At 39.7% G+C, this 288,358-nt stretch overlaps 7 protein-coding genes, 1 non-coding gene and 2 pseudogenes across 16 annotated transcripts; 6 read left to right on the forward strand and 4 right to left on the reverse strand.

The window, feature by feature from the left end:
- Positions 1–12,872: 12,872 nt before the first annotated feature.
- C7 (complement C7) lies at positions 12,873–67,399 on the reverse strand. Its single transcript, XM_032627147.1, has 18 exons — positions 66,812–67,399; positions 61,342–61,397; positions 59,473–59,548; positions 56,372–56,513; positions 54,348–54,495; positions 53,216–53,354; positions 45,774–45,944; positions 44,244–44,487; positions 42,071–42,181; positions 38,816–38,982; positions 36,058–36,286; positions 33,323–33,494; positions 29,490–29,577; positions 27,176–27,308; positions 22,630–22,821; positions 18,416–18,506; positions 15,555–15,739; positions 12,873–14,094 (listed from the first exon to the last, which is right to left on the reverse strand). Exons 1-18 carry the CDS (start codon positions 66,815–66,817, stop codon positions 13,913–13,915), a joined length of 2,532 nt encoding a protein of 843 aa, XP_032483038.1. The 5' UTR covers positions 66,818–67,399; the 3' UTR covers positions 12,873–13,912.
- A 12,163-nt stretch (positions 67,400–79,562) lies between these two features.
- On the reverse strand, positions 79,563–80,142 carry LOC116751360 (annotated as a pseudogene).
- Positions 80,143–92,271: 12,129 nt separating this feature from the next.
- Positions 92,272–94,654, forward strand: LOC116751111 (annotated as a pseudogene).
- Positions 94,655–97,228: 2,574 nt separating this feature from the next.
- On the reverse strand, positions 97,229–105,734 carry CARD6 (caspase recruitment domain family member 6). Its single transcript, XM_032626568.1, is given in 6 exon segments — positions 97,229–97,292; positions 97,617–97,629; positions 99,024–99,517; positions 99,519–99,603; positions 101,608–102,057; positions 105,731–105,734. Coding segments are annotated over 6 exon segments (1,110 nt in total).
- A 2,512-nt stretch (positions 105,735–108,246) lies between these two features.
- On the forward strand, positions 108,247–110,951 carry RPL37 (ribosomal protein L37). The gene is made up of 4 exons (XM_032629128.1): positions 108,247–108,375; positions 109,108–109,243; positions 109,487–109,571; positions 110,835–110,951. The coding sequence occupies exons 1-4, from the start codon at positions 108,373–108,375 to the stop codon at positions 110,902–110,904; spliced, it is 294 nt and encodes a 97-aa protein (XP_032485019.1). The 5' UTR covers positions 108,247–108,372; the 3' UTR covers positions 110,905–110,951.
- LOC116752430 lies at positions 110,676–110,754 on the forward strand. Its single transcript, XR_004349500.1, has one exon. It is a non-coding gene; the product is annotated as a small nucleolar RNA SNORD72 (small nucleolar RNA).
- A 22,289-nt stretch (positions 110,952–133,240) lies between the features above and the next one.
- On the forward strand, positions 133,241–179,771 carry PRKAA1 (protein kinase AMP-activated catalytic subunit alpha 1). 5 transcript variants are annotated; one of them, XM_032627258.1, is made up of 10 exons: positions 133,268–133,385; positions 134,591–134,722; positions 161,101–161,242; positions 162,919–163,012; positions 167,029–167,173; positions 168,723–168,810; positions 170,563–170,787; positions 173,744–174,230; positions 174,343–174,469; positions 176,839–179,771. In XM_032627258.1, exons 4-10 carry the CDS (start codon positions 162,953–162,955, stop codon positions 177,081–177,083), a joined length of 1,377 nt encoding a protein of 458 aa, XP_032483149.1. In that variant the 5' UTR covers positions 133,268–133,385; positions 134,591–134,722; positions 161,101–161,242; positions 162,919–162,952; the 3' UTR covers positions 177,084–179,771. The 5 variants fall into 5 exon arrangements, with proteins under 5 accessions (XP_032483146.1, XP_032483151.1, XP_032483150.1 ...); XM_032627257.1 differs by having other exon boundaries at positions 134,591–134,714; XM_032627255.1 differs by lacking the exon at positions 134,591–134,722 and having other exon boundaries at positions 133,241–133,385.
- Positions 133,599–148,892, forward strand: LOC116750537. The gene is made up of 3 exons (XM_032625278.1): positions 133,599–133,907; positions 144,093–144,151; positions 147,794–148,892. The coding sequence occupies exons 1-3, from the start codon at positions 133,599–133,601 to the stop codon at positions 148,254–148,256; spliced, it is 831 nt and encodes a 276-aa protein (XP_032481169.1). The 3' UTR covers positions 148,257–148,892.
- A 3,112-nt stretch (positions 179,772–182,883) lies between the features above and the next one.
- Positions 182,884–215,217, forward strand: TTC33 (tetratricopeptide repeat domain 33). 3 transcript variants are annotated; one of them, XM_032627265.1, is made up of 5 exons: positions 182,884–183,210; positions 185,866–186,087; positions 208,182–208,263; positions 210,080–210,211; positions 213,178–215,217. In XM_032627265.1, exons 2-5 carry the CDS (start codon positions 185,867–185,869, stop codon positions 213,529–213,531), a joined length of 789 nt encoding a protein of 262 aa, XP_032483156.1. In that variant the 5' UTR covers positions 182,884–183,210; position 185,866; the 3' UTR covers positions 213,532–215,217. The 3 variants fall into 3 exon arrangements, with proteins under 3 accessions (XP_032483156.1, XP_032483155.1, XP_032483157.1); XM_032627264.1 differs by lacking the exon at positions 182,884–183,210 and adding an exon at positions 183,249–183,296; XM_032627266.1 differs by lacking the exon at positions 182,884–183,210 and adding an exon at positions 183,330–183,438.
- Positions 215,218–227,192: 11,975 nt separating this feature from the next.
- On the reverse strand, positions 227,193–241,655 carry PTGER4 (prostaglandin E receptor 4). 3 transcript variants are annotated; one of them, XM_032627263.1, is made up of 4 exons: positions 241,197–241,655; positions 240,772–240,830; positions 239,716–240,628; positions 227,193–229,151 (listed from the first exon to the last, which is right to left on the reverse strand). In XM_032627263.1, exons 3-4 carry the CDS (start codon positions 240,583–240,585, stop codon positions 228,561–228,563), a joined length of 1,461 nt encoding a protein of 486 aa, XP_032483154.1. In that variant the 5' UTR covers positions 240,586–240,628; positions 240,772–240,830; positions 241,197–241,655; the 3' UTR covers positions 227,193–228,560. The 3 variants fall into 3 exon arrangements, with proteins under 3 accessions (XP_032483154.1, XP_032483152.1, XP_032483153.1); XM_032627261.1 differs by lacking the exon at positions 240,772–240,830; XM_032627262.1 differs by lacking the exon at positions 240,772–240,830 and having other exon boundaries at positions 241,085–241,655.
- Positions 241,656–288,358: the final 46,703 nt, after the last annotated feature.

The following is a 288,358-nucleotide window of genomic DNA, read 5'->3' on the forward strand; positions in this document are numbered from 1 at the left end:
TTTAAGTAGCCATGTGTAGCTAGTAGCTACAGTATTGCACAAGACGATATCAGAACATGGGGCAAAGAGTCGTAACAGAATTTGGGCTGAGCCACCCAGAACTATACGACGTTCACAAAAAGTATAAATTCACTGACACAAGACCTTGTCTGATACTTCTTTATATATCGATCCCCACTATTACTCTCCACCCATCCTAGCAACCAGCAGAGCCTTCCTTATCATTGATTTGTGGAAATTAGGTAGAATGGCCCCATGAAACACGCATCACAGCTAAATCTTTGTCTAAACCCTAATCTTGGAAGGATTCACCCTGACAAGAATTTCCGAGTCTCTTTTTATCATATTCCAGCTTCACCCCTTACTAGCTGTGTGACTTGGTAAAATCATTTTACCTCTCTGTACTTCAATTTCCGCATCTGTAAATTGGGATAATTATCTACCTCAAGGTGCTATTGTGAAGATTAAATGTATTAATGTACATGTAAAGCACTTAGAAACCCCGCACAGAATCATTTTTAAGCAAATGTTAACTATACAATGTATATAGTAACTGTAAGGTGAGGCAGGGGAACACAATCAGACTCACAGCTTGCATCAGACCGAAACTTTCCGGACCACCCAGTTGCAGAAACTGACCTGGAGACTTTCCAGACCACCCAGTTCTAGGAACTGACCTGGGGACTTTCCAGACCACCCAGTTCCAGGAACTGACCTGGGGACTTTCCACCAGGCCCAGCCTTCCCGCCTTTCGAGGGGCGGGACTAACGGTCCCAAGACTGATGCAACCGGCACCAGATATTGCAACGGTACCCGAAAAGACCACCAAATAAGGAATACCCTGCGCCCTCTCAGATTCGCCACACCCCTTTCCCTTCTTCCCCTATAAATTCTGCCCAAACCCTCAAACGGGCGCGACTTCTCTGGCCCCTTTCTCTCGGACCAGTGAACCTCGCCCGGGAGCATTCCCAAATAAAGCTTGTTTAAGCTCTCCTCCGTTTCTTGGTGCCGTTCCTTACAGTAACAAATGTATTATCAGAATCACAAATTTTAACATAAACTCAGCGACTTGCATATAAAGCCAGCTGATTATCCTTACCCTACGTGGCCACGTTCCTGGCTCGGCGAACGTTGCTGCGCTTCTTGAGAGGATGTAGACAAGGCGGCCCCTCTAGTCAGAGGATCCCAGCTCAGCTGCTCTGGCGGCCTCTTACTGACTGCAATTCCCATCGCAGCCTTCTTACTTGCTGTCTTATCATACAGAATAAGCCACAGTCAGGGTGTGTGACAGGGGAAATTTAGACCTATTTGCTCTCCCCAGCAATTATTTCTCGTAATGCCTCCCAACCACTACCTTCTGCTCTCAAAGAGTTGCCCCCCGCCCCCCTTGATGCCTCTCTTTCCGTCAGTCCTCCACTGGCCTCCATGGTTCATCTCTATGGTTCAAACACAGCCATGTTACTTGGGGCAGAGACTTACTGAGGGTCTTAGGGAAAGAGAGTTCCAGAGAAAAATTATGTTCAAGAACTCGTGAAGAAATTACAGATTTGTTTATCATTGTTACTCCTGCTGCTTGCCTCACTATTATTTGCACATGTAATTGGTTTTCAACTTGTGTTTACTTTAGGATAGAGATTCAACTATGTTCACAGACTGCTTAATGGGCCAGCGCTACTTTGAAGCGCTCTGAATCGCATTATTTTGCAATTCAGCGCTCTGCCCTTTAACCCAACAATGAGAGCCAGTGTTCTGCTGGTAAATCAGGGACGTTTAGCTTGGCTGACCTTGCTAAGAAGGCAGTTTTACCAGAAAAGAGGAAAATAAAAAATCACAGATGGGAAGAAAGAAATAGGCTTCCAAAGAAAGAAGCCAGGGGGATTGCTTCTTGGAATTGTCCCCTTGCCGCCATAGTTTTAAAAGTTAAAATCAAGACCAGGCATTTCTTCTGGAGACCTCAAGAGACTCCAAGATTGCAGCAAATTATTTTCTAAAAGTGTTTTATTATCACTTGATTTAGTCCCCAACTCTGCCACTCTCCTTCAGATTACCTAAGTATAAAACTAGAGAATGCATGTCAGTCACACATGGTAGCATCCTGTGAGCTAATCAGGAGCTTTGATCTACACCCCTGACAGAAAGCAACTCTCTGACAAGCAATCTTCTATAGCTGCAGTCTGGGAATTATCATTTCTTGGAATTTCTCTTTCTTTCTAATTTGCTGCAGGTATCCCTAAGACTGGGACAGTAGAAAACATGGATAGAGTCAGGAGCAACATGAGGGAAAGGCAGTGGGGTTCATTACAAAAATGTACATGTGTTTGTGTACATATAAAAATCACCAAGAGAAATGGCGTTTACTTCTTAACTCTACTTTGTCAAACTTTATTTATCCAAAAAAAAAAAAACACTTACTGATTTGTATTCCTTCTGGACACACCGTCCCAGATTTTATTTATTGAATTATGTGGTTATCCTGAAAGCAAGATAAATTTGGAGAGCACGATTTTCTACATATATGTGACTCATAGTTTCTTTTTCAATTTGGGAGCCACCAAAAAACACAAGATAAGAAATCCTTCCTTCTACCTTAGCTACCACTTCCTCCAAATATTCTGAGGTAAATCTTGAGGATTAAATTGACCAGTGCCCTAATACTTCAATTGAACATTGGTCAAAAAGAAGCTCAATCTTAAAAATGGGAAACCTAGAGAATTGCTTATTAGTCTGCAGGACAGTTTAACCAGGACTTTTAAAATTTTTCTGGGAAAGATGGGGGAGTTGAAATTTATCTTTACCTTGAGTCCAGTGGAATTATAAGAAAGTCATTAATTATCCCACATCCAACCCTCAGTGACTCTGCTTAGGGCTGGGATGGTAAGAATGTGCCAGACCCGTGGATGGAGGTAGACAGGCCTGTGGGGCCATTATCCAGTCTGTAACTTCCATAGAGGATGGAATGGAGCCCCGTGACAATAGCGGAAAGGTGTTACTAAGAGATGAAGACACCTAAGTAGCAAAGGGCCAAATACTGAATGACAAATCAGGTTACACTGTATCTGGAAGACACTGGGTAGCCAGAAGAAGTTCTTGAACAAGGTAATAAAATAATAACTTAGTATTTTAGCATGTAATTACCAGATTAGATAAACTGGTAAGTCAGACAGTAGGTGATAGACTTTTGGACTCCGGAGCTATTATAAAAAGAAATGACAGGGTGGTAAATTACTAGTAAGGAGATCGAATCAGTAATCAGAAACCTCCCAACAAACAAAAGTCTAGGGCCAGATGTCTTCTCCGGTGAATGCTACCAAACATTTAAAGGAGAGTCAATACCAATCTTTCTCAAAAGCTTCCAAAAACTAGAACACTTCCAAACTCATTTTATGAGGCCAAAAGCAGACAAGGATGCTACAAGACAGGAAAGTTACAGACCGATGTCCCTGATGAATATACATGCAAAAGTCCTCAGCAAAATATTAGCAAATCAAGTTCAACATTATATTAAAAGGATCATACACCATGATATGCTTGAGTGAGATTTATGGCATAACTTAGTTCATAGGAATCTAGATCAACTTTCTCTTCTATGAAATATCATGTCAACCAATTGCATTGACGACGTGCGGATTGGACCTAGAGAACAAGAAATAGCAACTACTCTAGACTTATTGGTAAGATATTTGTATGTTAGAGGCTGGGGAAATAAATCTGACTAAACTGAGAGTATCTCAGTGAAATTTCTAGGGGTCCAATGGTGTGGGGCCATGTGGAGACATCCCATCTACAGTGAAGGATAAGTTGTTGCATCCTGCCACTCCTACAACCAAGAAAAGCACAACGTCTAGTGGGCCTCTCACTTCACAGCAAAAAAAAAAAAAAAAAAGAAGTGCTGCAACAGGCCTTAGTATTTTGGAGCCAAGCCCTGCCATCCTCTGCAAATAAATACTCTTCTTTCAGGAAACAACTCTTGGCTTGCTACTAGGCCTTAGTAGAGACTGAACACTTAATTGTGGGCCACCAAGTTACCATGTGAGCTGAGCTGCCCATCATGAACAGGGTGTTATCTGACCCACCATGCCAGAAATTTGGGCATGCACAGTGGTACTCCATCATCGAATAGAAGTGATGTATATGTGATTGGCCTGAGGAGGCCAAAGCGCATAAATAAGTTATGTGAAGAAGTGATGCAAATGCCTGTAATCCTTACTCCTGCTACACTGCCCTCTCTCACCCATGTTCACCTATGGCCCCGTGGTACACGATGAGCGCCATGATCAGCCGACGAAGGAAGAGAGAACTCGTGCCTGGTTTACAGATGGGTCTGCACAATGTGCAGCCACCACCCATGAGCAGACAGCGGTGACACTACAGCCCCTTCTCTGAAAACAGCAGCGAAGGGAGATGCTCCCAGTGGACAGAACTTTGAGCAGGGCACCTCATTGTCCACTTTGCTTGGAAGGAGCAGTGGTCAGACGTGCGATTATATACAGATTCCCGGGCTGTGTCCCATGATTTGGCTGGATGGTCAGAGACTTGGAAAGACGTGATTGGAAAATTGGTACCAAGAAAATATAGGGAAGAGGAACATGGATAGACCTCTCTGAATTTTCAAAAAATATGAAGATATTTGTGCCCCATGTAAATATTCACCAAAATGTGACCCCAGCAGCAGAGAGCTTTCATAATCAAGTAGAGAGAATGACTTGTTCTGTGGAACCAGTCAGCCTCTTTCCCCAGCCGTTCCCATCACAACCCCATGGGCTCATGAACAAAGTGGCCATCGTGGCAGGGATAGACGTCACGCTTAGACTCAGCAACATGGAGTTCCACTCACTAAGGCTGACCTGGCCACGGCCACCACTGAGTGACCAGTCTGCCAGCAGCAGAGACTAACACTGAGTCCTCAATATAGCACCATTCCCCAGGGTGATCAGCTAGCTACCTGATGGCACATTGATTACATTGAACGAAACATCTATTATGGAAGGGGTAGTGTCTTGTTCTCACTGAAATTGACACTAAGCGTGCATATGGATTTGCCTTCTCTGCATCCAATGCTTCTGCTAAGACTACCATCTGTGGACTTACAGAATGTCTTATCCACACATCACTGCTTCCAATCTAGGAACTCACTTCACAGCAAGTGCCGCAATGCGCACATGCTCATGGAATCCACTGGTGTTACCAGGTTCCTCACCATCCTGAGACAGCTGGTTTGACAGGATAGTGGACTGGCCTTTTGAAGATTTAGTTACAGTGCCAGCTAGGTGGCAATACCTTGCAGGGCTGGGGCAAGAGTCTGCAGAAGATTGTCTGTGCTCTGAATCAGCATCCAATGTATAGTGCTCTTTCTCCCATCCACTGTTCAGAAATCCAAGAACCAAAGGATGGAAATGCGAGTGGCATCACTCACCCACTGGCGTCACTCACTGTTATTATCCCTAGTAATCCATTAGCAAAACTTTTGCTTTCTGCTCCCATGATCTTATGCTCTGCTGGCCTAGAAGTCTTAGTTCCAGAGGGTGAATGCTTCCACCAGGAGACACAAAAATGATTCCATTGAATGGGAAGTTAAGACTGCCACCTGGCCGCTTTGGGCTCTTCAGGCCTCTGAATCAACAGGCAAGGAAGGAAGTAACTGGGCTGACTGGAGTGACTGATCCTGACTACCGAGGAGAAATTAGACTACTACTCCATAGTGGAGGTGAGGAAGAGCATGTCTGGGATACAGGAGATCCTTTAGGGCCTCTCTTAGTGATACCACACCCTGTGATTAAGGTCAATGGAAAACAACAACATCTCAATCCAGGCAGGACTACTAATGGACCAGACCATTCAGGAATGAAGGTGTGGGTCACTGCATCATGTAAAGAACCACAAGTAGCTGAGGTGCTTGCTGAAGGCAAAGGGAATACAGATTTGGTAGCTGAAGAAGAGAGTTAAAACACCAGCTACAACCACATGACCAGTTTTAGAAACGAGGACTGTAATTGTCCTGAATATTTCCTCTTTATTTTGTTATGAATTTGTGTGTGTATATTAAGCAAATATCATTTTTTCTTTCCTCTCTTATTTCCTTATCATGCAACATAAGATTATTTACTTTATATCATAGTATTTAAGTATTGTTCATTTTACATCATAGTATTTAAGTTACAGGATATCAAGGAGAAGTGTAAACATCCCTCAAGTTCTCAACCTCCTCTTCTGCGGAAAGGGTTAGTATGTTTTCAGTTGTATGTAAGATAGTTGTATCATGTGAGATGGAATTCTGACCTTATTATTATCTTTATTTGGAGATTAAGTATGGTTTATAGAGATGTGTATGGGGGTTAATAAGTTAAGCCAAGTTAATAAGGGGTGGACTTGAGATGATTAATTTTCTGTGTCAACTTGACTGGGCTGTAGGATGCCCAGGTATCTAGTTAAACATTTTTTCTGAGTGTGTGTGTGACGGTGTTTCCAGAAGAGATTGACATTTGAATTGGTGGACTGAGTAAAGCAGATTGCCATCCCCAATGTAGGTAAGGATCAGTCAATCCATCGAGGACCCAAATAGAACAAAAAACAAAGGAAGTTTGAATTCTGTCTCTCTCTCTCTACCTAATTGCTTGAGCTGAGACTGGTCTCCTCCTGACCTTGGAATGAGGCTCAAACCATTGGCACTCCTGGTTCTCAGGCCTTCAGAGTTGAACTGGAATTTACACCAGGGGTTTTCTGGATCTGTATCTTGCAATGGTAGATCATAGGACTTCTTAGCTTTCATAATCACATGAGCCAATTCCTTATAATAAATTATATATATATAATTATAGGGTTCTCTGAAGAACCCTAACTAATACACTCTACTTATATGTACAATATTTATATACACTACTTTTAAAATCAAATGAAAACTGAAGTAGCTACATTAATACCAGACAAAGTAGACTTCAAAACAAAGAATATATCCAAGAGACATTTGACTGGGAACAAACGGGTCAATTTATCAAGAGGACATAATAATCCTAAAAGTTTATTCACCTAAACCTACACAAAGTTAGAGATTTCAGTACTCTCAGTAACTGATAGAACAAGCAGTCTGAAGATCAATAAGGATACAGAAGACTTGAACAACATGACCAAGTTGAACTTATTGACATGTGTGGAACCCCCCACTGAACAACAGAAAGCAACTACTTTGCAAGTGCACATGGAACATTCACCAAAATAGACTATATTCTGGGCCATAAAACAAATCTGTACAAATTTAAAAGGATTGAAATCATACAAAATATGTTCTCTAATCACAGTGGAATTGAACTAGAAATCAATAACAGGAAGATATCTTGAAATCTCCAAAATATTTAGAGAATTAAATGTTATTCAATAAAGAACAAGCCAGTGTTTATTAAAGCTCCATATCCTCAAGATCAAAATCTTGGAAGTCCCATTCCTAGGTGAGTACACCTCTAGACCCATTCAAACACACAGACACACAGACACACACACACACACACACAGACACACACACACACACACACACACAGTAGATTCATGGAGCATGAGAGCTTTAAAAATTTATTTCAATCCATTTAAAAATATCAGTTTGAGAAATTCAGCATATTTATACAGCTGAATCTTTCTGAAAAGTTATGGAAATTAACTACTGTGTTTTTATTTCAGTAACCAAATCTTATCTTGAATGTTGGTTTATTTTTTTTTTAATTCTTTATTGGAGTATAATTGCTTTACAGTGGTGTGTTAGTTTCTGCTTTATAACAAAGTGAATCAGTTATACATATACATATGTTCCCATATCTCTTCCCTCTTGCATCTCCCTCCCTCCCACCCTCCCTATCCCACCCCTCTATGTGGTCACAAAGCACGGAGCTGATCTCCCTGTGCTATGTGGCTGCTTCCCACTAGCTATCTATTTTACGTTTGATAGTATATATATGTCCGTACCACTCTCTCGCTTTGTCACAGCTTACCCTTCCCCCTCCCCATATCCTCAAGTCCATTCTCTAGTAGGTCTGTTGGCTTATTTTAGAATAGGACCAAGTATTGCAAAAAATTTAGAACATGTTAACGTCCTATATCAACAAGAAGTTCTATCACCATCTTCAACATATCAGAATAGTGGTTGAGAGTATGATCTACTGAACCAAAGGGCTTAGATTTGAATCCTGTTTCCTCCATTTGTTATCTGTGTGAAGTTGAGTAAATCACTTACTTAGCTTCTCTATGCCTCCATTTCCTCATTTGTAAAACGAGGCTAATAATAGTACTTATTCCTAGTGTAGTTGAGCTGATTGAATGAGTTAATATAGGTAAAGTGCTCCCAGCAGGTTTAGGTTTAAATATTAATGTTGCTCTTTTCCTGTATTTGTGTCTTTGCAATCCACAGCCCAAGACTAAGTTCCAATGTTCCTGCTCAGAAGAGATGGTATATCCTAGCCTGAGTTGCTTGGGACTTGTATTAGGCATTTAAAACACTGTAATTATAATGTGAGAGAAAAATGTCTCCTAGAATATGTAGGGAGAATATATCACGTTCCATAAATTTACTTTGCTCTCTTTACATTATTTGCCAAGATTGCCAAAGGGCAAGCTCGTGAGATAAGATTCCTCACCAACCCACTGGATGAAGCAACGGGTTTGACCAATAAATTACAGTAACTTATGGTCCCTTCTATGGGCTAAATGTGTCCCCTCAAAATTCATATGTTGAAGCCTTAATCCCCAAGGTGATGGTATTTGGAGATGGAACCTTTGGGAGGTAATTAGGTTTAGATGAGGTCAGAGGTCATAAGGGTAGCGCCCCCATGATAGGTTTAGTGCTCTTATAAGAGGAAGAGACCAGAGCTCCCTCTCTTTCCACGATGTGAAGATACAGCAAGAAAGCAGCTGTCTGAAAACCAGGAAGAAGGCCCTCACCAGACACCCAATTTACTGGGACCTTGATCTTGGACTTCCCAGCCTCCAGGACTGTGAGAAATAAATGTTGTTTAAGCCATCCAGTCCGTGGTGTTTTGTTATAGCAGCCAGAACTAAGACATTCTTGTTCTCTCTCCCACCAACATGGGAAAGACTGTTGATCACAGATTAGAATTCCCAGTCTGCGTTCCAGCGTCCTATCAGCTGCAGCCACCCCCACTGTTAGAAGCAGGAAAAACAATCTCTTAATAAGCCAGCATCCCAAGATCAACTTTTCCAGAACTTAGCCTTGCTTGTCAATATCGTTTGGATCTCAGGAACTTCTGTTTCTTCCTTAAGTCCTCTGCCTCATTCTCTACTGCAATTCTCGAGAGCAAGCATCCTCACCCTCCATCAATCTTCCACAGGGGACATGAGACAAAATCTCCTAACTGTATTCAAAAGAAAAAAGGGAGAGAATTAAGAGGCCCACACTTCCATGGCACAAAAGATTAGTATTTCAGAATACCTGCCCTGTGGGTGTCTCAAGAGAACACTCCCACACTGCACGTGAAACTGCCCCTGCCTGGCAAGACACAAACATAACAGCCATGTGTCCACAGGACAGTAAAGGGGCCAGCACTATAGTGAAATGAGATGAGCACCACCCTGGGAGGCAGAAGAGCCATTTCTAGGGTAAACCAGCCATGTCACAATGGATAATAACTGTAAAATGGCCGTTTTATTGAGTATATACAGCCAGTGTCCTGAGTCACAGCGGGCACAGAGCCATATCGTCAAGTCCCTGCCCTCACTAGTCCAGAGGAGGCTTGGGGACCAGCTCTCCTCAAAGGTGGCTTTCTCTCACATTTAATGAATCTGTGCACCACATCCGTGGGAAACAGCCGATCGTTGCATTTTTAGAGACCCCAGACACTTAGGAAGTCTCCTCATCATCCTACCAAAGTATTTAATCCTACGGGGCCACAATCATCCACAATCATTAGAGATCTTGTCCAGGTTTGCATCACACCTGACTTCAGCAATTCCCCCCTCAACACCCCGGTGCTCAGTGTCTGTGCAGAGAAGAGTTTCTGGACTTAGAGTTCAGTGGGGGCCCTTTATGAACTACTGTTATGGTACACACTGGGGATGCATATGATCTAATAATACACCAATCCTGAGACTTTCATGTTAATCAGTTTCTCCTGAGGGTGTCTGGTAAAACTTTCCTTTGATGAGAAAATTCCACTTCACTATTACAGAAAATTCCTTTGACCTGTCTGTGTTCCCAGCCCACTTGGTCAGCTGATTATTGCATAACAGACCCTCATCCAGCAGCACATCTGCTTTATTCTCTCAATCAATGCTTCTCTGTCTTGAGCATCATTGATCTGTTATGTACTTGAGGCCCCTCCCCTGGGATTCAGTACCAGCCCCGTCTCATAGGGATGCACGGAAATAACAGTGATAACAGAGTAGTTCTTAATGTTTGTCCTTTCACAGGAAATTGTCCTCAGCCTGTGAATCAAAAAGAACATTTTATTCTTCCTTCTTGTGCCCACCTTTTCACCTTCAGCCCACCCCTTCTGAAACGACAGTCTTCCCATCTAGTCTTGTTAACCCTTGGATGAAAAAAGCAAATTTTTTTACATGATTGATGTTTTGAGGATAAAGCTGGAGCTTTGCCTGACAGGAATAAATAAAAAGACAAATTGTAGGCGCTTTGGTGGTCACAGCAGGGACTCCTATCATGCCATCAGCTTCCTTGTCCCCAAATGTGTGAACTGCCTGAAAGACTAAGGTAATTGAAAAGCATGCATATACCTCGGGTTTCTCAGATATTAACGGAAATTGCCTCCTACTGCGGTTGCTTTCTGGCTCGGTGATCTGAAAGAGAACAGGTCATTCCATTTCTACCTAAAGTATTGAATACACTTTAACTAGTCCATCAAGGAAGAAAAGTCTCAGTGGACTGGTAGGTTTCAGGACTAATGCAGCGGTTCAATTCTGCCACTCCTGTACTAAGGATGCTCCAATCTTCCCCCCACTCCCTCCCTCCCTCCCTTCTTTTCATCTCTCTTCTCTCCTCTTGTGTCTCCTCCTCCTCTCCTACCTCAGAGAAAGCAAGAGTCGTAGATACACCTGAACACCCTAAGTATGTAACATCTTCCTTTATCTTCAAATTTACAATGACCACCTTCACTAGCTATTATGCTCATCTTACAAATAATCCAAACGCCTGTGGTGGGTCAGTATGTGTGTGAGTATGAGGGTGTAAGAAATGTTGGTAGGTATAGAAAAAAATATAGAACAAATGATAAACTGTGGGGTCGGTCCAAACATATTGATGAATCCATATATCTTAACCAAAAGGAAAAGTGATGAATAATTTATGTGCAGCTGTTTCAGGGAATGTTGAGTAAACCAGCCGCTCAGCACCTGCAGCTCTGAGTGGCTACTTAACAACAGGATGGACTCACAAGTCCCGTATGAAGCTGAGATTAGCAATGACCTGCCTAGCTGAGAGGGGGAGCTCTCAATCAAATGAGCCAGTTACCTGGCTTGTTGCTAGGCAACTCGAGTTCCAGCTCAAGAGTTTGCGTCCCCACTGTACCCCACCTGAATACCAAGAATATTCCCTCTGTTTCAAGGGACTTACAAGCACCCTGGACTGTTGCTGTTGGGAGGGAGGTTCCATACAGAGCAGTTAGGATGGGGCTCAGTAAATCTCAGGGCATTGATAAGCAGCACTTCTGTTGGTCAATTATTAGGAAATGTGTAGAGTGTCACAAGAAGGCACACTCCGACGCAATTAGGAGACCTTCCAAAGCAGCGTCTCTGCCCAGGTGACTTACAGTGTCCACTTAAAATGTGAGTGATGGCCAGTAGGATGTGACTGAGCTCCCATGGAGCTCCCTGAAACTGGTTGATGCACCAGCTGATTCCCTCCTCTCCCTCTGTCCCCTGCTAGGTCCAGATGACTTTAACTTCAGCACTTTCTGCCTTCTCTTCCAACGCTAGATCCCATCCCAGCCCAGGTGTCCCTCACCTGGTCTGAGGCAGAGGGAAGGGCAGAAGGGCAGTGGAGTCTCACACTCCCTCTGCTCTCATTGCAGTCAATTTTCATGGCATAAACAGTCCTCCCAGCTTTCCTCAAAGTCTTCTCTTCAGATGTTCAAGAACTTATTTTGGAAGTTTCAAAACGTGTTTGAAGTCTTAATGTTGAAAGTTACTTTCTTCCTGCAGCCCTGCTGCCACGATCCTAATTCGCGCATAGACAATTGTGAAGGTCTCTGTCCAACTAGAGGAAAGGTCAAGTATAAGGATGTTCGGAAAACTTAAAAAGGCATGAAATTTCGTATTTCAAGACAGCAACTCTCTGCAACCTCACTCACTGGTCCCCTCCTTCTCCACCAACTATTCACTCATCCCTTGGATAGACCTGGAGGACATGGTGCTGAATGAAATAAGCCAAATACAAAAAGATAAATACTGTGTACTCTCACTTTTAGGAGGTATATAAAACAGTCAGACTCATGGAGCAGAGTAGAATGGTGGTTGCCAGGGGCTAGGGGCAGGGGAAAATGGGGAAGTGATGGTCAAAAGATATCAAATTTCAGTTATGCAAGGTAAATGAGTTCTAGAGATCTACTGTATAGCACAGTGCCTGTAGCTATCAATGCTATAATGTACACTTAACATTTTCTAACAGGAAAGATCTTATGTTAAGTGTTCTTACCATAATAATAATAATAATGAGGGTGGGAGGAAACTTTGGGAGATGTTGGATACGTTTATGGTCTGGATGGTGGTGATGGTTTCACAGATGTATACTTATCCCCAAACTCATGTACAGCTCTTTACATGTCAGTCATACCTCAATAAAGTAGTTCGAAAATTTTAAAAATATAAAAAAGAGCACATTAGCCATCCTTCATGGAAAGTCTTTAAAATTAAACATAACACAGATCTTAAAATTCCAAAGTATAGTATCTTTAATGAGTTTTTTAATCATTGTCATTTAAACTAAAGTTTCATTGAAATGTATCAGAAAAATACAGAGATATTATTTGTATATAAAAGCATATTTTAAATTCCATTGAAGCCCACTCATTTCATCAACTACAGCTTTTATTTTGTTTTGATGAAAGATGAATAGGGAATAAACAGAAGGCTAATGCCTCAAATGGATCTACCTGTAGAGCCCCCTCAAAAATCTAAGTATGTATCCACATTAGAGAACACTTCTCCCAAATACGCAATCACTCAATAGCTCAGGCATGAATGATGCTTCCTACAAAAGGAAAGGGGAGGAGGGGGACAAATTACAGGTCTTGTGTTTGGAAAACACAAGAAAAGCTCCAGAGAGAAGCCTCAATTGTAAATACTTGTTCTCAGACAAGAAAGTAGAAGGTGCCCCTGTGACCGTAACATGATGGATTCCACTCTGATAGCAGTGATTCAACCTCCTGACAGGATTAGGGATCTCTAGGTGTGGTGCTTGGCATGGAATAATTGTATCTGCCTTTTTCCATTCAAGGTCCCCTTTGTATTCAGTTTCACTGAGCCGAAGCCAGCCTCTCTAATCTTCCTGTTTTCATAATCAATTTGTAGAGTGTGTTCTGGTCGGTTCTTTTAATCATACTAAAAAGAATCATAGAGCATTCAGATTTCTCTTGTCCAACCCTCTAATTTTCAGATTAAAAAAAAGTCAAGGTCCAGAGAAGTCAGCAATTTTTCCAAGAACATACAGCTCCTTCAAAGGTTCATCAATATCCTTCAGCCTGACTGACATTTAAAAAGAGAAGAAAAAGAGGATCTGGATTCAGGTTTGGGAGAACAAAGGGTTGTGTAATTATGCAGGGCCTGGGGATTGGGAGAAGTGGACCCGGAGTGGAAGGAGAAAGAATGGGCCTGCGTGCTGAGAAGCTGTCTACAGGGCCGGGCGTGCACAGGTTTTAACTCGGCCACGCGGCTGCAGGATCGCGAACAGGCCCACCGGCGCCGGGAGCTACGGGGCTTCGGCGGCGCAGGGCCGGATGCTGGTGACGGAGATGCTCTGACCTCGGCACCTCAGGACGCCGGCCTCACACTCTGTCATCGTCCGCTCCCTGCCATTCGCCTCCACGCAGACGCTGAACCCTGTTTCCTCGCACTCCGAGGCGGCTCTGCAGACACATTTGCTGCTCTGGGCTGGAAAAAGAAGCGAGAGAGGCTTGGTGGCCCATGGTGGAGGTGGAGAAGACAAGGCGCATCACGTCCAAAGTCGTGATGTTTGGTAATTGGAGAGCTGTAGACGCTCCTGCCTCGCGTGATGCAATCAATTACCCTCCCCTCTCCCGGACCCCTAGGAAAAGCTGCAGGATTGGGCAAGGGAGGCATTTCGCTCCACTCCGACAGAACAAGCAGGTTTTGAGGCTGCTGCCAGGCTTCCTATCGATGGGACCCCCGCGGAGCGGTTCTCTCCTCCACGCGCTGCACAGGGGGGGGCCCAAACCCCCGGTGTGACCCCTCAACGCCCAGACCAAATGCAGAGACCTCAGCAAAACGCCGGGCTGCAAGGCTCAAACAGAGGGAGACAAAAGAAGAATTAACTTGCTTTGAGAGAGAGAGTGTATGAGATGCAAAAGGCCTCATGCCCCATAAAGACCCATCAGAAACGAGTCGGGGAGGAAAGCCGTGTGTGCGCTGAAGGTGCGAGGCTGGAACACACCAGCCAGGCGTCCCCAGAAGGAGGGTAACCAGGTCTGCCAGACCACTGTGGTGACTGCCAAACCGAAAGTGACCCAGACGTGGCTATATGCGTCATCGTCTCTGCTGCAAATGGGACGGGAGTGAGGGGAAAGGTGCCCAGTGGGTACCGGCCAGGAAAAGGAGGGCCTGAGGATCTAGCAGAGACCTTACAGATCAAGATCGCACAGTCCGGCTCCCAACTTGACAGATGGGGAAACTGAGGACGGTGACTTGGCTCTGGCGACCCAACTCTTCCCCCCTGCGGAGGAGGGCTGGCCAGTGCTGGTTGTCAAGATCACTGTTAAGTGCTACCTGGACACAGCACCAGCAAGTATGGAATCACAGCTTGAGAATGTAGTACCTCCTTTTCTATTCTCTTCACATCCTTCTGATTGCTTCTAGGAGAAAGTGTCAGCTTGGCACGGGTGTGCTTTCAACACGCCCCTGACACTTGCTAAACACCCTTTATCACAAGGAAGCTTCATCCTCCAAGCTTTGGGCAGCATCTGGCTAGAATCTCCTACCTTGTTTTGTTTCATTTTATGTATTTTCATGGTTACCTAATATTTATGGCAAGGGACATTTCCTATTAAAGATGTGATATAATGTTTCTTCTTTTAAAAATTGTTATTTTTATGGGAGTCTGTTTCTTTTTGAATGAGTACATAATATGGCTAATACAAGGACACAGCAAAAATCATGAAGGTGGAACGTGATGTTTGGGAGGACATTCAGACCGTCAGGGAGAGTTCTTGATCGACCCCCTCCCCAGGGAAGGCAGTCAGGGAGGATAGTTCATGCTCAGACCAGTCGGAGTCTTTGATATCCTCAGGGATGTGCTTTGATCTGAAGCTAAACTAGAAAACTTCACTCCTATTACTTGAGCATTTTTGTAGCTACAAATATGAAATGCCCCTTACCGTCACATTTTCCCCATAGTGGACACACACCGCAAGCTTTCTCAGCTGAGGCAGGTAGAGTACAGCTCTCCCTACCAGCAACAGTGTAATTTCTACCCTGACATTGGAGAACATGCATCTTGCAAACTGTCAGAGGCAGTATCCTTTTGCTTCTCTCATCTCGAGCACACACATCCAAGGAGGATCTGAAACAAATTTTTTAAATTACTTTATTTACAAGATTTTCTTTCTTCAAAGCTGAGAATGAGAAGTGAAAGGTGAGGCTCTGGGTTCGATGCCTCAGATGTTGTCACCTACAGCAAAAAGATGGAACAGAAATGCAAATGCCCCTCATTACTAGGGCCCAACCCCCTCCAATCTTCAAAATGAACATATTTTGCTCTTTATTTACTCACAAGTTTTACAAGCTTAGATATCTAGTGTCAATGTAGTTTCATCTAGAACGGATCAGATACAGCAAATTAGAAGAGAAGGCAATGTCTGCTAGCCACAGATGGTAGATTGACGACAAAGAAGGAGACAGAAAATTAGCAAAGATCAAAACACTCAGAGGAATGGGAGTCAAATGGGACCACTGGCTGCAGAAGAAAGTATCTCCTCCCAAGCCATCAGCCCTGAGAGTTCAGGTCCATATTATAGCATTATCCACAGCTGATGACTGAATCCTCAAGGGAAAATGAACTCTATTTTTCAATGCTATTTTTAGAGTATCTACGTTTACAAAATAGTTTAGAAATATCTCCATAAAATGGGTTACTTTTTTTCTTATGCATTGGTGTTAAAATAGTGCCAACTACTTGAAATGTCACTAATAAAAACAACCACATTTCTGAATGCTGATGGGTAAGACAACAATTACTGTAGTGAAACCCTAGACAGCAAGGCTTTTTTGAATAGTAAACAGAATCTATATTTACTTATATATATTTAGCTCTAATGTTTACTTCTCTGACCAAGAGTTAAATTTATTTGGACATTTACATAACAGAAACAAATCCTAGTATTTCTTTTTTATCTGTTTATTTAAACTTTAAATAGAAGTACGCAGAACAGCTTAAAGGGCAGAGAACTTACAAGGCCATCTATCTTGTTATCAGTATCTGATGTTAAAACTCTTACCATATTTATAAACAGGCTGCAGATAAACTCAATGAATCAGAGAAGTTGGAAAGAGGATGAAAGTGAGTCAAAGCAAACAATGATTAGTAGAGAATAACAGCACAGTCAGAAGATTCTGGGCTGACCATTTCCACTTATGCTATTCAGTTTTATGTTCTCCTTCACATGAGAAGTTACTTCTTATAAGATACCACCATAGTCATCATTACCCAATGTAGGTGTTCAAGGAGACGTGTTTTGGTGACCATACTAATTGAAAGCCAAGTAATTGGCTAATAATTTGTGTTCTGATTCTTAACCTTAAAGATGGTCAGTAAGTCCTGGGGACTGGATATCTTCCATTTGCCTCTCCAGATTCACCCTCCACTCTTCGCCACCCTGCCTGGGAGGCTGACACGTATGGACCACATCAATAGACTTCCTTGTCCTCTAGCTTCAGGGGTGTTTGATCAATGGGGGAGTCTAGCAAGAGATTGGAGGGAGAGAAGAGGGTACAATGGGGGGTTTTATTCCCCTGGCTCACTGCTGGAGATCTCTGAGGTCCCCAAATGAGGGACTCAGCTCTTCCTCAACTAGCGCTCTGTCAACAGGTTTTCATAAGTGCTCCTCTCTCACACCTTCTGGCTTGGGCACGGAGATGCTATAAACCCGAGCTGCTACCAGTCCAGGGGTACTGCCCCGTGGCTTGCAGTTTTCTTTACTCTGTCCACATTTCTGTAAATAGTCCCACCAGTAAACCTCCTCTTGTCTCAATTTAATCATGCCCTCTGTATCCAACAACCAGTAATTACTCCAGATATCTTTCCACAATGGAGTGATTTCAAGTGCGGTGGTGTTCTTAGAATGCAAATCTAGAAATAAACATATTTCAAGAATCAGAAAAGCGGCTGCTTTTGTTTCTCTTGGTATCTTTAAGAGTTTATGTCTCATGGGAATTTCAGCCCCAATCTCCTCAAGCTCTAAATCCTCAGGTGACGGTTTTGTCATTTTGCCCGATTTTATGTAGAGAACAAGCGGTCTCAAGCAGTCCTTCAGCCTTTCTCACCAGCCAGATTAGAACACTGCCTAACACCACCAATGGTCAGCCCTGGTGACCCAGGCAAATAACAAGCAGCAAATGGACTGGACTGAAATGCAAAGACCCTTAACCCATGGTAAGTAACACCTTTGAGCTAACAGAGACTAGCATCTAAGAAATCATCCCATCTATTTTTTTAATTTAATTATTATTTGTTAACTTTTTATTTTATATTGGAGTATAGTTTATTAACAATGTTGTGTTAGTTTCAGTTGTACAGCAAAGTGATTCAGTTATACATATACATGTATCTATTCTTTTTCAAATTCTTTTCCCATTTAGGTTGTTACATAATACTGAGCAGAGTTCCCTGTGCTATGCAGTAGGTCCTTGTTGGTTACCTATTTTAAATATAGCAGTGTGTACATGTCAATCCCAAACTCCCTAACTATCCATCCTCTGCACCCTTCCCCCCCCCCCCCCCCGGTAACCATAAGTTCGTTCTCTAAGTCCGTGAGTCTGTTTCTATTTTGTAGATAAGTTCATTTGTATCAATTTTTTTTTAAGATTCCGCATATAAGTGACATCATACGATATTTGTCTTTCTCTGTCTGACTGACTTCCGTTAGTATGACAATCTCTAGGTCCATCCACGTTGCTTCAAATGGCATTAAGAAATCATCCCATCTATTTTAAATAAAACAGAGAAGAAGACAGAGCTTACCCACATTCATAAGGCATTTTACAAACACATCTTGAATTCTGCAGTTTCTCCCAGCGCTGACATTCAGGCACTTCCGGTGCCAAAGGGGCATCTAAAAGAAAACGATAATGGAGAGGCAATTATTAGGTGAAAAGCTTCTTCATAGCAAACAAGGTATTATTTTAATTGTTGAACCAGGCTCTGTAATATTCTCAACTGCAACAAGTTTGTACAGTAAAAAATAAAGCTATAAAGCATTTTACAAGAGCTAGAGCATTCCTAGGACCACCCAATTTCATTGGTCATAATAGCTACCATTTCTTGAGCATTTACTCTTGGCCCTGCCCTTTTTATACATTGTGATATTTAATCCCCTTAATAAGTGCCCGTTTAAGAGATGAGGAAACTAAGAGACAGAAAAGTTAGGAAATTCATGCTAGTTAACAAATTGGCCAAGCCAGGATTGAAGTCCATGTTTGTCTGAATTGAAGGCCCATAGAGTAGGCTCCCTTTCATCAAGTACATGGGGGTTTAAAAGCTGTTTGTTATGTGGACGTATTTTGCCCACTGCGCCTATAATGAGACAGAAAGCATACCCTCACTTGACCTATACAAGAAGAACTCTCAGTATCTCAAGGACAACTATAATAACCTCTTACATGTAAATGTCCAAGTGGTCTCCCCTCAACAGTGACTGAATGTCTGGAGGTACTTACATTAATAAAATCCTTTCCTTTATTTTATATTTCCTACAAACTGATAGAAAGCCAATCATCATTCCAGTTTTGACAGGAAAACACTTTGGTCCAACTTACAAGAGCATAATTTGCCACGGCCTAGGCTATGCCTGCTTACAATGTGAACAGTCTACACCACCCTGCAATTTCCACCTCCTGCCAGCTTCATTACAATGGAATCCAGTGGCATATACTTTTGCATCATAAAACTAGCTACCTGCTGGATATATCTATAAAGGTCATTTGTCTGAAGGATGTGTTTTTATGGGTGCACAAACTATGGAATACTTCCTTACTTCGGAAAACATAAGAGCTTTAGACATGACAGGAAAATCTCATGAACAAGGAAGGCATAAACTTGTGAAAATGGTAGCAAGGTGAAGTATGCCTGCCGTGTCCAGCAAGGTCTCTAGCAAGTACTTATCCTTTAAACATTTTTCTTTGAAATGGTATTATATCTTTTACTTTTTTTTACACAGCAGGTGCTTGTTAGTCATCAATTTTATACATACCAGTGTATACATGTCAATCCCAATCGCCCAATTTGAAATGGTATTATCTTAAATGCAACGTAGTATCCTGAATTGGATCCTAGACCACGAAAAGGATATCGGTGGAAAAACTGTGACGTATGAATAGAGTCTGTAGGGTAGTCAATAGTATGGTACTATTTAATATTAATGTCTTGGTTTTGACCAACTAAATTGTGTCAAGGTATGTAAGGTGTTAATATTACGGGAAGATGGGTAAAGGGTATATGGAAACTATACTTGCAAATTTTCTGAAATCCTAAGTAATTCCAAAATAAAATATTTTAATGGTATTATCTAGATCAATGCTTCTCAACCAGGGGCAAATGTTTGCCCCTGGGGACATCTGGCAATGTCAATAGACATTTTTGGTTGTCACCCCTGTGAGACGCTACTGGCATCTAGTGAGCAGAGACCAGGGATTCTGCCAAACATCTGATAAGGCACAGGACAGGCTCACACAACAAAGAATTATCAGGGCTCAAATTCCAGTAGTGCTGGGGTTGGGAAAGTCTCATCTAAATGGATCAAAACTGAAGTTCAGTGATTAAGCCATGTACATTAGTTCTGTATTATTATTAGCAGTTTATTTGCTAACCGTTCATAAGGATAGAATTTCAGATTTTAAATATTTTCTAAAAGTTATTATAATTTCTTTGCGGAAAATCGCTTGTAGAATTACCTACACCAAAGACTTTTGCATTTGAAAAGAATATAGCTCTGTTATCTTCATGGCCTGACTAACCCAAGTAAACACACTCTTAGGACCCACCTACAGTATGTACGTTTACTATTTTAAAATCAAATATCTTCCCATCAAGACTGAGTACTGATGCGGGTGCGGATAAATAACGGGCTGGTGTTTAACGGATACAGAGTTTCAGTTTGGGAAGATGGAAAAGCTCTGGAGACGGGTGACAGTGATGGTTGAACAATAATGGGAATGTACTTAATGCTACTGAATTGCTCATTTCTAAATGGTAAATTGTATGTTGTGTATATTTTACCACAATATAAAAAAGACTAAATACTTGTACATCAGGTATTTTAAAACTCTGGAGGCTGACAAACCTGGAACTTTTGGTTTGTTATAGGCTTATTTTAAGGGTAGTTATTATTGTTATCTAAGTCTTCTGAAAAACACACAGATCTGAAAAACACCCTTAATTAAAACCTTAATAGGATTTGCTACTGAGTGGGAGAAAATTCATACCAAATGTGTTATAAAGTGACTGAAAAAGACATTTCAGAAAAAAACAAGTATATAAAGTATATAATCTCATTTGGAAGAAAAGAGCAACCCCATCAACTGTACATTGTTCTCCTTAATTTTAGCATTATTGGTACAGGTCCATTACTTTATCCCAAATAAACTCATAGTTATACCTCAGTGCATGTAGAAAACAAAGCAGCTGTCTCTGCTCTGACAGCTACAGAACATGTGAGAACAGGCAGGGCAGCCATTCCACTGGACACGCAGCCCTCCCATTCTGTCCTCTGTGATCTATTTAACACAATCAGTCACAGAGTGCTCTCTTTTCAATTGTGAAGATCTAATTCACCTAATATTACTATTCATGGAATCAACTACTTCATCTTCACCATAGAAGACAAATTTCAGCATCGAATTAAAAATTATATACTCAAGAAATAAGAATATCATATAAAATAGAATGCAAGTGTGATTTTCTTCTTGTTTTTAATTGTTACAAACATAATATTTTCCATTTCTTAAAAAAAATGTAAAGAAAGAGGAGGTTATTCTGAAAACAAATCTATCCCATTTTAAGTATCTCTAAAAGAAATAGTCTGGCTTTCTAAATCTCTTCCTGCCTTAGCTTCTTAAAAGACCATTTTATACCAATGGACTTATTTACAAAACAGAAATAGAGTCACAGATGTAGAAAACAAACTTACGGTTATCAGGGGGAAAGGGGGGAGAGGGATAAATTGGGAGATTGGGATTGACATGTACGCACTACTATGTATAAAATAGATAACAAATAAGGACCTACTGTACAGCACCGGGAACTCTACTCAATACTCTGTAATGGCTTATATGGGAAAAGAATCCAAAAAAGAGTGGATATATGTATATGTATAACTGATTCACTTTGCTGTACACCGGAAACTAACACAACATTGTAAATCAACTATACTCCAATAAAAATTTTTTTTAAAAACTATTTTAATTTGCCATGTGTTCAAAATACTGGATATTTGGATTTCTACCTATAAGAACAACTTCACGGGCTTCCCTGGTGGTGCAGTGGTTGAGAGTCCACCTGCCGATGCAGGGCACGTGGGTTCGTGCCCCGGTCCGGGAGGATCCCACATGCCGCGGAGCGGCTGGGCCCGTGAGCCATGGCCGCTCAGCCTGCGTGTCCGGAGCCTGTGCTCTGCGGCGGGAGAGGCCACAATGGTGAGAGGCCCGCGTACCGCAAAAAAAAAAAAAAGAACAACTTCACAAACCACACTACTTTTCCTTCAATAACTCTGCTTTGCAGGGTTATATGTAAGTGCTTTTATATTTTCAATTTCAATACCACTAATAAACTCTAAGAGCCCAAAAATGAAACATACAGAATTTTATATAAATTATGATCTCAACTCTATACTTCATAAAAGTACATTTTTAAAAATCAGGAGGAAACCAGAAATCAGCTTTTAGAAATTCTTTATTTTCTTGGCACCTTAACAAATACAAAGCTAATCTTTGATATGAAGGATTTAAGTTAAAATTTCAGAATCACCAGGGCTATTCTTGCCTTTCCTTGAATTCTGTGAGTCTATCTGTGCCATGTGCAAAAAAGTCTGTTACCCACTCTATGAACTGACCTCCTTCTTGTAGCAGGGCAGGGATGGAGGGAGTGACTCCGTCATGGAGGTTCAGTGCCTTGAGGAACTGCCGCAAGGACTCTCATTCCCTGAGTGTACGTGTCCTTGGACAGACCCAAGAGCCACTCACCTTTTTGCACACACTGGACGTTCTTCATCTCAGGGCTCCACTTAAGGCTGGATCCGCAGAGAAATGTCGAAGGACCTTCTAAGGACCTGCCACCTGAACAGGAAAAGGTCACCTTCTCACCAACGGTGTACAAAGGTTTGTGGGGATGACTCTGTATGCCATCCATCAGTGCAGGTAGAACGCAAGCAATTTCTAAAGAGAAAAGAGAGAAGAATACAAGGGTCACTGCTTTCCTAAACCATCTTTTAAAAGAAAAGTGACAGCCTTGAATGGTGCTGATACACTTGCTCTGCTTTTTCTAATTAGAGGACAAGGAGGAAGAGGTGAGTTCACTCTTAGGATGCCCTGAAAGACATATCCCAACATGCCTGGCATGTTAATGACATGAATGACTGAAGGCCAAAACAGTTCCCATTCTCTCACCCCTGCTCTCAAAGCCATGTGACAACTTAAAATGAATAAGCCTTTTGGAGTCCTGAAGTCCAGCCTGCTGTTAAAACCAGACTTTTTATAGCTGCTACTTCTTGTCTGGTGAAGTCCCACCAGAAATTTCCCAAGAGCTGTGTTCATTTGCATATCATTAGCATGTACCCAATTAGATATTTTGCTATCTGAAATCTTTAAAGAACCGCCTTTAACCTTGCAACCATAAAAGTGTTAAATCATTTTTGGTTTCCCAGTTCTATCTTTTCTTATTCCATCACATTCATTAGCTCAAATCTTCTACTTGAAAAAACAACAAGGAGAAGAATGAGAAACATGCATAGTCATGGAAGGTGACTCAGAATTCATGATTAAAAAAAAAAAATCTTGCCAATCTCTCTAGTGGACTTTGGACAATATTCTACAAAGTACTGCTTTATTTCTGCACCATTTTAATCAGACAATCCATTCATTCATTCAAAATCAGCATTTATTGAGTGCCTATATTTTGCCAAATATGCTGTGTGCTACTAGGGACACAAAACACTAGTCACATAATCTGCCTTCAAAAAGCTAATAATTTAGCTTCAGATTTGTTTATTTCTGGCCATGACACATTTGCTGGTTTCACATGAATGCTCCCACTAAGACATATAGAAAGGCTGTACAAAGTTAAAGAAAAAGTATTTCTGAGAGCAACAGACAACAATCAGAGCAATGGAAATTTGAAGGCCCAAGACTCTAGAAAAAGGGAAGTCTAAAGTAGTGATTACAACGTTTGGTAATGCTTCTGTCCTTGAGGTTATTTGTAAATTTGAAAAAAAAACATTTTTTTTTAATGTGCTGAAGGGCTGCTGAACTAAGGAGAAAGCTGCAACTCAGAGGCTGAATAGCTGCATAGAGTTTTTAGTAGTCTCACAGGGCTAGGAGACCAAAAATTAGAGTCCAGTCCTGTTACAAAGAGGAGCCTCAGTAGAAATCCCATACTTTCCCTTATGATCCTTTAATGGATACAACCTAAGATAAAGGTAAAGCAGACATAAACAAGCCTTGTTCTTGCCAGAAACAAACCTAAATCTTTTCTAGAGGAAGATAATATCATCCATATGTATTTTTTTTTACATATAAATCTGGCATTCAACCAAAACTAATCTAACGTTCAAAAATACAATAGAGGGGCTTCCCTGGTGGTGCAGTGGTTGAGAGTCCACCTGCCGATACAGAGGACACGGGTTCGTGCCCCGGTCCGGGAAGACCCCACATGCCGCGGAGCAGCTGGGCCCGTGAGCCATGGCCGCTCAGCCTGCGGTCCGGAGCCTGTGCTCCGTAACGGGAGAGGCCACAACAGTGAGAGGCCCACGTACCGCAAAAAAAAAAAAACAAAAAAAACCCACCACAATAGAAACATCTACAGCAGATTCAGATGATGGGGTTAACAGACATGGACCATGAAATAACTATGATTAATATGTTGGAAAAATGAAATTAGAAGATGGAGATTATCAACAAAGAATTAGAAAGTATAGAAAAGTAGACAAATGGAATATCTAGAATTGGAAAATGAAATTAAGAACTCAGTAGACGGGCTTCCCTGGTGGCGCAGTGGTTAAGAATCCGCCTGCCAATGCAGGGGACATGGGCTCGAACCCTGGTCCAGGAAGATCCCACATGTCGTGGAGCAACTAAGCCCATGCACCACAACTGCTGAGCCTGCGCTCTAGAGCCTGCGAGCCACAGCTACTGAGCCCATGTGCCACAACTACTGAAGCCCGCATGCCTAGAGCCCATGCTCCGCAACAAGAGAAGCCACCACAATGAGAAGCCCACTCAAGGAAGAGTAGCCCCTGCTTGCTGCAGCTAGAGAAAGCCTGCACACAACAATGAAGACCCAACGCAGCCAAAAAGAAACAAATAAAATAAATAAATTAAAAAAAAAAAAAAAGAACTCAGTAGAGTTCTTGAAAGCAGGTTGTCACAACTGTAAAGAGAATTAATAAACTGGAATATAGATCAATAGAAAATATTTAAAATGAAACAGAGAGAGAAAAATTGATGTAAAACAAAGAAATGTAGGGAATTCCCTGGCAATCCAGTGGTTAGGACTCGGTACTTTCACTGTCTTGGGCCTGGGTTCAATCCCTGGTTGGGGAACTAAGATCCTGCAAGACACAGGGCATGGCAAAAAAACCCAAAACAAAACAAAGAAATATATATATATATATAAATACACACATATGTATAGGTATATACATTCTAAAAAATGTATAATTTGTGTCTCATGAGGAGACTTGAGCAAGAATGAGACAGAGCAGTATTTGAGGACAAAGGTGAAGAATTTTCTAAAATTGACAAAAGACATTAAAGCACAGGTTCAAGAGTGCTTTGAAGATCAACGAGGACAAAGACAAAGAAAATCACACCTAGGCACATCGGAGTAGAGTTGCTTCTGGAAAAGAAAAAAAAAAATCTTAAAAGCAGCCAGACCAAAAAAATACAATTTCCAAAGGAGAAACAATAAACTTGAAAGCTGACTTCTCACTAAAAAACAATGAAGTCAGAAGGCAATGTAATAAAATCTTTAAAGGTTTTAAAGAAAATAACTTCTAACTTAGAATTCCTTATCCAGTAAAACTATCCTTCAAAAGTAAAGATAAAATAAAAACGTTTTAGATGAACAAATACTGGGACAACTTTTCACCAGTAGATACACAATAAAGAAAAAGAAGCTCTTCAAGCAGAAATGTCTTATTAATCTTTTAAAAGAACTAAAGTTTGGCTTTAATACTCTTAGCTAGGGAATATTTATATTCTATTTCGGCAATATTGACAGTTTATTTCTTCCCAAGGACTCTAGGGCAGAGAGACAGACAGAAAGAGAGAGAACAATAGGAGACCTTACAAATCAGTAAGAAAAAGACTAACAAACCAACAGAAAAAATGCCCAAAAGACTAGACAGCCACTTCACCAAAAAAAGTATCCAAATACCCAATAAATATATGAAAACAGGCTTAACATCATTAGTCATCAGAAGAAATACAAATTTAAAAATACAAATTGAAAAATAAGATATTGCTACACACTCACCAGTATAGCTAAAAAAAAAATTAAGATAGACAATATCAAGTGTAGGTGAGGATACAGAGCAATCTTGACTTCTCAGATTCTGTCCAGGATGTATATTGGTACAATCACTTGGAAGACTGGTAGCATCTACTAACTCTAAATGTATGTATACCTGACAACTCAGAACTTTTACTAATATGTATGTACTCAAGAGAATAAAATGTACCTGTGTGCACTAGGACTTTCCTCACATAGCCTAGACCAACTGATACAGGATAAATACATCCCTGTAGTGCTGTCTATCCATGTGCTGAAGAACCTTATATTGTAGCACAGCTGAGATAGAAACCAGAAAATAGCGTTAGGGTGATACAACATGCAGAAGCACTTACTCAGATGCCTACATCTAAACAAAATAGGATCAAAAGCATTAAAGAAGTAGATTGGGTAAATCCCTGGTAATTAAACTCTAAAGAATATCCTGATGGTCTTAACCAGAACTGAGCTCCCTGACCTATTCTAATTTGCACCAGAAACTTTAAAATTGCAATAAAATGTGCCTCACCTAACAGGAGCACTAACAACTAGAGAAAGCTGAGGGCTTTTTCAAGATATTCCTGAAATTTGGACAGGATCATATAAGCCTTTCAGGAAAAGGAGATCAAGACATGGGCATAGGGGCTTCCCTGGTGGCGCAGTGGTTGAGAGTCCGCCTGCTGATGCAGGGGACACGGGTTCGTGCCCCGGTCCGGGAAGATCCCACATGCTGCGGAGCGGCTGGGCCCGTGAGCCATGGCTGCTGGGCCTGCGCGTCTGGAGCCTGTGCTCTGCAACGGGAGAGGCCACAATGGTGAGAGGCCCATGTACCACAAAAAAATAATAATAAATAAATAAATAAAATTAAATAAAATAAAAATGGACAGAGGAACTGAAAAGACATTTAAAAAAAAAAAAAAAAAAAAAGACATGGGCATATGGTAAGCAGTTATATATCCTGATTTATTCCTTTCCACACTATTCTTTCATCTTAAATTATATACTATAATCAAGGCCACTCACTCTGACAATGCATTTTCCCAACAAGCCACTGTAAATTTTCTCCACATCTGGCAACAGGGTCTCCAACAAGAGAGTATCCTTCATTGCAAGTATACACTATGTTTTTCCCAACAGGAAACGTGGCACCTTCATCCTAAACAGAAATAAAAGATGGAGAGAGGAAGAATGTCTCTTTTGCATTCACAAAATGTTTCTTTAGATATATTCAGCCTATAAACCATGACTTCTTTAATCATCAGGCAATCTACATTCAAATAACTCATTTTGAAAATTGTCTGTAAAATTATTTTTTCCCGTAGAGTCTAGCCAAAACACTGGTACCACTATTAATTGAAATAAAGCTATTAATGCCACTGTACTATAATTTATTGGCAGCTCCCCAAAACCAAGCATTATACTAAATATTTTACTGAAATTACTTTAGTGGTCACTGCTCAAGTAACTTCTATTATACTTTCAGGAAAGCATCGGATTTTGGAAATGTCCTCGTCAGTCAACTCTTCCTAGTGAGGTGTTATGGGCTGTCCATTGGCAATACTGCCCAATGTCATTATGAACGGGCAGAAATGTTCACATGTCCTATCGACATGTTCACGAAAGTCTGAGGTTCCCACTGATGACTTTCAGGGGAAGCATGATGTTGATCTTCACCCACTACCCTCCCCAGCCCCATCCTAGGGAAGTGATGCTGAGGCTGAGTCAGATTCAAGGACATGCCATTAGCCTATAATGCCAGAAGGTGAGATTCCATTGTGAAGCAAGGAAGAATCTGAAGTCTGAGCCTTGAGGGAGTCATCATTCTTGTTTGGTGTCTCTCTTGGTTCCTTTCCTTATCCATCTAGTTCTCAGCTACTCAAGAAGATGGGGAAGAAAAGTGGTCTGGGAGAGGGCGTGGAGCTGGACCAGCTCTGCTGTAGGCAATAGAATAAAATTCTGTGGCGCCTTCTTCTCACAGACAGTCTTGCTCTTCCTGGCCCAGTCTGGCTCCATCATGAGAGTTGGTAGGAAAAAGAGCACCCAGGTTGGCATTGTGATTTGAAGAAAATGGGGAAAGATATTTGATTTGCCTTGGTTCTAGCCCCTAGGCCTTCCACTGCCTTACAGAAGGGACTTCTATATGAGAAAGTCTAACTCAACAGTGTCTAAGCCTGGCCGTCTCTGTCAAAACCATTAGTAACAATTAAAAAAAAAAAAAAAAAAACTCTCAGGCTCTACACTAAACTTACAAAATGAGAAAAAAAAAAGAACAATGGGCAAGCAGCAATCTATTGTTATGTTTCCTGGGTGCCTATGATGTAGCCAGTCCATGGGACAGTGTTTGGAACACCCCCCCAGCTCCTTACAGGACACCACATGCACTACAGTTGAAGACAGCAGCTTCATGGTTTGCTGAAGTCTATGAGTCTGCCTGGCCTCATTCTATAAGCATATTTCCTTCAGGAACTTCATGGATTGTGGTGGGACAATATGAGTGCTAGAGAGTCTAGGTTCACTTTCTCTCTCTCTCCATACACACACACATACACATCTCCCAACAGTACCTACATTTAGGGAAATTTCAGCAAACACTCAGTGAGCATATGTTCAAGGGTCTGGCATTTGAGAGGCAAATTCTTCATGGAGAAACCAAGGCTGGTGGCATTGAGAAAATCCTGATGAACAATAGCTCCTATGTACCATGAAGAGATACTTCCTGATGTTTGGAGCCAAAGCCTCATCGTAAGAAGTAGTGAGAAGAGCACACGAATTAATATGGCCCCAAAGCCATATTAATTTCCCAGAATGACAAATGGCAGATGACTTGTGTTCCTTCCTGAACAAGAAAATTGCTCAAGTATAATACAATGACCCATATCTCACCAGACACTGGCTAAATGTCTTACTGGCTCCTGGAATAAACCTAATGCTTTACCCCAACCCTTGTATTTATGAAAAATTTAAAAAGACTCCTTGCAGTGAAAAGAACCAGGTAAGTTCTCTATGCTGAAAAACTTGCTTATAGATTCCTACTTTCGTGTTCAGAATGGAAATGTTTAGCTACCCTCTGGCATGATTACATTTCTAATTCATTGGGTGGCGATATTTATTTCCTTTACCGCAGGAGATATATTACCTCCTGAAGAATTCTAACCCCCTTGGGCCAAAGAAGAAAACTCACAAACTAAAACCCTCACTGCTAAACTAAAACGCACACATAAAATGTTTTTAGCACTGTTTCATCATGGAAGGAGGAAATAGATTATGACATCAGTAGACAGCTAGAACTTGGAATGAACAGTGTATGTAAAGGAAAAAAGTATCTTTTATAACCAACTTGAACATATCCGTCTTTCAAGGCAGGAGGTGATGGACAGAATTCTGTTGGAACCAAAGACAAAGGAAAACAATGTGGTTCAAGCAATCTGAAAGGAAAAGGAAACAAAACATAATTAACATGATGGACTTTCCACAATCTAACAAATATTTTACAGCACAGTGAATTTTTCATTTGCATCTGAAGGGACTCCATCAAGTAAGTAGTGGACACTGCTCTGTGATGTGATCTTTTTGTCATTCTCAGAATAAAATATCTGATCACATCCTATGATAGAAAACACAAATATCAACTCACGCTTCCAAAAGATAACTACCAGATCAGTAGTATGGAAAACAAACAAAGAAAAGAAAAAGAAATAAAGCCATTGGACAACACATATGATTTATGGGATCCCTAGAGGTCACCTGTCTCACACCCACTTTTTCTCCTGCTATTTAGTTCTTAAATACCTTTAACACAAAATTAATTCTGTATTGAAAATAAGGTAATTCAAGTTTGTGATCCTGCGAGAGGTAACACAAAATAATAACTATTTTTGACTGAGTGCTTACTATGTGCTAGGCATCTTTTTTTTTTTTTTTTTTTCTCGGTATGCGGGCCTCTCATTGTCGTGGCCTCTCCTGTTGCGGAGCACAGGATCCGGACGTGCAGGCTCAGTGGCCATGGCTCACGGGCCCAGCCGCTCCGCAGCATGTGGGATCCTCCCGGACCGGGGCACGAACCCGCGTCCCCCGCATTGGCAGGTGGACTCTCAACCACTGCGCCACCAGGGAAGCCCACGTGCTAGGCATCTTGACAGATGTTCGACAAATGTGCCTCAGCTCAATTCACACTCACAGTAACCCCATGAGATAGGTGGAGAAAGGCTCAGGAAGTTTGAATAACTTGTCCAAGGTTATAGAGTAAAAAATACCAGGGCTGGATTCATGTCTAGTTAAGCTCCTAAAATCATGCTATTTCTACCTCTCACAAGGCAATCTTTAGGGGAGCTCACAGTAATTGAAGCTGAGCAGGGCCCTGTGGGACTCCAAGGCACAGAGGACTTTTTCGTTCCCCATTTCTTGTAGGTAAGACTCCAGCCTCCATGACCTTCCCTGAGTTCCAAAGGGCAGATTTGAACAGTTGCTAATCAAGGGAGAAGCATCCAAGTAACCACCTGAGGCAAGATTAAAGGGACCAGAGAGACCTCCCTGGTGGTAGAGTGGTTAAGAATTCACCCTCCAACGCAGGGGACTTGGGTTTCATCCCTGGTCAGGGAACTAGATCCTACATGCTGCAACTAAGGAGCACACACACTGCAACTAAGACCTGGTGCAACAAGGATAAATTAAATAAATAAAACTTAAAAATAAATGTTTAAAAAAAATTTTTTTTAATGTTTCATTGCTGAATCATACCCCTGGGTTAGAGTTGTTTATGCCACACCCCACTCTTTAATACTGTCCTTATTAACCTTTTCTGATCAGGTATTGGCAAAAATTCTAGAAAGATAATTTGAAGGTCAAGTGAGTTGAGGAAATGTGTAAGATGATTGGGTATCTGGTATTAGCATAGGGAGGTGAGATGCCTTATTCCTTGGGTGCTTTGTAATCCAACAATAACCAATATCTCTTGGCTGAGGAAGCTGGCAAACATATGAGACTCTGGTAGGAGGAGAATGTTGCCTTCAAGAGCACAGATCTCTGGGAATATGAGGGTCTCTGAGGAGACCTCTCCCTCCGTGGGCGTATTTCCTCTGCCTGTAGACATAAAGCTGGATGGACAGCAGCACCCTAAGGGAAGCACTGAGAGAATTCTCACTCTTCTTGGTGCTCAGAGGAGAGGAAATATCCTCTTCTTCCTTAGTACAAAAAGGAAAATTAGGCTTATACTTCACATCTGAGTTTCCTCAGTGTGTGGCAAGAATGTAAGGAACTCAGCTCAGAAGGCGGCAACATTCACAGGCTACTTGTAAGGCTTCCCCTCAGATTTCCTGTTTCTGGAGTGGAGATAATACTGGTGGAGAGTGACCTCAGAGGCACTGCTGAAAATCATTGTTTAATGATAGATGTCATTGTTATCATGATTATGACGCCAAAATCTCGGCATCTCTGTACACCAATGCCGAATCAAATCTCAGAGACAGAGTTTTGGGTGAAGTAGAAAAGGATAGCTTTTGTACTTTGCCAGGCAAAGGGGGACACAGCGGGCTCCTGCCTTGAAAAACTATGTGTGTCCCCCCACTCCCTGCCAGAGGATTTGATGAGGGGTTTATAACAACAGTCCAAGGGTGGGGTTTCTGACAAGATCAGGGTGTGTGCAGGGCTTGTCCTCCCTCGTCTCCAGTAGTCGGGCTCCTAATCTTTTCTTTTTATTTTTTGCAGTACGCGGGCCTCTCACTGTTGTGGCCTCTCCCGTTGCAGAGCACAGGCTCCGGACGCGCAGGCTCAGCGGCCATGGCTCACGGGCCCAGCCGCTCCGCGGCATGTGGGATCTTCCTGGACCGGGGCACGAACCCATGTGCCCTGCATCGGCAGGCGGACTCTCAACCACTGTGCCACCAGGCAAGCCTGGGCTCCTAATCTTGATGAGCTTCTCTGGTCCCTCCTACCAGAATCCCATACGTTTGTCAGCTTCCTCAGCCAAGAGATATTGGTTATTGTTGGATTACAAAGCACCCAAGGAATAAGGCATCTCACCTCCCTATGCTAATACCAGATACCCAATCATCTTAAACATTTCCTCAACTCACTTGACCTTCAAATTATCTTTCTAGAATTTTTGCCAGTACCTGATCAGAAAAGGTTAATAAGGACAGTATTAAAGAGTGGGGTGTGGCATAAACAACTCTAACCCAGGGGTATGATTCAGCAACGAAGCTTTTTTTTTTTTAATATTGATTAATTGATTGATTTTTGGCTGCGTTGGGTCTTAGTTGCCCTGTGGCATGTGGGATCTTAGTTGCCGACCAGGGATCGAACCCGCAATCCCCTGCATTGGAAGGCGGATTCTCAACCACTGGACAACCAGGGAAGTCCAGCAATGAAGCATTTTTGAAGATAGCTTTTGCAAGGTCCTGGCAAACAGGAAGTTAGTATCAGACACCTGGGCTAATCAGTGAAGATGTTAGCTGTCTCAAATGTATGCTTCATGCTTAGTCCAAAGTAAATAAATAAGAGGGAGTGGGGGCTTCCCTGGTGGCGCAGTGGTTGAGAGTACGCCTGCCGATGCAGGGGACACGGGTTCGTGCCCCTGACCTGGAAGATCCCACATGCCGCGGAGCGGCTGAGCCTGTGAGTCATGGCCGCTGAGCCTGCGCGTCCGGAGCCTGTGCTCCGCAATGGGAGAGGCCACAGCAGTGAGAGGCCCGCGTACCGCAAAAAAAAAAAAAAAAAAAAAGAGGGAGTGGTATATCTGAAAAATAATGCAACTATTAGTGAATGCCTACTATATGCCAGGCACAGTACAAATCACTTTATATTCTTAACCTCAGGCAATATCCTATTATCATTGTATCTACTATTTTTATCCTAACTTGCCCAAGTTCACAGAGCAAGTAGGTGGCAGGTCTGCCTGATGCCAAAGCTGCTGCTCGCATCCACTGAGCCAGACTGCTTTCCAGTTCCCCAGCCTTCTGTAACACCTGCGTCAGGAAAGCTTGACGCACACAAGTGCAAATTGGCCACAATATGCCTCTCCTTCAACTGACCCCAATGCTAAGAGCACAGCACTCCCTGATAAAAATCACCATTTAAGGTTTAAATCTTTCAATAGCAGCAATCATGTATTCCGTGCTTACTGCAGAGGGCACTGAGTTTTACATAATTGCCAGGAGGTCTGGTCTCTATTACCGCAAATGCTCCAACTCCTGGTCTTCGCATTGTCTGGTTTCTGACGTTTCTCCAATGCAGGATTTCCCACCCTCACTGGGAGGTGGGTTATTGCATTCTCGGCTCCTTGTTTTCTTCCCTTGAACACAGGGGCCCCAAGAGGACCAGCAGCTCCACCCTCCATCAACCCCTCCTGTAAATAAGAGAGACATGGTTCAGAGAGTACTTGGAGAGGAAGATTTCAGAGTTCAGTGAGCTAAGCTTCCTACTATGTGGTTATTGGGGGAGGGGACGATCTGGGGTTTATTACCTTCACTCTGTTCACTGAGGTCTCCACAGTGGCCAGACTGTCTCTGCACACTGACTAGGATTGCCCGTATTAAGGCCGCATTAACGAACTTCTTGCAATACTACCTTAAATTTGTTTATTATTTTACAACGGTTTCAAAGCACTTTCACATGTATTTTATCATTCATTTACTTCTCACAAGAACGAATAGAGGTGACCAAGAGGTCTGTTAACATTCTCATTTGATAGGTGTGGAATCCAAGACAAAGTGGTTAAATGATATGCACAATGCTGTACTGGTGGGCAAGAACCATATCCAGACTGTAACCTGGTCTTAGGCTGAGTCCAGGCTCTTTTTATCACCCCACAGTCTCTTAGCAAGGCAAATAAGTTCCTAATGTTAAAGCAGTGATTGGGCATGAGAAGAGCATAGTCTATTGCAGCGGTCCCCTACCTTTTTGGCACCAGGGACCGGTTTCATGGAAGACAATGTTTCCATGGACTGGGGAGGAGGGGACGGTTTCGGGATGATTCAAGAGCATCACATTTATTGTGCACTTTATTTCTATTATTATTACATTGTAATATATAATGAAATAATTATACAACTCACCATAATGCAGAGTCAGTGGGAGCCCTGAGCTTGTTCTCACTTGACACCCACTGATAGGGCTTTGATCTGAGTCTACAAGCAATTGATTTATTATGGTCTCTGTGTAGTCGAACCTCTCTGCTAATGATAATCTGTATTTGCAGCCGCTCCCCAGCACTAGCATCTCCCCCTCAGCTCCCCCTCAGATCATCAGGCGTTAGATTCTCATAAGGAGCGCACAGCCTAGATCCCTCACATGCACAGTTCGTGCTGTGAGGGTTTGCGCTCCCATGAGAATCTAATGCCACTGCTGATCTGACCGGAGGCGGAGCTCAGGTGGTAATGAGAGCGATGGGGAGCGGCTGTAAATACAGATGAAGCTTCGCTCCCTCGCCTGCCACTCACCTCCTGCTGTGCCGTGCGGTTCCTAACAGGCCATGGACTGGTACTAGTCCATGGCCCGGGGGTTGGGGACCCCTGGTCTACTGGGTACTCCAGGCTGCCAACCCCAGGGCTGGTGCTGTACAAGATGAGGAAATATGTAAGTAGGAAAAATGCTTCTACCTCCTGTCAGCACCCTTCTTCAATCTACAGGCACCTCCTCAACTTGCTCTGGCCACCTTCTACCTCAGGGCTGGTTCACAGCTCACAGGTTTTAGTATTTTTCCCATCATATTCCTTGGAGGACATTAGAGAGAATTTGAAGCATATTCTAAGAGCTTTGCTTTCCTAGTTAGAAACTGATCTCAGGAACTATTCCCCCAAAGCACTACTTCTGATAATAGATGGGTGTGTTTACTGCTCCTTAGCTATTTCTACTGTGTGACCTACATCCCTCTTCCCTCCACTCCCTCCACAGCCACTCCTCAGTATCACACACAAAAAAACTAAAATAATTTGTATCATTTTTCCCATGATCTTCCTTACCCTTTCTTCCACAATTAGAAATCGAGTTAATAATATAGTCCCCTGAGTATGTTAATAGTAGGTAATAAGAGCTTGAGGTATTATGACTGCTACTCCACTCCTCACCAGCAGGGGGAGCGTCCATTTTATCAGATAGCTGTAAATCTAAGCCTCAAAGGAATGAATCGCAGTGGTGGCATTTTAGTTTACCAGGACAGGCCACTTGGGGAGACATTTGGAGGCAAGGATGCTTTCTTGATGCTTGTCTATAAGCAGCCGTGGTTTAGTCATGTACTTATTCATTTATCAAACATTTATTAAGTGACTTTATGAATCAAGCACTATGTCAGGCTGTGGGAATAAACAAAGGAATCAAACAGTTCCGAATTTAAGAAGTAAGCTTTCTAGAGGAGAGAGACACACAAATGAATATAAAAATAAATATACACAAATCATCTCATACTTTGCCTACTCATAAAGTGAACTTCACATACTAAATACTTAAAACACCAAATGCACTGTTGAACACACAGCCAATGTTCAACAAATATTTGTGAATGATTGATTGGTGGGACATAACACAAAATAGAAATAGAGGTGTTTCCAAGAGCTTGCCACCAGAAAGGTTAGTCAGTGCAGACACAAGCTCTGTAGACCTAAATTATGACAAAACCTTACTGAGATGACTATGGAAGGATGGAAGGTGTTTCAGGCATAAATCTGTTCTAATGGAGAGTGGAGAGTAGAAGGCAGTTCTGTTAGTTCAGATGGGAAAATAGAGAGATGGCAAAGGGCCCGACCTCAGTAGCTACAACCCGGAGGTGGAATAGGGAGGGAGAGACAAATTCAAAGCCTTATGAGACTTCCCCTTCTCCATACCGGAGGAAGCACACTCTCAGAGGCCAGAGGGAAAGGGTAATTCCCTTTTCATTGTGTCCAGTATAACTTGAGAGAATGCAGCACACTGACCTGCTTGATCCCCTACGAGGGCTCCGTGTTCACACGCCACACCAAACGTGTATGGTTTGCAATGGCACTCACACTGGGTCCCCTTCACAGTGGCCATGCCACCATTTTGACAAGGCCGGCAATGACAGGGGTCAAATTCATCGAGATATTCCTCAATGGCCCGTTTCAGGTATAGCCTTTTCACAGAGGCACAGGGTACTTCCTTTACCAGCTCATACAAAGGTGTCAGCTACACAGATAAAGACATCACGGTCAGTAATCAGGGTTTGGAGCGAGAATATTTTCCTTTCAGCATTTTGGCTCAATCTCCACTGAAACAAAATCAAAAGCCACTCTTATCTTAATTCCAACTATTTCTTGTTCAAACAAAAAAAGAAAGCAATTCACTACCTTTACAAGACAAACCTAGGGAAAATTAGAAAGAGATAGGGAGGGAATATTTTTTTGTATTTTGTGTGCATACATAAAATTTTAAAAAACCACCAGGATGTTCATTTTCTAGTTACTGAAAGATTATTTTGAAGATAACACATTTCCACTCCTGCAGAGGATAGAAGAAAAGGAAATGCACTTAAATTACAGTAAAGAAGAAAATGCAATTAAATTTGAGATTAAATATCCTGACTCTGACATACTTAACATATCTCTCTAATGGAGACTATGATTCTCTATCCCTGAAGAAATTTAAAACAGGTAGGTATTATCGCTCTGTGTTGGACAGTTCTGATGAAGAGCAACTTCAAGACCGGAAATGGATTGGCTAAGCTCTAACAATCTGCTCTCCCGGGAACAAAAAGGCTCTCATTTGTAGCCTTTGCCAATTTCTGCAGTGTAACTACTCTCACCATGGCCAGTTTCAGGCTACCACCATGATGTCCCTGAGCACGGAGCTGGGAAGAGACCTGCACCATTGGCTCTTGAGAGAGTCTGAGTGAGTTGGCTAGAGCACCACTGCGAGTACGGAGATTAGCTCAGAGGGTCACATTGCCCTCCATCTCTGCCCAAGCTCTTCTGAACTGAACAGCATTGCATGGTTATCTACCTGTAACATGTCTCTTCTTTCTCTGTCCCTTTCCTGTCCAACTAATAAGTTAACATAGCTATGACAGTTACAGTCCTATGTGGGAAAGCACATAGTTGAGAATGGAAAAGAATGTCTGTTTTTTACCCTAAACAACAATTTAGGATTTTTAAAGATTTGTATGAGATACTGACAATGAAAATAGATCATTTTGAATATTAATGAATGACACTTTAAGGTAAGACTTCCCAGGAAAAACTGCCCCTCCCACTGTCACTGTTATTGGGAGGCAACTGGGCTCAGTATGGTGTCAGGAGGGTACCTGAGGAGCACTCGTAACTTTTGAGTTTATAAATGTGTCCAAGTTTCTTAATCTCAAAAGTCAGGTTGGGGCTTCCCTGGTGGCGCAGTGGTTGAGAGTTCGCCTGCCGATGCAGTGGACGCGGGTTCGTGTCCCGGTCTGGGAAGATCCCACATGCCGCGGAGCGGCTGGGCCCGTGAGCCGTGGCTGCTGAGCCTGCGGGTCCGGAGCCTGTGCTCCACAACGGGAGAGGCCACAACAGTGAGAGGCCCGCGTACCGCAAAAAAAAAAACAAAAAAAACCCACGTCAGGTTGGACCTGGGACACTGCCTGACTCCTGTGGCAGGGAATAGATTATAGAATCACTTCTGCTATAACATGTATTTTGAAAATGTGAATTTGTTCCATTGAGATTGAGATATTAAAAAATAAAATGAGTATATCACAAATTTTGTGTTTTCTTATGTACAATTTTGTCCATAAGAAACACGGGGTGAACACAGAAAACTGCACACAACTGAACCAAGCTGCATAAGAATACACAAAACACTCACACACAAGCACACATCTCAAACACCCATCTAGTTCACCACCTGTATAATAAACCACACCAACCACAAATGGTGTTACGACTGTCTGTCATTTCTGATAGCGCTCCTTCTACCACTTCACAATAATTCACAATCTGTAACCATCCCATCACCCAGCAAGCTTCAGATCCTCTTCTAGGTAATGTGCCACCTTTATTGTAGTCCGTGCATTCCTTAAAAATTTAACATGTATAAAACTGCTACTGTTTTTATTGGAGCCTCTTTTTTTCTTTTAATGAGTGTCACAAAAGTTTTTGAGTGTTGTGTTCCTAACACATTTTTTCCCATAAGCCCTGTGGTCTTTATTGTGCAATTTTGCCTAGCTCTCTGATTTTTAGGAACACATATGTTGTGTTATAAAAGAACTGACTGTGCCGATAAAACATCCTAAAATTCTGCCAGCCAAATTGATTCTATCTTTTTAGAACTAATTTGCATGACCACAAGCCTACAAGCCATGGCTACAGGAAGAAAGGTGATCTGACAAATGTAACACTAGACAAGCCCTTAAATGCCTTCCTCTTGCAAGAATCTATAACTCCTCTGAATCAGGGACCAAGGAAAACATAATCAAATTTAGGTCAAAAGCTTGAAATGCAAATTTTAGCATTAATTTCTCTTGGGATTTACAAGACATTTAACCTTTACAACTGAAATATGGACATACAAGATAATGAAACTTGTTTCCTATTATGTATGCATTCGTTTTACTATACAAAACATAACTGGGATACAGAAAACGCTACTTACAGCCTTCTCTGTTTAACCACCTTAATTTAATCTCATTTTCCCAGTGCAAATAAATATGACTGCTTTTTGGTGCTTTCAACAGAGTGTGTCACATACCTTTTGTTTTATGATTTGCGGAAGTTCAGTCACAGATCCTGCCCAGCGAGAATATCTCCATTTGTTTCCAGCAGGGTTGTCCAGTTCCAGGTAACTAAGGCCAGACACAAGGCCAGGACGTCCCCCTCTGACAAATGGGACCCCTCGTAACACATTGCCCTGAGTTCCTACTCAAGGAGAAATCAAACGAAATAAGTCTGGATGCACAAATGAAATGAGAATGAGCATATGAAATTGAAAGTCAATGAAGTAACACAACCCATTCAACTGTATGACATTCTGGAAAAGGCAAAACTATGGAGAGAGTAAAAATACTTGTGATTGCCAGGAAGTGGGGTAGGAGGGATTTTTAATATTTTTAGTGGATTTTTAGGATCTTTAGAGGACTTTTAGGGCATTGAAATTGCTCTGTATACTATAATGGATACATGTCATTATGCATTTCTCCAAACCCACAGAATGTACAAGAGTGAACCCTCATGTAAACTATGGACTTTGGGTGATTATTATGTGTCAATGTAGGTTCATCAGTTGTAACAAATGGACCACTAAGGCCTGGATGCTGATAACGGAGGAGGCTGTGCCCGCAGGGACAGCAGGGATATAGGGATTCTCTGTACTTTTTGCTCAATTGTTTTGTGAATCTAAAACTACTCAAAAAAATAATATCTATTAAGAGAGAAAAGAGACACAACCATTACCTAACAGTAGATGATTATTAAGAAATTATTATTCATATTCTTAATGTTCTTAGTGTAAGAAGAAAATTTGTTATACAGGTGACTATCTTGTTTCTCAGAAGATACATGCATGTATTTAAGGATGAAACATCATGACATCTGAAACTTCCAAATGGTTCAGCAAATATCACAAATATTTTAAATATATATTTATGCATTGCTAAACAGTCAACATTATAAATACTATATGAGATATATATATATCAAAACATCAAAATAATAATTATTGCATGTAAGAGGTGGGTACGTTGGCGTTTTTTACTATGTTTTTTCAACTTTTCTGTATGTTTGAAAATTTTCATAAGAAAATGTTGGGAGGAAAAAGTTCATTGCATCTGGAATACTAACAGTAACCAAAATGCTATTAACAGGCATATTAACACATAAAAAGTGTTCTAAAAAGTTTGAATACTAATCAAATCCTTTTTCTCATTTCTGTGCCTTATAATTTCAGAAATACTTTCATCTCCGTGTCTAATTGATTTCCACACTGGTCATGACCGGAAGTTCCTAACTTGCTGATCAGACTTAACGTTGATTTTCATTTCCTTTTTTAATTAAATTTTGCAATTTCATAACACTTTCATAAAATTTTGCAAATTCAAAAATTACACTTTTATCATCAGACGTTATTAAAGTCTCATATTTTTAAAGAACTGCCTGAGTGCTTCCTCATCTTCCTTGTTAGTTACATTTTAAAATGCAAATAGTCACACTTTTAATGCAGTGTATTGCCAAGTTCAGTCCCTGAACTACTGGAATCAGAATCACCTAGAATGACTGCAGATTTCTGAGCTCCAGCCAAGACATAGAAGGACGTAGCTGAGAGAAAAGTCAAGTACTCAGCATTTGAACAGGCTGCCCCAGGTAATCCTCTTGCATACCAAAATTTGAGAATCACCACCTAAACTGACATGCTTGTTTACAAACTACAGAGTCTAAGAAATCAGCTTTTATATTTATTTTTAAGCCTGTAGCCTCTCTCTCTACACCTCAGTGAGCTCTGTGCTCCAGCTGGCCCTCTTCCCCTAGACAATCAGCCTGGGGCAACAGTGAAGGGCCCAGATTGTGAAGCCAGACATTGGAATCTTGTGCCTGACCCCAACTGTGGTCTTGGGCAACCTTTCTGTGCCTCAGTGTCCCTGTCGGTAAAATGGAAATATGAATAATACCCAGTTCTTAGGTAGGAGTACATTGGTTAATTTTTGTAAATCACTTAAAATTGTGCTGGGCACATCATAAGTGCTACATGTTTGTTAAACATAAAATAAAATAAGATAAAACAAAGCAAAATTAAAATAAAATAAAATCAGAAAGCAGCTTCCAATCACCAGCCCAACTGATAACTGATGTCAACAACTTCTCAAAGCTCCCACTTTCATTTCTATTTCCAGATCAGTGTATTTCCATGTTGTTCAAAAATTTGTCCTCCTCCTTTGTCATATCAGGTCCAAGAAGACAGGCTTTTCCTGGCATATTCACTGCTGTATCACCAGTGCCTAGAACAATTTCTGCGTGCACTATAGATTCCGTAAATAGTTGATGAATAAAGTAAGTGAATGAGGAATTAAGCCTGGCTTAACACTCTGTCTCCCTCCTTCTTGCAGTCATCTACTAAAGGATCCTCACTTCCTCGATGAGGACTTTAGCACCTGGGTCAGTCTTCTCCTTCATCCCATTTTCTGCCATTACCCCAAGAGAACTTGAGCTCTAATGCTGTTCCATGGCTTCACACAATGCACCACAGTCTCATTTCCATCCCTACTACACTAAGAATCTCTTCATTTTAAGGCAATTAAGTCTTAATCACCAAATCCAATGACGTCTTCAGACCTCCTCTTACGTCACTTCGCTGTAGCATTTCTCGCTGTCGATTTCTTCTCCTCTACCTTCCACGTTACTCATCTTTTCTGGTTCTTATCCTATCAGATTATTCCTTTTCAGTGCCTCTTCTTTCGCTACAACTTTATATTTGTCATCTTTCATTTAATCACTCCCTGTATTAACGTCATCCCTTGCCATCAGGATGAAACCCAAAGTCCCTAACATGGCATCTAGACACAGTCTAAATCAGCTTACCCTTCCAGTTCCTTCTTCAATCACTCAAGACTAACACACCACCTCCCGCACTCTGCCACCACCGTCACCACCACCACCATGCACCAAAAACTTTTAACTGCACTGAGCATCCATGTCACAGAGTGAAACTGAAGCTTCTCCTCTTGCTGTCATTTTTCTAGGCTTGTTTGTCAACCTTCCTCACAGGAAACAAAGATGGTATTCACTGAGGACATAGCTACAGTACACAGAGATACCCAGTGAAATTTCCACTCTGCATGATGGATCACTGCCATGACATATGACAGAGAGATCAGAGGTAAAAATAACCAAGTATTTCAAAAACACAAAATAGAACACCCGCTAGAATTTCAAACGCCCTTGGAGACCAGGAATTAACCACAAGAAAGAGGGATGGAGGTAAGTCTGTAATGAAAATTACCCCCTTCTCATTTACCTGCAGCCAATTTTAAGGTCTCTTCCATCTCCTTGCATGTGTGCTCTGATGATTTAAACAAAAACTTGATATGTGAGGAAGCACATTCCTTCTTCTGCTCTGAACTAAAACCTGGGGGGGAAAATTTTAAAGGTGCTTAGTTTCCACATTTGTTGAAAATCTCCTTTGAGATGCTGGCCAGGTGTGAGAGTGGCATAAGGAGTTGTTTCCTATCACTGGGGCCATATAATCAAAAATATACAATACGTACATTTTCAAGTGCTCTAGAAGGGTCAAGGGGCAGAAAAAGTGATATTTGATATTTGTTATAAACAAAATAAGATACATGCATTATATTTAGGGGTAAAGCATCACATGTCTGAAAATTACATTCAAATGGATCAGCTGCTCTTGGCTTCTATTAACTTTGACCAGAGGGTGGGGGTGGGTGAAACAGTGGAGGGAGCAAAAAATGAGCCCCTCACAGAGTGATACCTTTTACCCAACTGCAGTCAGCTTCTCAGGCATAAGGCAAATAGGTAAAAGTAGATGTGCAATGGCCTCCAGCCCACCCACTGGAGACCCCAAAAGCTGGGTTCTGGTTCTACAGCAATTAATTCCTAAAATCTTAGTTCTAGTGCCTCAGTCTCTCCATCTTTAACATCTCTGGTTTCTACATTTTCTTCCTATGACATATAATCTTAGATGGTTACAATTTCTACTCATTATCAAATGGAGTTTTGCCAATGCATTTTTTTAAAAGAGGATAGAAAATAATAAAGGGTAGAAATATATTTTTATATAATTTTACTAACTATATTATAACAAACTCAGTATTTCTTAAAGAACAATTGGGGGCATATAACATAGCCCAGAATCCTTGATTAATTTCACTTAAAACTTTTAAGAATAAAAACTGCTCAAGAGTAAAATTTTTACTCAAAATTTTTTTACCAACTCAGAAAGCTTAAAAAAAAAATCCTCTTTGTTTCTTTTTAAGCGTTAAAGAAAAAAAAAATGGTCATGAAACTGAGTTTAGATCAAGCCCCTTTCTGGATTAATTCCTCAAAGAAATATTACCTCTGTTGTTGCTACAAAAACCTGTGCTTGTGCATTCATTTCCAACCTGCTGAGGTTGGAAAAGCTCACATTCTAATTAAATCTTAATTGGTAAAAATTAAGCCCAATAGAAAAAAAAAAATAGTCAATGGAAACACAGAAAAATATTGTAGCTCACTCACAAAAGAAGGCTACAAGACCTCCTCTGAATCTCAGGTAAGCAGCCTTACTCTCCTACAAGGTGGTAAGAAAGTCTTGACTGAAGAGTAAGATGCTAACAAGATGATTTGGGATAGAGAAGCAAGTGTGGCCACGAGCTTCAGGACAAAGTTGGAAAGGAGCAGGTTGGACTTGGAACGTAAATAAGCCAAAAGGTCTCTGGAAAGGAGGAATGGATACTAGGACACACACTCTTCTCCAACATGGCAGCAGCTGGTGAGGAACATTCCCCCATTGTGAAGTCAACCAAGTATGAACTCAGTAGCGTGCCCTGAGTCTAACAAAAAGCAGGCAATTCCTGCAGCAACATAGCGTAAGGAAAAAGCTAAGTTGATGCTGGAGCCAGTTAGACCGGCTTACAATCAGTATGCCCTTGGATTTCACTCGGTAGCAGTGAGGATTATTGCTAACATAGGCAACCTGCCTGTCTAGAAGAAGGCATCCAATAAATTTAAGCTATTGTTACAACTTTCAGGTAGTAAGCAAACTCACGATATCCAGAGCAGATTTTTTTTAAAGGAATGTGAGTGGTAAAGAACAGAGGTAAATAAGAAAAGACTTCATTGAAACGTTTTGATTTCTGCAATATCAGTAAACTCCTCATTAGTTTTCCTCGAGGAATATTACTTAATCTGAGAAACGGGGAAGATTAAAAAGTATTCTAAAAATCCAATCAACACCCTCTAGAGACAGCAATAATGATAATGGCTTAACTCTCACTTCAGGGTACTATCCAAAAGAGTAGGCAGGCTTTTTCTTAAACCCTGGAAGATTCTGAGTAGAGTATAACAGATTCTTGCAAGTTTTGATTCTTTTGCAATTTAATCTCTATTTGTCATATTTCAAAGCTCTAAAGTTTAACTACTAATTAAAATCCCTGCGATGCTTGTATATAACAATATTTTTAATACTCTACCGCTTTGTTTGATTTTTTCTGAGTCCAAATAAAAGATAACTTTGTATTCTCCTCCTAAGGACCCAGACTGAAGATAATGTGTCCCATACTGGTCGATCAGTCTTCGATAGGCGCTGTAGTCATACAGAGAGGGAAGGTAGGAGAGTTCCTTCCAGAATGACTCAGCAAGTTGTAAAAAGTCCGGATTGTTATTGATAAACTGAGCCACTTCAACAGTGTTCTGAAGAACCAACAACTGATAACTCTATAGGAAGAAGAAAGAGTAAAAGGAGTTTTAGGATGAAGACTAAAAGGCAATGGAAATAGTTCCTTGTCCAATGTCTCCATCAACAGCCACCTCCATCAATGCAGACTAAATGAATTTTTATTTTTGATGCATAATGAGGTCTCTTCTGGGCTCACCCATTTGAAGCAATCTAAGGAATTTTCAGAATCCCAAACAGAAATAACATCTGAGTGATGACATGGTAACTGGTTTTACACACACCTTTTAAAACCCCCAAGACCAAGTTGTTATGCCCTCCTCAACTAGGAAAAAAGATTCAACATTGTTAACTGCTAAATAATCTCACAAACAGGGATATAATATCCCTAGAGTCCACATCGTAACAATGACTTATAGGTAAGGTGACCATATAATTTATCTCCCATACTGGAGTATTTACAGGGTAAGCTACTTTATAATGAGGTCTTTTAAACCCTTCCTAAGCATCTTTTCATGATGTCCAAGACAGAGCTACCTTACACCAAATCCTCACTTATGTGAACAATATAATATGGGTATAATAAATGTTTTTACAGCTCATATTTCCACAATTAACTTCTTAGTCATAAAACAAAATTATATTCCTTTATACCTCGCTTATGTGATCTATTAATCAAGTTACTGACTTTAAGAATGAGATGAATTATGTATATTATAAATGATGATCAGCCTGAAAAATTCTTCAGCAGTAAGTGTGAATCAATTAGAACAATTCATTTCAACTGTTCAGGTTGCCCATGATGAAAGTTTTAGTATCTCAATACAACACAGTATCTAAAATTAAAGTCTTTTAACCTCCTCAGATGAAAATGTTGGTATCTCCAAAGTAATAAAGTATTTTAACATCTTTAATTTTCATGCACCTTCTTTAAAAAACTCTAGTATTAGTGTTTCGGAAGCACATTTCATTGGATTTTTGAAATTGTATATAATACTTAAAATAGTAGCATCAGTAATCATGAATTAGAAATTTACGTTAGTTTTAACTAGAAGATTTGAAAGTAATAAGTTTTTTTAGATTTTTAAATAAGAACAAATACTTCAATGAGAAAATAAAAAGTGTAACTAAATGTATTATCAAAGAGAATTAACAAGACAAAAACCATACCTTTTAAAGAAATATATTGGATTATCTCTTTGAAGAAGATACTGTGCCCTACTTAAAAAATGAAAGCTGATTCTTTTAGTAAATGCACTTCTGTTAATGTTAGAAATACCTAAACCAGTAAAATATGGAAAAGTTAACTAATATATTTCATACTAACCTTTTCCTTAAGGATATATTCAGTATCTGAAGAGTAACTGTACGAAGAAGATGAAGAACTAAAAAAGAGGAAGCGTCCTTGACTAGATGATGAATGTTCTGTTGATGTATGTTTTACATAAGACCAGGTACTATTGTAAAATTCATAATTAAAATCATTATTTATTTTCACCTATAAAGAAAATGAAAAAGTTAGATCTCTGGGGCTTTGTTTTTGAAATGTTCTATGTGATCCAGTAGTGGATTTAAATTTCTAATTCTGTTCGACTTGAACAAATGTTAAGATTGGAATTGTGTTTCCTATGCTAGACGGTAGAAGAAAAAGTCATCCCAAACAAATTTAAAAACAGACAACAGGATAGTCACATGTGGTTGACAAGGGACAGCTCCAGCATTCATGAAGACTACTATTTCTTTATCCTTTATTTTGTCCTAAATCAAGTGTCAAAATGAAATGCCCACAGAGGACTGGCAAGTAATATAAATGTTGGAAGCATCCAGTGGAAGGCGGGGTAATGAAGTGAGCACACACCCTGTCTAAAAGGGTCTAAAAGGTACCCAACACTCAAATCCATCTGACAGTCCTATACATTTCTACAGGTTCTAGCACTGACAGATATCTGATTTTTCAAGAAAAGAGATATATCTGAATCTTCATGAAAAAATCTTTAGTTTTTTTTAAATCATAGGCAACTATCTTGCTTAAAATGTCAGTCACCATGAGAATAAAACAACATGAAATATGACTCTCAGTCTGTTCTATATAAATATTCAGATCAGTAACTCTCCTTTCACAAGTATTTGTGTTTTTATTATATGTCCATACACATCTGTATTTGAGATCAAAGTATAAATAAACACAGAGAAAATTTAAATGATGAATATGATACATTTTAAAAATAAAGCTAAAATCTAAAAAAGAGTGGATATATGTATAACAGATTCACTTTGCTGTACACCTGAAATTAACACAACATTGTAAATCAACTATACCCCAATAAAAATTTTTTTTAATGCTAAAAAGAAAATAGAATATTATGCAGCCATCGTAAAGGATGAGTGTGAGGACAAATTGTTCATGTTAAATGAAAAAGCAAGCATAAATGTGATATTTACAAATCCTATTAACCACAAATATGCAAGTATATGCCCAGTCAAAAAAAGACTAGAAGGAAATTCAACAAAATGCCAGAAAATATTAAAAATACTTTCATCACTACCCATGTTGAAAATTAGGCATTCATGCTAGAAGCAAGACAGAAGAGAAGAAAAAATAGATTTAACCATACCTTTTATTCCAACATTATTTTCATTATATTATGAAATTGGTTTGTTTAAAAGTCAAACGCAAAAATTCAGCTCAAGTCAAAATGAAGAATATATTATTATTCTTAACTACAAAGAGGACATTATTATTGTTGAATACAAAGAGGACATTATTTAAAAATGTACTAGAGGGCTTCCCTGGTGGCGCAGTGGTTGAGAGTCCGCCTGCCGATGCAGGGGACACGGGTTCGTGCCCTGGTCCAGGAGGATCCCACATGCCGTGGAGCGGCTGGGCCCGTGAGCCATGGTCGTTGAGCCTGCGCGTCCGGAGCCTGTGCTCCGCAACGGGAGAGGCCGCGTCAGTGAGAGGCCCGCATACCGCAAAAATAATAATAATAAATAAATAAATAAATCAAAATGTACTAGAGATTTCTAGAGTCACTAGATAGTGTCTCAGTCCTATTTGGTTTTGGACAGACACAGAATTTAGTTTTTTCTCTCAAGAAAGAAAAGTTAGCTACCTTTCTTTCAATGCAAAAAAAAAAAAAAATTAGCCTATTTTTTTCTCTTTTTCAGGTGTACAATTCAAATACTTGATTCATGATTTATGCAGATAAGCCTCTTAAGAACTTTAGTTCAGCGTCTCCTCACTCCCATGTACTCTACACATAGCCACAAGAATCCTTTCTCAAGGTAGTGTGATCTTAAATCTTCTTTAATACCCTCCTCCTTCCAGCTAAGATCCTGAAATTTCCCCAGACTGAGTCTTCCTCTGAAGTCACAAATTCAAACATCCTACACTCTGACATCTCTTACTCTGTTGACACTCATTCTATTATTGCCATATCTATTATTCAACCTCATAGAGACAGCCCTTCAACTTACTTTCCCTTCTCTTTCCCTATCAGCACCTTCATTTTGTCACTTCCTTCATGTTGTAGTTACGCTTCATGGCTCATGACTTATTATTCTCTTGCCAATGAACCTAACTCCTGCCAATGAACCTTGCCTAGGTATATTCTGCCACCACATTTGCCAGGCAAAAACTCAACCTTTGTTCAGTGCTCGCAGCCAGGCACCTTAGCACTGCTATAGAAAAATCACACAACTATCGATTGGTGTTACTGTAAGTCCATTCATAATTTCCAACCTCAGTGGAATCCTCAATACATTCCAGCAACCCTAAATGTCTAGCCAATTCTTTCTCCCATTCCCTACAGTATCTATTTCAAAAGTTCTGCACCCATCTCAATCCCCCAATCTTACAATCATTTCCTTCACTCTCAGAAGATAAACTTAACTTCTTTCTTTACAAACATTCCCACTATCAGACACAGACTTCTTACACTTCTGGCTAACAAATTTACAGACTTACGAACGAATGTCTTTCGCTTCCTTTCCTGTGCAGGTGTTCCTCCCCCTGTCTAAGGCTAATTTCTCTGTCTTTTTTCTGTATTGCATTCCCTCTCACCTCTTTTTTTTTTTTTAACATCTTTATTGGAGTATAATTGCTTTACAATGATGTGTTAGTTTCTGCTTTACAACAAAATGAATCAGTTATATATATACATATGTTCCCCTATCTCCTCCCTCTTGTGTCTCCCTCCCTCCCACCCTCCCTATCCCACCCCTCCAGGCGATCACAAAGCACAGAGCTGATCTCCCTGTGCTATGCAGCTGCTTCCCACTAGTTATCTACCTTATTACCTTTGGTAGTGTACATATGTCCATGCCTTTCTCTCGCTTTGTCACAGCTTACCCTTCCCCCTCCCCACATCCTCAAGTCCATTCTCTAGTAGGTCTGTGTCTTTATTCCTGTCTTACCCCTAGGTTCTTCATGACATTTTTTTTTTTTCAACCCTCTCACCTCTTCAAAGGACTAATTAAATTGATTGATTACTCCCGGTCTTACAGCTTCAACTTTTCTTTCTCTACTGGCTCATTCCTATCAACGCTTATACATATTCTAACCCCACCTAAGTACAGTGTGCTGCAAGGGCTCTGAGCCACACTTCTAGGGTTCAGACCCCATAGTTGTCATCTACTACCTCTGTGATTGTAGGTAAATTACTCAGCATTCTTTTTTTTTTTTTTTTTTTTGCGGTATGAGGGCCTCTCACTGGTGTGGCCTCTCCCGTTGCGGAGCACAGGCTCCGGACGCGCAGGCTCAGCGGCCATGGCTCACGGGCCCAGCTGCTCCGCGGCACGCGGGACCCTCCCGGACCGGGGCACGAACCCACATCCCCTGCATCAGCAGGCGGACTCTCAACCACTGTGCCACCAGGGAAGCCCCTACTCAGCATTCTTTGTCTCAGTTTCCTCATCTGTAAAAATAGTAGATGACAGTACCTACATACTTAGGTTATTATAAAAAAAAGTTCTATTTAAAGCACTTGAAACATGCTTAGTATATAAAAGGTTCTTAATATGTGTGAGCTACTTTTATTATCATTCAAGTTATTTTCTGTTAACAAAGTAGATTTAGAAGTCTCGGATATTTAGACACATACCAACAGAGGAAGCAGAGGATCAGATAACTAAGCATTAGTTAAAATTGCCTTTAGAGGGCTTCCCTGGTGGCGCAGTGGTTCAGAGTCCGCCTGCCGATGCAGGGGACACGGGTTCGTGCCCCGGTCCGGGAAGATCCCACATACTGTGGAGCGGCTGGGCCCGTGAGCCATGGCCGCTGAGCCTGCGCGTCCGGAGCCTGTGCTCCGCAACGGGAGAGGCCACAGCAGTGAGAGGCCCGCATAGCGCAAAAAAAAAAAAAAAAAAAAAAAAAAATTGCCTTTAGAATACGTTTTTGTTATTCATTTGATATACATATAGGATCTTGCTTTAAAAAATATAATGAAGTATACTAAGTGAACTAAATCAGAGAAAAACAAACATCACATATCACTTATATGCGGAATCTAACAAAAGGACACAAATGAACTTGTTTACAAAACAGAAACAGACTCACAGACATAGAAAACAAACTTATGGTTACCAAAGGGGAAGGAGAGGGAGGGATAAATTAGGAGTTTGGGATTAGCAGATACACACTACTATGTATAAAATAGATAAACAACAAGGTCCTACTGTATAGCACAGGGAACTATATTCAATATCTTGTAATAAACTGTAATGGAAAAGACTATGAAAAAGAATATATATATATATATATATATATATATATATGAATCACTCTGCTGTATATCAGAAACTAACACAACATTGTAAATCAACTATACTTCAATACAAATTTTTTAATATAATGAATTACATTCAAGATCAAAACAGGAGGATCCAGGAAGTTATTTTCTCCACCTTAATCTTTACTCACTCCCATCTGCAACTCATTACATGCTGAGAATAAACAAGACAGTCTTTCAGCATCTCCCAGGCTAAACTAAGCAGGGTGGCACCTTCCCAAAGTGACCATGGAGCTGGAATGTGCTTATGTTTCAAAGGCTTCCTTGTGGTATGAAAAGTATGAGCAAACAGAGTGTGCACAGCATCAAAGTAAGTGGCTTACTCAATAAGCAACTGGGTTTGTCCTGGGTAAACCACCATGCTGATTTCCAAAACAGAGATTAGAAGAGAGATGGACTGATTATTCTGTTTTATGTTTATTTACTAACATTTATGTTCCAACAAGCCAAAAAGTCATGTTCCGCCTGTAGAGGCCTGAATCCCCAGTGGCTCCCCTTCTATTTGAACTGAGGAGGACATTGACCGCCTCCATATTCGCACCTGGGTTTCCCGCTGCAGTGACTGACTCACTGCCTATTGCTTCCACCTCACTTACCTTCGGCTGGATCCTAAATAACAGGCTATAATTTCCCTCTACCTCTGACAAACACCTTCACATTCAGTGACTGGCAAGGCATTTCAGATGTCAATCCAAAAACCAAGCCATGCTGTAGAAAACGAACGTCAGAATTATGCTGTTATTAAATTATTTTTCTTCTTCGGAAGCTGCAGGTTTCCAGCATGTCTCCTTTCCAGCCATGTCAGAAATTCTCTCCCTTATTACTTCCTCTGTTCTGTAACTTTCTAAATTTGACTACACACACACACACACACACACACACACACACACATATACACATATATGTGCATATATATATACATATATGCAATTCTCCCCCTTATAATTATGAAAGAATTATCAACACATCCTCTTAGTAATATGAGGAGAAAAAATTCTCTTTATATGCCTATCTCACATTCTCCCTTCTGGCCAAAGGATAAATTACAATATAGGTTTTTCACCAAGCAGAATTTAGAGTCAAAAAAGCAGTTAATACAACACATTGGGAGAGTAAAATATGCTAGAAAAATGAAGGGCTGTGAAATCTGACAGACTGGATCCAAGCTCTACTGCTTATTAATTTGGTGACTTGAAGCAAGTCTGCTGAAGTCCTCTGAGCCTCGATTTCTATGTATATAAAACAGTAAAATATTACTTACTTTCCACAGATGTCGTGAGGATTCAAATTACACAAATTGCCTAGAATAGTGCAGATGCCACAGGAAATATTCAAAAACTGGTAGCTATGATTATTTTTCAAGTCAGTTCCACTTTCTACTTTCATGATTCAGTAACTCTTAAATGTAATTTAATTCCATTATAAGTCAAAGGTTGGTGGGTTTGCTCCTCATAATCAGAACTGCTTTCTGAAGATGACTAATGCTGGTAAACTAAAGCCCCTTCCTTCTGAATATCCTAATAGTTTTGGTTTACAAATTTGGGAGTAATCAGTAAGGAGGGCTGAACTGGAAATTTTTGAGCTCTGGGAAGATGGGAGGAAAGGCATGAGAGAGGAGATCTTGGAAGAGATGTGCAAGAAAGAGGCTAAAACAGGATGAGACCAGAAACTTCTTTTGGCTTAGGTTGTGGAAGGACAGACAATTTAAGATAGAGGATCTCAACTGTTTTCGTCAGATGCATTGGCACTATGAGGTAGACAATCTCTCCTCTATGTTCCCTCTAAATCTTCAGGAATTTCCCCTAAAGCCATTACTGTTTTGTGTGAGTAGATTTTGTGTTGAAATCAATCAACAGGATGAGTTTACGTGTGTATGACAGAAACAGCCTGCAAGAAGCAGAAGCCTGCAGGGGAAACCTTGAGACCATAAACAAAATTTTAAAGTTTGGCAGTATGGATGCGGGCAAGGATGTGGAACACAGGCCACTCTTCCACACTGCTGGTGGGGTACAGATTGGTCATATATAGGTTTTGGAAACTTTAGTGAAGTGTAACCTAAACATAGCCTACAGAGCAGCAATTCGAGTTCCAGGTGTCTGCACTAGAGAAGCTCATTTGTATGATTAATACAAAATATAAGATAGTGGTTGTACGGGCAGTACAGGTAGAGAAGATGTGACGGAGAGAGGTAGAGAGGAGCCTTTAAGTCACTGGTAATATTCTATTTCTTGAGGTGGGTGGTGGGCATATATAGTCCTGTTTGTATTATTAGTTTTCTCCAAACTGCAAGTATATGTTATTCACAGCCTTTTGTACATAGAAATATTTCATAATTTAAAAAAAAAAACATTTTTAAGTAAGGTGACACTGTGGCAGTGGTTAGGAGACTATCACAACCAGTCATGAGCAGGGCCTTGGGTTTTAACACCCACACAGGGACAGACCATCAGGTTCTGGACCCACATGGAGTATGGAGTTCAAAATGAGACAATGGATATTTCAGCTTGAATGACATAAATTAAAAGTATCATTGCGCTATAACACAGATTTAAAGAATATATATTCCTAAATAGTGAATGTAACATAAAAGAAGAAGACTCACAGATATAGAGAACAAACTGGTGGAAAGGGGGGGGCAATATAGGGGTGAGGAGGTGGGAGGTACACACTACTGTGTGTAAGATGGGCTCAAGGATGTATTGTACAACACGGGGAATAGAGCCAATATTTTGCAGTAACTGTAAATGGAAAGTAAACTTTAAAAATTGTATTAAAAATTTTTAAGAATAAATAAAACATTTCTTAAAAAAAGAAAATGTATTCTTTTTAAGCCTATATAAGACATTTCTAAGAATTGACCACATATGAGGCCACAAGTAAATTCTCAACAAAATACCAAAAAAAATCAATATCATATAAATAATGATCTCTGGCAACAATTCACAGATTGGAAAGAAATCAAATCAATGTAATTAAGTACCTGGAATGTATAGGAGAGGATACTTCCGCTCAGTCTGTAGAAATCTCTCCCATCCCCGCTGAACACCTTTCTGCATTGACCACCAAAACTTTTAGTGTTGAGGACTTTGTTCCTAAACTGGCCTGTGAGTGCATTGTAACTGTTTTTTAAAAAATGAAAGAAGAAAAGGCTGTTAAAAACAAGAAACACCACTTGCTGAAACAGGCATCATTAGAGAACTCTAGATATTCTTGAAATACATTACAGTTAAACATCTCTGGGAGAGCTCAAATAAAAAGCCTCCTAAAGCACACTATACATTACCCAACTCCCCCTGCTTGCTATAATGGTTAAAACTAATAGCTGGGGAAACCCAACATCTTTTTAGCCTAAGAACTTATTTAGGAAACACACAGCCCTTTTGTATCTATGGCAACAGCTGGTTTTGAATTGAATCTATAGAAAAAACCAAACAATTAAGATTACTCTTGAAGAGAGAGAACTCTCTACAATGATTTACAACTAGTCGGCCTCTTAGCATGCTAACTGGTATACTCTATAAAGTAACTTTACCATTTTTCCATTAATGAATTTCATAGTGTATAGAAAAATCACATCTAAGCAAAGAGATTATCTTAAAACCTTGAAACTTTAACTTGGGTCTGACCGTTAAAAGTTTTTCAGAATTCTTTTTAAAAAGGCTAACAGGATTGCCTCAACTTCACTTGAAAGTTCCCAGCTGGTTTAGGTGATTACTTTTCAGTCTGAGTGTTCCAACACACTTTCTCTCTTCTTCCGCTGCTCTCATTCTGTTGTCTCTTCGTTCCCTTAAGTAGCCCCACATCATTGAATTAGTCCTCCCCCCTTCCCTCCCATAGGGGGACTGATTGGCCAGGTTTTCCCAGGTCTGAAGGGTTTCCTTAGATGCAGGACTTTCAGTGCTAAACCCAACAGTCCAGGGACAACTCGTCCCTCTATGCTTTACCACATATATTTACGGGTATATAGATAGGAATTTTTAAATTGTTTCAGGATGTGGCAAAGAGCTCTAAGCAAAGTCTTGACTATTAGGTGATTTGTTATTAGACTTACCAAACCACAAAATAAAAACTACAACCCATCGATGTGTACAGGAAGACACCCAACACCTTACCCCTGTCCAGTAAGTTCTATGTTGGGAGGAGGTTTATCGAGGTCACAGGAAGGCCTGCTTTCTGAGTCCTCACACCTGTCTTCATCAGCACTGTCCTCTTCACAGTCAGAATCCCCATTGCAAACCAAAGATCTGCTGATGCACTGACCTGAACACAAGAAAAGCCACCACACAAAAATAAAAGAGGTGGAAAGGAAAACGCTACCTGGGATCAAAAGATTTCACCCTGGACCCTCAACACAACACTGATACTCTAATGTGAGTTTGAGATAAACTCTCAGTGCCCAGGGAAGGACTGCTGATTATCTTGGTCCTCATTTTTCAACATGCAAATTGATTCTGACCTTGGCTGGACACAAAATTGAAAATAGAACCTGAATTCAAATTCCAGGCTCTCACCCATGGCCATCAAGCACTTTGTCTGAATTCTCCAAAATCACTCAATGCCAATCACTGGGAAGACAGATTGACTTCCTGCCCTTCAACTTTCCATTTCTCTTCTGTAATCACTGACCAAGATGCCAAAGTGCTGTCTTTCTTGGTGATTTAGATATATATGCTTTGAGAGCATGGGAACTGGATTAAAAGATTAAAATTTGACATTTCTTTAGCACCTTCTCTGTTCAGGACACTCTTGGGTGTTGGGATACAAATATGAATAAAAAGGGTATTCACCAGGGTTTTCATATACTTTACAATCTAATAGGAAAGAGTATGAAGTTAGATCATTACAATTCAGCAATGTAATTGTTGTGATAGATATAAGCCCAGGGTACCAGAAGCACGAGGAAGCACTAGAAGGTACCAGATGATCTAGCCCCGGCCTCCCTCCGCACTATATCCAACCATTCTTTTACTAGCTTCCTACGCCCTAGTCATACTAGATCATTTACATAAATCAAAGACCAACCTTTTTTGTCATCTCCGCTGACTTTGCACCTACAGTTCTTCAAAAATCAAATCACACATTACTTCCTCTCAGAAACCACCCTTGCCCCACAAGCTACAATGTATGCCCTTCATTTGTGCCCTTATAGTATGCATGGCACAAAACTGTCCTGATAGCACATCCCACTATGCTGTCACTTGATCCAATGCAGCAAACATTTGTTGAAAGTCTACTATGTACCACACACTCCAGATGCAAAAATAAAAGAAATATAATACACACATTCAAGGAGTTCAGTCTACCAAAAGATATCCAGGGCAACAAATACTTCAGATTACAGATGATACAATGCACACAGAGAACACAGAAAAGTAATCTGTTAAATAGCTCTATCAGTTGGGCTTTTAGGGTAGGTCTCCCTAAGGCAGCGTCATCTGATTTGGGTTTTGAAAGTACAATAGGAGTTTCACAGGTATTGTTGAAAAACACGTCTAACACAGGAAATATTTATGTACTATTTTGCCCATAAAACTTTAAGAATTTTGAGGGAAGAGGCTATGTGTTTCATTCTACATCCACAACCCTCATTTCTGTATCTGGAACATAACAAGAATAATAAATGTTTGCTAAAAGTTGTTGAATTAACCTTTCTGCACAAATGCAACATAGACAATAGGTCAAATATTATTCAATACAAAACTGTTTCATTTCCCCATGCATAGAGATGACCCGTATTGCTCCTTGATTAACTAATTAGAGTTGTTTTTCTTGTAAACATAAAAATAATTTGGGCAGTAATATTGTTTTTGCCTAATTTCAGTCTTCATTCCAGATTCATTCCATATCTTCACCAAAAATGCAATGTCAAGAACAATGGGTCCTGTCAATAGCCATATTTCTTTTTCAAAGAAGCAAAGAGTATCCCCACCTTTATTACCAGATAACACCCATGCATTTAAAAGAATGACAGTTGAGTGTGTAACTAATATGCTAATAAAAATCCAACTGATTTGGGGGAAAATTAATTTATAGGCTAATATAAATGTAGTACAATTCAACAAATACATACTGAGCAAATTAAACAAAGAGCATTTGAACTTACACTCTGCGTGCCGAACCTATGGGAAGTAAATACCTGAAAAACACCTGAAACGTTCTCCACATCCCTCTTCTGTTGGACATCCTCGTGTAGGTTCACACGATTGTGGTTCAAAAGCACTTCCAACACAGGGATGGCCGCCATACTGCCCATAAACAGCAACTGACCGCCTGCGAGTCTAAATACAAACCAAATAGCTTTTCAATATCTCCAGTTTCCTTTATCTGAGAAATAAAATCTGGGATAAATTGATACAATCAGAGAAATAATGTTTGTAAAATTGTTCTGGTGTACTACAGCAGTAAAGCCTACAAAATCAATGCACCCAGAAACCCACTTGTCTTTGAATATAGTGACACTTGGGTTATTATTTATAGAGCACTCCCAGTTATATATTTACTCTTAGGGTTGAATGAAAAAAGAAAATTAGTGAATCTTTAAGAAAGTATACTGGATAGACCAGATCACAACACAAAATGACTAATTTTTTGCCAAAGCAATGTACCAAGAGCTAATTAGAAAAGGTGAAGTGAATTTTGCTGGAGAAAGAGTAAGCGTATCGGGAAGGGAAGTTAAGATGAACAAGGAGTAAGGGAAACCTTTAGAAAAGTGGTGGTAATTAATTTGAGCTGAACCTTAAGCCTTCTTCAGGAAGGCAAGGTGAGGCAAAACAATCCAGAGAGACATATATGCTAACATGGAAGTCAAATTTACAAAACAGAAGCCTAAGTGGTCCACAGGTGAAGGTACATCTACAATGATACTTTACTAGACAACCAAAATTACTGACCTCTGAAATGGGAAAGATGTCAAAGGGCTATCTTAGGGTGGGGTGAGGTAGGAGGGGGTAGAAAAAAATTTGAGGAAATCTCTAAGGCAAATGAGAAAACTAATTCATTCTAAAATTCATTTACTCAATATGAAGACATGTATCTAATGTTTAAACAAAAAGAAAGATCTGCAAAATCATTTTCCTCCCCAAAGGCAATCAAAGGTGCATCTTTTAAGCCTCTTCCTATACTCAACTCTTACCAGTTAATAAAAAAGGACAAAATCTGAGATTCCAGAGAATTTAAACCTTTAGCAGCAGGGAAGACTAGATATACAAACCAAAGTTGAATCTATTCATTCATCCTAAATTGGAACAAAGGGTCACAGATAGGTAATTTGAACTCTGAGCAGGTTTGCAACAGCCTGGGGCTTTCATTGCGTCTAAGCAGAGGAGTCATAGAGGAGTATGAGTGAGGAATGGAACTCAGTACAGTTTCTTAGTAAGTTTTTAGTTTCTGTATTTAATTGATGAAGACACCTCTTATACGTGGCTTAGTAACATTGTGCTTTTCTGAAGTTCCAATGCATAGACTGCGTTGTCGTATAAGTAATGTTTTCCTTCTCCATAGACACCAGGATGACCTTGATGGCTGTCTGCTCTCAGGGTCTCATTCACCCATCAAATTCTGATCTTATGACCACTTTTTCATTTTCACTTGTCTTCTTCTGGGTGAAAATTCTGTTTTTATAATGTAAGCATAATGACCTTCACACAAAAAAATTACTCATATGAAAAATACCTTCAATCTACCTCTATTTAATGTTCTTTCTTAACTTGTTTTTAAATTATAAAAATGTTTTCTGAAGTTGGTGTTTGTTTGACTTTTGTTTTGTTATTCATGTACCTGTTTGCCTGTAATCAGAGTTGTCATCTAATATTATATTTGCCAGAAACCAAATCCTAGTTACTTGTGTAACTTGTTTTGTAAATACCCCTCATGTAGATACTAAATAAATGCTGAAAAATGAGGATAATGATGATGCTTCAAAACACAAGTTATCTTCTATAATATGGTTCTGTTATTTTAATAACTTTAAAATGATTTTAAATGCACATTTTTATCTAAACTGAACCACCTTTAAAATATTTTACAAATATCAAATCATGTTGTACACCTGAAACTAATATTATGTTATATGTCAATGGTATCTCAATACAAAAAAAAAAAAATTTAGCCATTCAAATGTTCAGAACCTTTGAAACCAACATTGTATTTTTGGAATTTATCCTAAGATGATTATCAGAAAAAAGACATATCTATGTGCAAAAATGTTCACTAAAGTTTTATTCATAATAACAAAATATATAAATAACCTAAATCTCAAACAATAGGAAGTGTATAAATAAGATTGGTATATACATATAATGGAACATAATTCAGCTGTCAAAATTCATGCTGATAGTATAATGTTAAGTTAAAATAGAATACAAAATCATGATCAAATAATCCTATTTTAAAAATCATAAGCACATAGAAAGAAAATAAATTGAGGAAACACCCAAATGCCAGTCAGTAGAACTTTAATTAAATTATTTTAATGTACATTCATACAATAAAATGCCATGTAGCTATTCAAAAAGAATAAAGCAGATCTGTGCTTACATGGAATAAAAAAGAAAAGAAGAGAAATTGAAAGAGTAAATACTAAAATGCTGACATATTGGTTTCTTCTAAATGGTAGAATTATAAGTAGTGTTTTCTTTATTTATATAGAAATAAACCATTTTATTTCATTTATAAAACTATAAATCATTTTCTCCAATGATTAATTTATAATAAGGAAAAAAATGGACATTTTTAGAAGTACTCTATAATCTCTCAGTCAAGTCTGGTATTTTATTTATATTACTTTTGTATTAAACTTTAAAAATGTTTGACTTTCCATGGTCATTCACTATTAGTTAGGTAAAGTGAAGCAGCTATTTTGCTACTCTTTAGTGTTTGTTTCAAATGAAAAGAAAAGTTGAATCCAGTAAATATGAAATTTTGAATTATCTACTAACTTCATTTCATGCTATTCTTATTTCTCTGATAGTGAAAGAGTTTGTGAGTTGCTTTAAGTGTCTCTCCTATGTATATTTCTAGGCTCAAATGTAAGATTTAGAGAAGTCCTGCAAGAAAAATGAGAATGCAGAAATTTTTTATTACAATATTAAGTATGAAATAAATCATACTTTTTCCCTTCAAAATTATTAATTACATTTTCAAACAATAAAACAACATTCAAAAGTTAATGCCATTGTGTCCACACCTAAGCTATTTCTACATATAAATAGTAAAGACAAAGTTTTCACATGGTCCTACCTGAGTCTTGGTACAACCATTGCATTCTGACCAAGGGGCATAGGAAGCCCACTGGCAATTGACTGGCGAGGAGGCACTGTCATAGCGTCAAATTGTCCATCATAAAGCCGACAGCAAGGTAGGAGAGAAGACAAAAAATTGGCAAGAATAGTCAAAAATTGCTTCACAATTTTTTTCCTAAGAGGCACCAAGAGGATCCCAAAATATATAAAAATATATGTGGGAAGGACTCACTTTTTCAGAGATTTATTAAATTTCATTTATGAAATATCTAGAATGTACCAGGCACTATTTAGACACTAGAGCTATATACATAAAAGAGATAGGATACTGACAATTGGTAGAGGGGAGGATGAAGACACAGATGTGTAAACAAATAATCATAACACAATAATCACGATCCTTTGTACAGTATAGCTAATGAGATAGATTTCCTAACAGAAATGTGTACAGTATAATGCGTTGTGGAAATACACATAAGAGAGTGTCTAAAGTTGGGAGGCTAAGTGAGAACATATAAAAGAAAGGTATTATGGCCTTTGACAGGATTTTGGACGATGAATTGAAGAGCTATACAGAAATTTAACTGAGAGACAAGCAGCTCTAAAACGACCGTATGAGAAGTAGGAAACCAAACTCTGGCAAAGGCTAAATGGACGAGAATTGAGTTTTACATGCTCCCCCTGTTTATCTAGGTCACTTCTCAAGCACACACCCAAGTACAGTAGCGTCAAGTTGAGCTCAAAGAATTCCACCCAAATAAAATACATGTGGAAGATGGCAAGCTGACTCTCTTACAATGCTTAACTCTGGCTGTGTCCAAGAGGTCATGTTGGTTAGTCCAAAGAGATTAAGGAAGCCTTACCTAAAACCACACTTTACAAGGGGTAGAGGAACCAGGACTCCTGCTTTCTGGACTTTGAGTACATTCCTAACTGGGAGACATCTCAGGTCAAGGTGATTCCTGCTTAGTTAAGCATAGCACTGCCAGGTGCTGCAGATAAGGAGTGCCATTTGTGGCTCAGGTGCCCTTATGGGGCTAATCTTGCTAACCTGTCGTCTTGATATGGCATCAGTGATCCAAATGTCTTAGTGTTTTTGACCTTTAAACAATCTGAACTTAATGCTATGTGTCTATTTTGTCTCCCAGAGACAGGCAGAGGCCTTCCCCAAACACCGAGGCTTGGGAAGGGAAGCTCGCTTGGCCTCACCTCCTCTGTGCACCCTGTCCAGTCCCCTCACAGAGCCCTTATCACACCTGCATTGAAATCAACTCTTTCAAGATCTCAATCACCCCCTCTACTCTCAGTACCGTCTGGCTCCTCTGTGTCCCAGTCACTGGCACATCTCCAGACACATGTTCTGACAGTTCGATGAGGTAAACCGACCTGGTCCTCTCCCATCAGACAGTGAAAGCAAAGCAAGGTCGTGAGTAAATGATGTTGGCTTTTTTCCAGGTCTCAAGAGCCGATAAACCTATTTTCTTAAAAAAACTCTCAACTTTTAAAATCCCAAAGACTATTTTGCAAAGATTACATTCAAAAATCAAATTCTGCTCTAAGATGTGTAAGTCAGCTGCCATTCCCTGAATTGCAGGTAAAACCATGGTACTGGGAGAAGCAGGAAACCTTGAGGTGTTTTTAGTCTTCAGGTTTCTTCCTTATAGGGAATAAAATAAAGTAAAATAAGAATAAGAATAAAACACACTTTCTCTATAATTGCCTTTTCTAAAAAAGGGAAAGAAAAAAAGTGTTGAAGGGTTAAACATGCTCAGGCTGCAATGTAAAAATCAGACCATAGTTAAGAATTTCCTTAAAATAAAAGAAATGATTGTTAATGATTTCCACACACAATCCAAAAAATTCTCACCTTGAAAAAACTTGGAACTCTCCTATAAATCCCACCAAGAAGAATAAACTTATTGCCTAGGAGGGGGAAAAAAAACAATAAAGCAATATTTTAGTTATCATTGCTTTAATGAGTCAAAAGTGAATACATCTGTACAAGTCAAGATTTGTGAGTTGGGAATAGAAAGAGTGAAAGAACCATGGAGAAGCCTTGATGATTCTGCTTGACTTTTAAGTTTTCATTTTACATAAAAATTTAATACAGTTCTCTTATTTATTTATTTATTTTTTTGGCCGCATTGGGTCTTTTATTGCTGCACATGGGCTTTCTCTAGTTGTGGAGAGCAGGGGCTACTCTTCGTTGCGGTGTGTGGACTTCTGATTGCGGTGGCTGCTCTTGCTGCAGAGCATGGGCTCTAGGCACGCGGGCTTCAGTAGCTGTGGCGCACGGGCTTAGTTGCTCCGCAGCATGTGGGATCTTCCCGGGCCAGGCCTCGAACCCGTGTCCCCTGCATTGGCAGGCAGATTTTCAACTACTGCGCCACCAGGGAAGTCTCTAATACATTTCTCTTGAGTTCACCTCCCATTATTCATTTCTGGAAAGACAACTAGGGGCTAGGTGATGTCATTGACAAATAAATTGAAAAGACTTCCCAGAGTTAAAAGTTCACAAACATTTCTTTAGGGTCCCATCATCTTTTAATTCCTTACTCCACTCTCTTCTCTAACTTTGGTACCCATGAGGACACCAGAGAAGAGAATGCCTGGAAAGAAGAACAGTTTCAAGGGCTGAGAAGCTAAAAGAGAAATAGCTTCCTAAATGGAAAAATCAAAAGTGGAGGTACATTCCTAGCCAGAGATGCCATGATACTCATCACAATCCTTAGCTCTGCGGGTGGTTCCTTCAGTCTTTAAAACACCACAGAGGGCTTTTATAATCACATTCATGTGATAGCAGCAGCCTAAATATTGAGCATCTGACAGGTTATGAAACTGTATATAAAATGTGATTACATTTTGTTTGAAAATCAAATGTGTATTGAAAACAAATCTACAAAGAAACATAACAAAGGAGAATAGTTCATTTCTGGTTGTGAAATCATAGGTGACTTTTATTATTTTATTTTCATTTCTATGTACTTTCCTACTTTGACAACTGAAGGTGAAAGGAAATACAATTCAAATCTGTACTGGAGACTCCTTAAAAATACCAAACACATTCAATTCATAACCCAGTAAAAAAAGTCCTTTAATCATCTTACCTCACATTTTACCAGGCCAATGTTCTTTCTCTTCTCTTGATCTCCCCAAACCTCTCTTCTCTCAGGGTAGTTGTGGAATGGCTTCCCAACACTTTTTCCAGATGCTTCTACTCACCTTCCTAGATCACCCATCCTCTTATCAGGTATCTTTTTTTCAGTTGTAAAATCCTAGTTGCCTACTTCTGCCTTTTACAGCCTTACAGAGTTTTTAGCCTATAATCTGATTAACATATAACCAAAAGGACAGAGAGGTTCCAACAGCTGTGGGCACCCTGGAAATGTGAACAATGGTGGGAGAGGCTATGGATACTTTTCTGATTTTTCAACAAACACATGAAGCACATAATGGAAAGCAACACCTTTTAAACGTTGGGTTTTTTTTTTAATTATAAACTGCAGTGGGTTGTTTCTTTTCAACAATATGTCTTTTTTTGTACTATGCCAACTCATTTTTCCTGCCCTTGGGCCAGCCTATCTCATAGCTCTTTTAGTCACTCCCAGGCGTTCTGGAACAATCTAACAGTCAAATTTCAATGTATCATCCAATTTTAAATGTCTATCCTGCTCCCAGGTCCTGCGGGAGGGGTGGGGTCTACTTCAAAATTCCTCTGCTTTATTCTCCTTCTTCTCTTCCCCACCTCCCCAGGATGCCTGTCTTCTCCAGAGTCAGCGCAGCACGAGTGAGAGGGGCAAAAGCCAAAAGGAGCTTGCTTGCCCGACGCAGCTGGAGTCCAGTGCTGGTAAATCAGGGTGTGTTGGATGTTTGAATGCCAATTCTTTATCTCTCATGGTGTTTTTGTCATTCTTTGGATATCCCTCCTTTGGGAATCTACAACCACTGTTCTCTGGCACAAATGATTCGTCTCTTTGTTCAGGTCTCTTGAGTCTCACCAGTGCCTGCTTCCTGATGCTGTCTGCTGGGGTTGCTTCATCCTGCAGGCGTCTCCCAGGCAGAGTCCCTGACAACCCAAGTCTGGCCCCTTTCTAAAGGTCCACATCTGTTCCATGGGATACCTGCACACATCCTTGCCCTGTCAAACTCTGGAGGTCAGGATGTAACCAATACTGCTGTGTTGACTTACTTGCTAACCACAGGGCAGTGAACCAGCCTATGCCTTTAGATTTTCTCAAACGTGAGTAGGGTATCATTCCCTATACACCCTCATGCTCCAAGGGACACAATATTGCATACTTTTGAGGATGGAGACGGCCAAAGGGTCACCAAACAAACTTAGGGCTACTCTTTTGGTATTGCAATAATACCACATTGAATGTACAACATCTCACTTTAAAATGTGAGGGTACTGAGCACCTATTATTATTGACCTTTGACTCTCAGGCAAAACAGGCATCGTGAAAAAATCCATTTTGACATTCTATTACATATTTTTTTAAATGTCAACGAAGTTTTAAGGGATATACTTTTTCATCAGAAAAGATAACCTTGCCACCATCTTCCTTGTATATATATTATAACCCATGAAGATCTGCTTATCACAAGTTCATGAGTTATACAAGCTGAATCTCTTAACCAAAAGAATGTCTTGAAAATTTGCTAGCTGAGTACCTGAAAAATGAAGCAGTTATCATTCCTTGCCTTTGGAAAGAGTATCTCATCAAATGGACAAGATAGAACAATTATAAATTAATAAACAAATTAATGACAGATATAGACATACATCTGAGTTAACTCTATAAAAGAATTGCTTAGTTGAAAAGATATTGTATCTTTGCAGTGTGTAATGTAGGTAAGCTGGGACTACATTTCCCAGAATTCTCTTCTCTTCTTTCTTATGACTGAATGAGCATTAGCTCTACCTCCTTCCTCTAAAGTGTTTCAGCTACAACCATTGTCTCTATGCTTCTAATTTCTCCACATCTGGTCTTTTACATTTGTCTGTTGAGTCATGAGCCCATTTGAGGTAAAAAAAATAAAACATTAATTTCTGTAGCATACACTGGGTTCCAAATTCCAAGAGAAAAAAGTATGGAAAAATCAAATCTAATTTCTTAGCATGCCCTAATTAATATCTTGATCAATAAATTTAGAACATAGGGCACCAAACAGATGAAGAAGAAGGTAGATTTTAAAATCAATTTACTTACATCTTTATCAGAAATAGACATCAATTTGCAACACTTCTAGCGATAAAGAAATGCAAAAGGGCACAATAATATGATTTGAGTACTTTGTAGCCATTAGAAGCACGTTATAGATTGAACAATGACAGGAGAACATGCTTATGATATAGTGAGCAAAAAGATTCAGATCTAGATTGATAGCAATTTCATAAAATATATTTTGTACATGCTCATATAAAAGTCTGAAAAGAAATAGATTAAAATGTTAATAGTGGTTATCTCTGAGTGGAGAAATAATCGATATTATCTTCTCTTTGAACTTATTTTTGCCAAGATGGTAGTATTAGAATCTGGAAAAAGACATTTTTTTAAAGGCACAAACACCATCACAGTATAATTGACAGAAGACAGCTGATAACATCAGATCAGCTCTGGGTGTGGCGAGGAAGCAGAAAAGCCCTCATCTGAGACATCTCTGTGCCTGACCACATCCCAGCACCATGTGAATCATGTTTTAGGTTTACAAACCCCAGGTTCATCTCAGTCCATGGAAGAGAAAGTGAAGGTCTGGACCACAGCCAGCTCAGAGGGAAACACTTTTTGCTCTAAAGCCCTGAAACACTTCAGACCCAGTTATCTCCTATCCAAGGGATACAAAGAGAATGAAAAGAATTCTGGGACCACCTCTCTGAATATAGTTCACATGAATGGTGGGGGGGCCGGCCGCGGGGGAGAAAAAAGAATACTTCCTCTTAAAAGGCCAGACCTGAAAACCATTTCTAGTGGTGTCTTCATAGCCTAAGTTTACCTTCTCTGAAATGTATCACAAAAGCATACCCTTCAGATTTACTGTAAAAATATGAATCTCTACTTTCAAATATAGGTGAGAACTCTGCATGCAACTCACAAAGAAATCATTTCTTTATTTGTTGATATTTTATCAACCAACTGAAAGATAAAAGTAAATATGTTACCCCAGCAGAAAAATGTCATAATAATCAATGATCCATCTTTAAGCACAAAACAATTATTAAGATGTCTCATCATAAAATAAGTAAGGAAATTGATTGATGGTTAATACAAATATTAGGTGAAAGTATACTAGCTAGATGACTCTAGGAAATGCATCCTATTCTTGAGCTAACAAGCATTTTAAATTTTTAAATAAAAATACAAGATAGAGTGATAGAGATTAGATTATATCATAATTCTAACTTTGTATGGTTACTTAACGTTCTACCATCATAACATTAAACAAATTAACTTTATGATTTGTGTGTAATTTTCAATAACTTAATTAAATGTAATTTCACCCATGAGTTACTCAAGACCCGCCTCTCACTCTGCCTCCAAAGCCCCTGGAAAGTGAGCGTAGATTCAGTATTGCAAATCGGTGGCATAGTGATGACAAAAGCAATCTAGCAGCTGACAGGGCTGAGAAATTATTGTTCCAGCATTATAATGTAAAAATTTTGAAGTTTAAATACAAACCTCTGCAATAATAAAATTGTAATAGCAGGTTCAACTTATTTTTGCATCCCAGAATTCTAGTCTATGATAGTGATTTCTGTCTTCAGTCCTGCATTTCTTTATCCTTAACATTTGGCCATTTTCCATTAGACCAATATGTGTTTTTGGTAAACCTTTAGTTTCATTCCATTTATCTGTATCTTCTACTCTCACAAGCCTTATCTTCTCATCCAGATTCCAAACTCTAAAGTTGCAAGTCTCCAAATTCACTTTTTTATAAAGCTGTTAGATAAGTCAGATCACGGGGGTTCATTGCGTGACTCCAAATCAAACAGACAAAATCAGTGGGAAGGAATTTTTCCCTAAGGAATAACAATTGTATTATTGTATTTTATTTCTTAATGGCTTTCTTGGGACTTTCATAAACATTGTCTCCAATCTCTGATTCCCAGACCTCTAAACCAATAAATTAACTGCAAGAAAAGAAAAACAAATTCACTTTGGCTGAATTGTTAACTATACTTAATTAAGGATTTTTTTAAAGTCACCCTCGGAGATTTCTCTTTCCTATTTTCCCATGTATTCTCTTTTTTTTTTTTTTTTTTTTTGAGTTATTTAAGTTAAGCCTTACTCCCTTTTGAGTCAGCTTCGTTCACAAAAATAATGAAGTTATCTTACCTTCATGTTTGGGAAAACATTCAGGGCAGAAGACAGAAGGAAAATTTCCTCCTCCAGTGCCCAGTGAATTTTCAACAGGAGGAAGAGCCCAGCAGTCTACTCCTCGCCTGTCTCTCCCTGCTGGGGATTCACTTGGCACTCATATATAGAGCAAGTGCTTCCAAGACTTAGCTGTGACCCCAGTCAGGTTCTCTGGGGACACGGAGAGCCTGCCCTGTACTTAGTCTGTGCCTTGAAACCAGATGCATCTTATCCATTTACCCAGGCCTTAGCTACAGTCAGCTGGGACTGTTTGGAAGTGTAGTTCTGAGAAAACATCTGTAAATCAAGAAAAGCAGCAAATGTTCTCGCTTCAGTGTTTAAGTGATTTTCAACCAAAGGAGACTCTGTGTAAGGCAAGGGATAAGTCTCCTTCCTGTTTCAATCTACCACGCCAAGCAGATGTTTTCATGATTCTCTAAAAGGGTGTTATACAACAGACTTTGAGATTAAACACTTTGTGGAAGAAAAAATTTAAATGCAATTCTGTCACTCAAAATGTAAATGGAACATACTGGAGTGGAATCCCCCCAAGATATATATATCCTAACACAATATAATGCACATCCCTTCATGCTTGACTTTCAATGATCAAATGATCATTGAATGATCAAAAAGAGCATCTTCGGGGCTTCCCCGGTGGCGCAGTGGTTGAGAGTCTGCCTGCCGATGCAGGGGACACGGGTTCGTGCCCCGGTCCGGGAAGATCCCACATGCCGTGGAGTGGCTAGGCCCATGAGCCATGGCCGCTGAGCCTGCGCGTCCGGAGCCTATGCTCCGCAACGGGAGAGGCCACAACAGTGAGAGGCCCGCGTACCGCAAAAAAAAAAAAAAAAAAAAAAGAGCATCTTCTTTTGCAAACATATTTAAAGGCATCACTAATTTCCCCAAGAACAGCCCTTAATCCTATGATATTCAGATCACTCTGTTGGAAAATTCTTGTCACAGTCATCAACCATGTCTATGTTCTCTTCTTCAGTTGCCTTGTCTTATTCTGCCAGATCTTCACTTTCCACGGCTTTGCATTGATTCTAGCACTTCTCCAACATCATTTTCATAGATTTCACAAAAGGCTGCATTTTTGCAAGATTTCAGATTTTCTATTAAAGTTGAGCTACAGTTTTTGTTTTTTTTTTTTTTGGTTTGGTTTGGCTTTTTTGTGAGCTACAGTTTTATTTGCATGGCTTGGCCAAATATTCTGAAACTTGCTGTTAGGGCATTATGGGTAGGAGTGACATAAGTGTGAAGGAGGAAAGGACATTTGAACTGAGAGTAATTTTATAACTAAACATTCCATTCGTGAATATTTTCCAGTTTTAATATTTTTTCTTTTTATATCCAAAAAATTTGAATAATGAAGAACGATTCCCACCCTCCGTTTATAAATTAATGGTGGTCTTCCAGAGGAAAAACTTCCACATCTTTTGTTCAAACTGTTAGTGCTTTGTGTGGGAAAAAAATTTGCCACAGAGAAGATGATGTCTGATTCCTGAAAGAGTTCTTTTTTTTAATTCAACTCCAGTTGCATGAATTCCAGATGTCATGGGCTCTCCTTAAGCACTCAATGTACAATTCCACATTCAGTGGCTGTCTTAGTTTGGGTTCCCCCAGAAGCAGATCTGAGACAAGAATTCACTTGCAAGTAGTCTTTTTGGTTTGGGGGTTTCTTGTGTTTTGGGGGTTGTTTTGTGAAGTGAAGTGATCCTAGAAAGCACTGTTGAGGGATAAGAAAGTGAGACTGGGAAGGAAAGGAAGTCAATACAAGGTACTTTAACATGCAAGATACTGAGGCAATTATAGCTCAGTCCCAATGAGGAAATCTGGGAGACATTGAAGAGCACATCTCAGAGTTATTCCAACGAGGGAGTAAGGCTATATTTACCAACACCCTGTTTATCATTGGTTAAGGGTGGCTTCTGGACTCATCAACTCTTTGACACTTCCAGCTTGAACTGGGGGTAGGTTGAGAACACATCTGTAGCCAGGAAAGAAAGAAAAAAAAGACTTCCAGTGGAAAGGTGCAGGTGTTTTCAGTATTTGCAAGATATAGGCAGGACACCACCAGCACCTGCCACAGTAGTTTTTTCATTCATTCATGCATGCGCTCATTAATTTGTTCATTCTAAATTCAACAGATATTTACAAAGGTTGCATAATATGATAGGCTAGGGGCTTTGACAGATGGGAGGCTTGAGCAACATCCTTCTTTGTTTTCATCGTTTACATGCTGTAAAGGTCATAGTAGCCCATTTATAGAGTTTCCTTAGTCTAGAGGATGAGTCACACACATACAAATGTATCTGCGATAATTTAGAACTTGCATTGTTTGGCTTCCAGAGATTGTATGCCAGAAATTAAATCTAAAAAGTTTACAAAAACTTCCTTTCACCAAGTGCTTTACACTTGCCCCTCTCCACAGCTTTGCTCTCATATGAACAGTGTTTTTTCTTTCTGGAATTTCAATGGAGGAGCCATTGGAACAAAGGTTTCAAATATAGGTGGGAGCCACACTGTGGGAAATTTGACTGCCGGAAAAAGTTGTGTAGACTTTATTCAAAGGACAATGGGAACTCGCTCCCTGGAAGTTTTAAGGAAAGAATCAAAGTGATGTTTTAGGATGATTTACACACTGGTAGTGTGCAGGCTACATGGAAAGGACAAGGAGAGGAAACAGGAAATGTGATTTGGATTTTATTTCAGTAATCAGACAAGGGGCAATCAAGGCCTCATTTGAGAAAAGAAAGACGAAGGACCAGAGGGTTCACCAGACTTAGTGATTAAACATAATCACATGTCAGATTGACTGAGAAAATTGGAAGAATTTAAGAACAAATCAATGAAGGAGGGAAATAGGAAGTTGATGAGAAAGAGGTAGTTTTAGAAACGGGACATTTTTATTTTGAAGAAAATATCCAACACATAACTGGAAATGTATATCTCTTTGGGACAAAATATCTTGGCATGAGGGAGAGAGGTTACAGAAGAAGGAAAACCAAAACAATTCATTGTCAAGCCAATTGAGGGGAATTTCAAGGAATGGCCAGTCAACATAGACAAGTGCCACATGGAGGTCAAAGAGAAGTATTAAGGGAAGCCCACACCACACAGCAATTAAAACATTGTGGATAGACAAACTGAAGGCAAAGTTTCCCCACAGATTTTCCACTCTAGTCCTACAAGACAATTCAAGAAGAGATAATTAATTTCGTGGTTGAATGAGTATAACAAGCTGTGTATGTTATAGAGCAGGGTTTCTCAATCTCTGAATTGCTTACCTTTTGGGCTTGATCATTCTTTGTTGGTGGACTGGCGGGGGTGGGGGTGGAGTGGGGGGGAGCTGTTCTGTGCGTAGACGGTCAGCAGCATCACTGGTGTCTACCCATTCGATGGCTGTAACACCCTTCCCCAGTCATGACAATCAAAAATGTCTCCAGGGCTTCCCCGGTGGCGCAGTGGTTGAGAGTCCGCCTGCCAATGCAAGGGACATGGGTTCGTGCCCCGGTCCGGGAAGATCCCACATGCTGCGGAGCGGCTGGGCCCGTGAGCCATGGCCACTGAGCCTGCGCGTCCGGAGCCTGTGCTCCGCAACGGGAGAGGCGACAATAGTGAGAGGCCCGCGTACCGCAAAAAAAAAAAAAAAAAAAATGTCTCCAGACAATGTCAAATGTCCCCTGGAGGCAAAATCACCACCCTCCACTGAGAACCACTGTTAGAGTATCTACCCCTAGCAAATGCCCAGCCTTAGATTCACAAAGCGCAATGCACAGGGTAATGTCAATTAAATATTCTGAAAGTTCTACAGCAAGTAAAACTTTTTCAAACCAGAATTTCCCAAATTCATGTGACCACAGAACTTTTTTTTTCTTTTTCTTTCTTTTTTTTTTTTTAATTAATTTTTTATTTTTGGCTGCGTTGGGTCTTTGTTGCTGCACGCAGGCTTTCACTAGTTGCGGCAAGCGGGGGCTACTCTTAGCTACAATACGCGGGCTTCTCATTGCAGTGGCTTCTCTTGTTGCGGAGCATGGGCTCTAGGTGCACGGGTTTCAGTAGTTGTGACACGTGGGCTCAGTAGTTGTGGCACGTAGGTTCAGTAGTTGTGGCTCACGGTCTCTAGAGCACAGGCTCAGTAGGAGTGGCGCACGGGGTCAGTTGCTCCATGGCACGTAGGCTCTTCCAGACCAGGGCTCAAACCTGTATCCCCTGCATTGGCAGGCAGATTCTTAACCACTGTGCCACCAGGGAAGTCCCAGAACTTTTATTTTTAACAACCCCCAAAACTGATACATGTGACAGGCTTTGGCAAGTTGTGTCTGAGTCAACACTGAATCAGTAGAAGGGGAAGCAGATTTCTGCCAGACTGTGGAAGAGTCTGCAAAGACCCAGTCCTCTCCCCTTCTGCTGCAGAGACACACTCCCTGTTCCCCACTAGTCCCCACTTCCTGAAGTAGCACTTCAAAAACTGTTACTGTCCCCAGACACTAATGAAACTGTTAGACCACTGATGATATCATGAAGCTATTCTGGTCCATCTCGGAGAGATACTAGAAAACATTTTAACAAGCCTATTTCATTTACTAGTTATTTTGTTTTGTTCTGAATTCTTCCAACATATTCCACTTACTCTGGGACATACGAGGAACACACTCGGGAAGGATAAAACCTCCTTTTTTCTGTTAAGTCTGATAAAGTCAGAATTGAAACCGCCAGAGGCTGGAGTAAAGAAGCAACAGCACCCCCTAGTGGCAAGCATGCTCCAGTCCCTAGAGTTAAACAATAGCGTTAGGCTCTGGAGTTAAACCACTCAGAGGGAATGAGAAACATGGAATCTTCTTAGACTCCCAGTCAAGGGCTTGTTAAGCTAATAAGTACTCCAGATGGTATCTCTTTTTCCATTAAATTGTCACTGTGTGAATAGTTTGAGAAAGAAAAATGGCTGCTAGGCAATGACTTAGCTAAAGGAAGATTTCAGCAAAATAATTATTGTTAATGCTTTATCATTACACCTAAATACTGTGATTTGTGCATTAATTTTTTTCTAATAAGACATTTTATTCCAATATTATTTGTATAATTTTTACTTTTCTTTTTTTTTAACATCTTTATTGGAGTATAATTGCTTTACAATGGTGTGTTAGTTTCTGCTTTATAACAAAGTGAATCAGTTATACATATACATATGTTCCCATATCTCTTCCCTCTTGCGTCTCCCTCCCTCCCACCCTCCCTATCCCACCCCTCTAGGTGGTCACAAAGCACCGAGCTGATCTCCCTGTGCTATGTGGCTGCTTCCCACTAGCTATCTATTTTACGTTTGGTAGTGTATATATGTCCATGCCACTCTCTCACTTTGTCACAGCTTACCCTTGTGCATTAATGTGAGGTCACTAGATGAGTATTCTCTGCTGGCATCAAGTCCTTCATAAGAATGTTGTTTTAGGTTTAAATATTAAGTAGTATGAACAGGGCTTCACACTTCCCTTTTAGGTAAGATATCCTTGCCCTTTACAACACTGGACACATTTTGCCCTGGTGGTCCTGATGGCTGCAGATGGCAAGGATCAAATGACAATCAGAAGGCGATAAGACATTTTGTCATGATGGTTTTCAATAGTGGCAGGCACTTGCTAAATTTAGGAGAGGACCCGGATTTGTTTGGGTTTCTAGCTATCATCTGGGTTTTTCAGTTCTTTGCAGTACGTGGCAGGAGCGTGCAAGTCTAAGAAACATTTCAGTTGGTTTATATTTGAATGAAGTCAAACAGCTCTGAGAAAGCAGATATGAAATGCAAAGATTTCCATGGCTCTACAACTGTATTGGGTAAAATCCTGCAGAGGAAGTGTGACTATCAAAGGGCAAGGTCATTTATTTGCTCTCCACTTTAAACTTGTGGTGCCCAAGTAAAAAAAGGTGGTTTGTTTTTTTTTCTCAGACTAAGACTTCAGCATATTATACCCTAAAATGAAAATCAGTCACTTTCAGAAAATGTCAGTCTATCCCATAATTTTAAACACTACCTCCTTAAACTGTCTTTAAACAGATATATTTTGATATCAGGTTCATCATTACATACTCCACAGGTCAAGAAAGAGTAAAGAATGAGTGGTGGAAAGGAGTAAAATCCTGAATTGTACAAATTTTTCAAATGTTTGTGATAAAATCTTAGAAACCAATGGAAAACAGTTGTAAACACAACAACTAGAGACTTTTCCTTAAAAGTAGGACTTTCCCCAAAAGCAATAAAGGGTACTAGTTTGTGTTTCACTAGTACAAATATGTGCTCTAAAGGTTGACAGTCTTTGTTCAAAATCTTGAGAAAGTTGCTTAGCCTCTTTGATCCTCTTGTTCCCTTATCGGAAAAGTGGAAATAATATTATCTAACTCAAAGCGTTGTTACATTAATGAACCCGAGTAAAGCAATTGGACAGCACCTGGAATATAGTAAGCTTAGTCCAATAAATGTGAGCTAGCATACAAAAGATTAGAGACAACCCAAATATTCATCAGCAGTGGCTTGGTTAAGTAACTTGTACAGTATACACATTAAAAGAAATATTTTGCAGCTATTAAAAAAGAAAACTGAAGAAGTTTTCTATGCACTGATATGGAAAGATCTACAAAATACACTGTTAAGAAGAAAAAGAAAGATACAGACCAATAAGTTACTTTGGAGTTAAAAGGATGAAGGAGAATAAGAATACGTTTGGGGGAGGGGGGTCTCTGCACCATCCCCAGGTGCAATGGTGCTTCTCTGGGTTTGTGGGGCTCACTGAGTGCCCAGGGAAAGTCAGGAGCACAGCTCTGCACCAGCTGTGGAAGTGGACTGTGCTTCAGTTTGGTCTACGTACCCAGATGATTTTCATCCACCTTGGGTAGTTATCCCCTTTGATAATCAGCACTGCTATATGTTTTATATGAAAGTTGTTAAGAAAGTCCATTCTAAGAGTTCTCATCACAAGGAAAAAAATTTTTTTTTCTGTTTCTTTAATTTTGTATCTATATGAGATGAGGGATGTTCACTAAACTTATTGTGATAATTATTTCATGATGTATGTAAGTCAAATCACTATGCTGTACACCTCAAACCTATACAGTGCTGTGTATCAATTATATCTTAATAAAACAGAAGAAAAAAGTTTAAGCAATTAATTCAAAAAGAATACTTTCATGCTTCTTTGTATTTGCATGAAAAAACTCTGAAAGGATACATGAGAAACTAATAAAAATTATTATCTGACAGGGGATACATGGAGAAGGGGACTAGGTTGTCGACTGAAAAAAAAAAAAGCACAACCTAGAAATGGAGAATTACGTTTTATTCAGAGGATCTTCTAAGGGCTTAAGCCTGGAAGACAACCTCCCAGAGCACTCTCAGGCACTGCTCCAAGGAGGCAGAGGGGAGCCAGGATATACAGGAGTTTTGCAACAGACACCAGACAGCTGGAACATCAAAAGATTACTGTTAATGAAGAAAACCAGACACCTCAAGTTATTGAATTTAGCGCTGTTCTGTGTATGGGAAGATGCAAGAGTCTGGGCTCACTGAAATCATTCCTTTGCCATGCACCTTAGCTACCTAGGGCCAGTATCCTGCTTTTCTCCATCCTGAATCCCCTCAGGGTACCCAGTTGGGAGGTGGCTGCAGTGGCTGCTGGCTTGGTGGCTGCAACATCCTTTGTTTACTGATAACAACATTTTTCACCCACAAGGTGAAAAGATGGAAACAGGTTAGATTGCAAAAGAGATGGAACTAAGACTTTACACCTTATACTTGCTTATATTTTTAATATGTTAACGAATGCATTACTTATTCGCAAAAGAAATTTTAAATTATTTAATTTTATTTTGTTAGCTGCTATTACTTTTTTATTCACAGTGCAATAAGATAAACATCCTAAAGATGCTCTGTCTTTTGTATGTCTGCTTGTTTGTTGGTTCTTTTGTTTGAAGGAACGGGAGTATATTGTGATGATACACAGAGCCATGATAGAAACAGGAATCTTATTGAAATGCTTCATGGGCACCAGGGGCAAAAGGATGGTCTGGATGCAAGGTAGGTCTGGTGATTCATAGATCTTCACTTTAATGCACTGCTGGTATAGTTCCTTGATATTTACGTGACCGTGTTTCCAATGTATGCTCTTTAACAGTGAGTATATGGGACTTCCCTGGTGGTGCAGTGGTTGAGAATCTGCCTGCTAATGCAGGGGATATGGGTTCAAGCCCTGGTCCGGGAAGATCCCACATGCCCCGGAGCAACAAAGCCCGTGCGCCACGACTACTGAGCCTGCGCTCTAGAGCCTGCGAGCCACAACTACCGAGCCTGCATGCCACAACTACTGAAACCCACGCGCCTAGAGCCTGTGCTCCACAACAAGAGAAGCCACCGTGATGAGAAGCCCGCGCACGGCAACGAAGAGTAGACCCCACTCACCTCAACTAAAGAAAGCCCGCGGGCAGCAGCGAAGACCCAATGCAGCCAAATATAAATAAATAAATAAGCAAATTTATTAAAAAAACAGTGATGGGGATATATGTATAGCTGAATCACTTCGTTACAAAGCAGAAACTAACACACCATTGTAAAGCAATTATATTCCAATAAAGATGTTAAAAAAAAATAGTGAGCATATGAGTGAAGTGCACTGATGGTATGTATTTAAATATACATATAGATGTAATAAGTTACTTGTAGTCATAAAGAAATTAGTTTCCCTCTCTTTTTTCTCCTTCTTCAGCTTCTACTAGTATGAACCTGCTTCTTGGGAGAAAATGTGGCTTGCCAGAAAGACCATCAGACAAATCTTGTCTCAAATGTAGGCTTTACTGTTTGCTATCTGAGTTATACTCTTAAGCTTCAATTTTCTTACTTAAAGGATAATGAAACCTTCTTTATAGGGTCGATGAAATCAAGATATATAAAATACACACTGCAGCATCTTGAACACATATAGGCTTCCACACCCTCCCCACGCATGGGCAATAAGTCCAGAAGGAACCTAATTAATAATTACCAGGGAGATTACCAACTATCTGACATTAGATTCTTATGAGTCTGTGACGATAGTTACTGGGGAACCTAGGGCTGTTTTACTGGTCTAAGTTTATATGATCTAAAATGAGAATGTACAGGCTTATCAAAGTATCAAGACCCTTTTCTTTAGACTGAAATTATATCAACTAGCATGGCGATAGTGATGGTACAGTTCATGCAATGGGAAAGGCCAGCTGACAGTTGCATTACTATAACTTTGATTAGGCAAACAGTGAAACCAGTTATGTTAATAAATGTTTTTATTGTCAAAAATTCTTTCAAAACCTGTGGTCCAATGCAGGGTGAAATGAAGAGGGCACCTCATTTGTGAAAACATCAGGAAGAACTTGGCAGAACATTTAGCACTTAGAGTCAGTAGAGGTTAGTGGCTTCTCCCATCAAAACTAAAGTGGGGAAACCTCAAAATGGGAAGTAGCCTTTCAACACTGTCCAAACACAGGAAGTAACCTCTCAGTTCACAGGGGAAATTGAGCAACTCTCTTGAATTGTATGAAACAGACCCACGAAAATGGACGTACTTAATGTTTGCTCTGAAGTGTGTTTACAACTGCCACTTACTTCTCCCCCAGAATAGACCCTGTTTTTAGGTAGCAGGTTGAGAAACACATATTTTAACAGGATGGGCACATACATAAATGAATCCGTGCAATACAAGGTGATGAGGCACCTCAGAATCATTCTTGACTTTTTCTTCCTTCTCACTACCTCCCACACCCAATTAATCAACAAGTTCTGTAGAACATACTTCGAGTTATACACCCCTTCACTCTGTTCTACTGTCAATGTAGAGCAAAGCCCTCCATATCTTTTACTCCTTATCTTCTGTCTGGTATATTTGCTTATTGGGATATAATTCACACAGCATAAAACTCACCCTTTTAAAATGTATAATTCCGTGATTTTAAAAATATTCACATGAGTGTGAAGCCATCACCACTATCTACAGAAATCCTGTAACCCTTAGCAGTCACTCCTTATTTTCCACAGCCTTCTAGGTCCTGGAAACAACTAATCTACTTTCTGTCTCCATGAATTTACCTCTTCTAGACACTTTATATAAATAGAATCATACAACAAGTGGCTTTTTGTTTCTGACTTCTTCACTTAGCACAATGTTTTCAAGGTTCACCCATGTTGTGGCATGTATCAGTACTTTATTTCTTTTCATGGATGAATAATATTCTATGGCTGTACTGCATTTTGTTTATGCATTCATAACTTCATGGACATTTGAGTTGTTTCACTTTGGGGCTATTATAAATAATGCTGCTATGAACATTCGTATAGAAGTTTTTATATGGACACATGTCTCCATGTCTTTTGAGACTATAACTAACAGCAGAGTTACTGAGTCATATGGTAACTATTTGCTTAACATTTTGGGGAACTACCAAACTGTTTTCAAAAACAGCTGCACCATTTTACATTCCCACCAACAATGTAGGAAAGTTTTAATTTCTCCACAACTTCAGCAAGACTTCTTACTGTCCAACTTTTTACTTACAGCCATCTGAAAGGGTACAAAATGGTATCTCATTGTGGCTTTGATTTTTATTTCTCTAATAACTAATAATATTGAGCATCTTTTCATGTGCCTTTTGGCCATATGTATTTCTTCTTTGGAGTAATGTCCTTTACACATTTTCTTAATTTGGTTTCTTGTTTTTTTGTTATTGAGTTGTAAGAGTTCTTTACATATTTTAGTTACTAGACCCTTATCAGATATATAATTTACAAATATTTTCTCCCATTCTATAGGTCATCTTTTCACTTTCTTGATAGTGTCCTTTCATGGACAAAAGTTTTTAGTTTAGATGAAGTCCAATATATCTAATTTTTTGTTCTTCCCTTGCTTTTGGTGTCATAGCTAAGAATCCACTGTCAAATCCAAGGTCATGAAAATTTAGCCCTATATTTTATCAAAGAGTTTCATAGCTCTTTTTAGGTCTTCATGCATTTTGAGTTAATTTTGTATATGGTCTGAGGTAGGAGTCCAACTTCATTCTTTTGCCTATGGATATACAGTTGTCCTAGTACCATTTGTTAAAGAAACTTTTTTTTTTTCGGTACGCAGGCCTCTCACTGTTGTGGCCTCTCCCGTTGCGGAGCACAGGCTCCGGACACGCAGGCTCAGCTGCCGTGGCTCACGGGCCCAGCCGCTCTGCGGCATGTGGGATCTTCCCGGACCGGGGCACGAACCCACGTCCCCTGCATCGGCAGGCGGACTCTCAACCACTGCGCCACCAGGGAAGCCCTAAGGAGACTTTTACCCATTGAATTGTCTCAACATCCTTGTTGAAAATCCTCATCTTAGGAGGAAAACTTTTTTTATTCCTTTACCATTAAATGTGATGTTTGTTGTGGGTTTTTCATAAATTCTCTTTATCATGTTGGAGAAGTTCCCTTCTACTCCTATTTTGTTAAGTGTTTATATCATGAAATGGTGCATCTCACCTGCATCTACAGAGATGGTTGCGGGCTTTCTGTCCTTTATTGCTTTAATATGATATATTACTTTAACTGATGTTCATATGTTGAACCAACCTTGCATTCCTGGAATAAACCCTCATTTGGCCATGGTATGTACTCCTTTTTCTATGTTGTCAGATTCAGTTTACTAGTATTTTCTTGAGGAACTTTGTGTCTATACTAATAAGGGATATTGTTCTGTAGCTTTCTTTTCTTGTTATATCTTTCTCTGGTTTTCATGTCAGAGTAATACTGGCCTCGTAGAGTGAGTTGGAACATGTTCCCTCCTCTTCTATTTTTGGGAAAATTTTGTGAAGGATTGAAAGGACTCCATCTCTGTCACCTTACCCTCCTATTAGTAAACATTTGTATAAGTAACCATTTGTGTTTGGTTGGGGTGTCTTTCCAGTGTTTCTTTCATGCAAATATAAGAAATACAAATATATGTTCTTATGATTGGATGGATGAAAAGAGAGAAGAAAGATGAAACAGTTATCCACAAGTCTTTCAGTGTAAGAAATCTTGGATTCTTACAGTCAAAACTACCCTTGCCAATTCTCCCCGTTCCACCCTGCCAATTATCCCTAATATATATGTCAAAACCGCAACGCTTATTAAATTCAGTCTGCCTGTTCTCTCCCTGTACCCTGTGACTGGTCTTACTTTAAAGTGACGATTATGAACCTCAAGTGGGCCTTTAAATGATAATCACACTACTTTGCCTAGTCCATTCAACTGTTCATCCTGACTATTTCACACTTCTTTTTCTAAACCTTTTTCCACAAATTCACTCTCTGGTCATAACCTTCTTCTCTACCTCCCTGAGAAAACTGAACCAAAAGAGAGAGCTTCCACATACCCTCACTGAACCAATGTATTTTCTCTCTGGTTAGTGTGTTGCTTCTTTATAGTCTTATCTCAGTAGCTAGAAATTCTACCTCACGTTTCTCTACTAGAGTCCTGAAGAGAAGAAAGATAACTTTGGACTCATACTGAGTCTTTTTTGATCTCCAGAATCCCTGAGATGCTTATCAGAGAACATTGGTTCAGAATACTCTCAGGCAGGCATTCTAAACGAGAAAGGAGCCTCTGCCCCAACCTCAGCCCTGGAACTAAACTGGTGTCTTTTGGGGCAATGGGATGGATGTGAAGATGGGTGAGTTGATGCTAACAAGATTTTTTGTGTGTGTGTGTGCTTTAAATATTTGTTTGGGGAAGGGGGTCACACACTTCTACTCAATTAAGAGAAACATTTATACAGTCCAGGTCTTTTATTTTCTTTACACCCATTATGCCATGAATTCATAGGGAATGGGCTCCAACAGTTCAGGCTCCTTTCCATTGGTTCTAACGAAGTGTGCTTCTCTGGGTGGAGCAGGCTGGCGCTTCAGTTGAACCCAAATACCTTTCTCTTTGGCTTCCTTCTTTTTCTGATCATTCTCCTTCACCCGTTTCAGGAAGCTATCTCGGCTCTTAGAGTGCTTAATATGCTTGATACGCACATGAATTCTCTTGGCAAGAATCTTGTCCTTAACTTGTTTGTTTACAATGATGCCAACAGCATGCTGGGTAACATTGTAGACTCTCCCAGTTTTGCCATGGTAACATTTGTGGGGCATTCCTTTTGGAAGAGCGCCCATTCCCTTGATATCTACAATATCACCTTTCTTGTAGATTTGCATGTATGTGGCCAAAGGAACAACTCCATGTTTTCTAAAAGGCCTAGAGAACATGTAGCGGTGCCCCTCCTCTTTCCCTCTGTGTTGGTCATTTTGGCGAATTAAGGGAAGATGGTGGTTCCAGCTGAAAAGCCTAACAAGATTTTAAGTGGCAGGAACAGAGCTCTCTCTTAGCCCCATAAGGCTTAGTAGAATCAATACTGGGCCTAACCAGTGTTTGTCTTGCATGTCTATGCCCTATGACATTCCTCTCTTATTTGTCTTGCCATGAATCTTTCTTTACTGGTTTTTACTTAATATTGATAAATTGGGATGCTAGGGATAGGTAGGGGGTGCAATGGGGAAAGCTGGTGCTTATAACTTAGACTGAAAAAATCCAGGAATTCTTACACTGACTTGTTGATAACTATTTCATACTCACTTTCCCCCTCATAGTTTCAAGATCTACTATCTCACATTTGTTCTTAATCAACTGCTTTCTTATTTCATTGAAAAAATGGAATCAATTATAAAGGACTTCCACACACTCCCACTGTGCAACGATGCACCTACCAGCATCTAAGCCCAAATACTCTGTCTTACCCTTTGTTACTACAGGTGAGCTCTGCGTGTTACTGAGGCCAACTCCTCCAACTGTTGACCAAATTCCATCTTGTTCACTCACATTTAGAACCTGCAGAGCCAGCGTTCATTACCCTTAAAAACTCTGCTTAGGGGCTTCCCCGGTGGCGCGGTGGTTGAGAGTCCGCCTGCCGATGCAGGGGACGCGGGTTCGTGCCCCGGTCCGGGAAGATCCCACATGCCGCGGAGCGGCTGGGCCCGTGAGCCATGGCTGCTGAGCCTGCGCGTCTGGAGCCTGTGCTCCACAACGGGAGAGGCCACAGCAGTGAGAGGCCCGCGTACCGCAAAAAAAAAAAAAAAAAAAAAAAAAAAACTCTGCTTAGAAACAGTCCTGCACTCAGTGAGATCACATCCCCACTCTCTTTTACCATTAAGCATTGCATGGTGGAGTGATTATGTGACCCTTGTTCCAGCAGAGATATTTAAGTGTTTCCCCAAACAAGTACATTTCCAAGACCCAATGATTCTCTGCATTTGGGTCCAAGGTAGGTACTCAGAGCGTTTTGCAGAATGAATAACATTCACAGACACAACCCCAGATCCCAGGGTTCAACTCCAGCCAGAGAGTTTCTAACGCTCTCAGGAAAAGTTTTGCCTAGTGTTTGATTCATTATTGATGAATGCCCCCAATAAAGTACAACAAAGTATGTTGATTAGGCCTATTTCAAGAAGAAAGCTTATTATCTTTTTAAATCCAATAGGTTCCCCACACCTTATACCAGAGGAACTTTTTTCCACTCTCATAACAACTAAGCACTCTGCTGAGTGATACGCCCCTTTGCTTAAAAAAAGAAAAGATAAAATTGACCCTCTACTTACCCTAAGTTTCTTCAGCAAGAGTATAAAAAATATGATGCTGTCCATAAATAAAATTGAATTTCTAAAACGTTTTATATTCTATGTGAAATCATCTTTCAAAAATATATGGGAAAAAGATGCCACTCATGATTTATGCTCCCAGGTAATGAAAGGAGCTATTGAGCCTAATTCTTCTAGGATAAATTCAAGACATTAAAGCAGTATTTCTCATGAATTAGTGGCAACATTAGGTCATTGAGAAAACTTTTCCATGTGTCCCAGCCTCTGTCATCTGCCCTCTCTTTTTTCACTTCTCTTTCAACCCCAAAAAATTCCTCCATGTCAATTTTCAGGCATATTTTCCAGATACCCTTAACCCCAATATTTATCTCTCATGACACCTGAAATTACAACTTTAACAATTTATTCTTTGCTTCAAACCATCCTCCCCCAGGCTGGACAACTTAAAAGTCCTACTTGAAAGAATACTGACTATGTAGAGGGAAAGAGAAAAGAAAGGTAAGGAAAAGATATAAGAAAGAAATTAAGCATATTAGCCTTTCAGTCTGTGTCAGGGCTGAGCCAGTGATACCAACATTCCTGGATCTCAAAGCTCCCACTCTGGCCTTACAACCTCCTCCAGCCCATTCTGCTGCCATGAGTAAATAGGTCAGCTCCTGTCTTTGTATAGTGACAGATGGTAACTAGACTTATCACGATTTTGAAATGTATAGAATACCGAATCACTATGTTGTACACCAGGAACTAACATAGTGTTATAGGTCAATTATACTTCAAGAACAAACAAACAAAAGAACTCATAGAAAAAGAGATCAGATTTATGGTTACCAGAGTCAGAGGATGGGGGAGGAGGAATTGAATGAAGGCAGTCAAAAGGTACAAACTTCGTGTTATAAGATAAATAAGTATCAGGCATGTGATGTACAATGTGATTAATATAATTAACACTGCTGTGTGTTATATATGAAAGTCATTAAAAGAGTAAATTCTAAGAGTTCTCATCACAAGAAAAAGAAGTTTTTTTCTTTTATTTTGTATCTTTAGGAGATGATGGATGTTTGCTAAACTTGTGATAATCTTTTCATAATGTATATAAGTCAAATAATTATGCTGTACACCTTAAATTTATACAGTGCCTTATGTCAATTATGTCTCAATAAAACTGGAATAAAAAAAGGTTAAAAGTTGGGACTTCCCTGGTGGTTCAGTGGTTAAGAGTCCGTGCTTCCACTGCAGGGGACACGGGTTCGATCTCTGGACATAGAACTAAGATCCCGCATGCCACACAGCATGGCCGGAAAAAAAAAAAAAGGTTAAAACTTGAAAGGTCATCTACTTTACAAGGGGTTTCTTGACTGCAGCATCACCGCTGTCATCTCCAAGGCTGCAGTGGTCCGATCAAGTGGGCGAAGCTGCAGCATGGGAACAGAGAGGTTACTGCTAACTCCTTCTACAAAGGCAGAGTGGACTGTATATTCCATCTTCCCAAAGAGTAGGAGTATGTTCCTTCTGGAAGGGCACCATGACAAGTGTCAACAGATGTTTCCTTACTTGAGCCCTTCACTTTGCTTTAAGGATAACTACAAGCAAGGGTTCTTAGGAGGAATACAAACACACACAGCACCAAGGCATTTTGGTCCTTCGTGCAACAGCTGTAGCCACTTCACTCTTCTTCTTCCCCTCATCAGATTTTCCCAGAACCCAATTTGTATCTGATGTTGGAAAATCTGTCAAGGCAGCAGAATTTAAAAGCCTAGGTGGTTTCCTACCCCCGTGATACTGTGAGTCAATGGTTGATGTTGTAATGTGGGCACAAAGGAGTTGATGTTGTGTCTCCTGGGGTCCTTGAATACTGGAGGAAGATTTTCAGAAATGCAGGCGGGGACATCCCTGGTGGTGCAGTGGTTAAGAATCTGCCTGCCAGTACAGGGGACATGGGTTCGAGCCCTGGTCCAGGAAGATCCCACATGCCACAGAGCAACTAAGCCCGTGCACCACAACTACTGAGCCTGTGCTCTAGAGCTTGTGAGCCACAACTACTGAGCCCGCGTGCCACAACTACTGACAGCCATGCGCCTACAGCCTGGGCTTTGCAACAAGAGAAGCCACCATAATGAGAAGTCCGCGCACGGCAACAAAGAGTAGCGCCTGCTTGCTGCAACTAGAGACAGCCCACGTGCAGCAACGAAGACCCAACGCAGCCAATAAATAAGTAAATAAATAAATAAAAAGTTCTTTAAAAAGAAAAATGCAGGCACATAAGCCTTTTTCTAGGCGCTTTATTCAAAATTCTTAGGGGCTGCATGGAGCCCCTGTGTTTGTCCTGTACGATAAATTGAAGAAAGCCATCTAGATGCTGTCTAACTAGAAATGGAAACCAAGGGAATCATGTAGAGTACTCATCATACTTACCATATGAACCACTGGCCTTTGAGAAATTTCTGGTGTCTTTTTATCCAAGGCAGGTTATATTTGCAGGTTGCTAGGGAAAGCTCTAGAAACAAGAATCAATTATGATCACACCCAGCCACTGGCTCTGATGCATCTACATACTGACAATTTCAGTTTAGGCAGGGAAAGAATAACTGTAATTTGAGGTCTAGATATAAGGCCGCTCAGCCAATTGGATTTAAAGATAATCTAATTGAAATACTATTCTGTAAGACCTCAAATTACGTTCAAGTATTTATCTTGACAAATTATGTTTTCCATTTGAACTTAAGTCCTACATACCATTTTGCACAATTGAATATTTTCAGTTATGCTCTACATTGGACATTCTGTTGTAGAAAAATAAATACACAGAACACACTTTAGAAAACATCTATTGAAAAGGAAAGCACAAGTTATGAAAGAAAAGCTACCTTACTTATCACCTCACACTGGTCAGAATGGCTATTCTCAAAAAGACAAGAAATAACAGGTGCTGGTGAGGATGTGGAAAAAATTGGTGCAGCCACTATGAAGAACAGTATGGAAAATTCCTTTAAAAACTAAAAGTAGAGCTACCTTATGATCCAGCAATCCCACTCCTAGGCATATATCCAGAAAAGATGAAAACTCTAATTCGAAAAGGTACATTCACCCCAATGTTCATAACAGCAGTATTTACAATAGCCAAGACATGCAACCTAAGTGTCCACCAACAGATGAATGGATAAAGAAGATGTGGTATATATATATACATATATATAAATATATATATATAATGGAATATTACTCAACCATAGAAAAATGAAGTATTGCCATATGCAGCAACATGGATGGACTTAGAGAATATCATACTAACTGAAGTAAGTCAGACAAAGACAAACATTACATGATATCACTTATATGTGGAATCTAAAAAATAGTACAAATGAATCTATATACGAAACAAAAACAGACTCACAGACATAGGAAACAAACTTATGGTTACCAAAGGGGAAAAGGAAAGAGGGATGAATTAGGAGTATGGTATTAACAGATACAAACTACTGTACATATACTAGATAAGCTACAAGGATTTACTGTATAACACAGAAAACTATATTCAATATCTTATAATAACCTATAATGGAAAATAATCTGAATATATATGTATATATATATATATATATATGAATCACTTTGCTGTACACCTGAAACTAACACAATATTGTAAATTAACTATACTTCAATAAATAAAATATTATTAAATGCAAAAGGAGAAAAAGAATAAAGAAAAGAAACGTTACTTTACTTACCATTTTGCCTATAGTTGACCTTGGATGAGAGAACTCTTTCTTATTTCTCTCTTGGCTCTTCCAAATGAGAAAATATATGTGAAAGTATCCATTCAGGTGCCTGGCACATTGCCAGAAATAAATAAATACTCTTTTCCATTAAGCGTTATCTCCTCAGCTCACCGAGCATTGCTATGGAACATAATAAAACCCAGAGTAAGTTACAAAAATAGCAACCTTTGGAACACTAACTAGAAATTATGAGTAGTGAACCACACGCAGATGACTTGAAATAATTGATGTTACTCCACCTAATGTCTATTTCGTAACTGGATCAGAGACTGCTTCTGGTCCCTTTATGTTCGTTCTCCCCTTGTTATATAGCAATGGAACTCTGATGTTGAACTGGACACACTATGACTTGAAATAAAGACTACATGTTATAATCTCCCTTGCATTCAGGTGAGGCCATATTGCTAACTTCCGGCCAAAGTGATATTAGCAAAGGTGGTGTGTGCAACTTCCTGGAAGAGACCTATTCCAGCCCCTCCCCCTAAACACAACAAAACCCCAAGCCTCTCTTTCCCTGCTCTCTCAAGCCATTTTTGGACCAGCTGGAAAGCCTGCCCAGGTCTTTTTTCCCCCAGAAAGCTTCATTACGTGTTCCGATACTCTCTTGATATGTGTATGCATCATCCGTTTTGATGTCCAAACCAAATTTTTGGGTGGAGGTCCATTTATGAGGGTATGTAAATACATAATGGAGCTTTCTGAGGATCTACTTTTTTGGGGGGTATCTACATGTTTAGCAAGATCCCAGGAAGTTTCATAACCACTAAAACTTGGGAAGCACTACTCTGAAGTGTACAAATTATACAGAAGAGCAAAACAATAGTAAGCTAACATGGCACAGTCAAAAAGAAGAAAAAAAAGGAGCAAGAAAATCTTCTGGTCTCTCAATCTAGGTGTCAAATGTTTGCTGAGAAGTTAATATGAGCTGTCTTATAGGCCTCAGGAGATAACAGTGAACATAATAGAGAAAACTCCTGCCCTCACGGGGCTTATGCTTCATATGAGTGTTAAGACATTACAACGCAACTGAGAATTTTCAGTGGAAGTGTTGAGTGGGAAGGATGCTTGCCTCTGTCACTTGGTCAGAGACCTGCCTTTATTGTCCTCTCAACATAATAAAAATAACAAGAGTTATAGTCAACGTTTTTTGAGTATTTATCAATATGCCAGGCAGTGTACTTGGCACTTCATATGTATTACCAAGCATTCTAATATAGGCATATACACCTGTATGTTTTTCCCTTTTGACGCATTTGGGTGTAATAAAAAAAAAAGCACTGCATCCAAATTCAGAATATTTGGACTCATTTCCTGATTTGACCATGTGCTTAACTTTCCTCACTTAACTTTCCTCACTCTCAATTTCATTAAATAGAAATATTGTCTATATACTGTCTTTCCAAAGTCATGGAGAAGACCAACTGACTTCTCACATGCTAAGCACTTAGGACAGCACTTAGCACATAGAAAAGACTTGACAAAGACCAGTCATGATTACTGTGTCTAGTCAATCTTTTATTATTAAATAATAAAGGTAAGTAAAAAGACATTGCATTGTAAATTTGGCTTCATGGCATGGATTTCACGGAGTACTAAGTTTTTTCCCCCTTTAGTTTCAACTTTTCTTGAGTAGAAACCACAAAATATAACTTACACTCAAACAATCTTTATCTTATTTATTGTACCATTGATTATGAAGCTAAGATTGAGGACTTTATTGCCTCATGTTCCATTTTTTAAAAGCTGAGTTTATCACTTTTAGAGGCAGAAATCCAAATGTAGTTTTTTGCTACATAATTATCTGTTAGTAAAAAATATGAAAGAGTATTTAATTTGCATAGCATCTTCCAGTTCTAGGCCAAAATATTTTAAACAAACCTCTTAGAATATCAGTCATTATTAGTTATTATTACCAGTGTATTTAGAACTACACCAGTATTTTTAAGCACCTTCAAAGAACCACATTGCATAGATGTAGTAACATCATTTACTTAAGCATGCTGGGTTTTTCTAGTCCTTTATAAACAAGGTAAGATTATACATCTTATTCAAAGATATATACATCTTTGCATACATTAACAAGAATATATGTAGGATGAATTCCTAAAGTAAATCTACTGGGTCAAAAGTTACAGATAGTTTATTTTTACTTTTTAAATAAGCAATCAAATTGCCTTCCCAAAAGACTGCGATAATTTATACTCTCACCAGCAGTGGAAATGCTTTTCTAGCCAACACCTCTATTAACATTAATTTTTAAAACTGTCATTGGTTGAATGACAGTTGAATTATTTGTAAATTTTAACTATGTACGTTTGCCTCCATCCCCTAGAAACAAAAATAACTGACCTCTAAATACATCTACTTTTTAGCCTCTATATTTAATATGTATTAAGCTGTTTAAAGAAAATTTTTCCAATTAACTGAAGAAATAATTTTAATTATACAAAGTTTAATATGTCAGCCCTAGATTAGAGTTGGACGGATGTGGTTTTAAATATCTATATTGTCATTGATGTGTTAGCATTCAAAAGATCCAGAAGATGGCAGTATAATGATATTTTCCCTAAATTTTAGAGAAAAATTTAAGCAGGAAAATCTGAAAATATAGATTCTTCCCATTTTTATTTTCTCTTTTCTTAAAATGATGCAAGATCACTAGATGTAAGGCACTAAGGAATGTGTAGAGGAGACCTCACACTTACAGGAAAGAGAAGTCATAATGGGTGGAACGCACAGCAGACAGGGAATTTGAGGACTCCCACTTCAAATTTCAGCCCTTTGGGCCAGGACACTCTAAATCTACACTTTCCTGTAGGTGAAATCATCTAGCAACACCCTCCCCTCAAGACTATTACGAAGACTAAATGAGATAAAATATATAAACCCGTGCAGCACTGAGAATGTAATGAGCATTTTGGTTTTAATTTTTAAAATCCTCCTCTGTTAGAGATATCTATTGAAATATGCATGGTTGAAATAATATGGCATCCCGGGGCTTCCCTGGTGGCGCAGTGGTTGAGAGTCCGCCTGCCAATGCAGGGGACTCCGGTTTGTGTCCCGGTCCGGGAAGATCCCACGTGCCGCGGAGCGGCTGGGCCCGTGAGCCATGGCCGATGAGCCTGCGCGTGCAGAGCCTGTGCTCCGCAACGGGAGAGGCCACAATAGAGAGAGGACCGCATACCGCAAAAAATAAATAAATAAAATAAAATAAATAATATGGCATCTTAAATTTGCTTTTAAATGCTTTTTTAAAAAAGAAAAATGTTGAGATTAAAAAAAGATTGACAAGTTATTGATAATTTTTGGAGTTGCTATGATAAGCAACTCCAAAAGATTAAGGGGATTCGTGATACTACTCTATTTGTTTATATGTTTTAAAATTGCCATGTGTATACACCATGTGTGTATACCTCAGTCTGGCTGAGATTCAGAGACTGGGTTGCAGGGCGGCAGCAGCGGACGCAGAGAGGGCAGGTGGAACGCTACTGCAGTGGTGCAGTGGTCCACATAGGAGGTGATGGTGGCTTAGATTGGACTAGTGGGAGTGGAGATCTTACAGAAGTGGATGGACTCAGAATGTTGTGGAGATAGAATTGACAAGACTTCTTGGTGATTTGGGATGGAGGGAGGTGGAGGGAAGACACAGCCAGAAGTCCTGGGTTTGGGCATTATTATAATTAAGGGAGTGGGCTATGGAGGAGGGTTGCAAGTTTGGGAAGGGTTGTCTTTTGCCCATGATAAGTTTGAGATTTCTATCAGGCATGCTATGGAAATGTTAAGTAAACAACTGGATGGAGTTCACAACACAGGTCAGGACTAGAAATGTAGATTGTGGGGAGCGGGTGGCGGGGGGGACTTTGCAGGCAAAGTCATGTAGATAACACTCACAGTCAGGGGACTGAGTGATGTCACCAAAGGAATGAAGAAATAGAGAGGGAACCTCAGGATAGATGTGCAGAGACTGAGCGAAGGAGAAGCCAGCAGAGGATTGATCTCCCCGTCTGTATAATAGGACTGTCTTAGGGCTACTGGAAGGAGTATATAGGCTTTTTGTATGTAACACCCCTTGTGGCACATAGTAGGGCTTCAATAGCCATTATTCCTCTTTGCCCCATTCGTTTTTCACAGAGGGCCTCTCCTCCTACTTCCCTTGGGAAAGCAGAAAACAAAGGCCATCAGGTGGCAATACCATCAACTTCCAGTTTCCCCCACAATTCAAACCTACCTTCAAGTCTATCATTCACTCCCTCTTCCTTCCAGTGTCCCAAGAAGACAAATTCCCTTTTCTTTTCAAAGTTCATTTTTCCCAGCTGCCAATTCTATCCCTCCTACCTCTTCTGGGACATTGTCCTACCAATTATGACATTCTGTCTTATACTTTCTATTCTTTCCCCTTTACAGATTCTTCCTCTCAGTAACTCTGTAAGCATGAGTTCATTCCATCTTAAAAAAAAAAGTCTTCCTTATTTCTTTTAGTGATTTTTCTCTAAAAAGTGCTGCTCAATTTTCACTGTGCGCATGAGATACAAATGAACTTATTTACAAAACAGAAATAGACCCACAGGCATAGAAAACAAACTTATGGTTACCAAAGGGGAAAGGGGGAGAGGGATAAATTAGGAGGTTGGGATTAACATATATATATACTACTATATATAAAACAGATAAATAACAAGGACCTAGTGCATAGCACAGGGAACTATACTCAATATTTTGTAATAACTTATAATGGAAAAGAATCTGAAAAGAATATATATATACATATATATGTATATATATATGTATATATATATATATCACTTTGCTGTACTTCAGAAACTAACACAACATTGTAAGTCAACTATATTTCAATTTTAAAAAAATCAACTGACCATAAGTGTAAAAACAAATTTATTTTGCATATGAAATACCAAGGGATAGCATGCAGATTTCGATTCATTAGGTAGAAGGGTTGCAGAGTTGAGGTTCTGCTGAATGCTGATGCTGATACCACTGGTCCACAGGCCACACTTCGAGTAGTGGTTCTCAGCCTTGACTGTGTGTCGTTATCACCTAGAGAGCTTTAAAGAATGCCGATATCTGGGTGCCACTCCCAGAGATCTCTCTATCTTTGACACAGGCTGTGGGCTCAGCCACAGGATTTTAAAAAATCTCCCCTGATGATTCTAATATGCAGACAATACTGAGAACTCCTGCTATCCAGAGGGTAGAATTATGAGGGACTTTCCACACCATATATTTCTATATTGTTTGAACTTTTTGTCAAATATTATGTTACCTTGGACTTAAAAAAAAAAAAAAAGATGAATTAGAACAAGAATGAGGATGGGATTTCCCTGGTGGTCCAGTGGTTAAGACTCCACATTTCCACTGCTTCCACTGTAGAGGACATGGGTTGGGTCCCTGGTCAGGGAACTAAGATCCCACATGCCATGCAGCACAGTCAAAAAAAATAAAGAAGAAGAAGAAGAATGAGGAGGAGAAGGAAAAGGAAGGGAGAAGAGAAGAAAAAAGGGGGGAGGGTGAGGAAGGAAAAATTTTCTTGATCCAGTAGGTACAGCACTTTCCTTTAAAATCAAATTTCTTGAAGCGTCCACTTCTTCACTTTCCATTCACATCTCAACCCTCCCCAGTCTGGCTTCTGTGCCCTTTTCTCCCTAAAGCTGTACTGACAAAAACCACACAACGCAACGGGTCACATCTCAGTTCTTACCTTACTAATCTTTGGCCAATGTTGCAAGAGGTCCCAGGAACCTAAAGCAATATCCCAGCACACACCATACCATTAATGATTTTTTTCTTCTTTCTTGTGGGCTACAAATGAGAATAGTAAATTATGAATGATTCCTCATTGTCATTAAGCAAGGAACAGAGCTGACACCTGGCAACAGATGAAATATGCATGCATGCAAAGCTCTTGTTAAAAAAATCTCTCCACATCCAAAATTAATGTCCATCCTAAAGGAACTAAGAGTCAAAACATTTCTCCCTTTTTGGAGCAGACTCTCAAGAATTATAGCAAAGCTTCTCTGGGTCTGCTTTCTCACAAAGGGGGAGGGGGAGAAGTAGGTGTGTCCAAGACTGCTCAGACACTGAAAGAAGAAGAAACGGTTTTCACAAATAACTTGTGCCAGTTCAGGTCCTCCAGGAAGCAGATGCTAAGATAGAATTCAAGTTCATGAAAAGTCTGTGACACAGAAAGGGAGGAGGGCGCAGAAGTGGGGAGAGCTCATACTGCCGGCAGGTCAGACAAGGCAAGAAAGAAGGGACGGGGGACTGGTGAGGGAGAGCATCGGACTACAGTGCAGCTCAGAAAAAGTCTCAGCCAGGCCAACAAGGAGCCCCAGAGCCAAGACTGCCTGGCAGGGTCCTCCCACGTTGGGAAGGACTGGCCCGGCTCCGGGACCCTCACCATGCTGAGTCCCTGACTCGGAACAGCCTGCCCAGAGTGCCGTCTCTGGACCACCGCGGTGGGTCCCTACAGAGGGCTCTTGGCCGGCAACTCTGCTCACAGCAGGATCCCCAGCAGCACACTCCCAGTTTGCCCAGGACTGCACTCAGCTGGTTATTATTGGAATAATTTTAATATGGTTTCAGCAGAATAAAGAGGCAACAGAATAATCCTTTGACAGTTCTATCTCTTCGTTTCTGAAACTTTCATCTCATTCCTTATCTTAAAAACACCAAAAGTAGGTCTAGTCTAAAAGTAAGGAAATTGGCCCTAATTTGATAAGACAGTCTCTGCTGACTTCCTGAAACACCCCACCCAGAGCTTCCCCATCCAGTCCTCCTCTGTATATACATCACTGATCCTCTGCCTGTCCCTTAAATTCTGCCCTTCCTCCAGCTGCGCTTGTCACTCTGTCCACACTACCTGGGCTACTGTTGTGATGGAATGATATTTGAAGTATTAACTGATGCAATTTTTTATTAATATTTCCTCCTCTCTTGCATGATCCCTTCACCCATCCAATTATGGGAAGTGTGAGAGATACTAAAGACATGCGGTATTCGAATCTCTCTTTGGGTTTTATTGCTCACCTGGGGCCTAGGGGTAGGGTTGGGGGTTTACCCAGAACTGGGGATAAGGGGCAGGGGCCCTCTGGACGATATGCACGTCTCAGTATCTTCATCTATTCTCCTTTCTCTCTGCTTCTGCATCCCAGAGAAATTGATCTGGTCTGCGAGGCATAGAGATGCAGGGCTGTCAAATCAGGACCCGAACCAAAAAGTATAGTGCATTTATCACTAGTAAAGTTGTCTTCCATTAGTGACAGAATGATACTACATATACAGGTGATACAGGACAATAGGAAGAAAGAATTGGGGCTTGAGCAAAAAATCAAGTCAGCCATGGAACAAAGAGAAAGAAGCACATTTTGAAAAATAAAGGATGTCTTTTAGATTTAATCAGATACAAAACTTGCAGGCAAAATGAGAAGTGCTCGATATAGAAGCCTATAGGTAAAACAGCTCTAATCTTTTTTTTTTTTTTTTTAATTTATTTTTGGCTGCATTGGGTCTTCATTGCTGTGCTTCATTTCTCTTCATTTGTCTTCATTGCTTCATTTCTCTAGCTGCGGCGAGCGGGGGCTACTCTTCGTTGCAGTGCACGGGCTTCTTATTGCGGTGGCTTCTTTTGTGGAACATGGGCTCTAGGGCGTGTGGGCTTCAGTAGCTGTGGAGCACAGGCTTAGTTGCTCTGCGGCATGTGGGATCTTCCCCAACCAGGGCTCAAACCTGTGTCCCCTGCACTGGATTTTTTTTTTTTTTTTAACATCTTTATTGGAGTATAATTGCTTTACAATGTTGTGTTAGTTTCTGCTGTAAAACAAAGTGAATCAGCTATACCTATAGCAGACAAATTCTTAACCACTGCATCACCAGGGAAGCCCAAAACAGCCCTAATCTTAAACAGCTAAAAGTTTCTACCTCATTATATTACACCAGCTTTTCAGTGCCAGATTTTCCAGCAGAAGAGGAATAATGAGTTTAATAAGAATGATAATGAGGAGAAATTATCTCAGCCTGGATTTCTGGCCCAGATGAAAATATCTTTCTCTGAGTACTGGAAGAACAGGTTTGCAGCCCAGTCTGGATCTGGGTTTTTCAGAATGTGGCCCCAGGATCTTCTGCCTCAGTGAGTTCCTGTTAAGAGGCTATTGCAGAGACCTACTCCAGACCTACTGAGTCAGAATCTCTGCAGGGAGCCCCAACAATATACAACTCTAACAACCACCCCGAGTGATTTTTACACACACTCTAATTATGAAACCTCTGCTTTAAAATTTAAGAAAATTTGCGAAAAGGGTGTGAAGAATGTTAACACCTTGGATTAAAGAGACAGTCTATTTTATAGTCCCATTATAGAGTAATAGAAAACTTTATGGCTCTTGTGCAGTTAGGGTCAGGAGCAGGCAATACCCAGACCAGATTACAATGGCAACCTTACATTATTTAAAAGCGCAGATACTCTAAAATCCTCTCTTCATTGCAGCGCCATTCAAAATCTTCTCTTCAGACAGTTGAAGCTGGAAAACGGGAGAGGGCTTGAGTCGGTGGCTCTTTCCTCTCTGTGGGACATGGAGAGAGTAGCTGCGATAGATGACAGGGCCTCGGTTCCTGCCATCTCCTGAAAAGACTTGCAAGTGCGCTGCACCTCAAAGCGGGCAGTGATGGAAATGCTAGAACTGGGTGGCAGCTCTGTGCAAAACCTCGGGGACGCGCTGCCAGAGGAGATTCGGGAGCCCCTGCTGCAAGATGCGCAGTGGACTTTTGAATCAGTGGTGCAAGAGAATGTCAACATTCGTGGGCAAGCATGGCAGGAAGCTTCAGACAATTGCTTATGGATTCTGATATCAAAGTCCTTGAAAACCAGTTTGATGAAATCACAGTCCATGTAGCCACAAAACAGTAAGCAGTATCCCAGAAAGATCCTTCAATGTGTCATCAAAATCATAAAAGCAAAACAAGAAATTCTGAAGCAGTACTAACCTGTTGTACATCCATTGGACCTAAAATATGACCCTGATCCAGCCCCTCGTATGGAAAACTTGAAACGCAGAGAAGAAACAATAGCTAAGGAGATCAGTGAAGCTACGAAGTCCTTGCCTGCATTAATTGAACAAGGAGATGGATTTTTCCCAAGTTTTAAAGATGCAGCCTATTATCCGGCTCCAGAAAGTCCACCAAGAAGTCTTCTTCGGGTTGTTATAGGAAACCAGATGTTAAACCTGAGAGCTTTATAGCACAAGTAAAAACCACACCAGTGGAGACTTCTGCTAGGAAAACCACTGACTTGGTACTGAGAAGGAAGGGAACTAAAGACTGCCCCCAGAGAAAATGGTATCCGTTGAGGCCAAAGAGAATCAGTCTTGATACATAAGCTCTTTCTGTTTCTCTTGGGAGTTGAAATTAGGCACTATCAACATTTACATTACAGTTTAATGCCTAGACAGGACTTCAATTAAAACAACAGATAACTAGTGATTCCTTTATACAAATATAGTAGCTCTATGCTGGGGTATGATGTAATATTGTGTCTCTTCCCTCACCTTTTCATCTATAGTCAATGAAAAGCATATTTTTTTTAATATTTACACAAAGTCTGTCAATGGTTATTAAGAGTGCAAACTTTTACTGTCCTTAAATACCATCAACACTTGGCTGCCTTACAGGTTGTTGTTTTTTTAAATAAATAAATTTATTTATTTATTTATTTATTTATTTATTTATACATCTTTATTGGAGTATAATTGCTTTACAATGGTGTGTTAGTTTCTGCTTTATAACAAAGTGAATCAGTTATACATATACATATGTTCCCATATCTCTTCCCTCTTGCGCCTCCCTCCCTCCCACCCACCCTCCCTATCCCACGCCTCTAGGTGGTCACAAAGCACCGAGCTGATCTCCCTGTGCTATGCAGCTGCTTCCCACTAGCTATCTATTTTACATTTGGTAGTATATATATGTCCATGCCACTCTCTCACATTGGAGACCCACTGTAGGATGACCCAGATGTTGGATTTAGCATATAAGAATTTTAAAGCAGCTCTCTTAACTATTTTCAAGAATGTACAATAAAATAAACCCATAATGAATGAGTAAATAGCAATTCTCAGGGGAAAAAAAAGCATTTAAAATTGAAATTCTAGAATTAAAAGTGACATACCTGAATTTTTTCAAAAATCAGTAGATGGACTGAAAAGAAGATTGGAAATGACAGAAGAAAAATTCAGTGTACTTAAAGATATAGCAATAGAAATGACCCAATCTAAAGAACAAAGAGAAAATTAAAAAAAAAAAATGAATGGAGCCTCAGGGACCTCAGGAAAGATATCAGAAACTCTAACATACATGTACTTGGAGTCTCAAAAAGAGAGGAGGGAGCAAGTGGGACAGAAAAATATTTGTATAAATAACAGCTGAGAAAAAAAAATTCCAAATTTATAGATTCACAAACCCTACAGAAGATGAAAACAAAGAAAAGCACACCTAAGCATGTCAGAGTTAACTGCAGAAAAAAATTTTAAGAAAAAAAATTTGAAATCAACCAGAAGAAAAGTAACACAACACTTAAGGGGGAGCAATGATAAAATGACAAGACTTTGCATCAGAAACAATGCAAGCCAAATGACAGGAATGACATTCATAAAACACTGAAGGCAAAAAATCTCCAATCTGAAATTCATTACAGCAAAAATATTCTGGATTGAAGGCAAAATGAAGACGTTTCAATAAACAAAAAATAAATAAAATTCTTCAGGATAACAGGAAATAACATCAAATTAAAACCTGGGATCTTCAGGAAGAAGAAAGGGCAGAGGAAATGGTAAATATATGGGTTCCTACCATCGACTGACCCCAACTAGTATAAGCTAGAAGGGAAGGGAGTTGATTGATATAGTCTATATACAAGTTGACCTTATACATTGCAGAGCACACAGGCAACGCCTTAAGTCTTCCTGAGACTTTGACTTGAGACACAATGATGGGCATAGGGGGCATAAAATTTAACATGACAAAAAGCGTGAAGATCCTTCTCCTTTGACTCAGATGCATTTGGATTTTTTTTTTTTTTCCGGTTCCCAGCTGCATAGACAAATATTACGGAGGAAAGAGACAGAGGATAGCCACATGCCTCCAGTCAACTAGATTGGATTGGTAACCATTAGAACTATATTGCAGGCCACAACTACATTATCATTGAGATTTTTCTTGACCTATTTTCTTAAAGGTGTTAAATTGATCGCAAAAATAGCCCCAATTAATGGTTTTCTGGCATCCATACTTTTTGCAATACTACTTCACAAGAGGTGGAGTCTATTTTTCCCCAACCCTTGAATTCGAATTAGCTTTGTGACTTGCTTTTGCCAACAGGGTGTGGCAGAATTGTATGTATGCGTTATGGGTTGAATTGTCTCCCCCCCAAAAAGATATGTTGCTCCCAGTACTTCAGAATGTGGCCTTACTTGTGAATAAGGTCTTTACAGAGGTCATCAAGCTAAAATGAGATCATTAGGGTGGGCCCTAATGCAATTTGATCAGTGCCCTTATAAAAAGAGGAAATTTGAAAACAGAGACATGCACCAAGAAGATGGTCTACAAGCCAAAGAACACCTCAGGCTACCAGAAGCTGCTAGAGGGCTGGAACAGCTGCTTCCCTAGTGTCTTCAGAGAGAGTATGACCCTACCAACACCTCGGCTTCAGTCTTCTGGCCTCCATATCTGTGAAACAATATATTTCCCATTGTTCTAAGCCACCATTTTGTAGTACTTTATTGTGGCAGCCCTAGGAAACCTATCATACAGATGGCGTGATAGTTCTGAGCCTAAGCCTAAAAATGCCTTTACCAGTCTCTCTCTGTCTCTCTCTGACTACTCTCCCTCACCATAAGAATATGCCTCGCGGAGTCTGAGAACAAGTCCAGACTAGCTTGCTAGATGAGAGATGAGCCTACGCCAGCTGACCACAGATATAGGAGTAAACCCAGCGAAGACCAGAAGAACTGCTCAGCCAACTATAGACACATGAACAATTATACACTCTTATGGTTTTAAGTGACCCTAATTTTGAGGTGCTAATTACTATTGTGATAAATAAATGATACAGAAAAACCATGCAAAACAAAAAAAATATCATGCAAGAAACACATAATATTAGAATGTTACCTATGGGGGCTTCCCTGGTGGCGCAGTGGTTGAGAGTCCGCCTGCCGATGCAGGGGACACGGTTCGTGCCCCGGTCCGGGAGGATCCCACGTGCCGCGGAGCGGCTGGGCCCATGAGCCATGGCCGCTGAGCCTGCGCGTCCGGAGCCTGTGCTCCGCAATGGGAGAGGCCACAGCAGTGAGAGGCCTGCGTACCACAAAAAAGAAAAAATAAAAAAGAATTACCTATGGAGGAAGGTGAATGGGAAATAGAGAAAAAAATGAAATAGATGAACAAAAGGGGCTTTTTGCAGAATAATGAGGGTAGTATGCAATGACTAATTACTTAATTCAACCCTATGCAACAACTGTAATATATTTTAAAAAATTAAGAATGAGGTCTAAAAGCAACTATATATTGGGAAGGTATAGGGGTGGGACAAGAGCTGTGTTACGGGTTGAATTATGTACACCTCAAATTCATATGTTGAAATCCTAAGCCCCAGTACCTCAGAATGTAATGGTATTTGGAAATGGGGTCACATGGTAGATGTAATTAGTTAAGATGAGGTCATTATGGTGAGCCCTAACCTAATATGACTGGTATTCTTATAAAAAGGGGAAATTTGAACATAGAGACATGAACCCAGGAAGACAACCATGTGAAGATGAACGCAGATTGTGGGGGTAGGGTGAGGGGGGCGAGGGTGGAGGGGATGCTTCTACAAGCCAAAGAAGCCCAAAGATTTCCAGAAAACTACCAGAAGGTAAGAACAGATTCTTCTTTACAGCTTTCCGAAGGAACCAACCCTAGAGACACCTTGATTTCAGACTTCCAGCCTCCAAACTGTAGGACAATACATTTCAATTGTTATTGTTTAAGCTACCAAGTTTGTGGTGCTATTTTGTTACAGCAGCCCTAGTAACTATGTCAAGGTGTGCTGAGGAGGAAATTACTCTTTTCTGACCCATAACTGGATTATGAATTCCCAGGATTTGGACTGAATGTGAGTTGGTAGTTACCTTCACCTTCTGTACTCAGAACTTGGTGATGTTTATTTTCCCAGACAATACCTCTCCAAATTAAGCATTTCTTATATTTTGAATTTTCATTGAGAAATATTCAAGACTTCCTCATCAAAATGGCAATATTTGGACTGGATCAAGACAAGTTTTATTTTGGGATTTTATCCATTTATCACAAATTCCTCTCCTGTGCCCACTTCAATAGTCAGGTTCACAACCCCCATATTCCATTGGTCACAAAGGAGCTAAAATGATTAAAAAGGCTTAATCTGAGGAACAGAAGGTAACAGCTAAAATTAGTGGTTATATGTATGATGGAGGTGACTGCAGAAACCTTTAAGTTGATAGTCAATATTTACTTTAGGTTATACTGTCCGCTGTTCCTAGGTCCTGGGTTTTCCTCCCTGTCAACACTCACCTCTGAGGAAATTCCAAGTTAGAGAGGTCCAAGAAATTTTTGTGTGGCTGCTTTTCTGCTGCCATCTGGTGCCTTTCCTCAGCCCCTCTCCCCATTATGTCATGGCAACCTGAAAATAAGTTGTTGCCTAAGTAACTATACACACATCATTCCTATACCTTCCATACTTTTCTCTTCTTCCTCCTCCAATGACATGTCAGTTTCTGAATCCTCATAATTCTGTTCTTCATCAGAGAACTCCATGGTTTCAGAATACAAAGAGTCCTCTTTGCTGTCATAGATAATGCACTCTGGGTCATCATAAGCATCCTCTTCCACGGGGGTGTCTGCATCTTCCGAGTACCCAACAGATTCTAGATAGTCCTCTTTTCCTAAGTGTAAAGAATCATCTGGCTCCTCATATCTCTGTTCATCCTGTAAATACTCAATAGTTGCTGGAAATTCACATTCAACATTCTCAACCAATTGCAGAGATGTGAATTTTGGTGTGCTGTATTCCTTCTCATTTTCCCTTGAGGACCAAGCAGCTTCCCGATAACCAGCCTTCTTGTCCGTGAAAGACTCAGAGGTTTCCAAATCCAAGTGTTCTTTCTCTTTGAAGGACATGGTGATCTCAGGATTCTCAGGCTCTTTCTCTCCAGGAATAAAAAATACCTTCCCTGCTTACCCCCACAGGTTGCGGTGGCTCTATATACTCATGTTTTAAAAGTTCTGGAAAGAATAGGAAAGGTTGGGGGATTTTTATTTTCTTTTTTTGAAATTAACAGATGTTATATAATAACTTGACTTTCCATGACCTCAAAGCATCATCTCCTTTATTTCACTGTATAACAGGAATACCTACCACCTCCTACATAAACGGCAACGACTCAACTGTCAGAACTTCCTCCCACTGAAAAATATCAGATCACACTCCTGCCTTGCTCAAAAGTTCGAGTCTTTCACAGCAAACTCAAAGGGTAAATAAGTGAAATAGAAAACTTGAATCCTGTGTTTACTTGTGGATTTACTGTGACCCCAAACCAGCTCAGACTATGTAAGGCCATTGCTAATGAAATCTGATCCTAATAATTTCTAATCAAGAAGCAAATAGCTCTGATTTGGAGTAAGTCCTGGAAATAACAAGACCTATTTCTCTAAGCCTACGGGTCCTGTACTACATTAGAGACCATAAACATTAATCTTTTTATCTGAGCCTCTGCCTCTCTAACATCTCTTAAAATAATCTTCACTATTTTTTAGAAAAGGAGCTACACCTGTCTCTGGTAGTAATTTACAAAACTGCTAAACAATTCATTCTGGAAGAAGTGCGCCCTCATTTGCCACTAATTATCTTTGAACAGTTGAAAAATTAGAATTTGATTTGCTCCAGAAAACTAAAGTTCTGCTGGCATTCTTCTCACAGAGAAAACGAAGTTGTGGACTTTCCTGGTGGTGCAGTGGTTAAGAATCCGCCTGCTAATACAGGGGACACAGGTTTGATCCCTGGTCCGGGAAGATCCCACATGCCACAGAGCAACTAAGTCCGTGCACCACAACTACTGAGCCTGCGCTCTAGAGCCTGCGAGCCACAACTACTGAAGCCCGCACGTATAGAGCCTGTGCTCCTCAACAAGAGAAGCCACTGCAGTGAGAAGCCCATGCACCGCAATGAAGAATAACCCCCGCTCGACGCAACTAGAGAAAACCCATGCGCAGCAACGAAGACCCAACGCAGCCAAAAATAAATTTAAAAAAAAAAAAAAAATGAAGTTGCTAATCTACTACATATGTGTGTTAAAAATTATTTTTCCTATATTTTCAAAATGGCTATACTAAGTGAAAGATGCAGCTTTTGGTCTTGAGGTTGTTAATACCCATGAATTCACTTACTTCATAAGGAAATCCTGATGTGTCACTAACAGTAGTCTCTTTCCAACTATGAGTATTTCAGAATGTCACTGCCAGAATAATAAGTTTATACTACCACTAAAACAGGTGCAGGTTTTGGGGACATTCCCTGGTGGTGCAGCATGTAAGACTCCATGCTCCCAATGCAGGGGGCCCAGGTTTGATCCCTGGTCAGGGAACTAGATCCCACATTCATGCTGCACCTAAGAGTTAGCATGCCACAACTAAGGAGCCCACCTGCCACAACTAAGACCCAGTACAACCAAATAAAATAAATAAATATTAAAAAAAAAAAAACAATTGCAGCTTTTGGATTGAGTTTGAACAAAAAATTATAAATCCCCTAAAACAATAAGATACATCATTCCCTGCATTTTAAATCTTGGACACTTTTCCCTTTTATCATATTTCAGTGAAAATTATCTCCAGGAGAATGACAAATGAAAATAAAAGGTAAAAATTTTCTTTTTTCAGGAAATCTGCCTCCTCCCTCTCAGCCCAAAATAGTGTAGAAATTTAACTTACCGTGATTTAAGTGATTTAAGTCCCAAATGGTAGCTGACTCTGAAAAAGTACTAAGTAGGGCTTCCCTGGTGGCGCAGTGGTTGAGAATCTGCCTGCCAATGCAGGGAACACGGGTTCGAGCCCTGGTCTGGGAAGAGCCCGTGAGCCACAACTACTGAGCCTGCGCATCTGGAGCCTGTGCTCCGCAACGAGAGGCCACGATAGTGAGAGGCCCGCACACCGCAATGAAGAGTGGCCCCCCACTTGCCGCAACTAGAGGAAGCCCTCGCACAGAAACGAAGACCCAACACAGCCATAAATAAATAAATAAATATTTTTTTTTAAAAAAAGTACTAAGTAAACAGTTGACAAAAAGCTGACCGCTCACTTCTCCCTTTTTCTGTACCAAAATTAATAGCTTCCAACTTTTCTTCATGGGATCTGTAATATTCTCCAGAATCTCATACTCTTCCTCAGAAATTAGCCTCTGAGAGGTTAATGTATCTAAGATACAATCAGGATCTTGTTGGAGGAGTTCAAGTAACTTTTTTCATTCTTTTTCTATGATTTCTGAGGGAACACTCCCAGTAGCCAATGTTCCTGTTCTCTGCAGAGTAGGGAATGAACTATGAAATAGTTCCAATGCATAAATACAAGTTTTGGGGGAGTTTTTTTGTTTTTGTTTTGTTTTTTTTAAGGCAAAAAGTAATTCTATTTGGCAAAGATTAACTATGTCAATGATGCCTAGTGTTGGAGAGAGTGGATAGAAACAAGCCAAAGCGGAGGGGGAACCCAGCCCTCAGCCCCCACGGACCCTGGCTCCGTGTAGATTATCGTTTTTTTGACGACTTGACTCAGTTTCATATGACTTAGCCCCTGAGAACTCCTCTGAGTCAACTCCTCTGAGAAGCCTCTCTTGAACTTCAGATTGGACTAGGTATTCTCTACTCTGGGCTCTATCTGCGATAATAAGAATGTGAATTGATTAACCATTTTGGAGAGAAATCTGTCAATATGCAGCAATAAATAAATAAATGTGACAGATAAAAATCAAAATTCATACCATTCAGTGCAGCAATCCCACTGCACTGAATAGGAAATTATCTTATGGAAATGATCAGACAAATGCCCAAAGATGTATGTGCAAGAATCTGCATTACAACATTTTTATAATAGCAGAAAATTGAAAATAACTCAAATATCCACAAATTGGGTGTTTATGGAACAAATGTTGATACATCAACAATGGTGTTACCTAGTCAGGCCTGGCTGTTCACCACTCAAAAAATCAATACTTGAGGGACTTCCCTGGCTGCACAGTGGTTAAGAATCTGCCTGCCAATGCAGGAGACACAGGTTCGATCCCTGGTCCGGGAAGATACCACATGCCCGTGCGCCACAACTACTGAGCCTGCGCTCTAGAGCCCACGAGCCACAACTACTGAAGCCTGTGCGCCTAGATCCCATGCTCCACAACAAGAGAAGCCACCGCAATGAGAAGCCCGTGCACTGCAACGAAAAGTAGCCCCTGCTCACTGCAACTAGAGAAAGCCCGTGCGCAGCAATGAAGACCCAACACAGCCAAAAATAAATAAATAAATAAAGGTTAAAAAAAAAAATACCAGAGAGAGAGAGAGAGAGAGAGAGAGAGAGAGAGAGAAATGTTGTTAGGAAAGTTGCTTTTAATCAGAATGCTGGCAATCTGGGGAGATGGTGGACTCAGTGTCCCCAAAAACCACCTCTGAAACTTATGCTTGGCCATGAAAGTTTTTATAGGGAAAAAGGGAAGTAATCTCAGTTAATCATTGAGATAGGGGGTGCGAGTCGCCATCCCCCACTGTGTGCAGACTTGTATGCAGGTTTGTCAACTTCCTGTGATTTTTCTTTAGATGCTATCTTGTTCACACAGTTTGTTTGCAAGGTTACTGAAGGGGAAGCTAGGGAAGAGATCTGGTCATCTGTTAATTACTTATTTCATTTCAACTTCTTTGATCTATAGAAAGAAGCAACAGATTAGGCAACGTATTGTGTGATCAAGATTTGAAAGGCATGCTAGGGCTGGAGATGAGTAGAGCATGGGGGTGCCTGGTTTCAGGTTAGTGATAAGGCAAAAGGGGCCTCCTGCAGAAAGGTCTTTCCTGCAAAAAGCTTTCTCCTGCCAAAAGCTGCTTACAAATCCCCACTTGTCAGAACATCATTCCATTTCTACGGGATCATGGGCGAAGGTCTGTCTTCTGTAACTTCTTCATTCTGACAAAGGGCACCGTATTCTTAGAGTGGAAGATGTCAGCATGGGTTTGCAGCATCTCTTTGCTGACAATTTTAGTTGCCCACTTACATATGCAGGCAGAACAAGCTACAATTATTTTGATGCCCACCAAGATATAGATTATTATGAGCAATAGTGTTAATCCCATTCTCTTAAGGCCAGTTCTTGGAATTGTACTAGCCATAGATTCAGTACTGCTCAAGTTAGAGCAGCTTATGTCATGGCTACAATCTGGTCATCATGCAATTATTAGCTTTTCCCCTCTGGTGGCAGTTATAGTATTTGTAAAACAACTCAGGAATGTGCATCAGACACTGAGTCTGTGACTCTATTGTCCTAATCATTAATGGCTTGAGCTTGCTGTTTTGCGACTCAGGGAGGCCTGGGAGACTTCAGCTTTTCTATAAACAAGAGGCAGGAGACAGGAAGGAGCCTTTGTGCTTGGGGTGGGGTGGGAGTCGGGTGCAGAGTTCTGCTCAGTTCCAATGCAATACCAAAATGAAGTTAAAAGTGATGAAGTAGGGATTTCCCTGGCGGTCCAGTGGTTAAGAGGTTAAGACTTTGCCTTCCGATGCAGGGGGTGCGAGTTCGATCCCTGGTCAGGGAGCTAAGACCCCACATGCCTCACGGCCAAAAACCCAAAACATAAAAGAGAAGCGGTATTTTAACAAATTCAATAAAGACTTTAAATAGATAAATAAATAAAATAAAGTGCAAAAGCTACAAAACCATCTGCCCTCATCCCATATACCACAAAAAAAAAAAGGATGACGTAAATCTACACATATTGACAAGTAGTGATATCCATGATATATTATGGAAAACGGCAAGTTATAGATCCCATTTTTATTTAAAAAGTTAATATGTGTATAGTGTATGTATACAATATGTGTATATACATATACATTATATTTAAAAGAAGACAGCCAGGAAAGAGATTCTCCAATTGTAACACTGGTTATCTCTGGTGAAATGATTACAGTGGTATTAATACCTTCTACTTTAAATATTTCTATTTATTTTAATAGTTTACATTTTTTTGTCTTGTTAGCTGACTTTAATTTTTTTTTAAACTAGTTGGTTTTTATTTTCAGTTATAGTTCACAAGAACCTGAAAACAATCTAAATAACTATCAACAGGACTGGATGAGTAAACTGTGGTATCTCATATAATGTAATATACAGCATTGACAAAGAATGAACTTCAGTGACCCACAGTATACATAAATAAATCATAACAATATTAAGGGGAAATTTTAAGTCCCCAAATATTATATGTTGCATGACACCCTTTTTGAAAAGCTCAAAATAATGTAAATACAGACACATACACACACATTTTAGGAATACACATGGAATCGGTATAATTATATAAAATGAGAAGTACGGAAATGAACTTCAGAAGGATGGCTACCTTGGTTAGAGGAGGCTAGGGATGGGATGGGATTGGAGGACAGGGAAATCATGGAGTTAGACATAGGATATCATGTGGGAATGAGTTTATAGGTGTTTATTAAATTATTAAAGGTAAATCGTTAAACGTGTAAGTGAAAGCAGACCATGCATGGACCAATGCTGAGCATAACAAAGGAAAATGATTCATTAAATTCTGGTGTCCCTAAGGTTGAAAAAGAATATGAGAATCCATACATGACATTAAAAATTAACTTTAGGTTGAGAGTTTTAAAATGTGTCACAAAGGTATGGGTTTCAAGAGATGTATCCCACCTAATACTAACAATTTGATTGGCAATGTTAGTAGGTTTGCCAATCTTTTTTTTTAATTCAACTTGGTTGGTAAGGTATTCTAATAACCAGCTTCTCAAACCCCATCTCCTCCCCACTGCTCCCCCTAAATACCCTCCTCTCCCACAAGAACTTGCTCCAGGAGATCTCAAAGCTGATGGGAAGAAAAGTGTTTATTTGAAGTTGCATATTTCACAGTAAAATGTAAATTTAGGGGAGGAAGTTTAAATTCAGTTCCTTGGTAACAGGAAATCTGCATTGCACACACTTTGAATGCAAATGGAAGTGAACAGGAAGGGGGCAGGGCAAAACCTTTAAAAGAATGACATAGCCCAAGGACATGACATAAACTAATTAGAACCAAATAGGTCCAAGATGGTAGACTAGTCTAATTCCACTAGACTTTGAGTCTCAGTATAAGCTCATTGTAACACAACTGCAAGCTAAATGACACACCCATAGGCGCCATGACAGTTCCAAGGCCAGCCATAAAGGTCAAAAAGTAGGCCTGAGCTTCCCTGGTGGCACAGTGGTTAAGAATCTGCCTGCCAATGCAGAAGACACAGGTCTGAGTCCTGGTCCGGGAAGATTCACATGCCGCAGAGCAACTAACCCCGTGCGCCACAACTACTGAGCCTGCGCTCTAGAACCTGTGAGCCACAACTACTGAGCGCGTGTGCTGCAACTACTGAAGCCCGCGCACCTAGGGCCTGTGCTCCACAAGAGAAGCCACCGCAGTGAGAAGCCCGCGCACCGCAAGGAAGAGTAGCCCCCGCTCACCGCAACTAGAGAAAGCCCGCACACTGCAACCACCAAAGCAGCCAAAAATAAATACATACATTTATTAAAAAAACAGTAGGCCCAATTCCTAGAAGTCCCCACCCCTTCCCGCAAATAGCTGGAATACTCCTCCTACTCATTAGCCTATGAAATTACCCACCCCTAAAAAACCTGACAACCCCATACCCTGGTGCCTTTCTCACCTTCTGATATGGCTCACACTCTGTGGAGTGTGTTTCTCTCTAAATAAATCAACTTCTTACCTATCACTTTGTCTCTCACTGGATTCTTTCTGTGATGAGACATCAAGAAAAGACCGTGGGTCTAAATCCTGAGACCAGGTGTGTGATCTCAGTTAAAACACCCAATCTGGGGGCTTCCCTGGTGGCGCAGTGGTTGAGAGTCCGCCTGCCGATGCAGGGGACACAGGTTCGTGCCCCGGTCCGGGAAGATCCCACATGCCGCGGAGCAGCTATGCCCGTGAGCCATGGCCGCTGAGCCTGTGCGTCCGGAGCCTGGACTCCGCAACGAGAGAGGCCACAACAGTGAGAGGCCCACGTACTGCAAAAAAAAAAAAAACAAAAAACACCCAATCTGGGTTTTGGCTGGTTCGAGTCCCAATCTGAGTTACACGGTTTCAGAAGTGAGCTGGGGGAAGGGTGGCCAGGAGATGAAGATTTGAAAATACATCCCTCTGGGCTTCCCTGGTGGCGCAGTGGTTGAGAGTCCGCCTGCCAATGCAGGGGACACGGGTTCGTGCACCGGTCCAGGAATATCCCACATGCCGCGGAGCGGCTGGGCCCGTGAGCCATGGCCGCTGAGCCTAGGCGTCTGGAGCCTGTGCTCCGCAACGGGAGAGGCCACAACGGTACGAGGCCCGCGTACCGCAAAAAATAAAAAATAAAAAATAAAAAACAAAAAAAGAAAATATATCCCTCACATCAAATACAGTGAAACAGGTGTAAAAATTTTGTTTGCAGCTAGGAGTTTAAATTATGTGATTTTTTTTTTTTAAAGAGAAAAGTCAGCACTAATTTCATCTATTGTAGGAAAAGAAGGCAGGTCAAGTCAAGAGACCTGAACTATATCAGAATAACAGATGCAAGATTTATGAAGTCTCTATCATTCTCTGTCAAAAGGCAAAACACCGTAAGTAACAGTAGAGATTGCAACAGGGAAGACCCAATTTTGACTCCATGTTGGATCTGTTTCTTTGACTTTAGCATTTGCTTTTCGTAGCTTTTGTTATTATAATCATACATAATGGACTGGCCTCAGGGAACCCTACCCACCTGTGAATGGCTGCAAGAAAGAAGAAATTAACCATCCCCTCCCGGAGGCTGGTCACTTCCAGAAGATGTTTATCCTTTTTACTTTACTTCCTCCCCGCATCTCCCTCTCTATTCTGCCTTTTTACTTTACTTCCTTCCTCTCTGATTCTATGAAAGAAACTGGCATCCAGACCCCGCTAGAATGGTTTTTTGGGGACCCTAGTCCGCCATCTTTTCAGTCCGCCGGCTTTCCAAATAAAGTCGTATATCTTTGCCTCAACACCTCCTCTCTCAGTTTATTGGCCTGCCGTGCGGCGAGCAGAGTGAGCTTGGACTCTGTAACAAGATCATCTGTTTCAGAAGTCATTCCTGCCGACCTAAACCTGGCATTTGGATAGAAATGATCTCAGCTTGTGGGATCTTCCTGGACCGGGGCACGAACCCATGTTCCTTGCACCGACAGGCGGACTCTCAACACTGCGCCACCAGGGAAGCCAACACTATAGTGTTTTGAATGAAGTACAGATGTCCCAAGCCCCATCCAAAGATGCTGAACCAGATTTCCTCACGTTAGAGTTTAGGAAACTATTTAACAAGTTCCACGTCTGATTCCTTGGCATAACAAGATTGGGGATCAAATCCTTTGCCTCTAAAGTACTATAGTTAGAAAAAACATTGTTTGCCTTTCTCTTCATGTTCTGAGCCCAGCTCCGTCCTCCTAGCGACCTCTCAGCGATGATCAGCTTCAGCCGAAAGCTTCCGGCGGGACTGCGGAAAAAGCGGGCGAAGAACCCCAGTCCCAATCCGAACCCTACACAGACGCCCACCCCGGACCCAGAAAACTGTGAGCCCCGCCCCTCTGAACCTTCTATTGGTCCCGCCTGGCTCGGGATCCTCCTCTCGACTCCACCCACGCTGCAGCAACGGACGCTTGAGAGCGGTGCACCGCGTCCCGCCGGAAGTACTTTCCTGGGCGGAAGCTTCTGAGCGCGATATAGCGGAAGTGCCTGCGATTTTGCTCCCTTTGGTCTCGGCGGCAGAAGCGAGATGGTGAGTTGTTTGCAAGGGCTGTTGGAATCGGCTTCCATCCTAGCGCCCTGCGCCGTGTTCCTTGCTGTCCGTGGGGGCCCGGCAAGGTTTCCGATAAGGGGAGCCGGTGGGCAGGAAAGGGACATGCGGTGGCCCTCGAGAGGCAGAAGAATGGCCCCTACTTGTCTGGGACTGCGGGGCCTGCAGTCGTGGAGCTGCAGCTGCTCTAGGCACCTTGCTTCTGTCTGACTTTTGGGGAGCCCTCACAGCCCTGTCCGCCTATGGGAAAAGACAGAAGAAGCATAGTTTGAGAGTGGCTCTGTACGCCAAGGAATCGTTGGCGGTGGTCTCTGGGCAGGAGCTCTTAGATTTTGGAGTAGGGGTGGTAGGAAAACCACGTTATCTCGTCTTTTGCATTATATCTTTTTTTTAAGATAATGTAGCGGATTTCAAAACACAGCAGCTCTTGCAGGGGGCATTAGATGACGTGAAGTTCCGATAGAGGTTTCTGATTTAGCATTTAAGGGAAGTCAGACTCTGCTATGTTTATAGCATTTGAATTATTAATACATTGCAGTCGATTTGAAAAACGTAAATAAAATAATACACCACATTTTAAACAAAAAGAAAAGTCAGACTCCCACAGTTTGAGACCTTGTGGTTGTCATGAATCTTATCATAGTTTAACTGAAAACGTAAGAACGTGTGTAGAAATTGCTAGATTGAAGAATCGTCTGTCCCCTTAACTTGTAGACGAAGGGAACGTCCTCGTTTGGAAAGCGTCGAAATAAGACGCACACGTTGTGCCGCCGCTGTGGCTCTAAGGCCTACCACCTTCAGAAGTCGACCTGTGGTAAATGTGGCTACCCTGCCAAGCGGAAGAGGAAGTGTAAGTGCATGTTTACTAAACTCTGATAGAGTGTATCATGGCGTTGAGAATTCTCCCGTGTTTGTTACGTACCTCAGTGGGGCATGACTGAGCATTTGGTGGCCCCTAGCAGAATGGGGCATCTGTATAGCGATGAAGTGGGGTTAAAACCCAAGGCAGGCATTTTGAAGTATATTGACCGACAGAGCTTACAAGGTGTGTGGGGAAAACCGTTTACAACCTTCACCTGAATGTGTGTTTTAGATAACTGGAGTGCTAAAGCTAAAAGACGAAATACCACCGGGACTGGTCGAATGAGGCACCTAAAAATTGTATACCGCAGATTCAGGTACAGTTTTTATGTTTCAGTTGTAGTTGGTTCTGTGAGCTTGCATAACTATCCTCTCAACTGCCCTGGTTGGTGGGATGAGGTGTTAGCAAGGGACTTCTTCTTCTGCCACCATAAGCTTCAGATCAGTTAGTTTAGATCTTGTGAATCTTTCAGTAAACAGTAGTATGAGCTATACATGCTGGGGCTTAGTTGGAGCTAGACTCCAGAAAATGTGATGACATTCGTTAGCATACCTACATTTCACTTTCCTACCAAAATTTGTCAAGATGATCGTGCATAAAGGAGACTTTGGGGTTTTGTGGCTTTAGGCACGTGTGCTATAGAAAACTGTCAGTTGCTATTGCGTTTGTGTAGAAAGAAATTTTATAGTCTCCTCTTACTTAAAGACAGGCCTTAGAGTTAATTTCAGCCCCCATCTAGACTAAACAGAAACTGCATTTTAGTGGTAGCTTTTGAGGGGTTAACCCACGTAAGCACTCAGCTGAGGTGATTTCTTTGTTGGGGAGGGCAGTTGTCCTGTGCAGTGTAGGATATTAGCAGAATTTCTGACCTACTGATGAATTCCAGGTTTTCAAATTTTAAAAAACCTGAAGACGGTTTGGGGGTTTGTAAACACAACACCCTTAGATGTGCTTGTGTTCATTTGCTAAAGTGACCTTTCTTTGCGCTTTGCGCTTCCTAACGTGTAAGACTATTATACAGTAGTATAGGCTTAGGATTCAGTGGTCTGCTAGTTCAATGTAAGAGTTAAGAGCATGAATTGAAGCCAACTTTAACCTGTCTGTCCCTCAAAAGAGGGATAACGGTACACTTCAAGTAGGTGTTAATATTAAATGAGTTTACGTTATAGAGTAGTTAAGCAGTTGAGAAAATGTCTACCATTAAACACATTGTTTTTCCTTGGCTAAAGGAAAGTAGGATCTCTGGCCCGTAATTTAAGAACTCGTTTTCACAAATGCCTTAGGAATCTTACGTGGTGGGGAAATACTGGCCCAGTGATCAGTACAACCAAATATGTTGCCCTTTTTTCTTTTTTTTTTCAATTAAAGTTATCTGTATTCCTGAAATGGCTACCTTGAAGCAGAAGGAAGTAAATACTGCAGCTTATCAGTGATGTTGTAAAAATAAATGTCTGAACATATGAATTCAATATTGATTTCAGATTTAACTGAGATAAGCTTATAAAAATCTGTTATAGCAAAAATTAAAATGTATGCATTGGCATTGCTGAAGTAACTGTTCTTGTTTTTAACGGTGCAGGCATGGATTCCGTGAAGGAACAACACCCAAACCCAAGAGGGCAGCTGTTGCAGCATCCAGTTCATCTTAAGGATTTCAATTATTAGTCACGCAATAAATGTTCTGGTTTTGAAAAACTGTCTGGTGTGCTAAGGTATTTTTAATAGGCTTGTATCAATGATTTGTATAGGTTTGTGAATGGGACAGCTTAAAATCAGATTTACTTGTTAAGTGGCTGTTTTGGAACAGTAACTTTTGAACTGGGTTGTGGTACTGCTTAAGAGGACAAGGAACAAGCAGAATTCCAGGATTCCTTCAATCAGACAACACTGGCATATGATGTGAAGAATATAGTGAATTTACATAGTACAAATCTTAGTATGACACATGGATATTTAAAATGTTAGAGTGAGTGAAAGAGCATAACTTAATTTCTTTTAGGAACATCTGTGGTCTTTGGGGAGTGGTTATCAATCGTTACGATAGGCTTTGGAGTACCGGTGAGAACGTGAAGGATAGGAGTTAAATGAACTCTATTTTAGAAAGGTGATTTTTTTCTTTTTTCTTAAAATGTTTACTGAAGTATAGTTGGTTTACAATAATTGCGTTAGTTTCTGGTGTATAGCAAAGTGATGCAGCTATACATACACTTTTTCAGATTTTTGGAAAGGTGATCTTAACTGTTGGCTTGGCACCTAGGTTATAGGCTGTGCATGCCGTTTAAGGTCAGCTAAGTGAAAAACTAAAGCAACCTGCTCAGTGTGAGTCAACAACAAAATATGTAAGAAAGTTTGTAGGGCCACGGGCAAATACAGTGGATTGAGTAGAATATAAAGGAAGGCCAAGTATAAACTTATATTTGTAGGCTAAAGGCAATGATAAATAGATCCCTGGAATTATTTTAACCCTTAGCTGGGTGATCATTGATTTTCGGTGCTCTGAATTTTTTTTGCCTTGCTTTCCCAGTTCTAGTGTTACTGCCATTTGAAGTAAAGACAAGGCTGACTTTGTTGGACTGCTGAATGAGAGAATAGAACGTTAATTAAACAGCATAAGTGTTGGAACAACTGGCATAAAATAGCAGTGTGGCCAAGCTGTGCTCTCCTAGCTTTTAGCTTCCCATTGTATTAAGTATAACGTCCTTAACCTGACCTTGAAGGGGTCTTCATGATCATCACTGCCTCACCAATCTTACCTTTAGAATGCATTCCCAAAATTCTAGCTAATTCCTTTCCTCCCGCTTTTTTCCTAACTCATCCTTCAGGTCTTAGCTTATATTTTACTTCTACAGAAGCCCCTGCTGATCTAAATCTACATTGGGCTTCCTCCCGATATGTGAGACTCAACATAATGACTCAGTACTCTGTACTTTAGGGATGCATAATTGAGAGCATGGTTCCTGGATCCGGCTGACATTCGTTAATGTGATTTTACTGCTGTGCCTGTGCCGCAGTTGTAAGCTGGAGGTCTTAACATTATGGGCTTCCGAGTTCAGTGAGTGAAGGTGCTTCTACAGTGGCTGCGGCCTAAAGTTGGTATAGTAGGTTCAAGTTTATGAAATTGCTTTTGACCTACAAAAATAGTGGTTTTAATATATTTTGGCTTCAGAGTACTGAAATAATCTAACTTGGTGTTAAGATCTTTCTGAAATCTTCCAGTGTTACTAATGGTTCATTCCTGAGTGATGGAGAGGCCCATTAAGATAGGTAATGCCCAGGATGGAATAAATATTAGGCCTTGAGGTGAATGGGCACTGACCTGAAGACGTGGAATTTGTAAATCCTGGGCCAGAAAACAATTGGCATAAAGGGGTTGTGAGAGAGGTGGGCAGTGATGCATTAAGAAAGGCCGTGTATTTGAGTGTAAGGGGAGCTTATCTCTTGTTTGCCAGTGCCTATGACCCTTGACAGGTTGGGTTTCAGTGGGAAATTGTCTGATGCAATGGTAAGTCTCCATAGATCATAGGTGGCTCACAGACCAATTGAGGCTGCTCTAATCACAGGTAAAATTAATTTTAAGACTCAGGGAGCAGCAGTGGGAGAGAGATGGAGCTGGGTTAACACATTCAGTATAGAATGCAATCAGGTGGATTCAGTTCATTGAATACTAGTTTGCAGGAAGTTCACATCTGATGTATCTCATGTCCTGAGGGTCAAAGTTGGTTTGGACAGTGGGCCACAATCTGACAAAAGATGCCTAGGGCCAATGCCAAAGCTAAGGAATTTGTGTTTCTTGGGCAGAGGATACTCAGGACCAGATGAGTGTCACCAAAGGGTATCTGAAGTGAGACCCAGGAACATGTCTTAATGTTTTGTGTGTTTACTTGGCCTTTCAATCACAGATACTGTGGTTTGTCAGGTCTAGAGAAGGTGAGGGGGTTGGTAAGAATCTAGAGGGGTGAGGATGATCAGATGTGGAAGGTCTTGCGTATTATACTAAGGAGTTTGGACTTCAGCTTGAAGCAATGATAAATCATTGGAAGGTTTTAAGCACACACAATGGCATGATTAGTTATCATTAGCAAGATTAATATGGTGATGGGAGGTGATGGTATGGATGGGATACATTTTGAAGCTGGAAAACCAGGCAACAGGTTCTTAAATAGTCTGAAAATCGTGAGGTTGTGGACTAAGGTAGCAGTGAGGCTGGCTGTAGGGGGGATGTCTCTACTGAGAACATGTAAAACTTGAATCAAAGGGAGTAGCTTCCAAGGCCCCTCTTCTGTATCAGGCTGCGTGAGGCTTCCATGAGATCACATATATAAAAATATAGCGGGACTTCCCTGGTGGTCGAGTCGTTAAGACTCCATGCTCTCAATTCAGGGGGCCTGGGTTCAATCCCTGGTCAGGGAACTAAGATCCCACATACTGCAACTAAGCCCGTGAGCCGCACCGGAGACCCAGAGCAGTCAAAAATGAATAAAAAAATAATAACTTAAAAAACAGCATTGTGTCTAGTGCGGTAGGCCTCAGAAATATTGGAGGTAGGAGTCTTGGATGTTTTGGACTAGGGGGCAGGGAGGTGGTGCATTCACTGGGAGGGAATATAGGGTGGAGGCAACAAGGGGGAAAATTAAAGTTAGGTTTTGTTGCCTGTGCGATACCAAGAGGAAGTACATTGGAAGAAGTGAGTAAGCCTGGTGGCCGTTCAAGTGTAAAGCCTGGGCTAGAGGTCTGCATTTGGAAGTAATGAACAGAGAGTTGTGAAAGGGAACTGATTTTAGGGGTTAAAATGGTGAAGATAATTTAAATGGAGGTATGAGGTGATGGTGAGACCTGGTAGGCATTTAGAAATGATGAGAAAAAAAGGACTTCCTTTTTTCTTTTTCTCTCTTTTTTTTAAGGACTCAGTTTCTTGACTGATGAACTTCAGTAAACCATCCTTGACTCAGTAATGGTTGAAACCATTTGAAAATACAGATACTTAGAAAGAAAAGACAATCTGGAGAGGCTCAAGGAAAGATTTGGGGAGATGTCCATAGGAGACGCGAGGAGAGAGAGTGGTTCATTAATTTGTTCAACATACTACATACGATGATGCTACTATGTGCTAGGCAATGTTAGAGATACAGTGGGAGCAACAACCGACATGGTTGAAGTTGACAGTTGACTCTAGTGGTTGCAGAAATAGCCCAGGACGTAGGATAGGGTTGGAACCAAGTATTGTATGTGGCTGAAGCCAAGGAGAAAAAGATTTTAAAATTAAAAGAAAAAACCTTACAGGACTTGCAAAATTTAGGTTAGTGTTTACTTCCATAAACCTTGTTTCAATAGAGCAGCAAGAACAAAGCCAACTTGCTAGAGGTTCAGGGGAGATTGGGCAATGAGAAACTAAGAGTTTAAAATTAAATATACTTCTGGAAGAACCTAGATGTTCTATGATTCCCTTTCATTTCTGTTGATAAAGTGCCACTTATGAACCAGATCTAGTGACCTCTATGTGCCAGAAGCAGTTCTAGGCCAAGGAGATACAAGTGGAAAACAATGCAGACAAGGGTCCTTGTCTGACAAAGATTTCAATAGCATGTGTGTGTGTGTTGGGGGTTGACAGACCTAGAACAGGTAAGCAATTTTGGGTAGTGATAAGTGCTGTGAAGACAAAGATATAAAGAGTGTGATAGAGTGGGAGTAGAGGAACCTTTAGAAAGGTGGTTAAGAAAGTTAAATTATGGGAATTCTGTGGCGGTCCAGTGGTTAGGACTCTTCACTGCTGAGGGCCCGGGTTCAATCCTTGGTCAGGGAACTAAGATCCCAACCCTAACTTTTACCAAGTTAAATGATAAGGAGCTTTCTCTTTCTCATTCGTACTACATATGGATTGTATTTCATTCTTTTGTTGTTTTTTTTTTTTTCCTCCAAACAAAAGGTAGTTCAGATCATAATCTAAGAGAAGCACAGGGCAGAGGCTATCAACCTCAGGAACCAAGAATGGCATCTGAAGCAAAAGCTTCCTTGTATGGTAAGGTAGAGGGATGTCTTGTTCAAAGAAAATACCAGTGAAAAAAAATGGTTCTCATGTACGCAGGTGGCTTGTAGATTACCACAGGTATGGTATGTTGATTGAGGTAAAAACACAGATCTTATTTTTGTGTCCTCATCTTTATACAGTGGAAATATGGTCCTGTGCCCCAGGATGAAGACTTGGTCTGACCCTTGTTTTTTTGGGTTATTCACAGATAACAAAAAATACCCTCCAGTCATGATTAGTTGTAAAAAGCTTTATTTCAGTAAGTTATTTTTTTATTTCAAATAAAATTTCCAGTCCTTTGTTATAGTCAAACTTCAAAATTGACTTAACCTTATCTCACATCTTCCAGCTTGGGCCTCCTTTGGGTTGGAGCCAGCAGTGGAGAAGGGGGCATGGTCCCTCTGATCTCAGCCTTCTCCCTGTATACATTCTCTGGGGCTTGTGAGCTGCAGTTGCACTCCTCAGTGGGGTTAGAGTAGACAGGAGGAGGAAGGAGAGGTGGGGGGATGGGGGCTGGTTCTTCCTTGGTTGGGTGGGTAAACAATGTCTGGACCCTGCAGATGATTAAACTTTTCCTCTCTTGGGCATTTGTATGACCTCTCCTGTAGTTCCCATCTTAATTCAGAATAGTCTTTTGTGATTCCTTCCTAGCCCCTAGGATCCAACCTCTTTCTCCTGAGGTTTTCTCTACCTCTGAGGGCCCTATAGACAGGATTCAAAATTATCCCATGCTGTCCCTCTCTCCTGAGTGGCCCACATCTTGTCCACAGGAAACATTCCCACCTCCCTGGCCTGAACAAGTTCTTAAGTGCAGGGAGATCTCAGGCAGCAGCACTTTCCTGGCCCCCCACCAAAACAGTTGCAGGAAGCAAATTTCAAAGCTCTCTGAGTGGTTCCTTTGAAGTTTCCTTCCCTAGGTTTAGAGCTACAAGGTAGTAACCCCCTTTTCCAAGAAGGTTGAGTTGAGTACTTAAAACTCTTCAAAGAAATTTCTTTACCAGTCTTTCCCTTGGACCCCTCGATATCCTTGATCTGGCTGAGGATTCTAAAGGCTGTGACCAGATGTAAACTATTATAGAATGGATGAACAACAAGGTCCTACTGTATAGCACAGGGAACTATAGTCAATATCCTCTGATAAACCATAAGGGAAAAGAATATTAAAGAATGCATATATATGTATAACTGAACCACTTTGCTGTACAGCAAAAATTAGCTCAACATTGTAAAACAACTATACTTCAATTTTAAAAAAAATGGTTCTTGTATACATTTCCAGTGTGTGTGTGTGTCTGTCTGTCTAATTTGGTACTCCGGGCCCACTGCAGTGAAAGCGCCAAGTCCTAACCGCTGGACCACCAGGGAATTCAGAGCCCTAATCTAATAGTGTTACATTTATATAGCTCTGCAAATAAACATCTAGCACATGTAAAAAGTGTATGATTTGCCCTCAAAAATGTTTAAAGTGATTTGGACTCTAGAGTTATGTGGAGGAAATTAAGGCCTTTAGGGGAAAGGTCTTTTGTAAAAAAGACAACTGATAAAACGGTATTGGAGAAAGGTCCAGCTTCCTTAAGTTACGGCAAGTGGTAGAGGTGGCTGAGGAAGAAGCAAATGGGATTAATACCAGGTGGCCAATAGTTCTGTTTCAGAAACACGACCATCTTGGGCAAATGGGAGGAAGGATGGCTTGTCAGTAAATGGCTCAGTCACCTCAAGAGTGGAGAGGGCATAGTCAGAGCAGAAACTGTTTATGGTCCCTGTTTTGAAGGGGAGCAGCCCTCAGGAGAAGCAGCTCCCCAAGGCAGGAGAGAGACAGGAAGCCTCAGAAGTACTGTTCAATTAGGATGACTGGAGAGAGAAACCTCTGGGAACATACACCTCTGAGGTAGAGCAGCATGGCGCAGTGCTTTTAAATTTGCAAGAGACTTGAGATGGTGTAATAAAACTTTATTTTGGAGAGGAACAAACTAAGGCACAGAGAGATGGTGAAAAGTATATATTTTCTTTTTCTGGTAATAAGGATTCTGACAATAGTGAGTGTTATTGGAATGCATTTAATTAATACAGACATTGTACAATGTAAGATTCCTTTTATAGAAAATTTGTCTTTATTAAATAGAATACTTACTCATCTATGGCCTCGGTGTGGAACCACAGTGCTAGTCATACATCATATAGTACAGACATTAACATATGTAATTTTAGCACTGGATTAACTCATTAAGGTAATAGCAAGCCATTTTCCGGTCATAGGGATCAGAGCAAATCTGCCCTTTCCTGATTCCTGCCCTCCCCCCCCAAAAAAAAGTCCTATGAGAATATACTACAGTTTTAAATTTTTGAACAGCTCTAAATTTTGAATAAATTTCACATTCATCAGAGACAACTCTTCGAATCTAAGTAGATGAACTATAGGCAGATTTAAAGACTATCACATGGGACCTCCCTAGTGGCGCAGTGGATAAGAATTCCAGTGCAGGGGATACGGGTTCAATCCCTGGTCTGGGAAGATCCCACATGCCGCGGAGCAACTAAGCCCGTGTGCCACAACTACTGAGCCCTCGCGCCTAGAGCCCGTTCTCTGCAACAAGAGAAGCCACCGCAATGTGAAGCCCGCACACCACAACGAAGAGTATTCCCCGCTCTGCACAACTAGAGAAAGCCCACGCAGAGCAACGAAGACCCAACAGCCAAAAAGTAAAAATAAAGTATCACATGATGCCTTTTGGTATTTTTCAATTACTTGAATTTAGACCAATGCTACAATCTGTGCAGATGCAAGCACAGAAAGTCATTTAGTATTTGCAAACTAAGAAAACTTCAGGGCTTCCCTGGTGGCGCAGTGGTTGAGAGTCCGCCTGCCGATGCAGGGGACACGGGTTCGTGCCCTGGTCCGGGAAGATCCCACATGCGGCGGAGCGGCTGGACCCGTGAACCGTGGCTGCTGAGCCTGCGCGTCCGGAGCCTGTGCTCCACAACTGGAGAGGCCACAACAGTGAGAGGCCCGCAAAACGCAAAAAAAAAAAAAGAAAACTTCAGTTATTGCTCAAAACGTGGTAATTATATACATATATAAACAGAAATAACATGTAGAGTATAAAAATACAAACATCCAATTAAAATAGCTGGTATACCAGTGAGGGTTCAATGAGGAGACAGAAGTCACATAGTAACTTGAACAGGAAAAGATTAAGGGATTAGGGTAATAAGGGATTGGCTAGGAAAAACTGAAGTGAACTCTTCAGGAAGAGCAGAAATAAGAAGCAGCCACTACTAGAGCAGAGATAGAGCACCCAGGAAGGAGGCCTCCCCACCCCCGGAGTTGAGATCCCGATGTCTGAGAAGATGCAGCATAGCTCACTGGATGTTGAAGTGTCTTGTTTCTGGGACTTGCTGGGAAGCCACCAGAAGGGTGATGGTGGGGAAGCCATTCATGGGGAGGTGCCTTGTCCAACAATGTTCTGTTCTGAAGCTGCCTGAAGGGGGTCCAGGGAAAGCTTCTGGTCATTAGGGGCACCTAGCCGGTGCACAGGGCAGGAACCTGGCACTGGAGAAGCCACCAACACTGCAGGGGCCTGGCATTGGGAAAGCCCCCATACTGTGGGAGCTTGGTCCTGGAGAAACCATAGGCCTCTTTCTGAATCACCAAGAATCATTTTGATACAGCTTAGAGCTCTGTCAGATTCAATATGAGTAAAATCTGTGCTGAACTGGCCAATATAAATGTCTATAAAATGTGCTAGACAAGCATCTAGTAGAAATAAAACACGAGCCACAAATGCAAACCACATATGTAGTTGTAAATTTTCTAACAGCCTCATTTAAAAATGTAAAAAAGGTAAAGCTAATTTTAATAGTATTATTTTATTTACAGTTTTGCCCAGCATAGTATTATTTATCTTGTAATCTTGTATCTTATTTATCTTGTAATCAGTATAAAAATTGAGATATATATATTTTTTCATACTAAGTCTTCAAAATATAGTGTGTATTTATACTTTCAACACATCTCAGTTCGGACTAGTTGCATTTCAAATGTTCAACAGCTACGTGTGGCTGTTGGCTATCCTACTGGGTAGCCCAAACGTAAACAATAACAAGTTTAGTGTTTTGGGGTTGAGTCATCATTTGGTAAAATTGTCCTCATCTAAAATAATGCTGGGACTTCCCTGGCGGCGCAGTAGTTAAGACTCCACGCTCACAATGCAGGGGACCTGGGTTTGATCCCTGGTCAGGGAACTAGATCCCACATGCATGCTGCAACTAAGAGTTCGCATACCACAACTAAAGGAGCCCACATGCCGCAACTAAGGAGCCAGTGCAACAAATAATAAAAAAATAAATATTTTTAAAAATGTAAAATAATGCTGCATTCACCATGTAAGTATATAGGTAAAATCAAAACAGTTGCTAGCTTTTAGGTCAGTTAATTAACTTAAGCCAAGATTTTCACCTGTAAAATGGTACAGAAGTTGTGAAACAGAGCAGGATCCTATGGTCTTTGCCCCCCATGTCCTCAGCCTGCCTTTTGTCTGTGAAAAACTTTAGCCAAAGAATAAGTTTCATCAGAGAAGTGAGAAAATGCAGAAACAAAGACAGTCCAACAAGACTAAATAATAATAGTTGAGTCATTAAGCAAAGTCAGGGACTTTTAGTTCCCCCTCAAGGGCTATAGATAATATTCTGAGCCATGTCCTGTGAGCTGTCTTATAGATACGGAAACCCTCACCAGGTGGAAGAAGTTAACTACATGGTGGCCAGACTGTAGCCATGACATAAGTTGCCACAATTCCAAGAATTGGCCTCAAGGAAATGGGAACCAACCAACCCTGGAACTGAAGATTAATCGTACTTAAAACAGTCAAGATGACGCTGGTCAGACCACCGATGACCAATTTCAAGATGACTGTCAGAGCTGACTGTATTGTTTCTGCACATAGCCCCCTCCCTCAGCCTATAAAAGCTCTTGCCCCCGATTGTCAGCTGAGGGGGGAGTCGGCCTTTGGACAGGTATCTGCACCCCCACCACCCGGGTTGCCGGCGTCCAAAATAAAGCAAAGTTTCCTTTCCACCAGCCTTACCTCATTATTGCTTTGAGTGGCGAGCAGCTGGACCCCACTTTCAGTTGCAGTTGTACCTACTTCATAACGTTCGTTGTGAAGTGTTGCTATGAGAATAAAATGGGATGGTGCATATAAAGTGTTCAACATGGTGCCTGGCACAGGGTAAGAGTCTGATAAATGCTAGTGATCATAATTATTACTATATAGGTAATATTCCTGGATAATGGGTGTCACTGATAATAGCAGGAAGACAGAACCCTATAAGACGACATGTATCTTGGCGAATTCACCGTGGTTAGTAGTGTCTGCTATATGCTAGAGACTCTACAGCACTGTAGGCTCAGAAATTTGATTTGATCAGAACAATGAGGGTGGCTTATCTCTCAGGGGAAGCTCTTATTAACCAAATCAAGATAAATGTATATTCAATAAACTAAATTTTAACAATATTCTATCTACAGATGTAAACTGTACACTGTCTATGTGCTAGCCACTGATCTAGGCATTGGGAATATATCAGTGAACCAAGAAGGGTAGGAAGAGGGGAAAGTGGTCATGCATAAGCCCAAGTCATGTTTAAAACAAAATTAGAGTCAACTCATTATTCAGGTAGGGTGGGTTAACCACTGGGGGATTATCTTTGATTGAGGTTCAGAAGCTGCTTGTTGTGGATTAGGTTGAAAGGCAGAGGGAGCAGAGAAAGCATGGTCCTGAGATGCCTACCACTTGAGCTCAGTTTCAACCTCAAGGCCTTAATTTCTCCATCTACTCAACTTCTCCACCACACCATGCACTTCACCCGCCTCTATGGTTAGTCAGCAAACTGATTAATCCAATCCCAGATTAAATTAATAATTGTTTGAAAATAGGCTTGCCAATTGATCAAAAGTATAACTGTCAAACAGGCAGAATGCCCCTGATGTTCTGACAAACACTCTCTAACTCTGACAGCACTCTTATTTTTGTGTTCTCGAGGAAGCATCTTTCTATAGCTCACATGAACTGACCAAAGAGGAAAGCAGGAAATCTTTGCTTTAACACATAGGCCACAAGGCACTGCTCAAGATCAGTGTCTTAGAATACAGTGTCAGACAGTGTCTTAGAACACTGCCAAGCACAGCCTAGTTACTTATACTATAAGTCTTACCCAAATGGATCTATACGTGAAACTAGACCCAATTACTAGGGGAAAATGTGGGGAACACTGATCCAGCATTCCCAATTCTAAACATGTACCCTACACAAGCACTATCACAAGGGTACAAAGTTATATGCCCATGGGCATTTGTTGCATTATCTGTAATACAAAAAATAGAAACAACTTAACCCCCTAAGTACAGGCTGAGTTAAGCAAATTACTGTACCTCTTTACAATGGAATAGCAATACAACTGCTTAAAAACAGAACAAACCAAAAAAAAAAAAAAAAAGGCTTTACTATAAAGCTGCAGTAGTCAAGATAGTGTAGTATTGGGACTTCCCTGGTGGCACAGTGGTTAAGAATTTGCCTGCCAATGCAGGGGACGTGGGTTCGAGCTCTGGTCCGAGAAGATTCCCACATGCCACAGAGCAACTAAGCCTGTGTGCCACAACTACTGAGCCCGCATGTCACAACTGCTGAAGCCCGTGTGCCTGGATCCCATGCTCTGCAACAAGAGAAGCCAACGCAATGAGAAGCCCACGCACCACAAGGAAGAGTAGCCCCCACTCGCTGCAGCTAGAGAAAGCCCATGCGCAGCAACAAAGACCCAATGCATCCAAAAATAAATAAATTTATTAAAAAAAATAAAAACAAGACACAGGCTTGGAGAAAATATATGCAAAACATATATGATAAATGACTTGTATTCAGAACTTAATAATTAAAAAATAAATTGCCCAATTTTTAAAATGGGCAGAAGATTTGAATAGGTAATTCACCAAAGAACAAATATGCATGGCAAATAAACACAGGAAAAGATGCTCAACATTAATATCAGGAAAATGGGGGCTTCCCTGGTGGCACAGTGGTTGAGAGTCCGCCTGCCAATGCAGGGGACACGGGTTCATGCCCCGATCCAGGAAGATCCCACATGACGCGGAGTGGCTGGGGCCGTGAGCCATGGCCGCTGAGCCTGTGCGTCTGGAGCCTGTGCTCAGCAACGGGAGAGGCCACAACAGTGAGAGGCCCGCGTACCGCAAAAAAAAAAAAAAAAGAAAGAAAATCAGGGAAATGCAAATTAAAACCACAATGACATAGTACTACACATCTATTAGAATGGCTAAAATAAAACAAATAAATAGATAAAACTGATAATACCAAGTGCTAACGAGGAACAACTGGAATGCTCATTCTTTGCTGGTGGAAATGCAAAATGGTACAGCCACTTTAAAACAAGTTGGATGTTTCTTAAGGTTAAATATATACCTACTATAACCCCATAACTCTATACTATAACCCTATAACTCCTACTCTTGAGTATTTATTCAAAAGAAATGAAAATGCAAAGACTTGTATGTGAATGTTCATAACAGCTATTCCTGCTCCAAGAATTAGAAATAATAAAACATCAAAACTAGAGAATGGATAATTTTTTTTTTTTTTTTTTTTGCCCGAGCCACATGGTTTGTCGGGCCACAGCAGTGAAAGCACTGAGTCCTAACTGCTGGACCGCCAGGGAACTCCCCAAGAATGGATAAATAAATTTTGGTATATCCAGACAATGGAATACTATTCAGCAATAAAAAGCAATAAGCTACTGACAAATGCAACAACATGGATGAGTCTCAAAAGTGTTATGCTAAGTGAAAGAAGCTGGATGCAAAACACTGTATATTGTATAATTTTCTTTATATGACATTCTGAAAAAGGCAAAATTATAGTTACAGAAATTAAAAGGTCACAAGGGAATTTTGGCAGGTGATGCAATTATTCTAAATCTTGATAGTGGTGATGCTTACACATAGTATACATTTTTCAAAACATTGAAATCTACACCTAAAAAGAGTGAGTTTTATTTTATGTCAATTACACTTCAAAAAACTTGTCTAAGAAAAAGGAGGGAAGTTAGAAGATAATGGAGCAATGACTTCAAAACCCTCAAGGAAATTCTTTACAACTTAAAACCCTATGTCCAACAAAACTATAATGTGTAAGGGTAGAATAAAGACATTTTTAAACACATAAGCTCTCAGAAAATTTTACTTCCCTGAGGCTTTCTCATAAAACTACTGGTGAGATTGTTCCACCAAAACCAGGGAGAAAGGACAAAACAAAAACAAACAAACAACAAAAACGGAAACCACGGCATTAGGAAACAATAAACCCAACGTAGGAGAAAGGGAAGGGACTCTCCAGGACAATATTGAAGGGGATTCTCAGGTGAGAACTCTGAGACAGGTATAGAAGGCAAACAACTGAAGCAGGTACGAAAGCTCTAGGAGAGTTCAAGAACCTCAGACTGATAATACACATCACATGTTCCATGTCTTTGAGAGATTTTAGACAACTGGTGCAAGTTCGGGTTGAATCAATAAGTACTTAGAAATCTAAGCAAGTAAAAACCATGACAAAGTATTAATTCCAGGCGAAACAAAAAGCCTTTTATAAAGGTCAATTATAATGTACATGATCCAGTAAGGTGCCTAGAACATTCTCCATGTTAAAATTTCAGAGTCAAGCAATCTAGAAGCATTTCAGTAAAAATAAAATATACTAGGCTTAGAACAAATTCCTAACATATAAAAAACTCCTGAACTCCCATATAAAACCAACTTAATTTTTGAAATTAAACACTCTACACATGTTATAATGTACTTTAATTGTACTTTATGTAAGAGAAATAATAGATATAGACAATATGAGAATTACATTAGTAATTTCACATGATGGTCACATAGGTAAGGAATAATATTCTTTACTAAAAAAAATCAGGTCTTTAACTCTCTTCTTTCTTATATAATTTATTAGTTTTAAGGAATCCACCAGGGGCTTCCCTGGTGGTGCAGTAGTTAAGACTCCGTGCTCCCGATGCAGGAGGCCTGGGTTTGATCCCAGATCAGGGAACTAGATCCCACATGCATGCCGCAACTAAGAGTTCACATGCCATAACTAAGGAGCCCATGTGCCGCAACTAAGGAGCCCACCTGCCAAAACTAAGAAGTGCTGCAACTAAGGAGCCAGTGAGCCACAACCAAGACCTGGCGCAACCAAATAAATAAATAATATTTTTTTAAAAATCCACCAAAGCTATATTACAGCTCAGTTCTTCAGAGTATATCCTCAACACATTTAACAACTTTTTTTCTTTTTTTTCTGTTTTGGCTGTGCTGCATGGCATGCGGGATCTTAGTTTCCTGACCAGGGATCAAACCACTGCCCCCTGCAATGGAAGTGGTAAGTCCCTTACATAACTTTTAATAAATCTCTATCATAGTAAGATTCTTTTAGAAAGTATAAAATATTTCAAAATATTTGAAGAAAATATTTTAGAATGGAGATAAATCTTTTAAAAATTTTTTAAATAGTTTACATTTTCCTTGTTTCAAAAGCCTTTAAGTGTGACAGAAAAGATATAGATGAACCTTAATGGAAATTGCTAAGGGAAAGAAGCCAGTCTGAAAATACTACATGCTGTATGATTCCAATTATATGATATTCTGAAAAAGACAAAATTATAGAGACAGGAAAAAGAGGAGAATGGTTGAACGTGTGAAGCAACAGGAGATTTTTTAGGATAGTGACACTATTCTGTGTGATACCATAATAGTGGATACAAAAAAAAAAATAGTGGATACATGACATTGTTGAAACCCACAAAAATTTACAGCACAGAGTAAAGCTTAATGTATGCAAATTTTTAAAAATCATATGGAAAGTCGTAGTATAAGGCCTAATATAAAGTCTCAATATTATGTGTTGCCTTAACAGTCATGTTTATTACCTGGGAAAAATGGGAGGGCCTACAATGGCCTATCTGTATATCCCTGTCCCTACTCTTGCCATAGATAAGTTCCTCTAGCTAAACCTCTAACTCTCCATGCTGAAGGGACCAGGCACAGTCAGTGCTGATCCCTGAGTAGTTAGTTTCAGTTCCCTGCCAGCTTGTGGAATTATTCAAACAACTAATCAAATTCTTCACAGGAACCAGAGGGTACCTCATCCTCTTGGTACTACAAAACTCTCTCCCACAGCCTCTGGTTGTTCCTTCTGTTCCTGAGTGCGACTTCCGTGTGGCAGTGCCTTCTCTATGTGGTACCCTCCTGCCCGAGAGACTGTGAGTATATGTGGCCAACAGACTGCTGTTGATGTCATCTGTCCTGTGTCGGGTGTTATGTGTTTGGCTATTCCCAAAACCCTAGGGAGGGAACTCTTCCCTCACCAGCAGGGTGACTAGGAGGCAATTAAAACAGAGGTTGGGGGACCGGAGGATGGAATGCAGATTGTGACAACATAATCTGTCTGTATTGTACATATATGAAACGACCTCACTGAAGAGGGTGGAGGAAATAGGTGATTACCTAAGGAAATGGTGGCATTCAAGATTACCACTTGGAAGTGAGTGAAGTCGGTAAAACTAAAGAGAAAAGCAACTACACAAAAGCACTGGACTCAAGTTGATAAAACTGTTATCCACAGGAGTAGGGTTAATAATTCTGATACTTCCATAAATGTACACTCATGTTGAGCAATTAGGTAAATGGAAGTTAAATGATGGAAGCTAGGTTTCTCACTGTTGGAGCAGGAATTTACAGAAAAGCAATGGGAATGGCTAGAATAATCTATGCGGCAATGAATTAGAGTTGGTTGTATGGATCAGTATGAAGTCATGCTTAGCTTAATATAGACAGGGGTGGTTCCACATAGAGAAACAGAGATATGGGTATATTTATTAGTTAGAATACACACATATATTTCCTTGCTCTGTCAGCTGAGAGGGTCTAGAAGCAATTACACTCCAAATACCAAATCTTGGGTTCTAATACCACTCTCCAATAAAAGTAACAAGGACATCTTTGAGAAATGGCTGATCCTAGGACCAGGACAGGAAATATACAAGTTCAGCATCTTGTAGTGTCAGTAAGTAAGTGACAGACAAACAAAAAACAAAAACAACATTGATGGGCTTCCCTGGTGGCGCAGTGGTTGAGAGTCCCCCTGCCGATGCAGGGGACACGGGTTCGTGCCCCGGTCCGGGAAGATCCCATCATGCCACGGAGCGGCTGGGCCCGTGAGCCATGGCCGCTGAGCTTGCGCGTCCGGAGCCTGTGCTCCGCAATGGGAGAGGTCACAGCAGTGAGAGGCCCGCGTACTGAAAAACAAAACAAAACCAAAAACAAACAACGTTGATGGAGGCATGTCAAAGGGATACAAGAGCCAACTGAAAGAGCACCCAATGACCAAAGCTGGAACAATCTGAGCAATACAATGAAGGAGTATTGGATTATAACTCAGTGTATAAAGTAAATATTCATGAGTCTATACTGCTCTAAATAAATGATCAAATAAATAAATGGGAGAGAAGAGAGAAATCTCCTGTGAAGAATACCAAATAATTTAAATAAATATCCCGCCTTAAAGGAGATGGAGCATAACTCCCCAATCCTTAAGTGTGGGCTATGCTTAGTGATTTCCTTTCAAAGAGTACAGTATGGAAAGGAGGAAAAAACGAGTGACAATACTATAGAGAAACCCAAATAGACCTTTGATGTGATTTGATTAAGATAGACCATTGTTTGTGTTCTTCCTCCCCAAACCCATAACGCCAATCTAGCCATGAGAAAACACCCAATTCCAATAGAGGGGCATTCCAGCAAATATTTGACTAATACACCTCAATACTGTCAAAGTCATAAAAAACAAAAACCAAGATATCTGAGAATTGTCACAGCCAAGAGGAGCCTAAGGAGACATGACAATTAAATGTAATGTGGTATCCTGAATGGGATCCTGGAACAGAAAAAGCACATTAGGTAAAAACTAAAGAAATTGGAATAAAGTATGGACTTTAGTTAATAATAATATAATATCAACACTGGTTTATTTTTCTCATTAATTGTAACAAATGTACCATATAATGTAAGGTGTTAGTAACAGGGGAAGCTGGGCATGAGTATATGAGAACTCTGTAGTATCTTTACATTTTTTCTGTAAATCTAAAGCTGTTCTAAAAATAAAGTCTACTTTTAAAAAAGCATCTGGGAAGCCTAGAGAGTGCTAATATCCAGCAAAGTAAATAATAAATAAATAAGGAACTGAGGGGAAGGAAAATACGTTAATCCAGGGATGAGGTTAGAATACTAACATGCATGCCTTTAGCAACGACGTTCTTGGTTAGAGGTAGGCTGTACATTTGGGTCCACAGAAGTAAGGAAGCTTTGCATGTCTGTTTCTCATAGCAGCCCTCAGCACCCTCCTGCACTGAGGACAGAGACAGCAGCACAAGAGCAGACAGACCTGAGCTGGGCTGCTGCCCGGAAGCCAGTCTATAAAGGATACTGCACATCTCGGGGGCTCCAAAACGTCACTCTAATCTTTACTTACCTGAGTTCTTCTTGGAAGGATGCGGCTAAAAAGAACTACTTTGGTAAGTCACTTGGGGTGGGATAAAACCTCCTCACCCCACAAAATGCATGGTTAGATGGCCTGTGGACTGCTGCCTAAGAAGTTAGGGTCTGGGAACAGCAGGGTCTTTGTTTCCTGGGACACTGCTCCAGACATCCTTTACCTCTGCCTTTCCACTTAAATAAACGTTGAATAAATTTTTCAAGAATACTGTTTTGAAGGGAACCAAATTACTAGTTGGAACAGAGAGCCCAATTATTAGCCTATTAAAGGCATCCACATGTTATCAGCCCCTTGTATTACCAAGTTGAGTAAAAACGAATCTAACAGTAACCAGAGCCAGACAGTCCAACGACCTCTCTCTGATAGTCTCAGATGGTCCAAGGGCACAATTTAGACGATCAGCCTACCCTTCAGGCAACCATCCAAGGACATTATTTCCCTTAACTGATAAGAATAGGGCAGCAAAGAGTTTGGAGTTACGTTTTTTTTGGTGAATGACTATTCTTCGTGCTGCTGATCACGGACAGATTCACGTGCCTGATACTTAGTGAACCAACTGAGAGGTGGGCAGGGTTGACATTTTCTTATTAAAAGCAAGGAACCCAACCAGGACTAACCAACCACATTTACCTAGAGATGGACCGAGGGAGTCCTTGTGAACAGTGCTAAGATTTTCCCTAGAAAACAGCTCTGGGCCTATTTTTACAAGGGTAATTGAAGCTTAAAATTCATCATCATGAGGGGGTTGCAAAAGTTTTAACCTAAAAATATTTCAAACCAGGAGCTGGGAATCATCAACCCTAGATAAATAGGGGAAAACTATCCGCAAACTAATTTTAATCACTGTAACTTCCTAGAGAATATCTAACATAAATTGGCTTTTTTTCCTGTTTCTTTCATAGGCTCACATTTCTTCTGGATCTTCTTAATTATCCATATTCTCTAAGTGAGCGTTCTGTCCTTGGGTCCCTTAATGCTACAACCTGGGGAGATCTCACCCAAATTCACTGCCCTACTCTGCCATTTGTTTGGTGAGGACACCCAATCTGTATCTCTACACTGACCTTTTTTTGGGCTAATAGACCTGTATTACCCATACATTCCTGGATATCTTTCCTGAAGGTCTCTCAGATGCCTTAATGTTACAGACAGAATTCATTATTTCTGCTGAACCTCCATTCCCCATCCTCCTGACAATCTCTCCAGAAACCTGGGAGGTAATTAGGATTCCTTCCTTTCCCGCTCTGTCCACACCAATCTCTGTACCTCACTAATTTCATATCTAAATAGGTCTCGAGTTTTTTCCTTTTTTTTTTTTTTTTTTTTTGTGGTTCGCGGGCCTCTCACTGTTGTGGCCTCTCCCGTTGCGGAGCAAAGGCTCCGGACGCGCAGGCTCAGCAGCCATGGCTCACGGGCCCAGCCGCTCCGCGGCACGTGGGATCTTCCCGGACCGGGGCACGAACCCATGTGCCCTGCATCGGCAGGTGGACACTCAACCGCTGCGCCACCAGGGAAGCCCATACATTTTGAATATAGCAGTGGGTACATGTCAATCCCAAACTCCCTAATTATCCCTCCCCCTCCACCCTTCCTCCCTGGTAACCATAAATTCATTCTCTAAGCCTGTGAGTCTGTTTCTGTTTTTTGTTTTTTTTTTCGGTACGCGGGCCTCTCACTGTTGTGGCCTCTCCTGTTGCGGAGCACAGGCTCCGGATGCGCAGGCTCAGCGGCCATGGCTTACGGGCCCAGCTGCTCCGCGGCATGGTGGGATCTTCCCGGACCGGGTCACGAACCCATGTCCCTTGCATCGGCAGGCGGACTCTCAACCACTGTGCTACCAGGGAAGCCCATTTTTTTTCCTTTTTATACATGGTACCTGCCTCATCATTTCTTCACTAGGCGATTGCAAGTCTCTTGTCATACACATTTGTCTTGCTCTTCTCCAAACTATCCTCCACACTAAAGTCAGAGTTAAAAAATTTTTTTTTCTAACAGTTAATTTTTTCAACTCTGTAATATATGCATAAAGTTTAAAACCAAAACTTTACAAAAGAGTACATAGGGAAAAGTCTGCACTTTGCACCTGACTCTCAGTCACCCAGTTTGCCTTCCCAAAGGCACCCATAGCTATCAATTCCCTTGGTAAAGATTGTATTTCTAAAAGGCATCTACTTCACATCTTCCCATGGCTCACCACTGTCTATAAGAAAATGGTGAAATTGAGAAGCCCATATGAGGCCTCTCAGGGTTTTGTCCTGTTTCTCTCATTTCTTCTAGTCAGTCCCTCTATCCATCCAGATTTTGTCTGCTGTAAGCATTTTGCTCTTCCTTAAAAAGTCTAAGGCTTCCTTCCCTCTGTGATTCTGTATATGCTGTTTCTCTCACCTGGGATGCCTTCCCCAAGTTCCTTCATCCCCCATGCCACCCTTTTCTTTGAGTACAAAGTACTCTTAATACTCCTCTAAATATGTTCAATTTTAAAAGACTTTGTGGACCTCTGCAGATAAAGGTTATGCCCTTGTCTCATGAAGCCCTTTTAGGACCATATGTATATATATTTTTATTATAGCACCTATCACATTGCTTGGCCATGTCAAAGGCAGTACTATGTTCCTTTGTTCTTTGAGTCCTCAGAGTTTAGCAGTCTGCCTAATGCCTAGTTGTTGAATAAATATTGAATATTAGTTACAATGTAACTACTATTAAGGATATATTAGGCTGCATTAATAGCAACACAGTACTTAAAATTTTTAGTTCTGGCCACCACATATACAGATAGATGTTGAGGAAGTATAGCATCTCCCTGACAATGTATGGTTTACTAACACTGTGATGGCCTTAACAAGAAAAGACTAACAGGGTGCACAGCTCCCTCAAAATCTCTGAAGGGCTAAAGAGGAAGCAGCTGACAACAAACTAGTGAGTTTCCCCATGAGACCAGAGGTTCTCCACCACAGTGTTCGGGCATCTTGGTTTGTCTTCATCAGTGCTGAAAGGTATTGTAACTTATTTGTGCTAATAAAAGTTAAAGTACTGAAATTTGAAAACAATTTACTTTTCTCCCCTCTTAAACTAGACTGGATTCGAGGTTACTTCTACAAAGTCACTCCTGCCCACTTCTATTCCAATATACTTTGTTGAGATAGGGGTCCAACTGATGGGTCCGGAAACTGGGCATAAGTCACAGTTTACCTTATCTTTACTTCCCCCCCGGAAGAATGCTAAACATGTGAATATTATCTATTGTGGGGTTGGGGGGATACAGAGAACTGTCCTCCTAGATTATGAGCTTCTCCAGGGTAGGGACCATGACTTTTCATTTTGTGTCTACCCATAGTGTCTGGGTGGAAGAAAATGTGACAAAAACTTTTTAAAAGGACTGAAGGAAAGAGAAAAAGCAAAGGAATAAAGGAGGTTTATCATTTACTTTCTTAGAAACTGTTAATTGAATTCCATTTTTAACTCAGCATAAGAAACAAACAAACAAAAAAACAGCAAGAAAAGCTGCTTAGGGACTTCCCTGGTGGCGCAGTGGTTAAGAATCTGCCTGCCAATGCAGGCCACACGGGTTCGAGCCCTGATCCAGGAAGATCCCACATGCTGCAAAGCAACTAAGCCTGTCCGCCACAGCTACTGAGCCTGCGCTCTAGAGCCCGCGAGCCACAACTACTGAGCCCTCCTGCCACTACTGTTGAAGCCCGTGTGCCCAGAGCCCGTGCTCCACAGCAGGAGAAGCCACCAAATTGAGTAGCACGTGCACCGCGGCGGGGAGTGGCCCCCCGCTCGCCGCAGCTGGAGAGAGCCTGTGCGCAGCAAGGAAGACCCAACACAACCCCAAAATAAATAAATTAAAAAAAAAAAGCTGCCGAAACTCACATTACAAACAGTAAAGGTTAAGAAACAACAGAGCAAAAATTACAACAGTAACCACTGCCTACCCCCCAAATATCTCAGTAATCAAAGATTTCTTAACTTTTTGGCTCTTCAAGAAGAGCAGTCCATAATACAGTAGGAAGTGATTATCCAAGGCTAGTTGTAAATGTCCTCTGATTATCTGATGTAATTCTAAGCTCAAAGGCTTTTGCCTCTCCTGCAGTACCTTGCTTGGAACAAAGCTGTGCTTAATGCATAGTACTTTTATTTCATAAATATAAAGTATATAAAAACTAGAAGAGTTGAGTAACTTTCACTGGGAAGGAAAAAGGTAACATTTTTAGTGTTTTTCTTTTTTATATTATTTTCATGAAGAGTCTAACTCTGCCCATTGACACCTGTCCAAATGCTATGACACTGCAAAACTGAGATCACAAACTTTTTTTGGACACTTGATTTTGCCCATGTTAAAGGAATATAATTGAGTAACACACTCACTTAAAATTTTATTACAAATAAGCATACTTTCTCTACTCCCCCTGTGATATGCCATGATCCCATCTGTATAGACTAACTTTTACTCACTGAAAGTACAATAAATATTTGTCGATTGATTTGGTTGATGCAACTGTAAGCCTTGTTTTCAGTTCAAAGTCTACATTTTACTGGTAATCTAAAAATATTAATTCCTATACATCCAAATGTCTGGGTAGCATCCTGCTTCCCGAACACACACACATTCACCCTTAACCCCAACCTGCTCCTTCCTCAGAGCTTGTTGTGGGGATAACATTTCAGGAGGGCATCCAGCAGGAGCAAAGACCAACATCTCTCGCTTCTTGAGCTGTCGAGGTGCCCAATAGCAACTTAGTGGCTCAAAGTAAAAAAGAGCAGCGCGGGTGGCAGGTGGGGTGGAGGAAAAGGAAACTTCATCAAAGATGCAAGTGACAACTCCCAGGGGCTTATAGATTCCATCCGAACAGGAAAAATGAAAAGGTTAGAAAACAGTGGCAGGGTGGTGTCTCCAGCCATGTTTCAATTCACGGTGCACTGATAACAAGCCACATATCTGCCTTACCCAAGCAACTTCCCCAGTGCCCATCTCCCCACCTTGGAATAGGAAGGGGAGCGGGTCCCCACGACTCCGGAGTAATAATTAGGGGAGACCACTGCCTGTAGAGACTCCGCCAGATGAAAGGAGCCGAGGGGCTGCGGCCCTTCTCTTCAATCCAGGAAGCCCCCTCCCGCGCGCAGGTGGGCGGGCGCCCGATGCCGCAAGGATGCAGGGCATGGAGCGAGGTACCGGGGCCCCTCCCAGAGACCCCCGCCAGCCCCGCCAGGGGGAGCGTCTGCGCCCGACGGCCGGCTGCGGGGACACGGCGGACGGCGCAGGGCGGTGGCTCGGCTACGCGGCTCCTCTCCCGCGTCCCCACCCTCTCCCCGCCCGCCCCCGGCGCGGCCCTGCCCGCCCCCTCCACCCCCTCCCGCGGCGCCATGCGCAGACTCAGTTCCTGGAGAAAGATGGCGACAGCCGAGAAGCAGAAACACGACGGGCGGGTGAAGATCGGCCACTACATCCTGGGAGACACGCTGGGGGTCGGGACGTTCGGCAAAGTGAAGGGTGAGGACCTCCGGGGCAAGGCTCGGCCCCAGCCCGGGATCCGAGTGACTTCCGCCTTTCGCATCTCTTCATCCTCCCCCGCCCCCTGTGTTCCTCGTCCCCAGGGCTCGGCAGTCCCTGTCCAGGCTCCGGCCGGAGTAGAGCCGGAGGCCACGGCGGGACTGCGGAGCGGCGCCCCCTGGGAGGGCGGGGGTGGGGTGGGGACTGGTCGCCATGGCGACGGTGCGACGGCCGGAGGGGCTCGTCCGTGCGAGGGGCGGGGATGCAGAGGTGCGAACTTTCCCAGGCCTGACGGTCGGGGGCTGCACTACTCGCTCCCTTAGCTGGGTGGGGGCGCCGGGGTCTTGGCCGGGAACCCTGGAGAGGCGGCCCGCCGTTCGTCCCAGCTGTGATCCCTCGGCTCAGGGCCAGCCCATCGGTTCCTTGGCCGTCCTCGGCATTGTCCATATTTCCGTCCTCTTCAGAAGGCTGTTGACTTACCTGCCCTGGCTGATTCTCAAGTGTGAAATGTGTTCCCCCGAAGTAAGGTTGCTTTGGGGAGTAGTTTACAGAGTTTAAAAAAAAAAAAAAAAAGGCCATGTTGTCGGAAAGGATCACTAATTTTTTTCGGAGCAGTTAATGAATATAAACTGGTCCTACATGTATTTGTGATCCTTGATTTATAGTCTGAAAGCAGACGCTGTGCCTTCCGTGTTTCTGAATTACCAAACCTGGTAGGCAGTGCATATTTTGCTTCCAGATAGTGTTTATTAATTCACTGATGCAGTTAGTTTCCGTTTATTTTCACAGGATATTTATATTTTAATTAATAGTTTTATGTACATTACTTGAAAAAAAATTTTTTTTAAAGAAAAGTGGAATCGCTTACCCTTGTGTTTCAATACAGTATTCCGGAAATAACAAACTTGCTCTCCAGTCCACCAATGCTGGCACAAAAAGTTTAATTGGAAATTTTGTGAGGCATAAATATTTTTTCCTTCAAAATATTTGACTTTATTATTAGGGATGTAGAGGAAGGAAGTATGGAACTGATAAAAATAATTCATGCATTGGCTTTGGATAAATAGCCTGTGACTTGCATATACTAAGCTCTTGGTAAATATTTGACTTGAAAGAGAAAAAAGTTTGTGAAAGTCTATGCAGTGAATTAACTAACTGAGCCTTGCTCTATCGGAGCTAAATAAACATTTTCTGATTTTATCTAGGGATGGAAGAGGAGAGCCCTTCCTTCTCTTGCTCTTTCTGAGTCATAGAACTGGAAAATTGCTGTATAGCCCACAGGGAAGCAACTGCCTAAACCTTCTTAAGAAAATCAGCAAGGCCAACAATGTAAGAAAGTAAGAAGCAAATGCCAGAATAGGGTAATAACAGCCATTAGGGTGGGTCTGTATTAGGCCAGTAAGATGTTTCTGTGCTTCTGAAGTTATTTATTTTTGGCGATGTTGTCTCTTTACTTGTTAGCAATTACAAACTTTCAGTTTATAAGTATTTGTAAGAAATACTCATTAATGCCACCCAAATAGTAATAACAGTTTTGATGCCTTCACCCCTCCCAGAGTTCTGTTTGGATTAGGATACTCATTGTTTTCCTAATATAGACCTGAGCAGAGTCAGGTCTCACTTTCTTATTGGCTAGGTGGCTTTTGGCATGGCAGATAGGAAAGCAAGAGGATATTTCTCATTTCCTGGGTTTGATCTGTGATGTGGCTGTGCCTTGAATCCCTCCAGTGACTGCTATTCCTTAACCTTCGCTCCTCCACATGTGCTTCTTTTGAAATACCACACACCGTCAAAGTCAACAATCTCTCCAAATATAGAAAGGCCAGTATTAGTTAAACGATCATAGGTTTTATAGATATGGTTCATTTGTTCATAAATACATTAATTGATGGTGGTCAAAATCTTCAACCAGTGCATTTTTTAAAGTTGTTAAACAGTTGGGATGCTTTCTGCCCCAAATAAGAAAATCCAACTCAGCCTAGCCAAGAACATCTCTTTCTGTGGTTCTCTGTCCAGAGCAAGGAAGCCCCAGCATAGCCCTCATGAGTCTCATTGGCTCAATCAGTCCCTCTGGCCAGGGATATCATGTGCTAACTGGCTTAGGCTTGTGTTCCTATAAGTAGGCACTAGCAGGAGAGATGGTATTACCCTTAGAGGAATATGGCCCACTCCTGGACGTGTGTGTGTCGGGGGGGACATCTTCTTCTGAAGTACTTGAATAGTATGGGGGGACAGAGTAGATACCTACACAGAAATGGGTTTTTTTTAGAAGAGAGGAAAGGGGACATAGCTGCCCAGTGAGCAAGCAAAAATAGCCACTGTAGTGGTGACGATGGTAACTTACAGTAGCCAAGAATTCTTATAAATTATATGATTAGCCACATATTTCAATGGAGACAATTTGGATTAGCTAGAGGTTTTAAAATTAGTCATACACATTGCTAAATTTAACATAGAAAAGGAGTCTAATAGAGGATGTTATACAGATATGCAGAAAAATTCCCGATATGGTATTCCACCTTATAGGAAACTTATTGGGAGAGGGTGCAGAGAGGACTTTAAATTCATATGAATTATTTTGTTTCTTGTTACAGGTTTAAAAAAGATCCTTCGGTAATTTAATGGTAACATTTTGAGGGGAAACTTTAAATAGACAACTAGGGTTAGTTTGGGATTATGCTTGAATTATCTTATTATTTCCAAGATACTTTTTTCTCCCCCCCCACCCCCCCGGTTGTCAAGGTATTAGTCTCCACTCCCTTATGGGGTCTACTCCCCTTTCCTCCCAGAACAATTATAAAAGCATGGATAAACAGTCATGTTACTACTGCAGTAAATTTAAATGACAGTTTTTGTTAGTTTTCCAAAAGAAGATGCCTCTTTAGTAGGGTGGGTAGTCTTTGGCAAATGAGTTGTTTATACATACAATCTACTTATTAATTTGGTGAGTATTTCTATATAAAACTGCAATTTAAGATAAATAGGTGACTCTTTGAATGAATCAAAGAAGTTACTTAAAAGCTTCTTTAAGTAAAAAATCGATATGTGAATTAGAGCTATATATATCAGCATGGGTGAATTTCAAGTATATAAGGTTAGGCCACAAAAACAAGAAGTTGAAGAATATATATAGTCATGTTATTCATATAAAATTTAAAAACATGCAAAAACACTCATGCATTACTGGTAGGAGTACAAATTTGTACCACCTCTATAGAGTATGACAGTATTTATTAAAGTTAACCCAGCAATTCAACTTCTAGGAATTTATCCTATAGGTGTATGAAATAATGAGTTATTCATTATCATATTGTTTATAAATACAAAAGATTGGAAGTAACCTTTCTAGTAGGACAATAGTTAAATTATGGTTTATCCATAGTGGTATACCTTGCAGATATTAGGAAAAAAGGGAAAAAAAGCAAGCGACCTCATATAATACAGGGAACAGTTTCCAATTTGTTTTTTTTTGTTTTTTTTTGCGGTACGCGGGCCTCTCACTGTTGTGGCCTCTCCCTTTGTGGAGCACAGGCTCCGGACGCGCAGGCTCAGCGGCCATGGCTCACGGGCCCAGCTGCTCCACAGCATGTGGGATCTTCCCAGACCGGGGCATGAACCCGTGTCCCCTGCATCGGCAGGCGGACTCTCAACCACTGCACCCCAGGGAAGCCCTCCAATGTGTATTTTTAGGAGGAAAAAATAAGGGGATAGTAGAACAAAGTATATAGTATTCCTACCATTTGTGTATAAAGAGCAGGGACAAATTAAAGTAAGTGTAACTACTTGCATATGTATAGAGTGTCTCTTTAAAGATACACACAAAACTGTTACATTAGTTGTTCAGGGGAGGGGAACTAGGTAGCAGAGGGACATGTCACTGTATATCTTTTTATAGTTTTGAATTGTGTAGTGCAGGTATTCAAAAGAATATATAAAATTAAATTTGTAAAATAACCATATGAAAAACATTGTTACTGGATCATTTATGGATTCATACCTGTGGGAAAGACAAACACCACATTCAAGATAGTGGTAACCTCTAGGGAGAGAGAAAGGAGAAAGGAATCTGGGAGGAGTCAGCCTGGGCTTCAGTTGCATCTGTAATGTTTTACTGCTTAAGCTGCTGTTGGGTGGAACATGGGTATTTGGCTTGCCTTTTGGGATGCCTGAAATGTTTGGTTAAGGAAAGGTACCTTTCTCACATTTCCACCTATAGCTTTTAAAACTCGTCTCTCTCTAGGATTAAGTTATTTCCCTGATACTTTTAGCAGTGAGATTTTTTTTTTTCAATTTTAGAGTGAGAATGAAATAGTTGGGTGATTAGAATATCTTTATAAATATTTCCATCTTTGTGGCGTCTCTTTATCAGTATTTAAAATTCTCTCTTTCAAAGTATGATCTTGTTTTACTTCAGGATTACATAGCTGATTAGAAGAGCATGTGTTACACTGTTCTGCAGTTAGACAAAGTTCCCTTTAGAAAGCAATAACAGGTTGTTAGCTAATATTTAGTTGACTCATCTGTTGCTTTTGTTGTGCGGGAGACATTGTGAATTCTGGTAACCTTTGCTGTGAATGACTCAAGTCTTTCATGGCAGAAATACCTGTCTTCCATTTCACTGAAAAGCAACATCTTAGCATTACTGTAAAACAGTGACAGTCTGGAGAGTAACGCTTTGAGCTTTGGAAAAGGGGAGAAATATCTTAGTAATGCATATTCCTGACAAAGTCCATTTACCGCACTGATTGACTTATGGAGCAGCAGTTAATTTGGCTGCAACTGAGTTAAGTCACTGGAGAATCTTTAGCCTAGTTTTGAGAAAAAGTTCAGGTTTTGATATTGTGCCAAGGCTTTTTTTCCCTTCCCACTGCACTTTGATGGTGGGGTAGAGTAGAGAGGTCCAAGACTTGGAATATTTCTAATTAGAAGACCGGTTCCAACTTGATCAGTTAATAGCTTTACTTCAACAAATTAATCTCCCAGAGCCTCATGTTACCTGTATCATAGGTTTATTGTGAGGATCGAATGTGATAATGTGTTTCCTAAGCTATAATAAGGTGACTATATTTTCAAAAGTATTACGCTACTGAAATTCTAATGCTGAAGTACGTTGGCAGTTGGGTTCAAGGCAGATATCTGTGTTCTTACAAGTAAGGAAAACATGACATATTATATTATGGCCTTAAATTAGTAAGATTTTGCTGGGAGGAGAAAGGGAGAAAAAGAATAGGAGATACTGCCTACTCTGAAAGAGAAAATAGTTAGAGAATCAATGTTGGGACATATTTTAAAACTTTTTTTTTTTTGCGGTACGCGGGCCTCTCACTGTTGTGGCCTCTCCCGTTGCGGAGCACAGGCTCCGGACACGCAGGCTCAGCGGCCATGGCTCATGGGCCCAGCCGCTCCGCAGCATGTGGGATCTTCCTGGATCGGGGCATGAACCCATGACCCCTGCATCGGCAGACGGACTCTCAACCACTGCGCCACCAGGGAAGCCCAACATGTTTTAAAACTTTTGAGGGAAAAACCTGTATCCAATTAAGACTGGGAAATACCAGGTTAAACGTTTGATAGGTTTCTTTACGGCAGGGCTCTTTAGAGTCATTACTATATTAATATGTGTAATGAGTTTCCAAAAGGGAGAGCAGACATCCTTTCCCAGACTCCTTGATTATGAAATCTTTTTCTGTGGAGAGTCTCCAGTCCTAGTGTTTTGTAGAGCATACTTTAGAAAGTCTATTCTAATAATTTTAGTTTTATGATTTTTTCTAGCCCATAGAAACTTAGAATCCTGAAATTAGAACATTGGAGAGGAGGCTGTGAGTTGACTCGTGATAGGCTGTGAAGGATGAGACACAACTTGAAAAAGCAGAAAACCCTAGGAGCTGGAACATAATAGTCTGGGAGCAAGAAGTAACTCCCATGGATGTCACTGTGTGAGGGCATAGGGAGTAACTGATGCTCATACAAGGTGAACATTTGCTTGGTTCCCCGTCATCACTGTGTTCCATTTAAGAATTCTTGGATGGGACTTCCCTGGTGGCATAGTGGTTAAGAATCCGCCTGCCGAGCAACTAAGCCCACGCTCCACAACTACTGAGCCTGTGCTCTAGAGCCCGCGAGCCACAACTACTGAGCCTATATGCTGCAACTACTGAAGCCCATGCGCCTAGATCCCGTGCTCCACGACACGTGCACCGCAATGAGAAGCTCGCTCACTGCAATGAAGAGTAGCCCCTGCTCGCCACAACTAGAGAAAGCCCATGTGCAGCAACGAAGACCCAACACAGCCAAAAATAAATAAATAAAATAAATAAATTTATATAAAAAAAAAAAGAATCCACCTGCCAATGCAGGAGGCATGGGTTCAATCCCTGGTCCAGGAAGATCCCACATGCCGCGGAGCAACTAAGCCCGTGCGCCACAACTACTGAGCCTGTGCTCTAGAGTCAGTGAGCCACAACTACTGAAGCCCACATGCCTAGAGCCCATACTCTGCAACAAGAGAAGCCACCACAATGAGAAGCCCACGCACTGCAACAAAGAGTAGCCCCTGCTTGCCGCAACTAGAGAAAGCCTGCGCGCAGCAATGAAGACCCAACGCAGCCAAAAATAAATAAATTTATTAAAAAAAAATGAATTCTTGGACATGTGTAGTTCAGTTTAGAAAACCTGTTTTCAAAAAAGATTACTTTTGTTAACTTGTTGATTTTAATGGTGAATATCATAAACCTATCAGTTTCCTAGGGCTGCAGTAATAAAGTGCTACAAACTGGGTGGCTTAAAACAACAGAAATTGTTTTGGAGTTCTGGAGGCCATAAGTCCGAAATCAAGGGTTTAGTAGGGTTACACTCCCTCTGAAGGCTTTAGGGGAGAATCTATTTCTTGCCTCTTCCAGCTTCTGGTGGCTCCTGGTGTTCCTTGGCTTGTGGTAGCAAAGCTCCATTCTCTGCTTGTCTTCACATGGCCCCATTTGTGTGTGTGTGCCTGTGTTCTCTCCTTTTCTTATAAGGACACCAGTCATTAGACATAGAGCCCACCCTACATCTAGGATGATTTCATCCTGAGATCCTTAACTAAGTACACCCCCAAAGACCCTATTTCCAAATAAGATCCCATTCTGTGGATATAGTAGACGTGAGTTTGTGGGAAGGGGGACACTTTTCAACCCACTGCACTTGCCATTACAGTTTATGTGCTTTTGTTTGTTTATTTATTTGGCTGTGGTGCACAGCTTGCGGGATCTTAGTTCCCTGACCGGGGCTTGAACCCAGGGCCTGAACCTAGGGCCTGGCAGTGAAAGCCCTGAGTCCTAACCACTGGACCGCCAGGGAAATCCCTATGTACTTTTAGTTTTATGTTCTTAATTTCTCCCTTATGATGCAGTCATCCCTCAGTATCTGTGAGGGATTGGTTCCAGGAGTCCCTGAGGATACCAAAATCTGTGGATGCTCAAGTCCCTTATATTAAGTGACATAGTACAGTCGGCTCTCCATACCCTCAGGTTCTGCATATGGGGATAGGGAGGCTGAATGTTTATTTACTGAAAAAAATCCTAGTATAAATGGACTGTTGCAGTTCAAACCCGTGTTGTTCAAGGATCAGTTGTACTTTTTGAGTAACTTTTTAAAATTTTTAAAAAAAATTTTTGTGGTAAGCGGGCCTCTCACTGTGTGGCCTCTCCTGTTGCGGAGCACAGGCTCTGGACGCGCAGGCTCAGCGGCCATGGCTCACGGGCCCAGCCGCTCCGCGGCATGTGGGATCTTCCCGGACCGGGGCATGAACCCATGTCCCCTTCATCGGCAGGCGGACTCTCAACCACTGCGCCACCAGGGAAGCCCTTGAGTAACTTTTAAACTGGTTTAATAGAATGAATAAAATGTCTTCTTTGGTATCTTGTATTAAAACATTGAAATCAATAGGAAGCAGGTTTTTATTAGACTGGATTTATTTTTCATATACAAGAAAAAGGTCATAGTAGCAGTGTCTGGCACATGGTAGGTGCAGGTGCTCAATAACTGTTTCTTAAATACATGAATGAATTTTTAGAATAAGTCTTATTAGTATGGGGAATTCAGTCTATTATTCTTTTCAAAACTACAAGACTGTAAGTTAAGGGTTCTGCTTATATGTTCAACTTCTACTATTTATGTTTTATTAAAAGGATATTTAGTATTATTATACTATGTAATATTCTTTTGAGGATTATCTTTTTAAAAATATCACATTTCACTTACCCTTTTTGGAAAAAGCACAAGTTTTTGAGACAGATCTGGCTTTGTATTTTTGCTTTGTCAGTCACTAGCTGTGTAACTTTGGGCAAGTTATTTCATCTTCCTGTGCCTCAGTTACTTGTAAAGCGTTGCTAATAATACTAGTATTCCAGGGTTGGTGAGAGTTGGAGTCAGTATGTTTGGGTACAAAGTGGGTATGTCATGAATATTAACTAGTGAGTTGTGTACCTTAATTATGTATTATAAATCAACTAGATTTATATGTTAAAAAGTAGAAGTCATTTTAAAAAATCTGATTTCAACTTAAGTCAAATGAACCTGTTTTCACCTCTGTGCTCTTCTATGACAGAATAAGTGTTTCTATAGTTTTTGGGTAGTAGGTGAAATCCCTGTCAAGGACTTGGCACTATGTATATATATGTCTAGCAATATTATGTTGAAAATTAACCAAAGTTAGGAAATGGGTTGAACTTTGGAAGCTAGAAATCTCTGGTATTGACGGGATAGAGGAGGATGGAGCAGGTTAGTGAGATTGAAGCTTATGGGGATGGAAACTAGATGCATAGAAATTACAGCTATTATTTATTTAGTACTTATTATGTACCTGGATCTAAGTGGATAAAAGGGACAAATCAAAGAGCTGAGATAAGATTGGCTATATAGGATTAAATCAGAAAATTTAGGACTGATTAGCTAGGAATGGGGGACAGGTTTGGAAGCAATGGAAAATATATAACCCTAAATAACAATAGCCATCCTTTCTTTATTGAGCACTTAACTGTGCCGGTCACTATGGAAAGTGCTTTACAAAGCCTACTTCATGTCACCCTTATGGAGTACGTGGTATTCTGATTTTGAATAGAAGGTTGAAGTAATTTAACTTGTTCAAGTCAAACATTTAGTAAATACCTTCATGCAGGACCAAAGCCCAGATCTTTGTGACTGCAAAGCCCATGCTCTGTACACAGATTGCCTTCTCAAGTGGAAGTGGAATTGGGTGCTTAGCCCTACTCCTGAAAAAGATGAATCTGTTAATACCTATCACTGTTTTTTCCTTCTCTTTGAAATTTTTCTTAATTGAATAGAATATTAAAAAGTAAGTAAAATTTGAAAAAAAGACCAGTGTAGAATAACTTTTAATTATGGCACATTATCATTTTTATGTAAATATTTTTGTATAGCTGGAAAATGTAGAATACATATACAATTTTTGTTTGTTCTTTTCATGTTTATGAGAGCATTTCATGTAGTTTTTCTATGAGAGTCTGTTATGTTGGAATGACAGTATGTTAAACTGTTCTCTGAAATTGGTCATTTAGGTTAATCGCAGTATTTGTTCTTACATAAGACACTGTAATAAACATATTTATGCACATTTTTTCATTTACTTAATTCTAAGTTAAATTACAAGTCCAGGAACAGCAAATTAAAACAAAAATGAAATAGCACCTTTAATGCTATTCTAGGACATTAATTGCCTTTTTATTGCCCTAAAATGTACTGTTGGTTTACACAGCCATGAAAAAGGAATTATTATACTAATATTCCATTAAAAGAACCAAACTGTTGGGACTTCCCTGGTGGTGCAGTGGTTAAGACTCCACACTCCCAACGCAGGGGGCCTGGGTTCTATCCCTGGTCAGGGAACTAAATCCCACATGCATGCAGCAACTGGGAGTTCGCATGCCACAACTAAGGAACCTGCCTGCCACAACTAAGACCCAGTGCAACCAAATAAATAGATAAATATTAAAACAAAAACAAAAAAACCCAAACTGATCATGTACTCTGCCTATTGACTTAGTTTGGAATGTCTGTGTATGTGTGAGAATTTGAATGATCTCTTTACAGTTGTTGTCATGACACCTTCCCCCTCCCTGATATTGTCTTAATTTTTGTTTGAATATTTATGCAATCACACTTTTGTGATTTCTTCCACTGTTTCAAAAGTGAAGAAGTTATGCCTCTCTACTTCTAATTAATTTATAATTTGATGAAATGCTCAAGTTTTAGAAAAAAGTTTAGTTATACCTTGATTGTCTGGTGATTGATTTCATTCTGTTTATTCTGCCTTCTTTATTTTTTGGGGGGGCATCTATTATTTATAGGTGGAATGATATTCTACTCCTTATTACTCATGAGTTGCATTTTACTTGATTCCCTATGCCTTGTCTATCACCTTCCCTCCTACTCTTGCTAATTTCTTCCTAACTTTTTGGTATGTGCTCCATAAAATTTTCTGTCACATATCTGCTGCAACTTACTGCTTTCTAAATGATTTTAGTTGTTCTGTTGTAAAGTTTGTCTTGCACTCTCTTATTTCATAACTTCTTTATTTTCTTATCATCATGAAATAGTTAATAATTTTCCTAGAACATTCACATATTTCTCAAGTGAGCATTATTAATGTCCATTCTTTTTGTTTGCTTGTTTAATTCTTTTGGACTCATTTTGGTGTTTCTTACCTTACAGTTACTTTGGTCCTCTTCAGAGGCCAGGAACGTCCCAAGGACCCAGGCTGCTTTCCATTGGTACTTTCCCCGGCAGCGTTAACTGGCGTATAGTAGATGCTCCATACATAAGGCCAAATGAATGAATTTGAGAGAATGCTTTGCATTTCCTATTCCAGGTCCTTATTTCATGACAGAATGTACATCAAGAGTTTCAGATAAGCCCTAATTGTTTCTTAAAGTTAATTGGGGTTGAAAATAAGCAGAGTATGGTATAAGAGGAGACTGGTCAATGAATTGGAGTTTCATCAACCAGTTGATGAATTGGGTGATGAATTGGAGTTCAGACCCAAATGGATTCTGCCAGTATTAACTGGTATTGTTGCTATTTCCCAGTTCTGTTTCAGTTGTGCAGTTAAAGGGAAAAGGTTCCTACTAAGCCATGCTTGGAGTTTTGGGAGGTAGTTGGGACAGATGAGATTAGTACTTACTCAGTATCAATAAATTAGGTCTCAGAAAGAAGATACTTCCTGAATTAGGGTTTAACAGTCAAGTTGACTCCTCTTAATCACATCTGATTGGTACTGAAGACTGTAGAAAACCTTATCAGAAATTAGAATGTGCTTGATTTCTACAGTTCATTTCAGCTGTGACTATAGGTTTTTCTTCCTCACTGGTTTCATATATATTTTAATGATGTTTTGATGGAAATATATCCAGTGCATTATGTTACCGTGCCATCTTTCAGAAAGCTTCTATAATTTCTTAGCTATGAATGGTTCTTTTTTTTTTTAATTGAGGTATAGTTGATTTACAGTATTATATTCATTTCAGGTATACAACATAGTGATTCAAAATTTTTATAGATTTATACTCCATTTAAAGTTATTATAAAATGTCAGCTATATTCCCTGTGCTGTACAATATATCCTTGTAGATTATTTATTTCATATTGATACACAGTTTGTACCTCTTCCTCCCCTACCTCTGTCTTGCCCCTCCCCACTTCCCTCTCCCCACTGGTAACCACTAGTTTGTTCTCTATATCTGTGAGTCTGTTTCGGTTTTGTTACATTCACCAGTTTTTTTTATTTTTTAGATTCCATGTATAAGTGATGATATACAGTATTTGTCTTTCTGTCTGACTTATTTCATAGCATAATACCCTCCAGGTGCATCCATGTTGTTGTAAATGGCAAAATATCATTCCTTTTTATGGCTGAGTAATAGTCCATTGTTATATATGGATATATATATATACCACATCTTATTTATTCATTCATCTGTTGATGGACACTTAGGTTGCTTCCATGTCTTGGCTATTGTAAATAGTGCTACTATGAACATTGGGGTGCATGTATCTTTTTGAATTATTGTTTTTGTTTTCTTCAGATATGTACCCCAGGAGTGGGATTGCTGGATCATATGGTAGTTCTACTTTTAGTTTTCTGAGGAACCTCCATACTATTTTCCATAGTGGCTGTGCCAATTTGCTTTCCCACCAGCAGTGTTACAAGGGTTCCCTTTTCTCTACATCCTTGCCAACATTTGTTATTTGTAGACTTTTTTTTTTTTCTTGCGGTACGCGGGCCTCTCACTGTTGTGGCCTCTTCTGTTGCGGAGCACAGGCTCCGGACGTGCAAGCTCAGCGGCCATGGCTCACGGGCCCAGCCGCTCCGCGGCACGTGGGATCTTCCCGGACTGGGGCACGAACCCGTGTCCCCTGCATCGGCAGGCGGACTCTCAACCACTGCGCCACCAGGGAAGCCCATATTTGTAGACTTTTTGATGATAGCCATTCTGACAAGTGTGATGTGATATCTCATTGTGGTTTTGATTTGTATTTCTCTGATGATTAGCAATGTTGAGCATCTTTTCATGTGTCTATTGGCCAGCCATGGATGGTTTTGAGATTAGGTGAACTATATAAATGGTACTTAAAAGAAAAGTTAGAGATTCCCTTTACATTGTAGTAGTTTTAAAATGGCACTTTTTGGAGATTAATCCTTTGTCAGTTGCTTCGTCTGCAAATATTTTCTCCCATTCTGAGGGTTGTCCTTTCATCTTGTTTCTGGTTTCCTTTGCTGTGCAAAAGCTTTCAAGTTTCATTAGGTCGCATTTGTTTATTTTTGTTTTTATTTCCCTTTCTCTAGGAGGTGGGTCAAAAAGGATCTTGCTGTGATTTATGTCATAGAGTGTTCTGCTTGTGTTTTCCTCTAAGAGTTTTATAGTGTCTGGCCTTATATTTAGGATTTTTCTTTTCTTTTCTTTTCTTTTTTTTTTTTTTTTTTAATATTTAGGTCTTTAATCCATTTTGAGTTTATTTTTGTGTATGGTGTCAGGGAGTGTTCTAATTTCATTCTTTTACATGTAGCTGTCCAGTTTTCCCAGCACCACTTATTGAAGAGGCTGTCTTTTCTCCATTGTATATTCTTTCCTCCTTTATCAAAGATAAGGTGACCATATGTGCATGGGTTTATATCTGGGCTTTCTGTCCTGTTCCATTGATCTATATTTCTGTTTTTGTGCCACTACCATACTGTCTTGATTACTGTAGCTTTGTAGTATAGTCTGAAGTCAGGGAGCATGATTCCTCCAGCTCCGTTTTTCTTTCTCAAGATTGCTTGGGCTATTTGGGGTCTTTTGTGTTTCACAGATTGCCAACAAACACATGAAAGGATGCTCAACGTCACTAATCATTAGAGAAATGCAAATCAAAACTGCAATGAGGTATCACCTCACACCAGTCAGAATGGCCATCATGAGAAAATCTACAAACAGTAAATGCTGGAGAGGGTGTGGAGAAAAGGGAACCCTCTTGCACTGTTGTTGGGAATGTAAATTGATACAGCCCCTATGGAGAACAGTATGGAGGTTCCTTTAAAAACTAAAAATAGAACTACCATACCTCCCTGCAATCCCACTACTGGGCATATACCCTGCGAAAACCATAATTCAAAAAGAGTCATGTACACAATGTTCATTGTAGCACTATTTACAGTAGCCAGGATATGGAAGCAACCTAAGTGTCCATAAACAGATGAATGGATAAAGAAGAAGTGGCACATATATATAATGGAATATTACTCAGCCATAAAAAGAAACGAAACTGAGTTACTTGTAGTGAGGTGGGTGGACCTAGAGTCTATCATACAGAGTGAATTAAGTCAGAAAGAGAAAAACAAATACTGTATGCTAACACATGTACATGGAATATAAGGAAAAAAATGGTTCTGAAGAGCCTAGGGGCAGGACAGGAATAAAGATGCAGTCGTAGAGAATGGACTTGAGGACACGGGAAGGGGGGAGGGTAAGCTGGGACGAAGTGAGAGAGTGGTATGGACGTATATACACTACCAAATGTAAAACAGATAGATAGTGGGAAGCAGCTGCATAGCACAGGGAGATCAGCTCGGTGCTTTGTGACCACCTGGAGGGGTGGGATAGGGAGAGTGGGAGGGAGACGCAAGAGGGAGGGGATATGGGGATACATGTATATACATATAGCTGATTCACTTTGTTATACAGCAGAAACTAACACACCATTGTAAAGCATTATACTCCAATAAAGATGTTTTTTAAAAAAATGGCACTTTTACTTTATGATTCCCTGATAATCCTTTGGGTTAGACTATGTTGCGGTTGAACATTTGCTCATGTGCTGGGAAGATTTGTATTGTGCGAGTACTGTGAAAGTTAAGAAAGGATCTGGGCGGGTCCCAGCATCAGCTTCGCGAAGGCTCTCGGCCTCTCGGCCTCTCGGGGTGCCGCGGCCCGCAGGCACCCGGCACATGCCCGCCCCTCCGCCACAATACCCAAGAGGAAGGTCAGCTCCGCCGAGGAGGAGCCCGAGAGGAGATCGGTGAGGTTGTCAGTTAAACCGGCTCCCGCAAAAGTGGAAACGAAGCCAAAAAAGGCAGCAGGAAAGGATAAATCTTCAGCCAAAACAGTGCAGACAAAAGGGAAAAGGGGAGCAAAGGGAAAACAGGCTGAAGTGGCTAACCAAGAGACTAAAGAAGACTTACCTGCAGAAAGCAGAGAAACTAAAAATGAGAAGAGCCCAGACTCTGATGAAGCAGGAGAGAAAGAAGCAACTCTGATTCATATCACACATCCGGTCCTATCAGTGGTCCCTGTCTCCCTGCTTGTACAATCCAGAGGAATATTCTTATCAACTATTTTGTAAATGCAGGTGTTTTAGTAGCTCTAGAAACAGTTTTAAAAAGGAGGGAATCCCACCTTATCCCATTTTTTAAGTGTAAATGCTTTTTTTTTAAGAGGTGAAATCATTTGCTGGTTGTTTTTTGGTACAACCAGAAAATAGTGGGATATTGAATATGGAAGGCTTTGATTGCCTTGGGTGTCAGCTTAGCATTCCACAGATGAGGGGTAGCTTTTATATCCTATAATACAAAGCATACTAAATGGCAGTTTGGAGTCAGTTGTGCATTTAATATCTTAAACACTTGAAATTACTTCTTTTCCCATGTTGTTTTTGGTTGAATTGTTTCCTAAAGCAAACCACTCACTCCCTGATCTTGGCTCTCCTGGTCAGAATTTGTGTACTCTGTAACATCTTTGGTTGTGGTAGTCCAGTTCTTCTCGTAACTTTGTTAATGTGCTCTGAACGATTGACAATTTGAGTATGTAGTGTATATGATATTAAATTGTGAATTAGTGGGACTTACGATGTAACAGCATATCAGTATTTGAAGATATTGGTACTTGATACCCTGTCAAGGAAAATTTGCCTCCAAATTTTAAGCTGGAAAGTCACTGGAATAACTGTTCAGAAAAGAATCACAACTACATGATTTTTTAGATTTTTGGTACGTATGTTAAGAAATGTATACAATTTAGGAACTTCCCTGGTGGCACAGTGGTTAAGAATCTGCCTGCCAATGCAGGGGACACGGGTTCAAGCCCTGGTCCGGGAAGATCCCATGTGCCTCGGAGCGACTAATCCTGTGCACCACAACTACTGAGCCTGCGCTCTAGAGCCCATGCGCCACAACTGCTGAGTCCGTGTGCCACAACTACTGAAGCCCACGCGCCTGGACCCCATGCTCTGCAACAAGAGAAGCCACCGCAGTGAGAAGCCTACGCACAGCAAAGAAGAGTAGCCCCCGCTCGCCGCAACTAGAGAAAGCCCGCGCCCAGCAGCAAAGATCCAACACAGCCAAGAAAAAAAAAGAATTGTATACAATTTAAATGTCTGTGCTGATCCTCAAAACAACCAGTAAAATCTCAATTATGAAAAAAAAGAAAGGATCTGGACAAAATGGAAGGTGAACTTAGGTGGTAAGTTACATTCTTGAAAGGGACTGAGTTAGGACTCTGATTTAAACACTTTTCTTTTTTTTTTTTTTTTTTTTTTGCGGTACGCGGGCCTCTCACTGTTGTGGCCTCTCCCGTTGCGGAGCAACAGGCTCCGGACGCGCAGGCTCAGTGGCCATGGCTCACGGGCCCAGCCGCTCCGCGGCATGTGGGATCCTCCCACACCGGGGCACGAACCCGTGTCCCCTGCATCGGCAGGCGGACTCTCAACCACTGCGCCACCAGGGAAGCCCTAAACACTTTTCTTTGAGTCTTATTTAACAAAGACTTTTTCTTCCATTGTGAAATATCTGTATAACCTAACCTTAAATTTAATATTATTAACTAAAATATTTAAGCAAAGTAGCAAATGCTTAAAAAATTCAAAATAATGAGGAACCACCCCATCCCCTGTCCACCCCTCTCAGCTGCAGGGAGTTTCATGGGGCAGAAGATCCCTTCACTCATTGTCTTGGTTAGCTTGGTGGGGAAAAAAATGTTAAATTGTTGAAAACCATTGGACCCGATGATCTGTAAGGTTCTCTTTAGTTCTAAAATTCTAAACTTCTTATTGTTAAATCGTCAAGAGCACATATTAAGTGAGGAGCAAACAATGTGTCTTTTTTTTCTTTTAGAAAAAATAATTATCTCATTCCTCCCATGATTAAAAACCTGCAGTGTCTCCTAGTCCTTGGGGGTTTTTAAAGGATGGTCAGGCTCGGCTCCTTCCTAAGTCCCAGATCAAGCAGGAAAGTCTATTGCGATTGGAATAATGAGAATAATTCTTTGTTTAAAATAATGTTTTAAATACAAGGAGTTTAAAATATCAATGCTGAATTTTCAATTTGGAAATAGTAAAAAATATTATATTAGTCTGCCAGCGCTGCCATAATAAAAATATTGCAGACCGAATGGCTTTGACAACAGAAATTTATTTTCTCACAGTCTAGAGGCTAAAAGTCTGAGATTAAGGTTTGGTTTCTTCTGAGGCCTCTCTCAGCATGCAGATGGCTGCCTTCTCTCACTGTCCTCACATGGTTTCCTGTGTGTACCTCTGCTGTTTCTCTGTGTATCCATATTTCCTCCTAAAGGCACACTTGTCAGGTTGGATCAGGACCTACCCCAACTGTTTCATTTTAACTTAGTCATCTCTTTAAAGGCCTTATTTCCAAATACTATCACCTTCTGAGGTACTAGGGATTAGGACTTCAACATATGAATTTGGGGAGAGACACAATTCAGCTCAAGAAGGATTTCTTGTTATCATTACCCTTGATTTTCAGCTGGTAATTATGAAGATTGCCAGGGAAAGCTCTTTGATATTGGTCTTACAAACTATGTTCTAATTTAGAAGAGAACATTTTCTTCCTGAAAAACGAAAACTCTAAATCACTTATTTAAAATTGAAAAAAAATTTTTTTTGAAAAGTAATACATGTATATGTTAAAATGTCAAATAGTGCTAAGAGGTCTATTTATAAAACAATTTCCTACCCCCACTTTCAACTCTTAGCTGTTTCTTCTTGTATTTATCTTTAAAAAAATTTTTTTAATTTATTTTATTTTAATTTATTTAATTTATTTTATTTTTGGCTGCATTGGGTATCCATTGCTGCGCACGGGCTTTCTCTAGTTGCGGCGAGCAGCGGCTACTCTTCATTGCAGTGTGGTGGCTTCTCTTGTTGCAGAGCACGGGCTCTAGGCACGCAGGCTTCAGTAGTTGTAGCACGTGGGCTCAGTAGTTGTGGCTTGCGGGCGGTAGAGCACAGGCTTAGTAGTTGTGGCGCACAGGCTTTGTTGCTCCACGGCATGTGGGATCTTCCTGGACGAGGTCTCAAACCCGTGTCCCCTGCATTGGCAGGTGGATTCTTAACCACTGTGCCACCAGGGAAGCCCTGTTTTTTTAAAACTTCCGCATTTCTAATTGATAATGGATGCATAAAAGTTATCTTAATTCTTGTTGACAGACTTTTTGTTAAATTCTTATTATGGTTGATGAGGATTTTAGTTCATTCTTAAGTTATTTTATTTTTATATTGAGGTATAGTTGATCTACAGTATTATATTAGTTTTCAGTGTACAACATAGTGATTCAAAATTTTTATAGATTATACTTCATTTATAGTTATTATAAAATATTGGTCATATTCTCTGTGCTGTATAACATATCGTTGTAGCTTATTTATTTTATGCATAGTAGTTTGTACCTCTTTATCCCCTATCCCTATCTTGCCCTTACCCAATTCCCTCTCCTCACTGGTAACCCCTGGTTTGTTCTCTTTATCTGTGAGTTTGTTTCTTTTTTGTTATATTCACTAGTTTTATTTTATTAAAATTAAAAAAAAAATTTTATTGAAGTATACTTGATTTACAATACTGTGTTAGTTTTAGGCATATAGCAAAGTGTTGTGGATATATATATATATATATATATATATACATATATTCTTTTTCAGATTCTTTTCCATTGTAAGTTATTATAAGATATTGAGTATAGTTCCCTGTGCTATAACAGTAAATCCTTGTTGTTTATCTATTTTATATATAGTGGTATCTGTTAATCCCATACTCCTAATTTATCCCTTCCCATCCTTTCCCCTTGGGTTTGTTTTCTATGTGAATAAAAATAAGTTTGTTTTCTATGTGAATCTGTTTCTGTTTTTTAAAAACGTTCATTTTTATTATTTTTCGATTCCACATACAAGTGATATCGTACAATATTTGTCTTTCTCTGTCTGACTTCATTCAATATGATAATCTCTAAGTCCATCCATGTTGCTGCAAATGGTATTATTTTATTCTTTTTTATGGCTGAGTAATGTTCGTGTGTGTGTGTGTGTGTGTGTGTGTGTTTGTATGTGTGTGTGTGTGTGTGTGTGTATCACATCTTCTTTATCCATTCATCTGTTGATGGACACTTAGCTTGCTTCCATGTCTTGGCTATTGTAAATAGTGCTGCTATGAACGTTGGGGTGCATGTATCTTTTCTTCTTCTTTTTAAAAATTTTTTCTGGCCTTTTGGGAACAGTGTCATCTTAGGAGGAACTTGCCTTTCTCCTCTTATGCTTTTTTTTTTAAAAAAATTTTTATTTATTTATTTTTGGCTGCGTTGGGTCTTTGTTGCTGTGTGTAGGCTTTCTTTAGTTGCAGCGAGCGGGGGCTACTCTTCATTTCGGTGCACAGGCTTCTCATTGCGGTGGCTTCTGTTGTTGCAGAGCATGGGCTCTAGGCGTGTGGGCTTCAGTAGTTGTGGCACATGGGCTTAGCTGCTCTGTGGCATGTGGGATCTTCCCGGACCAGGGCTCGAACCTGTGTCTCCTACATTGGCAGGCGGATTCTTAACCACTGTGCCACCAGGGAAGTCTGCATGTATCTTTTTGAATTAGAGTTTTCATCTTTTCTGGATATATGCCTAGGAGTGGGATTGCTGGATCATATGGTAGTTAAATTTTTAGTTGTTTTAGGACCCTCCTACTGTTTTCCATGGTGGCTGCACTGATCTACAGTCCCACTAGCAGTGTAAGAGGGTTCCCTTTTCTCCACACCCTCTCCTGCATTTATTATTTGTAGATGTTTTGATGATGGCCATTCTGACCGGTGTGAGGTGATACCTCATTGCAGTTTTGAATTGCATTTCTCTAATAATTAGAGATGTTGAACATCTTTTCATGTGCCTATTGGCCATCTGTGTCTTCTTTGGAGAAATTTCTATTTAGGTCTTCTGCCATTGTTTGATTGGCTTGTTTATATATATATATATATATATATATTTTTTTTTTTTTTTTTTTTTTTTTTTTGATATTGAGAGAGCTGTTTGTATAGTTTGGAAATTAAGCCCTTATTGGTCTCATCATTTGAAGATATTTTCTCCCAGTGTTTAGGTTGTCTTTTCATTTCCTTTGCTGTTCAAAAGTGTATACGTTTGATTAGGTCCCATTTGTTTATTTTTGCTTTTATTTCTTTTGCCTTGGGCTGATCTAAGAAAATATTGCCATGATTTATGTCAAAGAATATTTTGCCTATGTTCTCTGCTAGGGAGTTTTATGGTATTATGTCTTGTATTTAAGTCTTTAAGCCATTTAGAGTTTACTTTTGTGTATGGTGTGAGTGAGTGTTTGAACTTCATTGATTTACATGAAGCTGTCTGGCTTTCCCAACACCACTTGCTGAGGAGACTGTCTGTCTGACTTACTTCACTAATCGTAATAACCTCCAGGTCAAATATTTTAGTTCTTTTGTACCTTTTCCTCTACACCCTCATTCTCCTAATATAATTGTGTCATACTTTTAAAAAATTCCATATTTGGTGTTTTCATAATTGTGACTGTGTAAAAACTATCTGCTAAGCCAATACTATGACTATATTTACTTATAGAACTTTTCATTTTCCTGGAGTTATTAATTTACCTCACTTTTTCATTTGCTTAGTTTTCTTCTAACCTAAGGCTAAATTCTCCACATCTTCAAATGCTTCTGTAAGATCTTTCTCAATGTAACATTACGTACTTTCAAACCTGTCAGATAATTTATCTGTCTATTCTTTTTTCTCCCTAGAAATAACCGTCCTGGATCCTCTGCAACATTTCTGTCTGGATTTGTTGCCTTCCAGCCTTCTACACAGCTGTTACCTATGACTTTGCTTCATTACCTTATTGGGGATTCTCTTCTTTTTCTCCTATATTGGATCCCTTCTTACTGAATACCATCTTGGTTTCTTTTTATTTATTTATTATTTAAAGAAAAAATTTTTTATTTTTAATTTTCTTTTTGAATTTTATTTTATTTTTTATACAGCACGTTCTTATTAGTTATCCACTTTATACATATTAGTGTATACATGTCAATCCCAGTCTCACAATTCATCACACCACCCCCTCCCCACTACTTTCCCCCCTTGGTAGCCATAAGTTTGTTCTCTACATCTGTGTCTCAATTTCTGCCCTGCAAACCAGTTCATCTGTACCATTTTTCTAGGTTCCACATATATGGGTTAATATATGATATTTGTTTTTCTCTTTCTGACTTACTTCACTGTGTAAGACAGTCTCTAGATCCATCCACGTCTGTACAAAAGACCCAATTTCGTTCCTTTTTATGGCTGAGTAATATTCCATTGTATATATGTACCACATCTTCTTTTTCCATTCGTCTGTCGATGGACATTTAGGTTGCTTCCATGACCTGGCTGTTGTAAATAGTGCTGCAATGAACATTGGGGTGCATGTGTCTTTTTGAATTATGGTTTTCTCTGGGTATATGCCCAGTAGTCGGATTGCCTGGGTCATATGGTAATTCTATTTTTAGTTTTTTAAGGAACCTCCATACTGTTATCCATAGTGGCTGTATCAATTTACATTCCCACCAACAGTGCAAGAGGGTTTCCTTTTCTCCACACCATCTCCAGCATTTGTTGTTCATAGATATTCTGATGATGCCCATTCTAAATGGTGTGAGGTGATACCTCCTTGTAGTTTTGATTTGCATTTCTCTAATCATTAGTGATGTTGAGCAGCTTTTCATGTGCTGCTTGGCCATCTGTATGTCTTCTTTGGAGAAATGTCTATTTAGGTCTTCTGCCTATTTATTTATTTATGGCTGTGTTGGGTCTTTGTTGCTGCGTGCGAGCTTCCTCTAACTGTGTTGAGTGGGGGCTACTCTTCACTGCAGTGTGCAGGCTTCTTATTATGGTGGCTTCCCTTGTTGGGGAGCATGGGCTCTAGGCACGCGGGCTTCAGTAGTTGTGGCACGTGGGCTCAGTAGTTGTGGCATGTGGGCTCAGTAGTTGTGGCACGCGGGCTTTGGTATTTGTGGCTTGCAGGCTCTAGAGTGCAGGCTCAGTAGTTGTGGTGCACAGGCTTAGTTGCTCCGTGGCATGTGGGATCCTCCTGGACCAGAGCTCGAACCTGTGTTCCCTGCATTGACAGGTGGATTCTTAACCCCTGTGCCACCAGGGAAGTCCCTTCTGCCCATTTTTTGATTGGGTTATTTTAATATTGAGCTGCATGAGCTGTTTATATATTTTGGAGATTAATCCTTTGTCCGTTGATTCGTTTGCAACTATTTTGTCCTATTCTGAGGGTTGTCTCTTTGTCGTCTGTAGTTTCCTTTGCTTTGCAAAAGCTTTTAAGTTTCATTAGGTCCCATTTGTTTATTTTTGTTTTTATTTCCATTACTCTAGGAGGTGGATCAAAGAAGATCTTGCTGTGATTTATGTCAAAGTGTTTTTCCTATGTTGTCCTCCAGTAGTTTTATAGTGTCCGGTCTTACATTTAGGTCTCTAATCCATTTTGAGTTTATTTTTGTGTATGGTGTTCTAATTTCATTCTTTTACATGTAGCTGTCCAGTTTTCCCAGCACCACTTATTGAAGAGACTGTCTTTTCCCCATTGTATATCCTTGCCTCCTTTGTCATAGATTAGTTGACCATAGGTGCATGGGTTTATCTCTGGGTTTTCTCTCCTGTTCCATTGATCTATATTTCTGTTTTTGTGCCAGTACCATATTGTCTTGATTACTGTAGCTTTGTAGTATAGTCTGAAGTCAGGGAGTCTGATTGCTCCGGCTCCATTTTTCTTTCTCAAGATTGCTTTGGCTATTTGGGGTCTTTTGTGTCTCCATACAAATTTTAAGATTTCTTGTTCTAGTTCTGTGAAAAATGCCACTGGTAATTTGATAGGATTGCATTGTATCTGTAGACTGCTTTGGGTAGTATAGTCATTTTCACAATATTGATTCTTTCAGTCCAAGAACATGGTATATCTCTCCATCTGATTGTGTTGTCTTTGATTTCTTTCATCAGTGTCTTATAGTTTTCTGAGTACACGTCTTTTACCTCCTGAGGTAGGTTTATTCCTAGGTATTTTATTCTTTTTGTTGAAATGGTGAATGGGAGTGTTTCCTTAATTTCTCTTTCTGATCTTTCATTGTTAGTGTATAGGAATGTAAGAGATTTCTGCATTAATTTTGTATCCTGCTACTTTACCAAATTCATATATTAGCTCTAGTAGTTTTCTGGTAGAGCCTTTAGGATTCTTTATGTATAGTATCATGTCATCTGCAAACAGTGACAGTTTTACTTCTTCTTTTCCAATTTATATTCCTTTTATTTCTTTTTCTTCTCTGATTGCCATGGCTAGGACTTCCAAAACTATGTTTAATAATAGTGGTGAGAGTGGACATACTTGTCTTGTTCCTGATCTTAGAGGGAATGCTTTCAGTTTTTCACCATTGAGAATATGTTTGCTGTGGGTTTGTTGTATATGGCCTTTATTATGTTGAGGTAGGTTCCCTCTATGCCCACTTTCTGGAGAGTTTTTATCCTAAATGGTGTTGAATTTTGTCAAAATCTTTTTCTGCATCTATTGAGATGATCATATGGTTTTTCTCCTTCAATTTGTTAATATGGTGTATCACATTGATTGATTTGCATATATTGCAAGAATCCTTGCATCCCTGGGATAAATCCCACTTGATCATGGTGTATGATCCTTTTAATGTACTGTTGGATTTTGTTTGCTAGTATTTTGTTAAGGATTTTTGCATCTATGTTCATCAGTGATATTGGTCTGTAATTTTCTCTTTTTGTAGTATCTTTGTCTGCTTTTGGTATCATGGTGATGGTGGCCTCATAGAAGGACTTTGGGAGTGTTCCTTCCTCCGCAAATTTTTGGAAGAGATTGAGAAGGATGGGTGTTAGCTCTTCCTTTTCTAAATGTTTGATAGAATTCACCTGTGAAGCCATCTGGTCCTGGACTTTTGTTTGTTGGAATATTTTTAACCACAGTTTCAATTTTATTACTTGTGATTGGTCTGTTTGTATTTTCTATTTCTCCCTGGTTCAGTATTGGAAGGTTATACCTTTCTAAGAATTTGTCCATTTCATCCAGGTTTTCTATTTTTATTGGCACAGAGTTGCTTGTAGTAGTCTCTTGTGATGCTTTGTATTTCTGCAGTGTCTGTTGTAACTTCTCCTTTTTCATTTCTAATTTTATTGATTTGAGTCCTCTCCCTCTTTTTCTTGATGAGTCTGGGTAAAGGTTTATCAATTTTGTTTATCTTCTCAAAGAACCAGCTTTTAATTTTATTGATTGCTATTGTTTTCTTTGTTTCTGTTTCACTTATTTCTGCTCTGATCTTTTTGATTTTTTCCCTTCTACTAACTTTGGGTTTTGTTTGTTCTTCTTTCTTTAGTTCCTTTAGGTGTAAGGTTAGATGGTTTATTTGAGGTTTTTCTAGTTTCTTGAGGTAGGCTTGTATTGGTATAAACTTCCCTCTTAGAACTGCTTTTGCTGCATCCCATAGGTTTTGGATCATCGTGTTTTCGTTGCAATTTGTCTCTAGGTATTTTCTGATTTCCTCTTTGATTTCTTCAGTGATTTCTTGGTTATTTGGTAACGTATTGTTTAGCCTCCATGTGTTTGTGTTTTTTATGTTTTTTCCCTGTAATTGATTTATAATCTCATAGTGTTGTGGTCAGAAAAGAAGCTTGATATGATTTCAATTTTCTTAAATTTACCAAGGCTTGATTTCTGACCCAAGATGTGATCTATCCTGGAGAGTGTTCTGTGTGCACTTGAGAAGAAAGTGTAATCTGCTGTTTTTCGATGGAATGTCCTATAAATAACAATTAAATCTATCTGGTCTGTTGTGTCATTTAAAGCTTGTGTTTCCTTATTAATTTTCTGTCTGGATGATCTGTCCATTGGTGTAAGTGAGGTGTTCAAATCCCCTACTATTACTGTGTTACTGTCAATTTCCTGTTTTATAGCTGTTAGCAGTTGCTTCATGTATTGAGATGTTCCTATGTTGGGTGCATATATATGTATAATTGTTATATCTTCTTCTTGCATTGATTCCTTGATCATTATGTAGTGTCGTTCCTTGTCTCTTGTAACATTCTTTATTTTAAAGTCTATTTTATCTCATGTGAGTATTGCTACTCCAGCTTTCTTTTGATTTTCATTTGCATGGAATATGTTTTTCCATCCCCTCACTTTCAGTCTCTATGTGTCCCTAGGTTTGAAGTGGGTCTCTTGTAGACAGCATATATATGGGTCTTGTTTTTTTGTTTTTAAAATTTATTTTATTTATTTATTTATTTTTGGCTGCATTGGGTCTTTGTTGCTGCGTGCAGGCTTTCTCTAGTTGTGGCGCACAGGGGCTACTCTTCTTTGCTGTGCATGGTTTTCTCATTGTGGTAGCTTCTCTTGTTGCAGAGCATGGGCTCTAGGCACATGGGCTTCAGTAGTTGTGACACTCGGGCTCTAGAGCGCAGGCTCAGTAGTTGTGGTGCACAGGCTTAATTGCTGTGTGGCATGTGGGATCTTCCTAGACTAGGGCTCGAACCCGTGTCCCCTGCATTGCCAGGCGGATTCTTAACGACTGCGTCACCAGGGAAGCCGTGGGTCTTATTTTTGTATCCATTCAGTGAGCCTGTGTCTTTTGGTTGGAGCATTTATTCCATTCACGTTTAAGGTAATTATCGATATGTATGCTCCCATTACCATTTTCTTAATTGTTACGGGTTTGTTTTTGTAGGTCCCTTTCTTCTCTTGTGTTTCTCACTTAGAGAAGTTCCTTTAGCATATGTTGTAGAGCTGGTTTGGTGGTGCTAAATTCTCTTAGCTTTTCCTTGTTTGTAAAGCTTTTGATTTCTCTGTCGAATCTGAATGAGATCCTTGTGGGGTAGAATAATGTTGCTTGTAGGTTCTTCCCTTTCATCAATTTAAATATATCACGCTACTCACTTCTGGCTTGTAGAGTTTCTGCTGAGAAATCAGCTGTTGACCTTATGCGAGTTCCCTTGTATGTTATTTGTCATTTTTCCCTTGTTGCTTTCAATAATTTTTCTTTGTCTTTATTTTTTGTCAATTTGATTACTGTTTGTCTCGGTGTATTTCTCCTTCAGTTTATCCTACCTGGGACTCTGTGCTTCCTGGACTTGGGTGGCTATTTCCTTTTCTATCTTAGGGAAGTTTTCGACTGTAATTTCTTCAAATATTTTCTCGGGTCCTTTCTCTGTTTCTTCTCCTTCTGGGACCCCTATAATGCGAATGTTGTTGTGTTTAATGTTGTCCCAGAGGTCTTTTAGGCTGTCTTCATTTCTTTTCATTCTTTTTTCTGTATTCTGTTCCTTGGCAGTGAATTCCACCATTCTGTCCTCCAGGTCATTTATCCATTCTTCTGCCTCAGTTATTCTGCTTTTGATTCCTTCTAGTGTATTTTTCATTTCAGTTATTGTATTGTTCATCTCTTTTTGTTTGTTCTTTAATTCTTCTAGGTGTTTGTTCTTTAATTCTTCTACGTCTTTGTTAAACATTTCTTGCATCTTCTCGATCTTTGCCTCCATTCTTTTTCTGAGGTCCTGGATCATCTTCACTATCATTCTGAATTCTTTTTCTGGAAAGTTGTCTATCTCCACTTTATTGTTTTTCTGGGGTTTTATCTTGTTCTTTCATCTTGTACAAAGCCCTCTGCCTTTTCATTTTGTCTGTCTCTCTGTGAATGTGGTTTTCCTTCCACAGGCTGGAGAATTGTGGTTCTTGCTTCTGCTGTCTGCCCTCTTACCATCTTGGTTTCTTTCCTGATTTTGATGGAATATTAATTCTCCACTAGGTCCTTAAGAAAGCGTGTTTAGAAGCTAAATTTTTGGAGACTTTGTCTCTGTTAAAAAATGTCTAAATTCTATTATAACCATTTATTATCTGGGTATAGCATTCAAAATTGAAAGGTAATCACTTAAAATTTTTTTCTTATTTTTCAAAACAGAAATTACATTCTCATGAACCTAAATTTTAAAGGTTCAGGAGATTATAGAGAAAGTGTGTCTAACATGAGGGTGGTTTTTGGTATGATGCAACTGTTCTGTATCTGATTATAATGGTGATTACACCAATTTCTGCATGCCTTAAAATCCATAGAACTGCACAACAAAAGAAACAAGTTCAATTTGTATGTATGATAGTTTAAAAAATGAAAAGTAAATTAAGAGAATTTAAAAGTACAAAAAGGTAGAGAGGGCTTCCCGCGTGGCTCAGTGGTTAAGAACCTGCCTGCCAACGCAGGGGACACGGGTTCAAGCCCTGGTCCGGGAAGATCCCACATGCTGCAGAGCAACTAAGCCCATGTGCCCCAGCTACTGAGCCTGCGCTCTAGAGCCCGTGCTCCGCAACAAGAGAAGCCATGGCAATGAGAAGCCCGCGCACCGCAAAGCTGCAACTGGAGAAAAGCCCACACGCAGCTACAAAGACCCTGCACAGCCAAAAATAAATAAATAAATAAAAAGGTAGAGAGCAAAAAGAAGTTTCTTTCTTTCTCTCTCCCTTAGCCTTCCAGCTTTAAACATCTAAACGTTCAGGGGTAAATCAGGCAGAATTGAAAGGAACTTGACATATATTCACTACTATGTATAAAATAGATAACTGATGAGAACCTACTGTATAGCACAGGGAATAGTACTCAATGTTCTGTGGTGACCTAAATGGGAAGGAAATGCAAAACCAGGGGATATATGTATACCTCTAGCTGATTCACTTTAATGTACAGCAGAAACTAGCACAACATCGTAAAGCAGCCATACACCAGTTAAAAATTAAAAAAGAACTTGGAACTGTGCAAGTACATTTGGAGAATGCTAAGATTACTACTCTTAGAATAGTTCTAAATATGTTATTAATCAAACCTGGCGCTAATTTATTAAAATTATTTCTCCTACAGTTGGCAAACATGAGTTGACTGGGCATAAAGTTGCTGTGAAGATACTCAATCGACAGAAGATTCGAAGCCTTGATGTAGTAGGAAAAATCCGCAGAGAAATTCAGAACCTCAAGCTTTTCAGGCATCCTCATATAATTAAACTGTAAGATCTGATTGTATTAAATATAGTCATATCATTTTTTCATCATTTTTGTTAACCTTCTTAATCTGACAAGTGAGAAAGATGAGTGACATTGCTTTGGTCTGTTCCTGAGGGTTTTCAAATTTCTTCCTGTTCATGTATTTATCTAACCCCATTCATGGTCACTTAAGCCTAAGTTCACATTTTGCCCTTGTGATGATCAGATGTTATTTTTCTCATTTTCGGGACTGATGCCGTTCTGATAGATAATTTTCAGTGCCCCTATTGCTGTAGAACCAACAATGATTTGCTAGTAAAAACTTCTGCCCTCCAAATTTCCACATGATATCAGCTAGCCTCACTAGAGACCATAAAGTAGGGTCTCCACTCCCCCACACTGCTTATATCTGATAAAACAAGTAACAAATCATAGATTTTCAGGAATCCAAATCCAAATAATAGAATTTCAGGAATCCAAATTTCAAAAGGCAGTAATATTACCATTGTTTTACAGCTGACAATTGTAGGATCTACAGTTAAGTTATTTACTACTCAGCTTTATTATGCAGGCTATAAATTAAAACCATTTAGGCTTTTGTATTGAACTGGTGACTCAAAATTTGTTTCACTCTCACCTCTTCTCATGTGTTGAGGTGCCATGGTTTTAAATACCATCCTTATGCTGACAGCCCTTAATATACATCTCCTGCTTTGAAACCTGTTCCCTGAATATGCACACTGCCTATTTTACATCTCCATTTGGGTAACCATGAGGCATGTGAAACTCGATCTGGCCCAAACTGAACCCTTTTATTACCTTCTGGTGCCTGGTCTTCCTGGTCTTTTCACCATCTCAGTTAATATCAGTTCCTCAGGGCAGAAACTTAGGAACTATCCTTAACTTTCCTATTTCTCTCACTTCCCAACCTCCATTCCATCCCTTCCTTCAAAAACTAAGATCTCATTCTAGTTCCTTCATTATCATCAACCCAGTGTGGGCCCCCTTCATCTTTCTCATGGACTACTGCAGTAGCCACCTGCTTCCACCCTACTGCCCAGTCAGTTCTTCACATTGCTGCCATCAATTAAAGTTACCCTTTTACTTGGCCAGATCATGTGACTGCTTTGCTTAAAACCTTCAATAGCTTTCTTTCTCCTATAGAGTAAAAGCCAAAGCCTCATCATGACTTTTAAGGTTCTGTGTCCTCTGCTGTCCAGTTACCTCTTTGACCCCACATCCTGTTTCTCTCTCCCAGCTCACTCTGCTCTAGCCTTCCTACCATTGCTCAAATGCGCCAGGCAGGTTTCCCCCTGGGGGCCTTTGCACTTGCTGTTCCTCTGCCTGGTTCACCTTCTTCCTAGATAATGGCATGGTTTGTTCCCTGATTTCCATTAGGCTCTGCTTAAATGTTACTTTTTCAGAGAGGCCTTCCTTGAATACCCTGTATGAAAGATTTCCCTTAGTTTTGCTTTGATTCTCTTCATAGCATGTTCCACCACCTGAAATACTGTTTTTTATTTAGTGTCTGTTTCTTGGCTTCTGGAAAATAAACTCCACGAGAGCAGAGAATTTGTTTTGTTCCCTGCAGTTTTCCCAGCGTCTAGCACAGTGCCTGGTGTATTATAGGTGCTTAGTAAACACTTAATGAATGAATATACATGTTTTAATACTGGTAGATAATGTTTTCTCTCACCAGGTACCAGGTCATCAGTACACCATCTGATATTTTCATGGTGATGGAATATGTCTCAGGAGGAGAGCTATTTGATTATATCTGTAAAAACGGAAGGGTAAGCAGTTCTGATTTAATCCTGTGTATATTTTGTAATTCCCCTGATCCCTTACTAGCATCAAAATATCAGAAAGCAATTCTGTTAAGAGGTCTACTTAATAACCAGCTCCCTTGGTCATGTATTTGCCTAGAATCATAGACTATTTAGAGCTAAGAAGCATCTTAAAGATTATCTCCTTAGCCTACTTACACAGATATGGAAACCAAGAGTCACAGTTTATTTATTTATTTTGTAAAAAATTAATTTAATTAATTTATTTACTTTTGGCTGCATTGGGTCTTCATTGCTGCGCATGGGCTTTCTCTAGTTGCAGCGAACAGGGGCTACCCTTCGTTGTGGTGCGTGGGCTTCTCATTGCGGTGGCTCCTCTTGTTGCAGAGCATGGGTTCTAGGTGCGTGGGCCTCTGTAGTTGTGACACGCGGGCTCAGTAGTTGTGGCTCGTGGACTCTAGAGCACAGGCTCAGTAGTTGTGGTGCACAGGCTTAGTTGCCCCATGGCATGTGGGATCTTCCTGGACCAGGGATTGGACCCATGTACCCTGCATTGGCAGGTGAATTCTTAACCACTGCTCCACCAGGGAAGTCCGTCATAGTTTATTTATTTTTATTTATTTACTTTTTATATCTTGGTCATACTCTGTGGCACGTGGGATCTTAGTTCCCTGACCAGGGATCAAACCTGTGCCCGCTGCATTGGAAGCGCAGAGTCTTAACCACTGGACCACCAGGGAAGTCTGAGACTCACAGTTTATATATATGCTCAAGGTCACATAATTTATTAATGACAGAATTGGATTGAGACTCCAGAACTCACGATCTTCAGACTTTGCTTCTGGGGCATACAAATACTTTTAATATATATCTTAAATTATGTATGTAATCCTTAAAAAATATATTATTAAATACTTAAAGATCTAGGCCTTGCTAGTCAACCCTAGTCACATTTAAATTGCATTCATTTTTTGGTTTCAGAAATCTGATGTATCTGGAATAGTAAGAACAGGCTCCATGAAGGAGGTAGGAATTAGACTTAAAGAATTTAGAGTTGGAAGGAACTTTAGAAGACATTTTGAACAGTGTCTTAAGTTACAGATACAAAAACTGAACATTGACCCCTGCGCATACTTTTGCTTACACCCAGGGTATGTGGTATACAAAAACCTCTTTCTGGAAGAGCCATGTCAAGCATTGAGAAGCCAATTTTTTTCCCTCCCAATCTAACATTCTTTATATCATTCACTCATTTGTTCTATGTAGCATATCTTTACTTTCATCAAAATCATTAACCAAATTAATTTTGATTTTACCATTTCTTAACATGGTTCATTTCAATTTCAGGTATTCCACTTGTCTTTTCACTCCCTACTCCCTGCCCCCACAATCCCACACAAATATTCTGCCTAGAAAAATGGAAACAGACACAAATTGAATTGGCACCTTGCTTTCTTATCTTTTGTTTTTCATGTCTTAATCATTTTGCTTTACATTATGGGGATTTTCCTCAATTTTATCTGTTGCATATTAAAATTCCAGCTGTTTTGTTTTGGTTTTTTTGCGGTACGCGGGCCTCTCACTGCTGTGGCCTCTCCTGTTGCGGAGCACAGGCTCCGGACGTGCAGGCTCAGTGGCCATGGATCACGGGCCCAGCCGCTCCGCGGCACATGGGATCTCCCTGGACCGGGTCATGAACCTGTGTCCCCTGCATCGGCAGGCGGACTCTCAACCACTGCACCACTAGGGAAGCCAGTTGTCTTTCTTTAAATAGCCTATTTTTGTTGTTGTTGTTCCACTGAGATAATAAATGTATCTGTCTGAGGATGACAATTAGTTTAAATTTTTTTTCTTCTTCTCTTCCCTGGATTGCTTCTGTACCTTCTCTGTTCCCTGCTCCCTGTTTTTTTTCTATTCATTTTATTGGTCTTTGTCTTTTGTGCATGACCCTTGCTCAGATACCTGGTGATTCTGGGTTGTCCACTCATATTTGAGAGTGAGATTCTAAATGCCAAGCTCATGAGGATGGAACTTATTAATTAGTGGGCCTTCCCATAGGTTGAATAGGTACGGACCTGTTTGTTTTACTAGGAAACACCAAATGTTAACAATTACAAATATTTTTCCTTGGATCAGAAAGTTGCTCCACAAGAAACATTCCAGTTTCCTTGAGCGTGTTAGCTTAGCTGCCAGTGCTCTGCGAGCTAAATGGGGAAAGGCCCACAAGCCTTACTGCTTAGTATGTTGTCTTTCATTTTATCCCCATGTTTTCCTTCTGGTGCCTCATTCCTACTCTGGTGTCCTTGAGAACAGAGCTGGTTCAGCCTTATTAAAGAGTAAATCGTGGGTCTTATTCCCCAGTAAGGGTGAGCTTAAAACTTCTTTCTTCCGTCAGTTGTCCTGTTTTCAGTCCACTTCTCACTTCTACCTTCAGAAATTCCCAACACTTCCAATATCTAAGCCCTTCCAGGAGTCTGCATGCAGATGAGTTTATCATTGATTTCCACCCCTAAAGGCTTATTAGATTTCAGCTTTCTGTGGTTGGCCAAGTCTTCATCACTGTTCATCTACTCTCTAGCTTAGTGACTCCTTGATTACTGCTGTCTGTTCTCTTGCTCTTTTGTCTTTATATGCTGTCGTCTTGGTGATGTTTCAAGGAGTGGAGACAAAGGTTCCATCTGCCATGCTTAAATGGAAATATGCTTTGACTTTTCTAATCTTTCTTTGTAGACTTCCCCTCCTTGATCCTTTGTACTCTATTTATTATTAATAGAGTATAATTTTCATTTTTGTAGCCTATCTAGTTATTTTACCTCTTGTATTTTGCTTAATCAATTAAATTTTCTTCTCTTTCACATTTAGAACACATTCTTTTTTTCATTTAGTGTATTTGATATGAAGTCGTATTAAAAAATGAACCTATATTCTAGAAATAAAGGTATTAGATTGCTAATGCATTATTACTTTCTCTAGAGGAAGGGCATCTCTGAGTGCTTTGATAGTTTTAGTTTTGCTTTCAAAAGAAATTACTGGTTCATATTCCAGATTATCCATACCATTAAAGGTGTAGGAACCTGGTTTTAGAATGCTAATTTGTGACCTGTGGTAGAGAATTGCATATTAGAGTCCTTTGCCTAGAGAATTAATAGCTTATTTATTAAATATGACTTCTTGGGAGCAGGCATACCCAAGTAATGGCTTTCATTTATGGAAAAAAAATCATAAAATAATAAAATATAGATAAATGGACAGAGAAGTTTTTAAAGAATATTTTAAAAAATGTAATTACAGCATAAGATGTAATTTTTCAGTAAGCATAGTAAAGATAAATGCTGTTATATTTTATAAAACAAATGAATTAAGGCTTTTCTTTTGTTAAAATTAAAACATCTTTTATTTCAGGAGATATGATAACATGGTTGCTTGCTAATTCATTAACACTGCTTAAATGTTGCTTTCTCATATAGTCCACAACAGTATTCCCCACCCCAGCATAACTCTTTGTGCCCTTATCCTCCTTTGTTTTTCTTCAAAACACTCTTACTCCTTATATTTGATATTTATATGTTTATTGTCTATTTTCTTTAACTAGATTAGGGCCTTTTTTTAATTCATTGCTGTATCTTGAGTGTCTAAAACCGTGCATGGCACATTGAAGGTATTCAATAAATATTTGTTAAGGAATCAAGGATTAAATATTTGTAATTTACAGGAGAAAACATGCCTACTTTCAGGTAGAAATTGAAATTATTTGAAATAGTGCATGAGATTAGGTGAAAAAAGTTATTATAGTCAAGAGAGTGATAATATTAGGAAGTTGAGTTACTGATTTGGGTTCTAAGACCCTCCTAGCATTTCCGTTTTATGCTGCCTATATCTCCTCCCCGTTTCAAAAGTATCTCATGAGTGAGGTTCATTTGGAAGGTTTCTTGCATTTTCACAGTTTTATAGGTTGGAAAATTATAGGTAGAATAATTTCTTTTGAAAGACACACGTTTAAGTTGCCTCTCTACTTTTCTTAGCTGGATGAAAAAGAAAGTCGGCGTCTGTTCCAACAAATCCTTTCTGGTGTGGATTATTGTCACAGGCATATGGTGGTCCACAGAGATTTGAAACCTGAAAATGTCCTGCTTGATGCACACATGAATGCAAAGATTGCTGATTTTGGTAAGGATATTTTTATAGTTTCATATATTCATTATGTTTAACAAACATCAGTAGGATTCTTCAGATAACTTTTGCTTTTATATAATAGACTGAGTATCCCAAAGTAGCATATCCTCACCATTTGTATATGAGCTACAAAAAGGAGTAAAAATAAGGGATTCTCTTAGCTTTATGTCTTTAAAATTGACTTTTATGACATAGGCAAACAATTTAAATTGGCAGCATTAGCGACATCACTTGAAAAGAGACCATTATTTGTGAAGGACCATTATTTAACTATTTGCTAATAGTGTTATCAATAGAACACACTGTTTCCAGTGTGTTCTTCTGATCAAGTTATGGAGCAAGAGGAAAGAGACTGGGCTGGAGTTACTCAAACTTTGAAAGCCAGAAGGCAAACCATATGAACAAAATTATTTTTAAAAAAAGAAAGTAAAATATTTTAAATAGAAAAGCATAGTTTCAGCTTGAGGAAAATTTAATGAATTTATTTTTCCTTTATTTCTTATATAAATTGCCATTGACATTATTAAACCTGAGATAAAAATGAATATCTACAAATCTCTTTTTTTAGTTTCATTTCAAATCAGAGGAGATACTTATATTTTCTTAAGTTTTGTATATGTTTATATATTTTAATCTTTAGAGATTCACTAAATAGTGCCCAACAGCTCTGAGCTACTGAGGTTTTTTTTGTAACTGACTAAATTATTTGACTTTCTTATTCTTTAGTTGTCATTATGTTTTATACATTGTATTTTTGAGGAGGCAGAGTTTTCTTTTTTTTTTTGGCCGCGGGATCTTAGTTCCCCCACCAGGGATTGAACCCAGGCCACAGCAGTGAAAGCACCGAGTCCTAACCACTGGACCACCAGGGAATTCCCGAGTTTTCTTTTTGTAGTAGAGCTATGAAGGAACTTTGATATTAAAAATTATTATTATTATTTTTAAAATTTTTATTTATATATATTTTTTTGCAGTACGCAGGCCTCTCACTGTTGTGGCCTCTCCCGTTGCGGAGCACAGGCTCTGGACGCGCAGGCTCAGCGGCCATGCTCACGGGCCTAGCCGCTCTGCGTCATGTGGGATCTTCCCAGACTGGGGCACGAACCTGTGTCCCCTGCATCGGCAGGCGGACTCTCAACCACTGCGCCACCAGGGAAGCCCTATTATTTTTTTTTAAAGAATCAGAATGGAGGTTAATAGAAACTTTGAATTTTAATTCGGTTCTACATTTTTTTCTAGTAATTTCTATATTAATAAAACTTAAACATGCCCAGTTTATTGTATTAAGGAAAATAACCAATAGTTTAATATGTACTCATTAAACTCCAACAATGCACTAACTTTATATGTTGAAACAGATTACAGATTTTATGGCATAAAGGCAAAATATTTGGGAACAATAAAGACTATAGGATTCTGTTGAAGCAAAGAACAAAATGATGATTTATCACTTTAATGCAAACTCAATTTTATTGTTTAATGGAATTTTGTTTTTATTTTTGTTCTTGGGAAATCTTGAGCAGTGGATTTTGTGCACTTTCAGGTCTTTCAAACATGATGTCAGATGGTGAATTTTTAAGAACAAGTTGTGGCTCACCCAACTATGCTGCACCAGAAGTAATTTCAGGAAGGTAGTGTTTGCCACCTCCTCCCCGCCCAATATATTTGTAATTGTCTTCTTTTCCTAGACTTTGTTAGTCTATAGTGTAATATTCAATTCTATTGAAAGGAATTTGAAGCTTATTTTTTTCTTATCCAGAAGGTATTCTATTTTAAGAATAAAACATTATAAGTGAATAAGGATTAAGGACTCCATTTATTGAGGATGTTGGTTTGCAAGTCAAAATTATATTAGATGAGAGTACTCTCGTTTTTTCCCCTAGTGGAAGAAACTGAAGGTTTAAAACTAGCAAGTTTTAAAGGTGAGACATTAAAAACTTGAATAATACAGAAATATCTAGTAGTAAGAAATAGTGTACTATTTGCTTAGATGAAGAATTAAAAGTGTAATGGGTAGCTTTAATTTTTCAAATTAGCTTTAGCTTTTACGATAATGTGCCTTGGGGAATTGGACTGAAGTATTGATAAAGTCCTCAGATTTTATTTAATTTTCATTCTTTAAATCTTCTAGAGACTGAAATACTTTAAGAATTCTAATTTCAATTTACTAACCACCAGCATTGAGAACATGAGGATCTTAGTATAGGGCAGCTTTTCGGATAGTTTAGATGACAGGAAAATTTAATTTTTTTTGAAGAGTAACTGTTCTTCACTATACTACTGAAAGTGAAAACAAAGAAGCTAAAGTTTGTTTACTAGTTTTTATAATTAACTTTTAATAACTTTTCATTCAAACCATGTTTCTTTGTTTGAATGTCTTACATCCTGATTAATTTAGAATGCAGAAATAGAGTAGTATTTTCTTTCTATTTTCATAAGCTTGCTTGCCTAGACTGCTCAGAGAAATTATATTTGTGTTAAGGCATGGTTATGAGTAAGGCAGAAACATCTAATTTTAGATTTATCAAGGTTCATCATTACCTTTTTATATTAACTTAATGTTTAAATTATTATTTCATGTGGGTTGTCTAATTATTTGGGGAAGAAAACAATTTAGGACCTGGATACTGGGGGCAGTGTTAATTAAATAAACAAACAGAAATGTAATTGTGCATATATGTAATGGGCCATTACTGAAGTCTAATTTTCCCAGTTTGGATAAGGTCTTTCTGTGAGGTCTAGATGTATGGAAACTTTTACTTTCAAAATAGTATATATTGATCAGTTCAATAATTTATTTGACCAATTTAAAGAAATCCTTTCCCTGAAGCCAGACTTTGAATGGGTTATCTAATTAGGCAGTAGCTAGTTAAGTCAGTGGGTTACAGTGTATTGCAAATAAGAGTTTAAAATCTTCTGCGAATTAGTTAGCTGGGCTTCATTCTACAGCCTCAGGCCCCTTTTACCTTGGTATGAGGTCTCGGGTTATTTCGGAGAGTGGCTTTAAAGTCAGAACATTCTCACTTGATGAAAGATCACTTAATCTCTCCTCTGTAACCAAAAAACAATGGTTTTAAATTCAGTAATGATATGTTTGTTCAAAGTTTGGCCCTATTGATTGGATATCATGAGGACCCTTGTGAGGTAGTATGGACAGAATTTTAGCTATAGTTTGTAACTTAAAAAAATTCTTAATTTTTGTTTTCAAAGATAATACTGATAGAATTAGTATAGAATCTGTATGTGTAGTACACAGCAGTGACTTATAGAAACCATATTCTGACTAATAATTCTTTATGAAGTATCTATATTTAAAATGATTAATTGATTTACTCTTTAAGTTACTAATGATTGTTTAATCCAATTGATATTTCCTGTTACAGATTGTATGCTGGTCCAGAGGTAGACATATGGAGCAGTGGGGTTATTCTCTATGCTTTATTGTGTGGAACACTTCCATTCGATGATGATCACGTGCCAACTCTTTTTAAGAAGATATGTGATGGGATCTTTTATACCCCTCAGTATTTAAACCCTTCTGTGATTAGCCTTTTGAAACATATGCTGCAGGTGGATCCCATGAAGAGAGCCACAATCAAAGATATCAGGTGATAAAGCAACTTGATTATCAGATCTAATAGTATCAGTGATATAAGTGAAAGAAAATTTTGCAGAACAGTATGTACAATGTAATCCTGTTTTTATGTTAAAAATAGTGTATAGACTCATTTATTTTATTTTGATATTTAAGAACACATACTAACCCGGCTGCTTTAGGGAAGTAAGATTGGTAGGAGGAAGGGCTTTCACTTTTTTGCTTTTGTTTCTTTATTTGTTTTGAAATTGTAGCAGTGAACATTATATTACTTTTTTTTTTATTCCATACATCTACAAAGTTGCTTTAATGAAATTCCGAATACAATATTTTTTATTAAAGTAAATGTGTATACTGTAACTAAAATAGAGGGGAATTCACTCTTAGCTAAGTATTGTAATAATATACTTGGGGTTCAGTAAGGAAAATATAATCTCTTCTAGGCATTTCAAACAGGATAATATCTGATCAGAAAAATAGGTGCTTACAAAATAAGGTGGAGGAGTTAAAGTCAGAAGTGGGGGAAGGGTGCTTTGATCTGTCAGTTTTGTCACTCCTCACTAGTTCTTAGGACACCAGTAAGTTACTTTTTTTTTTTAACTATTTTTTAAATTCAAACAGAAAGTCACAAAAATTATAATCATCCTCATCAGTTCACTCAGTCCCATGTAATTATTTTTTTTTCATCTTGATCTTTTGTTAGCACTTTTATGAATTCATCAGTTTTCCATTAGAGTTCTGAAAATGCTTATTCGTTCAGTTCAGCAGTATAGTCAGTTACCAGAAACCTGAACTTGTCAATGTATTACTTTTGTGTGTGTGTGTGTGTGCGGTACACGGGCCTCTCACTGTTGTGCCCTCTCCCGTTGCGGAGCACAGGCTCCGGACGCGCAGGCTCAGCGGCCATGGCTCGCGGGCCCAGCCGCTCCGCGGCATGTGGGATCTTCCAGGACCGGGGCGTGTCCCCTGCATCGGCAGGTGGACTCAACCACTGCGCCACCTGCGAAGCCCAGTGTATTACTTTTTAATTTAAAAAAAGAGCTAATAAAAAGGACCCTGGTTGGGTATTAGATTTGGTAGTGATTCTTTAAGATTTTCTATAGTATGCTTCATGTTTGACTTTTACATATTCTCATGGGGACTAATATTTTTTCGTAGTAAATTTCTGTGTTGCTATTTGAGTTCTGATCTTATAAATTATTATATTTTCCCCTTTTGTTCATCTCAGGGAATGAGAAAATTTTAATTCAATCAATGACATGTTTGTTTTTGTAGTAGTATACATTGAATTACATATGAAATTACTGTTTTGTAGGTTAAAAAGTCCATCAATTTTACCAGTTGCATATGGTTCCACGGAATAGTTTAAATAAGGCAAAAGTGATGATGACAAATCTCCTTCTCAAGTTTGGGCAGGTCATTTCTGATGAAGATTTTTAAAAAAACTGCAAACTTTGTTTCTTCTACCATCATTTTTCTTTCCTTTTTTTTCCCTTATGGAAATTTCTCTTTTGGTCTTCTAACGGCTAGACAGCACACTTCTCTGAGATGGAGGGCGAAGGAAGAAAGAAATCAGACGTATATCTGGGAATAGTAAAGAAGAAAGCATTAGGATAATGAAGAAGAAAGAAAGATCATATGTAGAACTTAAAGCTTGATTCCTAAAATAGATAACTAATAAGGACCTACTGTATAGCACAGGGGACTCTATTCAATACTATGTAATGACTTATATGGGAAAAGAATCTAAAAAAGTGGATATATGTATATGTATAACTGGATTCACTGTGCTGTACGGCAGAAAGTAACACAACATTGTAAATCAACTATATTCCAATTAAAAAAAGAAGAAAAGAAAAAAGCTTAATTCCTTTCCATTTACTCCATATGCTGCAGACTAGCTAAAAAACAGACTGTGAGTGGCAGGGCATGACTTTACCACTAGAGGAGAAGGACTAGTCATTCTGTAAAATTTATATTTCAGACTGTCTTAGTGAGAGGTGCTTTTTCTTGTGTTTTACATGTTTTTTTCCAATTTAAATGAAATATGTGACAATTGGAAAAGACTTAGAAAACACGAAAAAAATTAGAGAAGAGAATTAAAGTGATTTTTAATTCCATTACCCAGAATATAATCATTGTTCTTCTGGGTGTTTTCCTCTCTTAATGTTTTTAGTTTTAGCATATTTTTTTTTACATAGTTCAAGTCAAAAATATCCTTTTATATATGAAGTTAGGAAATCCTCAGTTCCTTCATTAAAATAAGGGGATATTATCTTCACAGAGTTGTTTGAAAATGAGGTGAGATAATATATATGAAGTGTTTAGCCCAAAATCTACCACATAGTAAGCACTCAATGAATAACAGTTGTCTATTTTTGTTGTTGTTATATATTTTGTCACTTAACATTATATCCAAAGAGTATTATAATGAATCCACAGACTAATTTTGTTCTCTTTCTGAGCTGGAAATAACATGGTCTTTGCCATTGCCATTTGTTCCAAAACTTTAAAGTGTAGACACTTTGTTTCTGGTTGCTCCAGGAGTGTTTTCTCCCTCTTAAAATCAGAGGAAGGCTGGAGAATTTCCCTTAACATATACAATGAAATGTGAGCCAGAAGAGGAAAATCTCAGTTTTAAAAAAATGATAGGGCTTCCCTGGTGGCGCAGTGGTTGAGAGTATGCCTGCCGATGCAGGGGACACGGGTTCGTGCCCCGGTCCGGGAAGATCCCACATGCCGCGGAGCGGCTGGGCCCGTGAGCTATGGCCACTGAGCCTGCGTGTCCGGAGCCTGTGCTACGCAACGGGAGAGGCCACGACAGTGAGAGGCCCGCGTACTGCAAAAAAAAAATAATAATACAGTATGAGTATAAATATAAATGAATTCATATCCTAAATTCCCCCAAACTGTTACTTTCAGTCTCATCTCTCCTCGAAGTCCTTCTGACCCCTGCCATTTTCTCTCAGGGAACATGAATGGTTTAAACAGGACCTTCCAAAATATCTCTTTCCTGAGGATCCATCATATAGTTCAACCATGATTGATGATGAAGCCTTAAAAGAAGTATGTGAAAAATTTGAATGCTCAGAAGAGGAGGTTCTCAGCTGCCTTTATAACAGAAATCACCAGGACCCTTTGGCAGTTGCCTACCACCTCATAATAGACAACAGGAGAATAATGAATGAGGCCAAAGATTTTTACTTGGCGACAAGCCCACCAGATTCTTTTCTCGATGATCACCACTTGACCCGGCCCCATCCTGAAAGAGTACCATTCTTGGTTGCTGAAACACCAAGGGCACGCCATACCCTCGATGAATTAAATCCACAGAAATCCAAACACCAAGGTGTAAGGAAAGCAAAATGGCATTTGGGAATTAGAAGTCAAAGTCGACCAAATGATATCATGGCAGAAGTTTGTAGAGCAATTAAACAACTGGATTATGAATGGAAGGTAAGAAAGAAAGAGCATTCTGATTATTAGCACATTTGACAAACCTGTAGTCTATATAAGGTTTTATAGAAGAATTCCTTTTGACTTTGTTTTTCTCAATACCATATGCTAGGTTGTAAACCCATATCATTTACGTGTTCGAAGGAAGAATCCTGTGACAAGTACATTCTCCAAAATGAGTCTACAGTTATACCAAGTGGACAGTAGAACATACTTATTGGATTTCCGTAGTATTGACGGTATGTACGTCACACAGAACAACATAGATGACATATTAGACCTTTTTACCTAATTTGGCATTTTAGTAAATCTTTGATTCTTTTGAAGCTTCTTGAATTGTTCCTAGTAATTCAATAGCAAAAGAACATAGAATATAAGATTTTGTGCCTTTGTTGACGTGAACATTTGTGTATCTTGTGAATAGTTTATTGTCCTTTTAAGATTATCTTCTAAAATCCTTAAAGCCTGATACAGCCTGATCCTAAAGTGATAGTTTCTGCTACATTTCTGTTTTTTGTAGTTCATTTTGGTAAGATAAAATATTTTATTTAGAATAAATGTTGACTTCTAGTAAATGGTGCAAAATCATACCATGGTTTGAAACGTACATTAATTCAGATCTCCCATGCATATACACTCTTTTTATTTTTTTTTGGTACGCGGGTCTCTCACTTCTGTGGCTTCTCCCGTCGTGGAGCACAGGCTCCGGACGCGCAGGCTCAGCGGCCATGGCCCATGGACCTAGCCGCTCCGTGGCATGTGGGATCTTCCCGGACAAGGGCACGAACCCGTGTCCCCTGCATCGGCAGGCGGACTCTCAACCACTGCGCCACCAGGGAAGCCCCGACTCTTAAAACTAATTTACCTTATCTACTAAAAAGCCTGATGGAACACATTTGACTCATAATTCAAATAAATATCAATAATAATTCTACCCCAGCATTATGAAAGGTTATAGCTGTGTGTGTGTGTGTGTGTGTGTATATACATAAATGTTCTCTCACAAACAGAACCTTTTTTAAAAAAATAATTATTTTTGGCTGCATTAGGTCTTTGTTGCTGCGCGTGGGCTTTCTCTAGCTGCAGCGAGCAGGGGCTACTCTTCATTGTGGTGCGCAGGATTCTCACTGCGGTGGCTTCTCTTGTTGCGGAGCGCGGGCTCTAGGAGTGCCGGCTTCAGTAGTTGTGGCACATGGGCTCAGTAGCTGTGGCTTGCGGGCTCTAGAGCACAGGCTCAGTAGTTTTGGCACACGGGCTCAGTAGTTGTGGCTCGTGGGCTCTAGACAGCAGGCTCAGTAGTTGTGGCGCACGAGCTTAGCTGCTCCACGGCATGTGGGATCTTCCAGACCAGGGCCTGAACCTGTGTCCCCTGCATTGGCAGGTGGGTTCTCAACCACTGCGCCACCAGGAAAGCCCCCCGGGAACCTTTAATTAAATAGAAGTTTATGGCAATTCTTCATTGGCCAAATCAATTGAATTAAGATATGTTGCCACTTTTGTTCATTTAAGATTATATGGAATTATTAGATGAGATTTACCTGTGAATTTTTTGTCTTCTTTGTAAACTCAAAGATAGTACCTACATAGTATCAGAAAGACACAGTTTTGAGCTATGATATGTTGGCTAAACCTGTTTGTCTATGTCTAGACGGTATTTTTCTTCTAACACTTACTAACACAGTCTGAGATACAGAATGGGTTTTATTTTTTTCCGTTATATTTGGATTAAATTCATGAACCTTGGGGCTTCCCTGGTGGCGCAGCAGTTCAGAGTCCACCTGCCGATGCAGGGGACAGGGGTTCGTGCTCTGGTCCGGGAGGATCCCACATGCCGCGGAGCGGCTGGGCCCGTGAGCCATGGCTGCTGAGCCTGCGCGTCCGGAGCCTGTGCTCTGCAACGGGAGAGGCCGCAAAAGTGAGAGGCCAGCGTACTGCAAAAAAAAAAAAAAAAATCATGAATCTTAGGTTTATTAGTACCTGGGTTTACCAATTGAACGGACATTTACTGTTTTTATATTGTGTTCCCACCTTAGGTTTTCCTTGATTTTTGTTCATTGGAATTGTTGTTCTTTTATAAGATCTTAAATCAAATATGAAGACAAAGTGGAAGAATGAAGAGCACCAAGATGAGAGTTAGGAGACTTGGGTTCTAGATTTACCTCTCTGTTCATTTGTCACTTAACTCTTAAGGGGTTTATGTTTTCTTATCAATAAAATGAGGAGTTAAATGAGATGATTTCCAGGGTTGAAATTTTAAGTGCATTTATTCTATGATTTTACTATAGAAAGATTGACTTTTATTGCGAGGGAATGATGTTTATTAAGCCTCATTATTAGTTTATTGGGCTCTCTTAATCCTGGATTGTAAGACTGATGAGTAGCCAAATATGTACCCAATCTTAATAAGTCATTAGGGGAATACATTGCTGTGTGTAAAAAAGGCAAGTGGCATAATACAGATTCATTGCTTCTATTTTAGGAGGTATTCAAAATAAACATGCTCTTGATAGCTGGTCAGTGATCTCACTTAAAGAAGCAAATTAAATACTATTAAAATTTTCGGGAGGGTGTCGTGGATTATAATAAATTGAATTTTTTTTTTACCCAGATGAAATTACTGAAGCCAAATCAGGGACTGCTACTCCACAGAGATCGGGCTCAGTTAGCAACTATCGAGCTTGCCAAAGGAATGATTCAGATGCTGAGGCTCAAGGAAAATCCTCAGAAGCTTCTCTTACCTCATCTGTAACGTCACTTGACTCTTCTCCTGTTGATTTAACTCCAAGACCTGGAAGTCACACAATAGAATTTTTTGAGATGTGTGCAAATCTAATTAAAATACTTGCACAGTAAACCTAAAACTTTGCTTATTTCTTTGATAGCAATAAGCATGCATAATAAATCATAGCCAAATGCTTCCATTTATAATCAAGTTATACATAATTATAACTGAGGGTTGGCCTTTCGGAATGCAGTTTGCACAGGGACTGGAACATGATTAATAGTTAAAAGCATAATGTGCAGAAATGAATTAAGATAATTTTGTTCATTGTTCGGTAGGCATATAGAATAATATAACATACACAATGAATTATAGTTCTCTCAGGCTCACTTGATTTTTGGCTATTTTATATTTAGTGTATACAGGGCTTTGTCAAATATTAATTTACCATAAAGGCCTTCATATATTAATTACGTGTTGATGTGTTATATTTGCTTCATAAATTTATTCAATAAATATTTGCCTAGAATCCCCAGAGAACTTTATAGGTGATTTTGTTTTCTGGGCTCCTTAAATAGCAAGTATCTTCAACAGTAGGGACAGCCTGGATGATTCTTCCATATCCCCTCCTTAATATTCTTATTATTCTGTAGTATATGGTAAGTCACCTTAAAGATATTGGACACATTTAAATTTTTTTCTTTCATTTGTTAAGTCCAAAAACACACAGAACTTATATATTCAGATACTCTAGGCACTAAGTTTAATTTTACAATTTGTCCCACTATATTCTGTACATAAATTGCTCTTTTTGTCACAAGAGCTGTGTTGCATATACTGTAAATAAATCATGCTGGTTTTGCCAATATCACAAAGTCCTCTGCTCATCATGTCAGTCAGTATTAAATGTATGCAAAAATTTCTAGTCATTGAATCATGTATCTTTTAAATTGATTCAGTGCATAGAACATGTCTTGCAAACTATTTAAATGCTCAGATATGACTTTTTTTCCTAGACTTCATTATGGACATTTTTTAAAAGAAAAGTTGAAAGGCTGTAAGGTGATCACATGTGTATCTACCACTTAGATTCAACATTTGTTAACATTTTGCCATATATGCTTTATCTATATCTGTATATAGATACAGTTATATATATATGTGTGTGTGTGTGTGTGTGTGTGTGTGTGCGTGTGTATATGCTTTTTTCCCCTGAACCATTTGGATTTTGCAGATATATTCATCACGCCTCAACACTTAAAGCATCTCCTAAAAAAATGATGACATTCTCCTAAAAAAACCCATAATACCATTAAAAATTAATAATTCTCTAATGCCATCTAATCATGCATATTTAGATTTCCCCTGTTGTACTACAAATTTATTTCAAACCAGGCTCCAATTAATGTTTATACATTGCATTTGGTGTCTCCTTCATCAGCTATTACTTTATTATTGTTTTGATAAAATATGGAACAGATCAGTTAGTTCTTCTAAATAGTAACATTTGCTTTGGATTTTAGTTACTTTTTAAAAAGTAGCATTATGGAAACTGCCTAAAGTTGCTTAATCTTCCTAAGAACTCTGATTTATATTTTCTTTCTCTTGCTCTTAGTATAATGCATTACGTAATAGGTGTAAGAAAAAAATTTAGTCACCTCAGATAAAATTCGTATCATGTGTATGGTAATAAAAAATTACTGTGTCACCCATAATTGCCTTATACTATATTTTAACTTCAAGAAGAATTTTTTGGTATTATTTTTCCATTGCAATGGAACTATCTTTTTTTCTCTTTTAAGATTCTTTGTATTGTAGTATTGTTTTTGGCACCTCTGTAACCAGATGATAATGTACTCAAATGTCATGATAGCTTGCATAGTTACTGTAGTTGTAGATTTGGCTCCAGTACCCCTAGAAACATGCACTGAATTGAAAAGAAAAACCATGCTTCCTTTTGTCCAGGGCTTATTCTATTCAACTTAGAATCTGAAAGCTGTATAAAATTATAGGAGTTCCATTTAAATATAAGTTCAAACTGTATTTATAACTTGTATGTGGCCCTCTGTTTTGAGGATATTGACTTCATGTAGGCTCTAAATGCAGCATTATGTTCCTAATGTTAAGAACAGAAGACTGTATTTTTAAAGCTACAGATTTGTATATAGAACTAAGACATCGTTGTAATGTCTCTATAACCTGTTGTGGGGAGCAGGGAAAAAAAGAGGAACCAATTAAATAGGACCTTCTAAAAATTGTTAATTTTGTAAACTGCTTCTTTTAAGTTATTGTGGTTCCTTTTAGTTACTGAGTTTTATTTTGAAGATATTTAAATATTGCACTTGTACAAATAGTATAATAAATGCACAGACTATTGCAGTAAATTCTTTTTTTAAGCTGGGATATTTGAAATGACAACTTTTGGTTGAGTATGTCAAGGTTGCATCAGAGTTTTCAGAAATTTACTGTGGTTTGCAAATTCTTACTAATTGAAGATGTAAGGGAGTCAATGCAAATGATTTTTAATCTTTTTTTATTATCTTTTCAGCAATTTATATTTTTTGTGATTTTATGCAACCATATTTTTACTTTGTCTTGACAACTGAAAGATGTATAAGGTTTTTGCCAGAAATGTACTGTATACATAGTTTTAAATATAACAGATTTTACTGATATGTAAAATTTTTGCCATTAAAATAAATGATTTCTCACTGAGAGGAGCTTTTCTACCAGGTTGGGGGATATGGGAGCTTAATATATCATATCTAATTTAAAATAATTTCACTGAAATAAACTCCATTGCTTTTACTTTGATTATATTTTTTCTTTGGATGGTTCTGTAGTTTTTCAGAGTTTTAAATGATTTTGTACAAAACGTCCTGCCCTCTCACCCTGCCCCCTCCCTACTTTTTGACCTTGTAGTGATACCATTCACACTGAATTAATGACTGGTGGACTATGGGTGGATGTAGAACTCCATGAACCTTTGGAATGAAAGAAAAAAAATGTATTTAAATCTTTTCCCTTTAACTCCTTCCATCTCCCCCATCCACAACAGAAATCATATTTTCATCGTGAGTTCTCTTCACTAGATGAATGAAAGTCCACATAAAACATAACTATAAATTGGTAGTATGGTAGAAATCAATCTTTGTGGTACAATATTTCTGAGACTTGTTCATGTATGTCTTGACCAGAGTATATTTAAGGATACAATTTCAAATACTTTGATTTGGAAAACGGGTAATAAAGAAAAACATCATTTTTCATCGGCTTACAATGTGCTTAACTTTTTTAACTTCTGGGAAAACTACATGGAAAAAAAAGAGGCACTTGTTATGGCTGACCATCTGTGCACTTTTTAAACAATGTGCCTAAAGTATAGTGCTTGAACAAATTTTAGCACTTGAACGTGGTGATTTTTGCCTCATCTAAATTAGTGAGTTTTTGTTTCATCTAAAAATTAACCACCTGAACAAAATATTAAGTTATATACAATAAAAATCAGAGCAATTATCTTTGGCTGCTAACATTAGATTTGGTTAGAATTCCACTCCTGTTAGAATTCAATCAGTATGAAATCTTATACGGCGTTGTTGGCAGGGCTTGTGTTAGATTGCTGACATTCTGAATCCTTAAAATAGCTTGATAATTTTAACAGAACACAGTACTAGACTGTTACGAACAGCACATAGATTGTTCTTTTAGGGAACTTAATTACTCTTAAGTAACCTGACTGAACAAAATTGTACAAGAAATTCTCTTGTCTGAAAAATAGTTATTGAACTGTTCTATTTATTGTAAACAAATGGGCTGTTCTATTTATTGTGGATGACAATAAACGTTAACTATGACAAATGTAGAGGATTTCTAGCAACTATACAGACAGCATGGGAAATTATTAAATATATAAATAGATGCATTATGATCACAGACCAAAGTAAGTAGGAAAGTGGTGGGTGAAGTGTGAAAACTTAGTGTTGGAGGTCGCCTTTACTAGGGTAGAGTGGGTCAAGATTAAGTTATTTGAGAGATTTAGGAAAGACTCCTTTTAGAAAGGGGTACAGCTTCGAGCACCGTCTAATTATTTTACTCTGCAAACTATATCCCCTCATAAGGCAACTATGAACCAAGCACTATGAATGTGACCATAAGGCATTAATCCTGCTCTGAATGCCTTGTTAGGGAGATATATATATTTTAAAGAGTTTTATAGAGGTATAACATATACAGAAAAGTGCACAAATCATAAAATATTTGGCTTGCTGTATTTTCAGTGTTTTAGGTTTGCAATGAACATGGCCATGTAAACCTCTAGCCCAGATGAAGTAACACTGCCACCACCTTAGTAGTGTCTTTTTTATTAATATCAGAAGCGATATAATATCAGAAGTGGTATACTATCACTTCTGCCCTATCCTACAGGCCACACAGAACAATCCTGGTATGATGGAGGAAGGAACTACACAAGAGTATGAATGCCAGGATTAGAGATCATAGGTGGCTATCTTGGAGGTTGGCTACCATAATTGCGTATTGCTCATTTTGAAAAAACTGGTTCACTTCCACAGTTCTTACCAATGTTGAAACATTTAATCCAACAATATAAATAAAAATCGCATCTGATACCACCACTGATCTCACTGGAAAAATCTGAAAGTACTGGGAAGCTGGCAAGCTCACTGTGGCAAATACATGTTTTCCAGAATGATGATTTTTGCTTAAATTCTTGAATTTTATCATTGGTAACTCTCAATTGTTTTCCTTGATGTAACAGGCTCCCTTTGTTCATTTTCACAAAAAGGCCTGTCAGACCCAAGCCTGAAAACCAGCAGGGGTGTCAGCCCTTCTAAGTAAAAATTGTATTCCACAAAAAAAGCATCTACTTCAGTTTATAAAGCAATTTCACGAGTGCTTTTATCTTGAGACATCATACTTCAATATACAGCAAAAGTACTTTGTACCTCCCATTTTTGTCACACAATATTAAAAAAAATGTGTGTACTCAAGGGTCATTTTAATAAAATAATTTTTACTGCTTCTTCAAGGACATTGAGGGACTGCCTCTTCTTTTTCTTACAATGAGTGTGTACAGTGGTGGAGAATACAATGACTACTAGTACAGCTTGGCAGCATTGCCCTGATTCGGGCTGAGGTGCCAGTGGTTTTAGCCACCATTGCTTTTGCACTCTCAGCGCAAATGTCAACATTGTGAAAAAGGTAAATGACGTCTTCATGTTAGTATGAAAATAGGGATAGTTTTGACTTTAAAAGGATCTTGACGACCCTCAGGTCTGAGGATCACCTTTGGAGAATCCTTGCTTCCTATCAGTGGTTCTCAATGGGGTAGGGGTGGGGGGGGGTCCATCTTTTTCCCAGGGACATTTTCTCATGTCTGGAGACATTTTTGCTTGTCACAGCTGGTGGGGTGGGCGTGGATGCTAATGGCATCCAGTGGCTAGAGCCCAGGGATGCCGCTAAACACTCTGCCCTGCACAGGAGAGGCCCCCTTCTCCCAACAAAGAATCATCCCGTTGGAAAAGCTACAGCCTTGAGGTTGAGAAAACTGGTCTACAAGAATGATCCACAGCGACATTAAGAAATCAAAACGACCTTAATTTTTCAATTTCCTAAACACTTCCCCGTATTACATGTCCCCACTTTTTAAAAATTTTCACGACAGCTACTTTCGGGCCATAATTCTTTCTTCTTTAGAGAAATTGAGTCCAACTTTTTGCGGGTTTTTTTCCCCAACGGTTGAGCCACGGCCGTACCCTTTTTCACTCGGGTTTGCCTGTCTTCAGCGTCTGGACGACCTCATTAACTAGGTTGTAAACTTCTTTAGGGAGAGTCGTGAGTCAATGCTCTGGATTCCCCCCAAATCGTTTTCCCGTGCCTCTTCTCCTTTACCTGCTGACTGGATGGACCTCGTAGTACCGCCAGGGTTGTCCTCTCCGCGCGCACTCAGCCGGCGCAGCCGTAGTTTCCCGCGCTTCCGAGTTGTGGGCGCCCACGCGCCGACGCTCTCGTCTGCCGCTAGAGGGCGCTCCCGGCCCGGGCGGCCCGGACTACCAGCCTCGGCGGGTAATAATGGGGTGGGGGCGGCCGCAGTGACTTCTGGGATTTGTGGTCCCGGGGAAAGGATTGCGTTAGAGAAAAGCGCTGAGTCGCCTCTTCCCTGCCAGCTTCTCTGGACTGTTCGCACGACCCAGATCGGGCAACCCCTATCTTGGGACACCCTGCACCTACGGCAAGCAGGTAGGAGGTCGGGCGTGGTAATTTCCGTTTCCGGTGGGCAAAGGGCAAGCGGAATGTAAACACGGGACCCGAGGAGTGGTCATCAGGTAACAGGGGTTACGGGTCTGTGGTGGAAGCGGGAGGAAGTTGAGGAAAGCGAGGCTGGTGGGTCTTGGGGTAACGGGAGAAAGGAGCTTCAGAAGTCGGACTTGAGGCCCACCGCGGGTGTGGCAGAGCCTGGACGCTAAGGTTGGTCTCTAGGGACCAGCAAGTCTGGGGATCGGGCCCTCCCTGGCACCCGCGCCCGGGGCGGCTTCCGAGACGGGCGGTGCGGCTTTGACCCGTCCTGAGCGGCGGGAGGAGCGGAAGCGAGCTGGCTTTGCCCCCAGCGTGGCAGGGGCCCTCGGCCGCGGGCGGGGCTGTGAACTCGCGGGTGACGTCCTGAGCAGCCTTTATGAACTTCGCTCTTCTTTACTGTTGTGCAAAATGAGGGGAAATCGCTAATGCTGTTTTCTCCTGTGCGGTAACATTTTCGGGTAAATCGGTTCTTGAATTCCTCACCTTTGACTACATCCCTGTACCCGGAAGGATGCTGTTTTCATTACCTGTTTGTGTTCATCAGGTTTCTCGTCTTGGGTGCTGCATTTTACGTCTCAGTGAAGAGAAGCATTCTCTAGCTTGTGGCAGGGTATAATGTCTGTATTATTAGTTCCCACACTTCTTGGTCCCTCACATTGCCAACTTGGAAACTTGTAGCCAGAAAACTTAATCATCCTCATCCTTGTCTCCTTTAGGGACAGTCATAAATACAAGACTTCTTTCTTATCTTGACTTACTCTGTTATCTCGTGAGACCTTCCTAACGATTCATTCTCTCATGTTGTTCTCTTTCTGGGCCTCCGGACTTGTGTTCCTTAGTAACAACACTTAAATTTTCAGCCATTTCTTGGTTCTTTCCCTAAGTTACTTGCAGTCATCTTTAAACAGAGGAAACTCATTCTTCTTTATTATAATGGGTCTGGGGAGAAAGTTTGGCGTTGTCCTGATTCCCTAGTATAGCTTATAATCCATTACTCCTACAGGCTTTTCTAGAAATCTCTGTTCCTGTGGAAAGCATGTGGTTACCCGTATCAACCTGTACATTTCTTGATTGCTGTAATTTATTGGCACTTTGTCAAATTCATTAAGAACTTAGGTACATGACCCACAATTTTCTTACCCCTCCAAAATCTGCCATTATCTTGGGCCTTTCCATGTTAGTGACCTCATAGCCAACCTCAGTTTTTTTGTCTCCTTTATTCTAGTGGTTACTTATACTTTACTGCAGCATGTGTATCAGTGATAAAGATCTTAATATCTGCTAGAACTTACTTGCTATTTCATTTCTCTCCCTCCCTTACTCCCACAATGCCCATTCTTTGATAGTTTTATGGAGACCTCTGCTTCATTGCTTTTCCTTATCTCGATAGTTGATCAGTCAGTTGATCATAATCTTCTTGGGGTTATAAGCTCCTTTAAGAATGGAATGAAAGCTTAGAGACTCTTGTGCAGATTGCACACAAGCATATAAAAATGTATATAGAATTCCAAGGGTTTCTCAGTATCTTTAAACCCATCCATGTAACTAGCAAGAGCTCTCGATCCCTCAGCAAATCCCTTCTCTAAATAAATACTTGTTCAGTTCTTCCAGGGTTTCCTTTAACTTTGTTCCATCAGTTATGCTGTCTCGCTTAGCCCTTATATTTGTATATTACTGAAGATTTACAGAATAGTTTAACATTTCTTATCATTCTGATTAACCCTATAGTTCTGTGAATTAAGTCATTTCCTAAGTTTGAATCTTTCAGAAACTGTTTATGGAAAATTTCAAACATATATGAAAGGAGAGAGGAAAGTACAGAGAATCCTGTGTACTCACCACCTAACTTCATCGCTTATCAACTCAAAAGCAATCTTTTTATCTATATCTCTCTTCTATTGCACTCCCCACTCCTGCTGATTACTTTGAAGCAATTCCTAGATATCGTGTAATTTCATGTAAAATATTTTAATACGTATTCCTAAAAAATAAGCACTCTTTTTGTCAACATAATCGCAATACTGTTATACCAAAAAAAAAAGGTGGAACTTCTTAATATTATCAAATATGAAATCATTGTTCTGATTTCCCCTATTATTTCATAAAGGTTTCCTCCCCATTGGCTTGTTTGAACCTGTAGCTAAGCAAGCTCCACATATTATATTTGATTTGTGTGTTTCTTAAGTCTCACTTTTCTTTTTTTCTTGAAGAAACCTGGCAGTTATTTCTTGAAGAAGCCAGTTTTTTCTTTAGTTTCTGTTTCTTGCTGTCTGCATCTCTGACATCTTATTTGGCGTGCTCATCTGTATCCCATATTTCTTGTAAACTGGTAGAGGTTTGATCTGATTGAGCTTTAACTTTTGGCAGAAGTACTTCATGGATGCTGTGTCACTTCCATCAGGAGATACAATTGTGGACTTGTCTTTCTTTATGATGTTAGCAGCCTTCAGTGATTATTGCCTAGATCCACTATTTTAATTAGGGGTCAAAAAATGATGACAGTCTAATCCTATTATCCTATTATCCTTTCTTTTGTTGGAATACTTCTATAAAAGGCCAAGTTTGAAATTTAAAGCTCTTTCCTTGTCATTTTTCCAGAATGGCTTCCTTTGGATGGAAAAGGAAGATTGGTGAGAAGGTCTCAAAGGTCACTTCCCAGCAGTTTGAAGCTGAAGCTGCTGATGAGAAGGATGCAGTTGAGAATGATGAAGGGAACTGGCTTCATGCCGTTAAACGGAGGAAAGAAATTCTCCTTGAAGGCTGTGCTGAGAAAAGTAAACAGCTGAAGGACGAAGGAGCCACTTTGGCTGAAAATAAAAGGTATGTTTTTAGAGTTTTCTTTTCGAGAACAGTTTTGGTCTTTGGTAGGACAGAATACTCCTCAGATCATCCAGAGATCTACAGTCAGGCCTTTGTGCATTTGACTGGTATCTCCCTTGTGGTGCTGAAGAGTTTGAGAAATTAAAAGTAGTGCTGAACAAGAAGCACGTTTTAAAAATTCTTTTCTTTGTTCTTTATCTTCTTTTTTTGTTTTTCTATTGGTAAGGATGGTTATAAGATTCCTTGTTTATCATTTTTGTCATAGTTGAGTCAAAGTTGAGGAACCAGCATTTTTGTTTCTAGGCATGTTATTATTTTTGATTCTGGGAGTAATCTTATTAATCCATTGTAATATAAAACATAAAATAATGCTTAAGCTATAATATATAGCACCTCAAATTGGGAGTGAATGGTAGACAATAAATCAAGGACAACTAACAGCTTAATGGCCTAATGTTAGATTGTGAATTCTTATTTGCAGTGTTTTAGGCAAAGATTTTTCTCTTGTAGAACTTTGCAAGATTGGCCATTCTGTCTTAGTCAGAAGAAAACCAACTATAAATTTTCCACGTTTATGAAATCATTTTCAGAACATCCATAAAACATCTTTAGAAATTCCTGTAAATGCCTGTTAAAAGTTCATTAACTTTGTTGTTTTTATCTTTTTCTCTAAACCACACTAGTGTGTAGAAGGGAAAAGCTATTCAGTTATTGCCATGGGATTCCCTATGAATTTCCTGTGGTAGATGAGAGATACCAACTTTGTGTATAAACAAAATAACTCATTTTTTTTTTCCTGCATGTCAAAACACTGAGTCATTTCACTGAAATCAGCTGGATTGGATGCTTTAGTTTGAATGGAGAACACTGTGAGATGATTAAGTTTTTTAGCTATTTAGCACTTGTTTTGGAGTAATGTATACACAGCTGTAAAAGATAACAGAATTAAAGGAATCTGGTAGAAATGAGTCGTTCGGCTACTCTAAGCCAAAAATAAATAGAAATAATGGTTTAAAAATATCTAAGAGAATATTCAATTGATTGAAAGTAATATAAGGAATAGGAAATAATATAAGGAAGAATAGTGAAGTTAAATTAAGAAAAATAAAACTCAGTCCCTGTCTTCCAAATCAACTTTATCTTAAACCACCATCATTTTCACTACATTTTTAGCCACATTGGTCTTCCCTGTGTTTTTGAACACAGTTCTTAATACAACTTTGTCTTATGACTCCATCTGAAAAGCTCTTATTTCCTGTGTTCTGATGTCTGTCGTCTTGTCCTTCAGATCTCTGCTCACATGTCCTCTTCTCAGCAAACCTCTCCCTGACTACCCAGCAACCCCGTACTCCCTCTTCCTCCATTACATCAGCCTTTTTTAGTTTCTTAAATATTTATTTATTTATTTGACTGCATTGGGTCTTAGTTGTGGCTCGTGGGCTTCTCTAGTTGTGTCGCGTGGGCTTCTCTCTAGTTGTGGTGTGTGGGCTTAGTTGACCTGCGGCATGTGGGATCTTAGTTCCCTGACCAGAGATTGAACGTGCGTCCCTTGCATTGGAAGGCCGATTCTTAACCACTGGACCACCAGGGAAGTCATGTTTTTGTTTTTGTTGTTGTTGTTGTTTTTTAAAGATTTTTAAACTTCTAGGACTTCCCTGGTGGTCCAATGGTTAAGCCTCTGCTCCTCCACTGCAGGGGGTACTGGTTCGATCCCTGGTCAGGGAACTAAGATAGCACATGCCGTGTGGTGTGGCCAAGAAAAAAAAAAAAGAATTTTGAACTTCTATTTTGTGATTAGGTGAAAGGAATACTAGTCAAATAAACCTTACAAATGAATGAAAAATAAAATTCTTTACTCATGACTTATGTGTATGTTTCTAAATCTGTGTTTCAAAGGATATCATTAAGTTGATCTCAACTATGGTGACAGATCAGGAAGTAAATTAGTTGCTAGGGTGGCAGTTATTGGTTCAGGAACAGTATTAGACATTTATTGATGTACCAATTTGTATAAAATGAGTCAACTTTTAAGAAATGTGTAATGTCATCATTAAAATATAACATCAAATAACCATTCATCCATCCATCCTTCTTTAAAAAAAACATTCAAAAAGAGGTGAGATATATTATCAGACTTTAAGGAGCTCAGCCTTTGGTAAGATGCACAGAATACAGATAATTATCAATACATTGCAGAGTAGTGTATGCAGTAAGACAGGTTAGTTCATACAGCATATTTCAGAATCACAGGGAATGGAGCCACCAGTTCTGTCTGGTATATCAAGGAAGTTCTGACAGATAAGTTCAGTCTTCAGCTGGGTTTCAAAGAAGGAGTAGTACTTTGCCAAACCAATAGTGGTGGGAAGCATTTCAAGAAAGTGGAAACAGAATATGGAAATGCAAAGAATTTTCCTAAACATGTAATAGAAATTGTTTTACATGTTTAGGAAGATTCTAGCAACTTGGTGTTTCTGGAGCAAAGAAATACAAATAAGTTTGCAGCAAATACTGCTGAAGAAAAAAAACTAGACTGATCTCTTTATATGCAACAGTAAGACCCTTTTCATTATAATCTATTGGCAATGGTGAAAAGTAATTTTATGACTTTAACAAAGTAATGAAAAACCACAGTCACATCAGCATATTAAATTTTCTTATAGTATTTCTCCCTTCTTGAAGTTACCTTATACGCTTATTTAGTTGTTTATATTTAGTTGTCTTTCTTCTGTAGAAATGTAAGCTCCAGGAATGTAGGGACTTTGTCTAGACAGACTTTTGTCCTCTGCCTTCAGCTCTTAGACCAATTTGTGGCACTTCCCAGGCCCTCAGTAAATATTTATTGAATATTTATAAGGCTGCTGTGTTTTGCTATATTATGGCTAAATAGGTTTTTGTGGATTAACTACCAGATATTGCATTGTACTATAGGAATATATATTTTAAACTCCAGATTAGAACACAGTATTCTGAGAACATATTTTATTTCATATCCCAACCACAGAGGACCTTTGGGAATAGAATTTTCCTATCTGTATGAGAATATGACACTTGAAAATTATTGTTCTTTTCTGAGTCTTATTCCTTTCCCTATAACCTATGATGGTAAGGATTAAGTAATAAAATATGGAACAGCTTTGAACTTGGAATGAGTAATAATCCTTAGAATGGTAGAGAAGTAGGGATGCCCCTGGAGGAATTGCTAAAGAAGGAGAGAGGGAGGAGGGAGCACCTTCTACTTCCTGGGATGCATTCTTTTGCCTCCTTGTGATTTTCTTCATTTTTGCCCTCAAGATTCTCTTATTTAGTTTTATTTAGCACTGAGAGAGTTTTCTGAACACATCGACTACGCATGATCCAAGTGTGTTAATGTCAGCCTTCCTCCAAAGGAGGCATAGTTCTTGAGCATCAGAGTCTCCTGTTGTCCATTTTATTTCGTTAGTAAGAAACTATAACTGCTCTTAGAAAAATTTGGTTTGCAATGGAATGGTTTTTAAATTCTGAAGTTCTACCTTGTAGTATTCATGATTCTTTGTAACAGAAGACTAGTTTACTTTTCTACGCAAGCCCTAAGTAATGTTGGTGCCTTATAGAGACAGTATAGTAAGTCTAGTGGTTACGAGTGGGGATTTTGAAGTTATTTTAACTCCGTTCAGATCCCAGTTTTATCATTTATATCTGTATAAACTTGGGGCACATTCTTAACCTTTCAAGGGTCAATTTCTAGTTTCCTTATATTAAAATGGTGACACTTACCTCATAGACTATTGGGGTATTAAAGAGCAAGTCCATGTAAAAGAGCTTAGCATGCCACCTAGCACCTAGTAAGCACTCAGTAAATATACTTTAGGTAATTTATTTTTAGATTTTATATGTGATTGGTAGATTTCATGCAGTATTAAAGGTTTTTTTTATAAGTTATTTTGTTCGAACAGCTTTTTATTGAATTAATTCTAACTAGGATATATCTTCTCAAGAATCACAAGGTGGGTCCCAGCTTTGATATGTTGGCTTTTAAGGTTTCAACCACTAGATGGTGATATTTGATTGTGTAGCTAAGTGGTTTCATTTTTTTTCTTGTGAGTATCAGTGTGTATGTGTGTGAAGCTAGAATATAATTAGAATTTACCGTGAATTTTGTTCCTTGTCTAGAAAAGCATACTTACCAAAGTGAACTTGAAGGTGACCTGGCTGTGTGAAACACATTCTGTTGAGTGCCAACCTGAATATATTTAATGACTGTGATCTTGCCTCTTATTCTTTGGAAGAGAATAGATGCAGTCAGTGTAGAATGCCTTTATTTTCTCACCACCACATCTCCTAATCTGAGTGCATCTGCATCCAAGCCATCTGCGTTCACTGTGTTGTAATGAAGTGCCCCTTCTTTTTTCAAAGGCCCACCCCTCCACTTGTGCACTAGACTTCATCTCTCTTGCCTTTTCAGGAATATTGTTCCTAAAACCCCCTTTCATTTTGATGTCATCTGTTGTCTTCTCTCTCCCTCTCTCTTTTTTTACCCTTCTTTTACTGAATTATAATTGATGTACAATATTATATAAGTTACAGGTGTACAATATAGTGATTCACAAGTTTTGAAGGTTATACTCCATTTGTTATTACAAAATAATGGCTGTATTCCCTGTGTTGTATACATAATAGTTTGTACCTTCTATTCCCCTACCCCTTATTGCCCCCCCGCCCCCGGCTCCCTCTCACTGGTACACAAACATACCCTGATAGCATCCATTTGAAAACCTTCCCTTGACTCCACACACCCTACCATTTCTTTGCTCCCCCTTCACAACAAACTCCATTTCTTTTTTTTTTTTTTTTTTTTTGCGGTACGCGGGCCTCTCACTGCTGTGGCCTTTCCCGTTGCGGAGCACAGGCTCCGGACACGCAGGCTCAGCGGCCGTGGCCCACGGGCCCAGCCGCTCCGCGGCATGTGGGATCCTCCCGGACCAGGGCACGAACCCGTGTCCCCTGCATCGGCAGGCGGACTCCCAACTGCCGCACCACCAGGGAAGCCCCCCAAACTCCATTTCTTGATGAATCATCCTCTCAGTCCATTCCAGTCAAGTTGCTGTCCCCACTAATCCACTTCTAAAGGTTGTTGATGACCTCCATGTTGTCAAATCCCATCTTCATGTCTTGGTTCTCATTTAGTGTTCCTCTTGGTATTCAACACAGCTGAGCACTCCCTTCTTAAATATATTGTCCTGTAATCTGCAACACCACAGTCTCATGAGTTTCCTTTTGTCTCAGGTTGTTAATCATCTTTGCTTGCTGTTTTCTTTTGCTCATTTTCATTTTCTTTGCTCATTTTCATTTCATTTTCTAAATATTAGTGAGCCACTTTTAACATCAAAAGCCAGGAGTCATCTCTGCTGGTTTATGTGCCATTCCAGAGCTAATCAGCCCCACTCACCTCCAAAACCCTGCCCTTGAGACAGCTCATGGTATTCGTTTTTTTAATGTGTTTTTAAAATTGAAGTGTAGTTGATTTACAATGTTGTGTTAGTTTCAGGAATACAGCAAAGTTATTCAGTTTATGTATATATATATATTTTTCAGATTATTTTTCATTATAGGTTCTTACAAATATTCTTATTATCATAAAGTCCTGGCAGCTGCTGCTGTCAGCACAGACCAGAGAGCCCCTATGTACGGTGCTAACTGATAATGAAAGACCATCACACCTTGACACTGGCCAGGTTGGACCTATAGGTGCTTTAGAGGCACTGGGTCACACACCCAGAAGTGTGAGTGGGTTAAAGCCTTGAGGGGCTGACTTTGATCTAGGGGAGACAGGATATGGGAGGGAGGCTGCAGATAAATTCTTTTTCCTCCTTTCCCCACTGGACTGTTTCCAATACAAAGAGGTTTCATACTGTCTCTGAAGAAGTTCTACAATATTAACAATCATCTGTGTTTGTTTTGAAGCTGTTGTCAGCTTAACATATGCCTTATATTTATTCTCCCTCCTTCCTGCCTCACTTTTCTTTCTTTTTTTTTCCTCCCTTGGATCCTACGCCCCACACAGCGGTAGCCTATAAGCTTAGGCCTCAGGCTTTATTTCCCAGGTAACCCAAGCTAAGATTTCATCCTGGATTCCTTTCTTTTTTTCACTCCTCATATCCAATCCAAGTTGAGATGATTTTACTTTTTAATATATTCCAAATCACTTTTATCCTCCCTTCTGTTTTCATGGCTGTCATCCTAGTCTAATCTACCATCGGCTCTTACCTAGATTACTCTGGTAGTCTCCTAACTAACAGGCCTCCTTGTGCTCATTCTTATACCCCTACAGTTCATTCTCCTCCCCCCGGGCCTGACTGATCTCTTCAAAATGTAAAGCAATTCATGTCTCTGTGTTGCATGGAAACTTTATGGATTCATCACTCATGCAGTGAAATCCACACTCACAACTTTGGGCTACTAGTTTCATGATCATGGCTTTGGACTACCTCTCTGGCCTCGCAATCCCCTTCCTCCTTCTTTTATAGCCATGCTCGTTTTCTTTTCTTGCCTCAAAAAATGGGGTGTTTGATACTGCCTTGGGCTCTTCCTTTGTCTGGAATGAACTTCTCCAGATTTTCCATTGGCTGGCTGCTTTTTGTCATTGAGCTCTCAGCTCAGATGCCTTCCCAGAGAGACCTTTTCTGACCATGCATTCGCCCCCTATCACATCCGTCCATGTATTTTTCATCATGGCACTTAACCATGTTTTAACTTATGTTTGTTGCCTTTCTGTGCCTTCTTCACACACATTTACAGTCTCGAATGTAAGCTCTAGAAGAGTAGTTGGGTCCTTTTATATCTTATTGAATGCTGCATCCTCAGTACCTAGAATACTACCTAACCCAGAGTAGTATTCTGCTCTGGTGCTCAATAAACGTTTATTAAGTGAATAAGCTGGTAACTGTATAGCTCGTTAAACTTGATGCTACAGTAAATTACAAACATAATTGGGAGCAAAGTAGCTAAACACCTTGATATTTCTATCTGGTAGTAATAATGCTGACTTATTTGGCTTAATCACCAGCTGTTCTTTCTTTTTTTTTTTTAATTTATTAAAAAAATTTTTTAACATCTTTATTGGAGTATAATTGCTTTACAATGGTGTGTTAGTTTCTGCTTTATAACAAAGCGAATCAGCAGCTATACATATACATATCTCCCCATATCTCCTCCCTCTTGCATCTCCCTCCCACCCTCCCTATTCCACCCCTCTAGGTGGTCACAAAGTCAGCTCAATGCTTTGTGACCAGCTGTTCTTTACCTCAGTGTAGGTAAAGAACCCCACCCTTGGGCAGTCCCTGGAACTATTCACTCTGCTTCCTTCTTTGTGCTAGTTTGGTTGCATACTGTTAAGGTTGTCTTTAAACTGGCTGAATCAGACTTTGGTCACTTATTAACCACAGTGACTTTAAACCAAGTTTTTATCTTTTAATGTTTCCTGTCCAGCAGCTGCAGTAGGGCTATGCCTGTTCAGTCTGTTCCAAACCAAAGTTGAATTACGAGATATGCTGTGGAGCTTACGAGAGACCATTGATTTATTAGGTGCCAAGTTTACTGTGATCCAAAAGTGGAGGAACTAGATGGTGCCACCTTTTATTTGTAGGCCAGGAGAAGTAAATCAAAGAGGAAATGAGAAATGAGGGAGGGGAGGGAATTCACCAAGCCGACAGTAGTGAAGTAAATGCCCACCAGTTCTTGCTTCTCTTTAGCCAGTGGAAAGCAGCTCACTTGTTCCTTTAAACCTTTGTATGCCTTGGTGAACAAAGCACGTTTCATTTGGCAGTGTCTCTGCTAACAGCAGTGGCTATGTTTTCAAAACCAAAACAGTGCAACGGGAAGAGGACATTTTTCTTTTTGCCTCAGATCTGTGTATTTGCACAGGTTTGCACATGTGTGTTTGTACGTGTGGGCATGTTTGCATGCCTGCCTAATGAAAAGAGAAAACAGAACTAGGGATGGTCAGTGTCATCTTGAACTTCTTGGTTTATTTTGTACTTTGGGACAACTTAAACTTATGTGCATAAGCAGCTTTGTGGCGGTGGGTGGATGAGCCGGCCTGATTCTTAGGAATAATGCTCTTGGCATCTTGGGCAGGACAGTGTCTTGTTGTGCAGGATTACCTTTTGCCTTGCAGGATGTTAACATCCCTGAACCCCTGCCACTAGTGCCTCCAAGTCTTAGTGACAACCGAAAAGTCCTCTATAAATTGCCATACATGCCCTCCATGGGGTGATAACTGCCCCTGGTTGACTTAGGCAGAAAATAGGACTGAAAGAAAAAAGGGCATTTGACAAATATGGCAGTTTAACAGTGGTTGGCCCAAGTAGAGTAGGTGTTGGCAAACCTTAGTCTATTTTTATAAATAAAGTTTTACTGGGACACAAACATGTCCTTTTGTTTGTGTATTGTCTGTGGCTGATTTTGTGCTACAACAGAATTGAGTAGTTGTGTCAGAGACAATATGGCCCACAAAGCCTAAAATATTCACTGTATGGACCATTACTACGCTGACCTTGGCTTTAGGCCCTTCCTCAAAAGCCACAACGATGCCTGAAACCTTGGACACCCCAGGGTCTCAAGGTACCTATAATTCTAATCTCTTGATTCTTTCTACCCACGTTGCTATTCCCCTAGTCTTGGGAATTTCTTGTAATATCTGTACGTGGAATGGTGAGATGAAACAAAGTAAGAATTAAGGTGTTTGCTACTTTTGTCTTAGGGTATAATTTGTTTTTACGTCTTTCCATCTTTTTTTTTTTTTTTATGTATTGTAAGCATGCTAGCTTCTGTCCTCTTTTCATGTCTTCCATGCTTCTCTCTGCTGCTTTCCAAGACTTCTCTTTGGAGAAGGAAGGACAAATGAGATAGGTAGAATCTGTGATATTAGCACCTTCTATGTGCCCGGTCATGTTCTGGGTGTTGTAGAGAATACAAGCAAATCCACCCTTCGGTCCCTGAACTCATTAGTAAAGAGAAGATAGAAATACATGGAAGAATTAGAGAAAAATTAAACGAAAACAATATTGGGGTAGTTAGAGAAAGCATTGGTCAGGTAGTTATAAGAGCTAGCTTCAAATCCTCGTTTGTGTAGGCTTAGTACCATGTGCCTTTGGACTAGTCCTGTAGTTGCTCTCTACTTTTGTTTCTTCCATCAGTAAAATGAAAACAAGTAATGCCAATCTTATAGGACTTTTTGTGAGCACTAAGTGAATTAACTTTTTACGAAAATAATTATATATTAAGTAATTGTATGGAAAGTGCTTTGTAAAACATAAATTACTTTAGAAATATAAGTGTGACTGTGTGGTCAGTTAAGTGGTACTCATGGTCTTCATGGGAAAAGGGGATTTTCACTTGGTCTTAGAGGAGAGAGAGCCTTTGACTAGGTGAGGAGGGGGGGAACAGGAACCTAAATGTGCACATGTTTGTTCACTGAGGAACCCACACGAACAAAGGAGTGATGTGTAGGTAGAGATGGGGCAAAGATGCAGCTAAGTGAAGCAGAGGAGTGGTGGGGAGAAGAAAGACTGGACAGATAGGCTAAGACTGGGAGACATAGACTTGCTACTGTTAAATCCTGTGGAATTTACTACTATGCTATTAGTTAGAAAATTATGAGTATAAAGATTATTATGAAGCAACAATTTAATTTTCCAGAGAAAGAAGGTAGAGCATAACATACTTCCAAAGTTTTTCATGTTGTGTCTATAATAACATTTGGAAATATTATTTAGAGACCAGCTTATAATCACCTGTAATATGCCTAAGAAGTAAAAACGCGTTTTTTTAGGTGACACAGTTAATGCTTTTAGAGGTAATACCATTAATACTTAGTGGATAATAGCACCAGGGAACTAAATTTCTTTAATATTGTATGTACATTTTGTTAAAAACATTATAGATGATAGCTATAAATAATCAAAATTGGGTATTAAATTATAGTAAGCCTTGTTGAGTGTCATATACTTTTTTTTCTCCATTATCTATTACGTATGAAACCTTTTCTAATGTTTTTCTGAGGCGTACCCTACATGGTCAGGTAGATTTTGTACTTTAGCAAGTTGCTGGATTTAATTGCTAATCCTTTATTTAGGATTTTTACATTTATCTTATGGACTAAAAATTCTTCAGTGATCACTAGGATTAATTCTCATTTCTCAAATAATGTATCGTTCTTAGGACAAAAGTGTACTTTATTTTTATTGCTAGATTCTCCAGATATGCTGAAATGCATTAGGACTCTTAAGACTACACTTCTAATTGTGGAATTTAAAATTTTGGATTAGGCAGTGGCTGCTATTTTCCAGTCAGGACCCCTCCCATACTGTCCCAGTTCGTCCTGTGTTAGCTGATACAGTTGCATATACTGGTGAGCAAAATACCTATTGCACTGTCTACATAGAGCTTTTAGTTTAAATAAGCACAGAGATAAATATAAAGTTTCAAATAGTTTTACAAAGATAAATAACCGGGTACCATGAGCCAGAGTGATTTAGATAAGGGGTCACAGAAGGCTTCTCCAAGGAAGCAAGAAGACAAATGATTGAGTTCATCCAGGCGAAGGGAGTTCTACTTATTGTTTTGCCTTTATTGTGATTTTATATTTATCATTAAAATAAGGGAACTACTGATTTATTTGTAAATGTTTTTATTTAATCCAAATTATACTAGAATTAATTTCTGGTGAATTTTATTTTGTGACATGTATGTGTATGCTAAACAAATGAGTAATATAGGTGATAAAATATTTCAGATGATTTTTGTATCTAAAGTAAAAATTGGGATATTAAAATGATGACTTTTTAGAAAATTTTCAGAAAATTCTCATTGCCTAGTGTAGCAAGGAGTAGAACAGGGTAATTGCTTTCAATACAGTAACAACTAAGAAACGTTCTGTACTAGTTAGACGTTGGCATTGTTGTTTCAATTTGCTTTGGAAAATGACCTTTATTCAGTGTGTGTGCACTTCCATATAATTTCAGAGGACCTTCCTACTGTTTCCAGAGTGAATTGATCTGCCTTAAATTGTTTGTTCTTGTCTATAATAAATTAGAAACTTTTAAATACATGTTTGTTCTTTTGTGTAAGTAAATTGTTTAAATTATTACTGAAAGTAGACTTTATGACTTAACCTAATCCTGTGTCCACATAATTTCAATAAGTGATAGTGACTAAAATTCAGAGCAGTTTAGTATAAAATTAAGTATATTTATATCGTGTCTCTTGCTCTTGCCTAGTAAAAACATACTGGGACTCCAGTCTGAGCATCATTTCAATACTTCTTCCCGTTTCACATCCCCTTTCCTTCAGAGGATGTCTTGAGAGAGTATGCAATTAGGTAGTATATTTTTTTCTTTCATTGTTTTTGCTTCTTTTTTTCTTCCTTTCTGAGCCTAACTGAAGTTGCGAGAAGTTCCTTACGATGAATGATCATTATATGGAACTGCACATTATTTTCTCCTTGCTTTCTTCAGAATGTTATTCTAAATTCTAGACAGAAAAACTCAAAGTAATTTATGGAGGATTTTTTTTTTTTGGTTTAATTCAGGGAATTGACCGTTGTCTAAAACTTGGAACCTGATCTGCCTACATTGGAAATCGCATGATTTTCAGTCAAATCTCAACAAATTTCAACATCATTATAATTTCTCTATGAAAGCTCCCACAAAATCAAGGAAGCAAACTAAACTTTAATTTCCAATATTATATACTGAACTTAAAATAACAAAATCTAAACTAAGCCAGAAAAGTTATTTCTGTTGTTAAACATTTTGGGGAAACAATGATTATAAATATTAGAAAACACAATATAAAATAAGGTGAAAACTTTAATGTTTTTAAAATGTTTAAAAAGATTTATTTATTTATATTTATTTATTTTTGGCTGCGTCAGGTCTTAGTTGCAGCATGTGGGATCTTCGTTGAGGCATGCAGCATCTTTCGTTGCGGTGTGGGGGCTCTTCATTGTGGTGCTTCTCTGTAGTTGTGGTGTGTGGGCTCCAGGGTGCCTGGGCTCTGTAATTGTAACATGCAGGTTCCAGGGCGTGTGGGCTCTGTAGTTTGCGGCACGTGAGCTCTAATTGAGGGGTGCAAGCTCAGTAGTTGTGGCTCGTGGGCTTAGTTGCCCTGCAGCATGTGGAATCCTAGTTCCCTGACCAGGGATCGAACCTGCGTCCCCTGCATTGTAAGGCGGATTCTTTACCACTGGACCACTAGGGAAATCCCCTTTAATGTTCCTGACGATATAGTTTTTAGTAAGGAAATAAAATGATGAATCATATATTAGCTGCTGATTTACTGAAATGTAGCTGTATAGGAATAGCTTTTAAATTTGCTTTGGTATTCCCACATGAGCACATAAAATTGTATGATAGAAGTCTATCATGATATTAGTGGAAAGTGGTGATCAATATGTTTAGTTACAATTTATTTGACATTGACAAAAATGCTCTAACATTTGTTCTTAAATACAGTCAGTCCTGATTCATGGCTTTTGGATTTGTGAGTTCACTTACTCAGTACAATGTATTTGCAACACCAAAATCAGTACTCCTGGTGCTTTCCCATCTGAGTTCCCAGCTGAGTCAAACAAGGCAATGCTCCCTCTGCCTTTGTGTTTTACCTCTCATAGTGAAAGCAAGCGTACTGTCTGTGGTCTAGTTAGTGTTATGTTTTCCCCTTTTTTTTTTTTTTGCCTTTTCTTTATGATTTTGCTGTTTAAAAAGCCCGCCCCCAAGTGGGGGGGGGCTTTTTAAACAGCAAAAAAAGTAGCGCAGAAGTGCTGTCTAGTGTTGTTAAGCCCAAGAAGGCTGTGATGTGCCATATGGAGAAAATACGCGTGTTAGGTATGTAAGCTTCATCCAGGCCTGAGTTACAGCGCCGCTGGCCACGAGTTTAGTGTTAGTGAATCAGCAGTGTACATTAAAGATGTCTTTAAACAGAAATGGACATAAAATGGGGTTATATGTTAATCAGTTGATAAAAATGTGACCAGAGGCTTGCTGGAACTTAACCTTAGAACCAATGATTCAGTATTCATTAATTCAGTCTTTATGGTGACTTTATAGAACAAAACTACTGGGAATGGGAATCAGTTATATCTAGAATAAAGATTTTGAGTTTAGCAGTGTTTTCACGTATGCAACTTTTCTTTTGTCAAGAATTTAAATAATCAGGACAAGTAATTAAAATTTACTTTAAAGCTGCATAAAATCTAGCAGTGTGATTCAGCAAAGATAAAATTATGTTCAACATCATTTGTCATTTGTTGTTTCATATTCTTCTCCCCTCACTCAAATTAACTTAGTATATTAATGTCTTGTATCTGTTTTTACTCACTGAACATTTATTTAGTGCTTTTGTTAGGCATTGATGCCACAAAGAAAATATTAGATAAGCATCTTTTGGGGGACAACACAAAGAGGGAAGCTGTTTTGATATGGAGTAAAGAGTACAGTTTTAGAGAGTTCCTTGGATGATATAAAAGGAGGGCGTTTAACTAAATGGGGGAATGGAAGAATTAAAGCGTGTTTTACAAGATTTTTTGGAGGAGATAGCATCAGAACAGTCATAAAAGGTAAATGGAAATTAGCTGCAGAAGGGGCAGAACAATGTTCCAGTTGTAGGAATCGGCATGTGCAAAGCCAAGAAGAGGCCAGATAAAATGTCTCCCTTTGGAGTATCAAAAATAGTTCAGGGGCTTCCCTGGTGGCGCAGTGGTTGAGAGTCCGCCTGCCGATATAGGGGACACGGGTTCGATTCCTGGTCCGGGAAGATCCCACATGCCGCGGAGCGGCTGGCCCCGTGAGCCATGGCCGCTGAGCCTGCGCGTCCGGAGCCTGTGCTCCGCAACGGGAGAGGCCACAGCAGTGAGAGGCCCGCGTACTGCAAAACAAAAAAAACAAAAAAAAACAGTAGAACTGGAAGGAGCATAATGCACAACGTCAGTGAAAGGAGCGTCTAGAGGAGAAAGGGGATTTGGAGCTGAGACGTGTCTATTGGATGTCTAGTGAAATTTAAGAGGCCTGAACTTGAGTGTGTTGAAGGTAACCCGGAGCTATTGAAATATTTTTATCAGTAGGTGAACTCATCAAAACTATGTTTTGGAAATTTTTTTCTGAGATAGAGTAGAAAATGGATTGGAGTCAGGCAAGACTGATCTCAGGAAGACTGGTTTATTGAATTTTTGACCATCCTGGAAGGCTGAGGACCTACACTAGTAGCAGTGACAGTGGATTATAGGAATTGAATTAGAGAATTGAAGACTAATGTGACCTAGAGCAGGGGAAAGTATAGTCAAGAATGGCTTCAGGATTTTCTTAATGCCTCGGTGGTGCAGTTCTTTAAGTCAGGGATATACGGGTAGAGTAAATTTGGAGTAGGAGATGATGGTGAGTTCAGTTTAAACACATTGTGTTTGAGATATGTCAATCACCTCTTTATTTTTTTTAAATAAATTTATTTATTTATTTTTGGCTGTGTTGAGTCTTCGTCTCTAAGTGCGGGCTTTCTCTAGTTGTGGCGAGCGGGGGCTGCTCTTCGTTGTGGCTCAGGCTTCTCATTGCGGTGGCTTCTCTTGTTGCAGAGCACCGGCTCTAGGTGCACAGGCTTCAGTAGTTGTGGCACGTGGGCTCAGTAGTTGTGGCTCGCGGGCTTTAGAGCACAGGCTCAGTAGTTGTGGCGCACAGGCTTAGTTGCTCCGTGGCATGTGGGATCTTCCCGGACCAGGGCTCGAACCCAGGTCCCCTGCATTGGCAGGTGGATTCTTAACCACTGTTCCACCAGGGAAGTCCCTGTAAATCACCTCTTGATCTTATATTCTTATATGCGTAATCTTCTCATTTCTCTCTTTGGTATTCTCAGAAAAACCTCCCAAGTGAGTCATTCATTGTCCCTACTTTTTTACTTCCACTTCACTATTCAGTCTGACTTCCATTCCAACAATACTGTTTCGGTCAGTGTCACCAATGACCTGCATGACATTAGAGCTTTCTGAAGTATTCAGTACAACTCGTCACTCTCTCCATGACAGACTTCTCTCTTGGTTTCTATAAAATCACACACACTCCTGAATTTTCTCCTTCCATTCTTTCTCTGCTTCTCAGTCATCTTTGCTGGTCCTTCCTTCTTTGCTTGATCTCCACATTTTGAAGACTCCAGCCCTGGTATCTTTTCTCTTTCTTATCTACTCTCTTCTTAAGTGATCTTTCCCAGATCCATGGTTTGTTTAATTTATTCTTAAAATTTTTACTGAAAAGAAAAAGGCAATGAAATATACTCATGATTTTTAAAAAGCAAACGCAGTAATAACAAAGGATACACAGTGAAGAGTCTTAGCCTTACTTCTGTCCCCTAGCCTGTTATTTCACTTTCCCAGAGGCAGCCACAGTTACCAGTTTCTTGATATCCTGCCAAGGTAATCTTTATATTTATAAGCATGTAGGTCTATAGATCTTTTAAAACATCATTAATGGTAGCATTCTAAATATAATATATATATAGCATTCTCTCCCTTGTCTTTTTAACTTAATACATCTTAGAGATCTCTTTTTTTTTGTGGCTGTGTTGGGTCTTCGTTGCTGCACATAGGCTTTCTCTAGTTGTGGCGAGCGGGGGCTACTCTTCGTTGCTGTGCGTGGGCTTCTCATTGCGGTGGCTTCTCGTTGCAGAGCACGGGCTCTAGGCACGCAGGCTTCAGTAGTTGCAGCACGCAGGTTCAGTAGTTGTGGCACATGGGCCCTGGAGTGCGTGGGCTTCAGTAGTTGCAGTGCGTGGGCTCAGTAGTTGGGGCACGCGGGCTCTAGGGTGTGTGGGCTTCAGTAGTTGTGGCGCACGGGCTGTAGAGTGCAGGCTCAGTAGTTGTGGTGCACGGGCTTAGTTGCTCCGCGGCATGTGGGATCTTCCCGGACCAGGGATCAAACCTGTGTCCCCTGCATTGGCAGGCATATTCTCAACCACTGTGCCATAGGGAAAGTCCTTTTTTTTTTTTTTTTTAAATGGCTGTGTCATAGGTCTCTTACTATCCAGACTCTTAACTATCTGAAATCAGGAACCAGAAAGATTTGGATATGAAGGGATACTTGTATTTCATTATATGATGTTCTAAAATGTATTTAACCTTACCTCTTTTGAAAAAGAACGTTTTCATCTTTAATTTTTACAAATGATATAGTGGGTATCCTTTCAAAGATATAAGTATGCATACATACAGGTTAGTCCAAGAAAGATTTATAGAAATGGAATTGCTAGATCAAACTGGATGTGCATTTAAAAAAACATAGTTTACTTTTTTTCCCTTTTTGTTTTTGAGTATATTGTTATCGAGCAGCAAACTTGGCTTTTAGTGATTGTGTGCATGTGTGTATGTAAAAAGATAGGGGACATGCTTATAACTTTCCATTAAAAACTGTTTTCTAACTTTTTGTTGTGAAAATTTTGAAACATACAAAAAAGTTGAAAATTACAGTGAGTATCTGTTTACCCACCACCTAGATTCAGCATTGTTATCTTGCCATATTTGCTTTCTCTGTATATGTTTTATGAACCATTTGATAATAAGTTGCAGACATCATGAAAGCTTATCCCTGAAAACTTCTATATGAATTTTCTATCAATAAGGACATTTCCAAAATAACCATAATATAACTAGCATGTAAGACAACAATAATTTCCTAATATTTGTTAGTATCTCATACGTATTTAGTTTTGCAGTTGTCCATAAAATGTTTTTTATAGCTGATTTTTTGGCTGAAGATCCAATCAAGACTCATACGTCGTTACTGGTTGTTAGGTATTTTTAGTCTCTTTCAATTTAGAGCTGGGTCTAAGACTACATACGTTTAGTGGATCAAACTTTGTATGCCATCTGTTTTTCTAAATAAAGTTTTGTTGGCACACAGCACCACTCATTTGTGTTGTCTGTGGTTGCTTTCACACTAGAGCAGCAGAGTCAGGTAGTTGGAACAGAGACTGTCTTGTCTCCAAAGCCTAAAGTATTTACGATTTGGCCCTTTACAGAAAAAAGTTTGTGGACCCTTATTTAGAACATTAGAACAATTCTCTCACCTTTATAAGTTTTTCCCATGGCATTGACTTTTTGAATTAACTAGGCAAATTGCTTAGTAGACTGGCTCACACTCTGGATTTGCCTGATTTTTTCTCCATCTCTTGTATTTTATGTAAACTGGAAGTTAAGTCAGGCAGCTTCAATTGAAGTTCAATTCTTTTTTTGCTAGAATATTCATGGTGTTATTTACTTTCTGTTGCGTCACATCATGATATATATAATATCTGGGTGTCCCTTTAGTGATGCTAAGGTCAGTTACAGCATTCAGGGGAATATCAGCCTTATCTTCCATTGTACAGTTCTGCATCAATCTTTTCCCTAATGGTTTTAGCATCCACTGATGGTCATCATTTAGATCCATCTAGATCCATTATTTCATAAGTGATGATTTTTAAAATTCTAATATTTCTCCTGCATTTATTAGCTGTTTTCTTCCCCCGTTAAGAACTTTCCTTCATCAGCATTTGTTTAGAGGTTTATTTTTATGTTTAAGTTGTTGAAGGAAAAAAGTTTTTTGTCCCTTACAAAGGTTTTGAAAGTAGTGTTCCTGTACATGTCCTCTTATTGTTTACAGTAGTTTAAAAGTAGTTGTTCACGTCCGGAGCCTGTGCTCCGCAACGGGAGAGGCCACAACAGTGAGAGGCCCGCTTACCACCAAAAAAAAAAAAAAAAAAGTAGTTGTTCATTTGAAGCAGAGCTTTTAAGTGTATGTTTGTGTGTGCGTGCATGCACCTGCGTACTAGATTGAGGAGAGAAGATATGAGAGGCTGCTGCTGTATTTGTTTTTCACTGTAAGGATTTCCCCTTTTATCTATAAGACCAAAATTTTAAAATTATAATTCTAATTGTTAAACACCTAGACTAGTTTCAGAGGATTAAACAACCTGAATATGATTTGTATTTTAGATATAATCTTCTTATACTTAAAAAGTACTAGTGTCATTTGAATTCTTGATTAGTTTAGAGATTGCTAATTCTGATAACTAAACTAACCTGGAACTGTCCCTTGTACGTCTGGCATATTAATAGAAAATCTGAAGGGGAGTTGTATAGACGAGTAAATATAATACTTATTTTTCCCTCAGTGGCTTTTTTTCTTAATTAAAAGAAATCAATGTGAGTGATATCTTGAGTTATACAACCTTCCTTCTAAGGTGATCTCATTTCCAGTCAGTTTTACATCAAATATAATATGTGTATTCTGTTTGACCTCCAAAATACATTTTTTCTTCTTTAATAATTATTATTCGTGGCGCACTTTCTTCCAAAAGAGAATTGTAATGGCCAAAGTGTAACTTTTTTCCAGAGTTATTGAGATATAATTGATATATAACACCGTGTAAGTTTAAGGTTTACAAGGTGATGATTTGAACATGTATATATTTCAAAATGATTCCCACAATAAGGTTAGTTAACACATCCATCACCTCATAAAATTACTTTGTTTGTATTTGGTGAGAACATTTAAGATCTACTCTCTTAGCAACTTTCAAGTATGTGATACAGTACTAGAGTCACCTCACCATGCTGTGCATTATGTCTCTAGAACTTATTCATCTTATAACTGGAAGTTTGTACCAAAGGGTTACTTTTAGTATCTAACAAGGGAGGATCCATTTGGGACGGTAGTAATCAGTCTTTAAGTATTATGCTGTAGAGGGAAGAATTTGATGATTTCAGGACTTGAGAAGACGTTTTGTGTGTGTGTTATATACGTTATATTAAAATATACTGGAAGGGTATACAATAAAATGTTAAGTATATTAACTATGGTTATGATCTTTGGGTGGTGAAATTGTGTCTTAAATTTCTGTGTGTGTGTGTGTGCGCGCGCACGCGCGTGTGCACACGTGTGCACATACCCACGCCCACTTTCCTCTGTTTTCTGCTTCTTCTCTATTTGTATACCCAGGGAAAAATTTTTTATATCAAAACAGGTATCATTTACTCAGGTAAAGAATATAAGGAAGACCTGATTTAAGAATATTTTTTGTTCAAAAAAATACTGAATACCAATATAAGCCACCAGTGCAATTTATAGTTGCCAGCACGGATTTGCTGTCTTAGCTGCCTTAAAAGCTGTACATGTGCAGATCAAGGAAGGAAGAGGTCCATTGGAATCTGCAGGCCCTGTCTTCCTCCTCCTTTCCCTTTTCCTCCTCTCTGCAAGCTGTGGTTTTTATCCCTGTTTAAGAGTCTGCCAGTAAAGTTCAGACTTTCTCTTTCCTTCTCTGTGTGTTTTTTTTTTTTTGCTAAGTGCAATACCAGGTGAAGTCCTTGTATCTTTTCTCTCCATCTTTTTTTAGAGGGACTTTTGGCTTAAAGGAAGCTGCTTTATCTAAAGGGGCTGGGAAAGGAAAGACTAAGAATGAGCTCCTTTAGGCATTAGTATATGAATCCGAGCAGTGTGACCTGATAGGTGGTGATGCTACAGAAGGAGCTAGTTAGTTAATTCTGTAGAGTTGATGGTATTTTAATAGAATAATTGGAATTCATAAATAAAGAATTTTAATGGTACCTGAAAAGATACTTAAATGTCTTACTTTGAAGTGCATTTGGTGGGTCTAAGCTAACACTGACATGACAATTATTTTAAAATAATTGTGAGCCTCAGGTTCCCATTCAGGGTAACTAGAAAGTAACAGTGGGACACAGTGGTTTAGCCAGCATGTGTATACCACGTGCTAAGCACAGTTTGTGTGGAGAATTGTGTGCCAGCCACTCGGGCCTGTGCAGGCCAGGCTAGTGGGTATAGCCTGACTCTGCACAGAAGTGCCAGGGCCCATGGAAAGCAGAGCAATGCATGGAGCACTGCAAAGGGATCTCTGAGTGAGACGGAAGGAGGAGCATTGAAGGACAGCGGCCAGTGAGACGGCATGTCTCCACTATTACTTCCCACTTGGGGGACCCTGGCTCTACACAGGTGCTTGAGTTTGGCAAAATCCTTGATAGAGAAGTAATTTTCACTTGGTGAAGCTCTTAAAGATTTGATTTGTGTCCTAAGAATAGGTCTGTTGCAGGCAGAGACGGGAAAACATACAGCATCGTGGTAGCACATCATAAAAATGAAGTGAATGATGGTCTCTCTGTCTTCAGATCATTGGTAGTTCCTAAAATTCGAGTAGTCTTTCACCCAGAGTTAAACAGTCTTCAAGCAAATACCTCCTCGGGGCTCAGCGGGGGCCCCTGTTAGGGAAGAAGATATTAACAGTGGTTCTGATAATCATTTCTGTGTATTCAGATGTGGTTTGTCTAGAAACAAAGACTGCCAGGCATTGTGGGGTGAATCTTCAGCTTATTGTTATATTGATACCTTAGCCTGCTGCTACAGAATAACAGTAGCCATTGCTACAACCCATGCGGCAGTTAAGGCAGGCTTTCTGTAGCGCACTTGCGTGCTGTCCACCTTCACCCCTGCTGCTAGCCATGGAGTTAGCAGTGTGGCAAAATTATTCTAAGATAGCTGCCGCCCTTTTGCCGTGTGCCATGGTGGCACAGGACCCTGGAAATGGTATTGCCATTTGTATTATTTACTAGTAAAGGAGTGCTGTAGCAAGGTGGAAGCAGAGATAGAGAATGTACTTTTTTATGGTTTTCAGCTTTGTATTTTCTACCAGATTCTGCCTTTATTTCTTTAGTTTTCTGCTCCCTGCTTAAATAATAATCAGTGCAGGTTAGCCCACATTTTGGTTGTTATGTTTGGTTTGGATCTTCACATAGAAGGTAGGAAATTATACACTAGAATACATAGAGGAAAGGAAGGGTAGCAAGAAGAGATTTAAGAGAAGACGGTAGGTACATGATAGGGCTTAATATCCCAATAGAGATCTTATCAGTGGTTCTGAACTCTGGTTTATATTAGCATAACTTGGGGAACTTTAAAAAAATACAGCTGCCTGGGCCCTACTCCAAGAATTTGTTTTCATTGATCTGAGACAGGGACCAGCATATATGTGTGTGTGTATGCGTGTGTGTGTGTGTGTGCACGCACGTGTATTTTTTTCCCCTCACAAACCTCCCTAGATCGTCTCTATGTAGCCAGGAATGAAAACTGGTGGATTATATATTTTCTGTTTAGCTCTAGAAAAGAGAATGAGTAGCATTGAGGGGAAGGTACAGGATAGAAAGTTTCAGCTCATTATAATGAAGAATATTCTAGTAATTTGAACTTTGTCCTCCTAGAAATAATCAGGTATACATGAGTTAACTGCTTGGGAAGGATGCTGTGAAGGTGACTGCTTTGGATAATATGCAGGACTTAGTCATTTCTTAATTTTATTAAAAAAAAAAGTGCTACCGTGCTTCTGCAGATTTGGCATGGAGTATGCTAAGATCAGTTTGGGGCATATTCAGTTTGAGGTGTCTATAGGGAATCGAGGTAGAGATGTTAGCTCAGAAGAGAGTTGTGACTGGGAGAACATCAGTGAAAAGATGTTAGTGGAAATCACTGTCTTCATACTGTTTTTCTTTCATGTGACCCATATCTTATAAACTTACCATTTATTGATAGTGATAACTAAGACATGGTCCCTGTGTTCTTGGAGCTTATAGACAAAAAATCTTAAAACTGAAGAATCTTTACAGAATGACCTGGCAACATCTTAAATTGTCATCTCTGTCAGCTAGATTGCTGCAGTAGAGCCAAGGGTTGTAATTAGATTATAAGTTCTTGAGAGAAATCCTTTGTAATGCATCTGAAATGAATGACAGCGCATGCAGACATTGAGGTTGGTGAAAAAAAGAAATTCTGGTGGTGATTTCTTAGGCCAGAAAATAAAATCTTGAAAATTTTCAGAAATCTTTTTTATTTAGGTTTTGCTTTTTTCTCTTTTGCTGTCCTTTCCCTTCATGTCTTGAATTTTCCTGCTTTTGTAACATCACCATTATCAGTTCTTGAATAGAGATATTTCTTGGTAAACAATTATTCCTTATTTTCTGATTTTTAAATTTGGTCATGTACTCTCAAAGACATACTGAAAATATAATATTAATGTAACTTTAACAACCATAGATACCGAGAGGCGATTCAGAAGTGGGATGAAGCGCTACAGTTAACCCCAAATGATGCTACCCTGTATGAGATGAAATCACAGGTAATAATTATGAAGAATTTCCCTTTCATTGTGAAATTGCACTCACTATGTCTGGTGAGCGGTGATGAACCAAAAGAGCATTTCCTCCCATTTTCTTTCTCTTTTTTTGTAAATTTATTTATTTAATTTATTTACTTTTGGCTGCATTGGGTCTTCATTGCTTCGCACGGGCTTTCTCTAGTTGCAGCGAGCGGGGGCTACTCTTCGTTGCAGTGCACAGGCTTCTCGTTGCAGTGGCTTTTCTTGTAGCGGAGCACAGGCTCTAGGTGTGCGGGCTTCAGTAGTTGTGGCTCTCGGGTTCTAGAGCGCAGGCTCAGTAGTTGCGACACACGGGCTTAGTTGCTCAGCGGCATGTGGGATCTTCCCGGACCAGGGCTCAAACCCATGTCCCCTGCATTGGCAGGCGGATTCTTAACTACTGCGCCACCAGGGAAGCCCCATTTTCTTTTTTTAAAAATATAGTTTATTTGGGAAAAACATATGTCACCATATTATTTATGGCTCTTCTTCATGCATCAAATTAGAAGTTTGTTTAAAACACTTCACAGTGAAGCTAACTTTCATTTCAACCTAACTGCTTAAGATATGAGCAGATGGATGTCCTTTAAAAAGTCACTGGTGATCTGTTAAATGAATGAAATGTGTTAGCTTTCCTTGGAAATTAATTGTAGTGGACTTAGCAATAACTCAGTCTCTTCAGAATGAGGATGGATTGGATTCTAGATGATGCTATTTCTCTAATAATGGCCTAGTCCATAGCAAAAGGTCAGAATAGACTCAATTTATTAATATTATAAAAATAACATTTGTACTTAAAAATACAGTTTTAATATTTTGTGGGAAATTTCATAAAGAAAACCTCTGAGCACTTGTATTAGATTATCCAAAAGATGTTTAAAATCTCAAACAGAGAATTAACCATACTTCTGGCAGGGAGTGGTTGCAGTTCAGCCTTGATCCCCACACCTAGCATATCTTGCAGATGATGATCCCAAACATAGGGCACATCCTTTTTCAGCTTTGATGGTAGTTTTTCCAGGAAAAACCCAAATAAATTATTTCCACTGAGTGGAGTGCTGTGAGGACCTTCATTTGGATAAGTCTTTAATTTTTAATCTTAAATATGTATGTATTAAAGATAGGATTTGTGGCAAGCTATATGAAATGAGTTGTTTTATTTGGAATCTGATAATGATGGTGTCACAAATCTTGTGAAATGCAGATGGGCAAAATATTATAGATAAAAGCCAGCCCTTTCCCATAAATTGAGGTAGAGGGTTCTGGAACTCCCTGATTTTTCTGATGTGTATGATTTGAAGAACCCAGTTGTGGGGAGGCTGGTGGAGTGTTTAAATGATTTTTATAGCAGAAAGATGTTCACTAGGGATAGGATGGGTAGTTGAACAAATTTAAATTTACCTTGTATGACAGCAGGACCTGGAGTTCCCTAAAAAAACACATTGTAAGTAGAATAAATAGAAGGGGAATTGGGGTTCAAATAGCTGTGAGCCACCATGGCCAGAATATGACCACCTGGTTTTGACCAGATAGACAGTAGGTTTCATCAGTTGAAAAGGGAATGCTTTATATTTTTCATAGTTATTTCAGGAGTAGGAAGAATATAATTTCTAACCCTGAAGAGCAAAGAAGGGGGTCAAACCCACTAAAATGTTACATTTTCCAGACTAAAAATATATTTTTAAAAATGAAAAGAGTTGTTTACATACAATTATCCATTTTTTCTTTTTGGCTAGTATTTAGTTTGCTAATTTATGAATATTACTGATGGGTTTTGTTTATTCTTTTTTGGCTATAGGTCCTAATGTCTCTTCATGAAACGTTCCCAGCAGTTCATGCTGCGGAAATGGCTGTCCAGAGAAATCCACATTCATGGGAATCTTGGCAAACTTTGGGACGTGCTCAGCTTGGATTAGGAGAGATAGTCTTGGTAAGTAAGTCAGATCATTACAGTGATGACATTTTATTTTGACATGCTTTTCATCAGCTGAACCAAAAAGTAAATAGTCATTTATCATGTGTACACAAAAAGTAAATAGCAAATAACCTTTTAAAGGTATTAACCCGTAAACACAGATGAGTTATTACCAAACATCTTTTTCCATTACAGATATCAATTATATCAGGATCAGAATATTTTTCAGGTATTTGACATCATGGGAATTAAAAAAATATTAACATGAAATGTAGGCATTTGGTAAACCTTATTTAAATATAAAACAACTTTTAGGTTAGTTCCTTGTATCATTAAATTTATCACATTATAAAGTGGTATTAGTATCACCATGGAGACAAAAACCACTAAAAGATTATGTTGAGGAAGGAAGAAAGTGAAATACAGGAGAGTAATGGTGATAAATATTCAGACTGAAAAATTGCTAAGCTTAGTGAGGGGAGAAATGGGGAAGGGTAGAAGCTTATGAAAATGAAATACTCATTGTGTAAAGTTTACTCTAAACTGGTACTTGATGCATTTCTCACCTTGTCTGGACTATACCTTGTAGGTAGCAAAGGCTTGGTAGGTCAGAGTTGGCTGTGAGCATTGTCCTGTTTTTGTTTTTCTTTTGACTGAACTATATATACCTGACAGCTAATTTCCTAAAAGACTTCTGTAAATCTAATATAGTGGTGCCACATTTGCTCTTTGTCATCAAACATTAAGATTTTTCATGCTTTTATTAGCTTTTTACAGTTAAAAACAAAACAAGCAAAAAAATACTAAAGAAGTTTCTTTAAAGGCTAAAATTATCGGTAAATCCTGAATTTAACATTACTAATAATGGCTTTAGTCAGTTGTAGATAACTTAGATTTTTCTGGTACTCTTGTAAATATATCATTATTTCTAATTACCAAAGAAGGTATTTTTCAAATTCTCAAAAATCATAAGGAATTTTGATGAGAAAAGGATTGCTTAAAGTAAAATAACTTAAAAATGATAATCTGAAATAAAATTCACAGTGATGGAAACAAGTTAAACCAAAGGTTGTTTTCTTTCCTTGCCATTTAACATAGTCATCTTTCCTCTTTTTTATCTGAAGACTTAAATCATATCAGAGTTGGAAAAAGAAATTCAAGGAATTTAGTTTTCTAACAGGTTAACAACAAAACAAAAGTCTATTCTATGATACTTTTTACCCATTTCTGTTTATTAGAAACTTACAAATCATTATCTGTTTTGCTTATAAGTACCTATGGTAATGGGAAAAATCCCTAGGACATAATGTTTAGCAAAGATTGTCCTATAAAGAAAGAAAATAAACTGCAGGTGAGACAACAGAGATACTTTGAATAAACCAATAAAAGTAAAATTATTCAATATTTTAAGTTTTTAAAATAGGAGTACCAGTTGTTCAACTGTTATTTTTTCCGCTTGATACATTTCTTTCTATTTATATTGTGAAATTCTTGGAATTAAAAGTGTTTTTCCCCCATTTAATACAGTTTTAGGGCTCTACTTGAAAAAATCTAAATTTGTAATTTTTATGTAAACTTAAGCTGTTCTTTTGAAATACTAGAATGGTTAAAAAAATAACTTTACTCATTGTCATAATGAAGGGAATACTATAAAAAAATATATTGAAAACAAGCTAAAATTTCTAACATCTCACAGTTCTTTCTACATATACATATGGACAAAAACATAAGAAAATACATAGGTAAATAGAACAGGCAGTAAATTAGAAGTCAATAGTTGTATATACATCTATGAGTATTTAGATTTTTATGCGGAGCTAGGTGTGTATGTTGGAAAATGTTCATAGGCTTAGTTTGTTTTTCATTTTCTAATTCTTCGAGGTATAAAGTTAGGTTTTTTTCCTTGAGATCTTTTCTTTTTTTAACGTAGGCATTTATCATTATAAACTTCCACTTAGTTTTGCTTTTGCTGTATCCTATAGTATCAGGATGTTACATTTTAATTTTCATCTCAAGATATATTTTAATTTCTCTTTTGATTTCTTCTTTGACTCACTGGTTGTTCAAGAGTGTGCTGTTTTATTTCCATGTATCTGTAAGTTTTTCCAGTTTCCTTCTGCTGTTGATTTCTAGTTTTATTTCATTGTAGTCAGAAAAGATACTTGGTATGTCTTCTTAAATTTAAGACTTGTTTTGTGACCTAAGATGTGATCTATCCTGGAAATGTTCTGTGTGTTCTTGAGAATGATGTGTATTTTGCTGCTGTTGTATGAATCATTCTATATATGTCTGTTAGGTCCCTTTGGTCTATAGTGTTGTTCAGATCTTCTGTTTCCTTATTGATCTTCTGTCTGAATGTTCTATCCATTATTGAAAGTGGGGTGTTGAATCCACTACTAATACTTTATTGCTGTCTGTTTCTCCCTTCAGTTCTGTCAGTGTTTATGTACTTAAATGTTCTGATGTTGGGTGCATATATATTTATAATCGTTATATTTTTCTGGTGAATTGACACTTTTATCATTATATAATGTCCTTCTTTGTCTCCTGTGACACTCAAGACGTGTTATCATTATTATGATCTAAACTCTTGGCTTCAAAGATATGCATTCCTGGTACCTTTCTGATCATGGGTTAGCCCAGGAAATCGCCAGATTTATATATTTGCTGATCTGCAGAAGCTGAACAATGCATTTGCCTTGTTTTGAGCCATAATATCAGTACCTCTGTTTTAATAGACTTTTAGTCCTCATCAACAATTTGTCAGCCACTTTCTTTTACACTCTTTGACTCTTTTTTTTTTTTTTTTTTTTTACTGTAACCATCATCTAGTGGGTAGAGAACAGCTCTAACTTCCATCTTTACATTGTAATACATTGAGGAAAAAGAGAGAGAGAGATATGGATATTATGGATTATATTAAATACACTCCTTTTTTAAAACTAAGCAAACAAAAACATCTGACCTTTTCTCCTCCCTAGGCAATTCGAAGTTTTCAAGTAGCCCTTCACATCTATCCAATGAACCCTGAAATATGGAAAGAAGACCTTTCTTGGGCAAGAACGCTCCAGGAGCAGCAGAAGGTAGCACAGAGGATTAAAAAAAGTGAAGCGCCAGCAGAGGTAACACATTTCTCACCAAAGTCAATTCCTGAGTATGACTTTGAAAGTGAGGAGATTGTAGCTGTTTGTGCAGCTATTGCTGAAAAACAGAAGACAGTTGCAGCAGATAAAACAATGGTTATTGTGTCGGCTTCTGGGACTGTAGAGACTGTGACTGAGAAGGAAGACGGTGCTGCTCCACCAGATGGCTCTGTTTTTATCAAAGCCCGATGAAGCTTAGCAGGAATCATTTGAATCTATCTTTGCCACCTAAATTTTAGCCGTTGGGGCATTTAGAGAAACAGGGCAAAACTCCTGTTTGTAAAATAAGTTTTTCAGATGAGGCATATGAAAACTAAATGGAAGAATTATTGTGTAGTGTTTGGACTCTGCTTTGATAAGCTATGATTTCAGCTTCTTAAGATTAAAATTCTGAGTACAGTGGTTTTTTGATTAATAAGCTTAATTTAATCCAAATATATAAGTGAATGCATTTTAAAGATACAACTTGAAAAGTAAATTCTCAAATAGTGAATAACTTGATGGCCAGTGTTATTAAAATATTGACTTGTTGGCTTTTATGATAAAGGAAGTAGGCTTCTTGCCCTGCTAGAAATACCCTGCTGTTACTCTTCACTCTTCTTTTTCTCTTCTTTCATTAGAGTAAGTCTGTCACAAAGCTTGAATCTTTTTGACATTCATTTTGATTCAAAGTTGTCATTTGGTTATATGTGGGATCCTTGAAAGTTTGACTGAAAATGCATGCAAATGTGTACATTCTGAATATTTTCTGAAGTTTCTCTTAATTCTGATTTGTGCTTTTGTTTTGACTTTATAATTATTTATAACAATGGTAGTTGCTAGTTTCAGTATTTGTTAGATGTGTGAAATACTGATAAATGTCAGAATCATGGTTTTATTTTTTAAATTATTAAAGTAGATAGAGTAGTCCTTAGTACCAAATGAGTCATTTTTAAGATGTGCATTTTTTAAAATGAATGGCTCTTATAGAGACATCATAACAAATTGCACTGCTGTTGTCCCAGTCAAAAGCAGCTATTTTCTTTTCCTTATTTTTACAAGATTAAAACCCTTGAAAATAACTTATCTCTTGATATAACTTTCCAGCTGATGGTTTGGAATTCCTTTTCTAGTTAACTTTTCTGGAACTACTCAGTGAAATGAGAAACAATCACAGTTTTAAATAGCTAAATTATACCTTTCTAAAAATTGGAGAAAAAAAAAGTAGAGATTTATTAAAGTGCCAATGAATGAATACCTTAGGCACAACATACATAGAAACTGAAATGTGATTTATGGTTCAGTCCCGTGAGTAGAAAGGATATATTGCAGAATATATTTCATTGAAAGGCCACAGTCACATCCACAAGTCAATACTGTCACTGCTAATATTAATTGTTATTTTTATGCCACATATATGTTAGTACAGTAGAACTGCTGTGTACTGTTACTTCTGAAACTCAGGAAGCTATTATTGGTTTAAAATTAATTTTATCCTTGTTAGAGAGGAAGTAAGTTATTTTAAAGAATCTCACCTTACCCTCTGAGGGCATGTACATGTAATACTGTACATTTTTCTGAGATAATTTAAAAACATTTCTTTTAGTCGAATGCTTACCTCTTTTTTTCAGAGTTGGAGAAGCCAGCACTTACCTTGGAAAGTATTATATGTTTTCCCTAAAGTTGTATCAGAAAGTTAGCTCTGGTTAAAGAAGTTAGTTTTAGAAAGACCCAAAAAACAAATATTAATTATATTTTATTTTGTTTAATAAGGTATATTCTCAAAGGGCAGATAGTTGGGTATCTAGAGAAGTGAGCACTTCTTATTTTGTATGTTGTTTTGAGTAATGGATGTGTATTGTATAATTTGTGAATAAATAGGTTTTTTCTGCATTTAAAGGTTTGCCTATTATTTTGTGTTGTTAGCTTTTGAAAAATTAGATTGATTTATTTGTGGGTTTTTTTTTTTTTTTTTTTTTTTGCGGTACGCGGGCCTCTCACTGCTGTGGCCTCTCCCGTCGTGGAGCACAGGCTCCGGACGCGCAGGCTCAGCAGGCTCAGCAGCCATGGCTCACGGGCCCAGCCGCTCCGCGGCATGTGGGATCTTCCCAGACCGGGGCACAAACCCGTGTCCCCTGCATTGGCAGGCGGAGTCTCAACCACTGCGCCACCAGGGAAGCCCTGATTGATTTATTTAATTCATTTCTTATGTGAAAATAAAATATGTAAGGCACCTTGTATGGTGTCTTGTGTATGAAGTACTCAGTAAATGCTAGCTGTTTCTATGAAGAACTTGAATTGGTTTTATTTAACCTCACTTTCTTCTGACTTTAAGAAAGGAGGAGAACTTCTTTGTAATCTTTTCCTTTCGTGAAAGTGAGAAGTCACTACTTCTGATACTGTAGAACAGATGGCTTTCAGTTGAGGACTCTTCTTGGTGTAAGGTCTATATCTCAACCCAAAAGAAGCAAGACCCAGGATGGAGTGCACGTAGCCACTAAATTCTGTTTATGAACCTAGCGTTTCCTCTGTATTGACATCAGTAGGCCAGGTTTGTCTCTTCCTTACACAGAGATAAGACATAAGATGGTTTAGATGCAAGACGGAGGAGAGAAAGAAATAGTGAATTATACAGAAGGAAGGCAGCTCATTTCTTGAGGCCCCAAAAGATGCTTAGCTAACACTCTTCTGTGTGTGAAGAGAAGAATGCATACATTATTTTATAAGGATGTGAATACCGATAGATCTTTACCAAGCTTGGTAACTATAATAGCAAATTCTTTTGAATCTGAGAGAAAAACAATTGATGTTCATGATAAAGATATAATCAAATATATTTAATATACTTTCTGAAACAGCACTAAACACTAACATTATATTGAACATAGTTTGTAGTATTCTTGTTTGAAAATTGTATGGCATAGACACTCATTGGTCAGAACACTACACATCCAGACCATGCCTGATGATTTGAGAATCATATATTATTCTCTAGACACTGGGTTCTTTTTGTTGTTTGGCCGCACCAGTGGCACGCGGGATTTTAGTTCCCCGACGAGGAGTCGAACCCGCACCCCCTGCAGTGGGAGCACAGAGTCTTAACCACTGGACTGCCAGGGAAGCCCTGACAACAGGTTCTTAGATTATAGAGTATTTATCGTAAATGTGCTAAACATTGAAAAGTCATGCAAGGTATAAATCACAGAACCTGGATCTACTTTTTTTTTTTTAATTTTTGAATTTTATTTTATTTATTTTTTTATACAGCAGGTCCTTATTAGTCATCCATTTTGTACACATCAGTGTATACATGTCAATCCCAATCGCCCAATTCATCACACCACCACCACCTGCCATTTTCCCCCCTTGGTGTCTATACGTTTGTTCTCTACATCTGTGTCTCAATTTCTGCCCTGCAAACCGTTTCATCTGTACCATTTTTCTAGGTTCCACATATATGCACTAATATACGATATTTGTTTTTCTCTTTCTGACTTACTTCACTCTGTATGACAGTCTCTAGATCCATCCATGTCTCTACAAATGACCCAATTTCATTCCTTTTTATGGCTGAGTAATATTCCATTGTATATATGTACCACATCTTCTTTATCCATTCGTCTGTTGATAGGCATTTAGGTTGTTTCCATGACCTGGCTATTGTAAATAGTGCTGCAATGAAGATTGGGGTGCATGTGTCTTTTTGAATTATGGTTTTCTCTGGGTATATGCCCAGTAGTGGGATTGCTGGATCATACAGTAATTCAATTTTTAGTTTTTTAAGGAACCTCCATACTGTTCTCCATAGTGGCTGTATCAATTACATTCCCACCAACAGTGCAAGAGGGTTCCCTTTTCTCCACACCCTCTCCAGCATTTATTGTTTGTAGATTTTCTGATGAAGCCCATTCTAACTGGTGTGAGGTGATACCTCATTGTAGTTTTGATTTGCATTTCTCTAATAATTAGTTGGATCTACTTTAATTGGAGCCTATGTACAAAATTTTATGGTACTCACGTACGAAATCAGCTTTTAAATTGATGTTGTATGTCAAAACTATAATGAAGGGCTTCCCTGGTGGCGCAGCGGTTGGGAGTCCGCCTGCCGATGCAGGGGACACGGGTTCATGCCCCGGTCCAGGAGGATCCCACGTGCCGCGGAGCGACTGGGCCCGTGGGCCATGGCTGCTGGGCCTGCGCGTCCAGAGCCTGTGCTCCGCAGCGGGAGAGGCCGCAGCGGTGAGAGGCCCACGTACCGCTAAAAAAGAAAAAAAAAAAAAAACTATAATGAAGACTTTAAATAAAAAAAAGGTTTGTTTCAGAAAACTAGAGTTTCCAGGATTATAACTAACATTACATTATATACTTTATGTAATGATGTCAAATGCTTGTTTCCCTTCCTTTCCCAGCAGTAGGAAATTGTCAGTCATTTCTTTAATTTCAGGTTTAATGAGTCAGAACCCCTTCTAAATTGACTCTGGACTTTGATTTCATGACATACATGTATCTAAATGAGCTGTGAGTTGACACAAAAACCATAGTTCTATAATTATCTTCAAATCATTAGGTATATTAAGTGTGTTTTTCCTCAGAGGTTATTATGAAACTGATAGTGTATTTTGTAATTGATGACATTTTAGGATTGAGAAAGTAAGGTTTTTCTTTTTTTAACCAATAATAAAATACACATGTTTATAAATGATTTACTCATTACCAAAGTAAAATGAAATGTGTCACTTCTGCCACATGCAATTAAGTATGTCCACTTGAATGGAAGAGAAGGGATGGCCCTATAGCCAGTGTACCATGAATTGTGCCTTAATGTGTGTTGTGTGTGAACCTCACGTGCTGTGTGTGCAGGGTGGAAGAAAGGGTGAGAAATGCTGATCTACACTTTGTTGGGAAGGCAGAGGGTGGGGATGGTGCTGCTTTGGACATCCATTAACCAAGAAATTGCAATCTCTTCCTTCCCTCCGCTCTCCCACCTCACCAGTAAAGGGAATTTAAGATAAAGAACTGGACCTACAGCCCCTTTCTGCCTTTTTTTTTTTTTTTGGATGTATCATGCCTGCAGAGAGCCTGTGTTGTGGTCTCTTGCCAGAAATGTTGTAGGTTTTGCAGTGAAGACTCTCTGTCCCTGTGAGGGGAGACCTGTAGTTGTGCAGGACTGCCCATGCCTTGGTGAGCAGGTCTAATTCTGGGTTTGATATTAGGTGGCCATTGTTGTCACAAACTTAAATCACATCCTCTGACCTAGACTTTTTCAGCAGTAAATCTGACATATTAAATCTCTACATGACTTTTTGTCTCTTAAGCAGCTCAAAAAGTCAGGAGGAGAAAAGGGTGTTATTTTATGACTCCTTCAAACCCTAACAAAGATTAATGCAGATTATATTTCAATGTAAGCATGAGACAAAAATCAAATTTTTTTCTAATTTTAGATTTTTTTTAAATCATGGAAGTTCTATTGAAAATGGGTAATGTTAATTACAAGGCAACATGTAAACATTTGTTCAGGGTATCTAAAAGGTCTGCTGACTTAGCATTGTGCTAGACCACAATATCGACTCTAGATTTAATTTGAAGGGAAGAATATGAAACAATATCTCTGCCCACCCTGTCAACTTTAAGAGTGTAATTTACGTGTAATAACATGCATTCATTGTAAGAGCTTTGACACCATTACCATCAAGGTGTAGAGTATTTGCATTACCCAGAAAGTTCTCTAATGCCCATTTATAGCCAGTTCCCCTCCACCCCAGCAGCCAGCACTAGTCAACTACTAATTTTCTTTCTGTGACTATAAGTTGATTTGACTTTTCTAGAATTTCAAATAAATATATCATAGAATATATACTCTTTCTGACCTTTTTCGCTTAGCATAATACTTTTGAAATCCATCCATGTTGAGATCCATCCATGCTATTGTGTATATCAGTAATGTGTTCCTTCTAATGCTCTTACTCTGTTGTACGGATATCATGATTTGCACTTATTCATATCTGTTGATGGACATCTAAGTTGTTGATGAACATCTAAGTTTTGGTCTATTATGAATAAAGCTGCTATATACATATGTCACAAGTTTGTGTGTGGATATATGTTTAAGTACCTGGGGGTGGAGTTACTGAGTTTTATGATAAGTATATGTGGAGCTTTAGAGGAAACTGAATCTTCCAAAGTATCTGTACCATTATGCATTCTGACCAGCAATGGATTAAAAAAGTTTCAGTTGTGCCATATCCTTGTCAATGCTTGGTACTGCTGTTGGTTTTCATTTTAGTGACTTCCGTGGATATGTAATGATATCTCATTGTGGTTTTAATATGCATTTCCCTGATGATGTTGAGCATCTTTTATATGCTTATTTGACATTTGTATATCTTCTTTTGGGAAGTACCTTTTTAAACATTTTGCCCATTTTTTAGTTTGGGTTATCTTATTATTGAGTTGTAAAAGTTTTTTCTATATTCTGGATAAAAATCCTGAGATATATGTATTGTGAATATTTTGTCCCCATCTGTGGCTTGCTTTTTTGTTTTCTTAATGGTACCTTTTGAAGAGCAGAAGTTTCTAATTTTGATGAAGTCCAGTATATTTCTTTTATGGTTGTATTTTTGTGTGTACTGAGAAATCTGTGCTTACTCCAAGATCAGAAAGATTTTATGTTTTCTACTAGAAGTTTTACAGTTTTAGCTTTTATGTCTAGGTCTGATTCATTTCATGGTAATTTTTATGTAATATATGAGGTGAAGGGCTAGGTTCATTTTTTGATTTTCAGTTATTCAAGTACTATGTATTTTTTTAAAAACTGCTCTTTCCCATTGAAATACCTTCACCATGTATTTGAGGGTCTGTCTGAGTTCTGTATTGTTAGGCTGATCCATATGTCGATTCTTATACCAATATCACACTGTCCTACAGTCTTAAAAATCAGTGTGATTTTTTCTAACTGTTATTTTTTTCTCAAAGAATCGTTAAACTATTCTAGTTTCTTTTATATACATTTTAGAATCATTTGTCTCTATCTACATGCAGGTCTAATGGAATTTTGATTGGAATTGTATTGAATCTGTAAATCAGTTTGGGAAGAATTCCCGTCTTAACAATGTCACATCTTTGAATCCATGATCACAGTGTAATTGTCATTGTTTTAGATATTTTTTTTTTTTTTTTTTGCGGTATGCGGGCCTCTCACTGTTGTGGCCTCTCCCGTTGCGGAGCACAGGCTCCGGACGCGCAGGCTCAGCGGCCATGGCTCACGGGCCCAGCTGCTCCGCGGCATGTGGGATCTTCCCGGACCGGGGCACGAACCCGTGTCCCCTGCATTGGCAGGCGGACTCTCAACCACTGCGCCACCAGGGAAGCCCTGTTTTAGATATTTAATTTCTTAGTAATGTTTTTTAGTTTTCTGTGAATAAGTCTTGCCTATATTTTTGTTAAGTTTATCCCTAAGTACTTCATATTTTTTTGATGCTTTAAGAGGTGTCTTTAAATTTTCATTTTCCAGTTTGATACTATTACATAGAAATATAATCGATTTTTGAATAATGACATTGTAGCCTACAACCTTGATAATTCATTTATTAGTTGCATTAACTTTTTGGCAGATTGTTTAGGCTGTTCTACATATATTATCATGTTGTGAATGAAGGTAGTTTTCCTTCTTCTTTTACAAACTGAATGCCTTTTCTTTCCATCTCTTGCCTTATTACACCAGCTAGAACCTCCAGCACAATGTTAAACAGAAGCTGTGAGAATGGACATTCTTGCCTTGTTTATAATCTTTTGGTCTTTCACCATTAAGTACGATGGTAGCTGTAGTTTTTATATGAGTTCCTTTATTAAATTGAGGAAGTTCCTTCTCTAGTCTACTAAACACCTTTTTTTTTTCCCGGTACGTGGGCCTCTCACTGTTGTGGCCTCTCCCTTTGCGGAGCACAGGCTCCGGATGCGCAGGACCGGTGGCCATGGCTCACGGGCCTTGCCGCTCCGCGGCATGTGGGATCTTCCTGGACCGGGACACGAACTCATGTCCCCTGCATCAGCAGGCAGACTCTCAACCACTGCGCCACCAGGGAAGCCCTAAACACCTTCTATAACAAGTGGGGATTGAATTTTGATAAATGTATTTCCTGCATCCATCAGAAGATCATATGATTTTTCTCTTTTATTCTGTTAATATGATGAATTACATATATTTTTCGAACGTCAAATCAACTGCATTTCTGGGATAAAATAAGCCCTATTTAGTTATGATGGATTATCGTTTTTAGATCCTTTTTGATTCAATGTGGTAATATTAAGGATTTTTGTGTCTATGTTCATGAAAAATATTGGTCTGTAGCTTTCTTGTAATACTCTTTTAGCTCCTGAATCAGAGTAATGCTGATCTCATTAAAAATAGAGGTTGAAAAGTATTTCCACCTACTCTTTTCTCAAAGAGTTTCTACAGATCTGGTATTTTGTTCAATAGCGTTTAATAGAACTAACAAGCGTTGTCACCTGGATCTAGCATTTCCTTTTTGGGAAAGTTTAAAATTACAAATTAAGTTTCAAAAATAGCTACAACGTAGACCTTGTTGATTGTGTCACATTGAGTGATAGTATGATTTGATTAAATTAGGATCCCAAAAAAGTCCATTTGTTGCATTGTTGATATGTCTCTTAGTCTTTTATAATCTATAGGTTCCCTTTCATTTTTTCCTTGCAGTTTATTTTTTTTTTAACTGAGTTGTTTGTCCTTTAGAATTTTCTGCTTTTTGTATTTTGTCTCTTGCATCCCACCTAATATCATTATGTTACTCTGTACCTACATTTCCTATGAAATGATTAGAATTCTTCAATTTTCTGGTAAGAATACATCATGGGTGGTTTTGGATATTTAGACCAGAAGTTAAATATTTCTGGCTATCTCTTTCTCTTTGTAATGTCAGCAGTTGTTGACTATTTTTGCCTAGATTCATTGTTTCATTAGAGGCTACAAATGGTGATAATTGTTAGAATTTTGGTGCTAGAAAACATCTTTGAAGAAAAACTTCCCCTCATCAACTATTTTGTTACCTTGGAAACAACTTATGTAGTACAGGCAGTTTCTGTAGTGGAGGCTTTGTTCTTCCCCTTTATTTAGCACTTTTCAAAATAATACGTTGGTTCTCTAGCACCCTCCAAAGGTGACAGGTGAGGTGTTCTGTTTCGTTTTTGTATCATTATGAAGTCATGCATTGAGACATATATGTTTCGATCCTTGCAGTTATTATTCATATTGATGTTGTGTACATCCTCAATTTCAGTAGATCACGCCAAGTTCATTTTTTCAAAATGGTTCTAATTTTATACCCCACCAACAATGTATTAGAGTTTCTAAAGCATACTTGGTATTTTCATATTATAAAATTTTTACAAATATGATTGGTGTATAAGGGTGTGAACACACACACACACATATGTGATTTCACTGCATATATATGTATGTGTGTGTATATATAATTATGATTTCACTGCTTATTCTCTTTTTTTTTTTTTTAGAAATTTACGACATGAACTATTTGGAATATGATTTGGCTCCCTTACATTTCCTCAATATATTTACTTATTACTTCTGCATCCATTTCCGATACAGTTGATTATAATTTTGGCCTCAATCTATATTCATTGTTTAATATGACTATGTAATTATCACACATAGTTCATCTCACCTAGTCTATTATTTTTATTTTACCTTTCTTGTACTTCTCTTTTTCATGGAGTCAATATGCCTTTTTTGTTGTTGTTCTTTAGTTTTCCATGTATATATTACAAATATCCCCTCTAATAGAAATATAATACTCCCCACAATATTCCAAATATAAAATACTCCATTGATTTTCTTTCCTTTCTTTCTTTTTTTTTTTAACCTAGAGACACATCCAGAACCCCTTCTCCTGCCTTAGGCTACTTTCACTGTGTTCTACTGCAGAGCTGTTGCCTTGAGTTCTCTTTCATCACTGTTCTTGGAATTCTCTTTGTTTCTTCCTTGTATTGAACTCAAGAAAGAGAAATGTTTACCCAGTTGTTCAGATTTTAGTGTATGGACTTGCTGTGGTTGAAAGTTGTTAGGACACAGGTATGTCTGGTGTGTTCCTCTGTCCTCTTCTGTGGTGTGGAATGGGGTGGATGACCTGGGAGGGTAAATAAATATAAGGTTGTGAGTGAATGGTAGAGATGCTGATATTGATACAAAGACAAGAAGCCCAACTATCTTTCTCTCTTCTTTTCTTCCAAAGCACTTCCAGTCTAGGGCTACAGCCCCATGTATGGCTTAGGGCAGCTCAGGCTAAACAATCGGATCGAATGTTCTCTCGAGCTGAGTCTATATTTCTCTGGTTCCACTTCTGGTGTACCTTGAGAGCAGTCATAAGGTCACACTTGCAGCATCTTAGACTCAGGCTCTGTGGTGGTAGGAAGGGCATGAGGTGGGAGAGCAGTGAAAAGAGAGCAAACTTCATGGCTTGTTTTGTTCTGAAACTATGACAAGTAGTTTAGGAAAAATGGCTGTTTCATGTAATGCAGATACTTCTGCATTAAAGTCTAGGGCCAACGGCATAGCTAACGGTGAATACTACTGTGCCTTGATTTTTCCATGGCCCTTTGTGTTTATGGCTCCAGTAAGAAACTTGTGCAGAGGGGTGGCTGTACTTTGGGAAAAGACTCTTGCATTCCATGGTCTTCTAGTCAAAGTACCACTTTAATAGCTGTACCAATATCACAATCTTTTCTAATACACTTGACCTGGTTGGTTAGATTATGAGATTGTCTTAAAGATTATGAGATGGTGTTAAAATTATCTTCCTGTCTGCTATATCCTACTGGGACCAGGTAGGATTTAATACTAGCCAGTTAGATAATCAAAACTGTCCTGCATAGAAAGTTTGACACTCTAAATGATCAGAAACAAGTTTCCCACAACAAAAAAACTGTCTTTGCATAACATAGTTTGGTAAGTCCTGTAAGTAAATGTGGAATGGATGACGAACAATGCTGAAGTTTTTCTTCCTTTGGTTCTTTTTAGAATAAGCCAGACTCAACAATAAAAAGACAGTGTATGGACTGAATTGTATCCCCCTGAAATTCACATGGTGAAGCCCTAAAACCCCCAGTGTGACTGTATTTGGAGATAGGGCCTTTAAGGAGGTAATTAAGTTAAATGAAGTCATAGGTGGGCCTTAATCCAATGTGACCGGTGTCCTTTTTTTTTTTAAAATAAATTATTTATTTATTTATGGCTGCATTGGGTTTTCATTGCTGTGCGCGGACTTTCTCTAGTTGTGGCGAGCGGGGGCTGCTCTTCGTTGAGGTGTGTGGGCTTCTCATTGCGGTGGCTTCTCTTGTTGAGGAGCACAGGCTCTATACATGCGGGCTTCAGTAGTTGTGGCTCGTGGGCTCTAGGGTGCAGGGTCAGTAGTTGTGGCACACAGGCTTAGTTGCTCCACGGCATGTGGGATCTTCCAGGCCCAGGGCTCAAACCTGTGTCCCCTGCATTGGCAGGTGGATTCTTAGCCACTGCGCCACCAGGGAAGCCCCTGACTGGTGTCCTCTTAAAGAGATACCAGGGATGCATGTGTACAGAGAAGGCCACGTGGCAAGACAGCAAGAATGCAACCATCACAAGCCAAGGAGAGAGGCCTTGGGAGAAACCAAATCTGCCAGTACCCTTATCTTGGACCTTCAACCTCCAGAACTGTGAGAAAATAAATTTCTGTTGTTGAAGACAGCCAGTCTATGGTACTTTGTTATGGCAGCCCTAGCAAACTAATACAGACACATTATCCAATTTAAAAATGCACAAATGATTTGAATGGGCATTTCTCCAGAGAAGATATACAAATGGCCAGTATGCATACGAAAAGATTCTCAACATTGGGACTTCCCTGGTACAGTGGTTAAGAATCTGCCTGCCAATGCAGGGGACACAGGTTTGAGCCCTGGTCTGGGAAGATCCCACATGCCACAGAGCAACTAAACCCATGCGCCACAACTAGTGAGCCTGTGCTCTAGAGCCCGTGAGCCACAACTACTGAGCCCACGTGCCACAACTACTGAAACCCGTGCACCTAGAGCCTGTGCTCCGCAACAAGAGAAACCACCACAATGAGAAGCCCACGTGCAGCAACGGAGACCCAACGCAGCCAAAAATAAATAAATTAAAAAATATATATATAAAATTACCATTTAAAAAAATAATAAAAAAGATTCTCAACATCATTTGTCACTAGGGAAATGCAAATCAAAACCACAGTGAGACACCACTTCATACCCATTAGGATGACCGTAATAATTTAAAAAGACAATAACATGTATTGGTGAGGATGTGAAGAACTTGAAACGCTTGTACATTGCTGGTGGGAATGTAAAATGGTGCAGTCACTGGGGAAAACATTCAGCAGTTCCTCAAAAAGTTAAATATATACTTAATAAATGACCCAGCAGTTTCACTCCCAGGTATATAGAGAATTGAAAACAATATGTTACCACAAATACTTGTACACAACTGTGGCTATCAGCGGTATTAATAACAGCCAAATAATGGAATCAACCCAAATGCTCATCAACTGATGCATGGATAAACAAAATGTGGTATATTCACACAATGAAATATTATTCAGCCATAAATGAGGAATGAAGTACTGATTCATGCTGCAACATGGATGAACTTTGAAAATATTATGCAGACAGTAAAGGCCACATATTGTATGATTACATTTATGTCCAGAATAGGCAAATCCATAGAGATGCAGTGGTTGCCAGGGTCTAGGGGGAAAGGTGAATTGGAAATGACTGCAAATGGGTATGTGGTTTTTTGGGGATGATGAATGTGTTCTGGAATTAGGAGTAATGGTTGCACTCTATGAATATGCCACAGTACTTTACAAGGCAAATTTGATTATATGTGAGTTGTATTCCAATTAAAAAAAAGAATAAGCCAGAATCAGCATTCTGGGTGGTGAACCTGAAGTAAAGGATGAGTGAGATTATGCCTTGACTATTAGTAATGCCAACTTCTGCATGAGGCTTTGTTTTTCCTCCATGAACATGGGTGATGAATATATATATTCATTTATACGTAAATTTAGATGTTGTCCCATTGTCCATATACATGGAAGAAAAACAAAACTTCTCTCACAAGTAAAATATTCTCTGAAAACATTGTTTCCTATTCATTGGTAAAATAGAAAGAGCCAGATCTCCTTTTTCCCTCAGCAGAAAATCACTAAGCCATCAGGACTGTGAAGATGACAGTCTAGCTTTTCTGATATCATCCAAAAATCTCTCTAAAAAGATCGCAAAAAAAAAAAAAATCATAACCTCACTCCTGGGGATTGTTGCTACTCAGTGTGTTCTAATACTGGCAGCATCAGCATCACCTAGGATATACCCCAGACCTACTGAATCAGAAACTTCGTGTTTTCACAAGACTTGCAGATGACTGTGATGCATGCTAAAGTTTGAAAAGCACTGATCTAGAGAATTAACAAGTAGGAAGGGTCACAAGTTTATGCTAATTTTTTAATATTAAGTATTTGGATACTTCACATGTAGCAAGTAAGTTAAGCATAATACTGTCTCTAAGTATTTGGATACTTCACATGTAGCAAGTAAGTTAAGCATAATACTGTCTCCCCTACTATCCATAGACTGGTAATTTTGAGTACACTTCGCACCCAGATCTTGGTTTCTAAATGCCCATCTTCATTAAGTGGATCCAAGGCTCTGTGCTAGTCTTGTAACTTTACCTTCGACATTATTTTAAAATAAAAAATTTTAAATATTTCAATTAAAAAAGATGAAAGATGACCTGAAACGAACACACAAAAATCACACAAGTTTTCCAAAACTGATGATATGGAACTCAGACTGAGTGTATTTATTTATTATAATCTCCAAAATAATTTCAGTTGGTACAACTGCTTAAAACCACATCACTGTCAGGCTCAATTTAATTACAACCAAGCAATTCACAAAAACACTTTAAGCAACAAAACATGCTTAATATTTCTTTGAGAAAGTCCTTCAAATATGTGTACAGCATTACTGGGCGTTAACACAAAACTTTTAAAAGATGACCCTTACATGCCCAATTTCTGAACCCCTTCTGTTGTGACATCTGTGAAAGGCTAATTTAACCAATCCTTCCACGCCTCCAAGTAAAGCCCTTCATGGTGCAATCTGCCTTTCTCTTAAATTTTAAAGAATATTCTAGATCATTCCTTAGGAAAGTGAAACAACCTATGCACAATTCTGGGGGGAAAACAAGCTGCTTAGACTTTTTATTTTTATATTATACACTTCAATTATGGCTTACTTATTAAACACTTTTTAAAATTTATGTTACATGTTAAAAAGTACCAGCTAGAGAGGACAGAAATACAAAATATTTATCAGCACGTTAGGTTCTCCTGAAATCACAGTTTTCTGGATAAATGCATGCAGCCTCACTAAACGCTTTTTACTATGTATTACACATAGCTTAGAAAGAACTTTAATATTTTGGCCTGTAATTTTCGTGTCTTCAATAGTATTTTGCTTTATTCCTTTAATAGTGCTAACCTCTTTCTTTTAAAAATTTATCTTTTTTATAGATACGACTCTCACTGTGAATTTTCAACACCATAGCCTGAACTTGGTTATGAAAAATATCTAACATCTGCAACTTCAGCTGGTTACACTAGGGGGAGAGGGGTCACCATAATTTTATTATACCTTGTATTAACAATAAACCTTCTCACAGAGAAGACAATACTTTAAATACCTTAAATCATATTTACAACAATAAAATTCACATTTCATGCTTTAGTGAGACACGTAAATCATCCATAAGATAGTCCTCCTAGTTTATTGGAATAGAGCCCTTCTGTACCTGGCCTTCTGCTGTGTGCCAGATATAAAGCTCTTGATGCTATGAAAATAGCAAACTTATGCCATCCTCCTATCAAGTAGAAAAACTGAGGGTACGTCTTCCCAGCCATCAAGCTGTAACCGAAATCCTGTATCATAGCGAGATGGCAACCAGTGTGCTTCAGACCTCGGGACCCATAGGAATCAACTTGATTGTTTGAAAAGTGCCCAAAAGCCAGGATATTCTCTACTGTGCATTGTTGAATGAAGAGGGCCCTTCTGAGCACGGCTAAAGAGTTCACTTATGTGTCTATTGCACAGGGTCATAGAAGCTTCCAGAAATAGTGCTGTATTTCTTTCCTTCACTACTATATACATTTTTCTGACAAGTTCAGTGTTTCATTGGGAAATGTGACTTGCAGGGAGCTCTGCTTTGGGGCAGGTCCAGCCCTGCCACTCCCACCAACCTCGTCCACCAGTAAGACACTCTCTGAGTCCTGCCCCTGTGAGGAGTCTGAGGTTTCTGATATTCGCAGAGTCCTAAGTGATGTGCTGTCTGTTTGGCTCAGGCCCATGCCAGGCACACCCGGAAGCAAATTCCTGCCTCCAAGGCTATTTTCACTGAGGTCTGGCATGTAAAGGAGGGTCTGAGACGTGCTGCTGACTTCCTTCAGCTCCCGGGAGAAAAAAGTGCGAGAGTGGCTGGACATGGCAGAGGATGTCCTTCTACTGTCTGAGCAGTGCTGCCCCGAACGCTCTCTGCGCGAACCCCCGATGCGGCAGAAGAGGCATTTGATCTTCTCTATCGCTTTACTGAGCACTGTCTTCCGCAGGAGGATGTATATCCAGGGATCCAGGATGGGGTTCACAGCAGCAATTCGGATGGCCTGCAAATCTGGGTTTTTGCTGATCACTCGCTCCAAATTTGGCTGATATAACTGGTTGATGAACACCCGCACCTGTGTAAATGAGATGCCCACATTTTAGTGGTTATCATTAAGCAACTGGGAGAAACATTTTTATGTAATGTCTAACTTAGTAACATTAGGTAGCTGCCCTCTTTTCTGTTAATAAGTGCCAGGAAAAGAGCAGCATACACAATTAGCTTCAGAAGAACCACCGATTAACATTTATGTTTCAAGTCAGGGTAACTTTAATATATTTGTAACTACCTTATGAATATCTTCCCAAGATCAAAGAGGGTATAAAAGAATGCAATGTGTGTACAGGTAACATATGCATGAAGTTCCCTGGAGAAGAATTTTATTAACTTCATTTCTGTGAGTGCTTTCAAGTTTTTGTAATTCTAATGAAGTATCTTTTTTTCCCCAATAGGCACTCATTTCCTTTATGCCAGTTGGCTTTGTATATATTTAAATGAAACTTATTTTGGAAGTCAACTAATCATCTAATCACAGAAATTTATTTTAGGATCTAGAAAGAATAGCCTAGAAACTTTTAAACCAATATCTGAATCTAGTATCATCTAGAATGACCAGAGAATAGTTTTTATTTTCTCTATATGAATCTGTTCCCCGATTATAATAATCATCTAGTGTTATCAACTCTTCCTTCAAAAATCTTTTCTATAAGCTAACTATATGTCAAGAAATAAATAAAGACAATAAATGAAAAGAAGAAAAAAAGAAAACCTTTCCCTTTTTCCCTCTAACTGCATTCCTCACCAGGGTAACTGTATCAACCACCAAACTAGCTTTCCCACCTCCGATTTCTGTTCTTTCCAATCCATCCTCCAAACTACCACCAGGAGGTTATTTCTAAAATGCAGATCTGATTATGCTACTTGGCTGCTAAACCTTCACTGGCTCCCTGCTGCCTGGGAACTATAGTTTTGCTCAACAACTGCCACTTAGGGAATCCATCCCTCCTTTGTGTCTCTGGAGCATTTGAGCCAGTAAACAGCCAAGAGCACTCTGGACAGCCCAACAGGGATGACAACTCATTCTAGTGCAGTTTGAGCTATTCAAGGGAAGGGGCACGCTGCCAGCCCAGCACAAGCCGGATGGCATGAATGAAGTAAACACAAGGAGACCCTAACAACCTTTTTGCTGTTGTGAAGTCTTATTTTTGACAGTTAAACGTTTTTGCTCTTACCGTAATCACTTATTTACTCATATTCTTTCATGCATTTAATCATTTAATAGTAAGCCTTTATCGTGTGTTAGGCATTGTGATAGGTTCTGGGCACAAAAAGTTGCATTAAAGACCAAACAACACTTGAAGGCAGAGAGTAACCTCCAGCGTGCAAAACAGGAAGGTAGATCAACTATTGCTGGGGATAAATGACGAGAGGCATTTACAGGGGGCACAGCTAACCCAGACCTGGAGGGGAAGGCATCAGAAGATGCTTCCTGTGGGAGAGGAGCTTGGACTGAGTTTTGATGGATGAGTGGGAGTTTGCTGAATTTAGAAGGAAGGACATAGCATTTTATTTTATTTATTTTTGGCTGCGTTGGGTCTTTGTTGCTGCGCACGGGCTTTCTCTAGTTGCAGCAAGCAGGAGCTACTCTTCTGCTGCGGTGCGCAGGCTTCTCGTTGTGGTGGCTTCTCTTGTTGCGGAGCACGGGCTCTAGGCACGCCCGCTTCAGTAGTTGTGGCTCGCAGGCTCAGTAGTTGTGGCTCGCAGGCTCTAGAGCGCAGGCTCAGTAGTTGTGGCGCATGGGCTTAGTTGCTCTGTGGCATGTGGGATCTTCCTGGACCAGGGCTCAAACCCATGTCCCCTGCACTGGCAGGCGGATTCTCAGCCACTGCACCACCAGGGAAGCCCAGACATTGCATATAGAATTACTCTATTTAAAATGCCAAGTCATGGAAGAATGAAATGATATGCCAACTTCTGGGAACTTCAGATGACTCAATGAAAAGAGTATGAATTTGTGTAAACTGAAGGAAGACTATCATTTTATTCCTTAGAGGTAAAAGCACTTGTTAGTTTTTTCTCTTTTTTTTTTTTTTTCTTTTTATGCTGTACGCGGGCCTCTCACTGTTGTGGCCTCTCCCGTTGCGGAGCACAGACTCCGGACTCGCAGGCTCAGCGGCCATGGCTCACGGGCCCAGCCGCTCCGCGGCATGTGGGATCCTCCCGGACCGGGGCACGAACCCGCGTCCCCTGCAGCGGCAGGCGGACTCTCAACCACTGCGCCACCAGGGAAGCCCAGTTTTTTCTCTTTTTAAAAAATTGAAGTATAGTTGATGTACAATGTTATGTGAATTACAGGTGTACAATACAGTGAGTCACAATTTTTAAAGGTTACACTCCATTTATAGTTATCATACAATATTGGCTGTATTCCCTGTGTTGTACAATATATTCTTGTACCTTATTTAATACCTAATAGCTTGTACCTCTTAATCCCCTACCCCTTTGTTGCCCCTCCCCCTTCCCTCTCCCCACTAGTAACCACTAGTTTGTTCTCTATACCTGTGAGTCTACTTCAAAAAAGTACTTGTTAAATGTACACTTTCACATTTACTCCTGAAGAGCAGATCTCAGAAGCTCTCATCATAGGAAAAACATCTTGTAATTATGTGTGCGGATAGATGTTAATTAGACTTATTGTGGTGATTATTTTGTAATATATAAAAATATTGAATCCTTATTCTGTGCACCTGAAACAAATATATATCAATTATATCTCAATAAATAAATATGTGTGTGTGTATATATATATATATAAATTCAAAAAAACCCCAGAATTTTTCTCTTAAAGGATGATGATGATGATGATGTCTGGGTCTTACTTTTAATTCCACCAGGATCTTTTATATAAAAATCTCATTGTAATGCATATAAAAATAGTGGTTTTAAGATAACTGCCATCTGTCTTTAGTAATTATTTGATAATTATTATTGCCTTCAGTAATTATTTAAGGTTAGGGAGAAGTAAGAAGTGAGTCTCACAGCCAAGGAGGATGCATTAAAAACCATTAAAAGAAGAAAGAACTCATAAAAACATAGCTGGGGCCATTTAATTAGGGACAAATATCTCTAACTTTAATAAGAATTGATGACACTGCCACTTTGCCATACAGTATAATAATTAATGTTCATGGTGTATGAGTCACTAAGAATAGGGATATTTTAGAAAGATTTATAACAAATTGGATAAAAATGTCTAAAATGTGTAAATAAATTTCATTAATCTGCAAAACTCAACTTATATGAAACATTTCTAGATGATGCTATAGATCAGTGAGGTGTAACTGCATTTCTGTTTCTTCCTACACTGGAGTTTAGACCTCAATCAACCACAGGCTTATAATCCTTTATCAAGAAGTTGTTATTGTTTTGTTATTCATTTGTTTTGTTTTGTTTTTTGTTGTAAAACCTGAACTGACTAGACCATGAAGTGATTTATAATTTTATTTATTCTACTTAATGTGAATATTCCTATGTTTTGCTCCAGAGGTCCTGTTCCAGTTCTGATGGGGATATTACATTTTATACATTTATACATTTAGTATATTACTAAATTACTCTTCTAAAAGCCAAGAAGTTCTGAATTTAAAACACATCTGGTGCTAAATGTTTTGAATAAGCAATTGCAGTCCTGCAAATCTCATAGAATAATGCGGTCACATGGCTCTAAGATGAAATTATTACCTTGATCTCTGGAAGACAGCTAAATAAAAACTGAACTAGAATGAACAGCAGTATATGATGACTACTCTTAAAATACTATTAGAAACCGTGTTTGGTTAAATGATACTATCAAGACAAAGGATGACTGATTTTCTATCCTTTCAAAAACCAGTGAAACAAAGCATCTTGGTTTCCTCCCACCATACTCTTTATTGAGGTTCTCAGCTGCGCCTGGGCATCGAGATTCCCTCAGGTCTACGGACCTTTTCTCAGATGAAGTGTTACAGAAACCTGGACGTTTTGAGAATCTTATTTAGATCCCCCACCCTGTTGGTGGGCGATTTTGGTCTGGGGCCCAGGTCTCCAGATGATTTCCATGTTGCTTTTTCTGCTTTAAGGCCGGCTGGCCTTCTGTTTAAGAATTATTTCCTGACAAGGGAATTATTGGTAAAAACCATGAGATCTATATTTTACTCTCACACAGTAGGTTCCTAAGGGTAAAAGAAAGGATAGATTTAAATCTGTTAGTATCAGGCCCTCCCTGGTGTATAGTAGCCTCTAGTGAAAAACCCAAGGCAGGATTTGTGCGAATTTGAGACTTCCAACCTCTAGGTGGCAGTGTTGCTCCACTTGGGAGTTTTTGGTCCCACAGGCCGCTTAAGAAGCGTTTTGCAGGCTTCCCTGGTGGCGCAGTGGTTGAGAATCTGCCTGCTCAATGCAAGGGAACACACGGGTTCGAGCCCTGGTCTGGGAAGGTCACACATGCCGTGGAGCAGCTAGGCCCGTGAGCCACAACTACTGAGCCTGCGCCTCTGGAGCCTGTGCTCCGCAACAAGTGAGGCCGCGATAGTGAGAGGCCTGCGCACCCGCGATGAAGAGTGGCCCCCGCTTGCTGCAACTAGAGAAAGCCCTCGCACAGAAACGAAGACCCAACACAGCCAAAAACAAATAAATAAATTAATTTAAAGAAAAAGAAGTATTTTGCCCAGCCACCTCCAAGACCCTCTTTCAGAACAGAATCTTGGTTAATTCTAAACTTTGCATTTCTCAAAAAAATTTTTTTTTCAAATTTTTAACATAGAAATGTTTTGTTGCTAGTTGTTTCTCCCACCGCTTCCTCTAGGGAAACATGGTTACTACTGAAAGGAGGAAGAATTTTGAACAGCTGAAATGGATATAGAAGGAATGAAATTTGTAGCTATTTAAGGGAATGTAATATTAGGAGTTACCATACAATTTTTAAATTCCCATGACCTTTCAGAAAAGTCAGAGTGTTGTAAAAAAATTAATAATGGACTTACATAATCAAAGGTGACGAGAGGCAAGGAAAGAATCATCTTTGTGGCTCACTTCATATTCAGCAGTAATTAATTCTGACTACTGTTAAGGGAATGAAAGAGCCTTATTTCAGAGTTCCATGGTCGGGGGTGGGCGGGGGGGGGGCAGTGCTTACAATTAATACAAGCTACTGAACCTGGTCATTTAATGTCTTCTCAGGAAAGGAGACCTCACGGGGTAGCAGAAACATGAGTTTGAAAAGCAACATTCCAAATTCAGGTAAAAACATCCTCAAAAGTTGGTCAAATCATTGGAAAAAAATCAAGATGAAAGAGTTTTCCTTTGCAGCATGTTCTCAATGGAGACTGACTTTAAGTAGAGAAAAAGAAGGCAAAAAAGAACAAAATGCCCACGCACTTCATAAGGTTTGAAAAAAACACAGCCATCTCTGCCTCACTTTAAAGGCTACTTGATTTGCTCTGCCGAAAGGGGGGAAACCCCAGATTAAGATGGGACCATCCACAGCAGGACTTAAGTGTCGTGTAGGGAGGGGAAAGCACTTTTCTGCAATTCTTGTCCAATGGGCTCTTGTTACACAAATAAACATGTTCAGGCAGTTTTCAGTTTTGGAAGAGTGTGCTGCTGAGAAAACTGAACCTCTGAGTCGGAGGCGGGCGGGGGAACACCTTAAAAGAATTCACTGAATACAAACAACACATACAGTCTCTTGCAATTTTAAAAGTCTATTTTTCAGTAGCTGCAGATTTGCGCCTGTGGCTTCTTGTTAAAATTGGCATACACGACAATATTCTAAACTTCTCAAAGATGACTAGACATTAGGATTCAGGAGCATTGGAACATAACTTGGAGAAAAGATGATAAATTCAAAATTAGATGTGATGACACGAAAGCTATAAGGGAGGCTACATGTTGTAAAGATAAATGCCCACGTTCTGTTCAAATCCTGGCCCTGCTCCGTAAAGAATTTATGAGCAAATTATGAAAGGGCTTAGTACAAGTATGTGGAGGCTTGGCCACTGTGGGATATACCAATAATTTTTAAACCACAGCTTAGAGGTAGCTTTGGGGTATATAGTTAATGACACGGTATCAAAAACACACACTTCCTGTTTAAGAATTAACTTGTTGGCGGGGAATGTCTAATTGAAAAAGAATGTTGAAATTTTGATTAGACTGATTTGGTAGTTGACTGTCGAGGTAGAAATGTTTTCCAACAAATGACAAGAACCTGTAACTGGATTTGTGTGTGTGTGCTCCTTGTTCTGTTCTGAGCACATAAAAGGAGTGATCTATGTGTGCTCAGTTATCTAACTGCCCTGTGAAGAGTCCAAAATTGACACAGCTGTTACTAGAAATGCTTACCTTTTTTTTTTTTTAATTTAGTGACAAAAAAAATCTCTAAGTAAAGGAGAGTGGAGAGAGTGCTTGGCTGTGTGGTGGAGTGAGAGCTCTGTTCTCCTTCCTTCTGCCTCACTAACTGGCCATTTAACTGCAGGTGAATTGCCTCGTCTCTATAGGTCAGGTCTGTACATTGAAAATTTATTTCTGCAGTGTTTGTTTTTTTAAACTCTAACTTTCAACATTCTAATAGGAGCCTGCAAGAATCACTTCAGCTCTGGGGGAAAAATATCTTATTAGCAGATGTTCCATAACCAAGCCTTGACAGGTCAGCACAGCATGGTGAAAGGAACATTAGACTAAGACTCACCCACAGCCACCCAGGAAGTAGCATGATATAGTCTTCCTCTGCAGTTGAGGAATCCTAGAGCTTTTTTTAAGACTCAGATGAGATGCAGGGAAAACACCTTACTTTTACGTGCTGCTTTGCAGTCTTCAAGGTACTTACTACTGCTGGGTCTGCAATTTTATGTTATGGCTAAAAACCTGCTTTGGGGCATTGCTATTTTTTAATTTAGCCAAATATATTTGAAAACAATAATCAGATCCTTCATGTTCTGCTGTAATAGTGCCTGGATTTATGGTATTCCTCGTGTACCTCTAGATGTGATTTTTACGCATCTGAAACCCCATCAGTTGTTTTAAGATTCCAATTTCAGTCTGCCTACAGTAAACAAAAATCTACACAGCTTTCCTCTGCTCTAATAAACCTTTGCTGATCAGATGCTGATGAAGTCTTTATGCAGACAACTAGTTTATAGTAAGGAAACAAATAAACACTCACAGGAAGCTATTTTCCTGAAGACCTAAGTTTCACCAGTCCCAGGCAGAAGATGAATCAAATTGGCCATTCTGCCCTTAACAGAGATGAATGCTTGCTACTTCAAAGTAAGAAGAAAGAAAATAAAAGAAACGAGTAAGCAATAAATACTGCCATGGCTTGCCTGTGCATGGGGGGAAAATGCCTTTTCAAATCCTACAGTGTAACTGTTTAGCCCTGAGGCAAAAGATTGGATTATAATCATTATCGTAACATTAGTAACTGCAAAATTAGGCACCAGACGTTGATCCAGCTGCAGCATTTAACACCAGGACCTTAGGAAGCTGTCTCACATATTTCTAAAGAATTCAATCCCTTTTATTATCTTAAGCATAGATTCTTTCATTTCTTTAGCTTCTCTTGTATTTTAAAAACCAGAGCCTAGTTATAAATAGAATAGACAAAATAACAACCACCGCCTTCCCACAAAACCTTGTCATGTAATGTTCCCTGTCCATTGTATTTACATCTTTTCTGTTCATTGTTTATGACTCGCTTTAGAAAATTTTGCAACTTCCGCACAGTTCCTTATATATCCACAACTAATTTTCCAACCTTTCTCAAATTTCCATTCCAAGTTCTATTTATGCAACATATATATTTTGGATAACAAATTAAAATTTACTTTTGATCCTAAATTCAATATCAACTGCCCTCTAAGAGCCACTGTAGTTTTTCCTTCCCTGGTGTCCAAAAGATAAAAAATGTGGGTCCTTTGCAGTGATTGCTTGTTTTCCTTATATGTTGTGAGTCACGCTTTGCTAAACTGTACATAAACTGTATTTGCTCTATTATTTCCAAAGCATTTTAAATGTTTCGAAGGGTTTGATTTGCCTCAGATAGGATTAGCAACCAACTTTATTTGATAAAGTTAAAAGAGATGCTTCATTAGTTTCCTTAGAACTGAAGATAGATCTATTTTAAATGTCAAAGTTCAGAAACTTTCAACTTAAATTACAATATGAATAAGAGAAACGTGAAAAACAAGAAAGTTGTAAAAATAACCCAAGGAAGGCTACGGTTGTGGATGTTTCCCTTTTAATTCTTTCAGTAATTTCTAAACTGTGGCTGGGTGAGTAGTACAATGACACCATTCTTATCATGAATTTACAATTAAATTGATTCTGAAATTAGATTTTAGTGGCCAAAACTAAAGGCTAAAAACTGAAGCTGCCATTACTTGTACGAATCCGTATTACTTACAAAGGTATGTCCATATGATTACTTCTCAGCTGAGCCATTGTCAATTTTCAGGGTAAAATGACTTAATATCTACTACTTGATACTGACTTTATATAGAGTATAGTCCCTGTTAGTTAAAATGTGGTTAATTTGCAAACCACACATACAGCTCCTATAATTTCTTGCCTCTTACTTCTCAAATAATGTCAAAGGCTTTGTGATAAATGGCCCTGCACCATTGGGTCAGATCTGCTATTTCAGCCCATAAGAGGCTTGAAGAAAACAATTCATCTGTGACTGTGCGGTAATCAACAGCTTCACATGCTTATCTCCAACCAAAACACATTTTAAAAGTATGTGCATGTTGCTAAGCTTCTAGCTCTAATTCGTCAGTTCCTTCAAGTGCATGTTCTGCAAACAACAACAACTCACTTTGGCATTTACTGTTCTGTAAAACATAACGCAGAGGCCACAGAAGGAAGCCCCAGCAGGAGCAGAGCTGTTTCTTCCAAAATCTCACTTTATTCTGAGTTGCCATTACAAACAGTAAAATATATTTATGTGGCTCAATCAATTCTGTAAATTATACTGGGTCCTGCAATGGTTTAAAGGCCCTTCTGGCCAATTATATTTACTTCTGTTTACACAAATTGGCAAGAAGCTGTTGTATGCTGGCTCTCAGCCACCTCGAAGTTCCTTCCATTTACAGTCAATTTTACGAGAGATATAATATTTTTATATTAAAGATCCCCAAACGGCATTAATAAGGAAAAAGAAGGAATAATAATCTGTTACATTTATTTTCTTTTGCTCCCAGTCAGCATAAAAAAAACCCCAAACTTTTTTGAGTTGATAGTTTAGAATTTCCAGGAATGAGGTGTTTTGAGAGATGGAAAAACTCAGAACTAGTTGCTTTCAAGAGAAACTCTAGATACAGTAGTATGTGCATATGCCCATGGGTTTCTAGTGCAAACAGAGAACTAGGTAGGCTTTCAACCTTCCTGCTTATGACATTTTAAAACAGTTTGAAAGTTAATCCAAAGGCAATTTTAAAGAAGGTGGTGTCCTGAAAATAAAGTGTACCAAAACTCAAATACACACACTGCTGCGAAGGCCAAAATTACAAGCGTTCTAGGAGGGAGACATGACGTAATAGAAGAGAAGCAGGGTTTGGAGTCAGAAGGGTCTGAGGTTCATTTCAAGCGGCAAGGCTTTGGCTTGGCAATAAGTAAGATGGCCATCTCTAAAACCCCATTTCTCTAGAAAGGCACTGTACCTCTCACAGCTGAGGATTCGAATTCAATACCCCATGTACATCAGCCTGCCCTTAATATGCCCCCTGAGAAACCTTGCTTTCCTGGCCCCTAGAGAGAATGACGGAACCCGAGTCTGGACCATGCCTGTGTAGGGCCACATATGCACTGCAATGTGCTTCCCACCATGGTAAAGAGCAGGGAGTGCAGCTTGACAGACTAGCTCTGCTGGATTATGTTAAGCAAGTCACTCCCTGTGTAAAGTGAAGGAGTTAGACTAGACCAAAATGCATCCAATGTCCCTTCTAGCTCTAAAATTCTACATAAGCTACCAAAAAAACCGACATAAATAAAAACCCCACTATTGTAAGAAGTGTACACCAAAGAGATCACCACCTGATGTTTCGGATTCTGCCCTAGACAGTGCAGAGGACGGGGCTAAGTCACACTACAACGGTTTCCCCTCCGCATCTGACAGAGTGCGGCCGGTGTTCCCGGAAGGCTGAAGACCAGTGTCAGGCAGCAAGGGTTAGGGGCTGTCCCGAGAGAGTGAGTGAGTGAGTGAGTGAGTGAGAGAGAGAGAGAGAGAGAGAGAGAGGAGAGGGAGAGAGAGAGGGAGGGAGAGAGAGAGGGAGAGAGAGAGTGAGTGAGCGAGAGCGAGAGAGAGAGAGGGAGAGAGAGAGAGAGAGAGAGAGAGGGAGAGAGAGAGGGAGAGAGAGAGAGAGAGAACCCGGCTTTCGGGGAAGGAAACGGCGATGTAGGGGAAAGGCACCTGCTGCATCTCTTTAGCGACGGGGCCTAAAAAGAGGTCGGGGCTGCTCTGAGAAGCAGACCGTGCAGATCCAGCCCCGACCTGGAGGAGACGCGTTGGTGGCCGAGGAATGAGAGGAAGAGGAGGGAGCGGGAGATGGAGGAGGGAGGTGGATGCAGGAAAAGGGCCAAGTGGAGCCCTGGCCCCAGCCACTCACCACAAGCGGGATGGAGCAGATCAGTACCACTAGGGAGGTGGCGATGAGTAAGATGACCATCTGGATCTCGGCGCCCGCGATGCGGCGGAAGCTCCGGCGGCGGCGAAAGTCGCTGAGGCGCGGCAGGGCGGGGGAGGCGGCGGCCGAGGAGCCCCGGCAGGCGGCCTGGACCACGGCGGCGGTCGCGTGGTGCTGCTCGGTGCCCAGCGAGGTGCGGCGCATGAACTGACGGTGCATGCGGAGCAGCGCGCCGCACACGAGCACGTTGCAGAGCACGGTGGCGAGAATGAGGAAGGAACTGAAGCCCGCGTACATGTAGGAGAAGGCGGCGTGCGCCGTCACATTGGTGGTCCAGTCGATGAAGCACCAGGTGTCCGGGTACTGCAGCCGCGAGCTGCCGAGGCCCATGTTGGGCAGCGCGCAGAAGAGCACGTTGGACGCGTAGACCGCGAAGAGCGTGAGGCCCGCCAGCCGCTTGTCCACGTAGTGGCTGTAGAAGTAGGCGTGGTTGATGGCCAGGTAGCGCTCGATACTCATGGCACAGATGATGCTGAGCCCCGACAGGCCGAAGAAGAGCAGGATGAAGGTGCTGTACTCGCACAGCGCGGGGCCCCCGGGCCACTGGCCCTTCATGTACGTGGCGATGGTCACCGGGCTCACCAGCAACGTGCCCAGCAGGTCGGTGACCGCCAGCCCGCATACCAATGTGTAGAAAGTCGTCTCCTTTTGCTCTTTGCGCGACTTGCACAGCACCACGATGGCCACCAGGTTGCCCACCACCCCGAATATGAACATAACCGCCGGGATGGTCACTGGGCTGTTCAGTCGGTCGGAGGCCAGGGCGGATGCATTGCTTCCAGGGGTGGCCATGGTGGTGGCCGGCGGTACACTGCCTTGGAGCGCGAGGCTGGGTCTGCGGTTGGTAGGAGAGAGACAAAGACGCGGTGAGCGGAAATTACCACTTGCGAAAAGGTGTCAGACCCGCGCCCAAGAGACAATATGCTGATGAGACCAGGGGAGCAACTCGATCCTACATTGTGGATTGTAGCCACTTACCAACTGCGGCTACCGAAATCTCCAGGCTCCGGATACGTCCTGCCAGCAGCACCACTCTACTGGCATTAATATTTATACGTTAGTACTGCCATTCTCTCCTCCTCCAAGCCAACTCATCCACTGCCAAGATGAACAAGACTTATCTCAAGGGAAAAGTGTTTTGCTCGTTTTCCCGACAGATTCTGAGTCAATAAAAGTCTCACTGAAACCAGGTTACGGAAGATAATTTGGAGAGCGCGCTTTTCCCTCCCTGGCTCGGCTCAGGGGGCGCCCGCCCACCGCTCTCTACCCAGTGCCTCCAACCCTATCTCACCTGTGGTAGCCGCGGAGGTGGCAGCCACGTAAGCCCCCAGGGTCAAGCCTCGGATATCCTGGACACGCCTTCACCCTGCCCTCAGCCTTGCCCCGCTCAGTGTGGAGCTTACCAAGCCTTTGCCTTCTCAGAGCCTGCTCTCGGTGGCTGCCAATTTTCCGGTACAGGGGTCAGAGTGGTCAGCTTTCAAAAACTTGGAGAACCAGAAGGACAGCGAAATGGGTCAGTGAAGCCTGATCTTGGATTTTTTTTTCTTTCTCCTTTCCTTCGTTTCTTCAAAGACGATCCAAGCTTTGCGAAGCCCGCGGGTCTTGTCCGCGGACGGACGGCGCTCAGGTGTACTGCCGCGCGCGCAGGTGGCACCGAGCCTCGATCCCCAGCTCGGGCCGCCTTCTTTCCCAGCCCCAAGGCAGCGCGGGCGGCTACCGGGACTGGCGGCTGCAGCTGAGGCCGCTTTTGGCGCCCTGGGGGCGGCTTGAGGTCCACTCGGCCTGAGGCTCTGACCTGGGGCCGTTCATCTTCCTCTCGCGCTGCCTGTTTGGAGCTCCGCTCTTGCCCTTCCAGCCTCTGTACAAACTTTTCTCCTGCTTCAAGTTTCCCTGGCGGAGGCGGGGCCCCACTGTGCGCGGCCCGGGCGCCCATTGGCCAGACCGGGAGGGGGCGGGGCGCGTGCTAGCTCCTCTGCGCGGCGAGGAAGCTCCGCGGGCTGGAGGGAGGGGCTCCGGGCTGCGCGGATCCCACCGCGCCTCGGGGGGCGGCTCCCTGCAGCTTTCCCGCCCTCCAACGAGGTAGGGGAGGGCGTGTTGGAGACTTGGTCCTCTCGCCTCAGGCAGGTGGTGCGGAGAAGCAGTGGTCCGCGGGAACCCTGGGGAAGCCCCAGTGCTCTTCTGTGCACCCTCTTAGGTACTCTGAAGTCGGCATCCAGCGGGGCCAGCTCTGAAACCGGCATCTCTTCTTCCTCACTGCCTCCCGCTCCAAGTGGGCTGTTTCTCGCACCTACATCACGCGGGTCGCAACATCTGGGTGCTGGGAAGGGAGGTCAGCGGCTTAGGACTCTACTTTGGAACGCCCGAGGTGTGTGTGTGCGCGCGCGCGCGCGTGGCCAGGGGAGAAGAAACAGGGTGTGTGCGCGCGTGACCCCGGGTCAGCAGTAGGGTGCGTGCGACGGTTGTGGTGGGTGGATGGGCGGGTGGGCGCCAGGCATGGGCGGGGAAACAACGAAGAATCCCTCTTCTAACCATGAAAGCAGTTAGTTGGCAGCGCCCAGGCCGTGGGCTGCTCTCGGTAGGGCAGTCCCAGGCAAAAAATAGGAGCCGGCCCAGCAACCGCTCCCGGCGCAGGTGGCAGAGCCCTGCGACTGCGGAGAGGTGGCGCGCGGTCCCCCAGGGGAGGGGTAGTGAGGGGGAAGGGCTGCCTGTCTAACCGCGGAGGCCTTTCTCCTCCTCCGGGGAACTTCTCCGCCTGGTGACAATGGTTAGACTGAGCTTCGTGTCTTGGCCCTGTTACGTTCGTGTTTAGATACCTTCAACACGAATCCTTGGAAAGGCTGATGCAGAGCGAGACTGGGATTTGAAAGTTTTTCGAGTAAAGGAATCAACTCTAACCCTGGTCAACTCTTGGAAAAGCCCAATTGCTCTACCTTTTTACTTTGAATTACACTATAATTTCTTCTGTGATGGGAACAGTTTTTTTGACGACGCGTTATTCACTTCTTTCTGTTCTACCTCCTGAAGTAAGAACTGAAAACTAAAAAAAGTGATTGTAAAACTTTATGGCATAATTATAACTGCTTCACCATTTTTTTTTTTAAACCATGAAGTGAGATTGTGTGAGCCTTCACAATTTCAGTTCCTAAGAAAACCTCTTTCCAGGGGTTGTATACATGTATTTTAACATATTGCATCTCCTCACAGGGTAGGTAAATAACTTGATTCTTCTTATGATGAGCAGGCACTTATGCCTTAAATATTATTTCATGAATGAACAAACCTAAGAATTTATCTGGTTCTCCAGTTATTCTCAAATGACACAGTAACAAATAAGTAATAGGAGAAACAAAAGAGGGCATTCCAGATTTCAGCTAGTTACAGGACATATTAGAATTGAATTTACACATTTTGTGTAAGGTACCATGTGGATATATTGATACATCACTCTGTTGTTTGTATTGTTTCCTCATGAATATCAGGGATTCAGGAAGAAAAACACATTTGTTAGCCAGTATAAAATAATTGATGGCTATTTGTCAGTTTCTCGGAGTCTTAATCATCACTATAACCACTCCTGTTTTCTGTGCTTCCCATGAGTAGTAAGCTCTCGGATTGTGTCAGCACTGAAATCAGATCAACACTAGAAAAAGGAAACTGCACCTTCTAACCCCCAGTCTTCTCTGACCACATTGTATCACTATTACCCTGTCAGGTGGTTGTCAGTCACAATATGAAGACAAAGTGGGAAGTTCCACTTATAATCAATCACTTTCTGCTAATAAAAATTTTTTTTCCAGTTCTCTTTCCACTTGAAGTTCCTAAAATGGAGAACAAGTAAGATTAGTACTTGTCAACTTTTCACGATGAAAAGTATATTAAATGTAAAAATTTAGGCGCGCTGTTGAGCGAGTTAATATTACAGGTGTTCGCATGTCGTTGATAAACTGGGCTTGTTATCAATAGAGCTGTGCTTCTTACTAGTCCTTTACATTTTATTTCCACAGTAGCTTAGGAAAATGAAAATAAATAAGAATCCAGAATACAAGACTAAAAAAATGTAGGTTTACCTGTAACTTATTTTGGTGCATGATTCTTAAAACTTAAGTTTAGCCTTCAGAAGTAGAAGTTGAAGATTTGGGAAACAAATAATTATTTCATTTTCTTAACTTGAAAAGCTGAGACAGTGTAGTTCAGTTTCCCTCACACTCTGCCAGGAATCTACATTGCACAAGGAAATGAAGAATCGCCATGATTATGTGGACAATTCTTATCACTGTTTGTATATTTTAATGAAAAGATTTTTTTTCTAAGCATTGTTTGCTATCCTCCCTTGCAGTTGCTGCCTCAGTCCCTATTTCTCTGCACTGGAAGCTCCTAGTTCAGTTCTTTAGAGCTGTCATTAAATCCTCTCTGAAGGTTTGCACTAGTCTAAGAATGGCCTGGCTGATCAGTTTGATTGCGCTCTGCTAGCTGATTACTTGACTACTCTTTTAAGTAAATACCATAAGGGGGGAGCTCGTTTAAAAGCACAGTCTGCTTGTAGGGTACCAACCATGTTCCCTTTGGCTGAATCTTCCTTGGGTCAAAGGAATGGGTAACAAAGGGGCTAATTCCTGGAAGGAAGGCAGCAGGATGAATCACATCTGGCCTGGACCCCCTACTAAGCCGAAGTTGGCCACATCTTAGAGCGTTTCTAAAGCGCTAACATTCACGTAGCAAAGCCTGTGCAAACTGTGTTTGCTCTCTGTCATTCTGGACAGGCCATTACGGATATTCAAAACAGTGAAAAAAGCATCTATCTGGTACAAATAACACAGTGCCTTTGGATACATCTGCCTTCTACACCCTCACCCAGTTGGTTCAGTAAATTAGAAGCATGGCATTAACCTGACCTTGGGCATGAAAAGAGGTCCACGGTTGTGGTTGTGGTCCTAAGGACTGCCCTCCCTTTTTAGTGGTGCATTTCAAATATGCACCTAATTATTTTCATTTTATAAGCATAAATTTTGTGCTGAGTCTAGTGCTTGGAGTTGTTACACGTGTCAGTACTGTGATTAACTCCCCAGCGTCTTCATGTGGAGATAAATTACTGCTGTGGAGGCTGGTGGCCACCAAGTGACAGCCTCAGGCTGCCTTCTTCTCTGACAGTTAACACTCGTCAACGGCATGGCTTTCTACCCTTTTATTCTTCCCCATTTTTTTCTCCAAATATTTCACTGCACTCCCATTGTGAACTGGACTAATGGACAAAGAAAGGAGATTACTTACCTAGTGTTCCTCATTTTTGAAGATACAGGTGGAGAGATAAAGCCTTACGAGTCCAGGCATCTCTTCTACAGGAAGATGGACATTCTGATTATATTTTAGTTTCTTCTCACACCCCCTGTATTTTTTAGCACTTCAGAAAATAACACAGGGACTCCCTGGTTTAATCATCAACACCAGCGTCATCTGTAGCTTGTTGGCTGCTTTCCACAGAGCTTTCTCAATTGCACTCGCATGTGTTCTTATTAGCAACCCCTGAGGATGTTAGGTAGGTGTGATGGAGACTCATGTTTCACCAAATGCTGTTTGCATTTCTGCTTTAACACATAGCTGGATGGTGTTTCCCAGACTTCTTGTGGTCAGGTAAAGCCCATGTGACTGTATTCTGGCCAGTGGAAAATGGGAGGATGTGATATGTGCCACTTCCAAGCCTGGTCCCTAAAAGACCCTGATCCTCTGTGCTCTCTGTCTTCCCTTTTCTGCCAACAAGATGCAAGGCCCTCGTGTATGGCAGAACCACTAGATAGAAGTTGACCGGGTCTCTGAATGCCTGCATAGAGTAGGGACCTCATTCCAATGCCAGCGACCTTCACTGGACAATGAAGTGCAAGAGAAATAATCCACTGAGATTTGAGGGACTGATTCTTTGGTCAGTTAGCTTATACTGACTAATACAGCATAATTGGAATCATCTGTCTTCAGTAATGAGCTTGTGGGCACAGAAAAGCTATGTGACTCAAAGGCACAAAAATTAGTGAGGCCAGCTGAAATTTATCCAGTGCTTAGTCAGTGAGGCACTGTGCTGAATGATGTATGCATATATCATTTAATGCTCACAAGAAACCTATGAGGAGGGTACTACACTTAGTAGGCCTAGTTTACAGATGAGCAAACTGATATTTGGTTAAGGAATGTGGAGTCTTTCTTAAAAGACTACACAGCATCTGGGGATGGTGGTGTGAAGGGTCCCACAGTGTAAGTGGCTGCTGGTTGAGGCATCCTTACCATCTTGGTTAGGTGTGACCTTGGCTGAGTTTGCTGCTGCCAGTCGTCCTGTTGACTCCTTGTGTGACTGATTGTTTTCCAGTAAATTATTTTCCCGCTTAAATTGACCATACTCAGTTTCTGTTGCTTGCGAATAATAACCCCACACAGCACAGAGAGGTTGAGTAAATTACAGATCACAGTAGTGATAAATGGCAAAGATTTTAATCTAGGTCTGTCTGATCCCCAAACCTCTATCCCTAACCTCTATATTTCTTAGCCCAAACTGGAACTCCAGCCATATGACTCTTTGTGTTCTTTTTCTCCCCCTCAATATCATTGGCCTTGGGATAAAGAAAGTCTGGCTTCAAGGTCATAGTAGGTAAGTTACGTTGCCTAAGCCTTAGCAAAAAGGAGTTTTTACTAAGTTGGTTCCTTTGCAGTTTAAGTAATATAGTAATCCATACAAACAAAATATCTGGCACATATTAAAAACAATAGTTACTATTATTACGTACAGTTATGTTTCCTAAGTTTATTTCTAATGAGTATATGATTAGTTGTTGTGCATAAAATGTTTAGAGGGCATAATAATAAGTTGAGTATATATTATTTATTTATTTATTTATTTTTTTGTGGTACGCGGGCCTCTCACTGTCGTGGCCTCTCCCGTTGCGGAGCACAGGCTCCGGACACGCAGGCCCAGCGGCCATGGCTCACAGGCCCAGCCGCTCCGCGGCATGTGTGATCTTCCCGGACCGGGGCATGAACCCGTGTCCCCTGCATCGGCAGGCGGACTCTCAACCACTGCACCACCAGGGAAGCCCGGCACTAGCAGTTTTTGCAGGACAGGGTCCCAGTGGTACCCTGGATAAGCTGATGCCAGGTCAAGGGACCCCATAGCTATAGATAGTATCTGGTAGGAAAAGCTGAGTCCTTATGCCTGTCGAAGAACAGCTTCTTTCCTCACAAGGATGCTTGTTCTTTTTCTTTCCATTTTTTACTGGAAATGTTCCCCTCCTCATCCTCCTCCCCTCTGCAAGGTCCCTACATTGGCTCCCTGCTTCCAGGCGGGTTTGCATTCATTTCTCCCAAATAAATGTGCTTCAATTCTTCTTATAAACATCTCAAAATTTAAAAATTGGAAACTTATTTTGGAAGAAAACCAGATGAATTCTGTGTCTGGGTAAAATTCACTAATATCACCTCAATAGCTAGACTGTGATTACAGCCAATATTAGGTATACCCTTGAGAAATTATCTAATAAAGTTAATCAATATAAGTAGGCAATAAAAATCATCTCTTTGGGGGCTTCCCTGGTGGCCCAGTGGTTGAGAGTCCGCCTGCCGATGTAGGGGACGCGGGTTCGTGCCCCGGTTCGGGAAGGTCCCGCATGCCGCGGAGCGGCTGGGCCCGTGAGCCATGACCGCTGAGCCTGCGTGTCCGGAGCCTGTGCTCCGCAACGGGAGAGGCCACGACAGTGAGAGGCCCACGTACCGCGAAAAAAAAAAAAAAAAAACTCTTTGAAAGTAATTCTTTCCTTTTCATCAAGGGAAGGGAAGGAGATTGCCTAAATTATCTGAATTAGTACCTTAATTCTCTTTTTGTGATTATATACACAACTAGTCTTTGGATATTTGGGGCTAGGCCCAGGCAAAAATAAGTTCTATCTAAGTAATATAGGGGGCTTCCCTGGTGGCGCAGTGGTTGAGAGTCCGCCTGCCGATGCAGGGGACGCGGGTTTGTGCTACTGCTAGTGCCCTAGCACAATGCGTGGCACATCCAGAGTAGAGTGAGTGTTCAGAACTTACCCTCTTGACCTTTGTCATCCATACGCATTCCACTTTGCATCTGGTCTCACAGCAGTCTCTTCACTTCCAGTACCTATATGTATATAGATACGTATCCAACCTAAAGAGACATACACAGAAGTTGCTGCCCTCATACCACCAATGAACACATCCCTGCATGCATCCTCAGACACAGATCTCTCCAGCTGACCCAGAACATGGAAAAACATGTTTTCATTCTTCCCTGAGCAAGGTACTTTACCTGGTGTACTCATTGTACTTGAATTGACCAGCCACAGACATTTCTTCCTTTCAATCTGCCATTCATTCATCCATTCAACAAGTACTTGTGTAAAAGGCTGGGTTAACCTCTGAGTGCATCCTTTGAACAAAATAAACAGTTCCTGCCCTCACACAGCTTACTGTGTAATGGGGGAAAGCTTACTGTCCAGAAAGGAAAACAGACATTTAAATAAGCACACACACTTCGATATTTACAACGTGGGATCAATGCTATGAAAGAAAAGAAAGGACAGCCTTCATTTAGATTTGAGAGCAGGAATGGCCATTCTGAAGAGGTTGTATCTTCTAACCAGGGTATTGTTTGTTTCCCTCCAAAATGGCTGTCTAGTTAACAACAGGTTATCTTCCATTCCAAGTACAGGAAGTTTTAAGCATATTCTGGCTCAGAGCTTCACATCCACTCTGTCTGATGCCTCAGAGAAGACAGGTACACATCCTACAGGCCAATATCTAGAACAGAGAAGGTTTCTGAGAATTCAGACAACAGATCTTAAAGAAATTAGGAGCTGAATAACCCGAGTGAGGTGCATTGAAGTAAAGGAAATCATCAAAGTTTGAAAAGAGGAAGCTATGACCAGAAAAAATCTGCCACTTGACTGTGAACTCCTGAAACAGAGGTTCAAAGCTCTTAACTGGGGAGGGCGAGGTGGGAGGAGAAATGAAGCAGGATTGCTTTCTGAGGATAATACCAACTTCACTGTCTGTTGAAGTTCAAGCCAAAATTAGTCTCAGGCCTGGCCTGCTCCTTGCATTTCAGGTTAGGAAGTATTGGTCACAAAGGAAACTAAAAGTATAATTAAAACTTTGCTGTGGTTTAAGAAGGCCTAAAGGTATGAAAGTCACATTCAATGAATAAGGCTGTTCGTTTTATAGGAAAACAAAAAGCTACAGTGCTTGATCTAACAAGAAATGAGATTTGATTGTATAAACAGCAATTTTAAAATAAATTTATTTATTTATTTATTTATGGCTGCATTGGGTCTCCGTTGCTGCTTGCAGGCTTTCTCTAGTTATGGTGAGCGGGGGCTACTCTTCTTTGTGGTGCGTGGGCTTCTCATTGCAGTGACTTGTCTTGTGGAGCACGGGCTCTAGGTGCATGGGCTTCAGTAGTTGTGGCTCGCGGGCTCAGTAGTTGTGGCTCGTGTGCTGTAGAGCACAGGCTCAGTAGCTCCACAGCATGTGGGATCTTCCTGGACCAGGGTTCGAACCCATGTCCTCTGCACTGGCAGGCAAATTCTTAACCACTGCACCACCAGGCAAGCCCAGCAGCAATTTTTTAATATGACTTTCTGATGTCAAGTTGCTTTGTGTATCTTCCTATAAAATAATAGATTATATATTAAAAGAGCTATAAAATTTGCCTAAGACATTTCTGCAGTAAGATTCATTCATTTAATGTAACAGAAGAAAAGCAAGTACATTTTTGAAAATTGAAGTATAGTTGACATACAATTTTATGTTAGTTTCAGGTATACAACAGTGATTTGACATTTGCATACATTATGAAATGATGACAGACATATTAACCATCTGTCTCCATACAGAGTTATTACAATATTATTGACCATATTCCTTACACTGTATATTACATCCTGTGGCTTATTTGTTTTCTAACTGGAGGTTTGTATTTCATAATCCTCTTCACCTATTTCTCCCCACCACTCCCGTCCCCTCTGGCAGCCATCCATTTGTTCTCTCTCTCTCTGAGTCTGTGTTTGTTTTGTTTGTTTGTTTGTTTTGCTTTTTAGATTCCATATATAAACGAGATCATACTTTGCCTTTCTTTTTCTTTCTTTCTGATTTATTTCATTTAGCATAATACCCTCTAGATCCATTTTGATTGTCACAAATGGCAATATTTCATTTTTGTTATTGCTGAGTAATATTCCATTTATTTTGTGTGTGTGTGTGTGTATATATATATACATATATATATTGCACATCTTTTATCTGTTCATCTATCGATGGACACTTAAGTTGAAAAAGCAAGTACATTTTGAAGATATTGAACGTGAGGACTGAGAATTGAATACGAATTCTTTTTCTCTCAGTCGCGAATTAGTGTAAAAGTGTCAGTAGCTAAGAAGTAAAAATTTTGTGAAATTTTAGTAGCTCAAAGAACAGCATACACTTCTCAAAACTGTCCTGTTGTGTTAATGATTTGTCTTCATCTCTGATCCTATTACACTGATGCTGCAGGGATTTTAAAAGATCCGCTGACAGTCTAAATTGTCTGAAGTGTAATTCACTCTAAACTATATAAATTGAATTTAAGCTTTGATAGCAGTCACTTCTTACTGAGTGTTCTACCTATGGATTAAACTTTTTCTTATAGCCAAACGAACTGTCAAAAGAAAAAGTATTATTTAGTTTTGTTTTCCTTTTCCTGGCTTGCATCCATTTAAAATTTTGTTTTCCAAATTGAACATTAAAAAATAATGCCAGAAAGGAATAGAAATAAAATATATCTTCCTTTTGAGGAAGAGGCCATCCTCTAGGTGAGGTTTTGCCTGAACTCACATAATTTTGGAGATCCTGTTTACAGACTCCTTTAGGTTCTTATATGTTGCACAGTCACTGGGACTTGAAGGTGTGGTGCTAGAAGTGCCCATTTTATGAAGTGTTCGTAAGTCCGTGATTGTCAAAGCAAGTCCAAAGGTCTCTCTTTTTGGCCCAGATGACAGACCAGTCAGCTTTAAACCCCAAATCAAATCTTTTAACCCTTGCCAAGGACTGGCCTTAAGAAAGATTAAAAAATACATTTTAAAAAATTCAGTACATTCTATTTATTAAAGATTTTCTCTTGCTATGTTTTTTTTTAACATTTTTATTGGAGTATAATTGCTTTACAACGTTGTGTTAGTTTCTGCTGTATAACAAAGTGAATCAGCTATATGTATACATATATCCCCATATCCCCTCCCTCTTGCGTCTCCCTCCCACCCTCCCTATCCCACCCCTCTAGGTGGTCACAAAGCACCGAGCTGCTCTCCCTGTGCCATGCAGCTGCTTCCCACTAGCTATCTATTTTACATTTGGTAGTGTATATATGTCAGTGCTACTCTCTCACTTCGTCCCAGCTTACCCTTCCCCCTTCTCGTGTCCACAAGTCCATTCTCTACATCTGCGTCTTTATTCCTGTCCTGTCCCTAGGTTCATCAGAACCTTTTTTTTTTTTTAGATTCCATAAATATGTGTTAGCATATGGTATTTGTTTATCTCTTTCTGACTTACTTCACTCTGTATGACAGACTCTATGTCCACTCATCTACAAATAGTTCAATTTCGTTTCTTTTTATGGCCGAATAATATTCCTTGTATATATGTGCCACATCTTCTTTATCCATTCATCTGTCAGTGGACACTTAGGTTGCTTCCATGTCCTGGCTATTGTAAATAGTGCTGCTGCAATGAACATTGTGGTACATGTCTCTTTTTGAATTATGGTTTTCTCAGGGTATATGCCCATAGTGGGATTGCTGGGTCATATGGTAGTTCTATTTTTAGTTTTTTAAGGAAGCTCCATACTGTTCTCCATAGTGGCTGTATCAATTTACATTCCCACCAACAGTGCAGGAGGGTTCCCTTTTCTCCACACCCTTCCAGCATTTATTGTTTGTAGATTTTTTGATGATGGCCATTCTGACCAGTGTGAGGTGATACCTCATTGTAGTTCTGATTTGCATTTCTCTAATGATTAGTGATGTTGAGCATCCTTTCATGTGTTTGTTGGCAATCTGTATATCTTCTTTGCAGAAATGTCTATTTAGGTCTTCTGCCCATTTTTAGAATGGGTTGTTTGTATTTTTGATACTGAGCTGCATGAGCTTCTTGTATATTTTGGAGATTAATCCTTTGTCAGTTGCTTCATTTGCAAATATTTTCTCCCATTCTGAGGGTTGTCTTTTTGTCTTGTTTATACTTACCTTTGCTGTGCAAAAGCTTTTAAGTTTCATTAGGTCCCATTTGTTCATATTTGTTTCTATTTCCCTTTCTCTAGGAGGTGGGTCAAATAGGATGTTGCTGTGATTTATGTCATAGAGTGTTCTGCCTGTTTTCCACTAAGAGTTTTACTGTGTCTGGTCTTACATTTAGGTCTTTAATCCATTTTGAGTTTATTTCTGTGTATGGTGTTAGGGAGTGCTCTAATTTCATTCTTTTCTATGTAGCTGTCCAGTATTCCCAGCACCACTTATTGAAGAGGCTGTCTTTTCTCCATTGTATATTCTTGCCTCCTTTCTCAAAGGTAAGGTGACCATATGTACAAGGGTTTATCTCAGGGCTTTCTATCCTGTTCCATTGACCTCTGTTTCTGTTTTTGTGCCATTATCATACTGTCTTGATTACTGTAGCTTTGTAGTATAGTCTGAAGTCCAGGAGCCTGATTCCTCCAGATCTGTTTTTCTTTCTCAAGATTGCTTGGGCTATTCGGGGTCTTTTGTGTTTCCATACAAATTGTGAATTTTTTTGTTCTAGATCTGTAAAAAATGCTGTTGGTAGTTTAATAAGAATTGCATTGAATCTGTAGCTTGCTTTGGTTAGTATAGTCATTTTCACAATGTTGATTCTTCCAATCCAAGAACATGGTATATCTCTCCATCTGTTTGTATCGTCTTTAATTTCTTTCATCATTGTCTTATAGTTTTCTGCATACAGGTGTTTTGTCTCCTTAGGTAGGTTTATTCCTAGGTATTTTATTCTTTTTGTTGCAGTGGTAAGTGGGTGTGTTTCCTTAATTTCTCTTTCAGATTTTTCATCATTAGTATATAGGAATGCAAGAGATTTCTGTGCATTAATTTTGTACCAGCTACTTTACCAAATTCATTGATTAGCTCTAGTAGTTTTCTGGTAGCATCTTTAGGATTCTCTATGTATAGTATCATGTCATCTGCAAACAGTGACAGTTTTACTTCTTCTTTTCTGATTTGGATTCCTTTTATTTCTTTTTCTTCTCTGATTGCTGTGGCTTAAACTTCCAAAACTATGTTGAATAATAGTGGTGAGAGTGGGCAACCTTGTCTTTTTCCTGATCTTAGAGGAAATGGTTTCAGTTTTTCCCCACTGAAAATGATGTTGGCTGTGGGGTTGTCATATAGGGCCTTTATTATGTTGAGGTAAATTCCGTCTGTGTCTAATTTCTTTTTATCATAAGTGGGTGTTGAATTCTGTCAAAAGCTTTTTCTGCATCTATTGAGATGATCATATGTTTTTTCTCCTTCAGTTTGTTAATATGGTTTGTCACATTGATTGATTTGCATATATTGAAGAATCCTTGCATTCCTGGGATAAACCCCACTTGATCATGGTGTATGATCCTTTCAATGTGCTGTTGGATTTTGTTTGCTAGTATTTTATTGAGGATTTTTACATCTGTGTTTGTCAGTGATATGGGCCTGTAGTTTTGTTTTTTTTGACATCTTTGGTTTTGGTATCAGGGTGATAGTGGCCTCGTAGAATGAGTTTGGCAGTGTTCCTTCCTCTGCAATTTTTTTGGAAGAGTTTGAGAAGGATAGGCATTAGCTCTTCTCTAAATGGTTGATAGAAATCACCTGTGAATCCATCTGATCCTGGGCTTTTGTTTGCTGGAAGATTTTTAATCACAGTTTCAATTTAAGTGCTTGCGATTGGTCTGTTTATATTTTCTATTTCTTCCTGATTCAGTCTCGGAAGGTCATGCTTTTCTAAGAATTTGTCCATTTCTTCCAGATTGTCCATTTTATTGGCATATAGCTGCTTATAGTAATCTCTCATGATCCTTTGTATTTCTGTAGTGTCAGTTGTCACTTCTTTTTCATTTCCAATTCTGTTGATTTGAGTCTTCTCCCTTTTCTTCTTGATGAGTCTGGCTAATGGTTTATCAATTTTGTTTATCTTCTCAAAGAACCAGATTTTACTTTTACTGATCTTTGCTATTGTTTCCTTCATTTCTTTTTTATTTATTTCTGATCTGATCTTTACGATTTCTTTCCTTCTGCTAACTGAGTTTTTTTGTTCTTCTTTCTCTAATTGCTTTAGGTGTAAGGTTAGATTGTTTATTTGAGATGTTTCTTGTTTCTTGAGGTAGGCTTGTATTGCTGTAAACTTCCCTCTTAGAACTGCTTTTGCTGCATCCCATAGGTTTTGGTTGCCGTGTTTTCATTGTCATTTGTTTCTAGGTATTTTTTGATATCCTCTTTGATTTCTTTAGTGATCTCTTGGCTATTTTGTAGTGTATTGTTTAGCCTCCATGTGTTTGTATTTTTTACAGACTTTTTCCTGTAATTGATATCTAGTCTCATAGCATTGTGGTCAGAAAAGATACTTGATACGATTTCAATCTTCTTAAATTTACCAAGGCTTGATTTGTGACCCAAGATATGATCTGCACTGAAGAATGTTCCATGAGCACTTGAGAAGAAAGTGTATTCTGTTGGTTTTGAATGGAATGTCCTGTAAATATCAGTTAAATCCATCTTGTCTAATGTGTCATTTAAAGCTTGTGTTTCCTGGGCTTCCCTGGTGGTGCAGTGGTTGAGAGTCCCCCTGCCGATGCAGGGGACATGGGTTCATGCCCCAGTCCAGGAAGATTCCACATGCCGCGGAGCGGCTGGGCCCATGAGCCATGGCTGCTGAGCCTGTGCGTCCGGAGCCTGCGCTCCGCAACGGGAGAGGCCACAGCAGTGAGAGGCCCGCGTACCGCAAAAAAAAAAAAAAAAAGCTTGTGTTTCCTTATTTATTTTCATTTTGGATGATCTGTCCATTGGTGACAGTGGGGTGCTAAAGTCCCCTACTATGATTATGTTACTGTCGATTTCCCCCTTTATGGCTGTTAGCATTTGCCTTATGTACTGTAGTGCTCCTATGTTGGGTGCATAAATGTTTACCCTTGATATAAATTGTTATATCTTCCTCTTAGATTGATTCCTTTATCATTATGTAGTGTCCTTCTTTGTTTCTTGTTATAGTCTTTATTTTAAAGACTATTTTGTCTGATATGAGAATTGCTACTCCAGCTTTCTTTTGATTTCCATTTGCATGGAAAATCTTTTTCCATGCCCTCACTTTCAGTTTGTATGTGTCCCTAGGTCTGAAGTGGGTCTCTTGTAGACAGCATTTGTATGTGTCTTGTTTTTGTATCCCTTCAGCCAGTCTATGTCTTTTGGTTGGAATGTTTAATCCATTTACATTTAAAGTAATTATTGATATGTATGTTCCTATTACCATTTTCTTAATTGTTTTGGGTTTGTTATTGTAGGTCTTTTCCTTCTCTTGTGTTTCCTGCCTAGAGAAGTTCCTTTAGCATTTGTTTTAAAGCTGGTTTGGTGGTGCTGAATTCTCTTAACTTCTGATTGTCTGTAAAGGTTTTAGTTTCTCCATCGTATCAGAATGAGATCCTTGCTGGGTAGAGTAATCTTGGTTGTAGGTTTTTCCCTTTCATCACTCTACATATGTCCTTCCATTCCCTTTTGGCTTGCAGAGTTTCTGCTGAAAGATCAGCTGTTAATCTTATGGGGATTCCCTTGTATGTTATTTGTTGCTTTTCCCTTGCTGCCTTTAATATTTTTTCTTTGTATTTAATTTTTGATAGTTTGTTAGTATGTATCTTGGTGTGTTTCTTCTTGGATTTATCCTGTATAGGACTGTCTTCGCTTCCTCGACTTGATTGCCTATTTCCTTTCCCATGTTAGGGACGTTTTCAACTATAATCTCTTCAAATATTTTCTCAGACCCTTTCTTTTTCTCTCCTTCTTCTGGGACACCTATAATTTGAATGTTGGTGTGTTTAATGTTGTCCCAGAGGTCTCTGAGACCGTCCTCAAGTCTTTTCATTCTTTTTTCTTTATTCTGCTCTGTGGTAGTTATTTCCACAATTTAATCTTCCAGGTCATTTATCCGTTCTTCTGCCTCAGGTATTCTGCTATTCATTCCTTCTAGAGTATTTTTAATTTCATTTATTGTTTTCATCATTGTTTGCTCTTTAGTTCTTCTAGATCTTTGTTAAACGTTTCTTGAATTTTTTCCATTCTATTTCCAAGATTTTGGATCATCTCTACTATCATTACTCTGAATTCTTTTTCAGGTAGACTGCCTATTTTTTTCTTCATCTGTTTAGTCTGGTGGGTTTTTACCTTGCTCCTTCATCTGCTGCATATTTCTGTGTCTTCTCATTTTGTTTAACTTACTGTGTTTGGGGTCTCCTTTTCTGAGGCTGCAGGTTTGTAGCTCCCATTATTTTTCGTGTCTGCCCCCAGTGTGTGAGGTTGGTTCAGTGGGTAGTGCAGGCTTTCTGGTGGAGGGGACTGGTGCCTGTGTTCTTGGGGGTGGGGCTGGATCTTGTTTTTCTAGTGGGAAGGGCCGTGTCCGGTGGTGTGTTTTAGGGTGTATGTGAGCTTAGTATGATTTTAGGCAGCCTCTCTTCTAATGGGTGGGGTTGTGTTCCTGTCTTGCTAGTTGTTTGGCATGGGGTGTCCAGCACTGGAGCTTGCTGGCCATTGGGTGGAGCTGGGTCTTAGTATTGAGACAGAGATCTCTGGGAGAGCTCTCGCTGATTGATATTACATGGTGCCAGGAGGTATCTGCTGGTCCAGTGTTCTGAACTCGGCTCTCCCACCACAGAGGCTCGGGCCTAACACCAAGCCGGAGCACCAAGACCCTGTCAGCCACACAGCCAGGTGCGTGGGGATTTTCTTGCCTTTTGGGAGGTCTGAGGTCTTCTGTCAGCATTCAGTAGGTGTTCTGTAGGAGTTTTTCCAGATGTAGATGTATTTGTGGGGAAGAAGGTGATCTCTACGTGTTACGCCTCCGGCATCTTGAAGGTCCCCCTGCAGTAGGATACTCCACTAAAGATGCCAACCTCTGCAAGAGCTAGAGATGCAGAGGCATTTTTTTCAAAGGGTTTGTAGCTTGCCTTTTTTTTTTCTTTTTCTTTGTGCTTCGTCTAGTTTCACTTGTTCACAGGGTGCTTCATGCAGAGGCCTCATACCTGGCACTTCAGATCAGAGTGCCTAGTGAGAACTGGCTCTGCTGACACCTCAGCTCACGGGCCGGGCTGTGTGCCTCCCTTGCTGTTTTTAAAGGGTTAGTTTTCTCTCTTTGGATATTGACAAAATGTGCTTTTGCAGTTGACATTTTTTCCTGTATTTTTCTGAGATGAGGTTTTTGCAGGAGGGTTGGAGGATTGGTTCTACTGTTTTACACATCTGCCCAAGCATTCACTTTTACAGAAAGATGCCTGAGATCTCTGCTGCTTTATAGAAGCTCTATTTATTAGAAAGTGTTCAGTTCTGTCCAGGTGGTCCCTACATTGCTCTGTAGTGATTAGTGGGACACTCTTTTTGTTTTTAGGAGTTTGAGGAAATCATTTGTCTTGCAAAGCCAGTATCAATCCTATGATTCCTGAACTTGTGTTAATTGTAGTGGCATTTTAAGCTTGGGCAAATGCTAATGTCTTTTTCCCCCACTTCCATCTGTAATAATGATAAAAGCTTTCCTATAATTCAAATTAAGGCTCTCTCTTGGGAGCTTCCTTCTTATACAACTTCTCTCTGCTCTGCAAAATTGCCTCCTGCCCTTCTTAGGATAGCTGTCCCTGAGCCCTGAATCAACAAACCCAGGAATCCAGCAGGCCACTGGTCTAAAAGGATTGAGAGAGCAATGCCAAGCAGAGCTTTCCTTCTTCTCTTTTCCCCTTTCTTCCCATTTCTCAGTAAATCAACAACCTCAATAACTAACAGTTAGTAAGCACTAACCATGGTGCCAGGCAATGTGCAAAGTGCTTTTAGTGAATTATTTTCCCTATGGTACAAATAAGGACACCGAGAGAAGTTATGTAATTTTTCCAAGGTCCCAGAGCTCATAAGTGCTGTGGCAGAGAGTGTGTGCTGCTGACCACTGAATTACAGCATCTCTTCCTCCCCAGTGCTGACCAGGGGCCCACTCCTTAACACTTCACCCCATCCCTTAAAGCACAAAAGGGCAAAGCCGCCACATTTCAATAAAGGATAAAGGTAAAACTTCTCTGAGAAATGATGGTATACTTAGTTCAGCTACTCACCACCCATCCCTGGGTGCCCAGGAAGTGGGTCCAAAAAGCAGGAAGTAGAAAATTCTTCACAGTATTTCTGATTGGAGCTTATAGGCACTTATTTTAATTTTCTACTTTATGTGGAGTAGTTTACCACTTCTGCAACTACCAAGGGTATTTATAATAGCTTTTGTGAAGTTTAAATGATCAAATACTTCCTTATACTCTGTCTTATTCTGTTCACAAGCACCCAACCAAAGTCAGTTTTCCTGCTTAAGCTGAATCTATGAATGGATAAAGTGGAGAGTAGAGTGAATAACATGAAAAAAACATCGATGGAGTATAAACTATGTGCCAGGGATTATGCTAAATGCTTTATATTTATCTTAGATAAGCCTATGGTAAACCAACAAGGGAAGTGGCGTTATTGCACCTGCTGCTCTGTTGGGATGTAAAGTCAGTCAGAAAATCTGCATCTCTTTTATGGGAGATGGGGTAGGAATGGGCATAGGCAAGAAAGATTAGCATAAACTCAGATGCAAATGGGGGGAATGGGAGATACGTCACCTACCCCTTTTTGTCTTTCTATTCTCATTATAGACGTTTCTAATCCGCAGCACCATTCCTTCCTTCAAGGGCTCACCACAATCTACTAGTGATGGCACAAGAGATGGAAACTTATTTGCCATGCTTGACCTAGCATATGCTGTGTGTAGAATTGACTCCAAGAGACCCTAATACAAGATGTTTTTGTAAACTTTGAAGATATGTTGATGAGGTCCTCCTTGCCTAGGTGATTATGGAAGGGCTCTGAAGATCTTTCATCCGGGATTTTTGCTTTGGAGGGCGAACTTTTTGCCAACAGAATATGAAAGGGATGTAGCAGGAGAGAGATCATGATCATTAAATATGTAACTAGAAAAAAATCTCACCTAGGACAGAGGTTCCTGCAAGGCATATTCACCTATAAAAACAGTACTTCAAGAATGTCTGGAATGTATCTAACATTATCATACATGCCTTTCTGCAAAATACCCACATTTGCAATTCAGAGAGCAGCTGGACACAAACTGAAGAGGCAGGAACAGATTGTATTTGGGTCCAACTGTGACATTTAAGTTTTCAACTCTATGAACCAGCTAAATCTTCCATTACTTTAAATAGAATTTTGGGAGCCAAGTAGGGAGTAAATGATTTTAAAAAATAGATGAATTGCAATAATTAAAACCTAACTTTATTTAGTAGATACTTTGTGATGTTTAAACATACACAAAAATGAATATTTGGACAATTGAATCATTTGAAACCTATGGCTTAGAAGTTTGCTGTAATAACACAGCCCTTTGGGGAATATTTCCCTAAAGGATCAAACATTTATATATATTATCTCTATTTTATCTTTTGTTCTTGATGCTTGTGTATTTTAATAATTCTCACTCATATAAGGTAGGAGACACATTTTAAATTATATTTATACAAGTTGAACTCTTGTTTATCTCCCTTACTGAAAGAGTGAAACACTGTTTCTTTATTATGAACACAGTGCAGTGCACAATTGACTCTAGAACCAGAGAGAGGAGAAAACACAATCTTTAGTCTGTCTGTAGCTGCCTTAGATATTCGAGAGAATTCAGCTTATTCAGGATGATTCTGTTGCAGTGCATTAGTGTTTAATGTGGACACTTGCAAGAGCTGACTCATTTTTCTGAATGTTTTCCTGGCCTCCAGTGTTTGGTGAGGAACCTTAGAAGAACACAACTATCTAGTTAATAAATATTTTTGAATAAGAACATAAAAAGCATTCTACAGAATAAAAATTTACTTGATAACTTGATAACCTCTGTAAGGTGTAGAGGAAGAATATATTGAGATTTTGTTGTTGGGAAAAAAGTAAGTATTTAAGAGTAATATACTCAACATGGTCTGTGACTTGGTGCATGGCTGGATGAAGGAATATCTTGTTCTTAAACATTAGCATTCTTCCTTACTAATGGACTGCTTAATTTCATTAACAGGAATACTGAAGATAAGGTATTGCAGCATTTTCTTTGCCTTGAGTCCTAGTTCTTAATTTTATTTGAAAATGCAAGAAAAGAAATATTTGTACACTTTGGCTTTAAAGCACTAGTTTAGTAGCTACGGGATGTTTTCCGCATGTTAACAAAAATACTTAAAAATGCCTAAGGATGAAAAATACTTTTTAGTTTTTTATATCAAAGTATTTGAAAAGAGAGAGTGTGGGAAAGAGAGAAAGGAAGAAGGAAGGGAAGGGAAGGACCAGGAGAGAGAGAGAGAAAAAAAATGCCTAGGTGGTAAATCTGTTACACATTTTCCCATTGTTACACATTTTCCCATGGTCACATCCGCAGACCAGTGTGATGTTATGGACCTGTCACTCTTGAAGTCCCACTTAGAAGTCCCCAAGGCAACAAAAACAAGCCTTCATAAAAAGCCTGTGTGTTATCAACTACAATCAATAATGTAGGAGATTTGGATGACTTATTAGAAGTGATATATACGTTTTTAGTGTGCCAATGTTATTGCACGGTTTCATTATAAACAAGGTGAGTTTCCTTTACCCAAGAGAATGACGTTTTGAAAATGACAAGAGGAAATATCGATTTTCTACCCATTCTTTTTTCCGACCATAAAAATATTCTAAGTGTTCTAATAGGGATACAAGGTAAATTATTATATACAGTATCTATTTTTGTAATTTATGGGCTCAAGAAGAAAAACTGGTGCCTTTTGAAAATTAATACAGCTCAGAACATGTTTTCAATACTGATTCTGCCTAGAAAAAAGGATTTCATGGTCAGATAAATTTTGGAAATATGGCACTATATTCCCTCTTTAGTTCCTGAGGTGTCTAACCATTGAAAAAATTCAAAGCTCTTTAACTTCATTTTAGTTAGCATCCCCTAGGTTTATTGATCTTGCTCTCTTTCCTCACTAATACCTATTAACATGATAAAGATTAGAATTCCTTGGAACACGTGTGGGAGATCTTTCCAAATATGGCAAAGGATTGTTTACTTTTCTGAGGAATAGTTCAGAGACAAACATTGTAATTTCAGTAGATACATATTTATTTTGATGTGTTAGGAAAAAATACACATCTCATTCATGACTGAATGGGTATTGTTGCTTAGAATGAAGCTGAGTTAATGTATGAGAAAGGAGTCTATTCAAAGAGAATATAAAGTGAATAATAGTAGAGATAATATATAGTGTGGCAAAATCATTCAGGTGAATGTCTGAAGATTGGGAAATGCTGGTTTTATCTATAAATACAGTGGTCCCCAACCTTTTTGTTACCAGGGACTGGTTTCTCGGAAGACAATTTTTCCATGGACCGGGGAGGTGGGGGATTGTTTTGGGATGATTCGAGCACATTACATTTATTGTGCAATTTGTTTCTATTATTATTACACTGTAATATATAATGAAATAATTATACAACTCACCATAATGCTGACAGGAGGTGGAGCTCAGGCAGTAATGCGAGCGATGGGGAACGGCTGTAAATACAGATGAAGCTTCACTCGCTCACCCGCCGCTCACCTCCTGCTGTGCAGTCTGGTTCCTAATAGGCCATGGACCAGTACCGGTCCATGGCCCAGGAGTTGGGGACCCTTGTATAAGTAGGTTGCAATACTTTGGATGTGCATATTCAAAACTTGGGGGGAGGGGGGAGTTAGTGCTCTGGTTCTGGCTTAAAATAATTTTGTGACCTGGGAGGAGAAGCCCGTTCTAGACCTCAGTTTCCTTGTAAATAGGGAGAGCTGGATTGGAGATCTATGGTTGACTTCAGCTCACCATTGTTGGTGTGACAGAAGGTTATCATGGTGGTCTGATCTGCTAGCCCCTTTATGCACTCTGAGACTCGGGGAGGGCTCTTTTATTTCTGCATAGCTGGAGAATTACAGCCTGCATTACTATTGTTACCAGGAAAATAGTGGCCAAATGTTGCCCTGACCACACCTTAGTGAATGAATGTTGACCAGGCTGTCATGCTGATGCCTTGATTCCGGGATAGCAGTGGAGCAGAACGCTTCATTCTATGGCCTGCCACTGTTTGAGACGTACTTTAGTCTTTTTCTCAAAGTAGCCAAACCAGATTGCTGGATTTGAGCTACCTTTGTGTGAATGGAGCACCTTGCAGTTCAAGCTCCAGGGACATCCCTGTGTGACTGGCTGGAGGACTGGACTATCTGGAAGATAGAGCTTACTCACTTTTTTTTCATACCCCCCCCCTACCATTTTTTTTGTTATTTTGGAGAATTGATATCCATTTAATTTATTGAGTCTTCCAATCTGGTCTTGTTTTAAATTTTTAAAAATGTGACGTTTTGGTTACATTTATTGCTAGGGTTTTGTTTGTTTTGATTTTTGTTTGTGTTTTTAATGATCCTGTATTGTTTTGTGAATGAGATCCTGTGACCTATAACATTTCCTAACTGCTTATTGTTAGGGCAATATAATGTATTGGCTATGTGCACAAACGCTTTCAGGCTCTGTCACTTACTAGCTGTGTGACCTCACAGAGTTACTTAACCTCTCTATTCCTTAGGATTTTTTTAATCCTTGAAATCAGGATAATAATACTAACCTCCCTCAGGATTAAGTGAGTTAATACATTAAAAAGCATTTAGTACAGTGCTTGGTACATAGCCCTCAAAAATTGTTAGCTGTTATTATTAGAGCTGGTGTCCAGGATAGCCTTGTCCCCTCGGACATCAATCCTGGGCTAATGGAACAATAATCAACCAGAGTCAGGTGACTAAAATTGCTGTTATAGATATCATCATTAATGTACAAACTCAGGTTGTTTCTCTAGGGCAAGATGAGCTAGCGCATCCCCAAGTTGTGGACCATTGTAAACCATAGACATCCTGACTCCTGAAACTACAGTTAAATGTCAGAAATGTCACAAGCTGATGTTTAGTCCCAGGCTGTTTGTTCATCCCCTTTAAAAACCCCCTAACTCAAAGACCAGGTTGGAGTGAATCTGAGGCCTGTCTCCTACTCCCTTGCTTAGATCCCTGCAATAAAGGCTCTACTTTCCTTCACTACAACCTGGTATCAGTAGATTGGCTTTGCTGGGTGTTGGGCAAGTAGACCCCAGTTTGGTTCTGTAACACTGTCAGTTGATTGTCTTGAAAGTTCTAGGTGTATAATTATATCACATGAAAAGGATATCAGTTTAGGTGCATTCTTCCTTTCTTTTGTTTTGAGATGATTTCTGTGTCTTTGTATTGATGATCCAAACCTTCTTTTACATAATCTATATACCATAATTTATAATTAATTTTATGTCTTTTTTTTTAAAAAAACCTCACCATTATACATGAGCATGTTTCATGTTGATAAACTTTTGGTAAATATGATTTGTTATGAATTTTATAAAAATATAACATATATTTGTATATATTAGTATATAAAATTTATGTACAGTTTAAATAATGATGATAATCAGACTATCTGTATATACAACAAACTTAAATAGAATATTAGCAGGCACTTAGGATACCCTTGTGCCTTTTCTCAGTTGCATCAAGAGTTTTGTATCAGATGCAAACTATTATATATAGGATGAGCAACAGGGTCCTACTGTACAGCACAGGGAACTATATTCAATATCCTGTGATAAACCATAATGGAAAAGAATATGAGAAGAATGTATATGTATATCTGAGTCACTTTGCTGTACAGCAGAAATTAAACACAGCATTGTAAATCAACTATACAATAAAATTTTAAAAAAGAATTTTGTATCAATTATTTCCTTGCTTTTCTTTTTACGTTTATAACCAGTGTATACTTATCACCATATAGATATATTAAGATTTCAGTAAGAGTTCCGCTATTGTGATTATTTAGTTGGGTTTATATTTTGGATGTTGGGAATAGAGCTTTTCTCATACTGAAGATTACTTCCTTGGGATAGATTCAAGAAGTAGAATTACTAGGTCAATGAGTATGACTGTTTTAAAAAGCTTTGGACAAATATTGATTGTCAAAATGCTTCCCAAAAGGCTTACATCCGTTTATATTTCCAAAAAACAATGTATATGAGAATGACCATTTCAGTTCAACAGCCATCAATACTAAGGTTATTAGTTTGAAAGACAAGAATATCTTGTTAAAGTAGTTTCATATAGTTCCTAATGAGGTTGAATTTTTTTTACAGACCAATTAAATTTTTTTTGAAGAATACTTTGTATAGAGAAGTGTTTCCATATCACAAGTGTTTAGCTTGAAGTTTTTGGGTTTTTTTTGGCCTTGCCACGCAGCATGTGGGATCTTGGTTCCCCTGACCTGGGATTGAACCCATGCCCCCTGCAGTGGAAGCACAGAGTCTTAACCACTGAACCACCAGGGAATTCCCTTGAAGAATTTTTATAAAGAGAACATGGCTTTGTAACTAACACCTAGATCAAAAAACAGAACATTATCTGGAGATAAAAACAGAACATTAACTGTCCTTGTGCTCACTTTCAGTTTGAAGACCATTTTGTATGCGAAAACCTCTGGAGAAAGAAAATTGACGTTGCTTTGACCAATTTAGTTTTGACAGCCAACAGCAAGTTTTCAAATTATGAAGAATGGAAGATTTTGAAAGATTTATATGAGTTTAATACTGTCACTCTCCTCAAAGTAAAGTAATAGATTTATACTTCTGCCTGAAAATCTCTCTTTGGAAATGGTTTGATGTCCTTTGGCTATCAAACCAGATAACTTTGCATATACTTAGAGTTTTTATCAAGCCATGATAGTGTATCCTATAGTAGAGATACTTAAATTCTAGTGTATATAAATTGGGTTTCCCTCAATGCTCTTTAAGACACAGGTTCAAGGGGCCCAGCTAGGACTTACTGAATCAGCACTTGTATTTTCATGAGCATCTCGGGTGATGCTGAGGCATGCAAATGGCTCCTGAACCACTCTTTGAGGAATGTTGCTCTAGAGGATAAATGTCTCTAATTGAAGAAAGGAGTTCTGAAGCAGTTACCGTCCAAGAAAACCCTCCTACATAGCGTGACCTCAGTTTTCTAAATGTGCATTCAAGTATGTTTCGCCCCTTCTTCCTTTCTAGCCTTTCCTAGTGTAGACCTAGACACATGGTATTTAACACAGGAGTGGTGCAGTTTAGGTAACCAGAACAGGAAACATCCAACTCAAAACACACCCCTTGATTGCAACATCTTTGGAACTGACCTGGTAGAATAGGTCTAGCTTTTCAAAGGATCACCCTTAGCTTATTTACCTTGGCAATCTTATGGGCATATTATCTGTATAATTGTGGTAGCCAGGTAAAACACTGTAACTTAAGATTTTACGTGACTACACAAGTAGCAATAAAATGGAAACAGACAAACAACGGACTCCCTCCCAGATAGTATTCTATTTAACCTAAGTTCACCTCTTTGGTGCTGCAGCTATGTAATTGGATCGTTTTATAAAAGTCTTGATAATTCACATTGTTAGTCAAAAGAAAAGTTCAGAAAATTATTCCTCTGTTTCCTTTCTCTAGACACTGACTAACATTAGAGTTCGTATGCTTCTGGAGAGTCATTTTAGAAAAAGCAGAATGACTATTAAGCAGTAAAATATTAGGTAATAACTCACAGAAAAATTTATATGGGATTTGACTTTGACTTTTTGACCAGGGATTGAACCTGCACCCCCTGCATTGGAAGCGTGGCATCTTAAGCACTGGTCTGCCAGGGAAGTCCCCTAAATTTTCTTGATTAGAAGTTTTGCTTGTTCTGTTAGACTTGATGGATTAAAGTCTTAGTGATTCTGACCCCTTGGTATTGCCTGAATCCATTTACTTCTCTCCATCTCCACTACCAAGGCTGATCCACTTTCTTTCCCCTCCCGGCCTCCATTCAGAGGCTCCTAATTGTTCCCCATTCTATTCGTGTCCCTTTCTAATCAATTCTCCATGTGAACTTCAGCGTGGTCATTTAATAAAATACACTGGATCATGTTATTCTTCAGCCTTCAGAGCCTTTCCTCAGCTAAAAACTCCTCATCATGGCCCATAAGTTTCTGCATGATCTGCTTCTGGCCTCCCTTTCCAACCTCAACTCAATCCCATCTCCCTCCTGCTCATGACACTCGAGTCACATTGCCTCCCTCATCCCCTTGGTTCTTTGATCCATCCATGCCTTCCCCTAACTCAAGGCCTTGGTGCAAGCTCTTTGCTCTGCCTGAAAGTCTCTTCCCACAATTCCAGCTGGCTAAAGCCTGCCCCTCTTTTAGATCTATGCTTAAATGCCACATCCTTATAGAGATCCTCCAAACCTAAATTGCATCTCTCTCATTTTTCTCCTCATTGCATACTCTTTTCTCTCAGTACTTACCACGATCTGTACATATAAATGCACGTGTTTGTTAATATCTGCCTTTCCCACTAGTCTATCTTGAGAGAAAAATTATGCTCACGTTGTTCATTACTATATCCAACTGCCTACGAGAGCACCTGGCCCTGAATGAATAAAAGTAAAGATTTGTAATTACCCAGTGTATTAGTTATCTACTGCTGTGTAACAGGTTAATGCACAAACTTAGATATTAACTTAAAATGGATGGCTGTGGTTCAGAGAATCTTATGAGTTGTAGTCAAGGTGTCAGCCAAGAGTGTACGCATCTGAGGGCCTGGGTGGGGCTGGAGGATCTTTTCTAAGAGGGCTCACTAACTAATTTTTCTGTGGGTTATTAAGGCTATTGGCAGGAGGCCTCAGTTACCTTCCACAGGGGCTGCTCCGTAGGGCTGTTGGAGTGTTCTCCTAATGTGACAGCTGACTTCTCCCAGAGAGATGATCCAAGGGAGAAGGAGATTAAGGAGGAGGCCATCTATAACCTAATTTTGCCTATCACATATTGTTACTTTTACTGCATCTTATTTGTTAAAAGCAAGTCAGTAAGTATAGGTCACTCTTAAAGGGAGAGAAAATAGCACCATCTTGGAAGGGAGGAGTATCAAAGAATTTATGGACATATTTGAAAACCATCACAGTTCTTCCTCTGGCCACAAATTACTTTTAATGTCTCCACATGCAAAATATACTAAACTCTTCCCCTTACCCCTGAAGAGTCTCATTCACTTAAATTATCAGCTTAAAATCCACGATGTTGGCTTCAAAATCAGGTCCAAGTGTGGAGAGATTCCTTGGGTGTAGTCCCCTTTAATACCATTCCCCTTGATCTGAAGATGTATAAACTGAAGAGACATGTTATCTACTCCTCCTGCAGCCAACATGCAATGGCGAGATGAGCCTGGTATAACCACCGTAGACCCCCCTGTTAAGAAAGGGGAACATGCAGTGTGTACAGGAGTGCTCGGTCCATGGCAATTCTGAAATCCAGCTGGACACAGGTTGAAGTTCTTGATTAGGAAGCAACGCATGGAAATAATTATTCATGGCTCTTGGTTCCACCCTCTGCTCTTATTTCCAACCTGTGAGCCATTGGTTTTGTTTGTTTAGTGAAAGGTAGTATGTATCTGCAGCTGAGTAGTTTTGTTTTTTTCTTTAATAAATTTATTTATTTATTATTTATTTTTGGCCGCATTGGGTCTCCACTGCTGCACACGGGCCTTCTGTAGTTGCGGTGAGCGGGGGCCACTCTCTGTTGTGATGCGCGGCCTCATTGCCGTGGCTTCTCCTGTTGTGGAGCACAGGTTCTAGGCATATGGACTTCAGTAGTTGTGGCGTGCAGGCTCAGTAGTTGTGACACATGGGCCTAGTTGCTCCGCGGCATGCGGGATCCTCCCGAATCAGGGCCTGAACCCGTGTCCCCTGCACCAGTAGGCGGATTCCCAACCACTGTGCCACCACGGAAGTCCACCTGAGTAGTTTTTTGCAGCTTGCTTCCTGCTCGTAGAAGTTTGGTGGTCTAATGGCCTTTTTTTCATTTTTCACTCTCTCTGTCCCTCTCAGTCCAAGCTGGTGGTATCTCTGCCAATGTGATATATGTAGAAACATAAATATTTACAAGGCACAGAGATTATATGGAGGAAGAGATTAATTCTGTGTGGGCAAGGAGGGACTGGGAAGGCTGCAAGATGAATGAGGCCTAAGGGGCATTTTCAAGAATGAATAAAAATCCATTAGGGAGACCACACAGAGAGGAGCAATCAAGTATAAGGCAGAGTGTGTGCGGAAGTACAGTGGACTCAAAATGTAACATATCTACAGGGACATACACATAACTTGGTATTAGTAGAACATGTGACATGTCAAGACTTTGGGGTTTTTTCTGTAACTCATTATTTCTCAAAATATGGTCTACCAACCTCCTACATCGAAATCATTTGGGCATTTATTGAAACTGCAGCTTTCTGGAAGCTACTCTAGACTTGCAGCATGAAACTCTCTGGAGGAGGGACTCAAGGATCCCTGAGTTTTAAGAGTAGCTGCTCTAGGCCATGGGTCTTAGAAGGTTTTCAGTAGGAGGTGGATTCCATGGCATGATTTGCATTTTTGATAAATTACTCCAGGAGCTGTGTGGAGGGTGGTAAGATGGTCAGAAAGGGAGATCAGTATGGAGGCTTTTGCGATGGTCCAGGTAAGAGATACTGAAGGCCTACAGAGATGAAAAAAGGAAAATTGAGAGTTTTAAAGATAACAGAGAGAACATGAACAGGAATGTAATACAGTGGGGTTTTTATGTATATGCATATAGATATGTAAAATTGACAATGCATAAATGTTTCAAGTTTTGTGAGAACACAGCAGGGTCAGAAAATAACACTAGTTGTTGGGGGAATGAGAGATGGGGAAGAGTGGGAGTGATATTTGAACTAGGACTTGAAGTATGAATAGGATTTTACAAAACAAAGAAGGGAACTTAGATGTAGCAAAGCAGCATGCATAAAGCAAAGTGAGGACCTGACATGCTTTAGAATAATAGGAAGTTGGGTTAGATTTGAATATAGTTGCTTAAGGAAAAGTGGTGGCACATGAGGCAGAAAAGAGAAGGTAAGGTCACCAGAGAGGGGCTGGCTGCTCACCAGGCTGTTTCTTCGTCTTCCTGAGTGTAGCCATTTCCTTTGCACTTAAATGAAGCCGTGTGGTAGAGTCCTCACAATTGCCAGGTGGTTGGAAGTGATCCGCACCATTCTAGGTCTACATCTCCTACATGCTAATCTCCATCTCACTGTAGATATGCATGGCAACCTTAGAAGCCACTTGTTGGAGATGGACAAAACCTGGGTTCCTGAATTACCTTTTGGAGTGTAGGTGCCCATGGATAAGGAACATCCATCTTAGATTGAATATAAGTAGGAGATAGACTCCTATTTCGTTTGAGCCATGGCATATGAATGCCATGCAAAGGAATTTGGAATTTGGTTATCTCACAGGCAAGGAGGAGTCAACAGACATTTCAAATAGGGAATGATGTGATCTGGTTTGTTTTCAGGGGAAAATCACTTTCAGTATGTAGTAAAAAGAAGTCTCAAGGGGTAATGTGAGAGTCTTCCACAAATGTTCAAATGTTGTCTTGTGTGTGTATACATTACTGTATTTAAAATAAATAACCAACAAGGTCCTACTGTATAGCATAGGGAATACATCTCAGTATTCTGTAATAACCTAAATGGGAAAAGAATTTGGAAAAGAATTAATATACTTGTATGGGTATAACTGAGTCACTTTGCTGTACACCTGTAACTTACACATCACTGTTAATCAACTATACTCCAATATAAAATAAAATGAAGAAAAAAAGCTGTCTTGTGAATGGGGGGATTAGCTCCGCTAGGGGTAGGGTGCAGACCAGACACTGAATGCATGAGTGAAAGTTGCAGGGGAAACAAGTACCACTCAAACTAGAAGGAAGAAATTTCTAAGAGAGTTGCTCCTACAAGGGTTTCCTCAGTGAGCTTCCTCTTTCTGAAGAGCTATCCCGTGGGAGGCTGGGGGACTTCCTGTTCAATTTTTTGGTGGAAGACTGAAATAGTATACCTCTAAGGTGTTTTTCAGTTTTGGGATTCCGAGACCTGAAGGTACATCGAGACTTGGGATCAGATGGCCAACTCACCAACTGAACCCACACTAGTTAATGGTGTGACTTGGGGCAAGTCACTTAGCCTTTCTGGAACTTGATTTCCTCATCAGTAAAACGGGGACAATAATAGAATCTACTTAACAGGGCTGTAGTGGGGGTTAAATAGTTAATAATGCCTGGTATATAATAAACACTTAATAAATATTAGCTGTTATTGCTATAGTCCTTAAGGATGTGTCCTCCCTACCCCACACAAAGTGTGTAATTCATCTCTTCATTATATATATCATTACACATATTTTCACATTAGTTATCTAAACATAGACTTTGAATTCTCTTGTTTCATTTTGTGTGTACAGCCACAGTCACCCTTTCCATGTATATAAGTTTGAACCTGCAACCAAAATTTAGCAGCTACAAAATTTGCATTACCTCCCCACCTACTTATTAATATTACTTTCTGTTTCCTCGGGGTCATCTCCAGCAACTTGTTAAACAGGCTCAGCTATCACATGCTTATGAGAATGAGCACAGAGGTTTCAAACATTTAACCACACACCCACACACACCCACACACACATACACAATTCTCATGAAAAATAGCCTATAAATTAACTTTAATAAAAAAACAGACAGAAGTTAATTTTCTTACTAACTTTGCATCTTTTTCCTGACTCCTGTCTTTCTTTTAGTTTCTGAGAATATGGCCCATGTTAATTTGCACAATTTTATGAAATATTATGAGAGTTTTAGAGAAAACAACTAGATTATAATATACTAGTCTTTTGATTCCCAGGAATATAGCTCTTGACCATAAAAAAAGGTGATTAACATGATATCTATTACTTCCTATTTTTTGTGATCTGGCTGGCTGCCTTGGCTTTAAGGAGAAGACTGGACTTGACCTTACATTGCTGGGAAAGTTTATTAACTTTGCCTTCATGAAACCAGTGCCCTATAGTAGGAGCAAGGATATCACTGCCCCTTTGTTACTTTTGGCAATCCTCCCATTTCTCTTTTGCGATAAATTACCCACCCTTTGGCCTCTGATTATCCACCAGGGAAACAGGTTATTGCTGTGTAGAACAGAGGGGGAAGTATATTATCGTTTAATTTTCAACTGTAAGGGTTGGCGTATTGTATCAGGAACAAATAAATCTGAACAGTTACTTATCTAATGTTTAAGCAATTCTGGGCTTCTTTTATTAGGACTTTATGGAAGCCTGTCTGCAAAGGCTGATATTCTGCTCTTGTTGGCAGATATCCAGGTTGTGAGGCCATGACTTGGGTCTCCAGCCCCAGAAACGAAGACGGTATCTTTTCTTCCAAGGAGTGAGACATTTGCTAGAGTGGTGCTCACAGAATAAGGAGGTAGCCTGTACAAGTATTGCAAATATGTTTTAGAGGAGATTCCTTCATTTAAAGCAGGACAGGGCTTCCCTGGTGGTGCAGTGGTTAAGAATCTGCCTGCCAATGCAGGGGACACGGGTTCAAGCCCTGGTCCGGGAAGATCCCACATGCCGTGGAGCAACTAAGCCCAACTAAGCATAACTAAGTTGTGCACCATAACTACTGAGCCTGCGCCCTAGAGCCTGCAAGTCGCAACTACTGAACCCGCGTGCCACAGCTACTGAAACCTGTGCGCCTAGAGCCCGTGGTCCTCAACAAGAGAAGCCACCGCAGAGAAGCCAGTGCACCTCAATGAAGAGAAGCCACTGCGTTGAGAAGCCTGTGCACCTCAACGAAGAGCAGCCCCTGCTCACTGCAACTAGAGAAAGGCCGCGCACAGCAACAAAGACCCAACACAGCCCAAAAATTAAATAAATAAATAAATAAATCAGGGCATTTACACGCCAAATTGTCAACAGTGAATATTTCTTTGGAGAAGGACTTGGTGAATGGTCAGCAAGAAGGATTTGGTGAATGGTCAGCTTCCACTTTTAACTTTACGTATACTCACATTGTCTGATGTTTCCAAAAAATTGTTGATGCAAATTACATTTTTAAGAAAATAATGATGACAAAAGCTAGTGGCTCTCAAAATTTTAAATGTTTTTAATTTTGGAGAGACGCTCTGACTCTGTATACTGTCGTTGCTAAAAATAAAAAGGTTGTCAGTTTTTGCATGTATTTCAGAAATGACCCTGTCACCAGGGTTATAGTTTAGAATTAGGCTTGATTGAGTAGAGAAAAGGAGAGTAAATATGACATAGAGAGGAAGTTAGAAAATGAGATAATATGTACAAACCAGAATTCTTGAAGTGCTGACTCTAAGAAATTGGCTTTGTTGGAGAGGAAGGTGAGCCTCTCAAAATGAGTATGTTAATTTGCTAGGGTTGCCACAGACTGTGGATTAAACAACAGAAATTTATTTTCTCATAGTTCTGGAGGCTGGACGTCTAAGTATAGGTGCCAGCAGATTCAGTTCCTGGTGAGGGACCTCTTCCTGCCTTGTGGATGGCTGCCTTCTTTCTCACATTGTCCATATGTGGTCTTTCCTCTGTGGGTGCACATCCCTGGTGTGTTCTAATCTCCTCTTCTTATAAGTTCACCAATCACGTTGGATAAAGGCATGTCTTAATGGCCTCACTTTAACCTAATTACCTCTTTAAAGGTCTTATCTACCTCTTTAAAGTTACATTCTGTGGTTCAGGCTTCAACATATGAATTTAGCGGGGGAGGACACAATTCATTCCATAACAATGGATAAATTCTCCCAGAGCTTGTTGTTATTCTTACAGATTTCAGTGAGAATGAGTTGGGAATGAAAATGACTATAACTGTTCAAATGAATTGTAGTTTACTGAAGAACAATGGATAATCCCTAACCCATTGTGCAAAATAAAATTAAAACTGAAAATTAAATTGAGATGTAAACAAAGTTAGTCTACACATTCTACATACAATGGGATAATATTTAATGTATGAAGAACGATCAAGAAATGGCTCATTTACAGGGGAGGGAAATTATCTTGTTAAGAAAGCTGGTATTTCTGATATTTGTATGGTTTATTTTGAAAACTTGCTACCATTATAGTCAAGGGACTTATTGTTTTTTTTTTTTTTTTGGGACTTATTGTTTTTTAAACAATATTGTTTATTATTTTTTAAAGAAAAGCAGACATGGAAAGAAACTATAAACATTAAACACACTGAAGCTTTAATAGAAGACGTTATTCAGTAATAAAGAAAATATTCAGCTGGTATCCAATTCGAAATCCTTTTAAATCCTAATCAAAGTATTTTAATGAGTGTATATTTAAGCAAATGTTTATTTGACTATACGAAGAATTGAAAAGTGATAGCACCACAAATTATAATAGAAAATAAGAAACTTTTCACAATTTTCTAACTTTGAGCATTCCAGGAGGTTTTTAGATTCTTTAGTGTTTGGAATGCTGAATGTCAAATTATTTCTAGAAGGATCTTTTTTTTGCACTTGCTGTCAGCCTCCCAATTTGACATGTACCATGCATTGCTCATGTTGTTGCATTTTTTCTATGTTTAAATATTGTCTCCACCAATAAGACAGTAAGCATCTTGAGAAGAACTGTGACTAATTCATGGTTTTTGCTCCAAAGCCTGGCATATAGTAGGTAGCTAGTGACGTATTTTACTTATCAAGGTCACGTAGTATAGAAATGTTCTCATACATTTGACTCTATTTTGTAAAACTGTGAAAATGTAAACTGAATTATGATAAAAATTATCAGGTGATTGCATGGTTGAACCTTTAGCTCTTAGGTCAGTTGTCCAAATAATTCTCAGATCCCCAAATACTTTAACCTGAAATGCCTAGAAAATGGAGGTTAAAAGGTTGTTTTAATTTCTTTTCTCAAATTTCCTGTGTTAGGTACAGCATAGTGGTGAAAATACGAACTTCTGTGTTCACAATCCCAGTCTTGCCACTTACTAGCCATGTGACAATGGGCAAGTTACTGTATCTGTGCTGAGTTTCTTATCTGTACAATGGGATAATATTAATACCTACCTCTTAGGGTTTTTCTGAAGATTAAGTGAACTAACAGTGTAAAGCTCTTAGGAGAGTGCCTAGTGCATCCTAAGTTCTGTAAGTGTTTGCTTTTTTAGATGTCATTATTAGTTCCCTGAAATAGATGTAGACACTTTCCTGAACCCCAACCCAACTAATGTATTTGTCTCCCACACTTGTGATGTTACTCAATTAAACAAGCAAAATAAAATTATGTCATTGATGAATGCATTCCACAAGTAAAGTAAATTTTAACCTGGGACATTAAAATGCATGCTTCCCAGGCCAAATCTGAGAGAGTTTACCAGCGTAGCAACAACGGCATCCATTCATTCAGAAACTGTGGCTCCCTCGGTCTTTTACAGTGAGTACTATGTGCTATGAATGCTCAAAAAATGAGCAGATTAAAGTGAAGTCCAGACAGGATTGATCAGAGTTCCCTTGTAAGGAATCATGTCAGAAATTTGATTAGGGCACAGAATGAGCTTTTTTTCAGGTGTGGCTTCCATGCTGTGGATCACTTAACAGAAAGGATGGAAGACTCGGCAGGACATCAGGAACCCTCACTTGGCAACCTTTCTAGGGCCAACAGGGCAATGTCCAGCAATTAAGGAGTACATTCTCACCAATAGGTCTATGGAATCATGAGGAAGTTGTGTGCATGGGTCTGGACTTATAGTAACTGAGAGATACTGGAAGCCTGTGGGAGGTTTCCTCCTCCAGCAGCTAGGATACCTTTATTTGGTTACAGTCCTGAAGTTAACCACTGGGGTTTTATAAGAGGTCCTAACACTAACTGGCTGTATAGCTTTGGGCTTGTCACTCAACCTCTGGACCTCCATTCCCTCATGGGTAAGTGAGGGGATAGGGCAAGGTGTTCTTTAAATTCTCATCCTAATCCAATGTTCTATGATTCTGCAATGGAAATAGAAGCATAGTCAATAAGGATCTATTTCACTAACTCACCAACACCTCTTCATAAAAGCAAAATCAGAGTTTGGGCAATGATATAGTTAATTCATATTTTTAAAAAATCCTGTTCTGTGATTATACAGTGAACTAAAGAACTGGGAGTGAACTAATTTAGACTTCTAATTCAATGGTTTTTGTTTTTTTAGCATTTGATTTTTAGGAGAAAGAAGCAAATCCAGAGAAAACAATTTATTATTAAAACCAATATCCCAAAATCCATTGTCAGAGCCTAGCAAGTTCTTGCTCCTATAATTTTCACGTTGTTAATATGCTACAGTTATAGTTGATGCTCAGTAACATGTCCCTAAAATATCCAAGGCAGACTCAATTACTTAAACTAAGCTATACTTAGAAGTAAAATGTCCCAATATATTGTATAACCTTGCAGGTATATTCTAGAAAGCATTTTGGTCATAGCTACAAATCAAGTGCATTTCCTGTAAAACTGTAATGAGAAAATTCAATTTTCCGGATCAGATTTTGATGAGCAGTGTTTCATGGTACTTTCACTAATAATCTGTGTGCATTTATGCAAGTCACTTCACTTCTGTTATCCTCATTTTCTCAGACAAACATAGGGTAAGAGACAATGTCTAAGATGCTTTTTTATCTGTTAAATTCTACTTTCTATTCTATCTCTATAAATTCTAATTCTATTCTATCTCTAAAATTGAATTCAAGTCCTCTACCAATTCTTTCTTCTTTTTGAAAGGTCCTTCCAGTCATTTTTATTCTGATTCTTCCCCAAAAAACTCCCTCTGCCCTGTGTAGTCTCTCTATTACCAGCAGATACTATTATATGCTTTCATGGACAGTGACTGGCAAAGGAAATGTTGACTTCTCCTTTTCTGCTTGCAGAGATGTATCTTGGGTGGTTTTATCACCCCTGTGAGCCCCCATGAGGTGCAGATGGCTAAAACTTGAGTTAGTTTCCTGATGCAAGGCTGACACTTTCCATCAGTTTAATCAATCATATACCTAGCAAATATATGACAGACGAGGCATAGCACTTGGCCCTAAGAAATGTATATTCTCTACTTAAAAAGTTGGTGCTGATATATCTGGAATATTCAGAGAATTCTTAAATGCCAAACTGTATAGCCCTAACTGTAATTGCATTAGAAGTGCATGGAAGGGAGATTTGGGTTTGGAGTAGTCAGCAGAATTTGAGGGAGGAGCTCTGACTTGCAGAGCATATTTAAGGAAGAATAATATGTATGAATCTTTAATGCCTTAACTCAATCAACAAGATTTATTTAGTGGCTACAGTGCATTGAACTCCTCTAAGTGCTGGGAATACAGCAGTGGGCAAAATAGGAAGAAACTTTGCCCACACAGAGCTTTCATTCTAATAGAGGTGTGTAAGAAAAAATAAATAAGTAAAATGTATATTATATCAAATGATGATAAGAACTATGGAATTAAAAGGATATTTCAGTTAGTAAGGTAGGAATAGAGAATGATCTAAGTAGTGTTATAATCTGACCATATCAAGCTAACACTCTCACTTTATAAATGAAGAAACTAAGGCTCAGAGGGGTTAAGTAACATAGCTAAGGTCACCCAGTTTATTAGCAAGAAAGGAATAAAATCCAGGCTCACCAGTTCCTACATGATGTTCTTTCCAATCACGCACGCCCGTTCTAAATGGTCAACTCACACAGTTTAAGATGTGGGAGTGAGCAGAGCTTGTGTAGGACTTGAAGGGGCAGACACTTTGTGCTGGGGGGAAGTGGAAGATATGATTAGTTGGGAAGATAATGCCAAATCTGAAAAGCCAGACAAATTTTTTTTTTGGGGGGGGGTTGTTGCCCATCTTTTATTTTTTCAAACATTATCAACATCATTTCATAAAAGAAAGGACATCCTATCCCCAATAAACTTAGAAGCATGTATTGCAGAATAAGCAAGTTTGCCCTAAAACAAGACCATTTGCTATTTCCATGGACCATCCTTGATTTCTCCATCATGCTGCTGAGTAGTGAAAAGTCGGTGTTCAAGAACACCTCAGATGATGGTGTGCTATCAATAGCTTCTATGAAAGCAGGAAGCTGGCATCCTCAGTGGCCATATGGCAGACCGGGAAGTTTAGATCTGATGTGGGGATAAGAAGGAAATGAATATAATGACCCTTAGAAAAGCTTGGCAATATTTCGTTGATTATTAATTCATCAGATTAAAAAAGTGCTTCTCTATGTGAGTTCCCTCTCCTCCTCTTCCTTCTTTCCCTCATAGTTTCCTGAAAAATAATTCCTTTGCCTATTGCTATTCACCATCAGGTAGAGCAGTTGTGTGTTCTGAGAATATCAAAGACACGATGCTATAGTGTATCTCAAAACTAGAAAGAAGATATTGGGTAAAAATAAATGTTTTATTGCAGCTCCACATTTAGAGATTAAACTGCTGGTGAAATGAGTGTAGAATGAGAACTAAATCTAGATATTAGATTTAGATAAAATGAGCAAGTTGAATCAGATATAAATTAAGAGATGCTGTTACTCATACTTTCATCATAAATTGGGAGCTAAGTACTTAAGTTCCTTCAGGAGCTAATACATAAATTATAAACCAGATCATTGCTGATTCATTTTCACTTCAAGTTTCCAATAATTAAGAGAGAAAGAAAGAGAGAGAGAAACCACCAACAGAATGTACAAATGAGAATTTATTTGCAGATCTGAAGATGCCGTAACAGCAGTGTAGGTGCAGAAATAGTTTTGGTTTTTACTTTTCTTGGAGAAAGAACAGGAGCTTCAAGTAGGAAGATAATACATGCATTAAAATACTTACCACAATTTCAACAATCAGAAAATTATCAAATAGGGCAAATAAACCTTATGGCTGTAGCGGCTGATAACATATTAGATACGGGTGCTTACTTTGGCCTAAATCTGAATTTTGGATATGATGGGTATTTTGGAAAGGCCCTAGGAGCTTTTGTGTAAGGTTATAACCAGGGAATATGAGCCTTTATTATATGAGGGTCATGGAATACATTCGAGGATCTAGCTAGGCATTTTGGGGGCCAAGCAAATTTTTAGGAAATGCTCTAAGCCCATGGCTCTCTAAATCCAAGCAACTTTCCAATGCAATACAAAGGCTACTTAGATTTTTATGTCCTATGATTAGGGTAGGGGTGGAGATATTAGCTCTAATACTCACTTATAGGTCATTGACTCTTGCAATTTTCCCACCAGAAGACCAGAATTACTTGTGTAATTAATGCAATGTAACTGTTACCAAAGTGGGTCCCTCCTACACATTCACTGTATTTCAGGCTTCTGGCCATCTTGGGGTAATGATTCATAAGACAAAAAGGTTCTAAGCTACATGAGGTGCTTGTATATTTTGGAGATTAATCCTTTGTCAGTTGCTTCATTTGCAAATATTTTCTCCCATTCTGAGGGTAGTCTTTTCATCTTGTTTATGGGCTCCTTTGCTCTGCAAAAGCTTTTAAGTTTCATTAGGTCCTATTTGTTTATTTTTGTTTTTATTTCCATTTCTCTAGGAGGTGGGTCAAATACGATGTTGCTGTGATTTATGTCATAGAGTGTTCTTCTTATGTGTTCCTCTAAGAGTTTTATAATGTCTGGCCTTACATTTAGATCTTTAATCCATTTTGAGTTTATTTTTGTGTATGGTGTTAGGGAGTGTTCTCAATTCATTCTTTTACATGTAGATGTCCAGTTTTCCCAGCACCACTTATTGAAGAGGCTGCCTTTTCTCCATTGTATATTCTTGCCTCCTTTATCAAAGATAAGGTGACCATATGTGCGTGGGTTTATCTCTGGGCTTTCTATCCTGTTCCATTGATCTATCTTTCTGTTTTTGTGCCAGTACCATACTGTCTTGATTACTGTAGCTTTGTAGTATAGTCTGAAGTCAGGGAGCCTGATTCCTCCAGCTCCATTTTTCTTTCTCAAGATTGCTTTAGCTATGCAGGGTCTTTGGTGTTTCACAGATTGCCAACAAACACATGAAAGGATGCTCAACGTCACTAATCATTAGAGAAATGCAAATCATAACTACAATGAGGTATCACCTCACACCAGTCAGGATGGCCATCATCAAACAATCTACAAACAATAAATGCTGGAGAGGGTGTGGAGAAAAGGGAACCCTTTTGCACTGTTGGAGGGAATGTAAATTGATACAGCCACTATGGAGAACAGTATGGAGCTTCCTTAAAAAACTAAAAATAGAACTACCATACGACCCAGCAATCCCACTACTGGGCATATACCCTGAGAAAACCATAATTCAAAAAGAGTCATGTACCACAATGTTCATTGCAGCTGTATTTACAATAGCCAGGACATGAAAGCAAGCTACGTGTTCATCGACAGATGAATGGATAAAGATGTGGCACATATATAGAATGGAATGTTACTCAGCCAAAGAAAGAAACGAAGTTGAGTTATTTGTAGTGAAGTGGATAGACCTAGAGCCTGTCATACAGAGTGAAGTAAGTCAGAAAGAGAAAAAAAAAATACCATATGCTAACACATATACATGGAATCTAAAAAAAAAATAAAAGGTTCTGATGAACCTAGGGGCAGGACAGGAATAAAGACGCAGATGTAAAGAATGGACTTGAGGACACGGGGATTGGGAAGGGTAAACTGGGATGAAGTGAGAGAGTGGCATGGACATATATACACTACCAAATGTAAAATAGTTAGGTAGTGGGAAGCAGCTGCATAGCACAGGGAGATCAGCTCGGTGCTTTGTGACCACCTAGAGGGGTGGGATAGGGAGGGACATGGGGATATATGTATACGTATAGCTGATTCACTTTGTTATACAGCAGAAACTAACAGCAATGTAAAGCAATTATACTCCAATAAAGATGTTAAAAAAAAAGGCTCTAAGCCATGAGAAAAATGTCTGTCACTGAATGTAAGCCTGCTATTGGAGGTTGGAGGAGGAGTTACCTTCAGGTCTTCATCCATAATACACAGAATATGCACAGTAAGGTGTAGGCACTCGGTCACCAGTACAGAAAGTTTGAGGCACAAGGAAGATGGTCATTACCTATTTTACTTCCTTTCAGTATTCATGCCAAGTGTTTATGTCTGAGATAATTGAATATATATGGGAGGAAAAGTTTAGATACCTTAAAAACCCTTTCAGGGATCTATATAATGCTACATAGCTCTCCTGCTGGCTTATAATGATGGTTCTGAGTGGTCAAGAAATTATTTCAATCCATTTACTCTGTTCAGTAAGGTAAGTAAGAAGATAATGTTCGGGATTCCTTGTTGGCACGGTGGTTAAGAATCCGCCTGCCAATGCAGGGGACACAGGTTTGATCCCTGGTCCGGGAAGATCCCATGTGCCACAGAGCAACTGAGCCCATGCACCACAACTACTGAGCCTGTACTCTAGAGCCCGCGAGCCACAACTACTGAGCCCGCGTGCCATAACTACTGAAGCCCATGTGCCTACAGCCTGTGCTCCTCAACAAGACAAGCTACTGCAATGAGAAGCTTGTGCACCACAATGAAGAGTAACCACTGCTCACCGCAAGTAAAGAAAGCCTGCGTGCAGCAATGAAGACCCAAAGCAGCCAAAAATAAATAAATAAATAATTTAAAAAATTATAAAGAAAAAGAAGATAATATTCAACTAGCTTTCTGTCAAAATGGTTAAGATGAAAGAATTGTGTCTTCCAAGAGGTAAACTTAGGTTATATAGAAAATTCATTTGTATTAAGGGCTTCATTCCAAGATGAGGGGAGAAAATTGGTATACTTATGGGGCATGTATACTATTTACTCAGCCAAGTGACAGATACAAGTGGTGGTGAAGGCTCTAGTAGGTGTCTCAGGACATGAAAGCTGTCACCAGGGTCTTGAAGATTTGCCCTGTGTCTGCCAGCATGTGAGATGTTAGGCAAATGAAATTCCGTGCTCCTGTAGAGTTGGTAAGGGCAGTAAGGACAGGAAGGGCTTCCTGCTTGGTAGGGCAAGTTGGAAATCTGAACACATTTTCCTAATAATCTTTAGGTTCTTCAATAGGAAAAGATTTGCTTTTCTATAGATAAGATTGCATGAACGGTGATGAGTTGCCAAGACTGGCTCACATTAGTCTTTGTATTCTATGATATACCTGAGGTACTGACTTCTAGAACTCCCACTTAGAAGCTTTTGGAAACAATTTCCTATGATGGAGTTCCCAAAACAATTGATTCAAACCATTTATACTCTAAGGGTCTTGAGAAATGTGGAATTTGGATGGTCAGGAGTAGACAGGGACAACCCAAATTGCTGAACTTATAAGGACAGAGAAAATAGGGTGGGGGACGGAAGGAGAGTAGGCATTCTAGGCAGGGAAACAGCAAGGCAGAATGCACAGAGCAGTGGTTCCCAACCTTGACTGCACATTTGAATCACCTGGGAGGCTTAAAAAAATTACTGATGACTAAGGTTCCCTCCAGAATCTCTAGGGATCAGCCTTAGCATGAGTATTTTAACTTTTGAGGTGACAATGGACCACGTAGGTTGAGAATCACTGACTTAGAATCTGGAATGAGTCTTATGTGTTTGGAGGACATGAGATCATTTTGCAGAGAAGTCCCCCTTCCCCTTGTGAAGCAGCCCGTGGATAGGCAGGAAATGTCTCAAAGGACTCTGAAAACTGTTCTCATCTGAAGGATGAATAGAAGGCCACTATTTTTTTTTCTAGCAGTAATAAAACAAGAATAATGTAGTGTTTTGTGGCACAGTGTTTTGTTTTTATTATGTAGGCAGGGCTTTGTAGATTATTAAATATAGAGATATGGCTACTAGTGAAGAGGCTACTGCTATAACTGAGGCATGAGATCGTAAGGCCTTGGATAGGAGCTGTGGGAACAGAAACAAGGGCACAGGATGGAAGAAACTTTGAAAAGCTGAAACACTAGCTTGTGTATCTTGAGTACAGTTGGTGCTTAAAACCTGTAGAGTAAATGAGTGGAAGGGGCTAAGGAGAAAAAATCATCAAAGGATCAGCAGAATAACACTACCATGACAAGGAATGGGGGCAGGCAGGAGGGAGGAGTTGCTTTAGGTGGAAAGACAGATTCCATTTTGGATATGTTACATTTGTGGGGACAGTAATAATGACAACAGCTAACAGTGCCTACTCTGCCTGCAGGATGGAACCCATGCTTACTTCCCTAGCCCCTCCCGAATTCAGGGTCTCCGGTCATGGTCACTCCTAGTTCTAGGGTTTTCCCACAAGCTTTCCCCTAACTTTGCTTGGGGTCTAGTTCCTACTCTTCTTTGACCCCACCCTACTCATACTTGATGTCTCCTTAATGCACGATATTCTTGCCATGCTGCTACCAAAATTCACTTCCCTGTGACATCATTTGGCATCTTGTCTCTAGACGTTTCCTTAATGGCACATGTCTTGTACAGCTCACTCCCCCACTAGAACCTCCATACAGGCAGAGACCTTGTTTATTTTGTTTACCGCTGCACTTCCAGGAGCCAGCACTGTGCCCATCACATGCCAGGTGCTTGAAGACCTGAATGAATATGTGCTACGCATTTTTCATGCAGTGTCTCTTTTAACCTTCACCACAGGCCTATGAGGTACATAGTATTATTAATCCCATTTTACAGACAAGGCAAGAGACCCTATCCAGAGTTACATAGCTGGTATGTAGCAGGGCTGGACCATGAATTCTGTTTTCTCTGGGGCCAAAGCTGTGCTTTTTAACCTCTAAGCTGTTCTGCCTCAGCCAGGTGGTTAAATATATGAGCTTGGGAACACAAGCATAACTGTAAGAAGACAGAAAGGAGGAGACGTAGAAGGGAAGAGGAAGTTTTGGGGAATTGGAGATATTTGAATATGAAGGGATCTTAAAGTTCATGGAGCCTTCAGGGCACAGGTGAAGCAAATTGGTCCAGGAGGTTAAATGCCTGTACCAAGGTCACACAATTGGTTATAGTTTGGGAGTGTGCTAGGTCCCAGGATCCCTGCTTCTGATTCTGTGCCTTCTCTATAGGCAGAGCAGATGCGAGCAAGTTGTTTGGGACAAAGGAGTAGGCAAGTTGCTTTGACTCCAAACTCAGTTTGAAGACAGAGAGAAAAGAAACTAGGAAGTAACTGCAAAGAGTATTGCGGGTAGATGAAGTACTTTATAGACTCTGGTATGGCTCTGATTACACCATAACTGTCTTTTGTTGTAGCAACAGAATTAGCTTGCCTTTGATGTTGGTTCCTTAGATTCCTTTCATTTTGGTTCATTTCATCACTTCGTCAGAATGATTGGTAAGGAGATAATAGCTATGCCCTTGCTTCCTGAAAAGATATGGGGCTTTTCTGATACTTTGGGTTGTTGTTGCCAAAATGTAGTCCCTATTCCACTCCAAACTGCCCCACCAATTTTGCCAATGAGAAATTAAAATAGAGGTTAAGTGACTCATCACTTTTGGGTAAGAAAGTGGGGTAGCTAAGAAGTAATAAAGAGGAAAAAGGGAGGTAAGTATGTTAACTTGTTACCAGAATTAAATTTGGGTTATACGTCCTATATTATATAGGCCCAGGGTGACATAAACCTCTCGATGTGACATCAATTTATAAATTTCTTATTCTCAAGAGCACCTGAGTGAGGCACCTAGCTTCAGACTTTCCCTAGGGTCAGATGAATACCTCCAGAACTCTTATATCTATTTTAGACTTCTAAAACCGGGCAGGAATTACCTTCACTTTGGGAAGAAGAGAGGTGATGCTTCCTTTTCTGGGACCTCCTCCTTAGGGTATCTGGTACATTGCCACATCACTCCTTATATCACTGCCTGGCCCAGGTCGAAGGGAGGACCAGAAATCCAAAGTCCGTGGCTCAGTGCCCTGAGCGGCACTTCATTTATATCAGCACAAATGATGTAGACTGCTTTTACTTTTTTTCTCATCAAGGTTATTCTCTATGTCCAGAACTTGGCTACCCAGGCTGGCATTTCCCTAACGTAACGTGTGCCGCCATTTTCCCTGAGGTGTTGCCTCCCCATCCGCTTTCACAGTGTTGATGTGAGAGAACAGATGGTTAAGTGTCAGATGGTGCCACTGTATTATTATTATTATGTGTGTTTGATGGAAACTGAAGTCTAAATTAGTATAATTTCCCTGAAGTGACGACTAGTGAGAAATTCTCTTACAGTCTGGCCTTTGCAACATTTCTCTAACAAAGCCAGGAATTTATCTGGCATCTGTTTTCTATGGAACTCAAAGTGATTAACATGTGGTCTGATTATTTTCGTAAGTCCCTGGATGTAGCAGGCGACAGGGCATATCTGCCTAATAGAAATGTTGGACCACCAGAATTGAGGTGAAAGGTTCCCTCCAGATCATTTCTTTCTTTCTGGTGGAAACTTGAGATTTCTTGCCTTTCATTCAGGTTTCTCGGTGGCCTTGACTTCACAGGGCAAAGTGTGTTTGTGCTTTAGCTCAGTCTCCTAAAGATAAACTTTCCCCCAGAGGATTGTAGTTCTCCATAATACTATAATGAAAGTGGAACAGGAATGCATTTCTCAAGGTCTACACTTATTCTACTTGCTCACAGAGTGAAATAAAATCAGGAACTGGAGTCAAAGGTTCTAGAATTTCTTACCTTAAAAGCAGCTGAGGGCTTCCCTGCTGGTGCAGTGGTTAAGAATCCGCCTGCCAATGCAGGGGACACGGGTTCGAGCCCTGGTCCAGGAAGATCCCACATGCCGTGGAGCAACCAAGCCCGTGTGCCACAACTACTGAGCCTGAGTTCTAGAGCCCGCGAGCCACAACTACTGAGCCCACGTGCCACAACTACTGAAGCCCGCGTGCCTAGAGCCTGTGCTCTGCGACAAGAGAAGCCACCGCAATAAGCCCGTGCACCGCAATGAAGAGTAGCCCCCTCTCGCCACAACTAGAGAAAGCCCGCGCGCAGCAACACAGACCCAACGCAGCCAGAAAAAAACCCCAGCAGCTGAAAGGCAGAATGAATGTGAGTGAGGCTTATAATTAGGGCAAGCATATGATTTATCTTGTAAAACACGACCCTCTGAGAGTGAAAAAGGGTACTATAACCCTACAACAGGCTTAAAGTGGGACCGTCCTGGGTAAACCAGGGTCATGTGGTCACTCTGCTTTATTCTGGTGGGAGCAGTAGGGTGTTACCTCCCAGAGCTGAGTGCCTGGCACATTTCATTCATTAAGCTGATGTATAATAAAGTCCCATTGTAGGTGCTGTTGAGAGAAACAGATGTATAATAGGTATACCTCTCCTGCCCTCAAGGAGTTGTGAAAGAGATAGCTGGTACTAAAAGTCAAAATAATCTGGTATAGGGCTTCCCTGGTGGCGCAGTGGTTAGGAGTCCGCCTGCAGATGCAGGGGACAGGGGTTCGTGCCCTGGTCCGGGAAGATCCCACATGCCGCGGAGCGGCTGGGCCCGTGAGCCATGGCCGCTGAGCCTGCGCGTCCGGAGCCTGTGCTCCGCAACGGGAGAGGCCACAGCAGTGAGAGGCCCGCTTACTGCAAAAAAAAAAAAAATAATAATAATAATCTGGTATATTCTTATTTATTTCGCTCTGTTCTCACGATTTTCAGCACTTCCTTATTTGAAAGGAAATGCTATAATAATATTGTTAACTTGATTTAGTGAGATATAGTTTACAGAAATTCAGTTCTCTTTATAAAATGCTTTTATTTCCCAGTTGAATATACAAATGTTTTCAACTATATTCTTCTTATGGATCATAACAATACTAGGTCTGATAGACATATTTTAATGATAAAATAAATTATTTTTTTACAAAGTTGTCTCCATTTAATGTAAGTAAGCATATTACATTGTGTAGTGCTTTCAAGTTAACAAATTAAATAACATAAACACGCTCTCAAGTATCCACCAGGCACATAGGGGCTACTCAGAAAATACTTGAATAGTTTTCCTATATTTATTTATTTTGTTCAAGGAATCATTCATTCAAATGAGATCTTACGCAGGATTAACAAACAAAAATTATTATAGTAGAGTTTTTTATGGCTAAAAGGAAGACATGGTCTTGAGTCCATACCTCCATTTCTTATAACCCCTATCTGTTGGAGCAGATATGAAAACTATTCATCAAAGATACGGAAAAGGTCACTTGTTGTGCAATATGGCCAGGATAGGCACTCACATCTCCTGGCTCCAGGACAGAGGCTTTTCTATTACAGCCAGAGCTAGATTAAGGGGAGTGAGAGGTAAGTTAGCCAGACAGCTCTGGAGCAATCCAATTGATCAGGACATTACTGGAAAAGTAACATAGATGGAAGATCTGAACATAGATCTGAACATATGTACCAGAATTCTTCCTGGAAGACTGTCGCATTTAGTTGGAAGAAGGAGGTAGGGAGATGATAGCTATTTCAGTAAGTCACGTGCATGGGAGGTGAGGTCCCACCAAATAGTATGTTTGAAAAACTGGCAAATAAATAGTCCTGGAACTGCTTTCAAGGGAGATGGATCAAGTTTTTTGTGTCGTTCGTTTGAGTTTGCAGATTTGGGGCCAGACTTACTAACTGGAGAATTGAGGAGAAAGCTTTCTTTCAAACAAATGTTGAATAATTGTTTAAAGGATCTTAGTTTTGAAAGGTTGCTAAATAATTAACCACCCAGGACCTAAAAGTCTGGGTCCAATCCAGATCACTGAACTCTGATTATCTCATTTGTGAGTCAGAAATTGAAACTCTTTCCCTTAGAAACAGATATATGTTAGATTGTGAAATTGTAATAATATAAACTGAGAGAGTGCAAGGTTTTTTCTAATATTGCCCTCACTGAAAGAAGGTAAAAATATACCAACCTGATAATAACTTTTAAAGAATTGGATCAAAATTTTGGGCCACTTAGATAAGTTTAAAATTGGCTTCTGACTGCAAAAATCAATCAATCAATATTATTGAATGCTTCTCATGCTATAATAGTAATATTTTTCAAACATTTTTGATTACAGCATGCTTTAAGAAATACATTAGATTTCACAACCAAATATATAATTGACCAAAAAAAACATTTTTGAAATGTTTGAAAAGTTTATGAAGTGGCCCTTACCTTTACTATGTATGTCACTTTTATGTTTTTTATTCTATTCTATTTTGTTTAAAAAGTTCTGGTCATGACCCACTAAAATGACTTCATGACTCTCTAATGGATCATTACATAAAATTTGAGAAACAATGCTATAAACAATATGAGAGGAATCAAAGGTAAAGTTCCTGAAAAAGAGGAACTTGTGGTCTACTTGGGGAGAGAAAACTAACTTAACAAACCTTTGAGTGTATTTTAAGCTATGATTAATTAGTCACTAAATTGCATGATGCAGTTTCGGAATGATGGATGTTCAGCTTTTATTGGTGTGTTTTCTGTATCGAAATACACATCTAAGATAAAGAAGACAACTTTTGGGCTTCCCTGGTGGCGCAGTGGTTGACAGTCCGCCTGCCGATGCAGGGGACACGGGTTCGTGCCCCGGTCTGGGAAGATCCCACATGCCGCGGAGCGGCTGGGCCCGTGAGCCATGGCCGCTGAGCCTGTGCGTCCGGAGCGTGTGCTCCGCGACGGGAGAGGCCACAACAGTGAGAGGCCTGCATACCGCAAAAAAAAAAAAAAAAGGAAGACAACTTTTAAAAAGTATGCTTATTTGAAACTGTATTTCATGTTTCCAAGATGCACCTTTTTACATATTCTTACATCTCTGAAACTGGGGTGTTATCTTACCATTGATGATATCTTACAACTGATTCATTTGTCATTGCCTGGGCATGTGCCATCTTGGTTGTCATTGCTGGTAGCATGATTAGACAACTGAAACCTTTCACCATTTTAATCTATGAACCATTTGAAGAAGGAGTATTAATCTTTTCTAATAAGGAATTCAATCCAGTCTAATAAGATCAAGTAAGTGTCAGCATCAAATTTACAGAATATTGTTGGTGGCTTGGAGAAAAAGCTCAGAAGCAACAATGGTGCAGACTTCCAAAATAAAAGACTGCCTTTCCAGTACCACGGTTGACACAAAAGTCAATGTAGGGACTTCCCTGGTGGCACAGTGGTTAAGACTCCGTGTTCCCAATGCAGGGGACCTGAGTTCGATCCCTGGTCAGGGAACTAGATTCCACATGCATGCCACAACTAAGAGTTCAAATGCCACAACTAAGGAGCCTGCCTGCTGCAACTAAGACCTGATGCAACCAAACAAATAAATATTAAAAATAAAGTCCATGTAATA

This window comes from Phocoena sinus, chromosome 3 (assembly GCF_008692025.1).
Source record: "Phocoena sinus isolate mPhoSin1 chromosome 3, mPhoSin1.pri, whole genome shotgun sequence".
NCBI classification, from domain to species: Eukaryota; Metazoa; Chordata; class Mammalia; order Artiodactyla; family Phocoenidae; genus Phocoena; species Phocoena sinus.

Bases quoted from the DNA above. Each gene is read 5' to 3' on its own strand.
- TTC33 (XM_032627265.1), top strand. From the start codon at position 185,867: ATGGCTTCCTTTGGATGGAAAAGGAAGATTGGTGAGAAGGTCTCAAAG. The intron at 186,088-208,181 runs GTATGTTTTTAG...TAACAACCATAG, and splicing joins ACTTTGGCTGAAAATAAAAG to ATACCGAGAGGCGATTCAGA. The intron at 210,212-213,177 runs GTAAGTAAGTCA...TCTCCTCCCTAG, and splicing joins GATTAGGAGAGATAGTCTTG to GCAATTCGAAGTTTTCAAGT.
- PTGER4 (XM_032627261.1), bottom strand. From the start codon at position 240,585: ATGGCCACCCCTGGAAGCAATGCATCCGCCCTGGCCTCCGACCGACTG. The intron at 229,152-239,715 runs GTGAGTGGCTGG...TCATTTACACAG, and splicing joins TCTGCTCCATCCCGCTTGTG to GTGCGGGTGTTCATCAACCA.
- PRKAA1 (XM_032627255.1), top strand. From the start codon at position 133,259: ATGCGCAGACTCAGTTCCTGGAGAAAGATGGCGACAGCCGAGAAGCAG. The intron at 133,386-161,100 runs GTGAGGACCTCC...TTTCTCCTACAG, and splicing joins GACGTTCGGCAAAGTGAAGG to TTGGCAAACATGAGTTGACT. The intron at 161,243-162,918 runs GTAAGATCTGAT...TTCTCTCACCAG, and splicing joins CATCCTCATATAATTAAACT to GTACCAGGTCATCAGTACAC.
- C7 (XM_032627147.1), bottom strand. The intron at 29,578-33,322 runs GTAATAGAGACC...TTTTCCTTTCAG, and splicing joins CAGGAGTTGGAGCATTTGCG to ATTGCTTGAACCACATTGTT. The intron at 14,095-15,554 runs GTAAGGGGCATT...TTCTTTTTCCAG, and splicing joins ACTATGGGGAAAATGTGACG to CCCAGAGCAGCAAATGTGTC.
- LOC116750537 (XM_032625278.1), top strand. From the start codon at position 133,599: ATGGCGACGGTGCGACGGCCGGAGGGGCTCGTCCGTGCGAGGGGCGGG. The intron at 133,908-144,092 runs GTAAGGTTGCTT...CTTACCTTACAG, and splicing joins GTGAAATGTGTTCCCCCGAA to TTACTTTGGTCCTCTTCAGA. The intron at 144,152-147,793 runs GTACTTTCCCCG...GGCGGGTCCCAG, and splicing joins ACCCAGGCTGCTTTCCATTG to CATCAGCTTCGCGAAGGCTC.
- RPL37 (XM_032629128.1), top strand. The intron at 109,244-109,486 runs GTAAGTGCATGT...TGTGTGTTTTAG, and splicing joins TGCCAAGCGGAAGAGGAAGT to ATAACTGGAGTGCTAAAGCT. The intron at 109,572-110,834 runs GTACAGTTTTTA...TTAACGGTGCAG, and splicing joins ATTGTATACCGCAGATTCAG to GCATGGATTCCGTGAAGGAA.